A 271,139-nucleotide genomic window follows, 5' to 3' on the forward strand; every position below is an offset into this window, starting at 1 on the left:
TAAGAATGACAGTATTTTATTTTTATGGCTTTGAGGCTCAAGATAAACAGAAAAATGAGATGTTAGATATTATGGATGAGGCTTGGATTAGCTTCTTGCTAAATTTGTTATATTCAAGGTTTTTTTGTTGTTATTAGTCCTGCTAAGCTTTTAGAGTCACTTATTCTGAGTCACAGAATGTTGTAATTTATTTCCATTAATCAATGTTACACCCATATATGCAGGGTCTGAACAATATAAAGGGGTAATGAGGCTTGATGTTTACTTTGATGCATTTTGTAGGAACACTCATCTCTGGAAGAAATGAACTGAAACTTCTCTCGGGGAGTACTTATTAATGCATTTCACTGAATATGCTTTTTTGTTTTTACCTCCCTTAGGAGAAAGTTTTTTTCCTTTGGTCAATTGAGTATGGCACAAGGGTAATAACAAGTCTAATGGGTGCTGTAAACCACCACTTTTTAATGCATAATGTAATTGAATCAGAATATAGTGTCTATACTGATGGAGTCCCTGGTGCTTTAACAACTGAAATTATGATTAGAAAGATCCAGATAATGCTGACTTCTCATACATTAAGCCCCTGTTATACAATTTCCTTTCTACAGCACATTCACTTTCACTTTTGAATTATGCAGTGACATCTTAAACAGTTTAATATTACATTGGAATCAAATTCAAAGCTTCAAGAGGGCTTTATAATTTTTGTGGAAATACATACAGAATAAATGTGTAGTGGTGCTGTATGACTAATATTTCCTCCAAACAGCTCTCATACCAAATTCCCCATTTAAAATTGCATTCTTTGGCAGAAAGTTTATTGGAAAGGCAATGCTCCTCTGTTAGCCAGCCATTACTGAACAGAATGTGGAACAGAAACTGGCTCGGTGTTTTGTGCTGAGTGTGGGTGAGAGCGGCTTCTGCAGACTCAGAGATAGCTGGGCTCTTTTGCTTTTATCTAAAATACAAAATCTGAAGACTCTTTCTAAACAGAAGTGAATTGGAAAAGCTGCTTTTAAGGCTCCATAGCTCATCCAACCAGTAAGCTGCACATGAAATATGCTGTGCTTTCACACTTAGAGAGAAAACTCCTATATTACTATTAGCTGACAAGATACTTCATATAGGTGCCCAAACCAGGAATTTCTGTTATGTTAGTTTTGCCTGAGTTGGTTGAAATATTAATTTTCAAAATGGCTGAAAACAATTCTATTTGTTATTTCTACTGTCAAACAAAAATGGTGTTCAGATGAACTTGCTACTGCAGTTTTGGCCATGCAGGTGATGTAATCACCAGTGCTGAGTGGGAGCTGCCTACAGGCTTCTCTGCTACAATTAGCTGGCTGAGCTTATCCTGCAGCCAAGGGATATGCACAGCACAGGCTTGGTGGCCAAGCTGTACATCCAGCATAGCACAGCACAAGCTCACGCCCACCCAGGTCAACTGTGAAGGTGAACATCTAACTCCTTGATGTACAACAGGTTTTTGGTTAGGGTCACTACAAGAAGACACACTTCAAAAGATAGTAGCCAGAATAGCACAAATTGTGTGGATAAACTTATCTCTGACTTGCATATAGTTGAGGCAAATGCATGCCAAAGGACAGAATATAATATCTGGGAAGATCCTAGTGAAAACAGGCTAATCATCATCTCTCTCAGTTCAAAGCCTTCAAATAGCCATTAGGTAATTAAAATTATTTCTATTCTCTTAGAATAGAAGATATGCCTCTTCACTATTAATGTGGTCAGTGAAGATGTAGTGTGATAAAAATGAAGTATGGGCCCACACTGACTGCCTTTCAAATCAGCAAACTGGCTTTTTGCTGGCACTGCAGCTTGAGAGAAGTTGAAGAGTTTGGATTTACATGGTAAGAAGTGCTGTATGTTGAAGGGGATCAGGGGATCAGAGGCAGTGTACAGCGTTTAACCTTCAAGAGATGGAGCAAAACTGTGGGAGTCTTCATGTGCCAGAGCACATAAATTTACAGTGAATTCCAATATGAAAAGTCTATTGTCTCTGAGAAGGTGGATTTAAACTAGTAACACTTAGTGTTACATATTCTTTGAAAATGGGCATAAAGGGGAGAGGCTGAAACTTTGCTTTGTTTATTCTTAAACCTTTGTGGTTTTGATCTAGCATTTATCCAAGAAATTACCTTCATCATCTCAGTGGATAGAAACAAACTTCTATGAACCAAATATCTATGTTCAAGTGAAAGCCACCAAAAGTTGCATGAAAATTTGAGGTGGCTGAGAATGTAAAAGAAAGTGGTAATGGAAAATGCTATGAAGTATAGCTGATGGCTCAATAGTTCTTCATCACTTCATATCCAATAGGCATGTCCTATTAATTAAATCTGCATGTTTGTACATGAAGAATGCTTTAATTAGGACTGTGGACCAAGTAAGATTTTTCTTAAGGTCTTAAAAAGCCCTAAGGATCTCTGTATTGACAACAAAAGCAGAAAGTGTTGCTGAGACAAGATATGACATAAATTGAGCCTGACAGAAACTGTCCTTTATCTGATTAAACTGTCTTGAGAATGTGGAGGTCATACTTAATTTTCAGAGGCTCAGATGGAGAGTTTCTTCTTTTAGAAAGGAATGATGCAAAGACACATTATGATTCCAGATAGGAGCAGGCTCTATTTCTATGATTAGTTTAGCTGAGATTAGCAGGCAGCCCACAATTTTCAGAGTTAAGTGAAAAGGGTAAGTATCAGGTATGCTCTGGAAATCTTTGCGTTGCTCCACTATATTCATAGAGATCCAGAAGTCTGTGACTAACCCTATAATTCTAACTGTGCTAGATGTCACAGAAATGAAGCAGAAATCCAGTGTGAAAAATAAAACAAAATACACCTTTGCTTCAATAGAGCAATGTTTTGTGAATGAGAGTCTTTTTATTTTAACTGATCTGAATGACACAGGTCTGCAGAAGACCCATGCCAAAAACAATCAGCCAAATAGCTTGGCACATGCTCTGATAAATTGGTCTTGCTGGCAATAGTTTTGTAACTTTAAATGAGTATTAACTGAATGACAGTCTTAATTCTTCAAGTACTAGCTGGAAATAAAGGTTTTTAACTACATTGCATGTTCAGTACACAAAACCCTAGGACTTCAGTAATGATATGTGTGTACAAGTAGATTAAAATCACTGCTTAGTACACTTGGGACCATAAATCCCTCTCCATGGACTCTAACACCAGCATCACATAGCACAGATGATCTTGTCTCTGTTTTGATTTCTACAGGATTGTTACACATTATAGAATATCTTGGGAGTTTTTATAGTATTCACAGTGTTTAACCCAAATTATTCCTCTTGTAAAATCTTGTTCATTCTTGTTTCTCAGCAGCTTTTCTTCCCTTGTAGTAACGAATTTTGCTGAAGTCAACTGTCACAAGTATAAGTTTTATCTGCAAGGAAATGTATATACCCTTGGTGAGATTGCTTGTGGCTTTCTAGGCCTCTCACAAGTCTTAAATTGTTAATTAAACACAGGTGGAAAAAATGAGACAAATATTACTTCACGTTCAGGAATGAGAAGCAACCTCATGCTTGTGTTGCAATTTATGTGCAATCCTTATTAACCCAATTAGCATTCTATAGTCCAGCATGCTCTTTACATACTGATCTGTTGGAAGCTTCTCTGTTTTTTCCTAATGGCTCTTACCTGAGATGTGGTGATTGACCTGCGGTATCCCGTGCTTTGTCATTTCTATCGATGCTAGACTTCTCCTAACAACCAAGTACATAAACCAGGTCACAGGATATTTGTAGAGATGGTAAAAATTACTTGGGTCATTATCAGTATTAACCTGAGAACCAAATTCTACTAACATGTTATGCATAAAAAATAAGTAGCAAAATCTATGTATTTTCCTTTTATTCAAAGTCATTGGGGAAAACCCTTATATAAGAGACTTTTCAAGTATAGAAATAGAAAACCATCCAGTTCAGAAGATGGCCAGTAATAGGTACTTCTTGTTTCCATGTTTCATGCAGTTCTTACTTGGTGGGCCTTTGTTCAGCAGTGATATCTCTAACCCTAATCTAAAGCCCGTGATAGTTAATGAGAATGACCTATGTTGAAACTAGCTCCATTTGGATGAGGACCTTTCAATGTGTTAGGGACCAATGTACTTACATGCCAAATCTTGAATGAATGTGACAAAACAGGCATACTTAAATTTATTTGGGAAAGTTTAAGCCCCGTAAACATACTGGTGAAGGACAAGGTAAAGGTTGTTTAAATTTGCTTTTGGTTTCCTGTGTGATTAATTTCTCTCTTGAGAGTAAAGTTAAATTTAAGGCCTAATCCAGTTTCTACTAAAGCCAACAAAAAGCTTCTGGCTGACATCAAGATAAGGCTAGTGGTAAGGGTTTTAAAAAAACCAACAGCCATACACGCAAAATGAAGGAGGTGGAGACAGAACTGAAGAGTACGCAAAGAATGGAGAAAATTTTACTGAAGAGTGGTCTCTGAGCGCTGTGGCATAGATTGTACCCAGCTTGCAATACTGTGAAGATTTGCTTTGGCAGTGGAACACGTTAGGTTTGCTACATGAGAGTTTGAGTATCAAACCTGATAGTTTGGCAAGTTCCCATCTTGGGTGCTGGGTGGGAGAAGATGGGAAGCATCTGTAAAGTTCTACTGGTTTCTGTCCCTTTTCCTGAGAGAGAACGGGAGACTAGTTTGTAGAGAGCTAATCTGTAACCTCTTTGCTGGCTGGGAGGGACAATTTTTTTTCCCCACCTTCTAGTAGAGATCCCTGGGTGTATCTGTCTTTTCAGATGTTTCCCTATAGAATGGGTTATTTGTATCTCTTCCTGTGGGATGGGTTGTGTGAGTTAGAATAGTGGAAGGAACAAAAATTGTAGTTAAAAATGCATACACCAAATTGTATAGCATCATAATTGCTCGGAATTGCGCCTGTGCACATAGATATCCACATTGACTGTGTTTCTTGTTGTTTTTAAATATTATCAGTAACTTTTAACTAATGGGAAATGGCTGAGGGGAGTACAGCCAGGGTATTTTATTAGATTCTGCAGTGTGCCCTGCTGTGTTGATTTTCTGTACAGCCATCTCTGACTTTGTTCTCACCAGAGGGATGCATTTTTTACATTCTTCCCTGAGTGCAGTAATCCTGTGAAGTTAGTATATGTTCTCAATCATGAGGAGAAAAATAGGAAGAAAAGAGTGAGGAAAAAATGGGATGCCTGTATGCATGATGTACACTCTCTGTCTCTGAAGTTCCTTGGGGCACTTGTATGAACACTGAGTTTTATTTTGGTGTAAGACTCGGTGAGCAAAAAGTTACGCTCTGCAGCAATCCAAGAAGCAAAGTTTCCTTAAAAGTTCTGTTCAGCAACACAGGCATTTCTTAACATCCACAGCACTGCTCAGGCAGCAAGTTTACAGTTACAAGTTAATGAAAAAGTACAGGAAAATTTTGTCTTTTTTGATGCTAGTCTTTAGAAGCTTAATACTCAGTTTTTTAGCATATTGATTTTGAATGTAATGTAGGTCTGTAATATGCCTATCAACAGTGCTGAGATTTTGACTCATTAGTGGTGAGGTGTCTGATGATAGCATTGCTTAGATGATATAGTAAAGATAATAAAGGAGAAAATCTGCACAGAGAAATAAAATAAAAATATCAACTCTGTCAATCATTTCAAATCATAAGCCATCTCAGGAGATGGCAAGTAAGTAGGGTGGGTTATAAATGCTATATATGATTAAATTCATTAGGTGATCTTAAACAGTTGACCTATATTCTTCTCATTATCTCTTAACTGTGGTAGTAGAGACATATCCAAATTGGTGTAAGACTATATCCTTCAAGACCTGCTTTGTATTAAGCCTATGAATAGCACCTTTGAAGTTGTCAGGGTTACTCACATACATAGTGTTAAGCAACTGTTTAAATATTTTGGTGGACTGTAGCTATAGATTTTAAACTCAAGCTCTAGAAATGATTATTCTGCATGTGAAAATATGAAATTGCAGGTATGCTTGGTTACATGTGTCTTTACTGTCTTTTATTTGAATAATGAAGTTTCTTATTTGTGACTCATCCAGTAAACTTTGTAACAGCTGATGTTCCTAGGGATGACTGGTAATAGAAATTCTTAATATTTTGGAGTTTTTCCAAATACAAACCTTTTTTTCTGTGTATGTATGCATGTATATATACACATAACTCTGCGTGTATTCTTCAGCTGAGAAGAGAGTTAAGATCTCTATGCATATGAATTGGTTGGGGTCATAGAAGTGAGCAGATATTTGCATTGGTGCAGAGCACATGTAAATCCTTACACCTACAGTTCCAGTTCCAGACTAACAGAGCCCTGAGATCAGTAAATCTATTTTTCCATCTTGGGTTTCTCTTGAATTATGTTAATTACATGATAACATGGTGTTTAGTGATAACGCAAATGTGATAACAGTTAATATAAGCCTGTAGCCCAGATTAATCAGTATAGATTCTAAATTAGGCATGTCTGAAAATCTTGGATTAAGGTTTTCAACTGTGCTGGCCAACAGTTAGATTGACACAGATTCATCATATGCTCAGAGCTTGTCTCCATTCTACCTGAGCTGCAGCCAAACTAATTTTTCACCAGGATACCTCCTTTGCTTTGCCATTTATTTTGTCTGTGTCTGGGGCCCACATGCTTTTGTTTAGTGTGATCTTTGGTTGTGAAATTCAATCCCTATTTGTATGAAAACTGTAGAACTGTGTGTTTCTAACTATAAAACAAAGTTATTTGTTTGGCTTGACTTATTAATATTCAATTGCATTTATTTTTAAAATGAATTTGTTCAGTGTCCTAGAATGTTGCACAAAGACTGCTTTATAATGTAAATTTGATTTGATTGAAAGTTCTGTAGAAGCCAGATGTATTTGGCACTGATCTCAAAGTCACGGATACTGAAGTTAAATCACAGATGACATAAAAGGAAAACTGCTATGCTTGTCTGTGTGGATTGGAAAAATCTTCCATGGGTATGAAAACTAGATACATTCTAATTCTCTACTGTATTCATTTGCAGCATATTAAGAAGGACATCACATCCTTTCTTCAACTTTTTAATTAAGAAAGACTATGATGTTCTCTAGAAGTTCTATATTGTCTGACTTCAGCAGCCAGTTTTGTTTCACATAAAGCTGTGCCAATATCACGCAGAAGTGACTGCAGATAGGAGAGAATTTAATATGACACTTTTCCCTTTTTCTCTTCTGTATTTACTTTTTTTGAATAATCTACATCTCTGAAAGTGTACTCTCTACCACACAAGCTGATTAAAGAGAGTTAAAAAAAAATAGAAGTAATTGAATAATAAGAAACTGTAAAGGAAACAAAAGAGCTGATTTCATTCTCAGGCTCCACAGTGTCATCAGCCTGAACTAGAGCAGTCCTAGTGATGCTTATGTTAAGCATGTGTGATCAGCACATAACATATCAGCAAGTAACTTAATGAGAAGAAGAATAGTGTACCAGTAAGAAATTACTATCCTGCCTGAAAAACAGTGTTTGCAGTAGTAGTGGTGCTATTGGAAAACTGTTAGGTATACAAATGTAATGCATACCCATATTCAAACACTGTTGGTGGTATGGGAAACACAATAGAATAAGGTATTTTACTATATGATGCAGGCCATGATCTACTGGGGAAAACTAAGTCTTTGGATGATTCTGCTACAGTTCTGCTGTATGCTATTAGGGCAGGCAAATGCTGAGAAGGAACAATATCACTGTATGTGGCAAGTTGCTGTAACACTCCCAAGCTCTAAACTTCCTCTCAGGGAATGATGGTTATTCCTTCCCTCACCAACAACAAGTTTAAGGGTGTCAAGCAAAACGTTATCATTATGTTCTACAGATAATTGAGACTAAGACATAGAAATGAGAAACTTCTAGTCTAACACTTAACTTTTACCCAGAGCTTCAGGGTACTGGAGTCCCGGGGGAGTTTTTATGAACAATTATCTATTGGACAACACATAGCAGCAGCACGCAACATCAGTCTCCACTTCTTATTTTTAATATGTCATTCAGTCCATTTACTAAGAAAGCAGATTTTTTTATTCTTTCTCTCAAGAGGTAAGGCCTAAAGCAAGGAATTAATAAGTTATAACACACTGACTGCATTATCTGGTCCCTAGAGGATTAATTGTCAAAAATCAATTATGCTGAAGAATGCTTGAGAATCTGAAAAGAAACCAGAATTAAAGTGTAAGAAACATTTTCTTTGGATAGGAAAAAAGCAGGAGAGGCAAGCATCAAGAGAGGTTCTGAGGTGAAAAGCAAAATACTAGAAATAGGAAAAAGAGAGGTCACCAGGTGTGAATGCTTATCCTCAAGAAGAGACAAGATAATAGATTTTATAGTCAAAGCATGAAGCTTCCAGAGTCATTTTTAGATCAGCTGATCAGATCCTGCAGTTTATCTCTCTTCAGCTTTTCTCCTGTGATTTAGTATGGGTCCTGCCTGTTTCTCGCTCCCTCTCCTTGCCCTTCCCCCACCCTGCACTTTGGCTTTCCCTTCTCAGCAAGGGAAAGGTTTTAATTTTTTTTTCTAGAGCCCAATTTTTTCCCAAGCATAACTCTTTTGATTACTTCAGCTTTATAACAATGTCCAGATAAAGTTCCCGAGCATTGTAATGTTTGGTTTTAGAAACAGTGATCTGTGTGTAGGTTTTTTTATACTTTTACTGCAGTAGCTACCTGCAAATACATTGGAAGAAAATGAGATGTCAAGTTTTTTGTAAGACTTTGTCAGATGGAAGATTCCCTTCTCAGAAAGATAGATAGTTGAATACACATTTTAAAAATAAAACTGAATTGTTTGGGGACAGTAAATGCTGTCTGTGGCACTCAGAAAATGGAATTTGGGAGTAAAGTTTCTTGAAGGCCTGTGCTCATATTTTAGCTTCTAGAATCACAGATTCATTTAGGTTGGAAAAGACCTTCAAGATCATCGAGTCCAACCATCAACCATTCTCACTAAACCATGTCCTGAAATACCCCATCCACCTCCAGGGATGGTGACTCAACTACTTCCCTGGGCAGCCTATTCCAATGTTTGACAACCCTCTCAGTAAAAATTTTTTCCTAATATCTAACCTAAATCTCCCTTGCCTCAACTTGAGGCCATTTCCTCTTGTCCCTCAGTACCCTTGGGTGGATCCCATCTGGCCCCATAGACTTGTAATGCAGTTAACCCTGGAGAATTGAATTCAAAGTTACTTTGAGTAACACAGTTGTGTCAAAAGGCTGTTGGCTATTCATGGGGAAAATAGTTAGCTGTATTGGTAAATAACAAGTTGTAGCCATTCTTCCTTTCTTGACATTGCAGAGAACAGCTGAGCCAAAATTCTTCCTGGACAAATGGGAAAACTGCATTCTGTGGCCATGGCTCTGCAGAATATAGTAACGTACCACGGGTGTGGTGCAACTGGGCTGTAGCTACAAAATTTGTATATTTAAGGTTTTGCTTTTATAGCTTGTGAACTATGTACATAGTTTCTAAAATAAACAATGAATATATTGATTCTATTTCTAAAGATATTAAGAAGATTACAAACCAGAGATTATCAGTCCAAATTAAAAAATGGAAGGTGTTTTAAGATATTATTTTGAAAAGAAAGCCTTTTCTTCTGTGGAGTGCCACCTCCTACTCCCCTGTGCAGTTTTGGCATTGCAGAGGATTTCTCTTGGGAGAGCCCGAGTCATAGTTTACAGATTTTGCAGCTCTTATATTTGTTATTTTCTTATTCCTAACGAAGCTGGAAGTGTGCTTTGGCTGCTGCAGTAAACCTTTCATTTGATTAAAACAGATGTGTGAGAGACCATGTTTCTGGATTCAGAAGTTGAGTGAGGTAAAATTTTTGCATCTGTTGTTGATTTGTATTCTTACTGTTAGAAATAGTTGATTTGCTCAGAATAGTTATAATATCAATTTAGTTTAAATATTTTTGTTTGTTTGAAAATGGCTATTGATTTCTAGGGATCTATTTGTAATTTACAGGCACTTGCCAGACAGCTCTGCCAATACAGTTCCATGATTAGGTTGTTTAGGAGCTGCTCATTTTGAATTTTCATGGTGTGTGACTAGTCACGTAAGTTGCACATTATTGCTTCTTTTTCATTTTTCAGCAGCAAGCTTTTAAAAAGCAGGTGAATAAATGGAGGAAGGGTTATAACACATGCACAGAACACATTTTCATGTAAGCTGAGATCTTCTTGGATACCACCTGTGAAATTCTTTAGGCTCAATATTTCTATGAATAAATCCAGGATCAGGAACAATGAATAACAGAGCAAATGAACAAAGTTGCTTATATTTCAAAAACATCAGTAACTTACCTCAGGAATTGCTTTTCCCAGATGAATGGTGAGATTGGGCATATGAACATATGTCTGTAACAGTTACGTATTTCAATATTCTCTATAAATTTGTTTATAATAATTGCTGGAGCCTGTAATGACCAGAACTACTGGACTGGCCTGGAGTCTTCCTGTGTGGATAGTGCAGGCTAACACTAAGATCTTAATCTTCCTCCCCAAATATTTGGTATTAGTTCACTTATTTCTTGCTAACTTACTTGGGAAGTGGAAAAGAGCTTGCTTTTTCAGAATTAGTCCAATTTGTGAGATGTCCTGATATTGCTGTCGTAATAAACACATAAAATAGTGTGTAACTTGCCACAAAAAGCTCTGTCTAAAAGCGTCTGTGTAACTTCACTCTTTTACTTGAGAACAGATGTTTTGGCATATGTGTGTTTATTGTCAGCCTTCCTTTACAGGTGAGCTCTTAATAAAAAAGATAAAAAATGAATCAACAAACTGTTGTAAATATGGAATAGGTATGTAGATTACACTAACTAGAATAGTGATCTATTCCTGTATTATTTCTTTATAGTAAGACACTTGTACTCGTGACAGCATAGTTCACCAAAAGAGCTAGTGCACTGGAGTTCATATTTTTAGTTCCTGTATTGGCATAGATCTACCCTACAGACACTTGGAGTGTGGGTTAGTGGATGTTAGATAGTCTTTGTCTAATTCCCTCCAAAATATGGCATTATAAAATGCCTGACAGAGAAATATAATAAAATAATCTATAAAATTGCACTTTTACCTCTTTTTGTTTTCCCTGTTCTTCTGTACTTCCTATTTTTGATTTATTGCCTCCTCGCATCATATTTTTTCATACTTGTCTCTCTCATCTTCGTTATCTTTTCTGTTTGTCTCCTCTTCTTGTCTGGTTCTTTCCTTTTCTTTGAATAAAAGTATCTCTTCCTCTCAGTCCTTCTCTTCCTGAACAGATGACCCATCCTTTTCTCCACTGTTCAGCTGTTCTGTCCTTTCTCCACCTAGAAAGCTGTAACCAGGGACCTGGCAGGACTTAGTGCCTGCTCCTGCTTGAGGTTTGTTTTTTGATACCCATGGTAGGAAATACCACTGTTTCTACTCCATAGTCTTAGTTTGATTTACACAAAATTATAACCTGTGTTTATCTATATAAATCTGCATTGTTATATTCATGTCAGAATTTTGTTGGTATAAATTATTTGTAAAATCTGTTACATAAATGGTTATACACTTATGTAGAAACACCGAAATCTCCAGATAATACAAAAAAGTAAGCAGCCTGTCAATTTATTGCAAGTGTTTTTGGATGAGTTGGGCCCTAAATCTAGTAACAAGAGAGCAAAATTCAGTAGACTTGCTAATGTGCTGCAAATACCACAAACAGGATACGAAAGTCTTATATCATGGAATTGAAAAGATAAACTCAGCCTATACAGTCTTTTTCATACTGTAAAACAAGTAACTCCTGTCCTTTGTTAAAACTATGGGGGCTTTTTAGAAGCGAAGGTGGTTCCTTTCTCTGTAATGTTGCTGAGGCTCCACTTGCTTCAGGAATGGTGGTGAAAGGCTAGCTTAGAAATCCTACTGGTCACAATGGCATTGGGCAGAGCTGAAAAGGAGGCCATGATTGTGGATGATTTTTTACCCAAGATACTGGACATGTGAATATCAGTAGCTTATTAGTGATGCAATTATGTATTTACATAATTTTTTCAAGCATAGTCTTCAGTATGGAGCAATCAGTTCCATTTTCACGGCTTCTGTTTTGCTGCTTGAAAATGTAAAGGTGTACACATGCTGCTGAAAAGTCTTGTGTTGATTTCAGTGAGAATTTTGCTCAGATAAAGACTATAGATGTATCATGATATTTGATTTTTGTCTCTAGGTTATATTTTCAAATAGAAAGCAGGAAAGAATTATGCTTTTCTCTGCTTTATTTGTCCTGATTCTTAATTGTCCCTCGTTTGTAAATGCTCAGTTTTGAAGATGCTCAGTGTGCTAAGAAAATATCAGTCACGACTTAATAAGGAAAAAAAAAGTGTATTCCTGGCTATGAAAAATTCCTACTCACTATACATTAATGTGAAACATGATTTCTTTTTCTTTAATGAACTGAGCTCTGTGTCAGTGAAGTTGCCTAACAGTGCTCTGATACAAAGGGCTTATAGAGACGATGAGCAAAATCACAGCAAAATTGCATAAACCCCCGTTAACTCAGTACAGTTTTGTGATTGATGTGGCAGAAGTTTATTAGGAGCGGATAATAGTTTAGGAAAATATATGATTTTTGTGTCAAGTAGATGTCATGGAGAAAAATCTTGGGCTGGCTTAGAAACTGCAACTGCCATGTCATTCCCAGGATTGACACAGGCAGAGTGTGTTGCTTTATGCTGATGAAATCTGGATACTTCACAGAACTGCAATCACGGTAAGCAGTAAACACGGGAGTCCTACAGATCCTCAGAGAATTCCCAGTACTTAACGGAGACCTGCTCAGCAAACAGGAAGCAAAATCCCATCTTGTACTAAATTAATTATAGTCTTGCAGCAGGCGGAATCACAGTCAAAACATCATCAGGACTTTATTGCAGAACAAATGGGTATAAATAATGTATTCATTAATATGCTTATGTAGGAAACTGGATGAATGTTTCTAACAATCAGAGAAACTAGGTCCTGGAAGAACCTTGTAGTCAGAGTAGTAGGGGCACCATCCTTCCTATTAGATAAAATTTCTTTGCTTTATGAATAGGACTATGACTTTTGCAAACTGTAGCAGGAGACAGAACTTAATGCTTCATTTGGTCCTGCCTGGGAATAGTTTTAGGGCAGGGCATAACAAGTTTGCAAATACATGATAATGAATGGGGTTGCTTAAATACTCTAACCATTGCCTATGTGAAAATTGGGAACAAGCAAACTTCTGCAGTCTCAAGGCTGCAGTAGTTGTCACGCAACTTTTCTTGCCATTGCTGTATGCCATGTCAGAAGAACCTGATGAAATCTCCTTAGGGGTACTGAAATCAGTGCTGGGGAGAGCTCCACCTGCAATGGATCACTGAATGTACCTGAAACTCAGTAAACAGCTATTCCTCATTTTACTGATATTTATTTTTTTTTCAGGGAGGCATGGAGAGGAAGCAAATGAAAGCCTTTAGTGCAGATAAAAAAAGGAGAGTTTTGAAGGCTCAGCAGTTTTGCTCTAGGATATTATTCTATTAGTTTTTATTATTTATTAGTTCACCATCAAGTTCTTCAACTAAAGAGGCTTCTCTGCTTGCAAAGTTGAACATTATGAACGGGGACTTCAGGGACAGACAGCAGGCTTTTAAGCATACACAAATGGGTCAGTGCGTGTTCCAGATGTTGGGTCTTATTCTTTTATTTGCATTAGCTTTAAATTAGTGCAATTCTGTTGGCTTTGTTGCCACTGCCCGTGATTTCCATCAGTGTGAATATTAGAGCTGGACCAAATGATGTGCAGTTTCACATGCAAAATGGAATGCTAATTACTTATCAAACTGCAATGCCTTCGCTCATGTTTTTGAGCTAACTTTTTTTGTCACAGCTACTGGAATAAGTCTGTAGTGTCATATCTGGACTGTTGTTACTATAGACTGTAAAAATAACTTTTTTTCTGATCAGACCACTGTAATTGTTAGAACAGGGCTTTTTCAATGCAAGGCTTGCTTGCTCTTAAGTATGCTTCAACAAGGGCAAAGGCCACATCGGTGACATGCATCTGACCATGAAACACAGCAAAACCTATACCAATGGCACAATCTTTCCTCTGCCTTTTGCCTCCTTGGCTTTGCCATTAGTTTAAAGCAAAACAAGAAGTGGTGTGAAATCGGTGTGAGGTCATCTACAAACAAGAACAGTTATTAACAATTTTTTTCATTATTTTTCAGAGATATTCATTATAGTGCTTTGGTCTATATTCAATCTAATTTAAAGGAGTTGCTTTAAAACAGGAATGTCTGCAATTCTGTGTGAGGATTGATGACGATCTAAAGTTTTGTTTGGTTAAGGAAATCTTGTTAAAGATTGTTTTATTGTGGAATTTTAAGGGAGTTTTTCAAACCTAGCTCCTGTTGAAATCGATAGGAGTTTTACTACCAATTTCCATGGGATTGGAAAAAAACTTGAATACTTTTGAAAAATCTCAGCCATAATGTTCATATTAAATATATTCATATTCTGTCTTTCTGTGTATTTTGAAGTTGTGTGCTTGATAAGTTACTGATTAATAGCTTAATTCAATTATCTATAACCACTGAGGAACAAACATGCTGGCATTACTTTATGAAGTTCAGTAAGCGTATCTGCTCATTGCTTATCCTCTGTTACAGTCACAGAAGATGTTATGTTTTATTAATAAAAAGCTACAAATTAACCCTGAAAATACAGGGCTATTATATAAATCAGTGATATCTTGTCACCTTGAATACTGTATACAGGTGTTTCATTTTGTCTCAGAAGAGACATTGTAGAATCTGTGAAGGTTTAGGTTTAAAGCAGGTTCAGTGCTTAGATTGGAAATGTAAACTAAGATAAAATGAGAGTAATTTTTACCTCGGATTGAAAAGTCATCTAAGTATTTCTAATTATTCCAATTCATAAAATACAAGAGAAAAGGGATGCTAAATGAAATCTAAATGCAACAATTTGAAGCCTGGTAGAATACTTTGTGGCACATATTAAAGTCATATGATAAAGAGGAGGCTCAAAAAGGTGTAGATTTTCATAAGGGTGATATGTTTGTGATTAGATGGAAATGTAAGAAACTAAAAGTTTAGCTTCGAGTATGTGGGCATAAAATTGATGTTGCATTTAATAATTTGTTGTAAGATACGTGATTCCTTGCGTAGATGCAGTAATTAGACATCAGAAGAGTTGTACATGCAAGGAATTAAGTTCATAATGTTTTCTTTGGTTTGTTTTCTTTAATCAATCTTGTATGAGATGAAGCATGTATCTTCTGGTTCAGGTTTAAAGTTTGGTGGTAACTGTCTGGAATGAATAAGAAACTGAGGTTGTAGAATAGCTATTGCATCATTATTCTTTGAATATTTTAAGCTCTTTCTTCTCTCCATTTTCACTACAGTTCTGACATTGTTTAACATCAGAAATGAACTGGACTTAATGACCCCAGTACGATTTGTATATTTTCAGGTATTTATTATATTTGTAGACCTTTTTTTGAACAGAATTCTCCAGTCTCCTACCAAAAGAGAAGACTTTAAAAATTCTCAGAGGCTATTTAAAGAGTTTCTTAAAGAGACTCTGAAAATGATGTGCTTATTTCCTTTTGTTTTCCAAGTCTGTTTTGATATCTTTTTCTTAGGCAGACCACACAGACACCCAATTCTTATGTTTCCATGTGTAGTACTCTGAGGAGGAAGTATTAGACAGGAGCAGAATCTTTCCAACTGGCTAGTGAGTTACTTTTGTAGAGGCATCCCTGTATTTGCTTGTGGATACTGGCAGAGTGAAGTTGCAGCAGGACTTGTTTTTATGTTTGTTTGTGTTAACTGTTAACTTAATTATATTTAAACTTACAAAAATTTAGTTTCTGTTTTCCTGTAGCTAACGTTCTTTAAATGATCCCCTAATGTTAATACAATCAATCAATAATGGACATGTTTCTAGGAATTAATTGTTGTCAGGAGATTTATTTAAGGTGATATCAAGTTCATTGGCTTAAGCAACTGATTAAGTTTGTAAAGAAAAAGTGCTACTGATCAATGTTAGTCTGGGGTTCCAATGGCTAACAAGCTTTAATCCCAGCTTCCTCACATCTGCTTTATGCTAGTGTCACTACTGAGGTCAATGGATTAAAAATGTAGGAACTGTGAACTCTACAGACTTTTTTCTCAATGGATTGCTTGTCACAGGTGTATAAGGCCATATTAATTCTTTAGTCATGTTTATGGAATTTACTGAATTTTGTGGGGATAGTACTGGATATACTTCAAACAGGAATTAAAGCCATGTATTTTCATTGTCTGAAAAGGAAGACTCCATTCCTTTCTCTGGTGTATTTTGTAAAGAAGCATTAGACAAAGAAAATAATATCTGTGCTGTCTAGGTCTAACTCTGCTGCCATTTGAGTCAACAGTAAATCTGTTACTGAATTTAATGAGGGTCACTGGGGACAAAACAATGCCTGATAAAAAAATTATCTTAGGCAATTTAATAAGAAACTGTAATAACATGTTGAAACAAAGCAATTATTTGGCGGCCACAAATAGAAGTTATTGCTTATATGTGCAGGTTTTAGAATGGGTTTGTCCCACTTAAACCATATAAAATTAGGCATCAAATCAAGGGTAATCATCTGGACCTTCCTTCTGATGCCACAAAGAAGGTGGACACCCTGAGTGGGTCTAGGCTAATTCCCTTCTCTTCACCTCAAGAAAATTCCCTTGCAAAAGTGTTGACAGTCTTTCGTTAATTCGTAGTCAATGCAGTCATGATGTTACAAAGATGTGCAAGAATATTTGGAGTGGGACCAATGTTTTTAGCCAATTAGTGCTGTAGATTGGGGGATGTTTTACAAATAGTATTCATCGCAATTTTTTTCTTTTGTAAATCCATTAATTTCTTTACAAATAAATATTTCCATTATTTAATGCTCAGTCTAGACAAAAAAAAATTGAGGTGTTTGAGAGAGTAACAAAATGAGCAGTACAAGGTGGTGTTTGTCCTGGTACTGTCCAGAGATGGTATGGATTAGTGTGACGAGCACAGTAAATTATGCTGAAAGGAAAAAAGTTGATAATCTTATGCAAATGTTAGGAATAAACACTTATGTATATATGTGGTTGGTTGACTATAGTAGATTACAGTAAGAATAGTATTTTAACATGTGTGATACATTAAGCCAGGCACTGTTGCAAAGCAGAAGTAGGAAAACATGATTCACTTTTTCTGGCAAGTGAAGTCAATTGGCTATGAATGCCCTAAGTATCAGAGATACAGTCTGTACTATATAATTGTTAGATGAAAATGACGTCACGCAACTTTGAAAATATAATGATTATGTACAGTCACACTCAGGATGAAGTGGTTGACAGTTACTGTTATACTAGATGGGAAACTACAGTGGTTAATATTTAAGCTCATACAGCAAGCTTAGCTATCCTTCCCAATGCTGCTTCCATCTGTGTGTATTTAAAGGCCCTTCTTTCTTTACTGTCATTTATTACCGGACCCTGTAAACACAAAGACAGAAAGAATAGCAAGGAAAATCCATTGTGTTGTATTTAATAATGTCCTTATTTCTTCAAGTTTTGTGTGATTTTTTTTTTATTAGTTCCTTTATCTCTATATTTACAAGGTCCTGTGATAAATGGCAGTGAGGAAATCAATAAGGACATTATTAAAGACTACACAATAATTTTTTTTCTTTAGAATTTCTTTTTTTCCATATTTAAAAGATCCTGCGATTAAACTCTGTTCAAGGGAACAATGTGACATTATGGACACAGAATATGAGTCATGCTGTCAACTTGTATCAATCCATGTCCATCCATCTATCACTCGTACTCATATGTGATTTGTATAACTCTGGGAACTGCAGTGGGAGTTGATTATAAACAGAAGGAAAACCAGCCCCTTTTGTTTGTAAGGAGTACACCATTCAACAGCAATGAAATGGCTTGTTCAGCCTTTTCTGGAAACAGAAGGAATGTCTGATTCATTTTAATTTCTTGCACTTCTATTTGGATTTACACTGATTACTCCAGTTAGCACTCTCAGTATGTGATGTGTGATATTTCTGGTGTAAAATATGGTCTTTGTTATGATTTTTCTTCACGCTGAAGAGCTTTCTTTTTTCCTCCCAGTGGCTGTTTTGAGGCTACATCATTCTCTGCAGCATTCTACAATGTTCACATTTATTTTCTTCTGCATCCTTCTCCTACCTTCCCCATGTTTTTTATTTTGCTCTCTTGCTTGACAGTTATTTTAATTTCTATTTTTTTGACTCACATGTAGACAGATTTTTTTTTAATTATGCAAATATCTTACCTCAGCTTTGAAAGACAGTAGGAAAAGTAGGATTTTCTTCTTTCTTGCTGTTAAATCCTAGTGACGTCTTTCACAGCATTGCTGCTGTCTCATGTTGCCCTAGCAGATCCTTTTTTTGTCTCTGTTACACAGAAATTCTTTTAATGATCATAAGTGCCCCGTGTTGATGTCTTACTGGTTTCCAAAAAATATTCATTCAAAATTATTTGGATTCTCTGAATAGTAACTTAATATGTGACACTGATTTCATTTGGAAAGTCAGTGTCAATAGAAGTTCTATTGAACCAGTGCTAGTGGTTATTTTCAAGTAACATCTTAATTACCTCTGACTGAGTATGTCTCTCATGTCCTACTCCTCTGAACTATTTGTAGAGTGCCTCATCCATATACTGTTTGAATGCCACACTGTATTTGGATTGCAGATATTCCTGGAATTCGGTTCCAGATGTTCCTTTTCCATCCTTCACTGATTTTCTCCGATTGCCACTGTGGCCACAGCACGGATATTGGGACTGCACTTTCTTAGACATAGTGTCTGACAGAAGGTAGCAGGGAGTTTTCAAAGATGTTCAATGCTAAAGTTTCCTTTCTGTGCTGGCTCAGTTTAGGCAGAATCTTCAGAAAATGCAGTTTTATTAAACTGAAACTAGTCACAGGATTGCATAAAAAGTCAAAACAGATGCTGCAAACTTGTTTCATTTTGATATTGTTGAAATAGTTAAATATTTTTTCCATCTTGACCCCTTTCTAAAGTATTTGTTATTAATATACTACTCCTTTCACCTTGCACATGTTCGATATCACAGGTATAGCCTGTGAAGTTCGGTAGTTTTTCCATGTTATTGAGGTACAATGCCCCAGCATTAGATAAAACTAATTTATATTAAAATGTGTGTTTTAAAAACTTTAATTCCGATTCTAATTCAAAGCAAAATGAAATTAAAGCATGTTGGTAAATTCTGGAAAATACAAATGTCTGGTTACAAGCTTTATTATTGAATGTTATGGTATATGGCCAGGGCTGTATTTCTGACTTTCGTGTTTATTCTGCTAATTTGACATTGTGCCTGGTTTTAGGGAGCTTGTGACTGAGGTTTTCAAATGGGGTGATATAATATTAGAAAGATAACCTATATTTAAGGAGATAAAACGAAATGTTGACTGCATCCCCTCTCTCTCACTGTTTTCATAGGCAATAGCTGCTTCTTAGAACTTCAGGAAAATCTAACAATGTGTTAGTGCACGGGTTGCTGCAAAGTCTTGGGCAAACTTGAAATGTTTGTGTTGGGTTTTACTTTAATTTTGCATATATGTCTCATTTGGTAAAGTATGCCTTTTTGTCCAGCTGTCATGTAATTGGAGAAACAGTCACCATAAATGCTATTTCTGGGTAGAATTAGTATTACATTCAAGAATACCATGGGGGAAACAAAGAGCATCATCATCATCTTTTCAACTGATGCCTACTGCAGTTCAGTTAAGTTTATTTTTATCAGGCAGATAAAGATTGATTTTCGCCATCACAGGCAGAGATTACTGCATATTCAAAAGAAGTCTCATGTAGTGAGATTCTTCCTGTTTATCTTTTCAATTTATTTTTAACATTTGATTTTAAAATAGCAGGAGAAATGTGCCATCTCTCTCTGACTCCTAGTCAAATCCTGATCTGACTGAAGACAATGAACTGAGCTGTTGTATTTTGCCCATTTTTTTTGGAGAATTTCATTGTCCTTCTTCAGCACTGTGTCAATCTATAGTGGATCAAGACAGTGTTTATCCTGTCTATGCATAAGCTAACTAAATTCTCCAAATAAGCTCAACAGACCTGTTATTTATCATCAAATATGAAGAATTAAGGCAATGAGGTGTAGAACACAAAAAAAAGATTAGATCTTTAAGCTTGTTTAAGTGCCTGGTGATATAAAAAAAGCATCAAAATGAGCTTTTCAAAACCATCTTTAACTCAAGGGATTTATATGCATGTGTCAATCCTTTCTTGACCTTGTTTTCATCTTTAGATATGTAAGCACCTTTGAAAATACAGCTTCAAGACCACTAACAAGTCAGAGGTAAAGTGGACAGACATAAAAATACCAAATGATTCTCAAGTGAGGCAGTGGTTAAATTTAAACATATCCACGTTCCAGTGTTATACCTATGCCTTAAATTTTTTTTTTTTCCCCCTCCAAAAATCTGCTCTGGCGCTTCATTATTTGCTATTCATTGTTCATTGTTTGTTATTCTCTTGTTTAAACCGTTTTAGTCATCCAATCAGAGCACTAGAAACATTGTTATATAATCAAGTTGGCCAAACATTCCAGAATCATGGAATAATTTGGGTTGGAAGGGACCTTAAAGATCATCTAGTTCCAACCCTGCTGCCATGGGCAGGGACCCCTTACACTAGACCGAGTTGCTCAAAGCCCCATCCAACCTGTCCTTGAACTCTTCCAGGGATGGGGCATCCACAACTGCTCTGGGCAACCTGTTCCAGTGTCTCACCACCCCCACAGTAAATAATTTTTTCCTAATATCTAATCTAAATCTACCCTCTTTCAGTTTAAAACCATTGCCCCTTATCCTTTCACTACACTCCCTGATAAACGGTCCCTCCCCATCTTTCCTGTAGGCCCCTCTAAGTACTGGAAGGCTGCTATAAGGTCTGCCTGGAGCCTTCTCTTCTCTAGGCTAAACAACCTCAACTCTTTCACTCTCAACTCATAGGAGAGGTGCTCCAGCCCCCTGATCACCTTTGTGGCCCTCCTCTGGACCCGCTTGAGCAGGTCCATGTCATTCTTATGTTGAGGGCCCCAGTGCCGAACACAGTACTCCAGGTTGGGCCTCACGAGAGCAGAGTAGAGGGGGAGAATCACCTCCCTCGACCTGCTAGCCACTCTTCTTTTGATGCAGCCCAGAATGTGATTGGCTTTCTGTGCTGCAAGTGCACATTGCTGGCTCATATTCAGTTTTTCATCCACTAATACCCCAAGTCCTTCTCCTCAGGGCTGCTCTCAATCCACTCATTAGCCAGTTTGTATTTGCACTTAGGATTGCCCCAAGCCACGTGCAGGACCTTGCACTTGCCCTTGTTGAACTTCACGAGGTTCACATGGGCCCACCTCTCAAGTCTGTCAAGGTCTTTCTGGATGGCATCCCTTCCCTCCAGCATGTCGACCGCTCCACACAGCTTGGTGTCATCAACAAACTTGCTGAGGGTGCACTCAATCCCACTGTCCATGTTGCTGACGAAGGTGTCAATCAGCACCGGTCCCAATATTGACCCCTGAGGAATGCCACTTGTCACTGGTCTCCACTCAGACATCAAGCCTTTGACTGCAACTCTTTGAGTGCAACCATCCAGCCAGTTCCTTATCCACTGAGTGGTCCATCCGTCAGATCCATGTCTCTCCAATTTAGAGACAAGGGTAACATGCAGGACAGTGTCAGATGCTTTGCACAAGTCCAGGTAGATGATGTCAGTTGCTCTTCCTTTATCCACCAATGCTGTAACCCCGTCGTAGAAGGCCACCAAATTTGTCAGGCACAATTTGCCCTTAGTGAAGCCATGTCGGTTGTCACCTCCTTATTTTCCGTGTGCCCTGGCATAGTTTCTAGAAGGATCCATTCCATGATCTCACTGGGCACAGAGGTGAGACTGACTGGCTTGTAGTTCCCCAGGTCTTCCTTTTTTAAGTTTCTAAAAATGGGGGTTATGTTTCCCCTTTTGCAATCAGTGGGAACTTCCCTGGACTGCCATGACTTCTCAAATATGATGGATAGTGGCTTAGCCACTTCATCTGCCAATTGCCCCAGGACCCGTGGATGCATCTCATCAGGTCCCATGGATGCATCTCATCAGGTCCCATGGACTTGTGCACCTTCAGTTTCCTTAGATGGTCTTGAACCTGATCTTCTTCTACAGCGGGTGGTTCTTCATTCTCCCAGTCCCTGCCTAAGGGACCATACTACTAAGTAGTATGGTACTGAGTTGAAGATTTTACAAGCATTCCAAGGACTGAAATTTGTTGACATAAAATATTCAGCAAATGCTTGCAGGTAGTGCATGTCTGAATAAAATTATGGTCAATTCCTGGAGAATTTGTGATGATTTGTGATGTCTAAATTCACAAGAATATAATTCACAATGAATAATACAGTTGAAGCAGAACTAACATTTGAAAGTTTGGTTTGCTTCATATTTCACAGATTTCGTGTCTTATCATTTATTTACCAAGAGTTAATCTCTTTAATTAGTTTTCTAAAAATCTGAGGACTTATCAGTTACACAAACTTAGAAAGTTCCTTTACATGGCTGTTGTTTTTCTTTGAAGTTCGTTCTGTGTTTTCATAAGTATGAAAACATGGTTTAATTGGTCCTAATGAGGTGAAAAATGCTATTTGCATGTCTGCAGAATGAATCTCTGAATATGTTAAATAGTAAATTCTAGAAATTCTGGAACCTAGATGTCTTGTTAAACTTAGTTTGGTGCTTTTTGATGTTTTTCTCTTTTGTTGAATGGAAACACTGTCAGTTTTCTTGCAGGAACAGGAGGTTACACTTGAGTTGATGTTAAAATTATATCCTTTTTTTTGGTATTCATGAATTATTTGATAACAACTAGAGACACCGGTGTTTTATGGTGAACACAATGTATTTTGTGTATTTGTCCTCTTTTCAGCTTACAAATTACCCATGAACAGGTTAGTTTATTTGTATTTTTAATTATTTTCAAAATAGCCTTCATCTGCAGAGAAATGAGGATTCAGTGTTCTCAGACTTCCTAATAATATATTAGATACCAGTAACATTTATGGAGTGGGAGTTTGCTTCATAAAAGCAGGATTCTGGTACAAATTATTTCATGGCACTTTCAAAATTAACTTTCAGAAATATGTTGCATTATTTATAATTCATTGTCAATGTTGCTCCTGCCCCTTTTCCAGTTTACTTGCAGAAGATGATCACAGAAAGAACATGGATGTAGTTGGTGAGAATTCCAGGCTGTGCATGAAGTTGTTTGATGTAAACTTCAGGTTAGCCTTTGACTAGCTTTAGATAAAAAGATGTGAGTTTGTTTTAAGTATGACACTGGTGTGTATCAGCAGAAAAATGTTGAAATGCTTTCTGTAAAACATATTTAACAAGATTGGTAATGAAAAAAATGGAGAAAATAATGAAATTATTGTATCATGAAGCATATAAGCTAGAGGCAGCTTTTAAAAAAAAGTTTGCTGTAATTAGTTTAACCGTAAATGTCATAAAGCCTTGTCATCTATGTGCTGTATGACAGACTGTACGAATAAAATTGTAGAGATAGTGGTTTAGCAACTAACTATTAACTACAGCTTCTTCTGTGTAATACCAGATTTTAATTAGCATGAATTATGCAACTGCTTCCCAGAACTGGCAGAATTATGTTATTTCTTTAGTTTCTTTTCTATAAACACAAAATTGCTTAAGTTATTCTCTCCAAACTGACAACTGCAGTGTTGGCAAAATAGGCATGCTGCTCAGAGGTACCTTATGTTTCTCTAGCATTTGTCAGACATGTAGGACTGCATCTTCACATAAAAAAAAAAAAAAAAATGCTGGTAAGGTCATTAGTTCTGAAGATACAACAGTAATAACAAGGAATACTGTAATTATGTATTAGAAGAAAGCAGAAAAGACTAGCATTTGTTAATTCAACAAAGGTGTGAGACTTGCTTCCTGGGAGCTTTTCCAAGCTTGGAAATAGCAATTTTTGCTGCTCTTTCCCCCCTGTAATTTTCAGCTGAATTTCGTGGAGTTTTTGGAACAGGAGAACATGGGCTGATGGGGAGATGGAGCAGTTGAGGAAACACCGATTTAAGGAACACCCAAATTTTCACAGCAGTAACTTTGGCCTAATGCATTGCAGTGTATTGTTAGGTCTATTTCTCTTGTATAACCATGCAAAAAAAGGAAACTGAAAAGAAATTGAGTGGCCTTAAATTTGAGGACTAAAGGATAGACTCCAGCTAGGGCTGATCCTTATTCTGTAATTTGTCCAGTAATGATGAGTCACTCAGATAAATGAATACAAAGCCTACTGTTATATAGGGGTAAGAAGCAATTGTTTTCTTCAGAACGTTCGTCCTGGAGTAATTTCTACAGCCTCCTCTGTATGCTTTTCAGGTCTTTGTGCCTCTAGTTCTGATTTTTTTCTAATTGCATATCAAGATAATTTGTCACTTTAGCCAAAGGTCTAAAATAACGTCTTGTAGAACAAATTTCAGTTGAACTCACTGAACATTAAAAATCTACTGAACTGTCCATGAAAGGAGTTCAAGTTGTTCTGCAAGACAGAGTCTGATTTGAAAGCTAGTGATGGCATCAGGATGCTTTCTATTTGTTGCAGCAGGTTTTGGATTAAGCATTTTGTATGCAGACATTTTAATGAAGAAAAAAATTTTTTTCTGTCCTTTGTATGTACCAGTGGGTAGTGGATAATTGAGCTGCACAACATATTAGAATTCATCACTGTTTCTATTTGGGTAAATCACTTGTCATATATTAGTAAAGTTTTAGTCAAACTTAAGTATTCCCAAGAGATAATTCGGAAGAAGGTATCAAAGTACTACATGCTTGATAACACAAATTTTAATTTCTCCAAATACATAATATCTAATCATTAAACAATTTCTATTTTATGAAGCTTTGCTTTTGGAGAAGATAGGGACTAGTGGATATACAAGAAGGGTTTCTGAACATTGAAGTAAAAAATTGTGAAGTCGTTACTGCCTGAGGGTTTGGAAAAAACAGACAGGGAGTGATATTTTGGACTATTCACAGTTTCCAGCATCCTCAGATAAGGTAAAGTAAATTCCTTGATCCTCAAGGAAGATAATTACTAATTCTCTATAATCCCCCAAAGGAAGTCTTCTTATTATAATGCTAGATCATATACCAGTTTGTATCTTATCTAATATGACTGGCTAATTATTAAAATACTCCATTTTTCTCCAGCTGTTGTCTTCCTGGGTAAACAAATTGCTAAGTTCAATTGGCCTCTATTTGCACTTCATTGCTTCTTGACAGCAAACACTGTAAAAATGAGCTGCCTCAGGGTGTTTATAATCTCCAAGGGAAGAAGACACAAATGTATGCATAATTACTCTAATTTTTTAATATTGGTTTCCACAAAACATAGCACTTCAGTTTTGAGTGCAAAACTGTTTTTTCAATAAGCTAATATCAAGGTTACAATATTACCCTTTTTGTAGGTGGGAAGGCAGAAAGAGTCCTTCATCAGTGTTTCAAATCAGTTCCTGTTACACTGCAAATTGTCTTCTGAGAAGTGCAAGGTAATTAAAAGGTCAAAATAAGGGCAAGAAGTACATGATTTTACTTGCATGAAGTATTTCATTTAGAAATGGCTCAAACCAAGTTAAACAGTGAACAAACTCTGCTGAAACATGTACTAATCAAGTATTTGGTTTCTTTCCTTTGTATTAGGGGGCACAAGTCCATCAGCGCATCTGTACCAATACCCTTCCTGTAGGGATTTATACTGTGGGCCTTCTAAGTCATATTTCTGCTACAAAATACTAATCTGTTACAAGCTTTTCAGCTCATTTTGTTTCCATGTCAAGTCAGGGGTAGATAATTACTAAGTAATGGGTGTCAAGGAATCAAATTCTTTAAGAAGGTTCCAGAATCTCACACAAGATATAGCTACAGGCTAATAGTTGGAGCAGTGATTTTACCTGCCAATTTTTAAAGGTTCCTTAAAAAAAGGAAGAGAGGAAAAAAAACCCCTGCATAAGTTTAACTGTTGAATTACTGTCTATTATTTTGCTCTGTACTCCATTTTCCTTTCATGTCAGTTTTCATGTGAAAAAAGATTTTGCGAAGTAGCAAGAATTAACTTCAGAAAACCATGATGCTAGGATTCCACTTTTTCTGGATGTGCAGGCAGCATGAAAATGAGTGGCAATAAGAGAAGCAATTAATATCCAGGGCGCGTAATATTTTGTGCCTTGTGAAATCTACTGGAGTAAAAAGGGTCTCTGTGAATTTTATGACTGTATAGTGCCTGTAGGATTGAGGGGAGGATGGCAACAAGTCATCCTCCAGTTTGGACATATGAAGTCTATCCTGCAGAAAGATCAGGGTTGTGAAGATATTCTGGTCATTATATTCTTCGATGTTGGGTAGCACACAAATTTTGATGAAATACAAGATTTTCTTTCAATAAAATATTTAGAGTAGTAAGAATAGCTTAGAAGTAATCAGATTGTTTAGTGAAATTTCTTAATTAAATACTAATAAAAAACTCTAGAGAAGTACATTAATTCACGTTTTTTTAATAATATAGATAAAAGAAAATTCTTTTGCAAAAGCTGATCAAAAGTATATGAGATCTTACTCTCATATAATACTAATGCCAAAATTAGTACACCCAGAGCTAATGACAAACCAAATAGCAATTTCCGGAAGCAGAATGTAATGTTCAATCATACTGGCACTTGTTAGAAATCCATACATGCGTTCTCTTTATTTTTTCCCTCTCTGTATAGTGCCTTCATGTTTGGTCTCTCAACCTCCCTTCTGATCATAAGCCAAGACTTCTCCCTTATTGACTAGTGCTTATTTATATACTCAAGTTCATACACATATATTAAAATATATGTAAATACATGTGCATATATTGTTCTTCATTCACATATGGGGAATACTTTTGCTGTTGATGAAGTCTGGAGCCAATGGTGATGAATTTAATTTCCAGTAGTAGGTGTTAGCATCTGGTTTATGACAAGGATGGCACAGATGTGGCTCTGGATGAATCATTTAATTGCTTCACCTGGGTTTTCTGTGCAATCATATAACTTTTTTTTTTTGAAGGAAAGAAGTTAGTGTTTCATGAAGATGCGCAAGCATAAATTAAAAAAAGGTCTATTAGTAAGAATTGATTAATACCATATAAACACTGCATGAATACTGCAGCACCTTCAATATTGGAGTAACGTGGAAGGAGACAGTAGGAAAATGTCCTCAAATCTAACTTCTCAAAGTGAAAGATCATTTAAAAAAAGCCCAAACACCAGAGAAAGTTGGTAATATGCTACAAGTATAATCCATGCCATTCAAGAAGAAAAAGTATCCTTTATTGAGGAGCCAAATTGGCTGAAGTAGTATGTGAACATCTGTAGGTATTTGACTCAGTCTGTTCTTGTGGTTCCTTTATCATACCAAGACATCTTCCCAGGTTCTTGGTTTTTGTGGCTTTTTTTTTTTCTTCTGTAGAATTTATGAATATTATAGTCTATTGGCAATCTATAAGATAAAAAAAAGGGAAAAAAGAAGAAAGCACATCATATTACCAGTCTGATGTATTCTTTTTGCAGAGATCCCTTTTGCCATCTGACTGTACTCGCTATCTTTATATTACTACTAGATTAACAAACAGAAACAAAAAGCCAATGATGTAGTATAATGTTATAAACTCAACCTTTTTGCAATGTCTGAAATATCTTTTTTGGAACTGGTTTGATTTATGTGGGAGCTACCTGGAAGACTCTCATTAAGTAAAATATATTCAGGTCTAGCTATTGTCCTTGATTTTCTTTCTAAACAAACCAGAAACTTTTACGCCAAGGACACAAAAGAGCGAAAGATAGTGATCACAAAATAAATGCTAGCATGAGGGGTAGGGACCTGCAAAGGGACAGCCATCTCCATGACCTGCCTGGATTCCTGTGGGGAAAGGACCTGGCCTTCTCTCATGCCTAAGCCAGGTGTCTTAATGAGAGCACAAGGGGCTTGCTGGCTGCCCTTTCTTTAAGACAAGCTCCGCTCTTCTGACTGGGCACTCTATCCCAAACCAGGGAAATTCTTGCATTGAAGTTATTTATAAAAGGTACAAATGTTGATTTTTGGGAAATTAGCAAATGGTAGAGAAATGGCAGATTGACCCAACCAAGTCAAATGTATGTATCAACCCAGTTTTAAAAACACTCTCAATACCAAAAGGTAGAAGATAAATGTCAGTATTGATAGGAGAGAAACAGTGTGCTTTTACCGTTCTTGGTTTCATTGAATCACAGAATGGAAGACATGGGTTCTCCAGTTTAATTATGCAAGAGGTAGAAAGGAAATTAAAAATGAACATCTCTTTGGGGCCTGTTAAAGAAAGAGTGCAGGGAATACCAGAGACTAATGAGATTGCTGTAGCACTGAGAAAGAAGCAGAGAATAACTGTGATAGGAACTGGCAACATAAGAGCAGAAAGAGTTCTTGAGTATTTCAATGCTGCTGTGGGCACTCTGGGGAAAATACTCAAGAAGCTAATGGAAACAATAATTCATTAATATTTTATTTAAAATATTTATGAAAGTCATGTGTTTTCAGATATTTCCAGGATAATTCTATGAGGTAGGAATATAATGAAGCTGAAGAATTAAGGAGAAATAACATGACTAAATGACACGGCAAGGTTTGCTAATTGTGCTTGATCCAGATTGGCCTCTTCAAGCAACATAAAGTGAATGGATTCTTGCTGTAGCTTACTGTTTCTTGCAATACAGGCAATCTCTGCAAGTCATATCCAAATGATGCCACAGTTCAGAGGAGGGGAAGAGCTGAGAGATTCTTGTGTTATGCAAGACATTTCTGTGACAGGTATTTTGATGGAAGTTAATCATTCAGAAGCCTGTGCAGAAGATTGTTGCTAATTGTCAGTGATAAAAATGGGCAAAACCAGCTACAGCAAACTAAATTGCTGAAGTGCTCTGTGCTTTGTCAGTTGTCTGAATTCTAGATCATAGTAAGCTTAATATTTAGGAATGAACAGTAGACATATGTGGTAGAAAAAAAGAGCTGTGCACTTTTCCCCACTTCTGCTTGTCTCTTCCGTTTTAGAGCAAGCTGTCATAATAATGGCATGGTACATGCTCAGCCTTATGTTAACAACTTTCCGGAGATGATATACTATTCCCTTTGGGCAGCCTGCGTGCCAGCATTTGGCATATGCACAAAGAGAGGAACTGAGAAAGGGAAAGTGGATATTTCTGTGATCAGCAAATACCTGGGAAAGTACAAGACAGCAGACTATTTCATATAGCTTAGTGATAGCCTGATATTTTTTCACTCTTTTCCTTAAAAAGATGGAGAACTGAGTAGAACTCAAATACTTTTTTCATTCTATTTAAAAAAAGAAAAAAACCCCAAACCAAACCACCACAAACCCCACCTGAAACTGTATCCTACCTGCTTTGTTTTGGGAGTGTTTTGTCACAATGGAGGTTACCCAAGGTTTGGAAAAGACCTCTGCAGACTAAAGACTGATACCCTCAGAATGGTAGTGGAGTGTCTAATAGACAAAGGCAGGGTTGTCTGAACTGCACTGTAGTACATGTGAGAGTAGTGCTGGCCCACAGAGCAGTCTGCAGAACGTGAATTGCTCAGTGCTCTGAGCCAGCCTCCCTGAAAGCTGTAAACACTAGTGAGCTCACATACAGAGTACCCTAGTAAGATAATTAAGTATAATTTTGTTTCATTTACAAATATGGGTATATAGGTCAGCTCAAATTTAATTCTGATTTTTAGCTTTTGGGTGAAGAACAATGGTCATCCAGTAATCTGCTATTTATACCACAGTCATCATCATGCCCTGTTTAGAGTTTGTTTTATTTTACGGTGGATCATTGAAGACATGGTTCCTAGCATAGCTTTGCATTGTAAATATCTTCTATGGATTTGGAGACAGTCAGTTGCTGCCTCTCCATCAAAAAGTAGAGATTATTTCCTCCACATACTCTAGGAATGGCCAACCCTTCAATTACTTTTAGCCAAAATTTTCATTTCTGGATTTAATACTCAAAGTTCTACTAGCTTGCTCTTGTCCAAAATACTTGGTCTTTTTCCACATAAATATCTGAATAGTAAGGAAAAAAGTTCAGTTTTGTTGTACCAAGCACCCTTCTGATACAGTCTCTTGACAGTATATGAGCACCACTAACTACGCTCACAGTCAATAAACCCAGTTTATCAAAGACATTCAGATTTCGGACATATCCTTGTTTCAGTGTGAGCTGTATACCTTTACATATCTTTAAAGCTCTGACCCCCAATATATTTCAGTGTGCTAAAATATTGTTTTTAACTCAGTAAGGCAGAATATAAACTCTAGTAAAATAGCTATGCTTAAATTCCTTAAATACTATTTGTCAGGATGTTAGGTGGATCCTAATATCTTTTCTTAATCTCTCCTTTGTTTGTTTGTTTGTTTTTGTTGAACAAGATTTCAGCAGTTGCAACTGTTCTTTGTCCTGAGCCAAACTATTAGCTCAGGGTTACATTGTCTAAGCAAATTTAAAGGACATACAGTGGAATTATATGAGGATTTATTCCACTCATTCTTAAATTCGGAAGAAAGTGTGTTACTTCAGAATAAATTTGGAAAAAAAAAAAAAAAGAGCAATCCCAGTGTATTTAGTTGATGTTTCTGTGGTAATCTATAATATGCAGAATACAGTTTTTGGGAGAACTTAAAGTGAAATATTGTCTTTCCTCTAGTGTTTGGCTCACTCTATTATTAAGAATTTCTTTTACCAACAGACATCTAGAAACAGAAATATACTTTTTTCCTTGTCTTGTTTGATTCTGAGGAATTTAACATTTCCAGAATAGCAACTCTTGAAATAATAGGTATTTAAAAAAAAAAAAAGGTGCATGTGTGTTTGTCCATCACCAGGTAGCAACAGCTTATTCTCACAAAAACTGTATGTAACATGCTTCATGTGTTACTCTGTGTTATGTGTTTCAGTTAGATTTGAACTGCTGTGGTTTTACTGTTTCAGTCTTGATTTATACTGGTATTAGTGAGGTCAGAATCAGGCTTACTGACTTTCAAGATAAAACATAACTCAGAGTACAAAAATAAATTTAAAAGTTCAGAGTAAAGTAGCACACTGTAGATCAGAGTTACAAATGTAGTAAAAGTAATGTCCCAGTAGAGTTTTAGACTGCCAAGCTATCTGTTCTGTTACCTTGTAGGAAAAGGCAATAATGCATATGTGAAAGTAGTGTAATTGCAGTTGCTATGGGAACCTGCCTTGGGCTAGGAAGTTCTGAGCTGTGTGGATTAAAATGTCTCAGCAATGCATCAATATAATATTTTGAATAATATCTCTCTAAATTATCTCCCTGAAGATGATGTTAAGATTGCCATAGACAGTATTCAAGATAAAATAATCTCCTCTGATATAATTCTTATTAGCATACAGTTGTATGCATTGTCAGTTGATCTACCTAAAAGCAAAAAATTCCACTGAGCCTTTTACACAAATATTTTTTTTGGTTTTATTTTTTTATAAATTTATTTTTATAAGGAGTGTTAAATTCTAAGAAAGTCCAGGATACAAGTCAGCTTCCTGACTTGCTGCTTTTTGGAGAGCAGCTTAAGCTGTTGTTATTTTTGAAGACTTCAGATAAATTTTCAGATTTATTTTCCCCAAATAAATCAAATCAACTAAGAAATATGTTTTAAAAACAATTCAGAGGGATTTTTTTGAAGTGCTGTTTCCTGAAAGTAGTGATATATTTTTAAAAGCTTTTGGTTTCTGAGATTTTCATTAACATTTGAAGTTCAGATTCTTAAAGTAGCTCCCTTTTTTAAGTTCTGCTTACCCACAACTTGGGCCAAAATTTCCAAACTAAATCTGCGTTTTCATGAATACTTCTTAGTGGTAGTCACGTGAAATATAAAATGCCAGCACACAGTAATTCCCATCACAATTCTTACAGACAGTTTTTTAAAACAAGCCCTTTTGAAGATTCACTTGTGATTTCTGTTTTTTTCCTCAAATCTAGTCCTCAGAGGTTGTGTTGATATGTGGTGAGGTGTGAGTCTGTGCTATTGGCAGAAACGTGCTGTGCATAGAAATATGACTGTTCACTGGGTAAGACCTCTGTCCAAGAACTGCGAATTTCATTAGCTGTCGTTCCACTCTGTATTATTAAGGGGTGGCAGCTGGTCCTGTCATATCCTGTGTTACTGCATTAACAAGGTGACCTTCACAAAAGCTTTCCTAATTTATTATTCTAGAGAGAAGTCATGTAAATATAATCCATTAAAAGTAATTATGTGCGTGCTTTCTCCATTACATTGCATCATGGGAAGCTATACATAACACAAAGTAATAGAACAATGTAGGTAAAAATGAGTAAGTTATCTACTGGTTAAGCATCTTGCTTTCTCTGATTGCCACTCTGCATTGTCTTCCCCAAGGCTACTACATTATTTCTTCATTGTTATTGCAGAAGGAAGTTAAAAATATCAGGAGATAATCACCAGGAGAAAAAGATGGAGAAATGAAAGTCAAACAGCATGTAAGAGAAAATGTGATCCTGGAGAGTAGGGACATGAGAGTGCGATGGCAACTCTTATTTTCCTGACTAGCACAACACGTGATATTTCACACTATGTACCAGCAGTCCACTGAGTTTAGCTCATGCCATTGTTCTCAAGGCAAAAACAACTACTAGGCTTGTTCCCTTCCTTCCTAGTGAAAAATCTGTGGTAAAGATGGCCAATAGTCCGTATTTTGCCACGGAGTGCAGTTTGAAAATAAGCAGCAAGGGGTTTGCGACATCTAGTGCTTATAAATTCAGCAAACTGTCAAAACAATGGCGATAACTTTTCTCCTTTGACAACTTTGAAGGATTTAATTTGCCAGCAGGAAATACATATGGACAGTCATATCCAGTAGTAGCAGCTGCAACATAGCCTTTCCTCAACAGTTAGGCTTCTTGTCAAGATATGACATTAAAACCTAATGATATAATAAATTGTATTTATTTTAATGGCAAAAAAGCCTGGCCGAAAATATTTTTTCATCTGTTCCTAGCAGCAATATATAACACAGATGCAGTAACATGTACATGGGGATATATACTATGTGTTAAAATACAGCAGACTTGGGTTGAACTGTACAAATACTTCAATTTCAACACAATCATTTGAGGAATAAGATACTGCTCAATTTGAGTAAATTAATCAGAATCTGGTCCAAAATGAATGTTCACCAGCCTGAGGCTTGAGTTTTCTGGTTGCTTGGATAGACTAGTATCAGGATTCAGCCTGCCACTTTGTGCTTGGAATTTTGTATTTTCATTTAGGATTATGCATCTGAGATGTGGCAAGCAGCACTAGTGCATATTTTACAGCACGTGTTGTTTGGACACTTCAAAGACTGCATTTTGAAAAGATCAACATTCTTCTGTAGAAATAATCAAGCTTGGCACAATTTTATGAACTCAAACTTCTTCCCCATGGAGCATGATTAAAAATGCTACAATGCTAACTTTTCCGGTAGATGTGATGAATTAAAAGTAGACTGTTTGTAAAAATGGATATTTCCCATGTGAATTAAGAAAGAGCAATCCTGAGCAATAGGTCTGATACTGCTCACAATTCATCCTTTTGGAGGCTTACCCCTGCCAGCTTCCTTGGAGCTATATTGGGTCCTATCAGAAACTGAGAAAGATGAAACGCCTAGGTCCTTCTTCATAACTTTGATAGCTAATCCGTACTATGGGATTTCAGCCAGGCAGAATCCCTAAAAGCTGTACTCTTCATTGCTCCGTCACTACTTTTGTATTTGTGGAGCTGGGATAACCTGGAAGCACAGACTACAGTCTCTACAAAAGATTATCTAATCCTTTACAAAGGATTATCAAGATAAATCTTAATTTCTGGGGTTGCTGTGAAACACTGTAGAAGTGGTCCAAACCTGTGTAATCAAATCTTTGTGGCAATCTCTGTACAGGTGCTTTTCCACCCAGGAATGGTTTTGAAACATTTCTTCTGGCTTATTACAGTGTCTCTTCAGGAGTCTGAAATGAACTATGGACCATTGCACATAGCCACAAATGCTAGACAGGTTTTTCCTAAAGAAGTTAGTGCAGTCGAGACTGGGGTGAAGTGATTCCTCTTCACCATGATCTAGCATCTTTTAAACAAACTGTGTTCTATAGATCAGTGTAAGAAAACACTCACCATGTAGCCTTTTATCATGCTGTTGTTAAAAAACAAATTTGCACGTACAGGACTGCTAAATTACACATATTCAATGTATTAAAAATGAGAGTCTAGAAATTGTTCTAATTGGGCAGCTAAGGTTGCTTACTGGTAAAGATAAATCCCTATGCAGAAAAAAGGCAGCAGGTTAGCTGTCTGCTCTATTCTTCATTCTCAGAATATACTGTATTGCAGCAGCCTCTGGCAGGCATAATTTCTCTGGCTTTTGCAGACAAAGTGGAATTTAGAGTAGCTTTGAAGCTGCTCTAATTTACATCAGAGAATAAGTATGTTCAGTGTGTCCCTGAAAGGCTTTTTGTTAGTGGGTCAAAATAATCCACTTTTTCTGACCTCTGGGCAAAACCTTTTTAAAACCACGATAATTTGAATTCTTTGAGCTTGGTCATAATGAATCTCTCTCAGAATCCGTAAAATTCCTTATAAAAATAAAATATGAAGTCACCCTCAAACATTATTCTTTCACTTACATTTTTCAAAACAAAATACTGCAAGGTCTCTGCATGAATGGCATATGTTGAAGAGCTGGAAAAATGGATATATTGACATGGTCATCTTTACTGTAAGATACAGCTGGGACCAACCCAGTTTTTAGTTTTACAGTTCAGATTCTGTGCCTGTGTCTTTATAAGCATCAGAGAAGGAATGAAACTCTGGCCTGAGTTGTTCAGATTGTGTGCGCACTTACAAGCGCCAGAGAGGGGATGAAACTATCCCCTGAATTGTTTTCCTTTGCTATGCAAATGATAGTTCATTTATATTTTCTGTTTGAGTCTATATCCTCAAGCCAAGACTTTGATTTTCAATACACTGCAGGTTTTGGAACAGTCTTTGAATGAACTCTGCATATCAATATTTCTTTTAAGGTGTCCTACTTTGGGCTTCCACAAGTGGAGGTGGATGAAGTCACTAATCACTTTCTAACCTAATCATGGACTGGCATGTCTTATCCCTTAGATATATCTTATCTCTAGTAAAGTATGACTTTAGCTGTGCCTGTGGCTTCAGCAGGGGATATTTCCTAATACACTTGTGTAAGAGAAGATTTAGTAACAGAGGAGAGCTGGCTGAGTCATGATTATAGACCTATTAATTTTGGATGGGCTATAGCATATAGCACATGGATTGCTGGGTGATTCTCTGTTCCAGCAAGAGAAGGGGTGAAAGGAAAAATCCAGCAGCCAGGATATCTGATCATATCTGCAATCCCTATTTTAATCTGTTTTTAAAATATTGTAGCTAAAAACATCTTGCAGAATTTTCATACCAAGTGGTTTCTATTTTTGCCAGCAGCACACTTTCTTTGGCACATTTTAAAATTTTCTGATCTCTGTATCATTCTGAAGGCAGCTGAATGTCACATTAGAAACCAGTTATTTACATGTTGCTGCTGACATTGTGTGAAAGCGTTTTGTCAACTTCTTTAATTTGCTTGTAAACAAGTATTTTTATCAACATTAGAGTGCTGTTATTCATGTCAAGTTGCACCTGCCTTTCCATCCATTTCCATGCCTGCAATATTCATGGACAATTAACTATCCAGCAAGCAATTACAGTCTCAGGTGTATTCTGGGTCTCCAGTGAAAACTGGGCCATTGAATCTAATGAAGCCAATATTTCAGACTTACCATTTAAATACTAAGGACCAGAACGTGGTCTCTTTGCTTACTCTTGATTTGTCCCTTCCTCTACTTGTAATGCTCCAGAGAGACGTATCGTGCAACAGTATAGTTGCTAAAAGTATGACTAGAGAAATTGCTGTTTCTATTTAACTTAATTCCCTCCACTTGTGCAGGGCATCCAGAGAAAGAAAAAAGTGCAGAACTTGCAAAATGTTGGGTATTGAAGGGGTGAGATATGTTCTCATCTTCCTTTGCCTCGAATGAGACATAGGAATGACCAGAGTCTCCAAGGAAGCATTCTGTACAGGTATAGTGGAAACAGTGGAAACAATATTCACAGAATATTATGCCTAAGAACTGAATCAATTTTTCTTTGACATAAGCTATAGCAAAGCATAACATACCATCTTCTTTTGTAATATTTTTTATACCATTTAATAAGTAGAACTCATTAGCATTATTTGATTAGCTATACAAATTGTTGTATAAAGGAGCCTAAATAGAGAAATTTGGGAGCAAACTGTACAGGATTTTAAATCATATTTTAGTGCCATGTTACTACATTCCATTGAGAAGTATTGATAACAGTCAAATTTTGCTGAAGTTAAAGGCAGTTGCAGGCAGTCAGTATCTGGAGAATATACAGAATCTGATTCTTTACACCTGCTTTTATATATCTAGCTGTTATGCTGGGAGGAATCTAAAAGGCCAAAGAGGCCCTGCCTATGTTTTAAAATCTGTGATTTCTTTTAGCATATATGTAGATATGGTGTTGTCTGCTTAACTGAGTGCAGAATTAGAAGTTTCTCATCCTTATTCTTACTCTTAGTTTCTTGGCTGAGATCTGCCTTTGTAAAAATCACATATCAACCTGCTCCTTGACTTTCACCGTTTGTGCAGTAAGGGTGAACTTAAATATGCTCTGTAGACTGCAATGGAAGTTACTTTAGTCCTTTCAGCTTGAAAGTGTTAAAATAGAGAGGAGGTAGACTATAGCATCGTGCCCTCTCACTAGTTACCTGCAAATTCTTACCCTGCCTGCAAGGGAATATGTAGGTAGTAGCACAGCTGACAACTCCGAGGCATCTCATCCTGGATCCAGCTTCTGCCAGCTGCCTCCTACTAGCTGGTCTGCACACAGGTCTGGTACAAGCCTTGTGCTCTGCTGTCAGGTCACTTTGTTGCAAAGGGAAGGCATTGTTATCTTATGAATATACAATCATTCTCTATTATGCAGAATTCTTGGACCTTGGAGATAAATAAGAAGAACTTAGTGCTAGTATAATACTAACTCACAAAATATTTTCCTAAGAGAACAAACACAGGTCTAACATCTTGGAATTTATCCATGTTGCTTCTGCAGTTCTGAAGTTCCTACAGCAACTTTTAATCTTTAGGTTCAAAATTGTTTGGGTGTGCAATATATCCTGGCAGGTACTTCAGTTTATTTGTGGTATCATTTAATTTATGGTTTATCTAAATGCTATTTTCAAGTCCCACGGTTAGGATTACAAGTTGGGGACATCTTTTAATGGTCTGAAACTATTGCTTCATAAACATTTCAGGATGAAAAGCAAGGGTATTTTCTGGTCCATTGTTTGACCCTGTGCTTGCATTATATTTAGTATTACTTTCCTCAGCTATCATATCAAATATATTTTGATTAAACATCTGATTAGAAATAAATTAATCGTGTTCTTGGTAGTAGAACTGACTCTTATTCTTCAACTGAATTCAGACTAAAGCTATCAGATCATGGAAAGAGATATCCAAAAGCAATGGAAACAAATCCATTAGTGTCAAGTATGTGTGTATTTCCATAATGTTATTGCAGCATTAATTATTTCTAACACACAGTAACAAAATGGCACTTCAGTAAGGAGATAGATAGAATATAGACTACTGTTGTGGTTTAACCTCAGCTGGCAACTAAGCACCACACAGCTGCTCACTCCTCCTCCCTGCCATGTCACGTCCCCCGCAGTGGGATGGGGAGGACAATTGAAAACAAGTAAAACTCGTGGGTTAATATAAGAACAGTTTAATAATTGAAATAAAAAAAATAGTAGTTGTAATAAGATGGAAGATAACAAAAAGAGAGTGAAATATAATGCAAGAAAGACAAGTGATGTACAATGCAGTTGCTCACCACCCACTGACCTATGCTTAGCCAGTCCCAGAGCAGTGATCTGCCCCTCCTGGCCAACTGCCCCCAGTTTATATACTGGACATGACATCACATGGTGTGGAATATCCCTTTGGCCAGTTTGGGTCAGCTGTCCTGGCTGTGTCCCCTCCCAACTTCTTGTGCCCCTCCAGCTTTCCCGCTGGCTGGGCATGAGAAGCTGAAAAATCCTTGACCTAGTCTAAACACTACTTAGCAACAACTGAAAACATCAGTGTGTTACCAACATTATTTTCATATTAAATCCAAAACACAACACTATACCAGCTACTAGAAAGAAAATTAACTTTATCCCAGCCAAAACCAGGACAACTACATATAAACCGGATGAATGATATATAACTACAGAAAATCAAATACCTTTGAATCAAAAGTATCTTAAGTTTAAATAAATTGAATAGATTGGCCCCATGTCTTCATAATTTATTGATTAAAGAAGCAGGCAAAATACACTGAAGACCTAATGAAATGCTTAGTGTTGTATATAGATATTTTCTTTATTGCCTGAATTCAAGAGAATTGTTAGATGCATTTTGGCAATATTCACTAAAATCTTTTTTCAGAGGCGTATCTCCTCTAAATGATAAGCTTTGTTACTGTCTTTGCCAAAATTTTGTAACAAATGTAATCAGCATACAGTTGATAGCATAATGAAATAAATGACAGAGGTGATGCTTTCTGAAGAAATGTTGAAGATGCAGTATTTATGTTGTCAACATGAAGAGGCCTGTCCAGTAAAACTCTGTAAATTCATGTCATTTCAGACAGGCAGGAGGAGTTTAAGTTTTACAACAGGGTGGAAATGGAAATACAGGTGAAGAGTGGTGGCAAAGGGAACAAGTTCCCCAAGACAATTTTAAAATCTAACCTTCGATTGCAAGCAATGGGAGCTAGGTGTGAAAATGTACTTGCAGAGACTTTGTTATGTATAAGCAGACAGAAGCATATATTAACCTGAAATTTGATAAGGTCTAGTTCTCAGCAGTAATTAACAAAATATGTAGATCTAAATGAAAACCTGATGTGTTTGTTATGCTTACATAACATCTGCAAGCATCATTCTCTTGCTCTGTTTTAGCATTCAAAAGTGCTCTTTGTAATCCTCACACATAATATAGAATCATCACTTATTCACCAGTAAAATATCAGTGTAGAGCAGCGTAACTTAAAGGTGGTCTAAGAACATGATAATTGGGGTGGAGAGGTGAGCTTAAAACTGTGACCCCAATGTTGCAGAGGCTTGTACGTGTATTTGTTTGAACTCTAGAATCTGCTAATCACTCTGAGTGTTATACTTTCAGAATAAGTTCAGTGAATATAAAGTCTATGTGGAGTTACTCATAGGTAGCCTCAATACAGCGCCAGTCCACAACACAATGTCACTTCTCGCAGCAATTGGTATAGATGAGCACCTGTTGTTGGAAAGAGTGAGAAGAGTCAGAAAACCTGATCAGTTAGAAAATGTAATGGAAACAATTATCTGTTGCCAGCTGCTGCAGGGCCGTTAGACCCACAGGCAATCTTGGATATTGCTTCCATGCAGCCCACCCTTCAGAACAGGTTGCTGTCTTGGCAGCCACCACAACATCGTTGTCTTATGAACTTTAAGGAGGAATGGATGAGTCAGAATCCAATTTTGTCTTGGTTTCACTGGGATGTCTGCTTTGTGAATAGCTACAGCAGATTAAATACAGAAATACAATCAGTTCAACCTTTTTTAATTCAAACTGATATAATAAAATAGGTATAAATGGAAACCATTTCACTCATCAAGGTTCATTATGGAGTCACAAGGTTTCAGCATGTTGCTAATTTTTTTGAGTGCTTGATCAAATATTTAGCTGTGATATTTAAATATCCTTTGTTACTGTTTTTTTGAAAGTCTCCAACCCTAAAGTTAGTCAATTTATTATCTAAAAATTCTTTGTACTTTCAAAATAAAAAAAATATATATATATATATAAAAAATTCAACTCACAGTACCATAGTTGGCAATGTGCATCTAAATCTGCTCCCAAAATGGAGGAGTTTTTTCTCCTTATAAATTCAGAAAGACAAGTAATTGAAAATGTTTTGTAACAAAAATCCCATCAGTTTTGAACTGATAGGCCACATACAGACTTTCAGCTTGATTTGATTTGAAATTGCCTGATAGTAAATGTAAAAAATTGGGGGCAAAACTGTTAAAAGTTCGCAGAGCATGATTTGAGCTCTTGTTCAAATAATTCTGAAAAAAGGTGGTTTTTCACCCTGTATTTTTGCCTTTATCTGTAAAATATTGCTCTTGATGTAACTGCGAAGACAATTATTCTGTAATGCCTTGTATTTGCTAGACAAGCACAGGGCTAGGATTCATATCTGATTCACTCAATTACTTTTTTCAACAATGTTCTTAACCAGGATATTGCTTTTTGGGCACTTAAGAAAACTGAATAAGATTGGATTTTATGCAAGACGAACCATAAAGGAAAAAAACCACACCACCAGCACATGGTTATTGGCCTTAAAAACCATAAATTGTCAATTTAACACTTGATGTTTCTTGAATGTTCTGATTTTTTTTTTTTAGTATCAGGAAACAAAGGTGTCTGAAAATGGTAGCACAATCAACATGAAATCTATTAAACAGCATAGTAACTGCCTTTTACATGTTTCAAAATACAGCTGTGGTTCTAATTTTAGGAAAAAATAATCCCATTTGTTTGAAGCACTACAGAATCCCTCTTCATGTACCACTGGCTAACACCCACCCCCCCCCCCCCGAGTTCTGCAGCCACTGCTACTAACATTAATTTCTGCTGTGGAGATCATACACCAGTAAAATATTTCTTGCTCTGTCTCTTTTTACACATACCCAACTAGGAAAGAAAATGCAAATAAAGCCATATCAGCATTGCATTTTCTTATGGGAGAAAATCCTGAACCTGTAGAAATTGATGGGTTTTTTTTGCTGTGGTCTTTAGTGAACTAGGCACCTTTTTCATGCCTGATATTTTTTTCTTTTTTTTATTAACTCATACACTTCACAATATGTAAAGGGTGACCACATATTAAATATATTCAACTAACAGAAAAATAGATTAGAGTTGAGACAGTAGTTTGAGCAGCTTATCTATTTAGTAAGAATATTTTACATAACTTAAATCTCCTTCTGCAATTTAAGCTTGTTACTTGTCCTGCCCACAATGAACATGGAGTACAGTTTACTTTTTTCTTCCCAGCAGTCTCTTATAAGCACCTATCACTATGTGAATCCTCAATTTTTTCTCCCATACAGTAAAGAAACCTCTTTCAAGCAGAGGTCATATTTTCTAGATTTCAGATGACCTGATGATCTTCTCTGGGCTTTGTCTAGTTGTTTCTCACATTTCTTGAATGGGATGCTGTAAATCAGCTACAGCATTATAGCCTATGTGATGAATTTCCAGAGCTTCTAAGATTTAGTTCACATATTTATGTCTAACACCTTTACTTTTATGTGACATGTGCCAACATGTATATTAGTACAGTTGATTTTTTTTTTTTTTTACAGCAGGAGAGTTTTAATTTTGCTTTCAGCTGGAGGTAAAGAATAACCCCATATTCTTTTTTTTTTTTGCAGAACAACTGTCATTGCTACCTTGTGTTTTCCTATTAGGCTGAAAATAACACTTTATACTCACAGTTATTGTACTATATTGCATATATTTCAGACAATTTCTTTGTTTTTTTCCAAGACTTTTTATACCATTTCATCAGAAATAGCTTCATCAGAAGAGCCTTACACTTCCCACCAGCACACCAACCTTTTTTTTGGAACTGCAGTGCTACCAACAATAGTAAAAAATTTAGAAAGTCTTAGTTTGTGGCTCTAGGCAAAATAGAAGTTGACTTGGAATTGAGAAGATAACATTGATTCCAGCTGAATTTTTCTTTTTAACCATACAGAAAATCTGCTAAACAAATGGAAACTCTCAAAATGGAGCATGGAAGAAAACTTCCTTTAATTTTCAAATCCATCTTGGCTAAATAGTAAGGCTAGTGGCAGGGACTTGTCCAGCGCTTGCTAGGAGACTGTCAAGGAACTGTTAAGTTAGCTGATGACTACATTAGATTACCCAGAAAAGCTACTGATTCCCAATGACACTGTGCATTCAGTAACTGAGCTGCTAGAGGAAGAAATGGTACAGATAACACAGCTGCTGTGTTTGCCAGTTCAGGGACTGTTACTTTTGGCATCTGAAGGGGCTGTAGATAGAGAATTAAGTAAATTGATAATTCCTTCTAGAGATGCACTATAAATGCCTGGTGCTTAACAAAAGAGAAATGAAAGCAGAATCGAAGAAGCATTTCATGATGAAGATAGGGGCTAGAGCTAAGGCATCTATCTAAATGGCCATTGTTTCATTAGAAATGTCTTTTTCCTCAGGCACAAATAGGAGTGGGTGCTGTGTGCCCAAACTGGTGCTGGGACCAGGTGAATGGAAAGCAGTGGAGGAAAGTTTGGTGGGTCTTAGTAATTGATAGAGAATGTCAGGCAACTGTTGAATAGTTCCTGTTTATACATTATTTTGTAGGAATAATACAACTTATATTATGATGTATTATATACTTATGTCTTCTCTTTAGCAAAATATTATGGGTAAATTTTCCCTTTATTCTTTGATAATTGTATTATTTTCATGAGTAGTAAAATATACAGTGTCCCAAGTTGAATGTGAACAGTTCTCAGCATCAGTTTCTTGGTGTTTGAAATAATTCCACAATTCCTTTCAAGGGGGCTAGCCACAAAACATGGACACCAACAGACACCATGACTGAATATACATACGTGCCCTGAATCTTGCACTGATGCAGATGGGAGATCACTTAAGACCACCTATTCATAGGCAGGTAACTGGAGCATCAAAATTGGGATTAGAGCTCCCTGAAGTTGTTATCCTGAGGGATTAGATGAGTTAGTATATATACATAGTTTAGGATCACCACATTTCTAGGTTCATTTTGGTTAGGTGCTTAAAGAGGTGGAATGGATCTAGGCAGAACTGGCTAAAATAATTTTACTTTGATGAGATGCTGTCAGGCTGCATTTGGATTTGGCAATTGTTAAGGGAAAAGCCACTGTCCAAGCATCACTGGTACAGGCTGCACCAATCAAGGAGTTGCACACACACCACTTGAGACTTTAACTGCTAGGACTGGAGTCCCTTCGCAGTGGGTGTCTCCAGTGAGCCAATGGGTGCCCTTTTCGACTCCACACACACACACACTCACTCTTGGGTGCTGCTTCTTCCCTCAGGCTCGACCCTAGGTTCCCCAAAGCAGAATCTCTAGTCAAGGCCTTCAACATAAAAAGTGTGATTTATTCTATGGTGCACAAATTTAGACAGCTTGAGCTGGGTGCCTCTGGAAAGGGACCTGAAACTCTAAGTCCTTGGGCAATTATACCCTTATAATCTAAATTCCCACCCCTCACACCATAGTCTAGTCCAATAGTAATACTCGGGTCTGGGGCAGTCTTCTCTCTCATTGGGTCCTTTTTCTCATCTCGAGGCTGATTCTTTCTCTTTCCTGGTTTATAGGTTAGCTCTTACTCTATCTCCTTTTCCTGGCTCGAACTGGCTCTGGGGCTTTCCAAATCTTCTTATTTCTCCAATCAGAGAATAGGTCATTCTTAAGCAAAAGCATTAAGCAAGCTGAGTTCTGCTTTATCATGAATGACTACTTTTAAGCAGCTGAACAAAGTCCTTAAAGCCCTCCAAAACATATTAACAGCCTCTATAATTTATATACATTCCTGTGCTATTATAGCTTCCCAATCTTATCCCATTATTGCCATGTGCTGTTTAAGTCTCATTTGGGTGTGGTCCGCATGCTCAAGTAGCTCAGCTTTGCCACCTTCTGTAACAGCAATGTTTAGTGGTTTTACCTCTTTGAATTAATTTGTATGCATGCAGTCTAGGGTCAGGAATATTTTTATGCTACCCATTATGCTTGAACTAAAGGCAGAAAGTCAGATATAGGTGCCTTACATATGTAGGAAGATTTTTCAGCAATAGTGCTTAATACAAATCAAAAGTGCTGTACAAAAGTTGTTTTCAGTACAATCCATGATTTGATAGTATTAACAAGAATGGGAAGTATATGTCCAATTCACTTCAGACATTGTTAAGATGTCTTGGTAGTACAGTTTGCCGATATTACTAGTTTTATTCATTTAAAACTTGTCTGCAAGGAAATGTCAATGGAGACTGGCTTCAGTAGGTATTTGAAAACATTAAGTTCAAAAAATTTTCCCTCATTTGCATCGACTCTGTCTGTGGGATATCAGTAGTAGGACAGATTTTAATGGAATGTCATGCGTGATCACTACTATTCTATGTATGAACATATCAAATTTTAGAGTTTTTATTTGCTCTAAACATGTTTTTTTAATATATGTCACTACTCCAAGAAACAATATATGCTGCAACATTGATTATATCCCTGTCTTTGATTTGGACCTTGGATCTACCGTTCTACTTCTTTTCTAACTCATTGTCAGCCTATGATTTTCCAGACTCAGAAAAATGAACAGAGTTGTAGAGAAGCACGATTGTGCTTCTCTACACTCCTGCATCCTGAGGGAGCCTATGCTTGTATGCTTGTGGTCTCATCAATGGGACTGCCCTTACAAGCTCAGAATCAGTTTGGCCTCTTAAAGCTCAGTACCTGCATGATGAACAAAGAACATGAACAATGAAATATACAGTGCCTGCATATGTGGCAAATGGGCAGATTTAAGAAGCAGAGTAGTTTCAGGGGCAATACACTGGAGATGAGGTGTCTCTGAAATACCTTGTTAAAGATTCTCCTTTACTTTGTACTTAAGGCAACATGTTTGTCTGGAGCTTTGGAACAATTCTCATTATGCTTGAAACTAATATTTCGTTCAACTATGCAAACTGAGAGGAAATGAATAAACATTGACTAAGAATGAGATGAGTGTTTTGTGTTATATCAGGCACACAGGAGACACTGTATGTTGCTGAAATAATTAGTGTTGACATATATACATATTTGAGGCACAAATGGGAAAAATTTAGAAAGCCCTAACTAGAGGTTTCAGCTGTTTGCTAACAATGTGGCTGCAGATGTCTCTCACCCTTAAAAATGTTCTTTACATTCTTAACGCTAGTGGATTTTTTTTTTTCCTATGGAAAAGGTAATGAACTGTTTAAATTAATGAAACCGTCAGGCTGTTTTGTTTCTTCAGATAGCTACATTAGTCTTATAAAATACCTTAGCACTTTCCTTGGACCCTTGTATTTACCCTGTTGAATTATTATTTGTTAGATATTCTTGAAAGTTTGTAAGCTACTTTGGCATGGTTAAATTAAGAGAACTGGAATCCTTAATAGTTATTCTGTACAGACTGAACTGTTGTATAGTTGGTGAACCAGCTGAATGTGGTCTTTTCATCTACTGAGGGATGAAATGGAAAGGATTGCTATAGAAATGTGAATGTTTCTGTCTTAAGTTGAAAATATTCTAATAAAAAATGAATAGTAGGCCAATTTTGGCACTCACATAAACTTTAGAAAGTCATAGTGCATTCAGTGGGTAGTATTTTTTTATTAGAATTTGCATTTTGGAAGCAGATATTTAGCAACTATTTTTTTTTTCCCATTTGATTACATACTGTGAATTAAAGGCTCAGGAACTTGGGGGAGGTAAAGTGACACTATCATGATACTGCTCCTTTGACATCTATAGACTTGTGTTAATTCCCACCAATTAAGCATTTGACATAATGTGCTCCATGGAGTTCAGCACTCATCACCAAAAATTAGATGTAACACTGGATGCAGTTTCCAGAAGTCAGATTTGAAAATTTTAACAACTGAAAGCCTTGTTTGATTTGCTATTTGAGGTTTAGTTCCTGATGAAGTGCAATTTATTCTTTCACCAGTAAGGGAGTCAGTATCTCCTAGACAGGCATTAGGATAAATGCTAGATTCAATAATTAAGTGAATAGTAAAATCCAAATTTGTCACATCTCTGCTCCCACTCTTGTGTTCAGCCATGGCAAGATAGCCAGAGAACTTTCAAACCAGTTCCAAAATTGTTATAATGTTGCTTCTCAGTGTCATTAAAAAATTAGTATTTACATATAGTACTTTTTCTGTACAAAAATTCTTACATCTATTGTAAGAACATTAATGATATTGCTTTGCATGCTCTTAGACTTGAACAATTAGAAAAATAGCATGAGTATGCGCAGATGTGTGCAGCAACAGAGATGCTTCTCCAGAGGTACCAAAACAGTGCTTTTTATGTAGCTATTTATTATGGATCTGATTCCTTTGCAAGGTAACCGTGCCAGCTTAAGGAGTCAGTTCTGTATTTTTTCTGTATGTATCTGACAATTATTTTATGCAGTCATATGTAACTGTGGCTTTTCTTTGTGGAAAAAAATTTCCAATATACGGTATTTGAATTCCAGAAAAAAGGTTTGACAACTGAAAAAACCCCTCTGATTCCTACACAGACAGAGTGAGGGATTTAAGAGATTTCATGTGGAATACTTCTCGCCAAGCATCTCTGCTCTTTTGTGTGCTGTAGCTTTTGGCCAGTGTTATCGGTTAGGCACTCTCATAATGCTGTAGTTTGAGCATACATCTGAACATAAAGTTCATGGTCTAATAGGAAAAACCCATGGTCATGTAACAGAAGACATGCTTCTCTTGAAATTATGCTTTAACTAATATGCAGATACTGCAATATTTATGTACAGCGCTGCCAGAAACAAAAAAACCAGAAGTCCTCAAGGACTTGCTGTGATGCAACTATATGCAGTAAGATCTTTTATAAAATAGCTGGCTTTTGAGTCTGTCAACATACTTACAGGTATTATTCTTAATGGCTTTGAATTTTCAAAACACTTCAGATGCCTGTGAAAATAGACAATATATATCAGTCAAGACTATCTATCCAAACAATATTTCAATCTCTCCCTTTTCTTCTAAATGTTATTGGGGAGGGATCAGAATTGAAATTTTTGTTAATTTTTGCATGGACTGCTTTCCTGTTGTCTTTCAGTCATGAATTGGATGAGTATAGAGCTTCTATAATGCTCAATTAATTACTTTGTTTGCAAAACCTGGATATTAATTTCAATCTGTATCTTAATAAGCATATGTATAAACAAAAAAACACATTTGCAATTTACATTTGAGATGTCATCATTTAGTAAGTGAATTTGAAATACAAGTCTATGAAATGTAAAGGTAATTTGCCAGTACGAATGATGTCTGTTCTCCTTTTTCAATTAGGGAATCAAAACATCAGATGTTGAGTTATTTATTTTGTTAGAAAACTAGCGTTGGAATTTTTTTGCCACAGTCCACTCAGGTGAAGAACTTCCATTGATTTTTTATGGGATATAACTTTAATAATTCCCATCTGCTGTAAGAAAACTTCTGTAAGAGATATATAATTACAATAAACTATAACTATTTCCATGGGTCTGTTTCTGTAGACTAAAGATGATCTGTGTAGTATATCCCCAAAGTTAGTAAGTGTACACATGCTGTATAGCCACAGCTGTGAAATGTAAATATAATTTCAAGTCCCAGAAAACAGGTAGGCATTTTTTGAAGTTTGCCACATATTTATTTTTAATCCATGCTTAACAATGTGCTGTGTTTCACAGACACTTCCAGCATCTTCACACCATTTGATGAGGCATAACAAAATCTTTCACTGTCTACAAAAAGTGCCTTTATCATGTAGAACCAGAGATGTGCACAGAGGCTAACAGACCTACTCTAGTGACTGTAAATCAATGTTTAGCCTTAGGGAAGCAGAGAACAAAGAGTCTTTTAGAGTCTTTATTGATCTACTGAAATATGAATGAAGAGATAATGATACGAAACTGTGTATCATCCACTGCCTTCCCAGGACAGGAGGAGCAAGAGGCAGTGTCTGTGGGAGGAGGTGTGACACAGCACATGTATGTGGATGGCTATCCTTTGTTAATTTGTCTGATCTGTTTTGCCTTTTGTAGCCTTCAGGTTCTATGTATAAACAGGAATTAAAGCGAAGTGAAGGCAGCATTTATTTTCTCCTCTTTCATCCTCTTATTCCTTTCTTCTCAACAATGACATGGGAATTCCAGGTTGTAATGTTTAGCATACGTGTGTACTACTTCTCACTGTGTGCAAGGAAACCTGCCCTGGAGAGGCTAACCATGGGTTAGGGAAAAACAACAGGACTCAGAGTAGACTGGACGTCACAAAGGAAGAGAGAACAGAGGGTAACCTGCCTGATGTCTTCAGTTTGCTGTATGAGGACATGATCACAAAACAATCCTTGTTCCATAGCTAAGGCAGATACTCATCCTCTGTTATTTTGCAGAAGTGAATTTTAAACTGCCAAAGTCTCTGTTGTGCGCTCTATATCAAAGCACAGAAATGCAGGAAAGACACCATGCAGTTGCAAAAAACCAACCTAGTGCTGGCAGTCTAGAGTGCAGGAAAATCTGGTTAATTAGAAATGGATTTTGTTAGAGAAAACATTGATTGAGTCTGGATTTATTCTGTTTTTTTTTTTTTTTTTTTTTTTTTTTGTTTGACACACAACACTGTAACTACTAGCTAGATTAAAAGGAATCAAAGTAAACCTTGCTGAATATTCCTCCTTGCAATTTGATCAATACAATAATTTTATTGTCTATCACCAAATACTGTATAGCTAAATAACACTTATTTTTCAAAAATATTTAGTATTTCATAGAGGGAAAAGTAAAGAATACAGGTTGTCTCTCTACCTACTCATATAGATACTGTAAATTTCCCTTTTGTTCTTCCATAGATGAAAAATGATTGTGACACTTTGACTCTTCAAAATAATTTGCATGTAATCTTCCAAAGAAAGCCAGGTATTTTAAGTGTGTACAGCTACTGACTCTTCTGGTTCAAAGAAAGGAAAAAGAAAGCAAGAAGGGAAAAGAACAGATACAGTAGGTGGCATTTTTTTCTGACTACTCTTAATACATCATTTTTTCTTCATGCTGTGACAGTTTAAGTTTATGTATGGTTGTACTGTCAATGCAATGTCTATCCATCATAAATGCTGTATAAAGGTCAGAATAGAAAAATGTCACAGCTTTAGGAGGGGAGGATTATAAACATTTATCTGAGCCTAAGTACTGGTGGAAAAAATGTAGATTTGCTGTAGTCACAGTCAAAAATACTGTCAATTACAGTTTAACTATATATTTTGATAAAGTAATTTCATTTAACAAGACACCTTGTAGAGTAAATTACCTATATTAATGGAATGCATAAAGTAATCATAGCTGATGATTTTACAGTGCATTGAAGTGAATGAATGGACTTCAGTATTAGTTAACCTTCAGTGGACTTCTCATTTTATGAATATAAGTGACATTACAGTGCACATTTAGTTTATTTGTCTTATTTATCCCCGTGATTAATGCTGTTCAAGGTATGGAAGTTCAGGTTCTCATGTTTCTATCTACACTATGATGCTTCCTGTAGCTATCAGACTCTCTGCTTCTCCAATGCTTGAAAAAGGCTTGAATAAGTGCTAAGACATATTTATCCTATATAGCCAACATTTATCTGATAGTTGTAAGATTCTGCATTACTTCCTGGCAGAAACTAGAATAGGTAGAAGGATGGAGACAGTTGCTTTAATTCAGAAAAAGATGGTAGGCATTAAATGTTGGTAGTTTTTAAGTCTAATACATCTCCATGGGTGTTCTATTCAGGTAGTGATTCCCCACATCATTGAATCCTATGTTGCGTTATTTTTGGCTGTTGGGTATGGCAAAAAAGTAACTTATCCACAGCCAACATCGGGTCCCTCCAGGTCTAAATCAAAGGTGTTTGTGGTGCTATTTTGCAACACATATGATGCACAGTAATCAGAAGGTATTAATCCCCTGCAGTTTTCCTGCTGAGGGCAATGTAACTTTTATTTTCCTTATGCATTAGGCATGGGTGTGGGTCTAGGAAGTACAGCTTATGTTGGACTTGGCAAAAGCAAATTCTCTTTGCTGCATCCTAGTCTTCGTTGATTTGCTTTGAAATAGCCTGTAAACTATACAGTTTGCTGTATCTTATCACCTAATTATCTTATCAGCTGCTGCACTTTTGTTTTTTAATAGTCTTAGGAATTTGGAAACTGTTGAAGGAAATGGTCTAAAAGCAGGTCCATCTAGAACAATATAAGGCAAACTCAGGAAGGAGGAGGGCTGCACTTGAAATTACACACACTGGCACATCTCTGTTTCATTTCTCATTTAGTACTTTAGAGACTAAAGCTCCATTTCCTTCAGGGTTTTAGCTCCAACAGCACATATTTATTGAATTATGTTTTCTAGGCTAAACAAATAATATAGGTTTAAACTCAGGTCTGATGCTTTTATGCTGCTTGAATAATCTGATTCATTACTGTACGTGGTGTTCCTGTGTGATATGATGTGCTCTCTTTCATTGTAATTTTCAGTCATGTGTAATCTGAATTCCATAGAAACACAAAAATCCACCATTTCTGTCTTATCAATACAGTCATAAAACCAAACTAAAAATCCTCCAAATATTAATTGAAAATACTTGTTGCTAGCAAATGTGAAGAAACCGGGAAAGTTTGTCTGAATCGAAATATAGCCATATATAAAGACAGAGCATTTAAAATTGCTATAGTATGGAGGAAAAGGCTGTTAAAGTCAGCTATCAAAATGGAACTGCAAAGGTACATTAAAAATATAAAATATGAAACCTTTAACTATGGGAAAGCCGGCATAGAAAATGCCATAAGGAAATTCTTCAGAAAGTTGAAGACTTACACTAGACTTGTTATATGTACATCCACTGAGATTTTTTTTAACCTGCAGTCTCTGTGAACAAGAAATGTATTTTCTCCAAATGTTTGTCTTTATTCATGCAGCAAAGGTAGACTGTGCAGCTACCATCACTGCATTATTGGAGACAAAATGCTCTTTCAGTATTGGTACTGGATTGAGTATTTTCTAAGGCCACTGAGGTGAGCAAATATCCTTAGAGAGAAGAAAGAATAGCACCAAAGCCAGTATTTTCTTTCCAGAACCCCTGAAGTCATCAGTGTGTGTAGCAGCACAAGTTCTGAAGCCCATATCAGACTAGAAAATGGCTAAATCAGAAAAAATTGCTTTAGGTGAGGTAAATTAACTTTCTCTGAGGGTTTTCTGTCATTCTGATGGGCAATTTCCATGAAAGTATATTAAAGATCTCAAGTCTTAGTGAAATAAATGCAATATGTCAAAATATAGATAAACATAATGACATCTGAATATTGAGTCTGCTCCCTCTGATTCTGAGAGGTGATGAGTAAATCTCGAACTGTTCTCTTTCTTTGACAGCCAACAGGGAATATTTTCCTGGTTCAGGATCTATCCTGAGTGTGTACAGGTTTGGCTGGCTAAAGACAGAGAAGTATGCCAGGATTAGGCACGCTCTTCCCTTTGGCCTTTGAAGGAAGCTATTGAAATAGTAATTAAGGTTGAAGTATTAAAGTAGGTTATATAGGCTCAGAGGCAGGACTTATGATAAGATAATTTTAAGGCACCCATGTGCCTCAAAGGCACTCTCAAGGACTTACCTTTCTCTTAGTGTGAGCTATTGCCAAGTTTGATTGTTGAGGAGCCAGGACAGAGGGTGAGTTAATCCATGACTGGTCCCTGAAGTGGCATGCGAGTGACATGAATGGACTAAGACCTCCTGGGAAAGTGCTGACAAATGGGTTGTAAGAATGGATGCCAACAGTTTGTTGCTGGTAGTCCAAAAATGGAGTGTTGCACTTACCTTGATGGAAGAATCCCTGTGGATGCTTAAGTCAGTGACTTTTGCAGTTGGAAAGATAGCTCTCTGCTGCTTATCAACCTGTGTCTACCAGTTCCTGTGCAATTCCCAGTATGCTGTTTGTGTTGCATCTAATTTCTGCCAACCAATGCAATTGTTGGGTGAATGACATTCTTCATAAGGTTGAGAACTCACTTTCATCTGTAATGGCAAAACAGATCTCTCTCCCTTACATTAAGTGAAGTATGTTAGCTTTGCACTAGTAGTTCAGAAGCAAGATATTCAGAAGTATCATATTATTCTACAAGTTAAATCTCTGTGTGCAAGGATGTTGGGGGTAGAAGTGCCTTTTCATGTTTGACCTGGATTTGTTTTAAAGCTATTAAAATATTTTACGTCTTACATCTGCTTTCTTCTCCTTTCAAAAAAGTGTTTCAGAAGAAATCTTCCTCCCTGTTGGATAAGTTCATACAATCTAATCCCCCCAAAATATTTTTTTCTCATACATCTTTCTATGTTTATTGACATCTTTCATTTTCCACCGATGTTCAGAGTATTTTGGGACAAATCTGACATAATCCCTCATTCTGTATTCCTGACCATTATGCTACTAACATAGCAAGTTACGGTAAGAAAAGTGCTCATCTCCAGCAGTTTTTCTCATGGTTTGATCTTGCTAAAGTTCTTAAAGGTACTTAGGTGATTTAAAATAGTGTTGTCAGTAACCTCTTGATTTAGGGAGATTAAAACTAATTTTTTAAGATTCATTGTTGTTTTGTTGCTAAAGAATGAGCCAGGAATGATAGCTGATAGTTCTTTCACAAACATAATACCTTATAGAATTCTTTCTATCTATTTATGCACAGAGCTGCTGATGACTGAATGGAAATAGGATTTAGTGGGATTTAATAATATTCTTGGTAGAAAGGCTTAACTTAATATGCAAGTTCTAGGGGGAATTTTATTTCCCAAAGATATTTTTATTAGCTTTTAGATACTTTAAAGTGTACAAAATAGAGATCCAGCTCTCAAGCAGAGAAACCAAGTCCCATCAAAGTATTATTGTATTTAAACGTAGACCTTTATAGAAGCTGTATACTAAACTCATGAAGATAAAATGTGGGCTTACTTCTTTTAAGGCTTTGAAGTGTGTTCTTTCTCTTGTTGTTGACTGCATTTAATACAGTCTTTGAATTTATGCTTGTTGTAGTGCCAGTAAAATAGAATGAAATTATCCACAACTGGTCAATGATAAAGAACGATGAATTAACCATCAACTACTGGGCACTCATCCTCATACAGTCTGAGCCTCCTTCATATGGGTATTTGTTATCAGCAGTGATCCTGAGAACGTCTTCCACTTTCCATGAGTAATGGATTTGATACAGCTGCTGCACCCTGGTGTGACAACACAGATAGAAACTTAGCTGTAAAATGGACTAGTTATATAGGTTTATACTACCACAAGGTAGCTGTGAAGCTGGTGCACCATCTTTTCCCCCAAAAAAGCCTCAATGATTGTGAGCAACACAACTGATACGGTCTAGCAACTTCAGCTTCTGTAATAAATTATTAGCCTGAGAAAACCTATTTAGTACCTCTGGAAATTATAGCTGAATGCTAGGATAGCATCTCAGACAGTATTTTTGTAAGTGATACTGATGCATGGGTTCTGTAAATTTGAAAGAATGGAAGAAGTTTTAGAATATTAATACAGTAAAAACTATGTCTGTCAGCTGAGTCAGTGAAACAGCAACAATCAGTTACTTAGTGCAGGTTTGGAGATTCTTGAAGATGGTGTACTGAGCCAGAAAATTGTCTAATAAAGTGACTTTTTGTATAGATGTTTTGTGTAAGTTTATGGTTATCTGCTAAATTACATTCCATGTAATTTTGTACAGTTTGAAAGGTATTTATATCAGCCTTTTCTGCTGAAGTTAGATGGAGGGGCCTGGATCAATTAGTCAAGAAAATACTTTCTGAAGGAATGATAGCTATTTTAAAAAGAAGAGAACTCAGATACCTCAGAAATATTCAGAAAGGTGAGGCTCGTGTCTTCATATATTCTCTCAGAAATATTTCTGTCCATGGCTGTTTTAGGGTGGTTTCGAGGATTTCCGAGAACATGAACACACACACACACACACACACACACACACACACACTGACTATAAGGGAAAAAGTAAGCATTTTATTAACTATACACATGCGTTACATTAAGGGTATTTTACAAAGTAAAAAACCCCCAACTATTAACATACCAATCCAAGGATTGTGAAGAAGAAGATGAACTATCCGTACATTCTGTACATTCTTGTGTTGTCTTGTGTTGTGAGTCTAGCCCAGCAGTCGGTAGGTGTCAGCTTTATGTCTATCTCTGTTTTTGGGATACCTTGCTCCAACAGCTGTTTAAACAAGCGATTTCACTTTCCGGACTGTCTTCGCTTAAAGCGTGTTTCTTTTGTGATTTGGGATCGGGGAGTATTATTTTCTGTTGTTGCAATGCCTGGAAGGTCCCCCACTTGACCCAGCTTTTCAATTACCTGAGATATGGGGTTCCCCTGCTCTGCCATAAAAAGGGGAATCAAATATGGTCTCCAATCCTTTGGACAGCCCTCAAAGAACAGGTTACGACTCCCAGGGAGGAGTGGCTGCTCAAGCTAAACACTGGATTCTCCCATACTCACTGCTAATTTCATACCCTCTGCCTTCAGGAGGGTGATAGCCTGCTGTAAAGTAGCCCAACTTTTTGCACTTGGCAGTTACACCCCATCATTTGTATGTCGATCTGCAAGTCCTTCGGCTAGTATGGTAACTAAGGTGTGGTTTACACCCGGAGTCATCCGCCACAAGGCTGAATGAACATATGAGTCTGTTGTAAGTCCCAGGAATTTATTAGTGTCTACACTGTCTATCAACACTGTATCCCCTCCTTCTTCCATAAGCCATATCAGCCAACGTTGTGGCTTTTTCCCTGGTTTTTGATTCTATTTTGTTTAGAGGTTTTTAATGTCCTCAGGGGAATAATCGTCCATCTGGTCTTGTCGGATAAATATGCCTTTGGGATTTTGTACTGCCTTTCGCTTTACTATGGGAGTGGTTTGCTTCCCTGACTCAGGCACTGCAGAGGTCGGGGGTGCTGCCTCTTCCCCCTCTGTCTCGATGGAATCATCGTCACCGCTTTTTGATATATTATTGTTCCATGTTTTGGGATTTCACCCAGGGTCAGTTACAATTGTCTGGACGTGATGACGGCCCTTCAGCTTTTGGGAGCCCTTTTGCCTACGACAGGCTGCTCACACTGCAAATCAGGTAGTGAGATTGGCACATTTCTGCACCAATTCCTCCTGCTGTTTTGTTTCACTAAGGAGGGCTTGTTGTTGTAGGACTGTAGCCTCTCTAAGCTCCCGCAACTGATTCTCCAGCTGTTTAACTTTTGCCTCCAATTCTTGTGTTTGTCTTCATTGTATTTCATAAGCAAATAGGAGGGCACTCCCCATCCACCCAGCATGCTTAAGACGGTCCTTCCTCTTTGTATGTGAAGTTTCTATGAACCTTTCCCAATATTTTAAAACTTCCATAGGGGAGTCATTAGTTTATGGTTTTGGGTATATTTGAGTATAGGTTTTTCACTTGTCCCAAAGGGTATTACAGGGTTTTAGGGTCCAACTTGGTCTCTCAGTTGGGGGTGCCAACCCACTGGTACCTGTCCCAGATTTCCAGGGTATTTTTAGAGTTATTATATTGACTAAGTAAAAACTTCTTTTCTATATATTATACAAAAAGTAAACTACTGTGTGTCAGAGGTGTAGTACACCCGCAACGGATACAAAAGAACCCTAGGGATTTATTCAACAGTAGATAAAATGTGTTGTCCGCACCAACCACAGTCTATATTAACAAAACACTAACAATTCTTACACAAGCAACAAGGCCTCCGTCCTGTGGTAGACCTTGTTATCAGATTTCTCTCTAATCCTTCATACAGAGAGCTTCCCGTTCACTCCCTCCACAACTGAGTGGCGCAACCGATGATAGCTACCGGTTCCACTGTCTGCGTCCCACCCACTTGTGTCTGTGTGCCTCCTTCTGTACAGGAATCCCATCGTCATCACCAATTTATGTTTTAGGGTGGTTTCGAGGATTCGCAAGAAGGTAAACACACACACACACACTGACTATGAGGGAAAAAGCAAGCATTTTATTAACTACACACATGCGTTACGCTAAGGGTATTTTACAAAGCAAAAAAAAACCCCTATTAACATACCGACCCAAGGACTGTGAAGAAGATGAACCATCCATACCTTCTGTACATTCTTGTGCCTTCTTGTGCTGCGAGCCCAGCGTAGCAGTTGGTAGGTGCTAGCTTTACGTGGGTGTCCCCACGGAGGCAATGGTGACCTTGCCGTACACAAGCCCACCGCTCTTCGGAAAACTCTGTTATTTCATACATTTGTGGAGAAATGGGTGTTGACACTTGTGGCCAATGAGTGCTGAAACACGCCTCAATTGTAACACAGGGAGCCTATGGCACACGCGCCAGCTGGCCAGGCGCACTGCACATGCCATAGCCATCCCTTCTCTTGGTTCATGGGCTCTGTGCACACGGTAAATTACCATCATCTATCAGTCACATCCACTATGCTCTAAACAATAGTAGGATTTTTGCAAGGTAAGCAAAATTATGTGTAGTGTCTTGTATTCCTCCATTATTGCATGTACTACCTCCCCTAATATTGCTCAAGTTCCTTATCCCCATGGTTAGCATTTTAAACAATAGACAATAAACCATCTGTTCCCTGTGCTGACTGCATTTTTTAGTTATCTACTTCTTACTCAGTGTTCATCCATGGACCAAAATTCCATCTTTTGTCCCTTCTATACACAATGGCATTTTAATATACCGACTTGGAAGCTGAGTAGACAAAGAAAATACTCTCATAGGACTACTACTGCATCTTCAAGGATGAAAAGCAAAAAAGTACAATGACAATATTTGGGCTTCTCTCTCTGATAATAAAATTAAACGGAAATATGGAGGCCTCTAACTCACTCTTGTATATTTGTAAAATAAAAGGTGGTGGTTAGGAAAGATGGCTGTTATTTATAAGCATCATCTATACATACACCACAGTATTCACTGAAGTGAATAAACAACCAGTTCTTGACTCATAAATATGTAGAAGTAACGGTCAGGTTATCTGGTGGCTAATATCTGCCAAGATTATTTGGCATGTATTTTTCCAAACTGTTTGGGTTTCTTTAAGCCATACCGAGACAGGCTGAATTCCCTCAGTATGCCTGAGGTTTGTTTTTCAAATGCAGACAATCCCTCTAACGCTTCTCTCCTTACCCAAAGAGGTTTACTCAGTGAAATCCATCAGTAGCTCACCATGATCTTCTATGTAGCTATTGTAACATGCTTTTGTTTTAACCAAGGCAATTTTTAAAGTTCATCTTAAATTTCTCCAAAAATAGGAGTCAGTTTGCTGCATCCTGCTGTTTGTGGTTGGTGCTTTTGTATTTCGTGCTTTAACATTTATATTCCATGTGCAATGTTAACTTTACTACAGTCAAGACAGAGGTCTGGAAGTGTCCGTATTTTGTTACAATTCAATATCCAATTTTGTTATCATGTTCTAAAATGTAGTGGATACTAAATCTTTCTTTTTTGTTTAACTTAATTTCTAATCCAAATCAATGAGTACTACATTTTTCTACCTCATGAGACGCTTTTGGCTATTTTTCCCAGTCTATGTGGCAATATCTATCTAGTTGTCTATATCTCCCCCCCTTTTTTTTACTTCTTAACCCTGTATTATTCCGTTTATCAATTTTGCAGCATACCCCACAAACAGTTGTATTGTCTCAAACAGGCCGTGAGTTGCAGCAGAGAGGTGGAAGAAGGGACAGGGAGAGAAACATAGGAAGCTCTTTAACTGAATTTACTACTACTGAAAATGAAATGTAGAACTATACTCTTTGTAGAAACTCGTGGTTGCAGTCTTGATTCATGCCAAGTCTGTAACAGTCATTGACAAAACAGAAATCACTGTACAATTTTTTCAAGTAAATTACTTATCCAATAAAACTCCAAAGTTAATGATTTTTGTGTTAAGGACAAATTGTTAAAAATTGATTAAATGCTGGTATCTTACATGTATTACCAGAAGACAGCCCAAAGTAACCATTGTTTAATATTATCTGCTTTTGAAAAGCACAAAGTCATGAAGGGTTATTCATAACAACTTTCATAAATACATGTGACTTTCTAGATCAGTAATTCAATAAGCACAGAAAAGTGTGAATCAATGGGACGATGTTTTCATGTTGACCTTTTTATGTTTCTTGAAGCATTGCTATGTTTTTATTCAGTCTTTATAAATCCAAATGGAAGAATGGACTCAAAAGCACTGATAAATGCTTTAGATCTAAATATGTCAAGAGACTCCTGCAGTCAGAGTTTAAGGCTCTAATGAATAATGCATCACCTAATCTGACCTTTCCTATTTCACAGACCATTACACTTCCAAAACTGACTCCAGTATGGGCTCCTTGTTGAGTCCGATAGCTTGGGAATGACTGAAGCAAAACTGAGGTGTAACTTACGACGGTTCACACATAGCCAACATCGCTGGGTACAGAAATCTCCTCAGTCAGTTCTTTTACAACTCTTACTGGTATTAAAATGTTTTCTCTTTAGAAGTTGTTCCTTAATGCCGCTTTTAAAATTAATGGACAGTATTTCTTATGTAAGAATGGAAATGGAAAATAGAGCATTTACTAAACTGGTATCTAATGATACCTAATTACTTGAAATGCTAAAGCCCTTTGTCTGTAACTTAGTGAAATAACTTGTGAAAGGGCTCAGAAACTTTACAAGTGTGGGCCCAGTAGTGTCAGTGAATGATAATTCAGCTGATAATATTGATAGGTGGATTCAGACAAGATCATATCCAAACATGATAGTGGGGCCAATTTGTATGTCAATGTATGTAAATGTATGCTAATTTAAATGGGTTATTTGGCAGGCCAGAGGAATCCCTATTTAGTAGCAGATGAGTAAGGTATCCCAAAAGAATACAAATTAGAAAAAAGTTGTAAAAAGCCTGATTAGCCTTTCTGGGCCTGCTATAGATGTCTGCTCATTTATCAAAATTTCTGTAATAAATCTCTCATTTCCCTCACCTAATTCCTGGGAGGCCAGGTGGCAAACATGGAAAAAAATTCCCTCTTTCTGAGTCTGTGCCACCAAGTGGACCAGCTAGGCAGTGGCATGAAACGTTGGCAAATGGGGCTTATTCTGTCAGACAGAAGCTGTTTACACTAAGATTGTTTTCTTACAAAGCTTGTTACACTGTACCATTTGCTTCACTTTATTTAAAAAGGTTCCTTTGATTATTCAGGTGAGCAAAGGAGGGGCATTTTGATTTCTCAGGACCATCTGCTGAGAGCTGTACAGTCTATATACGATGAATATATTGCTGTTTGTACTGCACAGTGGTAACTGCCTGGGCACTGGGGTCCATGGCTGTCCATCTCTAGCAGGCTGCAGCCCCTGCATGGCATTACAAACTTTGTTCCAGGTAGAAGAAATATCTCCATTTCAGGGAGTCAGACTAACATGGGGGTAGTTTTCTTATACTGCCTGTTGTTGGATTTTTTTCTGGCTGTTATTTCATCAATGTGTAAGTGATTGCCCAGAGATGCTATATTCTCTCCAGGCATGGTTGTATATACCATGTAGAATTTGGGTACAGTCATGTATCTGTATTTACATCTGCATCTATGTCTATATTATCTGTAAAATCAGTTCTGTGCTTTTTCTAAGTGTAATTTGGAAAGGAAAACATAAAACTGAAATTTCTGTAGGTCTTTCATCCAGACATATATGATGCATTATATATACTGATTTCTAATTTATATCTTTAAGATAAGTATCATCTTATATTGTGGTGTAAAATATTTCTATTTCCATATGTTTTCTTACTCTATTTTAGTATGGCAAATAAGCAGTGTTCCATACTCATAATTATAGGATTTTCTGGATTTTTTGTGAGCCAGTTAAATTACATAAATCTCCATTGTCATATGGTACATAAATATCCAATTCCATAATTATCTAGGCATATGTCATGCATATTGACATTCAGTAAATACTAATAAAATCAACTGAGTTGGTATTTATTTAGTATATTCTATTGAATAACTATAACTGAGTGCTATTAAGCTAGAGGATGTATTGTGAAACAGTCCATTGGGATAATTTTATTTATTTTAATATGTTACATTTTACAGTGTTTATTGCCTTTCAGATAAGGGACTCTGCTGTCTTTGGTGTCATTTTTCTGTTTTGTTTCATGATATTGCCATACTATTAGAATAACAGCGTATTAACATTCACTGTAAGAATGCAGTTTAGTCTTTCAGAGTGAAATTCCTTCCTGGGCATAGGGCCAAGATGAGGCCTGTGAATCTCCCAAGTCCTACATCAGCTCTCAGATCAGTGTAAAAACATATAAAAATCGCCATGATTTCCTCGCTTATTTGGCCTGGTGAACAAAACTGCTTTTGTGTATACTTTGATGAGGTTCATGTCTGAAGTGAAGAGAGCTAGTCCAGAGATCTAAGAGCCTAAAATATGTTTAGGTAGGTACACACCGTTCTTTCTGAATGCATATGTGCACCACTGTGGGTCAGTGCAGAGCTCTGCTAAGGGCTATGTGCGAGGTTATACTCCATCCCCTATACTGCCCTGCTGCAGCAGCATCTTGAGTTGGATAAAATGCTCTGCACTATGGCTAATCCTCTTCATGACCAAGGGAAGCTAGTAAAGTCTAGCAGTATTGGAGTTACTGTAAGTCAGTCTGTAGGAAACATAGACCTTTGCAGCTATGCAGAACATGGGCAGCAGAAAAGTAGTCCCATACAGCACCCTTTGGATTCCTTCTCCATGAAACAAAGTACCTCCTTATAGAAGTGACATTTTTTCCTCAGAAATCATTATAGGTGGTTATCCATGACAGGCATGATGTGATTATGAATTAACCAGCCACCTCTGCAATACATGCCACCGAGGCTGAAACTCTTGAGTTACAATTAACATCTTGCCAATGAACAAAGGCCTCCTTACTAGGTTGAAAACAAAATAGGAAAAGCCATTAAAAAATCAGTGTAAGAGTGTGGGAACTGAACGTTTGGACACAGATGCTTGCTTCTGCAGGAGAGCTAATGAATGATATACTGACTTGAGAGATTGGAAATCTAACATCAACTCCTGGTGAGCCAGTGAAACCCTGTTGGGCTTAAGCTGAGCTGTTCTTTGTCCAAACTGCTCAGCCTGAAGAATGAAATTTGTAAAAATGTCCTTTCTTTCCTGACAGAGTGGGAAACTGTGTTAATTAGTGTCTGTAAATTGCCTTGCAGTCCTGAGGAAGTAGCTGCTACAGAAATGTCAGGTGGTGTGTGCTCTTTCTCCAGGAATAAGCTACTGTTAGAGTTGTAGTAATGAGTTAAAGCAGTTGTGCTGTGTACTTTAAAAGACACTTGTACCTCGAAGTGCTACACTGACAGTGATGGTCCTGAGTAACCATTAATCTGTAATGTCCTTCAAGGTGACAGTAAGCCCAGTGTACCCAGATGAGGGAAGCCTAAATAAATGGCCTGTCTGCGTGGTGTGACACAGACTTGGAGCTTAACTCAAAAGGCATAAACACCTTTGACAGGATGCACACTCAATTACTGTGATGCCTGTTTTCCTGGAGATGGAAGTGTTGCTGACCACCTTGAGGGTGTGATCCAGAAGGGAGAAATGGGTGTCTAAACCTGCTCTGGACAAAGATGATTCTAATTTAATTTCTTACCATTGCAGATATGAAACAAAATATTTCCTTAAAAATAAATAAATAAAAGGGAAAAAAGTTATCCTGAATCTGTTTTAACTTATTTCTGGAGAGCAACCCATGATATACAATCAGTACTGCTTGTAGGCAGTTTTATGGGCATACTAGAGCTAAATTTTACATAACTGGGAAAATAAATTTAGGCCTTCTCCAGATGAAGCTTGCTGTGCTATAAATCTGTGCAGTTTGAGTTCTGTCTGAACAGCCGTTCATTAAAATTCACACTGCAAGAAAGAGGGGTTGGGGCAGGTTTAGGTGAAGATCAAGAAGATTAGAATGAACAAAAGAAGATAAAATGCAAAGAAAAATAATCTGGAGAGGTTTGTACATATGCCTGATACTGTGTGAGGGAAAGTAAAGGAATGACTTCAGGAATCTTAAGAAAATCAAAGGAACAACACAATTCAGTAATACAATATGGTTCATTTCTTTTAGATTACTTTAAAACAACAACTGTGCTGTATAGGTATTTTCCTCTCCAAATATTTTTCATGTGGTCACCTTACAAACTAACTTAATGTATAACTTTACATAAAGCATGTATAGCAGTTGACATTTATTTGCACAAAAATCCATTTTCCTTATTCTCACAGAAACTCAAAGCAGTGGCTCAAAGCCAACAGGTCCGTGGAGTAGAGGAGTTCTTGTCTATGTACACCAGATCACATTGCCTTAGATTGGAACTGAATGGCTGCAGATTGACTGCACCTACTTAAGCACCCCAGTTTGGACTCAGGCCTATGCATCTGCAGAAGGGAGTAACATCCGTTGGTTAGCAACATGCAAGTACTCCATTCCTTCTGGCTGCAGATAGTTGCCCAGTACCCTGTTCTTGGATCCTTGTCTGTCTCTCCTCTACCTCCTGATGTACTGGCTGGGATAGTAGCACTCACTAGAAACCTAAAATAAGCTATTCCCTCCACAGGGACCAGACAGGAATAGAGAATACTGGGCAAGTACTCTTTACAGAAGTCTGAAATTAGTGGCTTCTTTGATGCTTCAGTGGCTCATATTAACGGTAAATGTTTTCATCTTGAAGGACTCCAAACCATTTATGTAAAAAAAAAAAAAAAAAAAGGATATGGAATCAAACGTAGTATAGAGTAAAATATGCAGCAATCACTTTAATCAATTTATAAATGCCACTGTAAGTGCAGTTTTAGTATTGTGAGTTCTTCTGAACAACTAACAAAAATAATCCTAAATTATACAAAGCATATAAAGCTACAGATAACTGTACCTGTCAGTAGGACCTTTGAGTGTAACAATGCTTGAAGATACTTGACCCGTCTATAAATAAGCAGTTGCAGCAATGTGGAGGGCCTCATGAGCTCATTTGGACTCTTTCAATGGAGAGCTGTAAGTGCATGTACCCCAGCGTGTTCTGACTACCAGATCCAGAAGAGTCTTTGGCTTACCTTTAAGAGCACCATGTTAGGAACATAATTTCTGCTGTGAGATGAATAAGGCTTAAAATACTGAGCTAGTGTAAAGCTCAGAAAAACTGTTGGTGGGAAAGATTTCATTAGCTTCAGAAAGATGCAACTGGCTGTGGAGAGTTGCTGCTGGCTTCGATGTAGGATGTCTGAGGAGGTATTGACTGTGTTTTCTGCTGGGAACAAATGTTGGGAATATCTGCTCAGGGTACGGAGCCCACAGCATGAAGCACTGCACTATGTCACTGCAGGGTGAATAAAATGAGTATTTCTGACCTAGTGGATTGCTACCGTTCACGTTCACTGTAAGAGCTGTGTAAATATGAATTCAAGCTTCTGTATAAAAAGCACAGTAAAATGGATTGTATTTTGAGATGCCAGATCTGACCTGTTAGCTGTCATTTTCATGTGTCTTCATATACTTTTCTGTGCTGCTATGATATATCAGTTGCACAGCTTTCAGGTAAAATGGGACTTCTGTATGGTGGACTCAAAGGTGGGGGCAGAATGCAGCTGATCTAAATATTATCTGCATTTATAGTGGGTTGTGTTTAAAACATTGCCATTTTTGAAACAAAATCCTGAAGAAGTTTTGTTTCACTTGGACTGCTGAAAAGTTTCTGCAATGTAATTATTTTAATTGAGTGTTCTGAAGCAGTACAGGAAAACTCCACAGGCTCTGCTGATGATACTCAGCTGGCAAGCTGCGTATGAGTCTAGCAGAAATTTCTGATTCTAAAGAAAATATGAACTTTCTTCCCTGCCTCCATTTCAGAGATATAGACAAATATCCTTAGTCTTGAAGAGGCTGAACACTTTTATGAGAAGCATGTACATCTGCTGTTGATATAAAATCAATAAACATGATTTGTATTTTAAGAGTGAGGATTTCCTCCGCATGGTGGTTTCAGAGGAAATACAGAGTTTTGATGTCCAGGGCCAATCTCTACATTTATGAATAATCCCTTTTGACTTGAATGAGAGCTGCAGAAAGGATGTGTCCCTTGCACTCATCACCCTTGCAGCTTGTCTGACACAATGTGTGCTACTTACGTTAGAGGCCTCTGAGGAAAAAGAGAGAGATGTGGAAGGCTAGAAGTTGTATTGAAATGCTTACTCAACGCGCTGATTGATGGCAACTGAAAGTCTACACGAGTTCACAGATTATAAGAGTAGTAATTAATCATGATACCAGAATAATCAGGTGGATGATCTGTTTGCAGTTTGGAGAAAACCCCTGCACATCTCGGTTTTGTGAATTGCATCAAGGTAGTATGTCTGTTTTCTAGAGCCCAGCAAAAGCCATACTGTACAAAACATTCATTTTTATATAGTCTTCACAACGTGGTGCTGGGTAACTCTATGTCTCCTCAATTTCCCAGTAACTGAATGTAGAAACCCCGGTAGTAATGATCTTTGCATAACTTAAATGGTCTGCTTTCTGTGGGAGAAATGACCTTATTATTTTGTAATTCTAGGATTAGTTTATAGTTAATTTATTTGCTTGCATATTGATGTGCATGTATATGGTCATGTGTGGGATAATTACTGTGGAAAGCTCAGCTTAGAAAAGGGGTTTTTCTTTTTGTTTTGGGAGTAAGATGGACTCTATTCTTGGTTTGGAAGTGAGTTTCAGGACTTGGCTTTATGATCTGTGGAGGTTAGCCTTTGCATGCTTGAGTCCTTTTGAGTGTAAGCTTCTGGTGGGATGCAGTTGTTACAGAGTATCACAGAGAAGGAGTTGGTCTCCTCAGAATTAGTGCAGTGGGAAGCTTGTCAGCAGAACAGGCTGAGATGCAGCTCTGTGCCAAACCTCTGCAGCTGCAGCCCTCATCGGCCTCTTGTGGAAAATGCTCAGCATTTGTTCCCGAGTGCCACGGACATAGAGTAAGATTCGCAGCAGGGAATGCTTGGGTGATTTATAGGAAGATACATGCTCATCCAAATGATTTCCAAAACCATTGTGACTAGCATAAAAATCAGTATGAATCAAGACTGTTCCCTGGCAATCCTTGAACTGGAAAAGGATACAATTTACTGGATGAATAATTTGCTGTGAATGGTTTGTTCATCGCTGCTCTAGTGTTTTCTATGCAATTGTTTATTATGACAAATTATCAGGTAACAGATTTATTCAGGCTGTGGTTTGAAACAAAGATCCTGTCTTCCTTTGCTGTGAATCTAGCCTGCTGAGCTGAGTGACAGCTAGTGCCCCTGAGCTTGTCTGAAAATGAATATTGTTAGATATAAGCAATCTGTGATTAAAACATTGTATCACTCTGTCTCATTCAACTGTTCTCTTTTAATTTTTCAAATTGAATACCATCTTTTGCTAGCAGTGACTACAGTGCCGAGTAGGCTTCACAGAGTCAATCTGCTAGTGGTCTGCTCAGCGCACTGTGACAGATATGGTAGGCTGAACAAGCTATGTGCATAACAATAGACTTGGTAGTTACTCACTGGAAAAAATAACCAGAAGGGACTATAAAAGATTATTACTGTTCAGGAAGCTTTCTCTGGGGAGGTTTGTTCTACCTGTTTTGTCATGGGGAATGGTTAGCCCGTTCCAGGGAGAAAGCTGTGGGCTTTGCAGCGTGCATCGTTCATGTTCCTTAGGCTCCCTCAGGAGAGGCATGCCTGATGGATTGGCAGACTTGTGTTCCTGTGCTAGACTTGTGGTTGTGTGCATCCCTCTCTGCTGGCAGCACAGCAATGATGTGGTCCTTTTATATGTTTATCCCTTGAAGCAGGAGGTCACTAAGATATTAAAATAGGCTCTACAATTAATTTTCTCAGGTTTAAAGGGAGACAGGTTTTTTCCCCTATACTACCAGTACCTCATCATAACAAACAGCCTATGCTTCAACTATAAGAATAAAACTTTACCTGCTGATATGTATGTAGGTTGCTGCTATATTATGAAGATTTTCTGCTTGTGCTGCTCAGTTATGAAGGCAAAGCTTGTAACACAAATTTGCTTATATTGAGGCATGGTGTTTTCAGCCTTTTGGGAATATGACTTTGGAATTTCCAGTTTGGAAAAGACAAGTGATCAACACTGATTCACAGAAAAATGAATGCTCCTTAGTAGGAAGTAATGCTACTTAATAATGTCTCACCAGGTTTTGTTGTATTGATGCTGTGCAAGCTGTTATTTCATGTTTAAAGGTACTGGAATCCAACCCACTGTTACAATTCAGAAGGGCAGGATTTATCTAGGTATGACTTCTATGCTTTAGCACAGTAGCTTCATCAATAAGACAAATCACCCTTCAAAGGTGCCTTTCCTACCCCTCTTAGCCACCCATCTTTAGCATCCTGTAGTAGTGTCTCTTTCTTTCTTTCCTTTGACTAATAGGAGTCTGTTACCCTTTAAATGGCTAACTAAATGGCATTGAAATCAGGTAAGATTAATCTTACTGTAAGAATTGTTATCAGCTTGTATTAATGTATGCATGCTAATTACACAGTATGAAATTCTTATAAATATGGTAGTAACCATTTTTTTCAGATGAAGTGATCCTCATGTCATGACTATTAGTCTAGTTTATGATGATACAGTAGAAAGAAGTTTAATTTCTCAATCTAATGACTAATGTTTTTAAGAATGCTGTGTTTGTGAAAAGTTCTATTTTGTTGAAGTTACTCTGTGTGTGTGAAAGTTTAGGGTTTGTTTTAGGGCTTTTGATAAAAATCTGAACATACTTTGTTTTCATAAAACATTCCTATATGACATAAAATACCTTTTCTAATAAGTAGTCATATACGCTTTCACATGTCACAGAGGGGGTTTCATTGTCAATGCAGGAAAGCTGGTTACAGGAGTGAAGTGGTTTAATTTGTTTGTTTAGCTGAACTCAGTGTCTCCAAATCCTGTGTAACTGATTGTAAGAGGTAACAGCTATCATTTCAGCTAGGCAGGAGGTGGGAAATGGAAGCAAGAGAGTAACTTTTCTCTGGTCATGTTGTAATGTAATTTGTTGTTTTTTCCCCCTTTATCAGTTCTTGAAACCTAATTAGTAGTTTTCTGTTCTGCAACCAGTATGAAAATAACACATTTTGTTGTTCAGCTTCACATGGGCTTATATTGTAATAACTTGTAAATGTATGTAGACAAATATATTTGTAATAATGAAAACATTCATGAGACTTAAGGTGGTCTTGGCTGGTATGTTGGAAGAATCAGTAAAGCAAATATCTTCAAAATAGATCTGGCAAAATGTCAGTGCATTTAATTTTTTTTTCTTGTTCTTAAACAGGAACATTTTTGGAAATGTTCTTGTTTTTCTGTGAGCCCAATTTCAAAGGGTATCGAGAGGAGAATCTCAAATTTTGTGAGGAATGCAGCTTTCACACAATATTTCAGATACCTGTCTTTTTGCATTATGCGATAGCCCAGCTTAATAAAAAGTCTTATACTAGTTCTTAATGTTAGTTTCTTTCCATTGATGCCAAAACAGATAAATAATACCTCATTCCTTTTTTTCTCAATAAAATATGCCTCCTCCAAAATTTCTAATGAGATAGTGTAGCAAGACACATAGCTTTCAAAAATACTTGTTTCTTAAAGGCGTCAGTTTTGACCATAAGTAACAATACTACTGCTAGCAACCCCCAAACTTCTTTGCAAGAGGTTGGCCTCAGTGTTGTGGCTGTTTTCTAGCAAGGGCAAGCAATAGGGTGGCTACCAGGTGCCACACTGATCATTTAGGCTTTGAACCTTTTCCTCTGTATTTTCTCCCTGATTACTGTTATCCCAGAGAAGAGCTTTGTCAACAGATAAATGTTCTTCTATTATGAGCAAGAAGACAGGCAGATTAAGGAAAGCAACTTGACTTCTAACATTGCTCCTCACTGCCCCAGAACAGTGCAAATATGGGATGCACTCACACACTTGGGCTGGAGGCGTGGGCAGCAGCCCGCTTTCAGATTCTCTCCTGTAAAGCCCAGATCAGGAAGTGAGCATAAACAAGGGAAGTAAAATGGTGGAAGGAAAGAGAGTAGGAAAAAAAGGGATTGAGACAGAAGCCAGCAGCATGAGATAAAAATTGGGCAGGGCAAACCATTGTAAAGCTGGGACTGGTATGAGGCTTCAAAACTGGAAATTTGCCAGTAAGCACCAATGGTGAATAAGAAGGGTCTACCAAGCAAAGCTGAGAATAGGGATCATGCACCTGAGAAGCTATTGGTCTTTCTCAGAAGTAACAACCGTTTCTCAGATTTTTACCACTTTCAATTGACCCATAGCCAGGACTGCAATTAAGCTTCAATATATTTTATAAAAAATAGTACTTGGTTTACTTTCACATAAATGAAGAGATACAATTGCACAATGGTGGTTACAATGGTAGAAATACATACTGTCAATAAAATGTTTGCAAGAGATTTAAAAACATACTGTACAGCACCACATCTGAAATTGGGTGATGGCAAAATGAATCATACTCCATGTCCAAATAAATTAAATTCCTAAATCTTCCTTTTGGAATAAATAACAAAAAAAAAATACAATGTGCAATATGTCTGACACTACCAAAATATTTCCTGAAGTTAGGCAATAGATTAAAAACAAAAATGAGGTAAAAAAAGACATTCATGCATTTAAGCCACCATTAGTCTCTGACTCTAAAATAAGGCAGATCATAATCTTTTAAAAACTGTCCTTAGCCACTTAAATCCTCCTTAGTGCTTTTCAACACAAGGTCTTGACAGACCTTGTAGAATCAAGAGTTTAGATGCTTTTATTTCCAACAGGTCATTTTTGACAGGCTCAGCTGTATTTGAAATGCATTACATGGTAGAAAATGTTTCTTTTCTGTAATGAAAAAAGAAATGTAAATTAAAAGGAACTGAGAGAAATGGATGCTCTTAGAGTTTATCACAAATGACACTGCTTTGAGGGAGGGAGGTCAGGGAAAGGGAAGGGAAAGAAAATTATGTGTCATCTTCAGTTTTAATGACGTGGAAAAGGGTGACGTTAAACAGGACTTGATGTCCATTATTCCAGGCATAGAGAGCTCTATCTCTTGCATTGTAGTCAAGCATGGATATATGAAAATACTGATTATGGAAAGGAATGTCTGTATACTCGTAAGTGGAGGTTTTTGTGGAATAAGAATAGTAGACCTTGGCTCCTGTTAAGTGAGAGTTAGTAACATACAAGGTGCCACAGATCATGAAGGATTCTCCAGCACTTCTCTTTGGGTAGCCTGTGCTCCAGCTCTTCAGCACCTCCAGTGTATCCTGGTTTAACTGGCTGATGACAATGTTGCCTGCATTCTGGTTGGTGGCATACACAGCCCATAGCCCAATTTCATCTGCCATCAGGTCAATATCAGAAAAGCCACCCCAGGTGTAAGGGTAGACATTGTGAAAGCCAGCATACTCAAGACTACGCTGTGCGAGCACCCGCCCACTGTCAAAGCTGTATTTGATGATGATGTTGCTCTGATACTTGTTGAAATAGAGGGAGCCATTGTAGACAACATGGTTGGTTCCTGCCCATTTGAATGGAAGGTTGTATGTCCTTGATTCAGCCCCACTGACAAAGTCTGCAATTGATTTATATTCACGGACAATTTTATTGTTAGTGTAACTATCCATGTACCAGACCTGGAAAGAAAACAAAGATTGGGAGTAAACACCTGGAACACAATCCATGGTACATGATCATGATATGGCTTGATGGATACATTGCAGAAAAAGAAGCAAAAAAGGTTTTAAGTGTGCAGCAGGCTATCGAAGTACAATATTGCCCACATTCCTGTTACAAAAGCATGAGGAACTCCTGAATTTCTGAATCAAAACTTACCTATACAGGTGAACTCTCAAGAAGACTGTTACTAACGACAGTGTCTGCATTTTCAGAGAAATTTAATTTTGGTTTATTCAGTGTTTGGGTCTCTGCTACATGGGGCTTGTTCAAAGATATTCCCAGAGACTAATAATCAAAGAGAGAGATGGGAAATGGCATGTGAGCTAAGCTTGGATTTATGCTTAGGAATAAATTTGGTTGAATTGTCTTCAGCTGAACCTCTAATTGGTGAAAAATAGTGTATTAGTAAAGAAACTAAATACAATAGCAATGAAACCAATAAAGTTTAGGAACCATTTTTTCCCCTTAGAACAAAAGAAAACAAAATCAATTTTTTTTTTAATGTTCTGTATGCCAACTTCCATTCCCCCATTTTTTCCTTCATGCATTTTGCCTTTTTTTTCCTTTTAGTTTGTCAGGGGACAAATCAAATCCTCACTAACAAAAGAACAGAATAGTTTCTGGAGATATTTTTTGTGCTGGTTTCAAAACTGGCATTAAGAAAATATTTATATAAACACCAGTTCAGCTCCCTATCTTCCTATTAGTTGAGATGCTGTGAGGGATATGGTTTGTTCTAATTTGCATGCACGCGGCTAGTCTTTGTGTTTCTTTAAGAGGGTGGCAGTGGGGGGAAAGTAGAGGCTGTCTGGGGAGGGGGTTGCAGGGCTGCAGGGTGTGCAGGGAGTGGGGCCACAGTGGGGAGCAGGTGCTGGTGGAGGCGAGGGGCCATGGCGATGGTTCTGGAGATGCCACTGGTGCTCTGAGGTGTCAGAAGAAAATTCCTCAGGACAAGATGGGGCTGAGCAAAGTTTGCTGCTCTCCTAAAGGTAATTGAGATTTCTGGGGCCAGTAGTAAACCTGCTTGGACACACCAGGCAGGGGTGAGCTGCATGCAAATCTTTAATTATTACCATTTGTATGTTGCCTTTTCTATTGCCTTTGTTTTTTTCTGTATTCAAAAAATTAACCTTGTGGGTCTCATACAAATGAAACCTAGTGTTTTGATGTCAAAAGTCCTGTGATGGAGAGAGCACCTCCTTAAAGCTGTGGCCAGTTTGAGATCCTATTGCAGATCCAAACAATAACATAACTTGGATCTGAGGCAGCAAATGGTCTGAATACAGCATATATGGGGCCTAATCCTGCAAATTTTGACTGCTGCATTATGGGTTATGCTCTTGGGTAAAAAGCATTGATGTTTGTGTTTTATTACTTGGATTCTTAACGACCCAAGCTCTATTAAATGTGGTAGGAAGAAAAAAAATTGTGTAGTCAGTTCAGACTGAAACAGTTGAAGGAAATGGCACAAAGGTGCTTAGCTAACTTTTGTCTTTCGATATTTTTGCCCAAACACTGTTGCTTTTTCTCTGAAGATGTTTAACAGTGAAAATGATGAAAGTAGAAGAAACATGCTTGTGAGTGTAACCTCCTAGGGGGATCTTTTTAAAGATTAAAATAAAGCAAGTAAAACTCCAGAAGGACACAAAGATATTCAGTGCCTTAACATACTCGGTTATTTTTCTCTGATGCTAATGGATCTGTCATCCAGGCTCCAAATCGGGTTCCGGATATCTTGACTGTAATGGGGCCTGTAATTTTCATCAATTTGCCACAAGCTGAAATTAGAAAAACAAACACATTAATGCAAATAATTACACAACTCTCCTTGACATCAGTCAGAGCACAAGACCAATTGCTCTAAACTAAATTGTGGCTCCAGGGGATTCAGGCTTATGTTGAAGATGGATTGTCATCTTCACCATACAAACTTTTCCATATCAAGCAGTAATATAAATATGTAGAAATATACAAATAGAAATTTATTTGTATATATATTTGTTTTTATATATTTTAATGCACAGTTATATTTTCTGGGCATAAAGAAAAATACAACCTAGTAAAATATCTTCTGAGCTGAAGTGAATAGCATTTAATAAGAAATGAAAAGAAGACATAACTCCCCCCCACACACACACTTTTGCCTTTAGAAAGTTCAGTGCAAGGCTAGGATTGATGGATGTTTCAGTTTTCCATTGACCAGGGTAACAAGGAGGTTAAGGGCAGACAGGAAGAAATGAGCTTGTATGCAAAACATATAGCTGTGAACAAATACCTGTGTCTGACTGCCCTGTGGTTACACACACGTAGCTGTTCCAGTACTAGGGGCCTGTCTGAAGCTAAGAAAGTGAATATGAGAATTATTCAGCAACCTTGGCTGTATTGGTTGGCTTCTAATCCATTAGGCTGTCTCATATTAGACTGTCTGGGAGGAAATAATGAAAGTCGATATGATCTTGGATGCTGACCTTCCTAACAATCAAAAAATCCATATTTTAGGGGACATTAATAACATACCTATTAGCAACAAGCCCCTGGTGGAATTCATATGTTTGCCAAGAGGCTTAATATCACACAGTGGTGTGTAGGTGATTAGGTGAAATAGCATGTTTTTGAAGAAAAGCTATTCCATAGGAATGTAAAAAGAAGTGACATATTAGGGTTTTTTTTCCATTTAAAAATAAGTGCTTCTCCGTGATACATGGTTGTGCTATATTGTAGAACCCCATCTATCTAGGAAATGTGGAAAACAAACTGTATGTGGTGTTGAGAGTGAATTTATTCAGTCCAAAAGAGAAGGTCACATCAAGCCTGGATTTTCTACTTTATGTAACCGGCAAGGAATGTATTGTGCAACCCTGTTTCAGTCAATTAGAAGGGGGTTAATGCTGTGGTGACAACTTGGGCTGCTCACAGGGATTTTGTTCACAGCCAGCGAAGTGGGGTGTAATGGAAATGAAGATAACTGAGTACACGCTGAGACTTCAGTGAGCAAGGTAGGCTGTGTCTGTTTTCTGGGTCAATTGAAAGGCATTATTATTTACATATCTCAATCTATGTACCTTACAATCTTTTGAAGATATTTTGGAATTTCCCATTTTAAAGAATCTTCTAGATTTTCTACAGTTGGTTATCATAGTACATAATTTTTTATTCTGGAATTTTTTGTAGATAGGCTGCTAGTATTTTGTGCTGACTGCTGTTTTTCTACAGCAATGAACTGCTATTAGCTTGGAAAGTAGAGGACTATACCCTATCAAGGCAAAGGCTTTTATTTTTAGGTGGTATGTTAGTAAATAGTCTCAGAAATGGGCATGAGGTAAACTCAAACCTTCAGAGGGGTTTAACTTGGAGTTTGGAATATTTAATTTGGAATAAAATTATCAGAGAACTAATAATGAGTAGAACAAAATCAGGAAAAATTAACTACTCCTGAACTGGTAGTTTTTAAGATAATTAATATGCAGTGAATGTACGAGTTAAAGGGTATACTAATCGCTGCCTTTAAAACACAGTATTCAAATAAGTAAGAAAACTAATAAGCAAAGAATTTGGAATTCTGAAACACTGGCCTGGGTAATGCTGTGTATTGGGGTAGGCATGGGAACGTGCATACTGTGAGCTGAATTTGCAAAACTATCTGCTGGCACAATGACTTCTGCTGAGGCCAGGCAGAGCAGCCACCCCACCAGGCAGTGTGAGCAGCCAGCGCTCAGCGAGTGGAGTCAGCGTACGGGGGCAGCGAGCCGGGTCCCACGGCCAGGGCAGGTGCGTGTGAACTCCCCGGCTTTCTCGCCAGCGTGTGTGTTAGTGGCTTGTGGCGAGCAGCATGGGCGCACATCCAGCTCGAGGCCCCGCATCTCCAGCAGAAGAGGTGTAAAAGTAGGGGGTGTGCTTGTAGGCCGTGCTGGCTGTTGTGGGGGGCGTGCGCACAGAACTCCGTGCGTGTTTGTGCGCGTGGTGCGCCGTGTGGGACTGGAGCTTTTTGATTCTAGCTAGAGAAAGGTGTTCAGAAATTCGTAGGTTTATTAATGTTTCTTAAGTGTCTAGTACTGTCGTTTGTCTTTTGTATTACTTGTATTGATCCTGAATGTATAGTTCACCGATTGCCAGTTAATTACATGTCGTCAATAATTAATAAACCTCGTCAGTTTTGATTTGGTTTAAACTATATGAACTGAGCTGCTTTCCCCTGTCACAGGAGTCAGATGCTTTTAGAGAATGATCTTTCAAACTGTATTGAGATACTGTTCAATGTGAAAAAAGAGATGACATTGTATTTCAGCCACTAAATGATCAGCAGTTTGAGTCAGGGTATATTTATGTGATTAAATTTTTATTCCCAGATACAATGCAGTGATCAAGAAAGGAGAGTTGCTATATAGCTGGGGGGCAACTGACTCAAAAAGTGACAAAACTCTTTTCAGCATACCAAAACAGAGCATCTTGTAAGAGGCATGAAGATTTTTTTTTTCTCCTGCCCTCCAGTATGTCCCATCTTTTCTTTTCCTTGTTCACTAAACAGAAACCCATAAATACCTATTTGTGATATAACTTGATGGAACTGGTATTTAAAACTAAGGAGTAATACTACAAGTATTTTTTCCACATATGGTAAGCCATTCCCATTGTAGTGATAATTCACATCCCAGCAGCAGGTTTCTGCTGTAAAACTCAGCAGTACCTGAGGTCTGTTGGCCTACTTGCTGACAGCATGGGCAGTAAGAAGGAAGTAGCAGAGCTGTCAGTGCCCACTGTAATTCATTTCACACTTTATTCTGTCAAACCTTCAGACAGTCCTCTAATGCAGTGTTTCCAATATTTGATTGGAAGTTAAGAGAATCAAGTGAATGCAATTAAGAAAACAGTAAAACTAACTTTTCATTCTTCAAGAGACAGGTGTCATTGTTTTCCCCAGTTCTGTCTTTTGGAGCCCTATCTTCAAATATGTCTACCCATTCATTACAGCGGACCTATATAAATTGGCAGAATTGGGATCATTTATGTTTTGTTCATTATAAAGTAGCAAGCGTGCTGTCTGTGCTGAAGTATTATTGACTTACTAATACAATTAAATAATTTACTCCAGATGAATACCACAGCATTTTGATGACGTTACTACAATATGCAGTTTATCAATCTAACACTGAAATAATTAGCATTACTGACTTTATAAAGATAATTCCCTTATAGATTGCCCAAGCCTGATCTTGCATTTGATACAGAACTTAAATGAATGACAACTCTTTCAAGAGTGAAGCTCAATATAAAGTTTAACAGTTCACTGACAAAGCAAGGTGAGTTTTCTGTGTGGTTGTAAGCACTTCCAACTCTGCATTCTGTGCAAGAAATTTTACTCACTCCTCCACCAGAATTGGAGACAGCTGCTTCTTTTCTTCTTAAGTGTAAAATGTGTTGACCTAATCCCAGCCTATATTCTTAGCTGCAGAATGAACCTTATAATTGTTTGTGTGGCTATATTAAAATTGATCTGTCATGCTGAGGTTTCTTGCTAGGGAATGGTGATACTAATATACTGAAAGGCAGGATCATTTGCTTAACACTTTTGTGGCATGGCAAGTTTGGGAGTCTGAAATTAAGAAGATTCCATTACTTTCCAGTTGAGACTTTTGTTTAGCCCATTTTATATGCAGGGAAATAGAATATAGACAAATGTCATGTGAAATGGGAAACACTTCTGGGCTATGAATTTTCCATAGCAGTGAGGTAGCTGAGGATTAAAACTGGCCTATGCTTTTTTTTTAACATGGCCAAAACCTTGTTTTTTTCTTTTTCTTTTTCTTTTTCTTTTTTTTTTTTTTTTTTTCTGGCAGAAGGGAACATATGAGGATGTGGAAATAACTCTTGTGATGGTGGGAAGGCTTTTTTTTACTGGTTGAAAAGTTTTGGTTTATAGCAAACCTCTGCTTTTTAATTCTGTGACAACAGAAGGACCAGATGCTAGTGAGAAGGTAGTTCAAATACATCTCCATACTAGCAAATGTCAGGAAGTTCAGGAACACCAAGGAAAAAAAAAAGCTATTTCTAGGCATTTTTTCCACCACGAAGAGGTTCAGATGGGGTTACACAGAAGAAGAGTGGGATTTTTAGAAGCACTCAGTCTCTTTCCCTTGACTTTGAAAGAACCAGCTGCCTACATTAGAAAATCCCAACCATAACTGATTGTGGTAACTGAAAAATCAAACCTCTGAGTGTTTATCCATCCTAAATTGAACTGTACAAGGAACATCATATCATGCACAATCTGGGTGTTTTTTATGGCTTGATTCATCTCTTGTAACAGTTTTGTACTGTGGACTCCAGCAAGTCTGTCTGTGATTTCCTGTATTTAATTATATTAAGGAAGAAGTTGAGCACGAAGTGACCATTAAAAAACAAAGTAGATGTACTACTCCTGTGGGCTGGGAAAGCCTATGGGGCAGAACGCATCTGAAAAGCTGCTCCGAAGTGAGCAAATATCAGGAGAAGGTTGTGATAGACCAATTGGACAGGAGCTGTTTTGAAGTTAGCTAGGAATAGGTAGTTGATAGTCCCAGTCTCTGTGATGCAAATGAATATTGATAGCTGCTATATATACCAAGTGAGTGTATGATTTATAGAAGGACTTGCAAGGGAAAAAAAATCAAAACATTATCTCGAAGTGTTCATAAGCATCATTATTCTATTTATTGTTGGTAATAAACGGGAAAATGAAGTGAATATTTTTTTCAGTGGTTGCACGGATTACTTCCAAGTGTTTTACTACAGGCACTTTTCTGCTTATGGTAAAATTTGTCATAACATTTTAATGTGAGGAAATGAAGAATTAGTTCTTACTTAATGGGTGTATGTCTGTTGTCCTGCATACTACAAATCCAGGAAGCACTATAGTCTAGTTATTAGAGCTTGCTGAGAGGAAGCCTCTGGATTCTTCTGCACGTGTGCAATGACTTGCCATGTAATCTTTGGGAAAGTCATTTATCCTCCTGGGCTGCTTGTTCCTTTGTCTACAAAATGAGGATAACAATATATATTTCTATTGCATAGCTTCGTACTGAATGATATTTGTAAAGTTCTTCAAATCCCAAAGGGAAGGATGCTTTGGAAGTACAAGTACCAATGCAATCAGTAAAGTAATCTCATGCCTGCACTAATACCTCTTCTGCCACTGATGTAACAGCATTTCTTTGGATACATGGAATACTCTACTTTTGAACTTCTAGCAAAAAATGTTACTGTAAAATATTGTTTAGATTCTACTTTATAATCAGATGTAGCTACAAATGAATCCAATGTGTATCTACTCTAATTATTTCTTCATATTTCATAAGCAACATTTGACAAAGTATTGGCTTCTATGAATGCTACCCATACAATTTTTTTCCAACTTCATAAACACATTATGACAAGAATAGGAGGGTGTGAGAGACTGAAAGAGTTAATGTCCCAAACATTGTGGTGGGGCAAGTTCTGCTTAAAGACAGACCCTGCACAGCAAGGAACCAAGGTGAAAAGCCCATCAGCTCAGACATCAGCAACAGGAGGGGGAGGGCGTGCTGGAGGGTGCGCAGCTCCCTGTTCTGATGAGCTGTTCTGATACAAAGATCAAACAATGGCCACGTCTGCAGGGAAGGAGAAGTTACTCCACAAACGACCCCCAAGCCCAAAGGCTCACAAACTGTTCATTAACCTGAGGAGTTCGGGTGTCTGCCCGAAGGAGGGGCAAGGATGATAAAAGGACACAAACCAAAGCCCCGGGTGCACAAGCCCACCGGGACTGGAGCCCTCGGCTGACTGAACCAACGCTGGACCCAGGACTGGTGAAATCTTTCTCTCTCTCTGTCTTCTTCTCTCTTTCCTTTTCCATTCCCACAATCCCTACACCTCATCCCTTTAAGACATAAAACTGTTGACCAAGACTGGGACTAAGAGTGGATCCAGCTGCCCCTGGGCCCTTCTCTGATGAGGAGTCTGGAAAGCAAGGGGGTCTGCTCTGAATCTCATGACTCAATGGGAGGGATCTCCTTATTCCCTGAATTGATGTATATGGTTACCCTGGGTTACACAGTTTACAGAAGCAGTCCTATGCCAATTCCTGTTGTGAGAAACCCTGCCACCTACTACAATGCCTCCCCAGTTCAGTTTGCTTCTGTCATGAATAAAATCTTTTAACTGATTGTTTGGTGTTGTTTCACCTTAATTTAGCCTGAGGGAATTTTGAATTAAACACGACTCCCTGGTCTGTCCGGTCTGGGTCATGACAGAGGGTCCCAAGCATCCTGGGCAACCTGCATTCTCTTATAAATGCACGTGCCTTACATGACTGCCAGCAAAGGACCCATACATGCATAAGTATATGTGAATTTGTGGTGCTTGCAATCATATGCATTCTATTCCCATGTGTTTAACTGGATGCACCCTTTTAAAGTTTTGTGGACAAATTTCTCAGCAGCTTCAGCCTGAATTGTCTCTTATTTCAAAGAGAAGGAGGAAGTTTCAGTCATCACAACTGCTGTGGTAATCATTAAACCTCAGTGGGAGTAAGATAACTGCTTACTGTAAGTTAATGAGTATTGAAAGTGTTGCTAGTGCAGATGGAAGATCCCTTTTAAGTGGCCAGGACAATATAAATAATGCATTATATTGCTGAAAAACACCTGCTAGGGAGAAGAATAAAAAACAGCTATTATTACACACACTGGTTAGATAATTATATTGTGAAATGTAACAAAATCTGTGAAGAGTCAAGCCAGATTCTGTGGCACATTGGGGCCAGTCTGCCTTCTGTGGCCATAGGCTTCTGGCCATCAGATTGGCATGGACGGTCACAGCTGGATCATCTCCAGTGTGGTGAATGTGGCTGGGGAGAAGATGTAAGCATGAAAGCTGTTTTTCCTTTATGCTTGTTGATCTGAACACACAGCACCACTTTCAGGAGTTACTCACAGTAAGCTTAACCGAAACTGTTTTTGCTTTAAAAGCCACACAGGGGTAGGCCAGAAATATAGCCAGTCCATTAGTAGGCAAGCATAAAAATCATTTAACCATCTAAGACCAGGGAATAATGCCAATAAGGATGAATAAAGCTGCATTAGATCTTGAGAAGGCCAAACTCCTTTTAATAATGGATGTGCTTAATAATCTATTTCATACAAAAATTTTCTCTCTATTGTTAATGTACATAATTTTAATAGTGTTTGTTTTGTTTTTTTTTTTTACATTAGTACATCAAGAGAAATAGAATGTGTTGCAGGAATTCAGGATAGATAGGAGCGGAAATGTGGATGAAAAATAGGGAAATAACCCCTGTGAATACACCGAGTCATTCTGATATATAAAATGTATCTTATACTGCAGTCACTTCACTAATCAATGTTACAAGAGTATGCCATAAAAGCAAAGAAAAACAAGATCCTTGTTAAAGATAAGTTGATGATCTTTTGGTGTCTAACAAACTTACTGGAACACTCACTATCAGAAAATACTGTCTATTTATATGAATTTTCTTGCTTGCTGTGGTATTGCAATGCAGCCATTTTCTCCTGACTGCCTCCTGTCAATGCAGTAATGTGCTATTATGTGTGTGTACTGAGGGGAAAACAGGATCATAAGAAATTTCTGTTTGAAGAAGTCTTTAATGTATTTTAGCCCAACATCACTGTGTTATTTCTAGCGTAAAATAAAGAAATTGAAAATAAATAATTTAAGGGGCTAACCTAACCTAGATTTTTCTCATTCCATCGCCTCACAAAAATGAAGAGGCACTGCTTGTTGAGTTAGTAACATATTTCATGTCGTGTGTAGCATTTAAAAGTAAACATCCCACACCTGATAACTAAGATACTGACTATAGGACTGAAACCTGGAATTTCTAGTTTATTCATGTTCAGTGTTAACTTACCAAGTGTTTATTTCTCATAGAGGGGCTGGAATGTTAGCTGTAGCAATCCAGATTGCAACAGTGATCCATTCAGGAGTCTCAGAATGCATGGATAAGTTGGGGAGAAGGGAGACTGCATTGTGATTGTAAAACAGGTAGGTACTAATTATCCCTCTTTGGGTAATGGAAGTTAAGGCTGACACTTCATAATGATACTTCAGGCTTTTAGTTTTGGTAGCTGATACTGACCTAGTGCTGATTTTCAGAGGTGCTCAACATTTGAATTTTTTTAACTAAAGCCAGCATGTAAGCACCCAAGATGGAGGCTGCCTGATTTAAATCTAGTGTAGTGCTCACAATGGATTGTTGCTATGCTTCCTACAAAAATCATGCTTTGTTCACTTAAATTAGGTGTAATGCTTAATTATGTTGTATTGCAAATTGGAGAATGGCACAACTCTCTTAATGCTAATATTACAGGTCTAAAGACAGTACAGTCAGAGTGGCCTCTCAGGTGTCATAGCAAGATGACAAGGTTGTGATGCAGACATCTCAGAACTGATTCTAGTCTATTTCTCACTAAATTTTTTTTCACACTGACATCCTAAAGATGACCCAAGTAGCAATGCCTGTCTGACGTTTTTCAAAAGAATATTTGTAGCTCTCCAACCACTTGTAAATCTCTTAGATTTTAAAGTTGCTGTCTGTTATAATTTTCCATCTTAATTCCTTCTGTATGCAGTAGGGCAGATCATGACACAATATACACTGGTGCAAATTTAGAATGTTATGACTGACCTTAGGTTGAGTAACTCTTGACTTTTATTAGGGTAGCACAGATCAGAATTTAACGCAGTCTTTCATCAAACAAGAAAAAAGAAAACTTTATCTTTCTATAGAGAGACAACTAACAATATACAGCCAAGAGACCAAATTTGCCATTAAATTGTTAACTTACTGAGCTTTTTCATGCAGTCTCGAAGCCTGGTTTCTAAACTGAGTACGCGCTGGTGTAGTTCCTCATAGTCATAAGCACCAATTTCTTCCTGAATCCCAGTGAGGACAGTAGACAGATTCCTAATTTCCTCCTTGAACTGCGTGATTAATTTGGCATCAGTTTTGTATTGTTCCAGAACTGGGATCAGTGGCAGGAGCTCATCCATCTTTTCTTTCAACTCCTGTTAAAGGCAATCGAATGTGTATTAGAGCAGTTTAAAGGAGTTCAATCCCCTAATTCGCTTTAATGTAATATTTATGCCTGATTATTAAAATGACTTGAAAATGATTATTGATTTTAGTTACAGATCTATTATTAGTGTATTGTGAAAGACTTAGAAACCCCAGACTTAATGGTAGTAAGCAGTAGATAAAATGCATGAGAATAGTTTTTCTACTGAAAGTACACAATTACCTTCCAGTGATCTGAACCAAACCTGCTGAAGGTCTGACTTTCCATCCAGAAGATATAAACCTCTGCTAAGTGCGTCTTTCTTGAGAGAAGGTGATTAGGCCTGAACACACAGTGATGTTCAAGGAGGTCATACCTGTTTTACAGTGCTGCCATTGTGGGTGAGCTGCTAATTTCTATTTCACTCCTTAGAAATACTGAATTCATTTTTTTTCCTCAATGGCTGTTGAACACTGTTTAGTTCTGTTCTAGCCACAGTGATATATACCTCTTTCTTCTGAAGTAAAAAAATCCATGGTTCTTAACTGCGCTTTGTATTTGTTATTCTGCTACATCACTAGGCTAAAATAAAATAAGGCTCCACTTTGGAATCTTGGATCGCCTCTTTCTCAGACTTTTGCCAAGTCTCATACTTTGAGAATTTGTCTGAATTTGGCTGCTCATCGTTCATTTCTTAATTACTCTTCTAAATGCACTTATCATAGGGACTTTACTAAATTTAAACTAATTGTTTGAGGTTGTTTTTTGTTTGTTTATTATTTTGTAGAAAACCTCAAAGAATCCTTGCAGTCAAAAGGTTTTGCTTTACTGAAAAGCAGACGGGTTTGTTCCTGATGTATCATCTGTATATAGAGATTTGCATATCTTTTTATAACTTGAGGAAACAGCAGGACTTCCATGAGCAAATGCCAGAGGGAAATGAGGAGATGCAAGCCTGGACAAAACAGAGCAAAGGATGGAAATAAAGATTTGTTAGGTACTAGCATTAGGTGGTAATAGAGATTGGGAACAGATGAGGACACAGGGAGAGGCTATTGAAGTGGTTAAAAAATAAGTTCTAAAGAATAGCTGGAGTAGTCAGCAGGTTGAAAGGGAAAGCAGAAGAGAACTAAATGGAAGCCCAAGCACAAGAAAGAGGTGCAGAAGGAAATGTGGTTAGAGGTTAGTGTAGTCACTGAGGTGTGAGAAGACATGCATGTATAGTTTGTTACGTCACTTGTATTAAAGGATGCAATAAACAGGGTAGGACATTTCCAAAATAAATAACATGATGATGCCAAATGCATTTTTGCTAAGGAGATGTGAAGGAAGCTGATAGGCAGGGTCAGCATTTGAGCTGCTTGAAGATCTACCTCTGAATTTTTGCCTCTCAAACATGTTCTAAGACAGCTTGAGAGTTCTGCAGTATCTCTTCATCACCTAGCTAATATATCTGTACTGTTTTAACAGTTGCTTTCATATTGGAATTACTATTTACTCAAAATAAAGACTCATGTATTGTTAGGAGGTATATTTTGCACATAGGTCATCTTAATAGCTAGAAAATTGCATTTTAAATTATAAGCAGATATATCATTATAAAGGGACTTGAGAGTATTGGGAGTTCTATTGGTTCTGTTCTCAAGGGGTCTTCCAATTACATCATAGTAGCAGAATTACTGAAATGTACAGAAAGAAGTGGAGAGTCTTTTTGTCTACAGTAAAAACTATTTTTATTTGACTGTTTTTAATAAAAACTTAACTCGAGCCTACTTTATACCTGTTAAACTGAATAGTTATTTTTTCCTTGATGACAAGGAGAGTAGACATAGAAAGCAGAGCTCCCGAAGACAATTTTTTGTTACTTCATTTTGAAATTATGAACTTGGTCTTTGGTTCTGTGGGGCAGTGAGCCGCCAAATGTCATGGGTAAACCATGGTGGAAAAAATGCAAAGCTTGCAAAAACTCAGGAAGACAAAACGTGTTTAAGAGAATTACTGAAGGTAACTTATTCCTGGTAGCATTTATGCCAGATGAGATATCATTTGAGCAAACTGCTGGAACTTTTTGAGGCAATCAGGTATCTCTTGACTGGCATAAATGCTAATTTGACCGAAGCATGACTATATGCTCAAGTGTGATCTGGATCAAATGTGTACTCTTTGGTTCTCATCAACATGGAACCACAGCATTAGAATATCTCGCTTCAGTAAATGATATTAAGATGTTTTTCGTATTTTCATGATAAAGAAAATAATTTTATTGGTTTCTGCTGACAGTCCTAGCTTGTTGCTATGATGAGTGGTACAAGAACTAATTTGTATTGCAACAGAGATGGGTGGTAGACATATTCTGGCACTTTGTGCCTGCTGATATAAGGGGTTATGCCATATCCAGAACGAGTTTCTTTGTCTCAGGAAAGATAAAGCACTGGAATTTTAGTAGATCAAATTTCAGAAAGCCAGCAGCATATTGTATTATGTTGACCTTTTAAATTACCTATAACTTGATTGGCTGGAAATCTGTTTTAAAATCCTGGCAAACTGTCAAACTGAAGTTAAATCACTGGCCAATACAAATACCGAATATTTAAAAGGTTAGGGTACTGCAGAAATCTGCTACCTTTGACATCATGTATCAAACATTCAAATGTTGATATTTTGTTCCCAAGGCAAACTATAATAAGAATACACAATATATAATGGCATTATACAAATGTGTTGTTGTTGTAGCAATGAGTGATGAAGGGAAAAAAAGTGGAAATGTTTCTTACTACCTGAAAATAACTGGAAGTATGTACTCAAACTCTAATCTACACTAAGAATGATGACATAAATAAAGTTTGGTAGTCAGATCATTAGCGTACTTAATTCCTGATATTATTAAGACCCATTGGATATTCAGTGTCTCTGAAAAATAAAGTAGACCCCTTAGCTATGTAATTGTTTAGGTATCTAACTTTAGCAGCAGTTAGAAATTTAAGTCCATTTTACATGAACTTTCATAAACACTTTAAAAATATATATTTGGTTAACATAATGTAATCCTCAGAATGTATTTTCTAGATCCTATTTTGCTGTCTTGCAGTCTTGAAATATCAGTTTATCAGACTTGATATTTAAAGAACTTAAACATGCTCTGGTAACATTTTTTCCTTAAGAGTACTTCAGATAGTTTTTTCAGAATACACAATGCTATTTTGTGATCTCTTCAACCCTCCTTCCTCACAAAGGATTGGCTTGTGGTTTTTGTTGTCATTAAAATTCCTTAGAAGTCTTTTTTTGATCACACAAATGTGACTGGGAATGATTGCCCTCCTCCCCATCCCAAATTCAAAATAGCAAACCTTCAGACATGAAATTAGATCTTAATTGTACTGGATAAAAAGTACAACAACCTGATTTATTATAGGCTTTCTTCCTTTCAACTGCAGTAAATGTCACGCAACAGTAAAAGTGCAGAACTCTCTAGTTGCTTGCCATTAATTCCATCAGATCTTCCCATTTTTCACTGGAGCTTGAATGAATATAAATTTCTCAGTATGATATACACATTGATACAGAAAAACCAGGAATCTGTTTATAGTGACATTTCTCTAATGACTTAATAATTAATAGTTACTCCCTCTCACAATTAAATTGAACAGAGCAAAAGATTATCATCATAAAGGAAGATTTATTATGCTTTTCTTTTTAATGCTGCTCTTGTATGAGCATTTCAAGCTGAGATCTTAGCAGTCCATGCATTGCTGCTTAGTACATTGCTTCCAGCAGGCTTTCAAAGTTATTGTTAAAATAAAACCTACCTGAAAATGCTTTGTCATTAATGTCTTCCGATCATCTTCAATTTGCCGAAACTTGGCCTTCAGCCCTTTCATTTGTGTTTCCATTTTTAAAACGTACTGGAAATCCCTCTGAGTCCGTAGATTTAAAACTTCAATAGATTGGGACATATTCTGAACCTGTTAAAGAAGAACACTCTCTAAATGCACTTTTTGTTGCTCTACTTTTTTTTCCTAGTTATATAGTTAAATGTCAGGCAATAAAATGTGCTTATGTCAATGCTTTAGTTATGAGTCATTTATACCACGGTATAGTTTTAAATTCCATAATTGCATGACAGTACAAAAATTTGGAAACAGGGCTAACAGAGGACTATCAGCAGCAAGACCTTGAAGCCATTAAATGATTTGGACTAGCTTTGAGGTAAAGAGAGAGATCCTTTCAGCACCATTATCAATGGGTTCAAAAAAGGCTGTTAAGCAGTAGAGTCTACCTTGACACTTGTAGTAGATGCTGACTGTTCTTCAGGTTGTGCTGTATAGCACATGTTTTCTCCCAAGAACTTCAGAAGGGACAGGGCTGAGATTTGGAGATTTTGGTTAGTGTGAACAGCACGATTTTTATTGCTTGTAGGCATTTATATAATAATTCAGTATAAGGAATTAATAAGACTATCCAAAGATAAGCTTGGGTGTGCCCATCATCATATAGGTGTTTGCTCATGATTTTGTAGGTAGATATAAAATTAGACATTTTATCCAATTGTCTCATTGGTAGAAAACCACATTTTTTCACAGATGAGAAGTAGTGAATGTTCAGGTAACTTTCGTAGAGCAAGTGACTTTGTAGCTAAAGCGAGCACTTTCACCACAATGAGGGAAGAATAACTGTCAACTAGAGTAAATTATACATATTTTTATATGTATATTGTTATACATTGTTATATACATTGTTTTATATATATATATATATGTTATACATTATATACAATATACATTGTTATAAAAGCAATGTTTTTGCCAGTCATAAAAATGACACATTTTGCAAGTGCAGTTATTCTATTTCAGCAAGTGTTTTGTTTTCCCAAAACATGAAAAAAAGTAGACTACTGTAAATGTATTAGGCACCATATTGAAGTTTTGGCTCAAGCAAAAAAAAAACCCCAAACCCCAAAACCTACCTTCCTCATAAAAGACAAACCTGGCAGTATTCCTGTTGTTTGCAAGAATATGCAATGTTTGAACTGATATTCATGTTTGAGACTAATACATTTTGACGTACAGAATGTGTGGATTCAGGAAATACTCTTAAAAATAGTATACTTTAGTTATTGCACAGTTCCCATTAGGAGTTCTTAGAAAGGATTTTTAATGAAAAAAAAGTAATGTTTCTTTTTTCTTTGCTTTCTAATTATTGAAAGCAGGTAAATAAAGTCCTTCAGGTCTTAGAAGAACTTTGAGTATTTCCATTTGGCAGAAGATGCATTCATGTAGAGGCTCTAATTGAATGACTGCATGGACTTTGTGAAGCAAAAATATGACATTACATACCCATAATTATGCAGTTCTAATCATAAGAAAATAGCTTTTAGAAACTGATGATTTAGGTTCTTTTCTGTGGCAGCTCAAAAACTGTTGAGATCTTAACACCACTCCAGCTCCCACCCCAAAAGAAAGTACGAATTTTTTACATTAATATTTTAGTGCTTGGAAAATATGCTAGAACAAAGACTCTGGGACCTGAAGTCTTTCCTCTGTTAAGTAAACAGACAGCCTGAGAGGAGGTAGTTCCTCCTCTGTGTGCTGGTTCATCAATGTCCTCTTCCTGCATCTCATGCTATGGGCTCTGTCACAACCTGGAACTAAGTCCCTGCTGAAGTTCATGGAGGTTTAGGGAGGGAAAATCTGTGGGGATCTGGCACTATATTAGCACTGGAGTGATTTTTCTATAGCTAGAAAAATACTGGAAATTGTATGCTAAAAAATGTATTTTTAAGTTTACATTTTATGTTGCTTTCTGCTGCTGTTCAAACACTCTCTCAGGCATCAGGTTCTGTACCACTAGCTGTGATACAATAAGTATAACCTTGGTTACTTATACAGGGAATACAGAACAATAGTTTCTGTTTTCATGGTTGCAGCATTTTTTCCATTGTTGTTGCAAAATAACACTTCACTGGTTTTACTATATATGCAATAGTGGATAATACTGGAAATAAGAATGGGATTTTTTGGGGAAAATTTGCACCGCCAGAAAATAAATAAATAGTACTATTTGAGGAAAGAACAAATGAAAGAAAATTAGAACTGTTTCTCTTATGTACAGCACGCTTTGCAGATGCTGTCATGTCTGTATCTTGTTATTTGTTGATAAGAGACAAGGAATGACCTTCAAGAGTCTCATATGATTGAAGCAGAAGCTGTAGTTTAAATCCCACAGCAACTAGCTAGTTTGAGGTAGAATTTGTAATTGTTTTTACACAGAAGAATCAGTTCTGTCTGTCTGTAAGGAAGAATTTTGGGAAGAGTGAACAAGACAGAAGATGCACCTTCAGTTTGCTAGATAAGTGGCTTGGGTTGGGAAAGGTGTGATATAAGAAAAATAGACAAATAATGATCAGTGGTGAGAACACAGGTAGGCGATGTACCCTGAAGAAATATTTTTATTAGATAACTTCAGAACTCCATTATATATATAGGGAAAGGAGTGGATTTCCATGGGAAGTTTAGTGATCAAAAGGAGGAATGTGTTGGCAAGACTTACCTTCTCTAGCAGTTGTCTGAGTTGCCTGCTTTTGGCATCTCTTGAACATAGGTTTTGTTCAGGTGCAACAACAGTGCAAATGCAACGGCCATCAGGATCCTGGGCAGAACTATAAACTTGCCATCCTTCCTTGGGGCTAATCTGAGTCTGTAACAACAAAATAATAAAAATAAAGGGAACTGAACTGATTTTTTTGTTGTTTGAAAAACCACTACCTCAGAATATTTTTTTTTGTTTATTTTTGCAGTATACGTTTGCAACGAGGTTCCTCCTAGTCAACATTTCTTACTCTCTTAACTAATTAGACTGGTGCTTTCACACAGTTTTGTCATATCTTACACCTTCATAATAGTTCTCCAGTCATATCCAGCACACACTGTTTCCAGGGTGGATGAGAACAGTTTTCTGCTTGTGATTCAGCACAACCTAGTTGATTTAATTCTTTGCAAAGGGATGTTACAGTTTTTCGTCAGCAGAGAACAAACATGTCCTTTCAGCCTGAATGACTTTTACTTTACACTAATGGAAACAACAAAGACATTAAAGCAGAAATATAAAACCTCAAAGAGATAGCACAGTGTATGTGACTCACGCCCTGGGAATTGGCTCAGAAGGTATTCGGGATGTGGGTTAGCAGGTTTGCTCTTAAAGATGCAGCACACAGAGAACTGTTTTCCATTGACTTCTACTGCACGCACACCAAAGGGAAAAGAGGCTTGCTGCAGGGTAGTACTGAAAAAGTGTCTGGTTAGTCTAGGTGAACGGGGGTCATGGCAAGCTTGACACAGTGCAATTAAGACATTGCACGTCCTTCACTGGGACAGAATAATTCTGGAAATTCCTAACCTGTTCTTTTTTACAGCAACCACAACCAAGAAAGAAAAGCAAAAAATCATGTTTGCTTGCAGAGCAGGCTAACAGTGTACTGCATTTAAAGTTTGTGTGATACCTTGTAAGACCAGGTATCTGTCTATTTAATAGGATGTATAGAAATACACAGCATAAGAATGAGGGAAAGTGATATAATTAGATGATTGAAAAGATCCAGGTGATGGAATTAAAAGTAATGAACAGAAGTAGTAATTTTTTTACTTTCTTTTTAAACTGTAGTTTAAAGTTAATATTATGCATTATTCTTTTCTAATAATATAGTACTGACTACTGAATTTCATAGTGCAGATGCGATTGAAGTAATTTTGGTCTGGACACAGCTAGAATCAATTACTAGTTATATTATAAAATTGTACTCAGTGTCAGCACAGAAAGCAATTATTTAAACTGGCAAGCTTTGATATAGATGCTTTACTGGCAGCTTAGTCCAGAATAAGTTGCAGAGTTCCTCACCTCAGAAGGGGTGCAGTATCTCTGTAGACTGAGGTTAGAAAAGAGCACAGACTTTTCACAACAATGGCTCTTCTGAAGAAGTCATTGAACAAAGCAGTGACCTCTTCTACTGCAGTTAATTGAAAGATCAAAATTCTATTGTTCCCCTGTTTGGCAAGGAAAAACAAACTGTCATAATGTAGATGGCTATAAAAAGAGTAATCTCAAAAAAAAGATGAAATTGCCTTAGAGTTTGCTAGAAAGGCATATCCAGAGTTCAGTGCTAAATTATACTGTCTCTACGGCATTCTCTTCACCTTAATTTTTAGGGCAAAGGGAATCTAGTTTAAGACATGGAGAACAATAAAACCTAAACAAAATTATATCTGCAGAGACAATTTAAATTGGTTTTGAGCAGCTACTAAAATTGTGAGCTTGAACAAGTGAAGTCTATTAAGGCTGGTAACTCTTGTGAAGTGTAAGCTCTACTCACTACAGTAGTTTCCATGACTCTCTGTAGAACTTATGCCCAGACAGTGTTGTCATGCAAGAGCAAGGAAACCAAATTTTTGTTGAAGTTCAGGAACACGTTCAGGAACCTGGAATTTGTGATTATAATTCCTTTAGGACAGAAATACTTAATATGAGTTTATGAAAAATTGTGATATTTGAGCCTTATACCTGCTACATTTAGATCGGTAGCAACTGGTTTTACTGCATTCAGGTAAGTTTTCTACAGTGGAGAATGTATGAGATACCAGGATCATGCACAGTCTATAGTAAAGCCATTATAATCCAGGCTGTGTTATCAAAGGTATTTATGTGTTCTAGTGATGTCATGAGTGCATGTCTTGGCTTTATCTAAGGGGAAAAAAAAAAATAAAAAGAAAAGAACCTTTATTGATTAACTTAGATATTTTCTTACAGAGTCTAACATATGGCTTGATTTTAAAAAGTAACTGCTAGTTGGGAAAATATTTCTCATAGTGAGAGACTGCCAGGCCCAATACAAGTGCATGGTTATTGGCGGTCCATGCATAAATAAGCACTCACATCGTACTCCTACAACTTAGGCTACAATTCTTTGTGGTATTCTGTGGTTCCCTGTATTTGGGCCATTAGAGTTCCTTCATCAATTAGGATGGGTCATATGAGTTATCACAGAGAAAAGCAAGCCCGTGTGTGTAGGTGCACTTTGCTTTTTTTTTTTTCCCTTCTGTTATTTTTGACATTTAATCCCTACCTCAAGCAGAAACTGCTGTGCCGTGCAGGGAAAGAGCTAGAAGGCATCAAAACCTTACAAAAGCTACTGAATCTACTCTTCAAATGCAGGCTTACTGCTGACAGGCCTTAGTAAACAAACAAGAAAAGAAATAACAAGCAGAGAACAGCAACGATAATAAATTATGCTAGTTCTTGAAAATCTGGGGAAAACAGAGGAGTCCCAACAAGACCAATATTAAGCATTGCCCTGGTAGGCTGCTGTGCTACAGACTCACTTCACTTACCTCCAAAAGATTTATTTTGTCATTTGCACTTTTATATATTCTGATAAAACTGTTAATAGTCACCTCCACTGTTACTAGTGACAGGGCAAATGGCAGTACAGTTGCTTAAATATAAACAGTATTTTTTCAGTTTGTCTTGCAATTTCAATCCTGGGTCCGGAACAGAGCTCAAAAGAAGAAGCCCTTTCCCTGACCCTACCTCCTTGTACAATTCTTCTAGCTGAAGGGAGTAAATTGGGAGGTTTTTTTTCTTTTTTTTCCTGGTACAATATACAAAATTTATGAGCTGTGTATGTGCTAGGAGAGAACTTCTGGAGAAGTGCATGTGCTGCACTGTTCACTGGACAAGCTGCCAGTGGATAACTCTTGATAGCAGTTAAAAACCAGTCAGTGATGACCTCGGTATTACTGAGCACCTGGGACATAAAGTCTCTCAGCCAACATCTAAAGTTTAGAGAACAGTAGCAGATTTGCAGTGCTTGGTTTTATGCAAAAAGAATCCCACATGATTGAAGTTCATTTTTTTTTTTACTTGGCAGATGTTGCCAAGCTCAGATACTCAGGTTTTTATGATTGTTTCCCCAGCTCTACCGGCACTCCTCTTACCCCTCTTGAAACACAAAATATGCATATACCTCCAACTCAATGAGTGCAAAGAGCATTATTGAAATAATACTTAGGACGCATTTAGATCAGCAGTGCTCTGTTGTAGCCAAGGGAAGCATGACAGTTTACACTACTTGGAAGCTGAACATGTTAATCTATATAAACACACTGTGTGTGTGTGTGTATAAATAGATATATGTGTGCTATAATAACTAGTGTGCATCTCATAGTAACTCAGCTGCAACTTTAAACTTGGATTTAAATGTGATAGGGAACTTTATTACTTGTAATATCATATTACCACAAGAACTAGCAATATATACTGTAGTTCAATGAGCACAAGTTACATTTAAGGAAAATAAAATAGAACTTTTCCTTGTCTTCTCACCTTCTTGCTGCTCTAAAACACAACAGAATTCTTTCTTACAACATCTTTTAATTAGTTTTAAAGTAGTAATATTTAAAGTCTAAATGCAGTGATTTTCTGCAGTAATGTTTTTCCTGCATGCATATATTCAATTAATTAAACTTTGATTAGTAAATGCATCTTTAGTTACAACTAAAAAACAAAGTTCTGAGTATAGTGAACTACTGTACAAATAGTTAAATTTACATTTTACATAACATACTATTATGTAAATATCTGATTGCAGTTACACAAAAAGATACAGAGAGAAGAGTGTTTTACTAAACATTTAGGAAAATAGTGTTCTAGTTTAATTTATGAATAACAGTATAGTGTTCCCTCTTGTCCAATTAAAGAATTACTTTCATTTTTAGGCTTCTCATGAGTAGTTAATCACAGCTTTTCTGTAGGTCTTCATTAACAGAGGCTGCTGTATATGAGCATCAAGGATACAAAGTGATACTTGTGTCATTTGTATTATTCCCATATCAGCCTTTCTAAAATTCTGGCACCCAACCTCCTAGTACCAATTTTATTTTGTTTCTAACAGCTGTTTATTTGCTTTACTGTATGCTGATAAAGAAAAATAGGAAAGAATCAGACCCCTTGCATATTGTAGTGAATAGCAAATATATAACGTTATTCGGACAAAAAGAAACCTACTGCCAGAGTTTTTTTTTCTGAATAATGCAATACATTTTTCTGGCACAGTAAACAGGAAAAAAAGTCTAGACAAATAAAATGACATTGCTGTACTATTTTTAGCATTTCATGCTCAAGATGAAGGCATTTATTCTTAAATATTTAAGGATGCTATTTTAAAATCTTTCCTTTCATAGTAAGACCACAACATGCTCATTAATGTGCTGTTTTATGATGCCCAAAGAGAAGCATGCATTAAGTGATGATAGGAAGATTAGTAGCTTAAAAAGAGATTTACAAAGAGGCAACAAACTAAAGCTTTTGCTGCCACTTAAATACTACTTCAGCATTAAGATGGCTTGCAACACATCACAGCTACTTACTAGAGTATCTGAAGTGGTTATTCTGGTGGTATTTAGTCCTACCAGAGATGGGAGAGTTTGGGACATCCAGTTAGAGATCATTGCCATGGTACTAAGAACAGCACCAAGCTTCAGCAGTGGAGGACTCATTGCTGTGGAGCTAATGAGTTTTCATAGTGACTGATTATCAACCCAGTGCAGGCTGGCAGTGAGAGGCGTGACTGCAGCACACAACATCCACAGCATGAAAGGAGATCAAGCTACCCAGATTTAATCATCCATTAAAAACACTCATATCCTTATTTGCCCTCTGTCTTTCTGCTCTTACTAACAAATACTTACGACTATCTTATGCTGACCACTAAATAAACAGTCCTTTCTGTGCTAATAATCATTGCAGTTTCTGGTGGGAGATGGCATGGGTGAATTACCTCTTTTTAGGTGCTAGAGAGTCAATTAGCACTTAATTAGTTCAGTCCTTGCAGAGTGGTATGTGTTCTTGTCTGAAATGCAAAAGCTCAGTCACAAACCCAAACACAAATAACCCCCCATTCCCCATCACTGCTTTGGTAGAAATATGCTCAGGTCTGTTTCTAAATGTGATACTATACTTGTCCAAGTGGATGGGGAAGAACTGTCAGCCTGCCCATGAAAACACCAGAAACCTTTCTGAACCTTCCTTGATTTGTTGATCTCACATAAATTACAAACATCAGTGACTTTCTAATTCGCACAGCTTGTCATTATGATTTTTGTTGTTCATAAAAGAACATTGAAGCAGTAAAGATTCACATTTCTCAGTGTTCTTATTAGTTTACAAGTTTTTATACTGAGAATTACTGCATTACATCCAGGGCTGGCAGACTCAGTATGTCTTCATTGCTGTTTGGATGTGAACAGAAGACAAATTGTGGGTTGCTCATGTAGCTTTTTGAGGCTTCTTTTGGCTCTAATCTGCTTTTAAATCTACTGTTGTCTAGTGCTGTAGAATGATCTCCAGGTTCAGTAGCAATTTATCTTATTCATAAATTTAAGAAGTGTAGGGAAAAAAAAAAACCACACCAGAAAAAAAGAGTGTAGAAATCACTGTGCCGTTGAGGTAGTTTTACTTTCTTAGAATTATTTTAAAAAGAAGGTATGCTGAGCAAGGGTTTCTAACAGCAATTATTTTAGTGAGAACTTGCTTAAAAGTTTGCAGAGAGATAGACTACTGTATTTTTCCCAGAGGCAGTTATGCACTTTGTTTCTGAATTTGCTTCCAAAAGACTATATTTTTCTTAAGGAATTTTGGTGGGTTGTATGAAGGAAATCTGTAGTGAAACTGAAGGGGTGTATTTTTATAGGAGTGTGTGATCATGAACACATTTATTAAAGCTACTAAAACCCTACAAACAGTTTTTCAGATTCTCAGAGCTCGTACACCAAATTTAGGCTAGACTTTTCCAATATTCATTCAGCATTATTTCAATAAATCTCTGCAGTTTAATGAAGACACATGGAAAATTATTTTTTTTAAAAAGAAATTGAAAAACACATTGAGAGCTATTATATAATCTTATAAGGAGTCTTCCAGCAATAGAATACAGAGAGAAATGCTGTGTATTCAAGTATTATATATTTTCTGGGAATTACGCAGTAAGGTGAGATGTGAAATGTTTCAAATACTCAAAAAACCTAATTCACTGAAGAGATGCATTTGAAAACAGTGAAAGAATATGAGTTTGCTTATATATGGCTTCTGCACAGAAAAATAAGCTTTTTGCTGGTTTCTCTGTACATATAGATATTGTAGTAAAAGACCTAAATATGAAAATGATAATCAGTTAAATATTAAATGTGTTGTAGTTTTATTTACCTGTAGCCTGTTGAACACACACACTTGTTTGCATGCATTTTGACTTATTTCACATACTTTGTCTAACTGATACCAAAACTCCTGGACAAAATAACACAAAAGGGCCATTTTAACCAGAGAACTCCGATCGGTTTCAAAATATGAACTGATAGTTGATTATGCTGATGTCTGAATAAAAAAAAACACAGTTTTTTTTCTCAGTTCCAAAAAAGTGTCCCAGTAAAAAAATGCTGTACTGGGTCAGTCTCCTTGATCCATTTAGCTCCTTTCTCTAACAATGGCCAACAGTGGATGCTTAAAAGAGGACTGTAACAGGAGAACAAACATATAGTAATACTTTTCTTGGTGTAACCTTCCAGCAAACTGTGGTACTTATTGCGCCAGAGGTTGTAACTTTGTGTTCAACAGTCTTTCATGATGCTTTCTGCCATGAATTTCTCAAGTAACTTTTTAACTCATATGTACTTTTAGGAGGCACTGGCATGGAGTTCCACAGTTTAATTATGTCTTGTGTGAAAAACATACTTACTAGAAGTCATGATTAGATTGCAAATTTGAGAAATGCTGTGTTCAATCCAAATCTGCAATTTTCCATTGGAAAACCTTTTTTTTGAAAATTATAACCTTCATCTACTTCCAACAACCAGAATTGCTTTCAGCTACTTAATAGAAAAAACCCTTCATCAGTGCATTTGGATACTGCAAATATGGTAATCAATCCCATGAAACAACTCCGTTTTGTTAAATCTCATACCACTGTTGATACCTTTGAAAGCCAGTGGTGACTCTACTTTCTGTTGTTCTATTGACTCCAAAGGAGAAAAGTAAACATAATCACTCCCCTCCTGACTGTTTTAATCTTGGAGAACTTATATTCAAAAGACAATAAAAGGCTTTTCTGAAGTCCAGGTGAATAATTACTGCTGATTATCCTTAATCTAGTGTATTGTCAACTCCTGCAAAGAACACTGTTTGCTTATTATGATTATTCCTAACAGATGACATGCTGTGTGGTTCTTGTGATACAGTATTCATTAATGTAGTTTAGAACCTTATTTTCTTCCAACTAGTTCACCTGCTAAAGAGAAAACCTGCTGACATGTGATTCACAGTATCACTGCTAGATACATCTTTAAAGAGCATAGCAGGAGATAATCCTCTAGTACTCTTGGCTGGTTATATAAATTAAAATTACCGTATAGTTCGTATCTGGTTGATATCCCCATGGTGCTGAAGTTAGATTCCCCTATAACTGCACAAGGGCTTTAAAGTGCATTTGCACTGTAGTGCAGGGATGATGGCAGGTTGTAGAGGTGTTTGTGAGACTTCTAATGCAGCCCTAGCCTAGGGACTAACAGTAGTGTAGCTTACACTGGAAAGCTGCAAAACTGTTCTTCTAGGACTGTATGTAAGTATGTGGCAGCTGTGTCCTATACTGCTGCAAATTTAATGCTAAACTTGGGTTCGCTTACATAGGCTACAGCTTTCCCCTAGATAGGGACATTAGTTGTTCAGTGTAACGTCAATCTTCTATGTATCTAACATTCCTCATCTCATGCACCCATTTGTCAAATAGATGGTTCAGAGTAGTATTGCAAGAGAAGACATATGTGGGAACAGAGACAGTCTCTGAAAAGTGGAAATAGTCACTGGAACTATATTTTGTTTGTGTTCTTAGCAGAACTGTAGAAATGTCCCAAAACTCTTTCTGTTAAAGAACTAAAATTTTAAAATAATTTTAGCTGTATTTTGCCATAAATATTTGGGTAGATTTAAAAATGGCAAGCAAATAGTAGAAATTTTTTGTGAGAGCAACACCTGAAATCACATACACAAAGATCTTACCAGAAGCCACAGAATAACTGAATAGTTATTCTCATCTTGTCTCATTAGGAAGTAGAAACAAAACCTTATGATCTGTGTTTCATTTCAGCTCTGTGTTTTGCTTTTGGTTTTTTTGTTTGTTTTTTTTAAAGGTGCAATTTCACATTTCTAGTCTATGGTAAACTGCTGTGAAGTAGTTTTCTGAACAAGAGCTAGAAAGCAACAGCAGTTCTAAAATCTGAACATTATTCTTTATTACTGTGACATTTCTACTGGTATAACTGCTTCTTTTCATAGCTAACTACTCCTAAACTCAGTAAAAGCTAAAATATTTATACAGAATAACTACAGATGCCATATTTTGATCTTACATAAAAGTATGTAAATCTGTAATAAAGTTGGTGTTGTTAGCAGAGTTACTGTATACCAGTTCTATAATATTCAATTATTATATTGTAAATTATTAGGGGCATTAAAGGTATTATTAAGATATTGTATGAATGGCCTTATTTATCGTTATTATATAAGAAGTTGGAGACTCTTCTAGTCTCTGATATTTACTTTCACTTTGAGATCCTGTTGCATTTTGATGTGGGTTAAATAAAGTCTAGTGTATACAGCCCAATGCTATCACTGCTGAGGTATGATAATCTCTGTATTATAAAAAGTAATTAACGTCAGTATTAGGAATATCAACAAAACAAATGTCCTGAGAGTTAGCAGTATGTGAACACACACACATAAATGCATGAAGAATGTCTAATTATCTCCTGGCTGGAGGAAAAGAAAAAATGATTGTAAGAAAGAGGAAAGAGGGAAGTTCAGCAGCAGTCCCTTAGCCCTCATGGCAGCTTTTTTAATGTATGTAAAAAAAAAGTTACCTTATTCCCAAATATTTCTTACAATTCAAAATCATGGGCATAGGTAAATGCTATAAAGCCTTTGCCTAAAACCTTGCATTTTCTGCAGATAGAGATCCAAGTGATTGCATACTCATGGCTCAGCTGTCTTACATAGCTTCCTTTGAAGCAGAGCAAAGTCAGGAATCTTAAATCTCAGTAAGTTTGTACTTTGACAGGTTAGGTTTAGAAAGTAAGTTCATGCATAAAAGTCAAAGCTTCCCTTGTTATAGTGTTGTTCTATAGTGTATAAAGTTCTTTTTCTTCATGTGATATATTCTAGTGGTAACTCAGTGGTACCTTGATTTTAAAAATGTATGTCAGTACATTAGTCACGTTCCTGAGCATTATTATTTATTCACATAAGGTTAATGCATGTATAAAGCAAAGTTCTCGGAATTTGAATAGCAATTAAAATTCAAAGAGCTGCAGGTGGACTTAGAAAGTACATCTTTGCCCTTTCAGTTCAATTCCAAATCTCTGACTTTAGAAACACTGAGAAAACATTAGCTTCTTTGTCTAACTCTATGTTTTTGTTCAACAAAAACCTCTGCCTTTGCAGTGTTACTTGTGAGTAGTAATATCCAGGTTCTTTGTAAGAGCAGATTGAGAGGTATGTGCCCTTTCTAGAGAGTATCTTTTCACCAGCTCATCTGTGCATACACAGTGACATTCTTCAGTTAGGCATCTCCACTGATAGAAAAAAGTACTGAGCAAGGAATTTTTAAAGTCTGTTATCCATGACATGCTTCTATACCAATGCTGTTGAGGTGACATTCTTTCTGAAGTAGTCTTAACTATCTGCGTATTAATTTTTCAGGCTTCAGGGAGCTTCCTTTGAATGAAGGAAGACATTGTTCTTAGAGAGCATTTTCATGTTCTTTTCCCACCTATTCTCTTGTGTTCTGCTGTTAGCAATACCCAAGTGTACAGAGTAATAAAATAGCATGTCTACAGTGGGCTTAGTTCATGATGAGAATTGCCTGAACCTAGAAGCAGGCTGGGCAGTGTGCTTTAGGAAAGTTTGCAGTTAATTGAAACAGCTGGGGAAAAAAAAAAATGGGAAGGGAAGGACTAACTGAAATGAAAACAAAAACTTCTTCAGTTGATTTCCTGCCATTTTAATTTGCAATAACATTTATATCAGATACTCAGTAAAACCTCATCACTTTTTCCCTCAAATGTGTGATATGATGATGGATCTAATGGGAGAAAAAGAGTTCAGTGAAAACACCCTTTTCTGTTCTGTCCCCTTTATTTCTCTGGGTGATCAAGGTTATTCATGCTTACTCAGAAAGCTTCTTTTCTAAAATATAAAGAGATATCTACTTAGTAGAGAGTGACTAAAGATTGTGCAGAGTCCTTTTCATTTCAACACTGGCTGGGAATCTGCATGCTTTTGGAGGATCCTGGGATCCCTCCTCTTGCTATGAAGATCTATAGAATGGCAGGGTGCAATGTTCAATGGTCCTGGGTCTGGAATTAGTTGGGCATCGCACAGTAATGCTGTTTCAATGTTCTTTTGAAAACTGTAGGGACTGGATATAAGGATTTATGAATAATTCCTCCTGGACTAATCCTCATGCTTCAGGTTTCTAACTATGTGTAATTTTGTCTTTTTTCCATCCTCAAAATACATACTATTCTGTTGAGGGCAGGTGAGGCAGAAGAGCTGGCTTTCACTGAGGATTAATTTAGAAAGAAACTTGTTCTTCTAAGATGTCTAGAAGCTGAAATTCACCATGAAGTTAGATCATATATAATCCTGGAGTAGAGCTTGAGCCATGAAAATCGGTGAATTCTGTTGCAATTTAATAAAATAGGTGGTTTCAGCTGGCTCTGACTGCAACTAGATGTCAGAAAACAGATGTAAGATAGAACAGAAGTCCATTTAGACTCTCTGAAAACGGCCAGTATAACTTAACCTTCCTCTGGTTAATGTATGCTTACAGCTTTTGGCAGTCAGTGGTTACAGACCCCTAAACTGGAGGTTGCCTGTGGACTGTCACATTTAATAGCCACAGGTAAATTTGTTCAGTCCCTTTGTAAAAACTCCTTGAATCTTTGTAAGAAAGAAAAAGACAAAAATGAAGAAAGTAAAAATGGTTTGTACAATGAAATTCCCTGTAAAAGGGGAATTTTGGCTTTGGGAAAATACTAATGGGCTGTGTTTGTACTTATAAACACAACAGGGTTGGGGCATGGTGTTGGACACTGGCCCATAGCAAACCATACTGTTTGTTGTTAACACACACCCTGATCACCTTTTCCTTTTATGCTGGGCATGATTCAGAGTTAGATGGTTTGGAGATGGATGCAGCATTTCAGGAGGGAAAGAGAGTAGTTTTGGTGTATGGAAAGGAGCTGTGCCTGGGGGTCCAGAGTGCAGCTCATCTCCTTTTTATTTAGTAGCATAGTTGTATTGACATTTGGCTAAGTGCTGTCTTTGAACTAAGAGCAAAGGAACCATCTACTGTTGTTTGATTTCTGCTGTATTCTTACAAACAGGCCTTTGTATGTCCTTCGTAAATTAACAGCTTTGCATTACAGAAACATGGCTTTATCCTTTTATTTCCTGATGCAGATGTCAAGACTCTATAAGCTGATTAATGAAAAAGTGAAATGGGGAAGGTTATCCTACTGACTTGCTCTTCATCCCACCATGTTTCATACGTTCTTTTGGCAAGTCTCTTCTTAAATTGTCAAGTCATACTGATTCCCTCTGCTAACATATCCCTGTCATATCCTCTGTAAGAATGAAATAAGGAAAATTCTTCAGAATTCTAAGCTAGTGCTTACTGCCAGTGGTCTGGCAGCCCACAGGCTACAGTACATGTAGATACTAACAAAAAATGTATACATTTAACCAGCATGGCACTGATAATGGCATTTAAAGGCAGTAGCACCTTCCTGTTAGGATTGGCTAACAACAGTGGCATTAACAATATTTCCCTTCTGAGATATGAAGATCTCTTTCAGTAGGCGGAAAGATTGAGAAAGAAAATTATGTGGCTGTTCAGAAAGCACTGCTTGTGTTTCCTGCAAAATCCTCAAAACCCAAGATTTTGTGAGTGTGTCTCATTGCAAGTGAATCCATTTTTAATGTATACTGTTTCTCAATGCCATTCTGGAAGGACTAGTTTACTTTTAATCAGGGATGAAAGCATACAAGGAATGTAAGTGAATACTGAGAAAATTCCACGGGTGATCTTTCCTGCAATTCAGAGGTGTTAATCTCAATGGTATGGCCAAATTCCAGTAGGGTTAGCTATGTTTTGTCTAGTAAAATGCTTCCTGTGGTTTCAGCTGGATACTGTAATCTGTTCTAAATGCTGTATAGTGCTTTGAGTGCAATGGAACAGGTGCTGTGTTTCACCTCAGAGATGGCTGCATTTCAGTAGTGGGTAAAATAGTCCATGTATATGCCACAAAGCATGATCTGAGATCAAAGATGCTATAAAATACTTTTGTGTTTAAATAAGGGTATAGAAAGCAATCACTTGCTATTTTGTAAGGCTGTAACAATCCTGAAAGTTTCTGGTTTGAATAATGCTGAGAATAACTAAAGATATTTATTTGGAAATTAATCAGAATTGTATTACTTGCAGAAAAATAATAGAGTATCTCATAGGCCTCATTGAAATGATGACGTACTATTTTTCTAGCTGCCTTTCTTATTTCATATACAGAAATAAAAGTTTTAAAACATATTTTACTTACAGGATTCAATTGCTCATTTTTATGAATCTTGCCTTTTACCCTGTTTTCTGTTTTGTGGTTTTTTGTTGGGTTTTTTTTTTTTCCCCCTTACTGAAATTATCAAAATGGGCATGCAATGCTCTGGGTGGCTGAGCTAGGTCCATCCTCGTGAGGGATGGGTGCCACAGGGCTCCTGAGGGCCAGAATGCTACTAGAAACTGAAGCTTTTCATGGATGAGGAATTTGGATGTCAGATTTGAAGGTCCAAGGTTCTGTTCCCAGCCCCTAGTGAGTGAAAAGAGAAATTTATTAAATTGGTGCTGTTGTCTGAAGATAGTACTGTGAGAAATGCACTCCTGTAATGCACAGCAGTGAACAAAACGAAACATAAATATGAAAAAATCCCACAAATGTGTTCCCGATGTTGTAAAGATCAGTGCTCTTACCTCTCATGTAGTAACACTGGCTTGTACAAATAAATAAAAAACTAAATAAAGTGTGGTTTAATCTTGGCTACCATTTTTCTGAAATGACAAAATGCCAATTTTGTAAGTTTTGATATGGATGATTGAGATTTCTGCGTATGGGTGAGAAGCATGATTGTAAAAGCTGGTTTTAACATGAGAAGTTCACAATAAACTTGTAAAACTTGTAGTAGAAAGGAAAAGAAAGCTGCAGGGAAGAAGAGAGAGGGGAAAACAAATGGAGCTGCAAGTACTGAGACATACTTAGTGGTGAGGTATTAGGGACTGCTACCTTTTTGCTCCTAACTTATCACTTGAATATAACAAAAGAAAGATACCTAGAAGACAGAAAACCCAAAGCATCTTTTTATAAATTTAGTATTTATGCATGGGATAGTGGCAGTCATGCTAGTGTGCCCATTGTCAGCATGGTCATTCTCTCACCTCAGGTATACCTCTCAGGTATACTCCTTGCTTTGTGAGGGTTGATATCCTTCCTTGAGAACTAACAAAATCTTGAACTGGTTAATATTCTTAGTATTGGAAGTTGCCTCTTTTTTGGGACATAGAAGGCATATAAGGCTACTGTAGTTCATACAGCTTATGATTTTCCAGGATCCCAGGCTCAGCAAGTGTGCTGGACAACCACAGATATCCACATTGTTTTAAAAGAAGTAATTTGTATTCTGACTTTCCTTCCTCCATTTCTACCAGCAGTTTGACTTAGGTGTGATTGATGTACCACTTTGCAGAGTTTTAATATTAGCACAATGCTCAGAAAAATCCATATATGCAATAGTTAGCAACTATTTGGAGGCCATGTCCTTTTGATTAGAAAACAGTGGTGTATGCTGAAAGTTGTCATAAAACTTGGCACAGAAAACTGTGAGCCAATGTAAACACTGAGATAAATGTAGAATATTTCTTCAAACTTGTGCAAAATAAAAACTGGAGAGACAGTCTAAATGGCTGTGTTCATAATATAACTATGTGGCTTGCATGGTGGTACTTAAAGGTTAATCATTTCAGTGCTTGTGATTCCTCACCCTGTAATGTGTTATCCTTTACCCCATTTTTCATGTGTCTCTGAAACAGGCACTGAATCCTATTCTCTGAGTTAGAAAGCTGTGGTCTTGGACTAATAATGAGTGATTTTTCAGGGATTACAGAACACGACTGCAGCAGTTGAGATGGTGGAAAATGGCTGGGATTTGTGTTGCTTTGCAGTCATGCAGTGGAATGTCTGATACTACAGGCTATGGCAGTGAAAGAGAACAAAGCTTTTACAGCACAGTAAGCAGTTCTGACATCAAAACTGATCAATGACTTATCCCACACAAAAGGCTCAAATTCTAGCTTCTAAATGCGAGGTATTCTAAAAAAATAACTGTACACATCATGTCACATTACACTTACTCTTTTATAGTTGCATTTTATGACCAAAGGTAACAAGGTGATTCCCAATTTATGAGATGACTGGAATTTTGCAGTTTTGCAGGGTTCAGTGAGCTGACAACAGAGGAGTATAAATGATGAAGACTCAGGCAATACCAGATCAGAAGCCTTCTGTTTACTGACATTCTATATACAGTCTGTAACCTATATTTTCAAAATGTCTTTTCAGCAGTTTAAGGTTATTTTTTATCATCTCCAGCACTTAACCTCTGTGTGCAGTCATAATCCTCTGTTTACAATATCAAAATTAAAAACTCTAGAGATGACTATTATCTCACAGGAGAAAAATATGAAATGTGTGAGGAGTGGGCATCAATGAATAGCTTAGAAGCAAAGATTCCATTTCCAGAGAAAAAGGTTTCTGTCCACAAGAAGTTCAATGCAGGCATTTTTCTTTCTACCTTGAATTAGGGGGAATTCACCAATTAAGAATTGCAAAGTCAGTGAGTCTTTAAAGGACTGCTTAGCAATGTGATTGTGAAGAATAAAATTCATTGGAAAAGCTGGTGAAGTTTTACATAAGCTTTTAGATCTACTTAAAAAAGGGCCAAGATTTTGGCTAATGAATGCATTTACATAACTTTCAAGATTTGATATTAATTTTACAGGGAAATTTAACTCATTAGCAAATGAAAGAGAACTTTAATAAAAGATTTCTACTAAATCTTGTAATTTGTTTCTGCAGCTTGGCTAACAGTGGTGCAGAAAGTGAAGGAACTATTTGCACAAAAGCAAAAAATAACTTTGGACACACAACTTGTGCTGGAGCTCCTGAAAGGTGTTTTCAATCCAAAAAGATCATTTAAAAAACATGCACAAACTCATCTCAAGGATTACAAAACAAGAAAAGGAAATTTCAATCCAAACGACTGTAAAGGTCATGAGGGTAAGACCTCCCTCCCTCCTCCAATATCAAACAATACACAGCATTTTGAAAGCAAAATCACTGTATTCTTCAGGTATGTTGAAACCTGAAAGTCTGCAGAGGAAAAGTTTTAATTCATTTCTCTGATATAACCATATCTTAAAATGGAGGTGACTAAACTACAGCTAATTACACAGTTCACCTGAGATGCATATTTGGTTTTTATGAATGTTAAGTTCCAGACTATCTGGTATGCACTCTTCTGTAATTTAAAAGGAAAAAAACCCCCATCAGTCCTAAAACATAGTACAGAATACAGTACTCAAGATCCAGATACATAAACACATTCCTCTTGCACCCAAACCATTCATATATCAGTCCTTCATACACTGGAAGTAACTGAGAATATTGATACTTTGGTTGTCAAGACAGAAAAGCTGTTGAAATTGAGTCATCATTATTGCTGGAGCTAAAGGTGAACTTCTTTAATCATGGGAAAGTATTTTGCTGTATGATTTCTGTGAACCATCATTTAGTATTATGCCTCATAATAATGTCTTTCATAAACAAACAAAGCATCATAATTTTGGTCTTCATAGTGAGCAGAAACACTTTGATTTTCACCTGGAAACCCAGTATGCCCTTGTTCATAAAAACATCAGAGACACGATGTGTGCTCTACGTGACATATTGCTTAGAGGGGTGAACTGTCTTTTTCAGCATCTTGATAGCAAGAGAGAGTAGGTTGTAAGTAAGTAGAGCTTACATTTTCAAATGTAGCTTGGGAGGACAAAATTATGAAGTATGGAATATTTCCAGTAAAATCCATGTGAAAAAAATCTGGCTGCTTTTCTCTCAAAATCTTAATCCATCTTGAGAATACTGGAGAATAGTGCCTCAGAACTGAACTAACTTTTTCAAAGATCTGATTATACCATATCTGGAATTTTATTTCCTACCTTTTATCCTGAGCTAAGTAAAGCATATTAGAGTTATATTTTTTGAATCATATTTGAATCACTCAGTACTTCAAAATATCCCATAGAGAAATGATTCAAGAACACAATGAAACATTCTTTTCAGGCACTTCTAAATATAAGGAGGTTGATGATTGCTGGTGGGCTTAAAATATTTGGTATTTGAAATATAATAAAATTATTATAGCTTTCCTTTCATTATTTGAAGCCTAATAAAATTACCTGCAAGTTGCAGGCAAGGTGCTCTTCCTGTTAAGGGGTGTGACTTCACATTCTGCTGCTTAAGAGGTGTAATACAGAAATAATTATGACTATACAGTTCTTTTCTGTATTTTACAGCTGTCTGTCCTAACCAAGTGAAAATTCTGTTCTGAGTTTTTGTCTTGCATTAGTGTCTTCCCAGCCAAGGTTCAGATCTCCTGGTGTTGAACACATTACCCACTGCACATTGACTTTTAAAAAGCACCAAGATGTTAAACCATAAAAATAAAAACTATTAATGTGAAACTGGAAAAAAATCGATACATCTTAGCCAGTTTGTCAAAGCACTGGTGGTGTTAAGGCAATTAACTAGCAATAAGAAAGCATTAAGGTCCATCATTGTTAGCCTTGGAAATCAGTTTTAAATTTATAACTAGAATAAAATAATTTAAAATCTATATAAGAAGAGATGGTTTGACAGAAACAGGAGGATGCTGAAGAAAATAATGCAGAGGTCAAAAGTGGGAAGCTGAAGAAACTGCATTTCACATATATTTCTTTTTTATTGACTTCTCACTTTTGATGGACCAGCAAATTATTGTTTATTTGTTTTCTTATGAATGTAACACATAGTCAAGCTGTCACAAATAAGGAGAAAAGTGATTCCAGATGGAACCCACCTCAGCCAATGCTTAGGGAAAATACTTGATTTTTTTGAGCCAGATGGGATGCCATAGGGCTATTTGCAAGAATTAGGTGTTTTTTTTCTTTAATGTAACATATAATGTGGAAAAAAAAAAAAGATGAAAATATATTCTCTAGCCTGAAAACATGGTTACTGCAGGGAAATGCCTGCTGCCTGTGTTCTTATTTCTCATAAGCTTTCTTGCAGTTAAAGGGGAAGGAAAGGGTCAAAGGAGCAAGGAAAGTAGAAATGTTAATGCATGACTTTAGCAGTGTGCAGTCAGTGATAACAAGAAAACTTGCCTAATGCATAGGCAGTAACAGATAATTTTAAAGATGTTGGCTTTGTCAATAGAAATAAAACCCAAAAACCCAATAATTAGCTTGTTGCAGCTTCTTGCCTATTTTAGACTGTTTAGGAAACAGACTTCTGCAGATCTTAAATCTGATGCAGGGGCTGACCACTTGAGGCTGAAGACTCTTAATAATACTTTTCTAAATTATCTCCATTGGGAGCTCTTTTTCTTTTACTACCACATGCACATTTTACAGATAATACATTTCCTGAAGGGCACTTCAACAAAACCCAGCTTGAATTTATACCATGTTTTCCTGGAAGAATTTAAGTGGAGTTTTAAAATAAAGTGCTAAATTTTAGCTCTGGAGTAACTTAATTCAATGACAGTCACTTTGTAAATGTTTTTTGCTCATTATAGTCAAATAATCAAAATCAGTTTAAAGGCAAAGCATGACTTGCATGATTTGCACAAGAGGTATATCACAATTCTTTTGGTCTGGATAGATTACCTTTGCTCACATTGTTAAGCTCTGCTCTGGACTGTGAGATTTTTGATTCATTATTCTCAGTGTACTAAGGATGCAGATGAGTTATTTCACGAGTTAAAGTTAGTGACATTTTTTCATCTGTAGTATGATGAATTAAAAATAGTCTGACGAATTTAAAATATTAAACTTACCACTGGAGATTTTGTTAAATGACTTTGATATAAAAAACATTTTGGAATGCTTCCTTTTAATCAATGGTTAATATATGAAAGAGACAAGTCCCTAGGCTGCAAATGACTTTTTGATTCACAGAAAGCTTGTCAATCAAGTCACTTTACATAAATTCAATGGTTTATTAGTAACGTGAATGGATATTTTGGGCTGAACAACAAATTCTCATTTCAAAGGGTTTAGAATAAATACCAGCTTAGACACTTTAATTCTTTTGAAAAATTGATAGAGACTTGAAATATACTTACTTTGTTGTTTAACAGGGTACTGGATATATATAGTCATAATCTAAAAGCACAACAGCCTATGGGAATGATCTAGATCCTGGGAAAGCAGACCACAAACCCACACTTAACTGGGGACATTCAAGCAATCTTGTTTTATTCTGAAATCTAACCAAATGTTTTGCTGTGGCAGTCTTTCATGTTTATTTATTGTTAAGATACATGTCTGAGTGGAACAGAAGAAGCTGTTTGCAGTTCTTGTATGTTTTTGATTCTTCAGAACTCATGGTTATGGTTTCTTAAGCAATACAAATTGCCAAATTTTTCCCTTAGCAAACCATTTTCTCTAACTCTATCAGTTGTTTTAATAAATGATAAGACCTCTTCCTAAAAAGTTTATATGGCTTATGTACATACATGGATGTAGAACACTCCCTTAACATGTATTAGTTTTCTGTGCTATATTTTGCTTTCTGGGTTTAGAACAATTGATTTCAGAATCAGATTCCCAGATCTGGATCTCTTTTCAGAAGAACTCTGTAATCTGACTCTAGATTTTCCATCTTTCCTTGCAGGGTCAAATACTTTCCTAGGTGGTGTAGTTTGAGGGTACCTGTATAAAGAAATTGAGGTATCGGACTGTAGACTTAGATTTGCTAAGGTCCAAGCCGTCCTAGGATGGACTTCCCTAGTAGTTCCTTGAGGGTATGATTAATTGCCTATAAATAAATCTTGGACCGTGCAGTATGTTTAGAACAAAGTGCAAAACACAAAGCAGTATCCCAAGCAGTCTTCCCTGATGACTTTCATTCCCACTGTGAACTCCTAGATGTATGGGAAATGTCACGGCTATAAATCCCTTAGGCTGATCAGCAGTCCCAGAGACAAACAAGAATATATTGGATTTGTAAATATTTCTTTCAAAATGTAACAAGATATCATATATAAATGAGCTCATTTGTCTGATGCTATCCTTTTTCAATGCATATCGTTAACTTGAAACATATGGAAAATTAAATGGAGGTAAAGGTAAGGTTCAGGCAAACTGTTTCAATTGGTTTAAAATAACAATGGCCTGATCATGAGTACAGAAGAAACTATGTCTGACTCCTGCAGCCTGAATGGAGTACTCCTCTCAAGCCTGAAATGTGGGATCATAGACACATTGGATCAAGGAGGCAGAGTGGAGGAGATAGGAAAAGACTGGTTTACATAGAAGATGAGAAACTCCAGCTTTCACCTTGGTTGCATTTTGCTCTAGAGATAAAGCTGGAATGCTAAGGTTGAATGTATAAAGGTTACAAATACTATCTAGATATAAATACCATTTATTGTTTTTACTCTTTCTCTTTGCACTTTGGGCCTTGGAGGACTTAGTGTTTAATTCAGAAGATATTGTTCCTGTTGCTGCAAATTCACCTTGTCCTGGACTTGGCAAGGGTGCGAGAATCTCATGACACCAGTATGGGAATGAAGGTTGGGAATCAGGCGGTGCAAGAGATTCACAAGAAGAATGGCAAAATCTCTTGCTTTGACTCAAAAGTGAGGTATTAGAAGTCAGATGATTAAGGAGGAAGCAAATGGAGTCTCTAGTGGAGCTTACTTGGCAGTCAAAAGAATGTGATTATAATAGCTTTTTACTGGGGTGGAAATATCCAGTTTCCCCAGAGACCAATCTGGCTTAGCAATGCAGACTTTCTGACCTCATATTCTAATGCTTACTTCACAAGATGCCTCATTTCTCCTTATGTAATGAATCGGAAACAAGATTGTTTCAGAGCACAAAAAGCAAGTACTGCTCCATTAGACAAAACAATTCTCCAGGAACTTACCAAATAGAAAAAGAGAGAAAACTGGCCCTACAGTCTACATGGGAAAAATTTCAAATTTTAAATATTAAATACCTGTAGAGAAGATAATCAAACATATTACCCATCACTGAGATAATCTGGAGAAAATAGTGTGGCTGAGATGACTATACAGACCCTTTAAAAATGAAATAGAAACTGAAAGGGCTGACAGTTGGGAATACCAGTATCTTGGAAAAGAAAGAATGTGGTTTATCAGATGTTGAAGGACAGATGATAAATTCCATATTACTTAAAGCCGTTACTTATGCCAAAGGCATATGAACTGCAATGTAGCTATAACATAGCATACTGTTTTATGCATTATGAATGTAGCCATTAGGATAAAAGCCTTCCAGCATTCCATGCAGACAGTTATGTTGCTGCACAAAGTCACTTGTTAGTAATTATGAAGAATCTAAGGCAATTCACAATCTATATTCATACTGCAATTTAAGCCTTCTGGGTTGGGAAACAGTTGTCTGCAATCTATTGTAAAAGAGGAAACAAGCAAAAATACTTCATAGGCTAATACTTACAAGATTAAATGAGAAAGTAGGGAAGAAGAAGGAAAATAGGATTATACAAATAAAAATAACAGATTAAAACAGAAGGAAATGTATGCAGTAACAGAATAACCTGAGCTGTAATGGATAATTCTGTCTCTCTTAGGCTAGGGGCAGTCAAAGTAAAGAAAAAAGAGTGGCAGTGGGTGTTTGGACTTACAATGGTCAGTCTGGAACGTTGTTATGGAAAGCTGAATGACCTAATATTCTTTATTCCTTATTCTATAGTAAGCCTTTTAAATATGATTTTTCCTCAGTCTAGTATGGTGTTTCTGCTAGGTAATATGCTAACAATCTACCAAAAGAAAACTACTGTAGCTGAAAATTGAGCTCTTTCACAGGGAGAATGAAACAGAAGAGTAAGAACTAAGGCTGACATAATTCAAGAAACAGATGCTTTCTGGTTTCTGTTAGGATGCTTTGGAATTCTCTAGCTGTCCTGTGCTGGCTGAGAAAGGATGTCTCAGCATGAAGAGATCTCTGGGTTACATGTCTTCCCGGACCTCTGAGAGAATCACTTGTTGGCATCATAGGCTTCAGTCAGCTCTGATTTATGTTATGATGAGCAGGTTCTCCTGGCAACACCAAGACTGCAGTGCTGCACGTGATTTATATCAGAGGCTGGTGCCATCGGTGGAATTTTGGGTATTTGGATCAGGGGGAGGTTTACATGGCACAGGGCTTGCTGGAAATATATGGAGTCCAGCTGTCTCAAAGGGGGAAAAGGATCCTCTCTCATGAGATGGCGGGGCTCATAGAAAGGGCTTTAAACTAGGTTTGAAGGGGGAAGGGGATTAACCTAGGCACACCAGAGATGAGCCTGGGGGCAGCATGCCAACGTTGGGGGTGGATTCGATAGCCCAGCTCAAGTGCAACTATGCCAATGCACACAGCATGGGCAATAAACAGGAGGAGCTGGAAGCCATCGTGCAGCAGGATAGATATGACTTAGTCGCCATCACAGAAACATGGTGGGATGACTCCCATGACTGGAGTGCTGCAGTGGATGGCTACAAGCTCTTCAGAAGGGATAGGCAAGGAAGGAGAGGTGGTGGGGTGGCTCTCTATGTTAGGGAGTGTTTTGATTGTACAGAGCTACACAATTCTGATGACAAGGTGGAGTGCTTATGGGTGAGGATGAGAGGGAAGGCCAACAAGGCAGATACTGTGCTGGGAGTCTGTTATAGTCCACCCAGCCAGGTTGAAGAGACAGATGAATCATTCTACAAGCGGCTGGCAGTAGTCTTAGAATCGTGTGCTCTTCTTCTCGTGGGGGACTTCAACTTTCCAGACGTCTGCTGGAAATACAACACGGCAGAGAGCAAACAGTCTAGGAGGTTCCTGGAGTGTGTGGAAGATGATAACTTCCTGACACAGCTGGTAGGTGAGCCAACCAGGGGAGAAGCCTTGCTAGACCTACTGTTTACAAACAGAGAAGGACTGGTGGGTGTGATGGTCGGAGGCTGTCTCGGGCTTAGTGACCATGAAATGATAGAATTCTCCATTTTTGGTGAGGCAAGGAAGATGGTCAGCAAAACCACCACTATGGACTTCCGAAGGGCAAACTTTGGCCTCTTCAGGACACTGGTTGAGAGAGTCCCTTGGGAGACAGTCCTGAAGGGCAAACGGTCCAGGAAGGCTGGACATTCTTCAAGAAGGAAATCTTAATGGCTCAGGACCAGGCTATTCCCATGCACTGCAAGACGAACCACCGAGGAAGATGACCGGCCTGGCTGAACAGGGATCTTTTGCTAGGACTCAAGAAAAAACAGGAGAGTTTATCATCGCTGGAAGAAAGGGCAGGCAACTCAGGAAGAGTACAGGGATCTTGTTAGGTCATGCAGAGAGGAAATTAGAAAGGCAAAGGCTCAGCTGGAACTCAATCTGGCCATTATTGTAAAAGGCAACAAAAATGTTTTTACAAATATGTTAACAATAAAAAGAGAGCCAAGGATAATATCTATCCTTTATTGAATACAGAGGAGAACACTGCCAGCAGAGATGAGGAAAAGACTGAGCTACTTAATGCCTTCTTTGCCTCAGTCTTTAATAGGGAGACCAGCTATCCTCAGGGTACTCCGCCCCCTGAGCTGGAAGGTAAGGATGAAGAGCAGAATATACCCCCCATAATCCAGGAGGAAATAGTTAGTGACCTACTACGCCATCTGGACACTCACAGATCTATGGGACCAGATGGGATCCATCCAAGAGTACTGAGGGAGCTGGTGGAGGTGCTTGCCAAGCCACTCTCCATCATTTATCAGTGATCCTGGTCAACAGGGGAGGTCCCAGAGGACTGGAGGCTTGCCAATGTGACGCCCATTTACAAGAAGGGTCGGAGGGAGGATCCAGGGAACTACAGGCCTGTCAGACTGACCTCGGTACCGAAGAAGATTAGGGAACAGTTTGTCTTGAGTGCGCTCACATGGCATGTGCAGGACAAACAGGGGATCAGGCCCAGTCAGCATGGGTTCATGAAAGGCAGGTCCTGCTTGACCAACCTGATCTCCTTCTATGACCAGGTGACCTGCCTAGTGGATGAGGGAAAGGCTGTGGATGTTGTCTACCTGCATTTCACTAAGGCCTTTGGCACTGTCTCTCATGGCATACTCTTTGAGAAGCTGGTGTCTCATGGCTTAGACAAGTGTACTCTTTGCTGGGTAAAAAACTGGCTGGCTGGACGAGCCCAGAGGGTTGTGGTGAATGGAGGTAAATCCACTTGGCAGCGGATCACTAGTGGTGTTCCCCAGGGCTCAGTATTGGCACCAGTTCTGTTTAATATCTTTATTAATGATCTGGATGAGGGGATAGAGTGCACCCTCAGCAAGTTTGCAGATGACAGCAAGTTGGGAGGGAGGATTGATCTGCTTGAGGGTAGGAAGGCTTTACAGAGAGATCTGGACAGGCTGGATCGATGGGCTGAGGCCAATTGTATGAGGTTCAACAAGGCCAAGTGCCGGGTCCTGCACTTGGGTCACAGCAACCCCATGCAGCGCTACAGGCTTGGGGAAGAGTGGCTGGAGAGCTGCCCGGCAGAGAAAGACCTGGGGGTGCTGGTTGACAGCCGGCTGGATATCAGCCAGCAGTGTGCCCAGGTGGCCAAGAAGGCCAACGGCATCCTGGCCTGTATCAGAAATAGTGTGGCCAGCAGGAGCAGGGAGGTGATTGTTCCCCTGTACTCAGCACCGGTGAGGCCGCACCTCGAGTGCTGTGTTCAGGTTTGGGTCCCTCGCTACAAGAAAGACATTGAGGTGCTGGAGCGTGTTCAGAGAAGGGCAACCAAGTTGGTGAAGGGTTTAGAGCACAAGTCTCATAAGGAGCGGCTGAGGGAGCTGGGGTTGTTTAGCCTGGAGAAAAGGAGGCTGAGGGGAGACCTTATCGCGCTCTACAACTACCTGAAAGGGGGTTGTAGTGAGGTGGGTTCTGGTCTCTTCTGTCAGGTGGCTGGAGATAGGACAAGAGGAAATGGCCTCACGTTGTGGCAGGGGAGGTTTAGGTTGGATATTAGGAAAAATTTCTTTACTGAAAGGGTTGTCAGTTATTGGAATAGGCTGCCCAGGGAAGTGGTTGAGTCACCATCCCTGGAGGTATTCAAAAAGCACGTAGACGGGGTATTCCATAACATGGTTTAGTAGGCATGGATGATGGTTGGACTCAATGATCTTGAAGGTCTTTTCCAACCTAAATGATTCTATGATTCTATGTTAGCCCTTCTCTTCTGGTCTTTTACTGGATACATGTCAGTGGATCCTGAAAAGTGAACCTGTAATCTTTAAGACATTGCAGAAGAAATGCGAGGCTCCAGTACTGTGATACAGTTTTAAAGGAAAAGGACTGGTGCGTTACTGTTTCTTCTGAGTTCCTTATCAATAGTAAAGGAGTGTGCATGTATCAGTAAAAAATCTCATATACAGTACGGCTTTTGGATGGTCTTTATTCCATGCTGAATTAATCACACTGCCCAAGTCTGATTTAGTTTTACTGAAACACGAAGGAATGTACATGGGAATAAAAATTCCTATGACTAGTACCCAGTGAAATGTCTTTAATTCCAATCAACAACTGGAGAGAATTCCCCACTACAAGTTGACTATTTAATCAATGAAATTATGAAGCAAAACCTCTTATTTCACCTTATGGAACCACTGATTGTTATTTCAGCACTTATTTTTTCCTGCTCATGACACAGATTCATGGATATCCAGTAACTAAAGGAATATGCACAAGAATGCAAATATGGGTTCTGCCTCTGCTCTTGAAGTAATATTTAAATTAGTGGTTACTCACAGGAATTGAAAAGAACAATTAGAATTAAGGAAACTGTACTGCAACTTTTTAAAGAGTTTTGTAAAATATAATATGAATTTCTATAAAATGTGTCATCATTTCCATCAATTAGTACATTGTTACTTGCAACGTTACATGATCGAATATCATTGACTTCAAAGATATTTAACTGTGCTTTAGTGGATTTCTGAAATAGGAGCACTGAGGTAAACCTTTCCAGGCAAATGTGTCCTGTCCTATGCAAAAGAGAAGAGCACTTCCAGCGGACAGCAACACCCACCACTTTCTGACCAAGACCTTGCACAGTGCTGTAGGAGGGAGGATGCATCAGTGAGAATGGCTGAAGTTGTTTTAATACAAGTAACATCCTATAAGTTGAAATATAAGTACTCTAAGAAACTTTTCTGGGAAACAGAGGGCAAGTCACTGCTTTGTACTATGTTTTTTAAAAAATACAGTATAAGCTAGTGTCTTTTGTAATTAAGGCAACAGTAGCAAAGAAATTAATGAACTAGAAGTGACTTAAAGCCTAAAGGGAACATAAGGCCTGCCACTTATGTTCAGAATAACATTCTTGAACTACAGGCCACACATAATTGCCGACACTTTTCACAGCACTGACTTGATCACTTTTTTCCTTTCTTTTCCATAGCACAGTATTTTAGATCTGCTCAATCCCACCTGCACATTCCATCAGGTAGCCCAATGCATAGTTACAAGTTACGAGTGAGAACTCTGTAATGCTTAGATGATAAATTCAATAAGTGATTTTGAAGACTTTAGAGCAAAAGTGAATAGCTGCATGGCCTGAAGTCTTTGTTAGTTTGAGACAAATTTGTTCCTTGCCCATTTAAGAAAAAGGTCTTATGGTATCCTCTGTCAGCATAAAGCACTCAAAGGTAATTAATTTCAACTGTATTTCTAGGATGATGCAGGGCTGAGATTTTATGATGCAAGTATGTTAAATTATGCAGTTTGGGAGGAACAGATTAAATGTTTTTTTGAGCTTCTGTCTGTGGTTTATTTTCTATGATTGATTCTGTGATAGTTCTGATGAAGGCTGGGAGCACAAGATTTGCTTCTGGGTAGAGGGAGTGAACTGGGAAGGAGAAAAGTTTCTGAAGTACCTGAGCGAATTTTCCTCCTTTCATATGAGATAAAAGGGGGGGGAGGGGGGAATTTCCCAAAATACCATTAAAATTAGCTATGTTCTTAGAGGGCAGCAGCGTGACAGAGAGTGAGCTCTTCTGATGCAGCTGACAAGCAAACAAGACACAAAAGTCAGAAACTATCGACTAGGCTCTGGTCCACTAAAACCAGTCAAACAGAACAACTGTGGTATCATAGTATAGATAAGCTAGCTGTGACTCTTAGCTTCTTCTTAAATCAGTGGTTTGTTGGATAAATTTTTAATCTTTTTTATGATACTGGTTCATGTATATCTTTTCTTTCTGTTTGTATGGGAGCTCAGACTATGAACTGTAGAGGTGGCATAATGAAGGTTAATGGAGCTCTCAGGTTCATTTAACTCATATGAGTTAGAAATAACTTACTAAAACAGAGGAGGATCAACAAAATCAAATCTAAAAATACTTCATGCAGAGTTCATAACAGACTAAATAACACTTCCACACAGCTGCAATGTAATTTTGCCAAACTGAGATAAATGCCAAGGAAGTGTCAGAGTGAACAAAGGAAGGGTCCCTCCTGTGTCCCTTTACAAATATTTTTTCTGTATTATTCCTTTAGTAAACAGGGATGGAGTAAGAATGGAAAGAGCAAGAAACATTAAAAACCAAACTGAGCGCTGGACTACTCCCTCCCTCCTACAGTTGATACAGGAGTACATGTTCCTGAAATCTCTCATAATTTGTAGTCAAACACACAAACAGCATTCTCTCCCTTGTTTTGGTAAACACTGGCAGCATTATGGACTCAGCATTATATTGTGAAATCAGCCCTGTGACTGCTCAGGAAAATAAGGAAGAATGAGTCCTATTCTTTTGTTCTTCCCACAGAGAGCTATGCAGAATTTCAGGGCAGGGAGGAATACAAAAACAGATATAGGATTGCCTCTTCTCTTCCCAAGATAATCTGCCATTGCAAACGAGCCAGTGTGACAAGAATAGTAAATACTTTCTTATATTAATAGCAATAATTAACATCTTTGGGAGGAAAGGGGGAAAAAAATTCTTTCTTTGTGCTGTTCATGTAATAGTAAAACAGTCTAATGCTCATTAAGAATTGTATCCCCAGGGCATAATTTGGAGGTAGACGACCTATATAGTTTCCAAAGGCTTAATCTTATAAAGAGAGGAAGAATGGTCTTAGATCATTGGGAAAGGAGTTGTACTCTACACACTAGAAAAGCTTGAAGTGTTTGGAACACAATTTTCATTAAGGACAAGGGATCAATTTGTGTCACTTGGCAAATAATTCTACTGCACTTTCATCTTTTCAGGTTCAGTCAGTAAACAGTAGACTAATTTTACAGTGAGGGTTTCTGGATAGGCATGCTGTGGAAACTCTACGGAGGTGGCAGCTGTCCCAGCAGCACAGTTAATCAGCCATCTCCCAAGTGCCATAGGAACTCCTCAGAGGGACTCCACAAAACTATTTCATACGGGTTAATTGTAGATTATCCAAGCTCAGGTTCTTTGTTCAACCAAATTTTAATTCACAGAAAGACATTAAGTATTTAAGTCTGGAACAAGTCTGACTGAATTCTTTTCCACTTCATTGTCTTTCAAATTGCTCCTCAATTTCTCTTTGGTAATAATAATGATTTTAATTTAGACAGAGACTTTCATCTAAGGGTGTCATAGTATTTTAACATGGTCAGTCCAGCCCAGCAAAAAAGAGGAGTTCTAAAATCCTGTTACCTCCCACACGATAGGAACAGTGTGTGTTCTTGTCATGGATATGAAACTACAGTTAAATTCCTAAAACCCTGGAGTATCTGCAACAGAGGTAGAACTGAATGTAACGTCTGTTGTTTGTAGTTGAATATGCCTCTGATAAAATCGAGTCCCTAAGCTGTAGATTTGGTATAAAAAGGATACCCTATATATGCTATAAATATACCTTCTGTATGATTCTCAGTAATATGTCTACATACTACTTCACAATGTACGGAGAATATATGTGCATGTGTGAGACAACATCACATAAATGCACTTTGTTTCTAGATTATGTACAATAAATACTGAACACTAGATGACAACATACTATCTCACCATTAAACATGGTAAAGGTAATCATGTATTAAAATAATGTGAAGCAATTGTTATGTAGAGCTAAACCCCTAAATTCTTATTCAGTTGGACAGGTTAAGGATTATGGATTTTGCTCCATATTGTCTGTTCACTAAACATAATTACTTGGTTGCAAGTGTGCATGGTAAAAGAAATTGTGTTGTCTGTCACTGTGTACAGAAACAAAAGATACCATTCTGTTTTTCACACTCTGCTATCACGCTGTTCTCAAAATGGTCTCTGAAAATTGAGCTGAAAAAAAAAGACATGAATTCAAAACTGCCGTATCTGTGTTTTGTAGATTTCCAGTCCTGGTGTTAGCAAATAATGAAACAGCATCTCCATGATAACTAATAGAAAAATGATGAGCAAAATCCTTACTGAGTATAAACGATGTTTAGCTCCATAGGCCTTGCTGTGTATGAAATGCAACTCTGACCTTACCTTAAGGTGGTTGTTAGTGGTGACTCTGGGTATTAAATGTCAGTGTATTATGTAGGTTTAGCTGTCTTCTCAAAAGCACTGAGCCCCATTGTGTCTTTTGATATCTAGGAGTAAACCTGAAGTGACTGTCTTCAGAATAGCACCTTGTTTACACCAGTTTAAGGGATGTCAGAATTTTGTTCTCTGCTTTTGCTCATTGGTTCACCAGATAAATGGAATGAAAAGGCTTAGGGTGATCTATCCTTTCTAAAGCATAATAATTCTGTTTATTGTCTGGGGGGAAAAAAAATCTTATATATACCTGTAATAAGGGATGTGTTTGTTGGAGTATGTTGATTTATTTGAATATTAAGGTCTTACCAGAATAAAATACTTATGCAGTGGTTTTACTTAGCTAATGATGGACAGGGAGTAAATAGCAGCATGAATTTCTTTGTTAAAAATCTTTCAAGCAGAGGAGAAAAGGCAATTGAGAATTCTACTGTACATAAAGCAGTCAGACTTCTCTTTAGCACTTCTGCGTTAGCACTAGCTTCTGACTCAGCCTGACCTCTCTGAGAACCTCTGGTGACAGAAATGACTATAAAAAATGTCTTGTTATTTCAGCTTAGGGTTCCTTTAGTGAGGAGGAGGGAATGGGAAAATGGGGGCAAGGATGTTAAATAATGGTGGTCAGATTCTGTCTCACCTCCCTAGCTTTTTAGTGCTGTGTGGTTGTCAGCCCCAGGCATAGCCAGTAATTACTGGCTTGGGGATGGCAGGATCACTCTAGGACTCAGTAACACCACAAAATTACAACAAAAAATTTAGTTAGGGTCAGATCCTCAACTGGTATAACTCTGCCTGTCAGACTTCTGACAGTGCTCAGGGGCTGCAGCATCTCTCAGTTAGAAGTAGAGACCAGACATATAGTAATTTTATGCTATCCTAGTGCACCATATACAACCTGAATGGCCAAAGCAAAAGGGCTTATCAGAAGGGTTACAAGTTCTGGGATCCTCATTGTAATTCTGTTTCGTTCTTTAGAAATATCTCAAGTCAATAGAACCATCCAAGCAATATGCTGCCTGCATTGTTTTGCTGTGGATGGCTCCTCCCCTTAAAGTACAATCACTTTGTGTGGTATTAATGAAGAAATTAACTTTAATTCCAATTCTGGCTTTCCTGTAGCTCATATATGGGCTTTTACAGTTCTCATCTTCAGAAGTTTCTTTTTCCTTTTCATGAATCTTTGGAAACAGCAAAGCAAAAATATCTAAGAAATCTAAACTTGAAGAAACTTTTGAAAAGGGTTGTGTTTTTTTTTTCTTCCCCAGGCAGTAAAAGAAAGAGTATTGAAACAGGAAAATAAAATCCCCAAGGACTTGATTTGGAGTGCAGTGTGATTGTATTTTTCTAATAAAATGTCTTTATAACTCTGCAGCATGAAGAAATAAAAACTGTAAACCAGTTCTGTAAGACAGACCTTTTAGGATCAGATACCTCTCTGATACTCTTTGGTCTCAAGTCAATCCTTGGTCTTTGCCTCTGTTTCCCTGCTGCAGTGCAGGTATTGTTTGCAACTATGTTGATCCTTAAGCAGAAACATTGACCTAGGTGTCCTAATGCTTTTTAATTGCACCTCAGACTAACTTAACTCCAACACATCCCTTTTCTAGCTATAGAATAAGGAAATTTATAGCCTTGAGATTGTGCTTGTGAACCCCATAACAACAGTAATCTTGTTTACTCTGTTTACTCTTTCTCACATGGAATTTATCTGTTGTTTCTTCTGCCTACTGTATGATTTCCTCAAAAGAAAAAAATCTGGACAGAAGCAGAAGAGGATGGCTTAGCAGTTCCTAGGAACACAATGAAAGATTTACTTGAATAGTAGAGTTCAAAGCAAGTCCATACACTGGATCCATTCATAATAGGCCTACAGAACAGTATTTGTTTCCCTGATAGACAAGAAAATGTGGACATTACCTTGAGAAGTTTTAGTAACATTTTTTATATTACTAAAAGGCTATTAGGTCTCATGAAGTTCTGGAAAGCACCTTCTGGACTCATTGTGTACTGTATCTGTTACCTGTCAGAAAGACAACTGTTGGAGCTGGGTGGACTGTCAGCAGAAAATATCATCTGGTCTCCTCTAACCACAAAGTAACTGATACTAGACTGATGTCCTCAAGTGTCTTTGGCAAAAGCTCCGGTATTGACCCACCTGAAACCTTGCCTTGAAGTTCTGTTACAAATCTGTCTCTGAAAGCATCTGCCATCCCTACTTATATGGATAATTTTGACTGGTCAGGTTAGTCATATGTGCTTATTTCTGAATCCTGACAGGACAAGTATTTCTAGTGTAAATACTTGTCTGAATTTAGGAACATGACTTTCTGAAAATACTTAACCTCACAACTTTAAAATTGTATGTATATCTACCCTATTGAAAATCTAATAACAAAAATGGTCTTGAAAGTGGAAGTATAAGTATGGATGATATTAGGGTTTTTTTTTAAATCTTAGTGGAATATCCTGATAATATTTGCTCTAGTCTTAGTACAATGTGAGAATACTAAGAGTTAGACATGCTATTTCTGGTCTTGGTAGCAGCATACAAAATGCAGTCTCACCTTAAAATAGTATCGATATTTTCATTTATGGTGACAACTTATAAGATGACTTCTATTCATGTACATCCATCTATCTATCTATCTAGACCTATCTTGCAAAGATCTGTATGTTTATAGTAGGAAAAATAAGCAAATAAAACTGAAAAATTATTTTAAAATCCAAGTATGTAATTTTCTCCCTTATTGTTTAAAGTGCATTTAGGTAATTGTGCCCATTATTTAAAGATATGAATAAATGACTTCAAAATGTAGTAAGTGATGTTGCAAGAAACTATAAAACTAGTAGGAAAGAGCTTTTTTCTTTGTTACAAACTATTTGAGACTGATGGCCAGCTAAAGAGTGATAACACTTGGGAACAGCTGTAAATCCCATTGCGTAGGATTCTGTTTCAAATATATAGTAGCTTATTCTTTGCTTTGTTTGCTTTCTGACGTATTTGTGACGTATGTGACGTAAACACATTTCTTAGACGTATGTTGAAGGAAAATCAATCATCTCTTAGTCTTTTACTCTTCCCTGCTATTGAATAGTACTTAATATTCTTCTGTAAGGCTTCAGTGACTGATCCCTTTCTTTCCCTTTTTAACCTTGGGTCTACACAATGAGTCAGAGATTCCTTGCCTGTTTTCTCTAATTTTTCATAATTTTGTGGAACTACTTTTTAGAAAGTACAATAAGTACAACAAAGTGTGTATTTCTCCTCCCCAGTGATCAGTAAAACAGATACTGCTTTCTAAGTATTACTTAACTCCGACTGGTTTTGTTATAAACAACAGTAGGGACCGAATCTGAGCATGAAGAAGTGGGAAAAAAATGGCAGCAGTGGAATGTGTTAGGCTGTCTTATACTCTCCTGAGAAGTGCCGAGAGCCCCATTGCATAGATATAAATAGACTGCACTGTATACTCAATAATAAGGCTAAGCAGATAATTTGATCTAAACAATTTAACAAAATTAGCTTCCTCTTTTACTAGAATCAGTCTACAGACAGAGTACTATTTTCAGCAACATATCTATAAATAGTTCCTGGTGTGTAGCTTTTTTATGAATAATTCACAAACCTAAATGCTAAAATTTGAGCTACTTTGGACTGATAAGCCATAAAATAGATTGGTATTTCTTAAATAAGTAGGCAAAATTTGTTATCCTGTACAAATGCAAGTACAAATTATAAACTCATATCCAAAAATATAATACAATATTCATCTAACACTCTGCTCTGTCATCGATTTTGCTTGCTAGAAAAGGAGTACAAACAATTTTTAACCTACGCTTGTTTAAAAATTGGAATGACTATTTGTGGAAGATTTTATTCTGTTTTCTTTCCTGTCTACCAAGGACAGTGCGTTAGGAAAGAAAAATATTGAATCATTTGATCTTTTTCATTCTCATTTTCTTCATAGGCATCTCGCACTGATGTGCCTGTCCAGCAAGAGAGAATCTTTGATGCGCATAGGCCTGTTGACCTAGTCACAGGTATGGTAACATTCTAACTCACAACTGAGTGATGCATGAAAGAAATGAACCTAGCTTTGCTGCTGTGGCCATTGCTTTTTCTTTGGAGATCTCTTGGTTTTGTCCTTGGTGGAAGGCAGAGGGACGTACAGCCATAGGGCTTTCTTTAGGCAAACAGCAGTGTATTTTTTTATGAAATATATCCTAGTCCCAGTCTACTTTGGTACTGTTAGTGTTATTTTTAATATGCTCTATTATTAATAGGTCAGTATCTTTATGAAAGACAAAATAGTCCTCAGGATGCTATCATGTTTTTTCAGATACTTCCATTTTCAGTGTTTCCAGGATGTTCCCAGTAGAATTATTTATTTTAATCTCACATCATATCATTTGGGTTTCCCGTTACTTTCCCTTCCTAAGCCTGTTCTTTCCACTTTTCAGAGTACCTAGTACTTTTTTCACAACCTGCCCACTATTTAGCACATTCTGCTAAGTCCTTATTACTGCCATCCTTCTTCCCATCACAAGCTATAACTGTATCACAGTCTGTTCATTTGAGACTGATTTTGTATTTTATCCCATAAGAACAATATCTCATGCATTCACCATTTATAATATAGGCATTGTTCCAAACAACACAATTCAGAAGAAACAATTTTTGTGCCATGTGACAACTGAAGTAGCAAAAGAAGTATTTGGATGCATTTATCTGCTCAATTCTGATTTTTAAAGTTTGGGCTTTTGAGAGTGCTTGCAAGCTATTAGCTCTGCATACAGGCTTTGGCTATAAGCCCACATAAGGCTAGTTATGGGCATCTAACCAGGTTCCCCCATGCCTTGGTTTCAGTGGGAGACAAACCCAAGAAGGAGAGCTGCAAAGAAGTCCCAGTGCCCACTGACCCTGACTGGAGAATGAGCAAGTCAAGCCTCCAGATGTACCCTAGCATGTATCTACTGCTCACTCTAGAGGCAGTCTTTGTTACAAAGAGATGTTTCACTTGTAGAAAACAGATTTTGTAAGGGAAATGTACTAGAAACTATACCTATCATGCTGGTTCTCACTTCAGAATCAGTGGTGCAAAAAATTAATGAGAAGAAAGGCCCAGTGAAAATGATGATGTGCGTGCCTCTCAACAAAAAAAGAGTACAGGCCACCAGTACATATATATATATATACAATTGTTCTCAAGCCTGTATGGCTCCCTCTGTGCTACACCTAAGCTACCTGGTTATGGGAATGCCCATACTGCAACTGGATACATGACTGTACAATGGTTTGCTGGAAAGCTTTCCCTCCGGCATGCCTCAAGGTAAACAGTGCAGGTGGTCTAGCTTGTGGGTTTGAATTGGATTTAGAGGTCACTTTTAAAAGTCAGCAGTGGCATAGCCTTGTAACCACAGTTAGGCATTTAAGGGTTTATTCTGAAGTTCCCATTACTTCCAGTGTTATCTTTGGTCTTTCAGCCAGTTACTCTTCAAGGAAGTTAATCTTCAAGTAGAGTCTTGTAATGAATGGACACCATGGCACTCACTTATACTGAGGAATCAGCCTTGTCATTTTGTCAGGTAAGAATTCCCCCAGCATCAACGATTGTAGGTCTGAGCACACTGGTCCTAATGAAAACAGAAGTGCAAAGCCTTATTAACTGAAAATGGGGAGGACGTGCTCTGTTTGGTGTAAAAATGTCTCTAACAGGTTGTTGCCAATTTTAAAATGCTCTGAATTCAAAGAAGAGTTCAGTAGTAAAAGCAGAGACTCTGAAGTAATGTGCCTGATCTCCAAATGTGAATTGTCTGACTGGATTATTTTTTTTTTTAATTTAAAATAACCAAGTAGATTATTTAAGATCTTTCTTAAGCTTGTGTTTAAATTGATGGTGATAGGTATGCTGATCATTAGCTCCTCCCACTACAGTCAATGCTTTGTTTGAGAAGACTTGTGTTAAAAAGAGGCCTCCCCAAAACAACCAATACATAAAAAAGGGTACCTTTAGGCAGTGGTGGTCCCTGCCCACCTCCACCCCCCCCGCCGCCATGAAGCACTTTAGTTAAACTGATACTAATGGGAGTAACTGTTCCAGAATTTGGATATATGCCATTGGAAGGACAGCTGAAAGTCTTGTCTAATGAACAAGTTACTAGATCTGTCTGTTATGGACTTTAAAGTAAAATCAAACATATATGGTGCATGAACCATAATCATGTGAATTCTTGTAATCTTGGGATGTTTTCCTTAGGTTAACAGTGCATTTGGCTTGAAATGCACTTTTTTGTAGCTCAGAGGAATTGGTTTCAATTATTATTAAAAATAATAACAGAAATAACAAAGTTCAGCATATGAAGTGATATGGAAGGGACTGGAGGAGTCTGTCAAAACTTAGCAAAACTCTTAAGAATCTCTCAAACGTGAAAAATATCAAAAAAGTTTCCTCGAAAAAGAAGCCATCCTCTAAAGACAACTGAATATGGCAAAAGCAAATGCCTAGCAGTTAAGGGGATCTGTAAGGAATATGGCTAGTCAGAAAGCATTCCAAGATTGCAAACAAGGAGTGTGTGGGTACAGAGTAATAGCATTTTGGAGGGAGAAGAAAGGAGAAGCCTAAGGACTTTGGTATGAAAGAGCTAATAGTAGCATATTTTCCGCAGAGGAAGCAAAAATATTAGAAAAGAAAGATATCACATTTACTAGTTTCTTAAAAACTGCAAATGTTTGAGAAACTAATGACGACATGATACAGTAAGTCTTTAGAACTGTAACTGAAATTTATGACAATGGATAAGAAAAGGGTGATATTTTAACATGAAAAAATCTGCCTAAGAGATTTGTTTCTGGAGGTAGAGGTCCAGAATAATTAGAAAGTGAAATGAGAATAAGTTGTTCTTAAGTGTTAGAGGCTATTAAACCAGGAAAATCAGAAAAAACAAGTAGCATATACATGTTCAAAAATACTAATGAGAAGGGGAAAGCAAGTGTTAGACAATATCTAATTGTACGTGGTTCGGGAAAATTCTAAAGGAGAAAGAAATTGCAACCTCGTTTCTATTTAACAGAAAAACTAGGCAGGTAGGGTTTATCAGGAATTTTTTTCAATAACTACCATCACTATTACCATTCGTTTAGAAGGTGGTTTGTGGAACCATATGAGAAAACATGAAGTGGTCGTGTCCCTTGTATGGAGATGGACTCAATGACCTAACCCATCTTAACCGTATTTAATTTCTGTGGCATTTCTAAATGGGAAAGCTATAAGCAAGAACAATTTATTGTATTCCTGACAGACACCAGTGAATGTAACATGAATGCCCAGCAACATCTGGGTAAACTTTTCTTCTGTATGAACAACAGTGGTGAACCTTAGTCATTAGTGTATCTTTCTCACTTGACAAATCTAGAACTGGGCAAATTTGAATACTACAGCTACTGCCAGTATTGCATCAAAATCCCTCTTCTTTCATTTTCTTAAAAAAATTAAAGTTCAAGGCTCTCAGTATCACCTAGTGGTTTCTTGTACAGTGGCCTTATCAGAGACATCAGAGAAGCCATGTCATTCTGTTTTTGGAGAGTATTTTGAAATCGCTGAAGGAGGAAGAGTGTCTCTTTGCTTCTCATTCAGGCCAGAGGAAACACAAATTAAGCCAACATATACCTTCCCTCTCCTTGTGCATCATATCCATCAGGGATAATTTCATTGTCTAGTCCAACAAGAAGAGGAACAGATCTGCTTGTACATCCTTCCAACACAGACAATCTTGAAGGATTTGGAAAAGCAGATGAGTAGTGTTTGTGTTCTTCCTCATGTGCTGCTCTCCAGACCTGGTAGCTCAGAGTGGGAGAAGGAAGAGGGGGAAAGCTACTGCTGATTGCAGTATGAATACAAGCATTTTGGGAGAAGAAATTGTACTCCAAAATTCTACAATCTAGTCCCTGGTGGCACTCACAAAAGCAAAGTTACCACTTCATTAAATACTTTTTAATGATGATTTTGTGTTTCCGCCAATACAGTTTTTCATTCTTGAGTCCCTGAGGTGAGAAAGACCATCTTAGAGAAGGGAGTCCTTAGTATTTAAAAAAGATAACCACCATGGTCTAAATAAATAGGACATTCTGAGAACACTGATTCAGTCAATATTTCCATTCAAAATTTTCTTCACATGCATCCTCTTTTTCATTGAGAAAGAGGAGGAGAACAAGCATATATGTCCTCAGGCTAAAGTTGTATTTTGCTGCTTGAAACAAAGTGCAGAACATTGCTGCTACTGTGAATATGATTTATTGTCCAGCAGTGTTTTACACCAAAGCAAACACAGTGGACATAATGGAGGATGCTGCACTTCTGAAACAAATGTTTCCCATAGTGGACTTCTGACTGAAAGGACTGATACAAATGTTCAAGGATTAATTTATAGAAAGGTTATTAAATCAAAACAAACCAGCCACTTCCTCTGCCCTTAGTCCTTAATCCTAAATCCTCCACACCCCTCAACAGAAATAATTTTATAAGAAATGAGTATTTAAAATAGAAGCTATATCTTTAAATCAATAAAAATAGATATAGTGAATTAAACACGTTTCATAAATGAGCAGGAAATAAACATCAGAAATAATAAAGATAACTTGTCCCTGGAAATGAGAGATCATGAAAAAGATTGATTGGTGGCATAGAGTGCATAATGTAAAATGAGATAGAGGTCTTATTTTCTTTAAGTAAACATTTAGCCTTTTCCAGAGAAAGGGTCAGCATTTTTGTCATTGCATTTTTTTATAATAAAAATCACAATCTTGCAAAGTGGTTTGAAGTCTAACTTACAGCTGGTAGTGAGAGACGTTGCTGAGGGGTTGATACTGTTTAATGTCTTCAGGATGGTGGAGCAGAATGACACCAGATTAGTGGAAATTGCTGAAAGTTAGAGCTGCTGTTGAGAGGGGCTCTGAAATGCTGGAGGTATGGACTAGAAGACCTCCAAAGGTCTCTGATTGCACTGATGATAAAGTTTCATGACCTGTTTTGTATAAAACAGCTTCAGACTATTAAGGAGTTCATGAAAAGGTTTTTGTCATGTATTTAAGGATGCATTTGCCATGAATGAGCAACTACCAAGTATGATTTTAATTTGGTATTGACTGACTGAAAGGTTAGTATCATTCCCTGTGTTTGTCCTCAGGAAAACTAGTTTTATTACACTACATTTCACTATGATTTTTTCTTTTTGAGTTGCACTTAATTTTTTTTTCCCATTTAATTTCTGTATATGCATGTCTTGAACTACTAATTACCAGCAGGGGTAGCCTCCAAAGGAGTTATTCAAGGTTCTGATTTTGGCAGATTTTACTGTACTGTTGTCATGAAGACATCCTGATTGGGTAGCCAGAGCCATAGAACAGATCCTGGGAATGCACTGAGACCAGTACTGGGGGAAGTCTGCACAGCCCTTTACTCCTCTTAGTAAATTCATTCCTGAAAGTATGTTAAGTCACTGCTGTTCAAGATAAATCAGTTATCAGAATAGAAATTATTTCCAGGCTGAATAAAGTGAATATAATGTTGTAACTGACACCTTGAACAAGGCTTTTTGTGTATCTGAAAAATAGCTACTGATTTAAAAAGTAAACCACTGAGTGTATCAGAAAGGCTAACTCAAAAGAAAATAATCCGTTGAATGATGCCAATCCCATAAGAAATGTAATTTTACCTTGAAGCAAACAACCACAATTTTGAACATTCTTTGAAACATATATTTTGAAATAATCCCTTGGCTAAGTTGAGGTGACAGAAGTAACTTTCAGGCTTAAATTTGCTTTTCAGAAACCTTTTCTCCGAATAAGGTATCTCCAAAAAGCTTTCAATTCATTGTCAGTCTGAGTAAAATATGTGCAGAGCATATTATAAATAATTTATAAGGTCAGAGTTCTCCAGGAAAACTTAAGAACTTACCAATTCTGATTTCATTAACCAGTATGTTGTCATTTATTTCTACAATGATTTTATTGATGGAATAATTTGAATAATACTTAATATCTGTGTTTTTTATTTAATATAGTTGTGGACTTTTGTGATGTCTGAGCTTATTTGACCTTTTTGTAATAAGACACCAGACATAATTGGTAGTTGATTTCTGCAAATATGAATTAGTTACTAAATAGTCAAAGTTCCCTACTTTATGCTTCAGAAAAAGCATATTTGTTGTAACATGCTCATTTGCTACTCTCCCTGACATGCACCTCTTTATTCTTTATGCAAGTGCCCAGAAATACCTGTGATGACAGCAAATAATATTGATCTGAGATCTCATTATAAATTCAAACCTGTCATAGACTTGCTTTGAGAACTGAGAGTGCATGTATCTACAGCTGTATCTACATTTTTCATACCATCATCTATTCTATGTACTGTTTGTTATTACACTAGCTCAGGGTTACAGCTATGCTGTTTTCTATGTATTTTCTTGAAAAGGTCTCAATACCATATATTGAAAATGTACAGAATCTTATTATAAGAAGGTAGACTTGTTAGAATAATATGTAAGAGATTATACAAAATGAACAGGAAAAAAATAATTGCAGTAGGGAGGCTAAGACTGAAGAACCCCGTTTAATATGAGTAAGCAAGTGTGTGACAGGTTTGCATTTATGAGAACTCAAATCAATAATATTTGCTGTAACCACATGTATTCTAAATGTACTGAAGTTCATATTTCTGTAAATCCAATTTTAAAACTGAAGTCCAAATTCAAATAACATGTCCAATTTCATATATAGAAAATTATTTAAGTGCTTAGTTATCTCCTTGAAAAGGATACACTGAAACACATTTTAAAGTATTTTCCTAAGGGAGTGGTTCTAAAAAAGGAGGTCAATGAAAATCTCTATAAAACTCTGTTTTTTAATAACATGCACCAATAATTTAATAATATTATTCACAGTGTTGTGATTGGCACTTAATAAGAGAGTTCATGAAGCTGCAGTCCTCTGAACTGAGCAAGTCTTTTCCAATTGTTCTGGCTCCCCCCTTATAGGTTACTTTAGAGCTTCAGGAGAATGTAAACACTATTTCCCAAAACCATAGGAGTGAAGAGGGCTACTTGCTTTCAGAATTTGCTTAAGCTGCTGTTATGCTGACTGATACATGCTTTTCAGTGAAATAAGTAAACAGAAATATTAAAGCTGCATTCACAGTTACAAGGATTTGTTTGGTTAGAAGGCAGTGCAGCAGACATGACTGTTCTTGAGGGGAATGCAGGATAAAAAATTACATTTGTGTTATCTGGGGCTGCTTTAGGTTAGTTATTTAAGTGATTTAAAAGCCTGAGAAAGGCTCAGAAGGGGTCAGAGTATTAAAATTACTTTTAATTTATCTTCAAGAAAAATGTTTAAATAAATAGGACTGCATATCTTGTGAATAATTACATAATATGTTTTTCTTTCTTGTGAAAAGACATAGATACAGAAGCAGCTGGGTAGGAGTTTATGAAATTCCCTATCCATAGGCCTCATATTTCCTATTCAACCTACTTTTGGCTATAACTCAAGTTCTAGTTTATGATTGCTTACTGAGTTGTGAAGAATATACCTAGTTAGTTATTTCTTTTGCTTTTCTGATAAGTAAACCTCTGTTATGAAGTTGAAGAGGGCACAGGGTAGTATGAAAAAAATATATGTAACGGTGATACCACCATGAAACTTTAAGTAAGCAAATTATTGGGTATACTTCCATATCCATTAATACAGTTACTTCCTCAATGTTAACTGCTTGTATGACCAACATGTTGTGCTCTGTGTTTCCTTCCCTAAGCATGCACATTTTGTGGTGTATTTAGTTCATTAATATGAATCAGTCATATTGTCAGAAAAGGTAGTTATTAGGAGACTATTTCTAGAAGCTGGCCAGTAAAGAAGACTAGAGATCATTTAGTTTTAGTCAACACAGAGCTAGCTAGACAAATGGTACTAACTTTCGTTGATACATAGGTTATTTCCTATTTATTAAAACATCTTTCAGTACTGTTCCCAGTGAGATGGTCTTACGAATGGGGATAAAATAATCCACATGGGGGGCCTTGTTATTTTGCATTCTGGTGTCTTGGTGTCTCTTTCAGACAGAAATATGAATTCTCCAATTCCAAACAAAACCAAGTCTAGACTTTGAAAACCTTTAATGACAGGAATAAAACAATGACAATAAAAATAGTAATGTTTTTGAAATAGGTTCAAGTGTTCTGATAAATTATGCTGCTGATAGGAGTTCAGTTGCCTTTAAGATTGGAGTCACTAGTGAAAAAATCTGAAGGTCCAGTCCATGCTTACAGTGAAGTGTCACTGATTCTTGGAAGTAATGCTGTGACGTAAGAGGTTATGTCCAAGATCAGTCTTCCTTTTTTTCAGAGACATTTCTTGACACCATGTTGTGCACAAGATTAAGAAATAATCTCAGAATTGTCTTTGCTTCACTATCACGCAAACACTGTAATATGAATCTTAAATTCATGAACAGAGATAAATGCTCGCTTAACTGAACTACTCATGTTTGATTCCTGCATCTTGAAATAACGGTAACTCCTTTATTTCAGACAGTGAAAGGTATCAAGTGGCCATCAGTAGTGGATGGGTGTCCTTCAGATAGCTAGATAATAATGCGCCATAATCAGAATTGTTAAAGTTACAACTTTCTGTCCGTTTCTAAATTAGAGTTCTATGCAGCTTTCACTCAAAACAGCCACCTTTACACTTCTGTTTCACTTATATTCTTACTTGGATAACATGCATCGTCCTTTCTGGTTAATATTCAATGTGTTCCAGTGCAAATACAAAAACAAAAGAATGAACTATCTGAATTGGTGGTAAAGATAACTTAGTACTGAAGTAAGAGGAATTGTGCCCTCTAGAAAATGAATTTCTTTCCAGTGTTAGGATAATGTCCCAGCTGACTCAATAAAGGAATGGTTAAGACACGTGCCGCCTGTTTTTTCTTTTTGGCAAACTTAACAAAAAAACATCATTAATGCCAGGATGAAGTACAGGAAGATTGATGCTGTGTACTTTGAGAGTTCTTAAGAGATCTCCCTGTGAATGCATTAAGAAAATTTCCTCTTGGAAAAAAAAAAAAAGTGAGTAAAAATACTGAAGGGGGACAGATTTGGTGCTGGTTTTTTTTTTTTGGTTGTGGGTTTTTTTTTGTGAAAGAACTTCATTTTGAAAAACAAGGTCAGATCAGGTGAACAGTAAATTGTTCTGTTCTGCAGGTGAACCAAGTGCACACTTATTAGCTGACCATGTGGGAAGTAGTGCACACTGTATCCTTATATTAAATGAGTACAATTTAAGCTCTTTTATCTTCTTTCAGAATTCTCAAAATACAAAAATACGTTTAACTCCTGAATGTTTTTCTGTAGACCATTCAAAGTATTTTTAAGAGTAATATGTATTGCTACTGTATTTCTGTTTTTTACTGGCTTGGAGGACTAAGAATTCTGCTAGCTAGGTTCTTAGGTGGAACATTTAAGAAACATGTGCTTGTGTCACACATCTTGGTTTAAAAACATGAATAACAGATCTGGTCTGGAGTTCTGAGGTATGTTCTTTCTTTCTGTTTTTATCCCACTTAAGCTTAAATGCAAGAATTTCTGAAATATTCAGTTCATTTCTATAAATAAGAGAAGTTTTCCACTTGTTCCTGAATGCTCCCTCATGAAAAGAATTCTGTATTCAAACTCAGGCACACAAAGTCCTCACTTTCTCTAGGTTTTATCTTAGATGAGAAATCCACTGCCTTGTGGAGTGAAGCAGTAGGATAGATTGCTCTTCTTGTGAAAGATGGTCTTTGAGAGGACTCCTCCCAGATTACTGCTTCAAAGACTTACACAAGGCTTTTGAATTTTACCTGGCTTTCAGTGAAGATCCAGTAAGAATGTCTAAGTGATGCCCTGAAGCATTTTTGTTATACTACAGTATTGAAAAGGGGGATTTCAGTGCCCCAAATAGACTGGACCCTCTCTGAGGACTCCCTGATCTTTTCCTAATAGGCCCCTTATGAACTTCACAGATTTGAACTTGAAATTTGTAACTGTGTTAAATCTGTAGCCAACTAGAAACACCACTTTTAGAGTTATAGCTGGATGTTCTTTTAATAGCTGTTATACTGCATTTTCTGTTCCTGACAGTCACCTTCTCTGCTTCAGCTTTTTCTTCTTTGCATATTTTGTGAATTGTTCCTCCTTTATTGGCTTATGACTGGACCAAATATAGAAGAAAGGTGGAAGCCCGGTTGTTTGAAGGCAATATGCATCTAGTGGGAAATTGTTTCCTGCAAGAAAAGAATTACTTAGTATATGTATACACATATACATATATAAAATTTTTTTTAGAGTATATATAATGTATATAATCCATCTATATGTGTGTGCAAAGAAGTAGCAGTCATATTAGTAGTGAACAACAGAGGAATCTGGTTTTAGCTAGAGAAAAAAAAGGTCTCTTCACATACCATCAACAGTTTTAAAAAGCCCTTCAAGACTATGTGATGTCTGATAGCACCAGAAGAGTTAGCAGTCATGCAGATGTCACTCGTGTGTTTTTGCATAGTCTCTTATAGTATCTTAATATATGTTACTTCTGTGATTTTACATAACATATGGTGGATGTGTGTCATTGAGTGCCAATGAATAGGAAATCTATGAAGCGTCTTTTTTTCCAGGACTGAAAGGTTAGAAGTCATTGTATTGACCATTGCAGGAAGAACCAGTAGTGTTAACAACAGTCTTTGGTCTTTACCCATTGACTGAAGTTACTAGAGTGAGAGTAACATAACTGGAATGACATCTGGGAGAGGGCCCATGATATATTGACCGACATAAGATGTCCTTCAAGGGCTATTGAATCACGTTGCTCAGAAATGGGAAAGCAGACACCAAGCGAGAGCTGATCCCGTTCAGCAATTAAGGATTTAGAGCATTCTTAAATCATGCAGGCTAAATAATTATATACGATTTTCATATTGACTAACTACTAATACTATAGGAAATGGAGTAAATCAATTTCCAAGTAGCTAATGAGATTTCCATTTAATTTTGCAGTGTATTGTAGTACTATGAGTCATATTTCCAACAAAAATAGTGTATTGTGGTAACCCTTGTTTGTACATAGTATTCTTGTTATAAAATCTCACAACAGGGATGAATTAATTTGTATTTTGAAGCAGCATTAAAGCAGCACACTCTTCCTACTGACAAGTTCTTGAAATCTGGGAAAAAAAAGATTTTAGTGGCTAGTTGTGTAGTCTGATTATGTGTGAAAATTTTAGGTTTTTGAAATCTAGAAACACAGCTATTCTGAAGAACAAAATGCAGAATTTAATTAACTATTCAGAAATAGATGACTGGTTTCAAATTTGCTTTTATTTTTTAATGTTAATATTCCCAAACATCCTATTATCCCAAGCAATGAATACAGATAACAGTTGCTTTCTGTGACTGTCCTTAATGATACTATACTTAGCTTCTGTTTGGGATTGTACTTGACAGTCTGCTTCTGAACCATTTTTTTGTGAAATTCAAATAACTGAAACCCAACAGATGTAGGATATACAGCCATTATAAAAGTTAAAGCCATAAAGTTCATTAACTGCATTGAAAAAAGAACATATTTTCCAGATCTATTTAAATTTTCAAAATGAAACTTAAAAAAGCCATCTAGACTTTGAAACCTGCTGAGCTTGATGTCTATGTGGAGCAGCATTACATCACTTGTAAAAGGCTTACTTGGTTATACTACTGTGATTATCAAATGATGACCAGCAAAAGCAACCCTTATAAAAGAAGTCCACTTTACATACTATTGAAGGTCATTAAAGAAAACTCCAGGCTTGTAGAAAAGCAGCACAGAGATGCCATCTAGCAGTAACTCTTAGAATATTTCTAACGTTTAATAGTTCTTTCTTTTAAGATACTGCACTTAAGTGTAGGAGAAAGGAAAGATTTTATATTCCAAGTCCTTCCCCTATAGCTGGCTTCCTGCTGGATATCTACCCACCCTGCTGGAAATAAGACTTTACTGAAATATATTATCATGAATAATTATATTTTCTTGGGTTTTTTTTCTATGTAAATACAGAGAAAAATTAGAAACAAATCAACAGATATAACATTTAATAAATATCTTAAAATTTATATTCTCTAATTAGCACTAAGAGTGTTTAAAGTTAATCAGTAGTGAGCTGTCTTCTACTTGTTAAAGAATTTCCAGAGCTGGTCAATAGTCTATATTGTGTTTAGCAGGAAAAACAAAACAAACACACACACACACACACACACACACACACACCCCAAATACAAAAGCATGGGCAATGAATTACTATGGTTGAAATAAAATCTTAATGTGAGATGTAAGAATAAACTATATATATATATACACATATTTTGTTACATATTTTACCATAAGATGGCGACACTTAAACACTTTCCTATCAGTAAATAACCTAGTGAGTTTAGCATAAAAGCCCTGTCTTAGTAAGAGTGCCTGTGGACAGCAGTTTTAAGTCAGTGATGGCCTGGTACTAAATCAAAGCTTTTTTCCCCAGGTATTATTTTAAAGTAGTTGATCAGTAAAATAACCTATAAATTGAATATTAATTATGTAGGACATGAATAGGAATGTATTGTGTATACTTTGAAATGTCTGATGTGATTTATTTTCATAAGCTGAATACTTTTGAGTGTCAAGGGCATGTAAAAAGTTGTCTGTCTAGTCATGAGCATATTGCTCAATTCTTTCTGGAAAAGAAAGAATTTAACATCCCCTTGTTTCCTACAATTAATTTCATATGATATATTTGCTTCCCAACCTGCAGGGCAGAAAATTATTATTCCATTTCAACTTAGCATAAGGCAAGATAAATAACTGAGCACTACTTCTAAACTGAGATTTCAATCACAAATTGTACTTATTTGCTAAATAATCCTGAAAACATTTTTACATACATCATTTTTCACAGAAATATGAAATCTGTTGTTTGTCGTCAACAAAACTAAATGGTTATCTGCTATGTGGCATCTTTTTAATGCTTAATGTGGTGTGGCACCTTAAGCAAGGATCTGAGTAACCACTTGATGTCATGTTTTTATTTCTGAAAACCCAGTTTAGCTCTGATAAACACCAGACTTTGATTAAGGACTCTTATTTTTATATAATCTTAAGGACTTTTGAGCTTTCTGGCTCATGACCCCTTCACAAAGTTAAAAGAGCCTGCAATGAACATTTTAATATCCTTGAAAATGTCACATGCAGTGATGAATAAAAGGCCATTTTTATGCCCTCTGCACAGTATGCCACAGAAAAAGGGCTAGAAGCAAAGTTTCAAAAGTTAATTCATGCCATTTCATTCCAGTGGCTCATCCTACTTTTCAGTGCTGGATGGTGATGGGCAAGTAGGACGGACCATTTCTTCCCCCTGTTATTTTGGAGCATATCTCTGACATCTGAACTAAAAAATTAATTCTGCCAGCTGAAGCTTGTTTGCTTCATTAATGGTTTTACTCTTCTGTGGCTAGACAGTGATACAAATTTTGTTTTTCCTGCTTTCATGCAGTCTCTTTAAGTCTCTTAACTTTAATAGATCTCGCTAAGTGTAACAGAAGATAGAAAAATAAAGAAAACGAGTGTGTGGAAACCTGCAATTATAATGTGACCATGTCCTGCTATTCACACAGATGTGGAGGTCCTGTGCATTGACTGATGAGTCTCTTTACAGACACAGCAATAGCCGATACTTTCAAATAGGTCCTATTTAATAACATTGATATAATTAATTATTTAGCTAATGTTATTAATCCTATATCACCTCCTGCTTTTTTAAGTTGTCACTGTATCTTACTGATTAAGAAGTGGTCAGAATACTGCGGCTGTAAATCAGATTTCCACTGAATTGCTTTTTAAGTTCTATCTTTATATTTTTAGAGGAACATGCCTTCCATATTGTTGGAAATTCAGTACATTTTTGTATATGATTAATTTACGTGATTAATGCTTTTATTTTAAAGGAAAAAATCTGCCTGAAGAACTGAACATTTCCTCATACGGTAGTCTGGTATCTAAATGGTATCACTAAAATGACGTTCAGCAACATACAATATAAATTGTGGCAACATGGTAGGGACTGCTGCTGGTAACGGACTGCAATACTGTAAGAATGTTTTCTCTCTCGTTACTTTTTTATGATGCTCACAGTTACAAGAGTGCATGTCACAAAAAGACAAATGAGCCAAGTTCTACATCTGTAAGATGCAGCACTACAGACGTCTGCAGGCCTAGGGGGTTTCTGTCATTACTGCTCTTAAGCGGTCTAGCGCAGTTCTGATTTTTTTAATGATTTAATCTAAACCCACCTTTACAAGGCAGGTTGCGCGGCTCAACCGCGTTGTTTACTTTTATCATTATTTTGGTATCAGACGTGATCTTTTGGTGACCTGAACACACTTGAAAATAACGAAACTCTACAGCAGCCCGGAGCATGCCTCTAGTACCGACACCAGTGTCTTCACGTGACGCCTCCGGTTCCACTCGAAACAAATTTATTCCCAGTCGGAGGCTGTCGATCCCTGCTTCCAGCGCCCAGCTGCTTCTCCAGAACCGGTGCAGTCACCGAGCACCGTCCAGACCTCTTTGCCCTGAGTCGGAGAAGTCGCTGTTCCTGCCGGCTGGACAGCTGCCGGCCTTCAGCGGGGGATGAGCCCCGCGCCGCGCCGCCCTGCCCTGCCCCCGCCGTCCCGACGCCCCCCCGCTGCAGCCCCGTCCAACTTTTGCCTGGGGCGGTGCCGGGGGGTCGCGGGGAGATCGGGGCTGCGGGGGACGTGGGGTGCGCGCGCTCTGCGCGCCGGTGCCGCGGGCCCCGCTGCAGCGTGCCCGCGCCCGCAGCCCCTCTGACGGCTGCCACCGGCGCGTCCCCGCCTCGCGCCGGCAAGCCGGTAATCCCGGGACCGGGGACAGCCGTTTCCGCCACGGACTCCCCCGCCCGGCCGATCGGACGACCAAGGACGCGCGCCCGCCTCTGCCCGCAGCCATCCAGCCGCCCGGCAGAGCCGCGTCGCCCGCTGCCGCATACGCCGCCTGCGGGCCGGCACCGCCCGCCTCGCTCCGCCGCCGCGGAGCCGGGCGAACCCGCCGTCCGCGGGGGCGCCCGGGCCGGGCCGGGTCGGGTCGGGCCGGGCCGGGCCGGACCCGGGCGCGGCGCCCGGCCGGCTCCTACCTTGGTCGGGTCGAGGCCGGCCAGCAAGGACAGCAGCAGGAGGTTGAGGATGTTGGCGGGCGCCCGCATCCTGATCCCGGGGCTGCCTCTCCGCGCCGCTCCTCTCGGTCATTCACTCCGCTCCCGCTGCAGCGACCGCGCCGGCAGCCGCGCTCTCTGCCCGCCCGCCGGAGCCCGACTGGAGGCGGCAGCGGCAGCCGCCCGGGGGACGCTCATTCCGCGGGCAGCCTCGGCGCGGGGAGGGCGAGCGAGGACGGCGCTGCCCGTGCTGCCGGAGCGGCTCCGCTGCCCCGTCCCACCCCCGCCCCTCCCCTCCGCCCCGGGCCAGCCCACCGCAAAAGTTTGGGCCCGGGAGACGGCGGCGCGAGCGCGGCAGGACGGGCGCGGGGCGCGGGCGGCGGATGTGACATCACCGCCGCCGTGAGGGAGCCGCGAACCGCTAGCGGGGAGCGGCCGGGGAGGCGGTGGCGGGCTGGGCTGGGCTGGGCTGCGCTGCGCTGGGCTGGGCTGGGCTGCGCTGCCGAGGGGCGCCAGCAGCCGGGGGGCTGAGGAGAGGCGCGACCCGGGCCGCCAAGGCGCGCCGCGTCCCGCCTCACGGCGCGGCTCTCCGTGGCCCTTCGCTCAAACTTTGCCTTCTTCCCCCCCAGCGGTGGCTGACGGAGGCTCTTTTCTCCGCGGAGGGCAGCGTGCAGCCAGGCACGGCTCTCCCGCTGGCTGCGGGCGGGTAGGTGCGGCTCTCCGGAAAGGAGCACCCCTGGCACCGTAGCACTGGGCAAGGGCGGGCTGTTGGGGGCAGCTGCGGGTGCCGCGGCGGGGAGAGGAGTTTCGCCTGGGGAATCCCGCCCTTTCACTCCCCCACCTGGAAAGTTAAGTCAGGGCTTGCCTGAGCCCTCCACTCTGCTTTCCAGCTGGACCGTGGGCCGGTGAGGGACTCTCGTGTCTCCTTGTGTTGGCCGATGAGCTGTGGTGGGGAGGCCTGTTAGGTGAAGGTTGGTGGAGGTCATTGCTTGGAGTCCTTTGGGATCCCTCCCAAGGACACGCTGCAGCATGCGGTCAGAATTTTCCTTTTCTCTACTTCAACAGGCATGTTTGTAGTCGGGCAACACTGGTTTGCTAGCCAAGGCTCTGGGTGGGCTCCTGTCTGCCTATGCAGCAGCTCATGGTCACTCTTCCACAGCTACAGATGAGGAAGTACAGGCAGGGATGTGGTTTGGCCTCCTCAGGGTTGCACATTTAGCACAGCTGAATATGGCCCAAATGTAAATCACACTTACAACAGCACCATCCTGTTGGCATGGGCAAAGTATGTCAATGTTTCAGTTATTTTCCAAGACTCAAGCTCATGATCTATGGTCAGGGTAACCTTAGTTGTAAGATTATGACTAAGATTGTCCTAGATTAGTTTTTCAGCTTTACATGGTAAAAACGTATTAGCTTTACTGTTGGCATTTCTTTTTGTCTTGATTAGATTCTCTGGGGTCTACATCGTGTACTTTTTCAGCAGCTAGCACAGAAAGGCCAAAGCTGTTGTGGATGTTTAGGTGCCATGTAATCTTAACAAAGAGAAAAATAGCATAAAAGTATCCTTAAAGAAGGAAAACTTCAGTATAAAAAATAAAGCAAAAATCCAAGCTTGGGAGGGTGTTTTGGTTGAGTGTCTATTAGGATGAGTATGGTCAGGGCGTGGTCTTCTAACTTACTCTCTCCAAGTCTACAAGATTGGTGCCTTTCTTCTTCAAGAATTAAGACCACCGCTGAAAGACAAATGGAGCAGAAACTGTTCTGCCCACATACTATCTGAAAAGATTGCATATTCTTGCATAATGTTCCCAGATCAAAAGTGCTAATTTTCCCTACAGTGGTTTATTATATTTTTGAGTTTTACATTTCTTCTAGGATTAAAATAACTAGATTTTCTTTTGTGAGTGAATTAAAATTTATGGTTTATGGTAAGATGACTTAGAGAAGCCCCCTTTTGCTTAGCAGTATCTTTTACAACGATACAGACTTTCATTTCCATGGAAGGTAGATCTACAAAGTGTAGTTCCTTATGACAAGAAAAGGAAATTACAGAATTTGTGAATGAGCTTCCAGTGACATTCCAGGGTCTACAATGGAAAGAGAATCCCCTCTGATACAGACTCTACTGAATTTCCTTCTACAAAGAAAATATAAAAGATACAGAAAGGAGACTAGTTTAGTTAATTTTTTTTCTGTAGAAAAGATATAAAAGGTCTATTTTCTATGAAGTAATGATAAAAAAATGTAAAAAGGGACAGCTGCATATATTAATATGGATACAATAATAAGTAAAGTAACAGTACCAAAGCATGGAAAGTCTGAGGTTCTCCAAGGGACAAAGTGAATGGTGTTTTCAAAAGAAACAATTTCTTATGAAAAAAGAAAGATTGTAAAGTCACAAAGGCAGGTATGAAGGTATTTAGATCTTTTCTAGTGTACCTCAGTGACTAGTTCTCTTATTTTCCCTACCTTTATTTTCCCCACACTTTTCTCCCCTTCCTTTTTTTCAGTTGATCATAGATAAAATTGGCAAAATATTTGAATTATTAAAACAATCATAGAATGCAAACTTTTTGAAGAGCTTCAGTGATGTGGTATGTTTGTCCACTTCCTGATGCTGCTTGGAATATCTGTCTTTGAAGTCAGTAAAATATTGAAGACTACAAGTTAAAAATAAAACAAATGGTTCCCCAGGCCCCTGAAAAAAGTGAGACTTCAGATATCCTGAACTCCTCCGATACTTTTATGTGTTACAAACTAATAATTTTTTTGATATATGAAAAGGTACCAAAATGTGTTTCAGAAGGATGGCATAAAGTGACACAATTCATTTCACTCGATTTTAACATTAAGAAGAAAAAGAAAATATGTAATAGACTTACTTTTCTACCCTCTAGCAACCTGACAAGTCTTCTTTTTTCAGAAAAGGCTGTCTGAAGAGTGGTGAGAATCACTAGCAATTAGTACCTGAAATAATTGTTTTTTTTAAAATGTACCTGAAAAATTAAACAAAATTCAAGTCCATATGAGAAGCTTTTACTTCTGCTGTATGCCCCGAAGTGGCAAGGGAATACCTGATTCTGAGGATCTCTAACAAAGCTTTTAATCATCCTTAAAGCCTATGAAATTCTACGTGAATTACATTTCTTCTTGAATTCTTTGCATGGAGATGGCTGCAGTCAGGGTAAAATACTCAGTCATGAGGGAGAAGAAAAGAGATATCAAAAGCTTTCTTGCAGGCATCAGTGACAGAGTATTAGCAAAATGGAGACACGATAGGTACAGTTTGTCTAGATAGTGAAGGATATTCTCAGTGTGTGGCTAAAGTTATAACAACTTCTTTTTCATACCATATTGCAAGACATATTGCTAGCAGTTGGAATAAGACAGATACTTGTTCACTTGGGTACACTGGAAACTGAAGTTGATAAATTGGATGTAGGTACTGAATTATATATACATAAGTTCCAAGTTCTGCAATCTGAGTTTGACAGCTCAAAAGTACTGATGGGAGTTATGATAAAAGACAACATATATATGCATCTGTAGAAAGACACTCTTTATTTATAGCAGGTCACACCTGAAAACTGTATTTTTAATTGCAGTGCTATAAAATATTTTTTCTAGACAAAGAAATTTTTCATGAAATCAGTTTTATATGTACACTGAATATTTCATGGGTGTTGAATTTTCCACCAAGTTAGGAAGGTGGTCCAGATTTGGAATTTTAGGCATTTTCCATATTTATTATAAGAATGAAAAGCTTAGGGAATTGGGAAGAGGGGTTGAATACTGACCCTTGTTGACTTTAATAGAACTGAAATGTCCTTGGAGAGCATAAATGTGTCTTTCATTATGGAAGAGATTTTGATATTTCAATGAGAATGAAGAGAGAAAAAGATAAAAACAAAACTAAACTATCAATGATACAGAAGATAAACTTTTATGATAGATGTTATATTTGATTACATTTCTAAGGAATGTGAGAGAAACAGATTGCTTGAAGTGTTGTTAAATCAAGTGAAGAGAAAAATCGGTAAAATACTGATTTATTTAATTTAGCCAGTGAAGAGTACATAGATGTTAAATAAAGTACAGAGATATTTCAGATATGGGACAAAATTCAGGACTGCTGTAAATTATTAAATATGCTTATATTTGGATAGATTTTGCTATCTGATTGAAATATACTTTATAGTTATTAGTCTCATAAGGAGAGTCATCTTTTTTGGAATCTGTCAATATTACAACCTCACTTCCTAATCCACGTTGCTATATTAGTTAGTTGCAATATTGAAATGAGGTTTTAGAAGCATGTTTTTTCAGTGTAGCTGTCCTAGTGATGATTACTTTACTAAATAGAATTGTACAATTACGTCAACACTGAGTATTTTCTGAAATCCTACTAATACCTGAAAATGTATTTTATTTTTCTGTACATTATCAAAATTGAAAGGTGACTAAATAATTATTGAAAATAAATCTAGCAGTTGATATTTTTCCTACTCCCTGCTCTCTTAAAGTTAACCTTTTAAAATAATTTTTGTTACTCAGAGTTTTTTTAGGAACTTTTCTGTGAAAATTACCTTCCTTTGTGTATATATCTATAAGAGTGCACGGCAAATAGTTAAAATGCAAGTTTCTGAAGAACTGCAATACTAATGTTATTTCCCAATAAGCTTACTCTTAGTGCCAGTGTGAAGTGTACTGTAGATGCAAGTAGCTGTGAATCAGCATAATTGTTATTGGCTTCTATGAAGTAAGCAAAGTAGCCCATGACAGATGTACAGAAATGTTTAGGTACTGGATGAAGTGGACAGGTTTAATAGAGAACTAGTGAGTTAAGCACCTCCTTCAGATCTCCAGCTCTTTGTCTAAAACTGATCCATATTTAGAATTTACTTTTGTTGAAGTTTGACCTTAATTTTAATTGGTGAAGAAAGTGCCCTAGTAAAGTATTCCCAGGTGTTTATAGAGTTCGTATGAAATCCAACAAAAACTTAACTCTGTGGAAATGTAAGTTGTTTTAAAGCAAATATGAATATCTATTTGTAAATATTTCTATAAAGTGATTAAGTTAGCTTTGTTTTTCTTTCAGGTATCATTTATGCTTTTTTTTTATTCAGGACTTTATGCATCAAAAACTAATTAGTAAAATAAATTCTCTTTCCAGCTTGCTAGGAGTTAACATCATCTTTACTTTAGAGCACCATATAGTTATAGTATTTTCAGATTTACAAATCAGTTATATTTAAATTTCAATTACTGTATAAATAGAAATGAAGACATGTAATTAAAGATTTCATCAGTTTGAAATGTAAGAATGTCATTCTTCATGAAAGTGAGAGCATATATGAAGAATGCCTATCTACCAAAAATGCTTATCTTTCCTAGAACATCGTGGAACTCTGCTCACAAGCTTTCTGATATTTTCCCATTCCAATATGGACAAGTACAATACAGTGTATACCATCAGAGTGGCCTTAGAGTGTATTACTGGTTATCTGTGACTTTTATAATTTTAAATGTCATAAAATGTAAGGATTAAGATTCTCTTTTAAAAGATCACAAAGACAGTATATGTATTCTTGATGAACTCTTTGATGTTCTTAAAATCGCACGATCACATAGAACAAATGAAACTTGGAGAACTAATTTTGAAATGTTTTATTTCAGAATTCTAGTGCAGATAGTAAAATCTAGTCAGTTTAATAGAAATTTGATTTGGCTGACAGATTTTGAAAATAAAGAAGGTATGATTACTCAATATGAACAGGAATAATATAATTTTTAAACAGTAGAATATTCAGTTGGCATAATTTAAAATTGAATATTACCTCTTAAAATAGATAATTTGCAGCCTGTCAAGTCCCAGTTAAAGTTGAGCTAAGTAGCTGATGATCAGAAAATTAATTCCCCAGCTAAGTCTTAGGAATCTCTAGAATGTTTTAATATTAAATATTTCTTCTAATTTAGAACATAATGTACTTTGCAAATACATGCTGCAAAAGTGACAAAGACAGAGCAGTATGCTGTATGATGACACATTTATGAATTTATTTTGATAGTAATTTTAATTCTCTAAATGTTTATATGCAAGCAAAACTAGTTTGTGTCTCATTGCATATACGTAGATATTTATTGACCAGAGTGTCATAGTAAAGAGGCTGCTTGCAATAACACTGTGTAGCAACATGATGTTTGTGGGAATTGAAAGGACCTGAGTATCCTCAGCAATTGATCATTGGGGAGTTCCTGGGCTCAGCATCCTACAGGACTGGCTCTCAAAATAGTAAAAGTAATAAGGAATTACTACTAAAAGTTCAATTGCAATACCAGTGTTTGTCATAATCACTTAAGGGCACAAGTACTTAGAAGAAAGATTAGGTCATGATTATAAATTATGATGCAAACATTCTGATGGATTTTATGTTCTGTTCTATTTTAAGGTTGTGAATGTTGCCTTCATACATGATATTTTTCCCCAAATGAAGAGTCAGTGTATCTAGTATCTCATGTCTGCCTTCTGTGCAGAAATTTCTGCTGGAATGGAGAAAGAAAAGTTTGCATAAGAACTTGCCACAAGGACAAATGAGCTTGAGAGGTGGGTGTTTTCTGTAATGCAGTAGTTCATTGCTTTGATTTTTAATCAGTTTCAGTTTTTAAAAGAACCTGGTAGTATGGTGCTATTTGTGGTATTATTGCAATATTCGTGGTTCTGTCCCATATAGCCAAGAAGGATGCTTGTTATAGCTGATGACATAAACTCAGGCACTGTTATGATAATTTTTGTTAGTTGACTGTCGTGGTTTAACACCAGCCAGCAACTAGGCAGTACACAGCCGCTCACTCACCCTCTCCCCCCCCCAGTGGAATCAGGGAGAGAATTGGAAAAAAAGGTAAAAATTGTGGGTTGAGATAAGAACAGGTTAATAGAACAGAAAGGAAGAAGCTAATAATGATAATAATAACAATAACAAAATGACAATAATAATAATAATAATAATAAAAGGATTGGAATATGCAAAACAAGTGATGCACAATACAATTGCTTGCCACCCACCGACCGATGCCCAGTTAGTTCCCGAGCAGCTATCCCTCCCAGCCCCACTCCCCCCAGTTTATATACTAGACATGGCATCACATGGTATGGAATACCCCGTTGGCCAGTTTGGGACTGCTGTCCTGGCTGGGTCCCCTCCCAGCTTCTTGTGCCCCTCCAGCTTTCTCACTGGCTGGAAATGAGAAGCTGAAAAATCCTTGACTTAGTCTAAACACTACTTAGCAACAACTGAAAACATCAGTGTGTTATGAACTTTCTTCTCATACTGAACCCAAAATATAGCACTATACCAGCTACTGCGAAGAAAGTTAACTCTATCCCACCAGAAACCAGGACATTGACACATATTTGATATTTTAATTCCAGCTGGATGCTAGAATATAACTAGTCTGAAAAAAAGTAATCATCTAAGCTGATGCTTGCTGGCATTCCCCTGGTGCTTCTGTAGGATTAGATTTTGAATACTGATGTGGGATTGTGGCTGTGAAAGGTATGTGTCAGTATTCTTCCTGAGATCAGTTTAAGTAGGGCGACAGCTTTTTAAAAGGCAAATGTTAGGAAGAGAAATATTTAAAAAAGGTATATTGGTTTACTTTGTACAACATTTGTCAGATTCTAAAGTAAGTCTTTCTAAAAAGCAAGTTGGTGTGTCTCTTGGCAATTATCAAATGGTATCTGCTCTTCTTAATCTGTAAGGAGATTATCCAGGTTATACACTAATTGTCATGAGTGAAGAGACCTCCAAACTAGCTCCAACCAAGTCTCGAAGCTCACTAAGAGTTGCGCTGGGTAGGCTTAACAGCTCAGTGAATTCTGCATTCCAGAATGTACAGTGTCACTCGTTTTCTATTTTCTCAACGCAGTATCAAATTCAGGAGACTATAACTTGCATGTGGGACATGATACCCCTTTTTTATCATATTCCATTTGCACAGTGTTACCCCAAATGCTTGAGAGTTGGCTCTAGTTTTGTTTTGATTTTACTCCTATCCTGTTGCACAGCAGCAACAGAGGGACTGATAAAATGATTCCATTCATTCCAATTCCACTCATTCATAGCTTTGGCTACGATACTTGGTCAAAGTAAACACAGTATCCCTTCTTTAGAGAGGAAAATTTATAAAGATTTTCTTCAGTTTTCTGTAGGATATCAGCCCATTTGTAAATTCTAGAGGGAGTAAGTGGATTAAATCATCCATAATAAATAATTGTAATAAAACTATGCTTTGAAGCAAAAGGTCTTGTTTTTCCCTCATACTTTGGTTTACATTCCAGTAATTTTTGGACAGCTACCCCTCATTTACAACTAGTGTATCTGAAAAGTGAATCATATCTACAATATCTGATATTCAGGAAGCATAAAAGCTATAAATACCACATGTTTCAAGACATAAGGAAACCCCTTTTAACCATTAGGACAATCAAGCAGTGGAACAGGTTGCCCAGCAAGGTAGTACAGTCTGTATCCTTGGAGGTTTTCTAGACCAGATTGAATGAAACTCTGAGTAACCAACTCTGACTCCACAGCTGACCCTGCTTTGAGCAGCAGTTTGGACTGGAGACCTCCTGAGGTCTCTTGCAGCCTGAATTATCCTATGATCCTGTATCAATGTGAACAGTGGTGAACTGGCTTGCCTCTTCTGCTGTGTGTGGGACTTGGAGCCACCTATCTTATCCCTCAACATATCTGAGAAAAAATAGGTGGTGTATTTCCTATCAGTATATATTTTTGGACCAATATGATGTATATTATATGGTTTTATGTGTGTGTATATATATTTTTTATGTGTATATATATATATAGTTTTAGACTCGTTTGATGTATATTTTTATTTACAGGAACAGTAGTGTACAAATTACTCAGTTTTCTAATTTGATGCAAAGAAGAAAAAAAATATATGGAGTTTTAGTATGCCTCTGCTTTTTTTCAGAAGATAGTTGTAGTCTTTGTACAAATGGTATGAAACTTTCTCATAATTAATTTTTTAAAAAAAGGTACTCCTTTGTGCTGGCCCCTGACCATTTTTTTTCAGGAACTTTGGTTTATACATTATTGCCACTTTTTTATCTCAAGCCAGAGGAGAGCTCTTTAAATCAGGGTAACACTGAGTCTTGACAGTTTGTTACATGAACTATGAACTCCCTTGCCCACATCTGCACTGCATGAGTGTTCACATAAACCTCATGATCTTCTTGAATATACCCTAGTTCCAGCTGTTAAGCAGTGGGCTCAAAACCAAAGCTTTAATGAATTCTGAGATAGTCTCCTTTTTCATTTTAAACCTGTGGATCAAAGAAATGTGAGATACTACCAATTCTCGCACAGAACCTGAACAGTGTTTGACTTCTAAAATAAGCTATGAATGAGGGGTTTGATAACATATTTCTTGGAAAGCTCTACACAGCTTTTCTTTCAGAGAGAGTAGTACAAATCCCTTGCTGTCATATTCAGCAGATGGCAGCATGCATGTTAACTGCCTGGGTATCTGCTCAAACCTTTAAGCTGCCATGCCATATTGACTAGCAAAATAATTAATTTGTCTTTTTGGTCAATTATTTGTCTTTAAGGTCAATCACAGTGGAAGCTTTCAGTGTGTTAATGTAAAAAATCATCTTTACCCTGAGGGGGCACTGTCACAGCAGGTAAGAATTAATTGTGGAATTATATTGCTTTCTTCCTAGAATACAGCTGTGTCAGAAGAAGGAAAACATATCAAACCAGTAGAGTGCAGTTCAGGACCCTGGTGTTTAAAACATTAAAGCACAGATTTAACATTTCCACACATGCATATCTGAATGGTACCAGGATCAGGGCTTGGGGATTAGGTCATGAAAGGTCATGCAAAAAAACCCCAAACCAACCCAAACCAAAAAAACCCCCAAACATGCCCAAACAAATGTTAATGTGTGACTTTTCAATAGCAATACTCATGTCCTTTAAATTTGGCCATTTTTTTGTATAATAGCAGATCAAGTGTGGTGTAGATGCCATATTATCAAACCCATGAATATAAACAATGAAGGCATATGATAACAATGTAAGACAAATTGCCGTGTCAGGTAGAAAAAACCCATGATTTTCCAATCTACACAGGAGATTGCAAGGATGGTGTTTTCCATTGTAGTGTTCTTATCAGACTTGCAGAAGCAGGAATAACGGGGTACTGGAGGCAAAATGTAGAATGCTATCTGAATTTTTCAGCTATGCTGAATTTTGGCCAGAGCTGTTAAGGTGAATATGGATGAAAATTGTGATAGACTTTTGATTGTTGCTGAATATTGAAAATTTGCACTTTATCTAGAGATAAACATATTGTAAGAATGGAATTTGCCATTATTTTCAATGTCCAATTTTATCTTTTTATTCTGTTCTAACTATTCAAGCAGCATTTCTTTTGTTTGTGTGAGTTTGTAGAAACAGAATTTTAAGGCCTATTGATGTTATTTGTGTAAATATGAAGAGAAATTGGTATCACTATCTTACATTTATTTAAGAAATGTTAATGAAATATTGCATCATCTACCAAAAAAGGATCATTATCATGTGATTTGAAAAAACAATCACACAGGCTACTATTAATTTATTAAGTAATACAAAGTACTGCGTACCTCACAATAAATCTCACAGCTAAAATTTGTTCAGAAAACTGTGAAAATTTCCCAGTGAGTAGATCTTATTATCTAGTTACAGATAACTGGCAATATAGGAAAATGGTAATTTTGCTCAGTAATTTGCTGAAAAAAATTGTTCATTGCAATTTAAGCACTTTCTGCAGCAGCCTAGGTTCCTGGAGAGATTTATATGCATAGTTACAAATGTGGATAAAATCCACTGAAGTTGGTAGGAATGTTGTCTGTCTGTATTTCCATCAGTGTGAAGCGGTGGCATTCATTATGTATCAAATGAAATGTGTTTGTAGGTCTTTGGAAAAATAGGGTCTTCATTTAAATATTTTTTTCCAACCCTTAGACACACTTAGTTCTATGTTGTTTGTGCAACCTTATGAAAAAATAGTCCACATAAACTTCACAATACTTTCTTTTCTTTAAACATAAAAAGTTTTGACTATCTTTTTTTTCTCCATTTTTAAATTATTTTCTGGTCTCAGACAAAAAGGTTTTTGTTTTGATCTTGATTTATGTTCATCCTAGACTCTTCTACACTTGTATAAAGTCATGCCTGTCTCATAGTAAGTTCTACTTATGTTTAGCTTGCTTTGTCTTTATATTGACAACTGGCTTTCTCCAGAAGATTAAGGAGCCCGATGATAAATACAAGTCTACTACTATAAGGGTCTCTCTCAAAATGTAGGAGGAACTGTGTAAGGTAATAGACTATAAGATCCCCATTCTAAACATTAAATATCTGTAAAGAGCTACATGTCCCTTAAATCCAATTTAACATGTTAGACAAGAAAGGTGGCAGGTGAATAGTTTACTGAAGAGTTCATTTTACTTAATAAGACATTTTGAATTCCACACCCACTTTGTGTTCACTTGCTCTTCATCTCTAAATTTTTTGCTGTAGTATGGAAATAGAAGATTGATGTTGCAGGAGAAAATATGACCCCCAAATGACCCTCTTATTCTTGTTTTCAGGCATGGTTGCTTCTTGCAATATTCATGAAGAAGTATGTGGACAATGATGATGAAGTCCTGATGAACAGGGTATAAACAGATTTTGTAAGTTTGTGGTTGTGTATGTGTGTACACCTTTAAAAAATCCATTAAGTGACATTTTTAACCCTAACAAAACAAAACCAAAAAGTACTCTACAAAGTCCGAGTAAAACATGTATAAAATGGAAGTTAATACTGAAAAAAAAAAAAAAGCTAAGTAATTCATTTGAATATGCATTTTGAAATGCATATGATTTTTCCCTGTATTTCAACCAATGCTAAAAGATAAGCACACTGACGTTGGAGTTCACCGATTCAAAAAGTGGGATAATACTGTAGTGCCTTATATCACTTAGAACCATGGTAGGATCCTAACCACTACTGTAGTTCAAATAATGGTATAATCTTGCTTTGTTTTGGAACTTCCTCTCAGTATCACAAAAAAGAAATAGGGTTTGGGGTTTTGGGGGGGGGTAGTTTTGTTTTTGGTAGAGACAACCATTTTTGTCATGAACAGCCTTCATCTTTGTGTTGGCAGTCACCTGCATCTTGCAGATTCTTTATGTTAAGTATGGATGCAGAAGATATTTGCAACTATAATGTATTTTCCCACTTGGTCACTCTTGGTTCCAATTTGGCAGTGCAGTGGCTCAAGTAATTTGCTCACTGATTCACATCTCTCCTTATCTAGCAGACAATCTAATGCTTAGGTTGGCTCTAGCAGATGTACAGGCCATTTAAATAAACAGCAGGAGAATTTCTTCAGCCATCTTTTTGTGAACACTGCTGTCCATGAATACAAATACTGTGAGGTTTTATTTTATCATTATTTTTTTTTTATTCTGATGCTTTATTTATTGTCTTATTAAAATATTTGCCAGTTTGGTAGAGTCAGTGTAACATGGGACTGTTTTACACCTTACACTTTTGTAATGGAGAAAAGCCTAGAACTTCTCAAAGGGATGTGTATAACCTTCAGCAAGGTTTTGAAATCAATGGTGATGCCTTGTGAATATATCTTACTACAGTTAAGGCCCTTGGGATGTTGTACAGAGCTGGTGATGTCCATCTGTGCACATGTAGAATGTGCATGCATTAAATACTGTTTTCTACTGGTTAATATCTAGAGATAAGCCTAGAATTAGGTACTGCTCTTGGCTAGTACTTTTAGTGTGATCCTTTGTTGAGCTCCAAACCTGTTGGAAATGACATATATTCTAATTTCCTGGAGAAGATACCCAAGCCAGAGTGTATGGTGTTCCTGAAGTTACGTTAAACAGCTGAAGTCTCATCAAAATTTTTCAAAGTATTTAAAGATCAGTAATTAATAACATAGATGATGACAAATTTTCAGTGACATATTTGTTTACAAGAGGAATGTGGGAGTGGAAAGGTCATTGAATCCTGGCTGCAGTATTGCATGTGACCCTTTTGTAAGACAGTTAAGCTCCATCCTGAAACTAGCTGGAGAATTTATAAAGGTAGATGTCCTAAAGCTTCATAGCTGATCTGTGAAGCAGATCTTTGATCTGACCTGAATGGATATTTGAAACGTTCCAGGCAAATGACCAAGAGGGTGCCTGTGGACGTGGAAAATATTTTTCACAGCAGAAAAAGAACTGTAAGTCACAGTGGAGGTGAAAAGCATTTCTCACAGCAGAAAGAGTACTGTAAGTCACAGTGGCTAAGTAGGTCAGATAGAATGGTGTAATAAACAAGCACTTAGGCTAGTAGTCTGAAAATTTTAAAAGGGCTAACTCTGCTTCTGGTGTTACTTTGCTTTGCAGCCCTAGAATGTAATTTCTGATGACTTCATATTCCCCACGCTGTTAAGGAAGCATTGCTAATTGTTTATTAAATGTTTTGTAAAAAGAAGTACAGAATTTCAAATCTGTTAGTCCCAAGAGGAGAAAAAAACCAAGCCAACCCACACGTGATGAACCACACATCAGGAATGGGAACATTCTAGAATTTACCTTTTAAGCCTAGGTGATAGACACATTCAAAGGCTCAATGGCAAGGTTTCTGGCGTCCTCTTTTTTAATACCTTGCTGAATGTGCTAGTTATAATTGAAGTCTTCAGCTTGAATCCAAAGAAAACCTGATGTTACTGCCAGGCTCTTATAATAGGGCCTCTACTCTCTTGCCATCCTCCAGTAAAACTGGCACAGTCATGAAGGAATCGCACTGTGTTTCCATTCTGTGTTTCATATTGTGGAGGCTTCCCTTCTATACCTGTCCTTTGAGAACTTAACTCCTGTAATACAGGATATAATGTGGTGGGTTTTTTTTCCCCCCAGCTAATTTATTTCTGCAGTTAATATGGAGTGTGAGTTCAGGCGGATCTGGTTAAATAATCTGATTATCTGTTAAATAATCCAGTTTCTATGTATAAATGCTTGGAAAAAGAGTATCTGGAATTTATCAGTTTTCAAATAGATAGATGCCTTTATGTATACTATGTAGGTCTGTGACAAAATATATTAGAATTTGGTACTAAACTGTATTACCTTATAGACCTGTAGCTATCATTTGTGTTCAAACACTTTTGAGTTATGCTTCAGATAGAAGAGTAATATTACCTTTGAAACAGCAGCCTGACTGGACTAGCATATGGACATTTTCCCCTTACTCTGTTAGATTCTATAGGAATGTGGTTAGCTATGTTCAAAATGTAATTTCACAATAAATTGTCTTCACCTAAATGAAATTACAGGCCTTCTGCGTATTTTGATTGTTTGAAAACACTGAATTTCTTGATTTTATTATTTGGCCTTCTAAACTGAGAAAATGTTTTGCCTAAATAGATTTAGAAAATTAATTATTTGAAATATATTGACATTACTCTAAAAATTAAAAACTACCTCTTTCAGTCAAAGCTCTACAGAAGTCTTGCTAAAGGTTTTTTAACAGTCTTACTTTTTCCAAACTATTAAATGATAGCTTTAAAAAACATGGTAAGGATTTTAATGTGACTTGAGTCTCATTCTGTGAGACTGACTGAAACAAAAAGATAAAAGCAGGATCGAAGGCACTCATATAAGACAAAAATCAGATATAAGCACTAGGTGTTTTCTCAAGAAGCTTTGCATAAGTCAACAAAGATTTTTAAAGATGGCAGATATTTATTAATTATACACATAGCAGTGGAAGGGGAATGAAGGTAAGAGAAGGGGAGGGACTGTGAACAGAGGTATAAAAAGAGGGAAAGTGACTAAAACAAAAATGTTGAGTGACAAAACAATACAGAAAACAAAACAAATCCAAAACAGTTACTTAAAATTTTCTTAACTTCTCATTATCTGCTTAGGTTAAAAAGCCCCAACCTTAAGCACATCATAAAAACAGGTGCTTTGCTAAATTTGTATTATTTTGAATTATGTTACGCATTTTGAGTTTCAACTAACTAAAAGTGAAAATGCAAAAATACTCCTGCAGCATTGTATTTATAATATTTCTGATCAGCTCTTAATCAGCAAGAACTTGCTGTATTGTGATATAACCCTATATAGAAAACTCTATAGATATAGTTATTTTTTACAGATAAGGCATTTAATAATTACAGATGATGAACTGACTTGAAATTTAGGAACCTTTTGATAGTCACCTGCCATTAATTTGTAGAATGTTGTTCCCAAGAGTCTTGGTTTGCTTGTATGCATACACCTATTGCTGACATTTAAGTCACCGTCATTCAGTGTAATGACATATATAACATGCATAAATGCCTAAGAGAGCTCTGTCTATTGTGTAAGTAATAGAGAGCCTTAGAAATGTTTAATGTCACTTAACTTTCAGGCAGAAGAAAACAACCCATAGGATATGGTTGGGGTTTTGGGTGGTTGGTTTTTTTGGTTTTTTTTTTGGTTTTTTTCCCCCCTGCATAATCTACAATGATCTTAAAAGTTAGTTTAATTGCTCAGATGATAATTAAGTACCCCTTATACTGGAAAATATTCCAGTGTTGATTTTTTTGTTGCCCCTGTTATGTCTCAGCATCTGAGTCATAGTCAGAATTGAACAAAGACTGTCTCTCAGGGTACAAATGCTGTTTGAGAAGATGTCTTGAAGAAGCAGTTGCTCTGCATGAAGTCATACCCGCTGTATTGCTATCATAAAGTAGCACCAGAAAATATGTATGAGCTAAACTGGATGGAACCTCAGTTAGGTATAGCAAAGAATAACTACAACTAGTTGGAATTTACCCATGTCTACTTAGGCAATGCAAAGTTTACTCGGTTATTACTTTTTACTTGTGGTGTGAAGCTGATGATTTTATCTCTCCATTTTTAATTGTGTATGTAAGAGCTAGTGCAGTTTTGTCTTATGGTTTCTTTCCTAGTCTCAGACTAACAGCTATCAAGCTAATATTTTGGGAACATTGAGACAGAGTCTAACTGTTTCTGATAACTTGGGGATAGTTTTTGCCAGTTAAAAACAGTGGGGTGTGCCGATCCTGGGTATCATTTTGTATCTTCTATTTATTTCAGAAGACTAATTGATGGAAAAATGTTAATTTCCTATGAGCCCTGTGATAAGCTGCCCATATTGTGTCCAGTCACAATTTATATGTGGGTGAGGTCAAACACAGTCTAGTTGATGTGGCAGGTGCACTGTATGTACTCTTTTTCTGATTTTATATGTTGGTGTTGGTATGGTACTCCTTCAGATCACAGTGGTCTCGATCATTGCAAATTAAATAAGAGATTAAATGAAAGCTCCTTATTTGTATTCGCTCTGCTCTCTAAGTGTGGCATATGGTCTTGTGCAGACTAGGAGTAATTTCTGTGCCAGATTAAATACCCTAAATACAGACAGCACATGAAAACTAAGCAAAAAGAAGCATCACAAGCAAAATCAAAAGTTAAGCACGAAAGGTATCCATAAGCTTAAGCATATAGCATTAGGGTCTTTGTGTTGGCAGATGTGTGAAAATCCATATAATTTTTCACTCTTATAGATGTTTAACGGCCCTAGGGGAGCCAAGCTTTAGCTCATGAATCACTTGCAGCTCTGAAGCAGTTCATATTTCTTACCTGTTCCAACTGTGCTGTATATTAATCACTGCAGGGCTATGCTAGTATGGGATCTGCTAAGTAATACAAATTCCTATGGGAAAAAATGTGTCAGAAATGATAAATCCAATGTCACTTGGTTGTATTAGACCCAACTGTAGACCCTACCTATTCTTGCCCTGTGTATTCTTGTGGGAGGATGCCAGGGTCCTTTGGAAGATGTTGCCTCTTGCTTGGGAACCAGTCCCAGGGGCTCTTATGCTTTCAGAGATAGGAAGATTTTAGTGTGCACCTGTAGGAAAAAAAATGTAAAGGTCATTGATGTAAGGTGTACATAAGGAATGTTCTCTCCATCTTTTTTCTCTGAGTTGGCAGGATTTGGTAGTGTGGGGAAGCAGAGTAACATTGATGATATATGCAGTAAGTTTCTGCACACAAGATGGAGTGTGTACAAAACCTGTACACACTCTGGCTTGAGATCTATCCCACACCAAGAATGCAGCTTCCACACTTCTTCCTTTTGATTTAGTATGTGTCTGGGTTTTTTTCAGCTTCAATTGTCTTAGCCTCTCTGGGGAATGGGAAGGTTTTCCCCTCATGTCCAATTTGGTGCAAGTTGGTAACTTCACACCAACCAAAGCACTATCTTGTCTGGTGAGAAGATAGTTGAGAATGCCACAGTTCATCAGCTAACAGATGGCCAACACAGTTTGGTCAGAAGGGATCTGGAGCCTTAATAAGCCACAAGAGCACAATGGCATTAAAGAAGATGATAAGTGGACTCAGTACACTGATGAAAGAATTGGGTAAAAAGTTGCAACAGGAGGGCTGTGCAGTCTCAGCAGTGGATAAAGGGACTGATGACAATTCTCTAACCATGGGAAACAGTCAAGTAATAAACCATGATCTGTGCTGTATGAGGCAGTGCTGAGTAGTTCCCAGATGAATTAATAATGTTTCTGCTTAGCTAAACCATATCCCTTGCATATTGCCCTTCTTTCCTCATGTCTGGTTAACAATTTAACCCCAACTACCCTTTCTTTAAACTAGTGCTTATTGAAGATTAAAATAGCTCAGCTATGGAAATAGCCATGGAATTAATTTTGATATTATTTGAAGTTTGGAAGACTTCAGAAGCTCCATCAAACATTTCAGACATGGAAGTGCCACAGCCAAGACATATACCAAAATGTGATAGAAATTGCGTCCTCATAATTTAGAAGAACACAGTTTTATCTTTATTGTTATACTTATCTAGGCTTGAGCGTATATGAAAGCAAGAGTACGGGAATATCCAGGAATTTATTTCTCTTAAATATTATAAGCAATTATTTAGTACTCTAAATGGACACAGTAGTATAGTACGTCAATATATAGACCTTCAGTTCTGAAGACAGGCGATGAAATAGAGTTCAGTTCACCAGTAGAATATGGATAAACTAGGACTTTATATGCAATCAATTACTGAGCTGAGATCCAAGTTTTAGTATTATGTATGACAGTACCTGATAAACCCTCTGATCTTGCACTATGCACATTAGCTTTTTAAGATTAAGCAGAAAATAATAATTTAAATTGTAATTAGTCTTTCTGAAGCTTAATGGACCAAATATTTCCATGATTTCTTTTAAGTATATAGAATACATTAAATCTCAGTCTACCAGCTATGAAAAGGTGACAACAATGGTTAAAAGACTGTGCACACATATTTCACTCAAAGCATTTATATGTGTAAATCTGGTGAGTAATGTTTTATTACAATGAAAAAAAAATCTGTAAACGAGTTAAAAATTAAAACAGAAAAACACTAAAATAGGATGTAAAAATGTTTCCTGTCTGAAAACAGCAAAAGTGGGTACCAACAAAGAAAATTCAATATCTTTGATCAATAATTTCATTATTGATGTTCTTTAGTTTCATTTGCATTTATAAAATTTCTTTGAAAATCTTACAAATCAACTCAGAATCAAAATCTCATTGTTTGGATGAACATGAAAATGCTTATCTAGTATTCTCATCAGTTTGATAGTAACCCTCCAGAAGTACAAGCAGACCAGGAATCCTGGCCAATGTCTAATTGCTATACATTCAAAATGATGGGGATTTGGAGAGAATGAGAAAGAAAACAACTTACTTATTATGTGAAAACAATAAATTAAGATACGTCTGGTTTTGTATTTATTGACTGCTCTTCTTAACAGCTCCATAACCACAAAGGAAATTGCTTTCATTTAAGGCACTATAGAGAGAGTACTATCTGAAGAGGGCTTATTGCTTACTATTCTTCATAAAAAGATGTGGCTTTTAATGAAATATGCATAAAAGTCATTTTAGATATGTGACCTACATAATCATATCCATCCTGAGAGGCTAGGATAGAAAATTATTCTATTCGGAATAATTAAACTCCCCCTTTGTATTATTTCTCATTAATTCAATATGCTTCTAAAAAATAAAGCTCCCACGACAGTTTTAGTAATCAGCCTTTCAGATTTATGAGCTATTTTTATGCTAGTATTGTTCTATAAGACAAGGCTCCTTGATCAATTGCCAGGTAACTGTTTCAGTCTTTTTCCAACACCCTGCTAAGCCAGCACATTAACTTATTTTTAATTGAGTGACTTCATTATTCAGAAAATCCCCTTTGTCATACTTCCATAAACATTAACAGTATGTTACACAAACAATTATTTAAATATAATCATGTTGCTCCCTTCATCCCCATCTCTGTCTTGTGCAGAAAAAAAAAGTTCCCAAGCAGAGAAGGAATATACTGGAAAAACTAAAGCTTATCAGCATTAGAATTATTCCCCAAAGTGCAGGACCATTTTATTCAGAGGTCCAGATATAGGACAGCTCTAAGATAAATTTTTGAGAAGCTTAAAAGTGATTTCAGTATACTTTTATGAAAAAAAATAAACAGTTGTTCTGCTTGTCTGCAAGGAAATGTTATATCTGAAGCATATCATAAGTACACATACAATGAGAATGTAGAAATACTGACTGAAGAGAAGTGATGCAGGTAGTAACATTTTTTTCATTGAAATAATGAAGAAATTACAGTGACAGTTTGCTTTAAAGCAGTATGTTTTATGTTACTCAAAATTATGGAATCACTGAAATTAACATTCATGCATTCTTAGTTACCTAGTTACTGTGGACCAGCTGCCTCCTTTTCAACTGAAAGAATTGCTTTTGAGTTAGGTGCTCTTCCCTCAACACTTAATTATTCCAGCAAAAGTCACAACAATGCCTCTCCTAAAAAAAAAAAAAAGTAGTAATTGAATGGTATCTCTGAAAGAATCAAGAGGCACTGAGTGAGGGAGGTGGTGTGATTAACTTACTAGCTGCCTTTTCTACAGAATATTGTTGGCTCTCACAATGACTCTAAAATGCTTGACATTGATGACAGACAGAAGGAGACCACAGAGAAGAAATTTTTGGTTGCCCTCTGTAATGAAAACTTTATGTTTTATGAGTCCTTGTAAGAATCCTCTCACTATAATAATATCCTTATTTTTGCCAAGGGTGAGAAAAAGGTATTCACATCATCTGACATATATATTCATAGTGTGTTCCCTCAGTCAAAACTTAGACATCAGTATCTTGCAGCACATTAAATAATCTAGCTATAAAAGATACCCAAGCTGCCACTATAGTTCATTTTTAGCTGTACATGCCCCTGAGGGCCAATCGTTATTAATTCTGTTCATTTTCTACCTAACAGTAGCTCACATAGTAGACCTCATAGCACTGTTTTCTGCTTTCTGTTCGCGAACCATGCTCAAGACAGCGAAGACGGTATCAGTTTCTAGTCAGGCTTCAAGCAGACCAGCTACACAGCAGCTGATCAGAAAAAAACCTACTGATGGAAAGAGGAACCTGCACAGGACTTTAGGAAACAATATGGTGTAACATCAACATTAAGGAATCCAGACATCTGCATGGATGATTTAGAGTCTCTGTAGTAGGTGATCGGAAGTTGGCCTGTATTAAAGGCAAACTTGTGGAAATCAGCATAAGGAATAACAATCTGTGCCAATCTGATTTTTTTTTTCTATAGTCCTCTGGGGGAGTCTTTTTGTACTGGATAAATATATACATGAAATTTGGAGGCTAGCCTGCTAAACTGTGTACCTAATATAAGTATGTAAAATTAGGCAGTGCAACTGTCCCCACTTCCCTAAGTATCCATTGACCAAATACACCATTAAATGCTGAGATCTCATATGAATTAATGTCTATTTCTTCTAGTAGTGTTAAGGACACTTTTGCCTTTGATTGATGAACTTTTATTTAATTATTACGAAAATGCATCTGGTATAAGATGCAAGTAATTCCTGACTAAAATCTTGATCTTCTCCAGTCAAATATTCAGTTGTTTTTAATTGATCTTGCAGAAGAAATTCAGTTCCCAATATATGGTTGCTACTCTGAATGCAATTAGAGAAAGGGTTTAAATAATGAAGCAAGCTGTTTTATTTCTGGTAGGTTTTTTTATCATTTAGTATTCATTTTTTAATCTAAAACTGATTCATCATTTCTGTATTTCAACATGAAGGTTTTGTTCCTAAAGGACCATATTGTGTGCTTGCTAGCTAAGCTCTCTGCCTAATGTCTGCAAGTGCATATTAAGGTGTTGAAAGTGCTTTTTATGTTTGTTGATTAGAGTGATCACAATTATGCCTAAGAGGTCAACTGAAGGGTGCCAATAAGCAAACAGCAGCCTGCACATTGATTTAAGTAGATGTGAGCAAGTGCTGAAAACCATTTACTCTACAAATATTATGTTGCAGAATCTGAGTGCAGTATAGTTCTTCAGCTTAGTTGCCATGTGGTAGTTCAAGTTCAAATCCATGCATGATGAAAACCTGACTGAGATTGTCTGCTACAATATACTAGTACTGTGCTACTGATACTACTCCTGCTGCTAATACTATACGCTAATACTCCTGATACTGACTACTGATCATGCAGTCATTTCTAGAATTCTACCTGCTGACAAAAATTACCCTGCTTCCATTTACTTCTGTCATTCGTATTCTTCTACATTTCTGATGTGCCGTTTGGTAGAGTCTTTTAAGACTTCTTTAAAGCTAATTCAGTCTTGCATGGAAAAACCAATGCCATATCAATATATATATGACTGTTGCGCGTTTTTTTGCTTCTCAGTTCTGCTTTTGTGCAGAGTTATACCACTTTGTTCATAAGGGATGTTTGCATAGAGTTGTGTGTAGGGGTAAATGGTGGTAGAAAATTTCTCCTGTGGGAAATTGCCTTAATATCTCCATGTGATACATATGTGTGATGGGTTGGGTTTTTTCAGTTTGTTTTGTTTAGGGTGGCTTGTAAAATGAAATACATAGTCCTTTGTATATTTTTTTTCTCTGCAGACAGTTCATTGATGCAAAACAGGTTCTATCTTTCTAAGTGGATATCTAACCCCACTAATTCATAACAATTAAAGACATGAAAAGTAACAAGGCATTTGATTCATTGCCTGTTATGACCCATTCAGAAATGCATAATTCATTAGATTTTTATTCCTACAGTTTAACAGATTAAAAAAAGATTCCCCCTCCCCCCAGAAGTATGGTATCATGCATAATAGTGTGCCTGATTTTCTTTTCCAGGAAAGTTTTGTGTTTCTTGTTATTCAGTGTTCTGAATCATCATTTCTGTTGGCAGTGTCTCCTTAAATACATTATTTTTTTAAAATTGTAACATATCATGGGAAATGATGGAGGTTAGAAGTGCTTTGGAGGGGTATATCTCAGTGTATCAGAGATGGCTGTGAGGAGATCCTTTCTTGGAGTGACTAGTAGTGTTTATCCTGAGGAAGAAGCACTGTGTAATATGAGCGATTTGTGCAGACACCCCAGAAATTACATTAAAAGAAGGCTAAGACTTCAACTACTTAGTATTCAGAAGTTGCGAAATGTCAGTATTGCTACCTGACCGCCTTAACAAAAGTGTAATAACCTGAACTATATGGTTGTGTGATATACCTGCCCATTATGCTCCTTCATCCAGCTGCAGAGCACACTCCTTGTTCAAGGTGCAAGATGGACAATACTCACTGAGCATCTATGTAATATTGTCTCCAGTATTCCTGGCACCTCTTTTTTTCCCGCAAAACATACATGCACACTACTTAAACATGGTATTTTTTATTAGTGATTTATTTATGAGCTTCTAAATGATGTTCATAACTCAAATATGAGCACTTTAAAAAGTACATACATTTCCACATGCTTGCAGAGCGGGGTAGTGCTTGTAACCTCATTTTTGTAGAAATACAAAGAGAAAATACAGAAATTTGAAAGTAAAAAATTTGTCCTCACTGTAGGTGCCTAATTGGAATGTCTAGAGTCTTACTTTTCAGACTTATTATTATATGATCACTCAATATGCTTAAAGCATAACTCCCATTAATTTCAGTTGCAGCTGTGGGAATTTGGCACTTGTGCAGATCCCAAGACAGGGCATTTAGATACCCAGAATATACAAAGTATGCAGTTATTAGCCACATGATAGTCTGTTTTAAGTGACTTGCACATTCTCACATATGAGCTCTATCCACAGGGGTAATCCATTGTTCCAGAATTACGTTCATCCCCTAGATTTATTCTCTTTCCTTGACTGCTGCCTAAGTTGTGTCCATTCCTGGGCTCAGTCTTCCTGGCTAACCACATTTCTTCCACTTGCTAGTGCCTGAGTTCTAGTTTTTCTTCAGCTCCATGTTCTCTATCTGCTCTGGTTTCCCATCCCACCATCTCCCTGGATCCCTGAGTCATTTACAATGGCAGCTTGAATAGATACAAAGCCAGGCATGAGGCCAGGTCTGTTTGCTTGAGGAGTGTTCTCTGTACTAGCTCTGGAGCAACTCAGCTGTTACGGAAGAGAAGGTCTATTCCCAGTTTATACAAGACTAAGGCACCATATGCTTTACAGGAACAATGTTGTGGGGTTCAGGAATACCTGAAGTTACCCTAGGCAATTCCTATATATACTATAGTGTATAAAGTGTGTCAATCATCCCTGCATTTCTCAGTACATGCCCCTGCTGTATCTCCCTGCCTCATTCACTTTGTCCAAGTATTTCCAAGTTTTTGTCTCTGGCAGTTTCCAGTCATAGCAACTGACTATGGTGTCCGTGCTTCAGTGTCTTCCTTCTCATTTGGCCTCTGATATACCAGACTTCTGAAATACAATATACATGTCAGAACAGTTGTCTCTGAGCTTGAAAATAATTGGATAAGTACTAAGAATGTTCTTTTTATTAAATGCTGTTCTGTTCCTCGTTTTGATTTTTTTACTTCTATGTTTCTCATGATTTCATTGTGAACTTAATTCTGTGTTGGTTGTTTAATTAATTTGCATTTGCAATACATCTTTTCTTTAATTTGAATATTGGCTACTGAACGTCTCAACTGGGAAAACTTTCCGGGATGCAAATTGTTTCAAATTCTTACTTTTCTCCCATCATCATTTACAATTATTAAAATAATTTTTTACTTCAAAAGGAAGAAATAAAATCATGTATGTAACATAGATAAAACAATAGAAGATGGAGGAGATAAAGTCATACATCACTGTTTTTATTGTATTCAGTCATTTCTTTGTACTTGATAGGAACAAGGGAGCATCAATTCCAGTGCACAAAATTGGAGGCATAGGCACAGCTTCAGGACCAGTTTAAAAAGACTCAAAGGATACTTAGGCTGCATGCTCTGAACTAACTCCCTATAACAACTCCAGTACTGTAGCAAAGATCAAAGATTGTAACTATAGTGTGCTACAAGAAGAGACTGTGGATACTAAATGAGCCTTGTAGGTATCTCAAAATACAATAAATTAATTAAAAAGCTGCTAGATTTACTTATGCTTCACTGTCTGTAGGATGATAAGGAAAATTGCTAATCTGATGTGGAGAGGAAACCCAAATACCTTAGACTCTGAAGTTGGCAACTAGCATGTGAATGGAGCTCCTGAAGGATGTTAATGAAAGCAGGAACAGGGCACCCTGTTTTGCCTCCCTAGCGAACTAGTGCCAACATTCTGTGGCTCCTTGTTATCATTTATAAATTTCCTGCTTTTCTAGCAAATGGGAGTGTCGTGGTACTGATGTTAATCCAGAGCTTTCAAGTTTTGTGTTTTACTAAAGGAGGGTTGGAATTAATAAAAAGTAGAGTTTATGAAGAAGATGAAAAGCTAAATTTGGATTTGACCTTGCATTTGAAAATCCAGGAATGATTACCATTAGCTAGTTGTTAAGCTTTCTGCTTGATGAAGCAATTTTATCCTTTCCCTCGTTTGCTTTTTTGAAGAATATGGGGTAAGGTTTTACATACACCAAGAATATACTTTGCTTTACAATATCGATTTATTGTTAATTGGACTAGAACCAACTCTGAATACAGATCTTTCTACATACTCTTCTGTTACCATCTATAAAATAAAAGAAAATTAGCTTATGGGAAAGTGCACTTTTGGATTGGCCCTTTTTAGAGACAGAAGCCATGTGATAAATTCTCATGTCCAGACCTCTTTTCTCTCGCATACACTTCTCTTGATGTACATACATGCTTCTGCTGCTTCTAGCAGAGGAATAGGACTTGCCTAGTCCTACATGAGAGTCTCTTTTTTGTGGATACTAGAACTGTGTTAGTCCATTTGCCCAGGGCATGATGGTTTATAGAGCTGATTATTCATCATGAACCCCAAATTCTTTTCAAAACCACTGCTTTCCAGAATAAGTAGTTCCTTTCATCACCTGGCATTTATTCTGTGATTTCTAGATGTAGGACTTTTTGTTTGTGATGCAGATGATTTCATATTGATTAACCTGTGTCTGTGATATTTACAGTTTTTCTAATGATTATGTCATCATCCAACTTTCCCAGTGATGATTTTTGCATTTTATTTTGGATCTGAGATATATATCTTAAAGTGTGCTGCTCCAAATAGGGCACAATATGCCAGTTCAGACCCAGGGTAAGCAGATACTTGGCACATCCCTTCATTTTGACAGCTCTGACTATCGTTTCCTGACAGCTTTGGCCCTGATTTGGAAGTTCTATATTGCCACTGTTTCCCAGCCTTTATTATAAGGATGTCATTTTAACCACTCAGAATTTGAAGGGCCCAAGGTATTTTGAAGACATACTGTCTTCCACTCTTGTCCTTCAACTTTGTTGAAGAATGAAGGAATTGAATGAGCTTGGGTTGAATAGTCAGGCATTTAAATTTGTGCTGAAATAGATACATTTAGCCATTCTTATTTTCTCATATGGTTCCAAAGAAATTATTTCTAGAAGCTAGTATTACTACTCTTTGATTGATTATCAGTTGGAATGCTCAAGAAGAATCGGAGATTTCATTTATGTTAGAGACTTCTCATTGCTCATAGAAAAGTCTCTTACAACTTAGTCTTGTAGTTGTGTGAGCAGTTGAGAGCTATCTAGCATAGTCAATCTTTTTCCCTTTCCATTGCCTACCATTTTTATCTCTGGTTCAGCTCCGCTGACATTGCTGAACAAGCACAGCAGCTGTGGTAAATTTGAGAGAAGGGAATACCTGGTAAAGACAAGGTCTTTCTCTAAAATCTATTTGGAAGAAAGAGTCTTCAGTCTGATAAGAGGTAAAACTGCTTTATTACGAGTCGTTTAATCTCCCACAACCTAGTTCAAGTCTAATTAGGGGACTGTTGAAATTTACTTTTCGTGTGTTATCATCAGTAGGAAAGGCCAAGTGGAAAAGCTTCTTAGCACTCTTACAACAATACAAACTATGGGTCACAAGTTAAATATTTATGTCGCCATGGAAAGGGAAAAGGAACAGCTTGGTTACAAATTTCAAGACTAGACTAAAACGAATGAGCTTTGAGATAGTTACATTTTGTAAAGTGCTGTATTCTATGTACTGAAATGTTGGTTTTTATTATCCATCAATTTAAGATCTATTGTTTTATTCTTTCTAGGGCTTTTAAAGAAAGCTTTCTAAGTAATAGGTTTGTCCTTATAGGGGAATTGATTTTTCTTTCTTTGAGCATTGTTTTTGATATCTATTTCACCCTAGCTTTCTACCATATCATTGGGAAGCTGATCACAGGGCTCCAAGCAATGTGTCTGCCTATATTGAAATTCAACAGCTATCAGCTTAAATTATTGTGTCTAAAAGTTTATTATAACATAAACCCATTCTTTTCCTCTTTTCTTTCCTGTCTCTCCTTGTCTCCTGCCTTCTTTCCTCTTTCATTAACAAAGGCTGAAAATCTTTGGAACTTAAAGGTAGTTTTAAGTTTCCTCTATTTCCATTCTAAATAAATTCCATTTGCTTATGAAATTCATTTTAGATAGAAAAAGAAAAAAGAGAAAAATTCCCTTCCAATTATATGTTTATAGTAGTGTAGTAGTGGTTTTGTTCATCAATCACAGAAGCTTTATAAAGCTTTAGTATTGTAATTCCTTGTGTATTTATGGATGTAATAATGTTAATTTCAAACCGTCTCTTCCATTTGCAAAACATAGTTTCTCACTGTAAGCATTTGTTCCTTTTTCTTCTGTACACAGGCTTTAAAAAGCTTATAAAGTATTGCTTACAGATGAAGGTCACTCTCTTGCATCGGAGATATATATTTCCTAAATAAGCAGGCCTAAATGGAGCAGGACAAAAATGGTTTCAACACCGAAGGGGCTAAAACGATACTAAACGATCACTCGGCGGCGAGGCCAGCAGGGGCAGCGCTCCGAGCGGGCCGCCGAGCGCCGGCCTGAGGCGGACGGGGCGGTCCCCGAGGCCGGGGCGGTCCCCGAGGCCCGGGCGGCTCCCGAGGCGCGGGAGCCCCGGGGCAGAGCGGAGGGACCCGCCCGCGGCCGGCGGCTCTCGCGAGAGAGGCCGACGCGGCGTGGGCGTTGCCGGGGCAACCGCGGGAGATTCGAACGGCCCCGAGGAGCGCGGCGCCTCAGAAGGGGCGCGCGGGTAGGGCGCGGCCCCGCCCCTTCCCGGCTCGAGAAGCTACTCAAGCGCCGGGCGTCGGCCTCGGAGGGAGACCCCGGTATGGCTGCCGCTCGGGCGACGGCCGCTGCTCGCAAGAACGTGGCGACGCGGACAGAGCTCCCAAGCAAACGTGCAGCTGTCCAGGTCTCCGGCTGCGGGGAGGGCCGGAGCCCATCCCTGGGGCCGGAGGGCAGCAGGGACAGCTCCTGTGTGCCGTGTGACCAGGCGGATGACCTGCTCGGCCTGGTGGCAGAGGTGAAGGAGGAAGCGGAAAGGGCATCAGGGAGCGTGAGAGGGAGATCGATTGGTGGGCCTGCACCCTGCCATCCCTGAGGAAGAGGCAGCAGACGGAGGCTCCGCAAGAAGCGGAGGTTCCCCTGCCCTCTTGCCACCAGGCAGGAGGGGACCTAAGAGGTGGAGGGGAACGGATACAGGTCCCTGCTCGGGGAGGCAGGCGAATCCCCCCCCCCGGTCTCCCTCACCTTCCCAGTTGCCCCTGCACAGCAGGTGTGGGGCTCTGGAACTTGAGGACCAGGTCAGTGGAGATCAGGCTGTAGATGAAGGCCTATCCAGGGGGGTGCCTAGGCCCAGTCGGGCAGCCCCATGCATTCTGAAAGCCTCTGTTAAGAGAAAAAGGAGGGTAATTGTCGTAGGCGATTCCCTTCTGAAGGGGACAGAGGGCCAAATATGCAGGCCTGACCCATCCCACAGGGAAGCCTGCTGCCTCCCTGGGGCCTGGCTAAAAGACATTACTAGGAAACTCCCTGGTCTGGTTCGGACCTCTGATTATTACTCGCTATTGGTCGTGCAGGTTGACAGTGATGAGATTGCAGGGAGAAATCCAAAGGCAATCAAAAGGGGCTTCAAGGCACTGGGGCGATTAGTGGAAGGATTGGGAGCACAGGTAGTGTTTTCCTCAAACCCTTCAGTGGCAGGGAAATATACTGAAAGGAACAGGAAAACACACCTGCTTAATAAGTGGCTCAGCAGCTGGTGCCATCGGTGGAATTCTGGTTTTTTTTGATCATGGGGAGGTTTACACGGCACCGGGCTTGCTGGCAACAGATGGAGTCCAGCTGTCTCAAAGGGGGAGAAGGATCCTCTCTCATGAGATGGCGGGGCTCATAGAGAGGGCTTTAAACTAGGTTTGAAGGGGGAAGGGGATTAACCTAGGCACACCAGAGATGAGCCTGGGGGCAGCATGCCAACGTTGGGGGTGGATTCGATAGCCCAGCTCAAGTGCAACTATGCCAATGCACGCAGCACGGGCAATAAACAGGAGGAGCTGGAAGCCATCGTGCAGCAGGATAGATATGACTTAGTCGCCATCACAGAAACATGGTTGGACGACTCCCATGACTGGAGTGCTGCAGTGGATGGCTATGAGCCCTTCAGAAGGGATAGGCAAGGAAGGAGAGGTGGTGGGGTGGCTCTCTATGTTAGGGAGTGTTTTGATTGTACAGAGCTACACGATTGTGATGACAAGGTGGAGTGCTTATGGGTGAGGATGAAAGGAAAGGCCAACAAGGCAGATACTGTGCTGGGAGTCTGTTATAGTCCACCCAGCCAGGTTGAAGAGACAGATGAATCATTCTACAAGCGGATGGCAGTAGTCTCAGAATCGTGTGCCCTTCTTCTCATGGTGGACTTCAGCTTTCCAGACGTCTGCTGGAAATACAACACGGCAGAGAGCAAACAGTCTAGGAGGTTCCTGGAGTGTGTGGAAGATGATAACTTCCTGACACAGCTGGTAGGTGAGCCAACCAGGGGAGGAGCCTTGCTAGACCTACTGTTTACAAACAGAGAAGGACTGGTGGGAGTTGTGATGGTCGGAGGCTGTCTCGGGCTTAGTGACCATGAAATGATAGAATTCTCCATTTTTGGTGAGGCAAGGAAGGTGGTCAGCAAAACCACCACTATGGACTTCCGAAGGGCAAACTTTGGCCTCTTCAGGACACTGGTTGAGAGAGTCCCTTGGGAGACAGTCCTGAAGGGCAAACGGTCCAGGAAGGCTGGACATTCTTCAAGAAGGAAATCTTAATGGCTCAGGACCAGGCTATTCCCATGCACCGCAAGACGAACCACTGAGGAAGATGACCGGCCTGGCTGAACAGGGATCTTTTGCTAGGACTCAAGAAAAAACAGGAGAGTTTATCATGGCTGGAAGAAAGGGCAGGCAACTCAGGAAGAGTACAGGGATCTTGTTAGGTCATGCAGAGAGGAAATTAGAAAGGCAAAGGCTCAGCTGGAACTCAATCTGGCCATTATTGTAAAAGGCAACAAAAATGTTTTTACAAATATGTTAACAATAAAAAGAGAGCCAAGGAGAATATCTATCATTTATTGGATACAGAGGAGAACACTGCCAGCAGAGATGAGGAAAAGACTGAGCTACTTAATGCCTTCTTTGCCTCAGTCTTTAATAGGGAGACCAGCTATCCTCAGGGTACTCCGCCCCCTGAGCTGGAAGGTAAGGATGAAGAGCAGAATATACCCCCCATAATCCAGGAGGAAATAGTTAGTGACCTACTACGCCATCTGGACACTCACAGATCTATGGGACCAGATGGGATCCATCCAAGAGTACTGAGGGAGCTGGTGGAGGTGCTTGCCAAGCCACTCTCCATCATTTATCAGTGATCCTGGTCAACAGGGGAGGTCCCAGAGGACTGGAGGCTTGCCAATGTGACGCCCATTTACAAGAAGAGTCGGAGGGAGGATCCAGGGAACTACAGGCCTGTCAGCCTGACCTCGGTACCGAAGAAGATTAGGGAACAGTTCGTCTTGAGTGCGCTCACATGGCATGTGCAGGACAAACAGGGGATCAGGCCCAGTCAGCATGGGTTCATGAAAGGCAGGTCCTGCTTGACCAACCTGATCTCCTTCTATGACCAGGTGACTTGCCTAGTGGATGAGGGAAAGGCTGTGGATGTTGTCTACCTGCACTTCACTAAGGCCTTTGACACTGTCTCTCATGGCATACTCTTTGAGAAGCTGGCATCTCATGACTTAGACAAGTGTACTCTTTGCTGGGTAAAGAAACTGGCTGGCTGGACGAGCCCAGAGGGTTGTGGTGAATGGAGGTAAATCCACTTGGCAGCGGATCACTAGTGGTGTTCCCCAGGGCTCAGTATTGGCGCCAGTTCTGTTTAATATCTTTATTAATGATCTGGATGAGGGGATAGAGTGCACCCTCAGCATGTTTGCAGATGACACCAAGTTGGCAGGGAGGGTTGATCTGCTCAAGCGTAGGAAGTCTCTACAGAGGGATCTGGACAGGCTGGATCGATGGGCCAAGGCCAATTGTATGAGGTTCAACAAGGCCAAGTGCCGGGTCCTGCACTTGGGTCACAGCAACCCCATGCAGCACTACAGGCTTGGGGAAGAGTGGCTGGAAAGCTGCCCGGCAGAGAAAGACCTGGGGGTGCTGGTTGACAGCCGGCTGAATGTGAGCCAGCAGTGTGCCCAGGTGGCCAAGAAGGCCAACGGCATCCTGGCCTGTATCAGAAATAGTGTGGCCAGCAGGAGCAGGGAGGTGATTGTTCCCCTATACTTGGCACTGGTGAGGCTGCACCTCAAGTGCTGTGTTCAGTTTTGCACCCCTCGCTACAGGAAAGACATTGAGGTGCTGGTGCGTGTTCAGAGAAGGGCAACCAAGTTGGTGAAGGGTTTAGAGCACAAGTCTCATAAGGAGCGGCTGAGGGAGCTGGGGTTGTTTAGCCTGGAGAAAAGGAGGCTGAGGGGAGACCTTATCGCGCTCTACAACTACCTGAAAGGGGGTTGTAGTGAGGTGGGTTCTGGTCTCTTCTGTCAGGTGGCTGGAGATAGGATGAGAGGAAATGGCCTCAAGTTGCAGCAGGGGAGGTTTAGGTTGGATATTAGGAAAAATTTCTTTACTGAAAGGGTTGTCAGTTATTGGAACAGGCTGCGCAGGGAAGTGGTTGGGTCACCATCCCTGGAGGTATTCAAAAAGCGTGTAGACAAGGCACTTCAGGACATGATTTAGTGGGCATGGTTGATGGTTGGACTTGATGATCTTGAAGGTCTTTTCCAACTTAAATGATTCTATGATTCTAAAAGAACAGGGGAGCTGATAATTGGCTGTTGAAGCTGGGTGTTGAGTATTAGATTTAGGTTTTATGTTAGGATTCTATGTCTGGTGGATATACTTTCCCTAGTCACTATTATTTAGTTTGCTCCTTGAGTCTCCTCTTTGTTTTCTGAGTCTAGAATGATGTAAGTATTTGATGTCTCCAGACCACAGTTTTCTGCTGTTGACATTGGAGTGAAGGCTGAGGAAACGGTTAAGCTCAGAGTATGACAATGGCCAGATTATGCCCACTAGACTTCCCCTTCTGCTTAAATGCCTGTATGCTTCTGAGGACATTGACTTCTGGCTTCCTGAAGCTCTTTACTTTCTTGACAGTCTGGCAGTAATGCAATTGTCATGCTAAGTATGAAGTCATTTGGTAATTTACTGAACCAGTTAAAGATGCCAAACCGTTATGCCTTAGAAGGAGGTAATTTTCTAAGTGATCCTGAAACTATATAGATATATATATAGATAGATAGATAGATATATAGATATATAAGTTTTTGAAATAATTTGTACTACCTCCACCTTCTAGTATTAGCTGTAAGCAGTATTGAAAATAGCTACTTGGTAAGGATTTTAATAAAAACCTTATGTAACTTCACATTTTGCATAACAAAAGATCACAGCAGCTGAGAATAGAAAAATGTGCTATTATCATAAATACTCCATGATGAATATTTAACTTATCTCTTCAATCTAAATTTAAGTACATTTTGTTGTTTATTTAATTTCTTCTTCCTTTGTCTGATTTTGACCTGGATGGCTCTTTTTTAAAGAGGCACAATAAAGAAATTAATAATGACTGAATGTTACCTTGGCTCAGCTTAAAAACAGTGCCAAAAGGTAATCAAATGTTAATGTAGGTCAACATCATCCCACTAGTCAGCACTGACATACAGCACTGGATATTTTTATGTGTTCAAGGTCAGCATCAAGTTCTTCCTATTAATATTGTTCATAGTATTCAGTGAGGCACTGGCTTTGCTCCTTGTATTTGTATCAAGATATTTTCTTTTGATACCATATGCAGACCAAGAGCCTTCTGAGCTGGCGTATCATTTCAGTTAAATACGTGTTTTACCATTTGCAACCTCAATAAATCCACTTTATAATATAGCTCCTCCTCAGAGACTTTTTTTTTTAAAAAGCATTTTGATAATTATTATTGTCTCAGAGATTGTTTGGGAAATGGAAGGCAGCAAGTGTCACACAAATAGCAAAGCAGTACAGGAGTGCATGCATTTATTGAGGTGTTCCTCATAAAATATCTCACTATAAGTGAGGATTCTCTTAACGGTATTCAGAACACAAAATAGTTTTAACACTCCACTATACTAAGGAATTATCTAATTCTACATTTTAAGGCAGACCTGGAACAAATTTTTGATTATAATTAGCAAAAGAAAAAATGCAGATCTGTTAAATGAATCAAAGGGCTTGCATTCTTACCCCTGAACTTTGAATTAAACCCCAAACACTGAAAATATCTGTAATATCAAATGTAAAGATTCACACTGAAGTACTTCTGAAGAGTCAGTTTCTTGTGGTTCCTTTGTGAAGAAAAAAAATGCCATTTGGTATTTTTAGATTCTTGTGATTGAACATTCTGACTGATCATAAATGTGCCACTAAATAGCATATGGCAAAGTAAACAAATCCCAGAATGCTAGGAGAGATGTTAAAAAGTGGTTAAAACATTGTCATCCTATTGTATTTATTATTGAAATATGGAATGCTGAGCACATGCACATAAAACCACTTGAAAAGACAGCTTGTCATCCTTCTGGATGTATTTGAGAAAATAACACATTTCAATGAAATGCCATAGAAGATTAACATATTAATTATGTATAAGCTGACCTCCTATATCCTTGGGCTCTCAGTGCTATCTCAGCCTCTCTCCATGCAACTCTGATATGATTTTAATTGGAACCACAGCTCCTTATGCCTGTTTGAGTCTGGGTTTTGTTGTTTTATTGCTGCTGCCTTACATGGGGAGGACTACCTCTAAAAGCAGGAAACATGCATTCTCTTTAACAGTTTTTCCTTTGCTTCAAATAGAAAACTGAATTCTAAAGGAATATGGAATGCAGAAACTGCTGAACTCCATATCGGCATTGGGATTAAACAGAATTTCTCTGCAGATTTATCAAAAATAAAACAATAGCATTCTGTAAACAGCATTGATTGAGTACATTACATGCAAGAGACATTTTAGAGAAGAGCAGGTGCAAGAAATAAATGTCATCTGTTCAGCTAGTCCACTACACTGCCAGTGTAAAGCTTTTCTGCATTTTTTTCTTCAGTGTTTAGGGAGCCATTTAAAAATGAATCAAGTGACGTAGCAACTCCCTGCACCTAGAAGAGAAAAGCATCAGCAAGCAAAGCTCTGCTTTTTCTCCACTGAAATTCTCTCTTGCTTTTGCTTTTTCATTAATTTTATTCATTTAGTCTCTCTGCTTCTAATGACTCTTACTATTCATAACATTTGTCATTAAAATATGATTTGCACAGAAGGATAAACAATATAATGATCAAATACAGGCTGCACAGGCAATGGCATAAGCGATAGTGCAAACTTTTTAAAGCCAAAGGTCCTTGAACTGTTTACTGCTTCATATGTTCTTCCTTCACTATACTGCAGGGATCTAGAGGCCACGCTTGTCAGAACAGTGTGTCTGAGCCACAAATAGCCATACCATGTAGCCCAAGACAGGAATAATAAGTCAGCTTGACCTTTCTCTTTTTTGCTACCACTGTAGCAAATTGAGTGACTGCTGTAGAAAGGATTATGCCTGCTGTACATTGAAGAAACGTGCTCAGGAAGTGAAGAGGTGAGGGTCACAGTGGGGAGGGGTAATACTTGTTATTTTACAGCAAGTGTGTACTGGTGGTGCAGCACGGAACAAGTCTGGGGTCTAACTTCATTCTCTAAGGAAGCTCCTCTATGTTGCCACAGTTGCACATACATTCTCCTTTTCCCTCGTGGTAATTGCTCTATTAGAAGTTCAGCAGCAAAGTAAGCCGGTGTAGAACAGCAGATATCCTATATCCTGCAAGCTTAACCTGTCTTTTTGAGGTTAAATTAACACGCTTGTATCAGTAATAATCTTTTTCCTCTTTTTAAATTCCTTGGACCCACCTGGTAAAAACAGAATCTGTTCCCACAGTGTTATTGATCCTTGCCTGAAACAAGATGGACTATTACGTAAAATTTCTACTTTATGCCAAGCTATAAGGCAATACTTGTGGGGAATAACAGCACAGATACTTGAATATTGTGAATCCAGTGCTTTAGACTCTGCATTTTGGGAGGAGGTGTGAAGGGAGATATAGGTGCCCTGGATTGTGATAGAGAAATGCCTGAGGAAGGAGATAAGATTGTTTGGTGGGAAAGGGGTGTGCTTTCCAGCAAAGCCCCTCTGGGCACAGACTCTAGTGGGATGCAGAGTACTGTGGCTCTGGGCTGTGGCTATTGCTGTTGCATGGAGTCCCAAAGCAGAAAAGACACTGCTGCACTCTATTACAGATTCAGTTGATGCCATTATTGACGGTACAACATCAGAACTCTGTAGAGGTCTCTTACTGACAGCTTGAGACTTGACAGAACTGCTGGTAAAAAAGGTCAGTATTTTCCTTCTAAATTCTAGAAATGCAAACTTGTAAACTTTGATGAGAGAAAAATTTGTTTCCAAGCCTGCAACTTCAATATTTTCACAGGTTATTTTGCAGCAATGTTTTTCTTACCTGCTCAGCTGCAAGTGATTGTAAATATATGCAAGTTAGAGAATAAGAGTGAGAGATTGCAGCAATGAGAATATTTAGAATCTGATAAATTGGGCCATTTTGAAGCTTCAAAGCTGAACTATACTACACTGACATTTAGTAACAATACATATTGCCAGTGTTTTTTTCTTAAACATTATTAATCATTAGCACCACTTCAAAGCAGTCAATTCTTATTAACAAACTTATCCTAAATTAATGGTAGTACCACAGAGCTGTGTAGTAGCAGCCAATGGATGTGGTCCTTGGTCTTAGTCACTGAGGTTGAGATGGTCAGGCTATAAAGCTCTTTGCTGAGGGAAGATGGAATCATTCTTCCCTATTTTTCCTCTCACACTGCTGGTGTTTCTATATTCCTTGCCCCTTTTGTTGTTATATATTACACTTAACTGTGTTACAAAATGCTTATACACAATGGCAGTGTACATTTATGTTAATTTAGAATACCTATGCCTCAATTCAAGAAAAGCAAATATTAATTGTATCCTGCTTAATATATTTCTACTTTATGAGTGCGACAGGCCTCTGCTCTTGCTACAGCACTGTAGCATCTTTTTCTTCATTTATTTTCATAGCTAGCAAATGTAGTCTGTGAGAAAATTTTTATTTTCCCTCAATCTAAGCTTTTCTAATGTAAAATTTTTAGATACTTGTTCTTTAAAAAATGGTACATACTCAGTTCATGTCAGTGTCTGGGAAGAGCAGAGATTGCCAAAGGATTCTCTATAATAGTTAGGGGGACACCTCATGGGAGGTCTTCATGGGCTCCCTGGGTTCAAGCAGAGAAAGAGCTTCACTCCTGAAGGAAAAAATATTTCCCCTCCTTTCTACCCCCCGTCAAGCAGAGGCTGTTCAGATGAGCTGACTGGGGAGGGCAAAAGAGAAAACTGAGGCCTTGAGGATCACTGGGTGCTGCTAACTTCTCATTGTAATTTGAATTCTGGACCTTCTTGTTCATTACGTCACAAGAAAAGAATGGCCATTTTGTCTTCTCTTCCTGCATATTTCCTACCTTTCATGATCTCATTAAAGTATGAAGTATTGCATTTTTACTTTCTATGGGCTTGTACTAAGTGCCTTACACTACTGAAGTTTTGGACTACATGGCTTTAACTTGCTGGTGTATGGCTTTTGGAGCATCTAAGGCACTATGATTTCAGCATGGGCTGGTCTGTTGGCATTTGAATCAGCCTCCTATATCCTTACAGAACAAACAGCTACTTTACACCCTAGATGAATAATAATAGAAACTAATCTAGTATATGTTTCATAGCTAGCAAAAGCCTTGCCTGGATCCATACAAAAAGGGCTTCCCATGAAACAAGTGTGTATTTATGGATACAGAGATAAAATTCAGAACCAGATGTTTGTTTGAGCTCTGTATATTTCTAATACAGATGTCTGAAAGCATCACCTCTAACTGAATATTTTAATACTCTGAAACAATATTCTATTGTTTGCCTTACTGCTTGTTTCATTGTATCTCACATGCAGTGCTCTTATTTAATAAATACAAATTACTAGCCTTAGGCTCATCACTTATTTTACTTAACTGTGTTGTAAGCTGGTAAGATAGTAACTGTTTTGACTCTGCTTGGTTTGTTTTAATTACAACCTCTCCTAAAGCACATTATAAAGATATTTACATAGAAAGGAATGGTAAAGACATAGGGAAGGGGCTGCTCCACAAAGGAGTAGAAGTATTTTTTATCTGCTTAGACTTGTTCATCTGTATCTAACTCAAAGCTTCTTTAAACCATGGAGTGTCCTGAACTCTGTCACATTTTAAAATGAGATCATTCTATATTCCTTTTGCTTGATGATTGCTAAATGAGATTTAGAGCAAACACAGCTTTGATATCACCTTCAGACACATATTTTGTGTCTAAGCACAGCAAATACATTTTTAGCTCTTCACCTCAGTACTTCCTATGACTAATCCTTGTAGCATTATTTTTTCCTCCCAGTTTTTAGTTTTCTTACCTACCCCCATAATTATTGGTAATTTTTCTGTTTCTCAGCTGGGCTATCTCATGCTGTGGTTTATATCACTGTCTTTTGAATAGCAGCTTTCCCAAATGTTTTGGGTTTTTTTGTTGTCATTGTGTGTTGTTTTTTTAAAATAATGCTTCTTTTAGCCTAAAAAAAGGGAATGAATACCTCAATATTATGAACCAAAAGCTAAAAAAGACAAAACTGTAAAGAGGCAACAAATTCCCTATTGCTTCACCTAGCCCTCAAATTCTTCAATCCTACAAATACCTGAAATCACAAAGGAAAATTTTCCTTCATGTGCTCTCAGTTTCTTTTTTTAGGAAAAACCCCAGAACACTTGGTAGCCACTTGCCGGTTAAAATCAGTTAGTTTTCAGTCACCCCTGGTTACAGTCATATGGAGTGAGTACAGGTAGATGTTTAGAACTTTCTGCTTGTCCAATTAGCATGACCTCAGATAATCCTGCTGGAAGACAGTGAGGGAACACATGTCCCTGTGAGCTCATTGCATACCTGACAGTGAGCTTTACTGCAGACAGATCTGACAATCAGACTGAATAGTATTCTTTCTTTCCTGGGGCTAATATGTCAAGGTATGGAACTAATTCCTTTTGTTGCAAATGCAAACAGGCATTCTCATTATGTTCTGTTTGTGAATTTCCATATTTTATTCTGATTATAAATTTCCCAAAATTTGCGTCGTCTCCAAGAGAAAGAGGATTTTACAAAAAGTGAAATATGTCAAAACCTGAGGGATACATACCTTATTTTTCCTGCTTCCTGAGGGCTCACTCCTGTTACTGGAGTGAGTGGCCTGCTCACTTGAAGCATCTTTTACAATCACAGCTTTCTTCCTTTTAGACGAATGGCAGTGTGAATAAGGAATATAAGTTGTTAAATGCCTTGAAATAGCAAGTAATTTAGGGTGATAACCAACAGAGTGACAAGGCCAAATGTGTCAGTTTATGATACAATATTTCCGACAAGTACATTTCCTACTATATAATGTTGTGTTATATCTAGTTATATGTTTATATGTGTATGCGTTGGTTTTGTTTATTTTAGAATATTGTGACACTGTCACTGGAGTCTGATGCATTTAAAAATAATTTTTGTAAATGAGCCTCTTTAATTGCAAATATTCAAATTATATGAATCAGGGTGGGCCAGTCATGGTAAACTGTGCTGGATTTTGTTATGTTTTATGAAGCATTTTCTTTTATGTAAGTGAAGTGTTTATTTAGACTTCTGGTTGGACTGAAGTTGGAATCCCGGAAAAGCAAAGCTGATTTTGTTATTCTAACTAGAAGTTTGCTTAAGAGTTGAATGGAAATTCTAGGGAATGGGGTGTTACTGTTTGGAGTCAGATGGTTGTGTGGCATAATAATGGTATCTGGTACGTTATCATCAGTGATGTCCTCAGAAATGGATGTTGGAATGCAAAGGTGATGTCTTCAACACCTCCTGGGTGATTCTAGTTCATGAGAGAGCCAGTGAGCCTGCTTGCTAGGAATTTATCTTGGACCTCTTCACTCCCTGTGTAACTGACAGGAAAGGCTACCGTGGAGAACTCTCAACTGAAAAAATCATGAAAGAAAATTCTGTTTAGTAAATCCCCTGCCCCACCTCAGTTCTTGATTAGGTCCATACTAAGCTAATAACCTTTTGCTTATCCTCTCTAATTTTTTTTTTTTCCTTCAGTGACACACATAATCCTATCCATCAGTCTTTCTCACATTGTCCTTCATTCAGGAGTCTCCTGTCTGGAAAAATAGCATGCTGTCATAGGTATTTCCCCAAGTTAATAAAACATCTGCAGCACTGATAGATGGATTAAATGTAGAAATTACTTTTGCAGACATCAGTTTAACCTACAGTTATTTAGATTTACATCTTCTCCTTCTCTCTTTTCCAAAGAAATCATGGGCTTACTGCTTGAAGATGATTACTTTAGTTCACCAAAAGACATTTATCTAATCCACCAAAGTTTTGGAGAGCTGATCTGTATTTGGGGTAAAGAATTAAAAGAAAACCACCCTTACACTCTCCCCCCAACTTCATCTAGGCAGAGCAGGCACATTACAACACTACACAAGGAACTTAAAAAGTAATTTTTTGAATCAGGTAGACTACAAAAGACTGAAACACCCATTATGGTTGTGTTCTGTACATCATTCAGGACACAAGACAGCAATGGGCAAGTGTCACTTTACTGCTCCAGTATTTGTTCATTAAAGAAATGGTAAGAACAATGTAAGTCATTGTATATGGCAGAAATAAAATGATTAAGAAAGAATATAGTCACAACATCAGCGTCCCCTGCTTTGAAAATAAACCTATTTCCTTGTTTTATATATCAGCTGGAGACAATCATGCAGTGACAGCTTAGTATTCTTTTGATGTTATCTACCAAATTATATAAAATAAAACAATTGTCTTTTAGGGTCACTATTCATTTTCATGAAATAAATTCTATTCTCAATTCTACTCTCTAGCATACTAGTACTGGGGATGTTTTAAAATTTTTAAAAATATGTTCTTATCTAGTCTTTAGGAGTCTTTGTAGGAAGCCTTTTTGAACTAGATGATAAAAGATACATTAATCCATTAGAATTCATATAGTCATATTTTGACTTTGTCCTGTAGGAAATATTTCAGTTGTACATTTCAGTGTCTACACACAGAACACAAATTAAGGTAAAACAAGTAAACAGAAATGAAGGGAAATATTTGAAACAAACTTTGATTTTTATTTTAAATGATAAATGCTTCCTTTTTGTTTTACTATTACTTCAAAATTGCAGTTGAATTGCCAATAAAATATAAACATAAAATGCAGTGGAATATTGTGGAGAAATAACTGGCCTGAAAAATAAAGATTGTATTTTTTAAGATTTCACATCAGATTATGTCATATTCTCAAAACCTTGCACTGATACCAACATGCCTTTCCTAATTAAACTTGCAGGACTAATAATAGTAGGGAATAATAATATAAAAGTAAAGGGGTAATCTAAAGAAACTTTGAATTATTTTTATTTTCTCCTTTTTGCTTGATGCTTATCTTATTTGGAATTGCACTGGCATTTATTTGCATGATCTAATTTCAGCACATTGTTTGGATCTGCAAAAATGTTATTTCTAATTTCTTACATTGTTTGGGCTTTTTTCCCTCCCTCTTGTTTATATTGCAGTGCATCTAATTTTGGATATGTTATAAATAATGTGTAGGTTTTACCATGGATCTTTGAACATAGGTGGATCTTACCCTCTGAGAACAGAAAGAGCAAATGAAATGGACTGTTGAGTGTCTGTATATAAATAATATCAGTTCTACTCACACTTGCACCTTGAATACAAACTCTGTTGTTTCAATGAAATGCACTTTAGATAAAACTAGAATGATTTAGTGTATCTAAGAAGGCTTTTAAAATCATTATGGTAGGGTAAAATCTGTACAAAATATAAGTAAAGGCTGTCGGTAAACTCCTTCCAGATTTAAGTCAGTTTAACTAAAACTAGAATACATCTTTACAGATTATTTGGTGGTAGAATGCCTGAAGAGTTAGCTCTGCAGGCTTTATTAGGAGAATATAAATGTTTATACAATAATGAAGAATTAAATTGTGGAAACAAATAGCAGGGAAATCCCTGACCACCATTGCTATATCAAGAGAAGTTTTAATGGAAATTTTATCTTTTGAAGTCTTTTAAAATTAAAATCAGTGCAGAATTACTTATCAGGTCTGTAAAAAACACTAGAAAACAATCTAATGGAAAATTTAGTGGTGGTAGTGTGCTTGCAATCAAAGTTTTGTTTTGTTTTAAAACTTAAAATATGCAACTAACATATTTCCTATGAAAAAGTTAGTTCAGAATAATAGCCAATGTTAGGTCACACAAAAAACTTAATGCTCCAAAGTCTATAGTGTCTCAGTTCTTTTGTAGTCTTTCTACAAATTGCAAAGCATTAATATACAATCTCTAAATCAGTCCTGGAGGAATTCATATAGTACAATGTTCTGTAAAACTGCATTTACCAGAAGTTCATCATGAAGAAAAAGATGGGAGGCAGCTTAAGTGGAGGATGTGGTTTATTTTTCTTGCTTGTCTCTATTGTCATGCTAACTCCAGTAAATTTCTCTCATTTATTTTAAAAGTTTGCTTATCAGTTAAGAGATGACTCATGCGATAATCCCAGAAACCTCTGAATAAAAATGCCTTCTGGTATAGTCTGCAGAATGCCTTTGAGTACCTCAGGCTCACTTCAACATTCCACTGAAACCTCAAATAAGCTCAAATGGCTTATTATTAAATGGTGACACGCAGTCTGTGCTAAACATGCTGGTTAAGCCATGTAAAAGTGTCTGTCCTCTTTTATGCTTTGTAATTTCTTAAAGAGGTACTGAAAAGATACTTTAACAAAATGTATTAATGTTAGAAGTGAGGAATACAAACGTTTCTTGTTCCATCAGTGTTATGTAATTGGTCATTTATGCAGCAGCTACCTTTCTCTTGTTATTTCTCATCACAGTGAAACTATACTAGAAAATGATGGTAATTGGTTCCTTTGGTAGCAGAATCCTCACTCCGAAACTGCCAGTGACATCACGTTATCCCTTCACCCCTAAGGATTTTCCATCTAAGTCAAAGTTGAGATGTCGTGGCAGGTAAAGAAAACTGTACTCCTGTTAGCCATGGCAGAAAGTGAGACTTGGAAGAAACTAGGAGAGGCAGATTGGAATTCTCTTGAACTTGGGAAGATAACAGAAAATGCTTTGGTGATCCCAGAGAAGAATATGCATAAATCTAAGCTGATAGGAGAATAAGGAAAGAGTGCCCGAGGTTAGAATGAGCCCTACAATAGCAAAAGACACTGGAGAGGGAAATCAGATAAAAGTGGATTGAAGTATAAATAAACATATAGCATGTTGTGAAGTTAAAGCCTGGTATGTGAATGGATCTTGATTTATAACTGTGGTATAGTTGGTTATTCTTGTTATTAACTGCATGGAGCTGGTAGGGGATACAAATAGTAACCCCCATCAGTCAGATGAACCCACTAAATCCACCTGTCACTTGCAGGTTGTTATTAAGTATCTATTTTAACTAAACACAGAACCAGGCTTCAAAAGCAACTCGAGACTTTGAAATTGATGCAGAGAACAGCTCACATTTTTGTATTGTCTTAATCCCTAAATATACATCATCTTTTTCCATTACTGTATGGTAGGGCATGTACTGACCTTGCTGAATGACTGCAGCAAGTTGTGAATAATGTATGAAACACACAGCTCCTGCCCAAGAATATAGATCGTGTTGGGCAATCAGGGCTGTTCTGAACTGTGTTCTCATGCTTGCAGTGTTCAATACTATCCTAAAAGCTGTCCCTGTATCAGAGCAAGGCCAAAATACATCAGAAAGTAAAATTATTTTGAAATTCAACTATTTGTATTTTATTTCCATTTTTACTATAATTTTGCAAATTTATAATTATGATAATAGTTTCTAATGCTTCTAGAACACTGTTAGCTACTATAATTTTGCCTTATTTTGACGTACACAGATGCTTTTGAAATACTGATATCCCATAGGCATAGCTAGACAGAGTTTTCATCTGGCAAGACAGTAAACGATATTTTACCAAAGATGAATATAGCAGCTAGTGATGGGTATCACACTTAAATTGACTGTAAACAAATTTCTTAATCAAATCACTTAGCTATAATAAATGAACTTCTTCCTGCAGACAGGTAGTACTGAGATTTGAACTCTTTTCTAACCCCATGTAACACATATGTTAAAAATGCACTTCATATACATCTGTAAAGGTAACAGTGAGTGTGGCTCATTATTAGCTCTCCTTGGCTCTTGATGGTTGGGGAGAGTTATCCTGTATTTGTTGGCTTCTCTGTCAGTTCCCAAAGACTACGTTCAACTTTATGTAAAAGAGGAAAAACTGTTCTGGGTGCTTGAGAAAGTATAGGTAATTTTAGTCTTGTTTCAACAGCACATAGTAAAATGAAACAAAACAGAAATATGTAATACCCTCTGGCAGAAATTTAGAGATGTATCAAGGAATGAGATGACCATCTCTGGATAGGTCATGAAATTGAGAAAGGTAGTGTTTGAAACTGGAAGGCACTGCATTAAGTTTCATAAGCACTTTTGACTTCATTAATTTGTTTATCTTCTTGTACGCAGTCTTCATTATTGTATGTACTGAAAAATGGGTTATTTAGATTAATGTTTTCTGTTAATAATTTCCTAGTTTGAGCAAGACTTTGAAACAAAACACTGTCTGGGGAGAGTCCTTCCTCAGTCTTTCCTCACAATATTTTCTCATTTTCTCAGATTCTGACTGCTTCATCTCTACAGCATTTGGGATCACTTCCATAAGTCACTGATGAAAAACAGAATGAAGATCGGCCACAGGTAGTTTATTTTCTCACTATTTTCTACAGGGCAGAACAGCTTTTGTAATACAAAGGGCTTTTTTTAAAGGGTTTTGCTTTTTGGCTCATCTTTTGAGAGCAAGGGTTTTTTTGTAGGTATGCATACTGTTTTGTGTTAGATAAGAGAATTTGTGGGGAGCAGCTTTCTAATCATGCATATCATACATGGCTTTGCAGCAGCTGGTCCCACAGCTTTAGTGTGACTCCTGAGAAAGTTTGGTCTCCTGCTTTGTTTATGGTGGCTGAGGATTAGATAGGTCTATCACAGCCTTCAGCCACAAGCAGCTGATTAATTGATGCATTTGGTCCAGGCTGTTGAATAATCTGAAGGCATGACTAGGCTTTGAAGTTGAATCTATGTTCTATGACAATCTTGTGTAGAGTATATAAAAAGATTCAGGATAGGTCTGGTGTGATTGTGCAGCCTGTCCAACAACAGAGGAGGATGACAGTTTTCCTGGATAGAATTTCCTAAGGGTTATTTGTGCCTTATTTTGGTTTGTTGAACTTCTGTAATCCAGATGAAAAATGACAGAGGTATGAGTAAACAAGGATCATCAGTCTGTAGGATAGGACTGTCTCCAAACCAACAGGAATATTAGAAAGGATAACTTAATAGTAATTAATTGTAACTATGCAAAACATTATGTCAGTATGGAATCCAGCAGCATTCCTATATTGTAGGTAGAATTAACAAGACCTACTAGGGCATATTGCAAGGGCTGTGTATGCATATGCATATATTTCAAAATTCTACCAACATTATCTGTCGGGTACTTAGTTTCAACTTCAATTTCCTGTTTGCATTCCAAAGTTAAGCTCCATTGAGCTCCAAGATGTTTTTGGGAGTAATATTCAGAAATAAATTAAATGATGACTTTGTCTTTAAATTTAGAATTTTTCAGTTTATAAAGCATAATGTATATTTATGTAATATTTCAATACCAAGAATTTGCTTAGGCCTGTGAGCACAACTACACAACTTGATTAAATCCCTTTTCTATGAAGAAAAGACTTTCATGTCTTGCAGTGTGTTTCTATTTGGAATGATTAACCATTTTTTGGAAAGTTTAACAGCAACTGCTGATCTAAGAATTAATGGGTATTTAGCTGAAGAATTTAGACAATCAAAACTGTTTCTTAATCTGATAGCAGGAATGAATGACAGAAAACCAGTCCAGCAATGACTTTGACAGCAAGATGGGTAAAATTTTATGTAGTGAAAGTGCAAGGAAAGCCAGATAAATCTAGTTGTGTGATGATACATATGTAACTTCTAGAGTTCTATAAAATCATGTTCCTGTTTTTATTCCTGGTACAAACAGGTGTGTTTCTATCCATCTGTCAAAGGGTATGGATCAAGTACAGCTTCTTTGGAGGCCTTGTACATATTTAAGCATCATATGCATAATTAGTAATAGATATGTTTATTACTAATATATAAGTATTATATATAGCTACATAAATATATAAATGTTCCACTTTTCTGGGAAGTTGTCATATGTCTATTTCTGATACATTTGGTACCTTGGAATTACAAGTTGTAAACTTTCCAAAGAAGGACGTGTCAAAAGCTGAAGGGACTTAGATAAATGTAGGGTATTATTATTAATTATATTTCTCACAGACAAGTGAAACTTGTTAGAATACTAGAAACAACTCAGAATTATTGAATGACTTTTTTTCCTTTTTTCCTGCTGGAACAAATTAGAAAAAAACATAACACAGTAGTTTATGGATGTAATAGGTTGAGATAGAAAAACCCTTTGTGTTCATAGCCAAAAAAAAAAGAAAAAAAAAAAGTGAATGACCTTTTAACTTTACTTTCCTCCTATTTTTACTCTCATTTCTGTTTTGTTCCTGAGAGACCAGACTTAGTGCAAACTTTTAGCCTCTTCAAGCTCATGGAAGGCAGGAGTTTCACCTAAAGCAAAGCAATAGGGAAAAAAGTGCCATCTTTGCATGGATTCTCTTCCATATTTGTTTCTGGGTTTGTTCCACTGCAGAGGCAGTTCTAAGAGGGCTGTTTACTAAGTGCCCTGCAGATACGGTTTGACCTCTGTGAATTGCTACTCAGGAAGTTGAAGGAAGAGCTGGAAAGCTTATCTTGATTTAATTTCCCAATTCAATGTATAAATCATTGCAACTACCTGCAGATCGTGCTGGTTACATGGGAAGAGAAGCAATTGTTTTCTGAGCTTCTTTATCAGGCACATTAGATAAAGGCCATGTTTCCCCTCCAGGTTGGACAGTTCATCAAAACTTTTGCACGTGCATGCCGTCTTTAGAAATCCTGTTACTATGATTATGCTGGAACTTGCATCTCTAGATCCACACTGAATAGCCGTCACCATTTACCAGGCAGACACTCTGACAGACAAAGTGCTGGTTAGAACATTAATGACACAAGATACTCCAAATGACAAAATGCATGAAGTCTTATAGCAAATGGAATTTGTGGGGCTTTAATATACTTTATCACACTGATAGCTGGATTTGGCATTCCTGAATATGAGAAAACCTCTTTACTAGGACTGTGTTTAATTTGCTAGTTTAATATGTCATGCCCTACTCTAGGCTGGACCTGCTATTGCTGTGACAACCTTTTTACTTGAGTGATAATCACCCTGGATGCTGCTGATGAAGGTGACAGCAGAGAAAGTATTGGCTGAGATTTTTATAGCAGTGCTAGGAGTTTGTTCATATATTTTTTACACAAAATAAGAATATGTCTTTCTGTGTTTATGCAAGATCAGGACCCTTGAATGCTACAGTAATATTAAAATTCTAGTCATAATGGTAGGAAGAAATCTTAACCCCTGACACAGGGCATTATCAGGCCTCAAAGTGCAAGAAGAACAATAATGTGATGATGTATTTACTTAATTTTCTAATGGATGGTGCCGAATATGCTCATAAAATCAAGGGATTGCTTTTCAGATGCATGGAGCATTCATAACTTCCACTGACTTCAAATGCAAGTGCTTAGCATTTCTGAAAGGAGAGGATGCTATGTGAAGATCCATTATAAAATGTGAATTTTCATGCTAAAACAAATAGTAAAATGAGATGAATCTATTTAATTAGCACTAATTCATTTTTCAATATCTAGCTGTATAATGGAGAAGAGCTTTAGAACATCACAGGTATAATACTGGCACCCAGATCAAATCAGATTTACCCCATACTTACAGCTTCAATGTGTAAGACTTTCAGAATATCAAAGTATAAAAGGAGCTGAGTGAGATTTGACTATCTCATAAGAACATATTACTTAAAAGTTTGAGGAGACAGGAAGAATGTCAAGGTAACCAGTATTGAAACCATATGTGCTGTAGTCTCTATGGAATGTTTTCTTTTCAGTTCTTGTTATTATATTGTGTAATAAGATACTCAATGTGGCTTTCAAGTAAGAAAAAGATTGGGAAGTTATTAAGACTTAGTAAAGTCCTCATTTTCAGAGAGAAACTATGTAGAGTAAGCTTTCAACTCTGTAGAGAACAGTATTTTGGAAGGAAAAGCAGCTCAGTGGTAGCTTTCTCATTTTAATTCAATGAACTTAAGAAAAAATTAGAAGATTTTTCCAAGTACACAGAGTAATACATACTTAGAATAAAATGAAAGGTACTGCAATAAAAAAAAAAATCTTGTTAAACCAAGTAGATTTTTCCAACCAGTAACAGAAGCAATAGCATTATGGCAGGAATTAATCATGGTGTATTTCTGAAGAGAAAGGGTAGGTTTAAATCCTGCCTTTAATAGAGAGGCATTATTTTGTATCTGCTTTACATTCTGTTCATTGGAAATTTCACAGGCAGTTTTGTTGTGCAGGTAATCTAATGACATGCATTGATACATCTATTGTATCAAATGCATACGAAGTTTTATTCCCATGGACTAAATTAAAAGAAGTTACATTTTGTGGGAACCATACAACTCTGTCTCATGAAAATTTCACAGCGAAGGGGTTTGTTTGTTTGTTTGTTTGTTTTAAAATCTTTTATCTATTTAGGCTAAAATTTGCAATGGAAACTAACAGTATTCAGCTACCTTTCCATTTCAATATAATTTGAATGCAAAAGTTTTACAGGTCTTTCATAATAAAGCTGCTGTTCCAGAAATAGTCCTTCCTGAGCTTAAAACTAGAATTAAGCAGCTAGTTCACAAGGGAAGAGTTGCAAGTTAAGAATACAGACATCCTGATATCCTCAGCCTAACTGCTGTTGGTAGTTCATGCCTTATTGCCTAAAGAAGCTTGCTGTTCTCTAACTGATCTTTTTTTTTTTTAATATCTTGGAGATGAAGCACCCTGTTCAAGTGTGCCTCTGTGCACAGGTTGGGATAGTTAGTCACTAGAGGCCTCTTTCCTGCCAATGTATGCTCTCAAGGCTTAATTACAAATCCTTTCAAAATACAGCCTGTGGTCTTTTAAACCAAACTTCTCACACCTTGCAGAGTCATTAGATGCTATGGGCCTTGCAAATAAAACCCAATCATAAGAGAAGAGAGTTTCTGTAAACTTGTAGGCATCCTTGCACATGCTTTGCCTCATCACATTGGTAGTAATAACTCTCCTTACATGACAACAGGAAATGTTATACTTTCACAAACCCAGAAGAATCCACAGGGAAGATCTTACTTGTGGAAGTTTATGGTGAGAGTCCATTAATGTTATTATGATTTAGGTAGTGAATAATATTTAGAGTGATGAAGTAGCATCTGAAAAATTTGTGGGAATGCCAGATCTTGTCCTGCAAAGTCCTTCTTTCCTTTCCTTCATCTCCTAATTTGGTCAGAGAGTTGAGAGTTCCTCAGAATGAGATCCTTGTCAGATCCTTGAAATCCTTGTCTGTGCACAGAAAATGAAAAGTCATGTAATAACTTGAATTACAAAACATGCATAATATATGTATACATATTGTGAACCTCTAATGTGTCCCCAGCAGAAGTATTCATGAGGAAGGTGAAAACAGAAGCATTTTAATAGCTTTTACTTATGGCCATATATTTCTCATATATGTTAGAAAGGCTATTACAAATGTAGTATTCTCAAAATTCAAAAGTCTATGGCAGATGTTTAGCATCATGCAGTCGAAATAGATTGTTCCCTAGAGAATCAGCAGTGACAACCTACAAATCATTTGTGCTTGTTCAAACAATGTGTTATGAAGAAAGGATTGTGGGATATCATATGAATCATAGTTCATATCCTCACCATAAAAAGAATTGCAATTATATTGGGAAAATTTTGAGTCAGATGCATGTTGTGAGAGGTGTTTTGTTTTTACACTCTGCAGCCAGAGGCATTTGCTGTAGCAAATCACTGACCAGTTTAAAGATCTACAAATTGATGTCAAAGCCTGTAATTAATCTCAGTGTCCTAAAAGTGAGCTGACAATTTGTTCTGAAAGGAGTTTTATTCTCCAAGTTAGCTTGGTAGTAATACTGATGCAGGGAATTACTGAGTCAAACTGACAGTCATGCCTGGAAGTGTCACCTAGATTTCTAATGACTAAATGCCTTATTCATAAGAAAGTGTTTATTGTATTTTCATGCATTTAGGAAACATAGGTCAAAAGCTGAATTCCTGGTGTAACTCCATGGACTTTGACTGGATTTATACTGAGGATGAGTTTGGTTCCCATGAACTTGCTTTATCTAAATGAATTATGCTTTATACTTGTTTAGTAATCATTGTAGGAGTGCATCATAATGGGTTCAAACTTATTTATTAATTTTCAGAAAAACTGTCTAATATTTAATCTTCCTCAGAAGGCAGTTTCACATTTTCTGTATATGTGGTACTAAGCCAGAGGCTGTTTCAGCTGCAATACTGAAGACAAAATGTTCCTAACACAAATGTGGTAAATTAGAAAGAGAAGGATGAATTTATGGCAGTGATGTTGGTTAGTGGCACCACTCTGCAGGAAAGGGGCAAATCTGTGGCTGAAAGAGTAAAAGAAGTTAAAATCAAGTTAATGGTCTGTATAATATAATGCAAATCCCAGAGGTCTAATGATACTGCTTTTAGCTCAAGTAGCTACTACAGTTTTAACAAAGATATCATAAATAAGGAGCTTAAGAAAGTGTTAGGTAACTGAAAGTTAGCTTGTCATAATATTCTGAGTTATCATTAAAGTAAGGTTTAATGTTGGTAAATGAGCTTTAGACACAAAATGTCAAAATTACTGTGTTTTTCAATAACCTTATTGGATCTTTTCTGTTAAGGTGTCAGTTTATAAATAACATTGTGCTTAGTTTTTATATTGCACTTCTCATTACTAGATGAGAAAGCACATAAGTATTGTCATTTTCTCACTTTGTGTGTGAGAATGTGCTGGGTTTTGCAGGGATGGGGTTAATTTTCTTCACAGTAGCTAGTATGGGGCTATGTTTTGGATTTGTGCTGGAAACAGTGTTGATAATACAGAGATGTTTTAGTTACTGCTGAGCAGTGCTTACACAAAGCCAGGGCCTTTTCTGCTTCTCACCCCACCCCACCAGTGAGCAGGCTGGGGGTGCACAAGAAGTTGGGAGGGGACACAGCTGGGACAGCTGACCCCAACTGACCAAAGGGATATTCCGGACCATGTGATGTCATGCTCAGCGTATACAGCTGGCGGAAGAAGAAGGGAGTGGGGGACGTTCAGAGTGATGGCGTTTGTCTTCCCAAGTAACTGTTATGTATGATGGAGCCCTGCTTTTCCTGGAGATGGCTGAACACCTGCCTGCCGATGGGAAGTAGCGAATGAGTTCCTTGTTTTGCTTTGCTTGTGCATGTGGCTTTTACTTTACCTATTAAACTGTCTTGTCTCAACCAATGAGTTTTCGCACTTTTGCTCTTCTGATTCTCTCCCCCATCACACTGGTGGGGAGTGAGCAAGCAGCTGTGTGGTGCTTAGTTGCTGGCTGGGGTTAAACCATGACAGACAAAAACTATGCTTTTCTTTATGTGACTCATCAGCAGAATGGAGACAAGAGCCCAAGTCTGTTAAGTCACCTCTAGTACACAAATCAATGCACCACATGTTCAATTAAGTTCTTTAGGTTATTAACATGATTCAATTCATTATGAAATTTTCTTTAATATTCAGGAGGAAACCTGCAGGCTATCCTTCAGAAGTGCTTATGCAACAGCTGTTAGAATGTATAAACACCTTTTATATTGCTTGATGTAAAAGCTTAGCACTCTTAATGATGTCCTCCCATATTCCATGCTGTGGGACATTGAGTAGGCTGCTCGGTGATTTGCAGATGGTTCATTTAACTACTTCAATGCTATCTTAAGTTTCTCTCTTGCTTCATACAGTCTTGATTTATTTTGTATTGGCGGCTGCAACATAAATCCCACTGGAAAATCCAGACATATAAATACAAATGGTCTAAGTGTAATGGAGTCTGCTCTAAACTAGGCAAAAATTAAATCAGAAAAACTACTGTTCATAATTCAATTAATTCATTTTTAGGTTAAATTCACTGAGGTACTTTCTAATCCCAGTTGTGCTTATTTTGGTCTACTCTAGCCTTTACTGTGTAGCTCAGGCTTCTCATCAGTGTGAGGAGGGAAACTGTGTTGCTCATACAGTGACATGGTTTGTATTTATCTTCAAACTATTACTTATATTTCTGTGTGCAGTGAATACAAACTGTACCTTTCCATTTAATATGTTGGAGTGAAGTCTGATTTTTGTAATAGTTTTTTTTTGATGGTAGCAATTCAGCACTCTTATTAACAACCAATCAAACAGAAAGCCTTCCTATAAACTTAGGAAGTTAATAAATGAAAGCAAGTGTAAGCCTTTTGAGATGTTCTTCAGTGCCAGTGTACAAGGAGGTCAATGACTGATGGTTTGCCACCTAATCAATCAATCAATCACATGTGCAGAAGTTATACCAGTGGCATTAATTTTTTTTTGTGTTCAAAAGAAATGTTTTACTGACTTTTTCAAGTATAAGAGTAAGGAATGGAAATAAAACTTACAGACCAGTGTGGTCACAATCCCCTTCTGTGTAGCACAGCAAAACTGAATCTGGAATAATAAGTTCTGTTTTGAGCAGCAGTAAAGCAGGAATATGAAGATTAATTGGAAGTAATTCATGGGAAAGCAGAAATACGTTAAGTTGCATTTAACATATACTTGAAAAGTGCATAAGAGCTACGTACATGGCCAAGATATGACTTACTGAGAGATAATACAAGAAATTCCAACCAATGTTTTATGAGAGAGAAGAATTGTTGAGAATGGTATTGGCAGCAGGAGGTGTTGGTACAAGTCAGCAAGCAGCACTGATGTTATAAAAAGTAATGTGTATGCACAAGAGGTATGCAAACTTTGGCACAAAGGGAAGGTAGTTAACTGCAAGTTGCTGTTGCAGAAAGTGACTGTACAATGCAGATTGGTCCAGAATAGTTGCCAGGGGACAATAGTGATCATTAGTCAACGATACCCAGACTCCTGAGTTGTGACTGATGTTCTGGGCAGGACAGAGAAGCTGCTTGGAGCCTAAAGTCTAGTTTCCCCTGGCAAGCTGTTGGACTGATCATTCCACGCTGTGCTTCAGAAAGATGTCCTATTGTTGTGTGTTCTTCTTGAGGAATCAAGCCAGATAACATGGTCAGAACTGTCTGGGAATGAAAAAAAGAGGTGCAACAAAATATGAGGAAATACTAAATTCTACCAGATTACATAGTATTTGCCTAAGGGAAGGAGTTAAAGCCATTGTAATGCAGTTCGTTGGGAGTGCTGTATGACTGCTGTATGAATCATTGAAGAGTGGAGTAGAAGCTGCTTGCATAAATCAAGCTTCAAAAGAATTGAAGAGGCATTTAGCTCTTTACTATGTAGCTGGTCCCAATTACAGGTCCATGGACAGTTCAATTCCTTGAGGGCATGGCTACGAAGTTTTCAAGTTTACATGTCTTTGCCCAGCTGTGGGCTGTGCCTTGTGCAGTAAGGCTATTAAAAAAAAAAAAAAAAAAAAAGCTAATAAACTTGTTGGTGTACATGAGAAAGGGATAAATAGTGTCCAGATCAGGAGTAAGTTTATGCATCTCTACTTATGTGCAATTCTTCTCGACTATAGCATTGCTTTTCTTTCTTTGTTACTTTTCCATCCATCTGCTTGCTTATTCTGTCAGTTGGGCTTTTGTTTGTTTCTTTGTAATACTTTCTTGTTATGAGTACTGTTTTTTGTACTTCACCCAAGATTTTGCTGAATGCTTGGGGTGTAAGAGAACTTTTCTCAAGACAGATATTGTTATGAGTAACATTTTTGCATTTCTTAGAGCATACTAGAGGTTCAGTGAGGAGAATTTTGAACTGAGATGCTAGTGACAGGAATCTAGAAGAGTCCAGAGAGGATACCTTGAACATATTTTTAACAACTACACAAACTCCTACAGCAATATTTCACATTGTTGTCTTAAGCCAATAGAATTTACCTTTTGTAGAGAGGGTGCAAAGGAATCAGTACTTTTTCCCAACTTAACCTCTAGAGAAGAATAATTTTCCATCTTCAGTTTCTCAGATTTTGTTAACAGATAGGAAATAAGAGGTTCTTTGATGTAAGTTAGGCTCATCATATGATTTAGGATTATTAAAGACAATATTTCTCTGTATGAACAATAGTGAATGGACACAGACTTGAGCACATTAATCGTGAGATTGTCTTGTGTTATGTGTCTTTGGCAGTTGGATAGATATTCTTTCGAGAGCTGCCAAATCACTTTATGTATGCAAGAAGAATGATGTCTTTGTAGCATTAGCTTTTTGGCTATCATCACACCCCTCAGCAGCCATCTTTGATCACCACAGTTACCACTGAGAGTTTTTCTAGGATAAATAGATCTGGGTTGTATACGAGAGTAAATCCTAATGCTAAGTAGATTCTTTTAATTTTCTCTTCCCAGAAATGCTGTCTTGTCAGATCTCCAGAATAGATGGTTGCCATATTATATCTCCAAGATATGTTGTGTATTAAATATTAGTGTTTTCCTAACTACGTATGTTCAGCTGTGTTCTATGAGATCTAAACTGTGTGTAATTGGTGAAGCAGGTACCTTTGTAACCAGTGAGTCCTTTCATGTCTCTCTATATGCATTTGTCTCTGCCTAGGAATGAAAGAGGGTTGGAGGAAGAAATGGAAAAAGCAGGTAGGGAAGGTGACCGTACAATTTTCTACCTTGTTTGTATGTTTAAATTAAAAAGTTGCAATCTAGCCCAAACTGGCACTGAAATCAAATATAAATCTGGGTTAAATTCTCAGACTCCAAATTGGCCAAAGCTACTCAGATTTCAAAAATAAGTTTTAAATTATCAGACAGAATTGTGTGGGGTATTTTTATTTTTGTTTTAAATGTGTGAGGGTAAACTCTTTTCCTCCTAGATTTAGGAATTATGCCCATGTGTAATCAGATTTAACACTGTATTGTTACATGAAAACTGATGTTCACCATGTTAGTCAGGGCAATTAATGAAGGATTTGCTGGTATTCTTTAATTATTAATTGCATATAACTTTACCATTGCTGACGATGAAATGGAGCTAACATAGTAACCTGAAGTGATGGAGTCAATTATGAATTATTGCATTCCTTCCTTTCTGGTATCAGATCACAGTGCAGTGTGGTAAGAAGTGAAGTCAGGAGCTGTCAACTGCATTTCCCCCAAGAAATTTTATCTTGCTCAGTCTACCCCAGTGTAATTCTGAACTAAGAATATGATTTCCACTAGCATATGAAGACTTCCACTTTCTTCAGTCATGGGAGCAGTAACCATGACAGTCTATGTGTAAAGTAAAAGTTGTTTACAAGTGAAATACAAAAAGAAAAATCCCTTTTTGGCCCTACTAATAGTGCAGAAAAAACAGACCAACTTTTGAGTGCTTGATTTTGTTCAGGTCACTGGAAATTGGGAGCTAGGTTGACTGGAAGTTAATAGGCTACAGTTCCACTTGGAATAAAGTAGTACCAAGTTCTAGGAAAACGTGCTTTTAGATACGTTGCTCTTGAATTAGTTTGATTAAGGGACTCTCTTAGCCATCAGTACTAAATTATCTTTGATCTGAGGGTCTAATGGGATTAATGATTGCTTGCAGAGGCCAACTGATGACTACTGACCTTTCAGTTCTTTCAGTTATGACTAGCAAGCAGACAGTTCACCTTTTGCTCTCTATAGTAGCATAGGTTGATTGCTCACACACGATTCAGTCATCAGGTGGAGTTTTATAATGACTTTTTAGTTAATATTTGTATAGCAGCGTAAGTATGTTATGTCTGTGGTAAGTGTTCCATGAATAGCATCTCATCATTGATACCTGCTTTTTTAGCTGGGCCAGTCACTACAGCACACAGACAAAAATAGCCTCTACTGTTGAATTATTCTGTGTATTTTTCTTTGAGACAGCAGCTGTGGTACATGTAGCAAGTGTCATACCCAGCTTTAGCACTTGGTTATGGTATGAGATGTATAGGTGCACTGCAGTTATAAACAGAGGAAGGAAATACTTGCCAACTAAGGAGAATATAACGTATCTATGTCCCTGGTATTAGTATCAGATGTTTTCAAGGCACTAAAGCATCCACTGGCCATTACCAGCTTCATACACAGGAATCTTTCCAGGGACTTGAAAGTGGCAGGCTCTCTGAATTCAGTTTAAAAAAAGAGTCTGAACTTTCTTTTGTTTCCCATGAAACCAGTGATCTGCTTCATAGTTTATACTAAAGCATGTGCTTAGGTGCTTTTGTCTCTGAGAGCCTGTGTGCATGAAAGCCGAATTTTAGATTTCAGGAATTGCTTATGCAAGAACACTAGGCATCTCACTTCTTGAGTATATGATGGTTTTCTACACAGAAATATTCAAATAGTTGGAAGAAATGAGGAACATTTGATTCTCCATCAGCCCAGGGTAACTGCAATGAAAGTTATTTTTAGTTATGGCTCTCTGAGTCAGTATAGGAGTTATCATTGACATGCAATAGTATGTAATTCGTAAGTGCTCTGTTAGCTTTCATGGATTAAGCAGAAATCCTTTTCAGTTTTCCTTTTGTTGAAGATTTATCTGTTTAACATTTTGACAAATTTGGAATTAAGTGGCACAAATTCCATTTAGGTCAGCATCTCCCTCCCCACAGAGACTGAAATAGTGATACTGGAAGTAGCAAACATTTTAGCAAGCACATACAGACAAAGTTCTGGCATAGGATGATTTGCTTGCACAGTCTCTTACCATATTTCCTTTATATGTAACATGCTATGAATTTAGCACAAAATACATAGAACGGTATCAACTCAGGTTAATTGCTTGCAGAGGCACTTGTTAAGATTTTGTATTCCAGTATTAAAGTTGTATAAAGGATAAATGGAGCAAGTTAGTAGAAAAATAGTAGATCTATAAATAATTTACATTCTTATTTATTTTAGTAAATCCATCTGGGACAAACAGATTCATGCTGCAATATTTAGAAAGCAAGCTGGATGAAAAATACCAGTTTCAGAACACTACCAGTACAACTGAAAATACTGTGCAGAATACAGAACATTATTAACAGAACAGAACGATTGCAGAAACAGTAAATTGTGGTTTTGTGTGTGTGAGACATTATGCGTTAATCTCCCCACTTTTTAAAATACTGTTTTAATCTTGTGCCAGCTAATAGCTTTTCTTGCTTTTCTACCAGCAGAGCTGAAGTGGATATTGTCCTTGCTTCCAGGTTGGTGGACATACCAGCTATGGTGATGTCAGATTATGCTACCAGAAGCTTTCCTCTGACTGGAGAGTTGGGCACTGTTTATATACCCAGGGTGCTTTGAGAAGGTTAACTGGTATACTGATTAATTAGAAAATGTGCTGATGAAAGCCGACACAAGGACCAGTGCAAATGTTATTATCTATAGACAAGCAGTTATTGATTCATAAAGAAATAAAGTCAGGGATAAATATTGATGGCTTTTATTCAGAGATACAAAGTAGTATTTTGCTAATGTAATTTTATTTTTTATACTACCTTTGTAAACTTTGTTTAGGGGAGATTATAAGTACCCCATATATGTGTTAATTTTCACAGTGTTTGTTTTTCATAGTCATGGAAAAAGTCAGATGTAGATCAAATATTTAGAATGCTAAATTCAAGCAAAGCATTTGATATAGCAAATGCAAACACACGTGGCTGGGAAGGGGAAGCAGAACCCTTGATCTAGAAAAAGTGGCCAAATTTGGACTACTAAGAGAGGGAAAGGGAAAAATGAGGAAGAAGTTGAAAAGTGTAGGTGAGAAATGTTATGAAAAGATTTTTCAGGTAAACTTCTGGTTGTGCAGGCTGATTCAGACATCCAGCAGAGAGAGCAGAATGTACTCAGAACTGCAGAGTACCATATTTCTACCTAACTGTGGACATGGTAGCACACAGTCAAAGTAACCTAGCTCTTATTGGGTATATCATGGGGCTTTAGGATTCAGCAGTAAATAATAGCAGCCAATCTGTCTTGGGATTTTTCACTCCAGTGGTACCTAGACTTTGGCTAGACAGCTGCTATATTTTTTACCCAAATCTTTCTAGATAATCACTAGATTTTTAGGAAAACTTCTGTTCCAAAGGATTGTTTTAAAATGTTTGGTATGTGGCACTTTTAATTTTCTGCTGTAATGCCAAGTTCTTGCAAAAGGATTGATTTTAGTAGGACTAATTATGAGCTTAAATTGATATATGTGATCCAAGGTGGTGCTGGAGGACAGCCAAATTAATGCAAAGAGCATTTTCAGGTAAAGGAACTTTATTTTCATTTACATGGGGATCTATTGCCTACAGAATATGAAACTTCCTTCCTTTCTATTATATGGTATCTATCCCATTGACAAATACTCAAACGAATTATCAGTAGTCCTGGGGTCGTCTTTATTTGGAGTGATGTTTTGCATCCTAAGTATTACCTAGTACTTGTTCCTATCATGTGTGCCTCATATGCATAATTCTAAAGAGTTATTAGTACCACAGAGACCTAATCAGACAAATGGCTCAAAATACCTGTGAAGACTGTCCAGAATATTACTGTGTTAGCCGTTCATGTCTAGAAATTTGGGTTCGTAGTAGTAGAGTATGGTTTGTGAGTGAAGATCACTTCTTTGGCAGGACATGTATCTGTTGGTCTTTAGCCTGTCTTCTGAAGCACATCTCCCTTTCTTTTGGGCCACAGGTATGGACAATGGCAGTCAGTGTCATCCCAACTGTCTTCAAGTTTTGAAATGGATGGTCATCTGCAAGGGGGGGAATGAGTAGGCTGTGAGAAGGCCTGAGTTTGGCACTAAATAGAGATCTACCTGTTAACTAGGATCGCCTTAGTACATCCTGATGTTAGTTCAAAACTCTTCAAACAGCAACGATTACCTAATTTTTGTTAAGAAAGTTAACCAATGGCCAGCTATTTTTCACATATCAGGTATTACTTATTTTATTGTAAGAACACTAAAGGGAAAACATACATTGTGGTTTGGTTTGGGACCAAACAGACAGGGTGGAGACTAAATGAGCGTGGATACCAAAACACTTCTAGTTACACACATACTCACTGAACAGTAACATATCTGCCCTGCTGGAGAGACAGCGCAGTGCAGGAGAGAAGCCAGGCACGTCAGCATAACAGTTTTTAACATGTCCTCTCTGTCCTGCAACAGAGGAGGTGGCAGGTTCCAGAAGGAAAGCCAGCTAGGTAATCAGACGGTGCTGGCTGGGCAGTGCACGCTCAGGGTGCAGGCCCATGGGCCAAGGCCCAGCCCTCCCCTCATTGCTTTTAGCCCTCAGGCACCCCCGGTGGCCCCAGGGCTAGGAGTGGCCAGGGAATACTTGATTCTGATTGGCTGGCATTCCTGTGGTGCCTAATGATTGCTTGTTGCCTCCTGTTGCCTCTCTCCAGCTGTCCTTCTGGAAGGTTCTCCACACCTTGGCAATGACGCAGCAATTAACAGGTTAGTTATAGGGGTGTTATTTGAAGGTAAACAAAGTTTAACCGGTCCTAACCGTATGCCAAACAACTGCATAAAACCATAAACAATTTATGTATGTGTTAGGTTCCCAGGCATCGCCCACCAGTGGCTGGCAAAAGTTGTGCCTGTGGCCAGCAGGAGACGATCAATTCCTCGTCTCTTTGGTTGAGTTTTGTCTCAATCTTTAGTTATCTAAAGGTTAGGTGTTAGACCTGAGCTCCTCACTTAGCCTTCCTCTGCAGTTGGTGGAGAAGTCTTGGGTTTTCCAGTCACAGAATAAGCTTAGTTGCAGCACGAAGGTGACCGGCAGTCTGCCTGCTTATTATAGAAGCATCCTAGAAAAAGGTAGCTTAAATTGAATGCTTGACTTTTGCATGCTAAAGTTATAGAAGATTAATTCCAACCATTGTTTCAGGTGAACATCCCTTTGACTGTAAGGTTGCTGTTGAAAAACTTTCACCCATTCCTGAAATGAGCAAAGAAGTAGATGGGATTTTCACCAGAAAAACCAATTTGAACAAATTATTTCTCAGTATTCCTAATCTCAGAAGATAACTGCCTGTAAAATAATTCCAGTGAACAGAGTCAGCAACTCCTTTTCCTTTGTTAGTGTAAGTTAGAATTCCCAGAAGAAAAGCATGGCATATAGTTTGTTTGCTTTTTAAATAAATGAAAGAGCTATTACTATCTGATATTTTTCTATGTAAATATAAACTTTAAAACAAATGGTATACATTTAATTAATTTAAATGTGCTTTTGAATAAAATCATAGACACAGTTTATTAATATCAATTCATATTATGCTAATTTGTATCTACTAGGTACTCACTATTTTCCATGCTTATATTAAATAAGGGACATTTAGAATTCGAACAATACTGAATTTCAGTGTTTAAATGATGACATTCTACTATGGGAATTAAAGGATACACCTAACAATTGTGATCTTGATCCTGCAAGATACATGGAAGTAATTTGTGGTAGTGATATTGTATTGTTAATGATTTCCAGAGTTCCCTTATTCAGTTAATAAAGTATATCAAGTGTAGTTTTGATGATGAGATATGAGTCATTCTGATTTTAAGAAGTTATTGTTTCTCTGCTTTCAGACTTTCTTTGTTTTGTAGAACTAGTGTTGTGGTGTGTGTGTGTGTCCCACTTCTCAGCTCCTGTGAGATGTCAGTGTTATAACTTAATGAAAGTTCTAGCACTTTCTCACACTTGCTTCAACAACTCTGGTATGAAAAATTCTCACTTCAGGGTTTCTCAGAAGTATTATCAAAGTGGAAAAAGAGACACTGTATTATTCAATTAAAAGTCTGAAAAATGTTCTGTTCCTTAAAACTACCTTTTAAGAGCAGAAATTCATCCTAGTCAAAAAATTGTTTTATAGCAAATATAAAATGATGAATACTTATTTTTGCTGGGAAGCACCTGCTGTGAGGTGTATCCAGTAATGCAAAAAAAGCCCCACAGTAAGAAGCAATTATGAGGCTAACAGGACTGATTAAGTTGAATTAGTGCTTGCAGGTACTCAAACTCTTTCAGGATTTGACTACACATACTCAAAATTCAATAAATGCCTGATCCTAAATAATTTATTAGGTCCAGCTGTGTCATGGTCATAAGGAAACTGATCAATTATACTTGAGGTTTGTTAGACCCCACTATAACTGCATGAAAGAGTGGGTTGCAATTGATTGTAGACTGGAAGGCTGTAGTGACAAGAATGCATTCATACATGTATTTTTTCGGGACTGCAGTGTAAAATCTTCCTGGAAAAAAAAAAAAAAAGAAAAAAGAAAAAGAAAAAAGTGCTGTTTACAACATATTGTTTCACTCTGCTAGAATTCATAGTCATACTGCTTCCTACAGACAGACGTATCTCACATAGCGTACTTCTGATTTTTTTATTAGTATACCTTGCAGACTTTAGGAAAAATAGCCAGGTGCATCGTTATAATCTCATCTTGTGCCATGGCAAAACAATGTGAAAATAGTTATTTCTTCTGGTTTACAGCTGAAACTATAAAGTATTCTGGTTTCTTTGGAAATAGTCCATGGATCACTCAGGAGTGGCCTGCTGGTCTTTAAACGTTTTGCAGTATTTTAAAGTGAAAATTCTCTGAGTTTATATATAGTAAATTTTCAGATTAGTTATCAATGTTTATCAAACCTTTAGTTATAAACATACTTGGCTACTGATCCAAAATCTTTTGCATTTTGGTTGTACATCAGGAACTTTACTTTTGGTGTTATGGGGTTGGCTTCTCAGCCACTGTAAAACCACATAACTTTATGAAGTCTACAGAGCTATGCTTCTTTATGCCATTTGAAGATCTAGCCATAAATCACTGTGGCTAAAATATTAAAAAATCACTTAAGAGCTTAACTCGCCCTGACTTTCAGTTAAAGACTGGCTTGTCCATGTCAAAGTCACTTTGAAAGAAGTAACTTGGATTCATAAATCACTTGGAAAATTCTTAAAATTCAAACTTTCCTGCTCTAATACACTGGACAATTATAGAAAATTGTGTTTTCTGAGAGTCATTACATCTCCAGTTATTTTATTTCATTGCTGGAAAAAGTGATATTATCCGACCATTCGTTCAATACCATAACACCTTTTAAAGTGATTAGCTTTAGTCAGGAATACAAAGGATTTTGATTCTTTTGATGCACTTCCTATGCATTATGCACACAATAACTTGTATACTACCATGGCTGTTTGCAACTTGCCTGTCTGATTTTTTTTTTTCTTTAATTATTATTATTTACTCTCCTCTGGCTGTTGACATTATTTTGGATTCTCATTTATTTATTCCTTCTCCAGCAACCTAGTATACATGTTAAATGGTGCATTTTGTTAGGAGTAGATAAATGCACACCACAGTCTCCAATATAAACTGAAAGCTTTAGCATGTATGCAGCACTCTCACAACTGGCATCCAGTAAGGGGAGAAACTCCCTTTCCCTTTTAAATTAAGGAAGAATTGAGTAGATCCAGCAATCTCAAGTTGTTTAGCTGAAGTTTCACAGTTTGGTGTGGGCTATTCCCAAAGCATATAATGCAATACAAAGTTCAGATGCTGTCTGTAGGATCTTTCTTAGCTTAGCTCATATGGACTCAAATTTGCCATGCTGTGATGCTCAAATTTATGCCATCCATATTCTGTAGAGACAGAACTGGAGTTCAGGATGGTCCCTATATATGTCTGAGTTTCATTGCCAGGCCCTAGTGAGGGTGAGTAAACCACTAGGCAGTATGGGCAACTGTGGAATTTGGTTTTATGTGTGAGCTAATGAGATGGTAGAGATGTACCCATAGATTCCATACCTAGCAATCAGTTATTTCGTTCTGTCTGCTTCATTGAAGGATAGTGCAGTAGAAAATGATACTAGTTAGGTAGCAGACAAAAGCAAGACTGAGAGGAAAAAAGCAGACAGAAAACCGTTGTAGAAAAAAAGACAATAAGTTCAGATGAGTATGTGCTGTACTTCGATGACAGAGCAAGTGTTAGAGGATCAGAGAGTGTATTTTAAAAAAGTATTGAGACCTAACAGCATAAAGAACAGGGTAAAGACCTCAGGACCCTTGGATGTGTTTCTAGTGTACATGGGAATATTTTTGGAACTTAAACTTGGTACTTTAATAAGCCACCTAAACTACATACTTCTATAAGTTATGGAGCAATTGAAGAAAAGGAGACTATAAAACAAAAACTTACTTATGTAAAAGGGGCGGGGGGGGAGTATAGGCCGTGAGTGGGTGTATGTATTATAACCCTTGGATTACAATACCTGTGAGAAAGCTAAATGTAACTTTAGGGCATTGATTATTTTGGCCTTTTGGGCTGTATTGGCTATTTATTACCTTACTGGTAATCCTCACATGAGAGATTTTTACTCTGACTTAGTCTGAGTAATGCTTGAAAGTTAGAATAGAAGTTGAGTGTAGTAACTGAAAAAATAAAATGATATTGTAATATACAGAACAGTTGAGAAGCATCAACACCAGCACAAAACATAGATCCCAGTTGGAAAAATACTTGAAGCTTGGTGGGTACTTTCCATGTATCATCACCCTAAAAGAAAAAACTTTTTTACTCTAAGCCTAGTCCCATGTATGTAAAATGCCCCTGAGTTGTTCCCTGGGATCTTCATAAGATTAATTAGTATAAGATGAAGTCTGAAGACACTTCTGACTACCTGAACTATGAGAGAGGCAATGTGAAGACAGCATCTTTACAAATGTACCATAAATCTTACTGGGTCACATGTTGCACAGAGGAAAAGAAAGTCTTATTCTGAGAAGTAATTTTAACAGAATGCTTAACCTTTATTAGATGCATATAAAAGTAAATAATTGAATTTAATAAGAGTCCATGGAAAATATTTTCTAATCTCTGTGGATACTAGCTTTAAAAATTGTCCGGAAGAGTCAAACTGATAAATAATATAAAAATGAATGTAAGTTCATTCTTTTCATGGTTTTCAGAGTGCTTCTTATTTAGAATTAATCAGCACTCTGTTCAAATCAAAACAGTGAATTGTTCAATTTAATGTTTGGGGTTTTTTTGTATTTTGTGCTTTGCAAATCTGCGACTTGAATTTCACTTGAAATTACTTGAGAATATGGCCCAGTGTCTTCATTAAAGATGTCCTTGTTACTGTCGTGGTTTAACCCCAGCCAGCAACTAAGCACCACGCAGCCGCTCACTCGCTCCCCCCCCACCCAGTGGGATGGGGGAGAAAATCAGGAAAAGAAGTAAAACTCCTGGGTTGAGATAAGAACGGTTTAATAGAACAGAAAAGAAGAAACTAATAATGATAATGATAACATTAACAAAATGACAGCAGTAGTAATAAAAGCATTGAAATGTACAAATGATGCGCAGGGCAATTGCTCACCACCCGCCGACCGACACCCAGCCACTCCCCGAGCGGCGAATCCCTGCCCCCCCCCTTCCCAGTTCCTGAACTAGATGGGACGTCACATGGTATGGAATACACCGTTGGCCAGTTTGGGTCAGGTGCCCTGGCTGGGCATGAGAAGCTGAAAAATCCTTGACTATAGTCTAAACACTACTGAGCAACAACTGAAAACATCAGTGTTATCAGCATTCTTCACATACTGAACTCAAAACATAGCACTGTACCAGCTACTAGGAAGACAGTTAATTCTATCCCAGCTGAAACCAGGACAGTATCCACCCCTTATTCTATACCATTGACGTCATGCTCAGTTTCCATACCTTTAGTTACATTCTGATCAATCATCACCACCTTTCCATCTCTTTGAGACATATGACCAATGATATATATATATAAAAAAGTATATACACACAGAGATATTTAGTTCATGGGTTATGTTCATAAAATGTTTGTTGAGTTCATTTAGTCTCCGACTCTGGGCTCCATCTGTCATACCAGTCTGTCTGGGCGGAAGGGATGGTGCAAAGTCCTCTCAGTCGGTAGAGCAGAATTGGGCTTCAGTGCGGTGTGATGAGCAGATGACATTTGACGCAGCAGGAGGATGGTGTGCACCGTTGGATTGTTGCATGCTGGAGTCAGTTCCAGTTCCACCTCTACGACGCTTTGCTCAGTTTTATCACAGTTCTTTCTTGCTTGATCCAAGTGATTCTTACTATAGTACTATGGATATAGCATATAACAATTATAGTAATGATAACATACAGTAGCAGGGTTATATAGCAACTAATATCATACAGTTTAATTCTGGCTATTTTCACCTAAAGTCAAATCCCCTTGAGGCACACATCGGACTTCTCCGTCTTTTCGCATCACCCACCAAGTGCACCCAGGCCCTTGAGCAAAAGCAATCCCACGAATGGGTTTACCTTTGCCTGAGGCAGGAGTAACCCAGACTGTTTTCCCTAACATGTTTTTCATGTGCACTACAGGGACTTTATCCCCTTCTACAGTATGTAAAAATTCTGACTGGGCAGGGCCACTCCGATTGGCAGATCCTCTGGTGTTGACTAACCAGGTGGCTTTTGCTAAATGTGTATCCCAATGTTTGAAGGTTCCACCCCCCATTGCTCTCAATGTAGTCTTTAACAGTCCATTGTATTGCTCAATTTTCCCAGAGGCTGGTGCATGACAGGGGATATGATACACCCACTCAATGCCATGCTCTTTGGCCCAGGTGTCTATGAGGTTGTTTTGGAAATGAGTCCCATTGTCTGACTCAATTCTTTCTGGGGTGCCATGTCGCCACAAGACCGGCTTCTCAAGGCCCAGGATAGTGTTCCGGGCAGTGGCATGGGGTACAGAATATGTTTCCAGCCATCTGGTGGTTGCTTCCACCATTGTAAGCACATAGCGCTTGCCTTGGCGAGTTTGTGGGAGTGTGATATAGTCAATCTGCCAGGCTTCCCCGAATTTATATTTCAGCCATCGCCCTCCATACCACAGGGGCTTTAACCGCTTGGCTTGCTTAATTGCAGCACATGTTTCACATTCATGGATAACCTGTGCGATAGTGTCCATGGTCAGGTCCACCCCTCGGTCTCGAGCCTATCTATATGTTGCATCTCTTCCCTGATGGCCTGAAGTATCATGGGCCCACCGAGCCATAAATAGCTCACCCTTATGTTGCCAGTCCAGGTCCACCTGAGCCACTTCAATCTTGGCAGCCTGATTCACCTGTTCGTTGTTTCGATGTTCTTCAGTGGCCCGACCCTTGGGTACATGAGCATCTACATGACGTACTTTTACAACCAGATTCTCTAGCCGGGACGCAATATCTTGCCACAGTGCAGCAGCCCAAATGGGTTTACCTCTGCGCTGCCAGTTGCTCTGCTTCCATTGCTGTAACCACCCCCACAGGGCATTTGCCACCATCCATGAGTCAGTATAGAGATAGAGCACTGGCCACTTTTCTCTTTCAGCAATATCTAACGCTAGCTGGATGGCTTTCACCTCTGCAAACTGACTCGATTCACCCTCTCCTTCAGCAGTTTCTGCAACTTGTTGTGTAGGACTCCATACAGCAGCTTTCCACCTTCGATGCTTTCCCACAATGTGACAGGACCCATCAGTGAACAGGGCATATTGCCTCTCATTTTCTGGCAGTTTATTATACAGCGGGGCTTCTTCAGCACGTGCCACCTCCTCCTCTGGCGACATTCCAAAATCTTTGCCTTCTGGCCAGTCTGTGATCACTTCTAAAATTCCTGGGCGACTGGGGTTTCCTATGCGAGCCCGTTGTGTGATCAATGCGATCCACTTACTCCACGTGGCGTCAGTCACGTGATGTGTAGAGGAGACCCTCCCTTTGAACATCCAGCCCAGCACTGGCAGTCGGGGTGCTAAGAGGAGCTGTGTCTCAGTACCAACCACTTCTGAGGCAGCTCGAACTCCTTCATACGCTGCCAATATCTCTTTCTCAGTTGGAGTATAGCGAGCCTCGGATCCTCTATATCCTCGACTCCAAAACCCCAGGGGTCGGCCTCGGGTCTCCCCAGGTGCTTTCTGCCAGAGGCTCCAGGTAGGGCCATTCTCCCCAGCTGCGGTATAGAGCACGTTTTTAACATCTTGTCCTGTCCGGACTGGCCCAAGGGCTACTGCATGAACAATCTCCCGTTTAATTTGTTCAAAGGCTTGTTGTTGCTCAGGGCCCCATTTAAAAACATTCTTCTTCCGGGTCACTTGATAGAGAGGGCTTACAATCAAACTGTAATTTGGAATATGCATTCTCCAAAACCCCACGACACCTAAGAAGGCCTGTGTGTCCTTTTTATTAGTCGGGGGAGACATAGCTGCTATTTTATTAATCACATCCATTGGGATCTGACGACGTCCATCTTGCCATTTTATTCCCAGAAACTGGATCTCCTGTGCAGGTCCCTTGACCTTACTTTCTTTTATGGCAAAACCGGCATTCAGAAGGATTTGGATTATTTTCTTCCCTTTCTCAAAGACTTCTTCTGCCGTGTTGCCCCATATGATGATGTCATCAATGTATTGCAGGTGTTCCGGAGCTTCACCTTTTTCTAGTGCAGTCTGGATCAGTCCATGGCAAATGGTGGGGCTGTGTTTCCACCCCTGGGGCAATCGATTCCAAGTGTACTGGACACCCCTCCAAGTAAAGGCAAATTGTGGATGACACTCTGCCGCCAGAGGGATTGAGAAAAACGCATTAGCAATGTCAATTGTGGCATACCACTTGGCTGCCTTTGACTCCAGTTCGTATTGAAGTTCTAGCATATCTGGAATGGCAGCACTCAGTGGTGGTGTAACTTCATTCAGGCCACGATAGTCAACTGTTAGTCTCCACTCCCCATTAGACTTCCGCACTGGCCATATGGGACTATTAAAGGGTGAGCGAGTTTTGCTGATCACTCCTTGGCTCTCCAGTTGGCGAATCAACTTGTGGATGGGAATCAGAGAGTCTCGGTTGGTGCGATATTGCCGCCGGTGCACCGTCGTGGTAGCAATTGGCACTTGTTGTTCTTCAACCTTGAGCAACCCCACAATCGAAGGGTCTTGAGAGAGACCAGGCAGGGTAGACAGCTGTTCAGTGCCCTCCGTCTCCAAGGCAGCTATACCAAAAGCCCATCGATACCCCTTCGGGTCCTTAAAATACCCCCTCCTGAGGTAGTCTATGCCAAGGATACACGGAGCCTCCGGACCAGTCACAATGGGGTGTTTCTGCCATTCATTTCCAGTTAGGCTTACTTCAGCTTCCAATACAGTTAACTCTTGGGATCCCCCTGTCACACCAGAAATACAAATGGATTCTGTCCCTCTATAACTTGATGGCATTAGAGTGCACTGTGCGCTGGTGTCTACTAGAGCCTTATACTCCTGTGGGTCTGACGTGCCAGGCCATCGAATCCACACAGTCCAATAGACCCGGTTATCCCTTTCCTCCACCTGGCTGGAGGCAGGGCCCCTCTAATTCCGGTCAGAGTATTCAGTATTCACTTCTCGTAAAATTGGCTCAGAAGTCCCTTCAAAAGGATCGGAAATAAAATCAGCCCTTCTACTCTGTTTGGAAACTGGAGTGGCATTTTTCCTGGTAGAATCCCCTTTTGTGGTGGTTTTTCCTCGCAGTTCGCGTACCCGTGCATTTAGGACCGAGGTAGGTTTTCTGTCCCATTTCCTCATGTCCTCTCCCTGATCACATAGGTAAAACCACAGGGCACCTTGCGGTGTGTACCTTCTATATTCTCTCTCTTGGGCAGAGGAACGCTCACTCCTAATAGCTGAGACATTGGTCCTTACATGTGTGGAGTAGGACATATCCTCTTTGAATTGCTGGAAATCCTCAGACAGCTTCTCCACAGCTGCAATGCAGGCTTGTAGGGAGGAGGAGAGATTTTCTTCGTATTGACGGAGTTGGCGAGCCACTTCCTCCACTGTCGGTGCCTCTTCATCCTTCCAGGCCATTATTGCCAATGCGTTGGCATAGGACGATGGTGCGCTCCGTACAAACTTCCGCCACATGGGTCGTGTGCATTGGACTTCATCTGGATCTTTGGGTAATTGTGGGTTGTCCGGGTCATGATGAATTGTCTCTAGCACAGCTAATTCCCTCAGATATTGAATACCTTTTTCCATGGTGGTCCACTTGCTTGATTGACATATAACGTCTTCCTTAAAGGGGTACCTTTCCTTCACACTTGGCAGGAGTCGCCTCCAGAGGCTGATGGCTTGTGTCCCTCTTCCAATTGCCTTGTCAATGCCACCTTCCCTGGCAAGCGATCCCAGCTGCTTGGCTTCCCTACCTTCTAATTCCAAGCTATTAGCCCCATTGTCCCAGCATCAGAGAAGCCAGGTGATAATATGCTCACCTATACAGCGGCCAAAGTCTTTTCGCAAGTCCCGCAGCTCACTCAAGGATAGGGACCGGGTTATTACCTCTGGTTCTGCCTCTTCCTCCGGTTCCCGTGATGACCCTGGTTCACCTTCATCCTTCGCTAAGCGAACTGATTTTTTTGTATATTTCTTTTTCTGTACGGGGGCAATTGATGCTGGTGCAGGTTGGTCCGCTGGTTCAGTTGCAGTATCCCTCACCGGGTTTTGGATAACCGCAGTGTCTGTCGCTGAGGTTTGGGTAGCAGCAGTACTCGTTGCTGGGGCTGGAGAGACCACAGTGCCCGTCGCCGAGGTTTGGGTAGCCCGAGTTCTCGTCGCCGGGGCTGGAGGGGTCACGGTGCCTGTCACCAAGGTCTGGGTGCCTGCAATGCTCCTTGCCGGGGCTGGAGGGGCCGCAGCGCCTGTTGCCAAGGTTTGGGTGGCCACGGTGCTCATCGTTTTGTTATTTGATCCACAGACTTTCTCTTCCCCTTGAGGGTACTGAGTGGTGTTGAACAGGGCTCGATAGGCATGGGCCAGGCCCCAGCACGTTGCAGTGATTTGTATCTCTCTGGAGCTGCCGGGGTGACAGCATACCTCTTCCAAATATTTTACTAGCTCTTCTGGATCCTGCACTTGTTCAGGGGTGAATTTCCAAAACATTGGAGGTGCCCACTTTCCTAGGTACTTGCCCATACTCCCCCACACACCCTGCCACTCATAATTATCTAGCCTTGGGGCACATCTCTGGGTGATCTTCTTAAATAGCTGTTTAACCTTAAACGAGAGCTGAACCACATTCAGAAGTATGCTAATTCCTAGCAGTAGGGCTAGGACCGTGCTACTCCCAACATTCCAGGAGTATTCAAATTTTTCAAAATTCTCAAACACCATTGTAACTGGACTGAAGGAGAAAGGAGAGGGGAAGAAAGGTACCCCACCCACAGACTGGTTTTCCATGGAGGAAAGGTAAATGGTATAATTATTAATAGTTTCCCACAGATGGCTCCCACAGTATAAAGGTGACAATGCTGAATACAAATAACGGATTAATCCCACAGCCGATGACTTTATCATACCATAAACCAGAGTTATACCATACATCAAAGCAAAAACCTTAATCCACCTCCCACGGATGATAAGCAGTAGAAGAGGAACTACATACAACAAGCGAGGTGATACATAACAGAGCCTTAAAAACCAGAGCAACAACTCGAAAAATACATAAATCAACATAATGAACGCTTAAAACTAATTTGTTTTAACAAGCTCTCGTCAGGTTTATCGTTATCTCAACCCTTCGTGCCCCACGTTGGGCGCCAAAAAGGACTGTCGTGGTTTAACCCCAGCCAGCAACTAAGCACCACGCAGCCGCTCACTCACTCCCCCCCCACCCAGTGGGATGGGGGAGAAAATCAGGAAAAGAAGTAAAACTCCTGGGTTGAGATAAGAACGGTTTAATAGAACAGAAAAGAAGAAACTAATAATGATAATGATAACACTAACAAAATGACAGCAGTAGTAATAAAAGGATTGAAATGTACAAATGATGCGCAGGGCAATTGCTCACCACCCGCCGACCGACACCCAGCCACTCCCTGAGCGGCGAATCCCTGCCCCCCCCTTCCCAGTTCCTAAACTAGATGGGACGTCACATGGTATGGAATACACCGTTGGCCAGTTTGGGTCAGGTGCCCTGGCTGGGCATGAGAAGCTGAAAAATCCTTGACTATAGTCTAAACACTACTGAGCAACAACTGAAAACATCAGTGTTATCAGCATTCTTCACATACTGAACTCAAAACATAGCACTGTACCAGCTACTAGGAAGACAGTTAATTCTATCCCAGCTGAAACCAGGACAGTTACCTACTTCTGGAAAGGTCTGGAGACATTTTATGGCATCAGTAATCTGAAATTTCCGCGTTAAGTCTAATTCTGTCCTTTACACCTTTAAAAACATCAGAATTGACAGTATTTGAAAGTAGTCTGTAGAACAGGACTCTTTAGGAGCTATGAATAAAGTTAAGGATTTGATACTTGGGGGTTTTTTGTAAGTATAAAACATGATAGTTTCTGTACACTGATTGAAAGCAGCTGATGTTATCAGTGAATGAACAAGTGTTTGTATGTCAGCTTTTGACAAAAATGTAATGGACTGACATGTTCAGGCAAGAGCTTAAGGATCCCACTCTCTTATGGAGTATGTTCATCTAGAACAACAGTAAGAGAAAAAAAAGGCAATTGCCTAGTAGAAGTAGATCTGTATATTTCTGGTATTTGACACAAAACACCATGAGCTGAACTTCTCTTTCTAAATCATTCCCAGTAGAAATAATTTCCAGTTTTTATTTGAAAGGAAATGGGCCATGGCTCCATTTGTATCTGCAGTCTGCATTACTTTTGTTTGCTTGTAAATGAATGCTGACAGAACTTAGCCATAATAGTATATGTTTGCCAATACTGCTTAGACTAAACAGTGAGTACCCAGGAGCTTGAGAGCTTTCAGCATCCACAAGGCATGTAATTAACCCCTCAGCAGCCTCCTACCACCGCTTACTCAGTTTTTACATACCACTAGCAAAAAAGTTAATTGTCAATGTTCTTATATTAAAATATCTGCACAGGGAACATTCTGCTGTGTGTAGTTGCCTAGTATGTTACAATTATTATTAGTCAGGTAGATTATGGTAGTGCCTAATGACCAACAGAGAGAAGGCACTGCCACACTATGCAGTGGACAAATACAAAAGTGTGCAGTCTTTGTCTCGGTTTACAATCCAAACTGGTGTGACAGACGTAATGTGGGTGAGGAGTGTTACTGACAAGCAAAGTGACTGCTGGGATGGAGCAAATGCATTAATGACAAAGTAAAAGGAGAAGAAAGGAATCAAGTGGTAGAGTGGCAATGAAGTGAATATACTGTGGAGAAAGGGACAGAGAAGAGAAGCTCAGAACAGCCAGTTACAAAACATGGGGACAGAGAACTGAGGCATAATCCTAGAGGCTCTCAGAGTGTCTGCTGTTGTTGCTGGGCTGTTTGTGCACCTGTTATTTTCACAGTATTTCTTTACCAGTCTTACCACTACTACCCCAAAACCATGTACAGCAGGAGGTTCTAGTGTCCCTGAAGTCCCTGAAGGATCTTCCTTCAGCTATTTGCTACTCAGAGTTGTTCATACTACAAATTGGATTCATGATAAGTTATCATATGAAATTTTACTCTGCATTATATCAGTATAAATCAGATGTTACTGTGTTCAACTTGCCTTCCTGTTCCTTTTCTCTACATGTATGTCTGACAGTATCCAGGCCAAATTTTCTAAACAAAGTTTAACCCCATCAGTTCCGAAGAGTAATGCTTTGTATTGCTGTTTGGGGATACAGAAATAAATTCCTGTGTTTGTGCTACCAGGTACAGTATGGATAAAATTACCGCAGGATGGGCCTTCAAATGAGATGTCACAAAGTGATGTGATGTGATGTGATGCTCAGGATTCTGATAGGGAAAAATGGCAGAAGGTGAAAAACAATGAACCATCTTTTATCAATTTACCTTTCATTTTAACTGCCACAGTCTGAAATTCAATAAAACAGCACTGAATTGTTTCATGGTCAGCAGACACAATGGTAAATTTATTTTTACTTTCTAAGATGCAGTGAACCTATTGAATGTAGCACATAGTACTGGAAAATTTTGTATGAGGATAATTGTAATGTTCACTTAGCAACCAGAATATGTGTCATTATCTGAACTGTTCATATTTTATATAAATTCATGATCAGCTTCAGAGAAAAAGTACCAGTTCACAAGAGGCAACTGTGAAATGGGTCATTAGATATATGAGGAAAGTACACTGAACCTTCCCGTTGTGAAAGCTCAGTAAAGGATGCGTATATACTTTGACAGGAAAGGGGTGAGACATGGACAGGACACAGTGAGCATTCAGTCAGCATAGTCTGGCACAAATACAGAACTACTGCCAGACAAGCATCAGACCAAACTAGGATGACAGGCATTTTATCATCTTTATGTCATTATTTACCCAAATACTTTCTTACTTCTGAAAGGCAGAGGAATAGCAAAGGAGATGATATACTGAGTTCTGTGCATGAATTAGAGGTGGCAGATGCATAGCATATTGTGAACCACTGTCTGGACTGTCTAGTAAGTCAGGGAAAGTAATTTCATTTTTGTCCTACATAAACCCATTCTTTGCCCTTTTCATAGTAGCCACTGGGTATTTCAGAAGGTAACAGAAACAGTAGATGAGTCAACCTTCGTTGCCCAGATGATGTACTCAATTTCAGAAGCAAAGAATCAGCCTCTTTTCTGCTCCATTAGATTCACTGGTAGCACAAGGACAATATAATTATTTACACAGCTCAGTGGGAAAGATTAGCTGTACTCAGTTTTGCACTGTCTCTGTTTCATATACGTAAGGAACAGGAACTTATCATTAAGAAGCACTTTCACATTGCAGATATACTAGACAGGCATGAGACCCCCCCAGAGACTAACAATCTAGTACCTAGTAATTTATCCTGGAGTCAGATTTTTGTTTCCTCTCCCAACTGAGATTGGGTCCTTGGTAAGCACATGCTATTGTAGGTTACAGAGCATTTCGTTGCAATGAAATGGTCTGTAAACCTTTTCTTAATTCCTACTGTATTACTAAGTTAATGCTATAATATGTAGAGCTTTAAGTACTAATTGTTGTATCTAATCTTCAAGCTTAAGCATGAAAAAGAAGGTAAAGGTTGTTTTCAAACTCCTTTCCCCACCTCAACTATACAGTACCCCCCCTGTATTAAAAGGACATTTGGGATATTCATAATATGCTTCAGATGATGCATGATGATTACATGGCATAGAAGATGGTGTAAAATATTTGTACATATATGTGGAATAGATATTTCATTCAATACATGGTAAACAGTTTGATGGGAGAGAGGAAGCCCAGTTGGTTTGGTGTTTGGTTTTGTTATTTTTTTTTTCTTTTTTAAGAGGAAGAAAGCTTTAAAACTTTATGCTTGCTTATATTCCATGTGTTCAATATCACAATGGAACTTTACAACCTGAATGTCATCTATCTGTTATGATAGAAGCAACACAAAATGGTGCTTTGCTGTCACTGCCAGGTCTTATATTGTCCCACACGTCTTTTTACTGAATGATCAATGCTTTCTCTGGTGAGATGTAAGAGAAGCAGATGTGGTATTGTGATTCCAAAATGTGGAATCCATAATGTTGATTTCATGTGAAGAAGCTATTTTTGAAACTGTAAATTAGTCTGCTTAAAAGACTTTGCACTGAGCATCTTTGGAATAACTTGATACTCCTTCTTCTGTAGAATTTTCAAGTATTTCATTCACTTTTTCCTCATAGTCCCACAGACGACACCCTCCTGAGGCCATTCACACCCCTCTTTTTGAATGTTGTTTTCTCTTAAAGTGAAATGTGGCAGCACTCTAATTTTGCCCAACTTTGTCTTTTGAATTTCATATTAATTTAATTCTGTGTTTTCTACTGTTTGGGTAATGGGAAGACATAGTCCACCCTTCTTAGCTTTCTTAATGGAATTTGCATATTTTATAGCGAACATTTCTCCTGTCTAAGAAATTTGACTGCAGTTGCATAAAAAAATAAAGAACTGGAATATGATGTTTCTGTTCTAAGAGAATGGAAAGGGTACTGGATGATACTAGAAAAAATAAAATGGAGGGAGCATGGACATGTAAGAAGATACTGAAATGTCTGTTAAAATTCTGAACCTGTACTGTACACTGCAAGAGAAAACATTAAATCTTTATCATGAAAAGTTTGGTAGTAGGTTGCCAAATAGCATTGTGTGGAGATGTTAATGGCATGAATGTGACTGACTTGTCTTCAAAACCCTTCTCAAAGAGTTTCTTTGAATTATACTGTGTTTGAAAGAAGCACAAGCTCTGTTTGCTTTGAGAGAAAGAAAGAGGGTGGGTCAGCCTTCTCACATTAAAGAAGGATGAGAATTCTGGCAGTGAAAAGGTAATGTGTAGCAGTAGAGGTGGGAGGAAAATAAGGAACATAAGATGACTTTAGACAATTGAAAGGCAGGTTTGTATTTTACAAAGAATGTCTGCATTTTGAAGTGCCTGAATGGTTAACTCTGGAAACTAATGACTTCAAGTCTAGCTACTTAGTATGCATAACGGGCTTCTTTTTACCTCTGTTATACATTTAGTACCTCCCTAAGTATCCAGCTGTTTCTTTGAAGTGATTTTAAGCTGTAAGCTCCTAGATTGTTATTCAGCTCTTCCTACTTTCCCTGGCCAACATTTTAAGGTTGGGGATTTCCTTCCACTATAGACTATCAGCCAGAAAAGAATAAACATAGCCAGCAGCCTGGGTGGTGCCAGACCACTAGCTCATACCTGGTAAATAGCTCAAGCCAATGTTATTTTAACTACTTTGAAGTTGTCTTCTATAAGTATCTTACTTCTTTCATTGTGCTCTTTGCTATTGATTTTCACCTTAACAGCCTTGCCTGATTTAACTCTTGGCTGTCAGATGAACTGATATCAAACATAACTTGAAGCAGCATATGCCCTTTATAAAAGCAAAGCGTAACTACCTAATTCTGCACAGAAGACTTCTGTGATACTCTTGTGTAAGAGAAATTTTAGAAAGATGAGATGTAAACCTGTTGTTTATATATGAATGGTGTTCAGTAATATAAACCAATCATAATTCTGTAACTGTACTGTTTTTGCATTAAATGAGTTCTTACAACATGCTGTTATTAAACTAAGCACATTCTAGACAGTATTTTAATACTGTAGCCTAATTAATACTTCTAGAAAGTGCTTTTTATAAGGTAGAAGTATTTAAATGCAAATGCAGTTCTGCAGACAAGTGTCATTTCTTGCATTTGGACAATGAAACAAAGCAGTGCTTATTACTGATTCACAGTAAGGGTGTAATTTTCCACAGTTCAGTCTGCATGACATAAATCTAAAGAACAAAAGCAAATAAGTGATTTAATAATTAAGGAAGGGAACCAATCTTAGTAGTATAACCTACAGTGTCTGTAATGCATAATGGGGTATAGCTGTGTCACATGCAGTATTAAACTCACTAGGAAAACAAGCACTAGAAGGCCATATGATAATGACACACATCAATCTTTGATTTGAATACATTGACCCATTTCCACTTCTGTTGCTATTCACTGGATATCTCTTTTCCTTAACTGATCCTTATTCTATTACTGCATCTTAGTATATATTCATACAGAGCCTTCATTGCTGGGATATGGGCTTGATTAAAAATACAAATTCCTGTGTATTTCAGTAAACTGTAGTGTAAATTTTGTGGATGTTGTATTTCTCTATCTTCCAGTGCTTCTTTTCTGCTTTTAGAAAGTCACTCTAATAATTTAGGTTTCCTACTTAGTCCTCCATTAAATATAAACTATTAATGGAATCTTAGTGTTTATAAAATTTATCTGGAGCTTGATCATGCATTACTTCTTCAATGGGGAGCACTTGCTTGAGTCAGATATGCAACCGGGGCCATTCATAGCACTTCCAATCTTCATTGCTTTTAGAATTCTTTGCTCTTCATTTGCTCTCTGCTCAAAATTCTATTCAGAGTAAAATGGAAATTTCAGTGCCATCCACCAAGCAGATCTTGCAGTTTTATTCTCCTGTCCCTAGTAGATGGCAGTTGTAGAACTAGAGCTCTTGAAGGTACACATATATGTGCATGCACTCTAGATAGGCTTATCTGCACCCTTAGAAGAGTGAAGAAAGAAGAACACAGAACACACGTAGATTTTGGGTTTATTCATGGTAACTGGTAGTTAGGATGAAATTCAAAGCCTGTTGAAAGCAACAAGACTTGATAGGTTTCAGTGAAAGTTGGTAAGGTCTCTCCAATGCCAAGTTAATGGACCATTACATGTTAGGTAGACTATAACTGTGAAGTAAAATTAACATATAACTTCTTTTATATTTTTTTTCTGCTGAAAATTTTTACAGTATGCGACTTGGGAGTCTTGACAGACAGGAGGCTGAATGTGAACTGGCACTATGCCCTAGTAGCGTAGAAGGCCGATAGCATCCTGGGCTATATTAACAGAACTGTAGCCAGTACAGCTAGGGAAGTGATTATCTGCCTCTACTCAGCACTCATTATTAGAACAAATCTAGAATACTACATCCAGTTTTGGGCCTCCCAATACAGAAGGACATCAGTCAATAGGAGTGAGTTCAGCAGAGGACCAGCAATATGCTTGTAAGATCCAGCATGTGCCTGTGATGAGAGGCTGAGGGAACAGGAGCTCGTTCAGCCTGGAGAAGAGAAATCTTCAGGCGAACGTAATATTTCAAACAAATTCCAACATGTATGATGAAGTGATCAAGAAGGTGGAGCCAAGGTTTTCACAGGGCTGTATGGTGGGATGCCAAGAGACAATGGAGATAAGTTGAAGCAACAGAGGTTTCAAGTGGATTTAGGGAAATCTTTTTTACAATGAGGACAGTCAAGCAATGGAGCAGTTTGCCCAGAGAAGTTGTACAGTCTTCATCCCTGCAGGTTTTCAAGATCAGATGGGATAAAGCCCTGAGCAACCTGGTTTGGTCTAATAGCTGGACATACTTTGATGCTATATGTGGTTTCTAGCATTAATTTGTGCAAACTAACTAAGCATTAATTAATAGTCTCTAAATTACTAGTTGATCACAGCACTAAAAAATCCCCGAGACCTTAACTTTAGAAAAAGCCTGGTCCATTAGCTATCCCAGCTGTGCTGTATTGATATCCATTGACTATAGTAGCACAAAAATTCTTGTGACTGTGATAACATTTTAAAATGTTATAACATTTTAGAGTGGTTGGATAGCATATGATTACAAAGTTACTTAAGTCATCTGACTACACAGAGATGAGCAGCAAATGAGAAATCAACACAAAGTGATTGCAAAATGCCATTGCTACCTCATTATGTAATAGTTGTGATCCCACAGTAAAGTAACTCATGCCCAATTACAGTAATTTGACTACAAACTATGACAATGATTCACATGTCTAGATAGGAGATTCTGCTTTGGTAGAATGACAAGCATATTAGAATAAATTACATACATGGCTATCTGTGAGGTATGATTATGGATAATTTGCCTGAGAAGCACAACATATGCTTGTATCATGGTACTCATGATCAAGCCATATAATATTGCATGCTATATCTGGTGTTCCACAGCCAGTGGGCTTCCTCCCTGCCAGTGTGTATTCCAACTGCTGTGACATCTCACAGTCTAGATCTCTCTGTAATCATTTTCATTTGCCATAGGCCAGAAGGACCTTCCCCCTCAGCAATCTTTTGTATCTGTCAAGATAAATCATTAGTTGCTATTCCAGAAGTAAAAACAGAAAAATAAGCATAGGATGAATAAGCCCTGCCATTTTAAAAAAGAGCAGAGTAGGACAGATTTATTCTTAAATCCCAAGAATTTTTGTTTTGTGTGAAGCTGTGCCTCTAAGTTGTATGGAACACAGGTAACAAAGATTAAAGAACATCAGCCATTCTCATGTCAGTATTTTTGACTTGGTTCTTTTTCTCTCCCAGGGGGTTCATGTCAGACTGCCTTGAGAAGAAGAGTTCTTTCTTTCAGGAAGCTGATGCCCCTTCTCTTGTCAAGCACTGCCTTTGATATGAAAAATTCTTTCTTTGTACTTTTCCTTCTTCCATGTAAAAATGCTTTTCTGCTGACATAGTTTTAAAGCATGGTTTACGTGCATGTTGGAATTAATTCTCTTTTTTTTTCCTTGGTATGTGTACCTGTGCAGAAAACTTGTTCTTTCTGAAAATGGCCTTAAATCAAATTTAACTAGAATATTAAAATGTAGATGGTAATAATTTATTTCTATGTGATTTGTATCCAGTTTTATCAACTGGATTTCTATCCAATTGGGAAAGGAAACCTCTATCTAAGGGATTCTATTTAGTGTTCTTTCTGCCATTCCCTATCTTTTACAATTCCATCTTCCTGAGGAAATGTAATATTACAGTCTTAGTGTTCTGTATTTTCTTTGTCCTTTGTTAATCATATGCTCTTCAGTTTCAATAGCAGAAGTGCACAGGTATGGTCAGTCTGAGAGGGGAAAACTGTATTTATTTAAATTTGATTGAATGATGAAGAATAATAGGGCTGGATATGGTTTCAGTTTTATAAAGACTAACCAAGGTTATCTATCTCCCTTGGGTCAGATTTTCAGAAAATTCAACAGTTTATAGGAACAGATTGCTTATTTCTTCATTCTTTCTGTAGTTTGACTGAGGTCAGAATTTGCACATACAATTTGAATGTGATTACAGATCAGACTAACTGCATCTGTATTGAAATAATAACAACTTGTCGTGTACATGGTGTTGAAAATCCTTTCTTTTGCATCCTTTTGCAACCACAGTTGATTTTTTGCCAATACAGTGTGCAGGCTTGAATTTTAGGAGTATACAGTCAGTTTCCATATTTACTGAAGATAAACATTTTGGGAAACTTTGAATCTTTGAAAAGCTTTCTCTTAGCATACGAGAGCTGTGACCCCAGCCTCTCCAGAGAAAAGGTCTTAGCTGACAGTGCCACTTCACTACTTTTCTGAAACGAGCATGTTCTGTTCAGTATTGTAGTGAATACCAAGTATATTTGTCAAGTTACATATCTTTTTAAGCATGTAATTAATGACTTGGTTTTTTCCCTTTTTATGAACACTTAGACCAGCAGGTCTACTTGCATGAATAAAAAACTTATATTGGTTACTAGTTTAAAAAACTTTCACCTTGAAAAACTGTCTTTCAGAATGACAAAAATGAAGCCTTTGAATTCTGTTACTAAGTGACAGGATATGTGGGACTATATGCCAATTCATTGTGAGGTCTATGATGGATTAACGGTAATATCAAGTCCAGTTTGACCTATCTTGTGTACTAAGCCACTCAAAATCTAGGATTTGCCCTCGTGATAATTAGGATGGGCCAGATTGAATTAATCTCTCGGTTGCCATGACAGTTCATTTTTCTGTTCTCATTTCACCCCTTTTATTCCCCCTTTCTTTTAAAACCATCACTCTTTATTCTTCAGTAGGAGCTTTTCACTAGTTAAGCTGGATTGGAGCAGAAGATTGAAAGGACATCTTCTTTTCTTTGTCACCTGTCATGAAATAGTGGCAAGGGCTTATGTGTATATTTTCCAAATCCTGCAAGCTGAAACTTTTAAATGTTAAGTGGGTTGATTTCAAAGCCTTCCAGTGACAGAATAGAAGGCTAATGCTTCTGACTGAATCTGCTTGACTCTTATCTGTGAACAGAGTGCAACAGATTTTCATCAGTTTCATCAAAACCATTTCTAAAAAATCTCCTTTATATTATTGTCCTGGTTTCAGCTGGGATAGAGTTAATTGTCTTCCCAGTAGCTGGTACAGTGCTATGTTTTGAGTTCAGTATAAAAAGAATGTTGATAACACACTGATGTTTTCAGTTGTTGCTAAGTAATGTTTAGTCTAAAGTCAAGGCTTTTTCAGCTTCTCATGCCCAGTCAGCGAGAAAGCTGGAGGGGCACAAGAAGTTGGCACAGGACACAGCCAGGGCAGCTGACCCAAAGTGGCATAAATGGGGTATTCCATACCATGGAACGTCCCATCTAGAATAGGAACTGGGGGGAGTGGGGGCAGGGGATTGCCACTCGGGGACTAACTGGGTGTCGATTGGCGGGTGGTGACCAATTGCACTGTGCATCATTTGTATATTCCAATCCTTTTATCATTACTGCTGTCACTTTATTAGTGTTATCATTATCATCATTAGTTTCTTCTTTTTATATTCTATTAAACCGTTCTTATCTCAACCCACGAGTTTTACTTCTTTTCCCAAGCGAGCTGCTGCGTGGTGTTTAGATGCTGGCTGGGGATAAACCACGACAATTATTCTCAAGAGTCAAAAGGAATAATACACATTTGGAAAGTTGGAATGCCAAAGTATAGCTGCTTTGCATGCACACAACCATTTACTGCCTTATGAAACGGATATGTCATGTAAACCCTTAGACAGATAAACCCCTTTGGAGATATTTATGAATGCAAAAACCCAATCTGTGTGCATGTATGTGGCTTTCAGATGTGTTTACTTCATTTCTGATTAAAGGGAATATTTAAGGTTTGATCAAGTGATTACCAGAGAACCAGAGAGTAATGAACAATCATTGCTTGCGTGTCTTATAATTGATAGATACCTGTATCTATAAATCCATAGTTTCTAGTGTTCTATTCCTGCACCTAAACTCATGTTCACTTTATGCAGGGTTTTGTCTTTGGGGAAAAAAAAATATTGAAAGATTTCTTGAAACAGAAATCTTTAGGAGACTCAGCAAATTTGAAAAGCATGCATTCCTAAGTTTGAGAGAAATGTCCATAGAATTTATTTTTTGTGCTCACCATCCGAGTCACTTTATACAGTTCCAGTACTTTCTTACAAATGTTCTGAAAACCAGAGTTTGAGACTCTCAGGGGAAAGACAGGCTATTTATTTAATTTGTCAGCTCTGGCATAATTCATAACCCTGTTGCACTTGATGTTGTACAAACAGAATTAATAAATGATCCTTGCTCCAGGTGCTTAGGAATTAAGTCTAAGACATAACATGGTGGATAGGTATGACAAATAGAAGAGTGAAGAAACCCAATAAATAGTGCTGGTTAGAAAGATAGATTACTTCCTGGCATATCAGCATCAAGGGTTTTGTAGATTTCCCAGAAAGGCAGGGTTTTCATAAAGGATTTAAAGGGGGACAGAAAGTATCTTTACAGTATTTATAGGGTAATCATTGCAAACATGAGGGGGAATATAAAAGAAAAGCTGGAGTTGCTTGTATGGAAGATAAACAGACAAATTAGCTTGTTAAACAATTTTAGGGCGTAATATTTCACTTGTGACTGAGGATGAGATGTAGGCTGCTTTATTAGTATTTTGCTCTAGCTTTAGGACATAGGTGGGACAAAAGTTAGTAGATGGAAGTGTTAACTTAGGTGCTCTGGAATTACTGAGGAAGAACCCAAAGGCTGTTATTGTTATTCCCTTCTTATTTTGACTGACAACACTAAAGGCTCTGTGTTAGAACACTCTTGATTTCACTTGAAATGTTTCACTCCAAACTGCAAGAACAAAGCATGATGTATTTGGAGTTTCCTAGTTTTGATATCAAGATGAGTTTGGTTAATTACTTGAATGAGTCAACAGATATATAAGTATATATGTATATATAGAGAGAGGGACATAGAGAGAGGGAGAAAGAGAAGCAGCTGACTATCCCATAACAATGCAATGAATTACTTCTTTTTGTTATACCAATAACAAAAAAGGAGCTAGTGGAGCATATAAAAATACAGAAATAAAAATAGCTGTAGTTCATCATTTGGAGGAAATTATCCATTGAGAAGTCTGGTAGACTGCCAGTGCCTCAGCCTTCATACCCAAATGCATAGGAAGAATAGAGAGACAATCAATGAAAGGATTTTTATTTTTTTGTCAGATACAAAGATTTTTTAATGGTTCTATTACAACCGTATTTATTTAAGAACAGTACTAATTCCAAACAGATATTTGGATATATGGGTAGTTCGTGCAGAACCCTCACATTTGTACTGTAGTACAAACAAAAAAACATGATAAAACCACATTTATTTACCAAATAACCAAAAATAACATAAGCTTTTAGTTCCAAAGGAAGATTATGAAAACAATAGAAGGCAACAAGATTATAAGAACTAACTAAATCATCCTGATTCAGCAAAGCTAACGGAAGTATTTATATGCTTTATGTTAAGCAATTTTTCCATCATAATGTGACCAGAATGAACTAGATAGACATAATCCTTCAGCAACCTGTAGTCACTGCAAACTGGAAGGAAAGGAAGAACACAAATGCTGAGGAGGGTCAGTGGAAAAGAGCAGAAATTTCATAAATAGGCAGGGATGGCTTGATATAGGTCAAGATAGACTGAGACGTCCCGGGTAGGAGGAAAGGTTCAGTATAAAATTTAAGATAAAGTGGTAAGAATGGTAAGATCAGCTGGGGCAGAGCAGTTTCTGCCTGAGTTGAACTGATCTTGTACAAATAATTTGTAGCAGAAATCAACTGAACAGACAAGTTACCAGTGTTTTCTTCTGTCTTGAACATATTGATGATTCAGCAACACCATACTCGAATAAAGTACAAATGTTAGGGTACTTATTAAATATGTGACTTTATTATTGGTTAGATCAGGTTAGTTAGGTTATCAGGGCCAAAATTCTGACAATGAGTTTTGAGAATGTTGCATTCTGGTGTCATTGAACTCAGTGAAAAACACCTGTTGATTTCAGTTAATGCTGCCTGCTGTGTATTCTGTAGTTGTTTTAAAGTCACTGGCAGTTCAATCCTGTAGCATATACTTGATGCTGAAAGGTTAACCTAGTGCTTTCCTGACTTCCCCTTCCAATATTGTATATGAGAGTGAACATTTTCTTTTTTAATGGTAGGTAATATTCATAACAATAAGTATCATCTTGAGTTGAGTAGTCAACATCTTTCATATATAAAGTCTGATTCTCTTTCTCATTAAAACTGAATTCATTAGAACAGAGTGCCTGATTCAGGTTGCTGCATATAAAATTTCTTTTTGGTAACTCAGCTAGCTCATTACTACCAGGACATGCCTGCACAAGTCATCATTTCTTCCTCTAAGAGAAGCAGTTACTATTTATATGAAATATTGTGGGGATGGGCAGGGGACTAATTTCACAATAACATTCTTATTTTTACTTTTCATTTTTACTACCAAGTAATCCTAAGAATAATTTATAGCTAAGTAACCTATAACCTGCTTCCTCCCTCTTGTTGTTCCCTCTCATATACACATCAAAAGCTGCACTGGCTTTTTAAGCCTCAAGACAACATAGCTTTAATTAATTTGAAAATGTTCTGTGGTTATAGCTTGTTATAACAAGCAGGTTAAGATAAAGATTTGCATTGGAACAGAAATGGTGAACCATTTAAGCAAGCAAAAAAACAAGCTTAAAGTTTCTTTGGAAAAATCAACAGGGAAAAATTTTAAATTTCTTTCCTTTCTCATAAAATAGATTTTTTCGGTACTGTCTTTGATGTGTATTCTTCTCTAGATATGTATCTTCTCTGGTTCCATTTCTGTCTTGGAAAACAACTTTCACATGAAGTATTAATGTAATTCATTATGAGAAAGTAATCAGTGATGTTCTGATGAAGTATTATAGTAGTATTAATTACATCACTGTTAGTGTGATGATGTGTTCTTCAAAACCTTGAACTGATGGGTTGAAGTGATTATTACATTTGCACTAAAGCTCAGAAAAGCCTCAGGGACAGAAGATGAGGGAGAAGCTAGTATTTGGGAAAACTGCAATGGGGAAGTGATATAATAAAGAATGGATGATCTGGAGGAATGTGGAAAAGAGGAAAAGAAGAGCTTGAAGTCTGGTGAGAAAGGAAAAGAAAGAGATGATGAAGTTAAAAAGAAGCAGTTTGAAGTCATAAACCAGCAAAGTTCACTCCTGAAAGTGAAGAGGGTGGAAGTTCAGTGTTGTCACCATCACAGAGAAATAGAAGCCAAAATAAATATTATATAAGGTTGGATGTTTCTCCCATTAGCATAAAACATCTCTGTGACCTGAAAACACAGATGTTTTCATGTTCTATTGGTAATATGAATCAGTTTGGTGATATTAAAAGAATTAACACAGTGTTTGTGTTTCAGTGCAAATGAACTTCCAGAGATTGTATACAAGACTACCTAGTTTTAGAAAAGACAGATCAATTTTAACCAATGCAATCCCAATTTTGAGTTTAAAATAAAAACGTGAATACAGTGTCTCTGAGGAGTTTTGAAAGAATGGGAGATCAATGACTAAAAGATACAAGCTTATTCTTTCTTCAGGTTGTCTTTGCTGAAATGGTACATGACTCTGCAATTATTCTGAGTGTAAGTAAATTATACAATGCAGTTTTATGCAAAGATACCTGAGTCAGTGTTTTTGTACTCCAGTGTTTTGCCTTTGAAACAGGGCTCAATCACCATCATTTATATAAGAAAGTTTTTGGAGTAGATACACTACCAAGTTATCACAAGTTGGTTCTGTCCCACAGGTTGCACATTGTTTGCATATTAGTGAGTATTAAAATGGCTTTTTCAGAACCATAGCAACATCTGAGTAATGATAGTGAGTAACATATAATGAATAACACTTAACTATGGATATATATCTCAGATTCATAATCCAAACCTAAAAATTATGACATTTCATACATATATGAACTGTTCTTTTTCTAGACAAACTAGGAAACATTGAGTAATATGACATGAGCAGAAAAACATCACATTCAGTCAGTTATTTGCAATTATTTCTAGAAATGAATCTAAAATTCACTAAGCTCTTATGCCAATCGGCTGTTTGTGGAATTACCCCAAAAGACAAATGACAAAAAGCAATACTGATGCCAAAAATTTTCCTTGGGCTGTTCTAAAGCTGAGAAATGCTACTGCTTAATATATTTTTTTATTTTTTCATTAAGTTCTATAATCACTAAATTTAAAATTTATCAGAAGACTATAGCACATTTCTTAAATGGGAAAAGCTGTCCTTTACGATCAACATTTCTCCTTCTCAGTGTCTGTATCTCTTCCTCCCCTTCTGAAAATTTTAGAAAGTACTGGCAAAAATACTGTCAAAGTTAGGTCAGATAAATCCTTGCTCTCCTTCACCCACTGCCTGTCTATAACACGGTGTCTTTCAATCATGCATTTCTTGTTAAATTAAGTCCACCAAAGTGGGGAATCTAGAGGCTGTGGCCTCAGTCGACCAGAAGAAGATGAATGTGTCTTTCGTCAGGACTTCCGTGGAGACTCTGCTGTCAGACATTCTGAAAAAGTCAGCCTTTTCAGGGATCACATTATTAAATATGTACTTTTTGAGCTGGAAAATAACATTGGCAGTTAATCACTTAGCAAAATTTCTATGAAGGGCCCTCAGCTGTGAGTCAAATCAGAATCAAAGAATAGTATTTTCTTCCTAACAACAGCTGTAAGGTTCTGCACCTAGAACAACAGGACTTGGAATAAATCCCAGGTGAAAATTGCAAGTTTTTTATTAGAAAGTCTGAATATGTGGCATGATGGATGATGGACCAGATGCATTTGCAACAATCATTTTGATAGGCAGCACTAGCATGACCTGTTACTCTAGAAGCTTTGGTCTGGTTGTTTCATACATCTTATCTGGGTTTTTTGTTTGACTCCAGTGGCAATAGTGGTTACAGGTCTGTAAAATTAGTTAAAGGAGAATCAAAGCCCAAACAGTCATTAATCACTGCTTCAGTACTGCTTGGGAGCTCAGGTGCCCAGGCAGTCTCAAATATAGTTCTACAGAGATATATGTGGTATTATTTCACATTGTATAAAACTGTATCTTGATTTCCAGCATAAACCTAGTTTGTTTATTTGACAGAAATAAGCAACCAATATTTTCCTTTCTTACTTAAAACAGTAAGTTTTGAGTTGCTATCACTTTGAAGTAAGTATGCTTGTGGATCAGATGTTCTCAGAGTTGTGTTCTGCAGTCCTGGTACTTCAATTATCCAAGCCGTGGAACTTGCCAAATATGTATCATGTATTCCAGCCTGTAAACCAAGATTTCCTTCCCATGGAAACCAAGATATGGAAGGGAGGAGGCTCTTGTAAGTGTCCAGGTCTTACCATGAATTTGAATGCCCCTAATTCCTGCAATTTAAGACACAACCTAAGTGACTATAATGAAGATTTATAGTTAGGTATACTTTAAAGAGGATAATTAATAATTCATATATAAAATCTGTCTTTTTCTCTTGTAGGAAACAAAGAGGCTTGATTCTGTGGGAAGGACGGGTGGTATCCTTCATGTTTCTGGTTACCTATGTTTTGAACTGAGGATTTAATGTATCCACTTGAAAAATCTAAAAATAGACATTTTACACAAATTAAGCATTTTTTTTCAAAAATTGTATTTCCTCTGCTGCAATACTGTTAAAAAAAAATTTTCAAAAAATTTTTCTTCTCATCCCTAAATATTTGACTTAGTGATGCATATATTTGTATACAAGAAAAGAAATGCTAAGGTAATTTTTGGAATCATACTCCATGTTAGAATTTGTAGGTCAGAAATATAGCATTTGAACCTGAGTTTCTTGTATGTCCTGAGAATTGCTCTGACCACTCAACTGCCCTTTTCTAAAAGCTTCTTACTTGATTGGATTAATTTTTTTAGTGAAAGTTTAATTGTAATCTCACCACCAACAGGTGTGATTCCAGGATCTTTGGATGCATGTGACCAAACACTAGAACAGGTTGCTCAGAGAGGTTGTGGAGTCTCCATTCTTGGAGATACTCAATAACCATCTAGACGTGGTCCTGGGCAACTGGCTCTGGGTGGCCCTGCTTAAAGAGGAAGGGTGGATCAGGTGACCTGCAGATGTCCCTTCCGACCTCAATCATTCTGTGATTCTGGCATTCATTCAGCCATTTCATTGGGTCTTAGCTGCTGGGATCATTGGTCTGTTGCTTATTTTAGTATCTAGCCAAGATGTGGTCTTGTATCTAGGTATCTGAGGGTCATTTGAATAAAAGTGAAGCACAGTGGACTAGACAAAGCAGCTGAGAATCATCACTTATACGAAATATCAAATTTATAGTTTGCTTGGTTTTGTTTAATCAGTAAAATTCATTAAATAACAAAATAGCCACTATTACAAAAGTATGCATTTGTCTTTTATTATATTTTCATTGAATTCCTGGGATCTAATATAACAAGGTCTGAGCCCAAAACATGGGAACCAAGGAAATTTAGAAGAGTTATCTTTAAAAGAACAAGCTTTCTAATAGAGGAGGTTTATTACTCCTACAGTTCACAGACTGTAAAGTGGTTGTGTGTTTTATTACGATGATTATTTTTAGTGTTGGTACCTACTGGAACTCAACTCACCTGAAGTTTTAGGGAGCGGAAGAGATCAAAAATCAAATGCTGATTACCTACTGAGTATTAAATTATCGAATGCCCACTCTCAGAACCTGTAATTAACAAAAATGCTTTTAACTGTTTAACTTTGTATAATGGTGACCTCACATTCTGCCAACAATTTTCACAAGCCATTACCTTTGCAATAAGAGTAGTAATTAAAAGTGTCCAATGATACCAATTACAAGCAATCATTTATAATATAGTTGAGTATCTTCTTTTTTTTAGAAATTAGCCAGAGAATATTTAGTAGTGCTGGATTATCTCAAGGAAGAGCATGAGAAAAAAAGTCTTGATTAAAATTGCAAACATCAACAATTACCTACAGTTATGTGTAGCAACTACAAATATATATATATATATATATACACATCACACTGCTCTGAAGAGGCTGCATGTGTGACTGCACATGTATATCTGAACAGATATTGTTGGTGTCTGTTACTTAAACTATATCTCATGCAACTGTTGTTTTCAGTGACAGTATCAGTGCCATTTTTCATAGACATTGATGAATTAGAAACCACAGTTTGTCCCGTCCTGCAGAAGAGGGTAATTTTCTTCTGATAGTTGAGTAGTGCTTCCTTGAAAGCCCTGACCACGTGATTTATTTTTTTTGCTTTACATTGAAACAAATTGAACAGCCTGAAGTAATTATGCTTTCAGTATTGTGGTTCCATGATGGAACATACAGTGTAATAATCATACCAATTTTTTTGTATAATTATAAGTGACAGGTGTCTGAGGCTCAGAGTCATTTTAGCTTGACATTTTCAATTATTGCAGCAGTATTGACGGAAAAGGATTAAGAAGATCTCAGATGCCAAACCCCATTATTTCAACTTTATGTAGAGCTGTCAAGTCCTAATAATTCCACAGGGATTTAGCTATCACAGCGTAAAAAGGCAAAAGATCTTCATAGCAATCTTAAAACTATTATGGACTGTCAAAATGTAAATGATCATAATTTAATGAATATCTAATTTTATAACTTTCACTTAGCAATTTTAAAATTATGCCCTGTTCTTTAAGTGACACAGTGGTCAAGAACTAGTAATATGCCTTAAATAAGACTTAAAGCTGTCTAATTATTTATCCTGACATCTTAAAATTGTGACTCATGAGAGTGCATAGCTTAGCCCAATGTAAATATATCCAATGTGCAATAAAATGGATTGGATATTTTTTTCTTTTCATCTGACATCTTCATGTCAACAATTTGCAGGCTGGTCTTTCAAGTCTTTTCAAGGGAGATAATTCATAAAGAGCTTCCCTGCTTTATTGTTAAGACAATTTCATGAAAAATGAGATATACTCAGTACATTGCTGACCTCTTTTATGTTATTGTAGGATACTTTAAAATAAAATTATTCCATGAAGAATTGATTTTTGTCTTTACCCTCTTGTCTTGGAGATTCTGAATATCTACCTGTAAAATTTTCTTTCTTTAATCCTAGTGTGTTCGGGAAGCTAATTCCAAGGTTTAAAATCTCAGATGAAAGGAACATATTCTTTGTACTTAGACCTAGCTGCTTTTCTTTAATGACATTTTTCCTTTTTTTTTTTTTATGTGGCTTCTATTATTTGACAACTTCTGCCAAAACAGATACTTGATTGTGCATTGAAGATGACCCCTCATATCTGTTGGCAGACCTCAACCTGAAGACTTTTCCCTACTGAAAATGCTATTTCTTTAGTAGCTTAAAGTTTCACAAGATGTCTACATGAAATTTAGCATTTTGATAAGCACAGTTATTTCATCTTTATGGATGAAAGAAGCTGATGTTTTTAAAGATAATGAATGGGCACTGAAAATGTATCCAGAGACAAAGTAGGCTCTTACGGAATACTGGTGTGATCCACTCAGTTATATTTATTTGTTAAAAATTGGATTGACTGTATTCTTTTTTTCTAATTAGATTCAGAGGTGTTGCTTTCATTCATTATTTGTAACAAAGAATTATAACAGTCTAACAGAGAAGGTGAAAAATATGGCATGTGCAGAGTGAGAGACTGCAATATTTCTGTTTGACTAAAATGCACCAAGGCTGTAACTACCGTGATAATGTGTTTGTTCAAGAATAGCAGCAATGCCAATAGGATTTCCAGTCTGCTTAGAACGCTCCTGAAGAGGAAATGCCCATAAAATGTAAGCAGAATTTTGTTCCGTTTCTTGAGGTGGTTTTGATTTCCAGCCACAACTGGTAACAATCTCATAATCTGATAAAGATGCTGAAATAAAGTTTCCAGTTTATCCATTGATTTGCTGGAACATATTCATACTCCTGACAGCCTCTCATGATGTCTTTGGCTGTGTCGAGAGGGAAGATGTTGGTTATTCACAACCTTGCTTTGCTTGGCCTTTTCTCATTACAATTAAGCATGGATTTGAGACTACAGTAAATGTCCTTTTGAACTCCAGCTTTCTCCACTGATCCTTTCCAAGGACTACCCAAACCTTCCAAGGCAGATGCTGGGTTGTACCCAGTGAATTTTGGCACTAGGTTACTTACGAGTGAAACCCTTGATCTCAGTGATAAGGTAGGTGCCCACTTTGTGACCTCAACAGGAAACAATAAAATCATAGAATATCTTGAGTTGGAAGGGACCCATAAGCATCACTGAGTCCCACTCCCTCCTACCTAACACTAAACCATATGATGAAGAGCGTCCTGATGCTCCTTGAACTCTGACAGGCTTAGTGCTGTGACCACTTCCCTGGGGAGCCTGTTCCACTGACCGACCACCCTCTAAGTGAAGTTATTTTTTATTAGAATACATAAAAATTACGTTACATAAAGCAAATGCTTTTTTTTCAAGTATAGCCAAAAGCCTGAGATTGGTGGATTATAACACTTGTAACTCCTACCTATCACTTTTGGATTTTGAGAGAAATGTAGAGACAGAAATCCACCCTCATTCAAAACGTAGGTCTGTTTCTTCTTCAGAATGCCATAGGATTGTGAGAGTAGGGCATTATATCAGTAAACCCAAAAGAATCCTTTGTGAGATTCAAGACTCAAGAAGAGAAATAAGAATAGCAGTAACAAACAAAAATGGATTTATAAGTAAGGCAAAACTGATAGAAAACTCTGTGCCAAAGTCCTGAGCCCAGTTCTGTTATTCTAATGTATATGTTGTGTAATTCCACTGAACATTGTTCTACAATTTCAATGAGAGTACACAAGATCTATTGAGGTGTGGACATCAAAATGGTAAGAGGACAGTTTTGTGGAAACAAAAGTGAAGAGCAAATATCTCTTGCTACTTACCAGTGACTGCACTCTAACAAATTATGTGGCTCTAGGGAAACTGTAGAAAAATTCTGTTTAATTCTCTTTGACCGGAAGAGTTAGAACTCTGCTAAAGTCACAGAAGTGCAGCAGGCGTGCTTGAGGGGAGGAGGCACATTGCATCAGTGACATGGAAGTGTTTTTATAGAAATATGTTTTCTAGCTATATGAAGTTCTTCCTGGCAAGAATTTTAATCAGATCCCTGGCTGCAGTACTTGCCTATTGCATGTATTTTTGTCTAATTTTCAATAAACATTTTTTCATCTGTTAGTCACCGAGATGTGCTAGCATTTTCGTATATTCGTTCTTGACAGTTCAAAGACCATCAAGAATCAGGCTGTTTGTTTGACTTCTGGGTTTGCTGTGAATGATTACTATAGGTCGTATGCTCACTCTTTTATTCCCACTTCAATTTGTAGTTAGCTAGTTTGCCTGGATCCCAGTAATTTGTTGCTATGACTGTTGGGTGCTATCCCTTGCTTTGTGTCTTCTAATGAGCTCAATAGTTTGTTTTGAGCTTCTGCATCTGGTAAAGATAATAAGCATGACATCTCTGTTAGTCACAGCCATGCCTTCAGTGAAGGTCACACTGAGTTTTGAGTTTAAAATAGATTTTTCTTCTATAGTCTGTGTGCTCAAGCCCACAATAATTACTGAACAAAATGTTCTTAGACATTTGCCTGAATAGCATCAATCAGTGGCACTACTTAGGAAGGAGAAAGCTATTTTTGAGACATAAAGAGGCTATGCATATAAGCTCGCATTTACTTTCCTGCAGTACCAAAATCTAGACCTGACGTTTTTGTTTTCATTTTAATTTAATCAATAGTTAACGCTTTGATCAGACTGCTAAGAGTCTGTGCGTGCTCCTTCCCTACAAAACAACAGAATGGAAGGACCACTCCCTTTTGTCCTGAAATGATACACCATTAGTTCAAGGAGAGGTATACAGTGTTATGTCGATAGCCATATTGGGGTGGTTTTAAGGAACACTTACAGAGTTCATTTGTGCAACAGGAAACTGATTGAAAGGGGAATACAATCCAGGGAGAATCTCCACATACTGAGTGTAATGAAGAGGTATGGTTTATTTATCCAGAGAATAGGGATATTCTTGGCTTATTAAAAAGGGCTTTATCTCTCATTTTGTAGAAATTCTCTAAGACTAATTTAGCCTGTTGTTCTGCAAGTTGTTCTTAGGAATCCTCCTCTTAACAGGTAGAGCCTTAGACCAGGCAGCTTCTATGGACATACATATGTTAGCCTCTTCCATAAAAAGATACATGTTAAGAATGTTATCTTCTGGGACCAGCTGATGCCTCTTTTGCACTTTTAGTAGCCATGGAAGGAATTGGCAGAGTATTTCTTTTGAAACACTGTAAATTGGTCTTAAATGTTGTAGAAGATGTAGTATCTGGGATCTGGCTGTGCTCCATAGATTAACAAATCATAAATGATGTGGTCGTCTGAACAGAAAAGATCAGTAATTAGAGCACAGTCACACAAACAAGTTGCTTTGGAGTGACAGGTTAGGACTGTCTGCTGATCTGAAAGAACTGCCGTGAGGCACACTCTTAGTCAGTTGCAAATGCAATTAGCTCAGCTGACTACTGGGAGTTGTCCAGGCGTGTAAGCCATTGCTTAACAAAATACTGTTTCTGATATGCAAGTTATTCAAGAAAGACAAGGGATTATATTTTGGCCATAGGGTACAATTAGCTTTTTGGAAAATGGCAGAGTTTGGAGAAAACAGGAGTGCTATCCTTGAAACAAGTTACCCAACGTAAGTACTTGTTTCACGAGAAGTCCAGTTCTCTGATAAAACACAATCAGGACAGCATAAAAAGTATTTAAGAGTTGGATAAGAATGAAAAATTCAGTGAAGAAACATAACATTTCCAGTCCTTTCCTCCTGATGAGCACCTAGGTCCACGTGGGTTTGAAGAGAGGGAGATGGTTGCATAAGTTCTTCCATCAGGTGAAAGAACTCACTAAAGCGTCATGGCTGTGTTGAGTAAGTTACTGCCTGTGACTCCCAAAGGGGTCAAAGTTAGTAAATTGCAGACTAGTTAAACTAGATCTTACACATTTGATTTATTTTTTTCCACTTAAAAATCAAAACAAAATAAACATGCTGTCATGGTTTAACCCCAGCCAGTAACTAAGCACCACGCAGCCCCTCACTCACTCCCCCCCCCCCCCGCCCAGTGGGATGGGGGAGAAAATTGGGAAAAGAAGTAAAACTTGTGGGTTGAGATAAGAATGGTTTAATAGAATATAAAAAGAAGAAACTAATAATGATAATGATAACACTAATAAAGTGACAACAGCAATAATAAAAGGATTGGAATGTACAAATGATGCATAGTCCAATTGCTCACCACCCTCCAATCGACACCCAGGGCGGCAATCCCCCCGCCGCTCCCCCCAGTTCCTATACTAGATGTGATGTCACATGGTATGGAATATCCTGTTGGCCAGTTTGGGTCAGCTGCCCTGGCTGTGTCCTGTGCCAACTTCTTGTGCCCCTCCAGCTTTCTCGCTGACTGGGCATGAGAAGCTGAAAAATCCTTGACTTTAGTCTAAACACTACTTAGCAACAACGGAAAACATCAGTGTTATCAACATTCTTTGGGTACTGAACTCAAAACATAGCACCGTACCAGCTACTAGGAAGACAGTTAACTCTATCCCAGCTGAAACCAGGACACATGCAAAAAGATAAATAAGGGGGAGAGTACAAGAGTACTGTTTTAGAATCTATAGAACCTGGATCTCCAAGTGGATTTAGAGTGGCTAAGCCTCCCTTTATAAATAACAGAAGGAGAGGTGGTATGGTTTTTATACCAGCACTTTCTGAAGAATCTTGCACAATAGACATGAATTGTGAAAAAAGATGCAGGTAGGAATCTCAAGAAATCCAGTAATGATATTTAAAATCAAATATGTAGCTTTAAAGTACTTAGAAGATGCTGCTGTCATTTTGAAAATGTATATTCATATTTGTTTTGGTTTGCTACTGCTGAGGTATGACAAATAGCCAGTAAAAAGTTTATGGTTATAGAAAGCCAAATCAGTGTCATACTGACAGGTGGAGATACAAGTAATATTTTGATTGCCTCATTTTAAGGAATGCAGTCTTGTCCAGTAACTTGAAAAACCAATTAATTGAAAACGAGTTTTTAACATGTGAGGAAATATCTTCGTCATTCAGTATCTTTCTGAATTAGGGTCTAATCATGAAAAAATGATTTCTCAGAAGATCAAAGTGCAATTTCAGTTTCAGATACTGTAGACTTCTAAGTGTAAAACTGCCTATATGTGCCATTTCCACTGACACTACTATTAATACACATAGCGTGTGTATACAGGATCTAGGCCTTGTGTGTTCATTAGGTAAGTGCTTTTATATATGGATCACATATAGATATATATAGAGAGAGCTAGAAACATCTGTGAATCTGGCCCTGTTTTGCTGCTGAATGCTTTGTGGAAATGTTGGCAGTATTAGTCTTCTGAGTTAGTGGAGAAAGGGAGAAGGTTATAAATGAAAGACATGTTATTTCATGGTGCAGAGATATGACATGAAGTGTGTAAGTTCAAGTTCATCCTCTCTGAAGTCAAACAGAATTTAAAAAAATTATTTAAAGGGAAATAGTATGAAGTCTTCTGTTGTGTCTTAGGTGAAAAGTCTAAGCTGTTGTGAGAAGCAAGAATAAAAAAGGAGTTGCTTGCTCCATAGTGCTATTTTGTATGACATTTGTATTGACTTAAAATGCAAAAGTGAACTAAAATAGGCCACACCTCTCATTTGACATTTAGTCTAGAATCCTAAAATCTTGGGAGAAGCCTTTAGGATCCAAAAGCAGCTTTTACAAATCAGACTTCTTTATTCTAAGTTGAGTGCATCCATCAAACAGGCAGCTTGAAAGTGGCATGACTGGGGAGAAGTGGGTCTTTTCAGGATGGAGGACATGATTATGACAAAGATGTGACTCATAGGACATTTTCCTCCCAAAGGGCTGCTTTTCTGTTTGGCAGACTGACTCAAGATGGTGTATGCAACTGTTTTACCTACATAGGGCTCTTCAGGGTTCTCCTGTTCTGTAACAGAAAGAGTTTTACCATATAAGAAGTATGATAAAAGCATATTCTTGAAGAGGAGGGATGTGGTAAGTAAAGCTCTCATGATATTTATTTCCAGTAATATAAAATCCAAACAAAAATGTTGTTTCTCCTAATACGTGTGGGAAGTGCCCAGTACTCAGTTGCATCACTTTGATTAGCATCATTCCCTTTCCTATGTTTGCATGTTGCCTGCCTCTGTTCCTTTGGGAACCCTGAGGAGAGGAACCTTGACTCTATGACTTCAAATCACATATCTAATATGGGAACAGAAGATTACTACCATTAAGTTGTTGCTACCCATATTAAAGCTATACAGAAATAGTAAATACCTCAAGTCTTACTTCATGTCCAAATAGTAAATGTAAGGTTAAACAGGGCCTTTAGATTCTAGATTCTGTTTGGCCTGTTTCATAATTGCTAGCTTTGCTACTTCCGGTGCTAAGCTGGGAATATACAGAGCTGTGGGATTTAATACCAGCAATGTACCTTCAACTCGAGTGAGGTAGATTTCATGTCAGGCATTTTGCTGGGTGATGGACTTCTGAATAAGATCCTATTTTCCAAGAATTTTAAAGATCTCTGGGTAGTTTTCAGGAAGACACTCCTTTCTCTTAACCCCTGCAAAAAAGTTTACACATATAATTTCAGTCTGTGTATGTAATTACTATGATATCAGTTAGAGATGCATCCAAGAGGGAAAGCTTCTGTGCAGTCCTCAGAGCTTAGCAACTTGCACATATTTTTCCTTTCCTAAACCAAAGTTTTATAGGGGTTTAAAGGGTAGTTAAGTTTGATAAGTACTGAAGTAAATCTGCAGTGGGAGAGGACCTATTAAGTCTCTGCGCAGACTATATTTACTTAAATCATAAGAAAAATGATACCATAGAACATGGAGATTTCTCCATGTTTCCTTAATTATTTGGGCTAGAAGACTTAGGGAATATATAATGAATATGGTTTTTGTACCTCATAAATTCTTCTTATGGAAGTTTCAAGGACATTTCCCTTAAAAAAGTAGAGGTAAATCTCTAAGAATAGTGCTCTTAAAGGCACATCTTTAGAGATTAATACATTACATTAAGCAATATAATTAATATGTCAAGATTTGAAGGTCTTATAATTCTAAAAAAATATTGCTATTTCAAAGTGAAACTTGGTAACTTCTCTAGAGTTCCCATAGAAACCATTGTGGTGGCACAGGAAGAAGCAATTGTAGTTTTGTACTGGTATGTACTTTTTTCCAAGATATATATATTTTTTAAAGTGGTTGCATACTTCAATCAGAATTCTGGCATGAAGCCCTACTATCAACCATGGCTGAATTTACAGAAGTTGTAAAGCCAACATGTCAGGATAGCTGGAGAGACAATGCATGGATTTAATATTGTTTGCCAGTGGGAATTTCTGGAGCTCAAAGTAATAATGTCTTCTACCTTAATGTGCAGTGAAGTGAGTGTAGCATTAATCCTCATAGAAAGTTCAGTTCTTCTGAGAATATGGAGGGATGATATAAACCACATTAATAGAAGGAAGGAGCCAGGTAACATGGGGTTACTTTTATATAATTTAAATCTGATTAAAGAAAGTCTTAATATTTTCTCTCTCTGCAATTTGTCAGAATCAAGCATTCAGGATGACAGATAACAAGTGTCTCGATACTGTGAGTATGTGTATATGTGGCTCATACATCTTGTTTTAATTTGAACTTTTAAGACCCAATTCATAGAAAGAATGTTAAAGAATTTGGTTTGATTGTGTATAGGGAAAGGGATGGAAAGTTGGGTGACTTCAAACTGGGGCTTCTTTGGTAGGACAAAATTGTACAAATGGAATGTACCACTGTGGTTTGTTTTTCCCTTTGGAGACAGAAAATCTTCGTATTTGTGAAAGTAGTTTTCTGTTGTTCCTTTAATTAAAAGAAATTTGACATTGAGTTTAAATTTCTCCTTTCTTGCTATTGGTGTGATTAGAATGTCATCAACTTGATTTTAAACATAACTGCTTCAGAATCAGACGAATGTGGGGCAAGAAGAAACAGACACCCTGAGACTCACTGAACTTGATCTTGCAATGGAAGGTGCATGTGTGGAAGGAAGTATGCTGAACTACAAGCAGGGGATTTGATAAAGAGGTCAAAGGAAGCAGGAGGAATAGACTGTTGATCTGGTAGGAGAGCTGTGCCCTGCATTCATGATGACATTTTGTGCAGGAGCAGCAAGAGCTTTTTTTCAGATCTGGCAGAAAAAGGTTTCTGTCTCTATGTCTAATCCATGTGACAGCCACAGCTCACACTTTTTGTTAAGGTCAGCTCTCCAAATACTTGGACAAAGCAATACTCCAGGGAAGCAGAAGGAGTAAGATGACAAGGGGACTCTAAACTTCATGTGTATTCACTGGATTGTACCTAAACCAGCACGACCTTACCATGCCTTGTCTCTGCCCTGCGGCCTAACTACTGTCTCTGTGCAGATCAGGCATGTAAGTTTACTTGCACCGCTGAATGCTAGGCACAATTTTTCACACCCAAGTTTTCTTACATGTCCGTCATTTCACAACTACTTGCTGGATCAATTCCATTCATTTTTTGTAACTGTGGAGACAGGACTTGTGGTTCTTTGTATAACAGACATCTCAATGACATCAAGGGAATAGGGCTATTTAATGTCTCAGTTTACAAATGAGAAAACATTGGAATTCTGTCTACAGTGACCTAGTGAGGTTTAATTTATGGATGTTTACACAGCACTTTGAAATTCCTCGACATATGTATCACTCTGCAAGAAATACAGTGCAGACTCCTTGCTAGGGTCTTTTATAGCACACAGGAGCAACCTAGACTCTTGCCAACTGTCCTTGAAGTCAGTAAAGCTAGTCAGATGAATGCACTTTTGGTATCTTAATTATCATGGATGACAATGAACAATTACAAAATCCCTTTGCCAGTCAAATCCTACTGAACTTTCAGTAGGAGCAGATAAAATTTTGATTTAAAACCTTTCTATCCTGAAAAATGCACACATGATTACGATTTTTGCATACAATTGACTGAAAAGCTTTGGCCAAAATAAAGTTTGAGTGACAATGGAAAATAAAAAAAAAAGTTTTATTTTTTTCTCCCAAAAGTCACTTTCTGAATGAAGTCACTTACTTTGAATAAAATAAGATATTTTGTTCAGCCTGAAATATTGTATTTTCTAGTTTTTCTTTTTCCTTCATAATTTGCAAGAAAATTTGTGGGGTTTTTTCCATCACTGTCATCATTCCCCAGAAAAAGAAATTACTCATAGAAGTGTAACTTTTAGTTATGTACATTTGGAAAGGTATTGGTATGGGTTTACATATACACATAGATGCACAAATATTCTTGGACATATTACTACCTTGTTGATTTTTCCATGGCATTATTCTGCAGTAATTATTGGATATTTGCCATTACTTATTTTATTCTTATATCAGTGTTTTGGGAAGTACTGTTGCTTTGTTTCGGTGATAAGCAGATCCCTAGATACAAGTGGTGAACACAGTGCCTGGGTAGAGACATATCCATTTCATTATTACTAGATTCTTTTAAGTGTCCACCTTTTGTTTTTTTCCAGGCATGTAAGTTTTTATGAGTACTTTCTTTTACTATCTGCCTGATCAGTGGCATCTGCTCCAAAAAGTGATTAGACTTCCTTATTTTCCCAAGCATAAGACATGAATGGCTTTTATACATAATACAAGACTTTTAATAGTGTGACTGTTAATGCCCAAGAGCTATCAAGAAAAAAAGATATTTTGTTGGGCTTGAAGTTTGTAGTCCAAAGACACTCAGAGACCAAGGACTTTAAAATTCTGTGTCATGGTGGTGAAAAAATGACACCAACAGCGTTGTAGACTAACTTGTCTTCCAGATGCATTCAGAAAGTAAGGGAAGCTTAACTTTACAAAGAGTTTTTTTCATCTACCCAGTTAATGGAAATAAAAATCACAAATCTTAGGCTACTGCAATTTCATATATCAGCACGGAAGTGAAATGGTCAGCACAAATTCACTGAATTCTCCATACTGCCTGTGGCTCATTCTGTCAGCTGAACTTTAGACAAATGTGACAGTATCCACCACTGAGTTTCTTTCAGGGCTTTCCTAATGTTCCCTTCTGATGTAGTTAGGGAGCAAGAGTACAGCTTTGATGTGCTTGGTGAGAATGATATCAAGATTTCTCCTTTATGTAGGGATGCAGGTGTTCTGAGATTCAAAGACAAAACACCATCTTTATCGTGACTCAGGACAGTATCAAGCAGGAATGTTGTAGGTGCAAAGAGTTACACTGGCAGTGCCAGCAATGGTAAGCATATTCAAGGAAAAACAAAACAGAAACCTCAATACATTGGTCAGTTAGCTCATGTAGAATGAAGCATCTTTTTGCAAGTTTCCCTCTGTTATTTGAGACTACTTTTTAATGTTGAATTGAAGAATTGTGGGGCTGCTTCTGTAATCTCATCAAATGTCATTATTTGTCTTTCTGCAGAAGACTGGAAGCTCAGTAAATGCACCATGGTAGTGTTTCATCCATACAGTGTAACCTGTATTCAAATAGCATTTTGGTCAGACTGCTCCAAATTCTCTCTGGGTTGATCCCCAACACACTGGATACTGGCAATAAATTTTATCTTCTTTTTCCTTGCTACTTAAACAAGGGATGATGGCCTGAGGACATTCCTGCCTTACAGTTTAGTCACCTTTATTCTTTTCTGTTGTGAGATATTTTGTTTTGCCTTAATTTTGAGGATAAGATATGGCACAATGTGAATACTGCCAAAGTTTATATTTTGCTGATTTATTTCAGATTTATAGGCTAAAACGATACAGTGTTTCTAAAAGACACTTAACTTCTCGATGGTAGGCCTATCCAAAGAGTACAAAACTTTCTAGTTTTCCTGTACAATTAGTTGTCCATTATGCCAAAAGCATTACCAGTATTTCCAGTATTCTCCTTTCTTGCCTGTTGTTGGTACTGAAACAGACATTGAGAGATCACCTTTTTTTCTGGCTTGTTATCTATACGCTTTGTTGAGCATGGGTTCCACCATCCCATGAGGTATGACTGGTTCTATATGCAGACAAACAGAATAGAGCAGGCCAATGTATTCTTTTGAATTTGGTTCTGTGGTTTCAATTTCTTGCTTTTGATACCGTTCAGTTCCATATGCATACAATCTATCTCCATTTGATCACTGTTTGACAATGACTTCTACAAGAAAAATCTCAGAAGTTTACATCTTGCATTTTTACTTAATTTGAATGCTTCTTTTTTCAATACAGGAAAAATATTTCAAGACTATGCAACTGTTTTTTCTTTTCCTCTAAATTTTTCATTGTCAGACCACTAGTATGTGACTAACACACATGTTCACAGACTGCTAAAGAACAAAGAAGCATAGGTGATAATAAATGCAGCTAACAAATTTTAGTGGATACTAAGGTAATATGTTCCACTTGAGGACCTTACTCACTGCCCTCCTTTGCTGCAGTACTTGTATGATTAAGACTCTCCTCTCATCGGCTTAAATTAGGTGAGCAAAGATTACATTTACTACAGGTGGTACATCTCTTCCTTACGCAGTACCACTGACAAAAAAGATCATTTCAAGATGTGTCCTGTGATATATATATCTGTGCTCAAGGTGGGGGAAGGGGAAGTGAAAAAAACCCTCTTTGAAAGGAAGAGTTTTAAGCTATTGTAGCCTCAGGCAGCAGTGATTTATATTCAGCAATTTATGAGTGCTTTACTGACTTCTTCATTATTCAGTAGGAAAAAAATCCATACTTATTTTTGCAAGTGCTATATCAACATGTTCTGCAGGTATTTCTAGGACATGTCAATACAGTATTTCACATTAAATGTATGCCCTTTTCAATATGTATTACTACCAAAAAAATCCAAATGGGGCTCCTTCTATGGTCTATATATACAATATGTATCTCTTTAATCTGTTTCTCTAATCAAGCTTTGAACTCAAAGGGTGTATGTCAAGGTTAGTGGAAGAACAAAGTAGTAGGGCACCACTGCTATAATGCTCTGCAATTTAAAGAACATTTAAGTCTTTCAAGTCATTCTGCTAAAAGAAAAGAGAGTGTGGAACTGTTAAACTGTTTTTCCAGTCCAAGGACTAACTCCCACATTCAGATCTGTTTCAGGTTGCTGGCCTAAGTTCATAGTCTGTCATTCACATAAAAATCTTGAATGAGTTCTTCTCTGGACTTGATGGAAGGTCCCAGAGTATAAACTTGTCTGTTGGTCTTTATCCTTAGTGTGGTGTTTTGTATGTTATCAATCATAAGAACCAACTCCTTCTGATGCTTCCTAAGTGGACTTTCAGCAGTTCCTCATGGAAATCACAATTCTTTCCTGTTTTCAGCTTGTAAATGACTTCAAATGCCCATTCTTAGACCTTTTGCTCTTTAAAGGGGCATATCACCCGTCTTTAGGAGTTTAAGAGTTTAGTTAATACCATGGCTTAACATACAACATTTTCATTGCTTCAAGTTTGTCTAAAATTTCACTGTAGGTTTTATATGCCAGTCAGATGGACCAAATGAATATCTACTGTTATCCCATAGTCTTTAACAAAAAAAATGAACTAGGAGTTAATTTGGCCCATGGTGTAACTCGGAAACTTTTTTTTTTTTTTGGCTGGTTTGGCAGGTCTTGACTAAGAAGAGTTAAAGTTTCTGTTTTGCAGTCAAGCCACGTTTAGAAGAGATATTTAATATCTTTGGTTTGATTTCAATGGAAATTAATCATAGTTTTGGAGCTAAGCCTCCTTTTAAATTTTTTGCTGAACAGCAAAAGATGGACACAGTTCCAGTAAACCTTATCATAGAATCATTGCCAGAGAAAGATATTTTGTATGAATCTCTTGTTTGTTGTTATTTGATGCCTTTCAAAAGCCTGTTCTTTAGAAGCACAATTATGGAACAGCGGTAATGGTCTCCTGGAGTTTGTGGGATTCTTTGTGTTTATATTCAAATTAAACAAAACTTGATACCAGATGTGTGAAATTCAGTTTCATTTCTCTGAGTCCTCTTGGGCTACTACTGATCAGTGACAATAGCTATATCAGGAGTAGTGCCCAGTGTTTAGAAACTACATCTTTGTATGAATTATTTTCTGCTGCTTATGTTAAGTATGCCTGCAAGGACCCTGATGATACTTCCATCAATAAAATTTGAGTACTATAACTTTTGTTTTATTAAAAGGTAGTCACAGTTCAGAATAGCACAGTTACAGTGTCTTCTTGCTACTTGTATTTGTTCTGTTACATGTCCAAGATAGTTTTCTGTCATCTGCACCTTGATGGGTATCTTTGAAACCAGAGCTGGAAAGCTACTTTTCAGTGTCATCATTGTTTTATTCAGCAACTCTTTCATAGAGGTGAAACCACATATAAAATACTGCTCGCCCCTTAGACTAGCTCTGACTGTTAAGTAAATTTAATCTTTACGTTATTTTTTTTCCTTTCTCTATACATTCACTTTGACAGGGGTCTGATCTTTCCTTCTCTTCATTCACTGGGAGTTTTCCTGCTGGCTTCACAGAAGGGTCTGGTCTGTGCATTTTCTTAGGATTGCTATAGAGCAGAAAAGCAAACAAAGGAAATTATTGAATTAAGATTATTTAATGTGATTTCAGATAAATAATAATTATATTTCATCTTCCTTGAGCTTATTCTTATTTGAATATTTGGATAAGGATTGGGTTGCTGCTTTTTAAATATAATTTATTTTTAAAGTAACAATTTAAATGAAAATTATTTTAATATAATTTCAATTATGTGGGTTAATTATAAAATAGTCTGTACAACTACTAATGTAGTTCACTCTCGTTCAGTTACAGTAGCTAGAATGAAACTAAGAAATTAAAAAAATAAAACCCTTCATGTTTTTAGTTCTGTTCCCCAACTTTAAGCATGTTAGCATTTTTCATGCAGAGGGGAGTTTGCATTTAATTTCTCTTGAGTATTGACATATGTTTCTTTGAAATTGCTGTTCTGTGGACCTCTGTAGGAGAAAAACTTGATTTCCTAACTGTTTGTAAAAAGTGAATAAAAAAAGAATGGATGAAAGAAATTACTTAAGGTTTCATATGGCATGTTTGAATGAAAGAATTGTGTGCCATACATTTTGGCCATAGTTCCTGTTCCTTTTTTCAAAGGCTTTCCAAAATAAAACCCTCTGCTTTTGAGTCTGATAGGAACCCATGAAATACCTTTGGTTTTGCTATTTGTCTGCTATTCCTCTAATGTTTCTCTGCATTGGCGCATAGGAATTAGCACTAGCAGAAATATTGCATGTCATTTGATCATACTTTTCTTGATTGCATTTTGTTTTGAGAACTGGGAAGAGAGAAGAAACGGGTCCTAGGATTAACTGCTATAGCAAGAATTGTAACACAAAGAAGTTTATATTCTAGGAAATCTTTCTACATTTCAGAATATACAGTCACCACCTTTGCTAAGCAGTAAAAAATAGTAGTATCTTAGGAAACGCAAGTCACTGGAACATACCCTTAAGAAAAAAAAACCACAAACCATGCTGCTTTATTGTTATATATATAAGTGTACACATGTATAAGCAGCTCTTAACTAAGACCTACAATAACTAGAGAAGTAAACTCAAAACTGAAATTATACTTCCTTCCTCTTCTTTCTTCTTTTTTTTCTTTTTCTTCTTCTTCTTCTTGAGAGCCTTCCAAATCCATTATAGTCAGGTGACATTCAATTAATTACAGTTAATTGGTTCACCAGTTAACAAAGGGTTGTGGTTTATGCCTATATGCTGTAGGGTTGTGGGTGATTAAAGTGAGCTTGAGAAACAGGTAGGCTGACTTGTAAGTTAGCTATGAAATGAATTCAGCTAGAAACTTGCTGTGAAGTTCATGCTATTTAGGGCATCAGAATTATGTAAGGATGAGTTTTCCATTAAAGTCTGAACCTTTTATAGCTTCTGTTTTCAATTTCCTAGATCTTCTTTTTAATGTATGATAGTAATTAATAAAAAATTGCTTTTTGAAATATTATTTCAAAGAACTTCTCATTAAAATAAACTCTGAGAAGACAAGTGTTTTACAAGGGAACCCATATAGAAAATTAAAAAGGGTTTCTCTCATGTTACCTTGGATGGGCTTTTCATTGTTTAATAATTTATAGCTGATACAATAGTTATAAATTGACTTTAATATTTCAGTGATTCATATGTGATAAAGTATAGAAACCAAGTTAATAGGAAAGTGTAAGGAAATATGAATTCTATCTTTCTGAAAGGAGTTAACGTGCAGGACCCAGACCTGCAACTTCTCTTGGGACAGGTAAGTAAATGATATCTTGTAGAGTAAGAGTGTTCTCTTACAGTATAAGTGTTCTTTCTGGGTTTCTGTCTGATCTGCATAGTAATGGTAATATGGCTTTCCAAAGAACAGTGTGGGGTTTTTTCACTGATAGAATTTTTTCTTAAAGATGAAGTGCTAAGGAACCCCTTTTTTTACTGCTTTTCTTCACAGTTATTTTTTTCCCATTAAAACCTTTTATTTCATTTTTAGATTGATTTTTTTTCCCCAATTTTTCTTGATCTACTTCTGTCTGATAACATTGTTTTATTTGTATTCCTTTTGTAGTTATTAAGAATAGGGTGTGAGGAAGTAATTTTATACCTTTCCTAAGATAAACTGATGGAACCCCAGCAATCTTATACCATATAGTTGCTAATACAGGGAAGGTAACAGGTGTTTTCAATCCTATAATCTTTCTCTAGTTCTTTCCAGTTTATCACTGTATAATTTATTATTTTTTTTAAACTGTGGACATTAGATCATTATTTCAGGCAAGCTTAGGTTAAATGCCAAGCAAATGTTGAACTGTGGGTGCTAATTTTTACTGAAGTGTGGTAAGCATCTAAAGATGACTCCAAAATGGTTTATCTGGAATGGCACATGTACCATCTGTTTTTGCAGCAATAGTAAATCTTTATAACTTATCAGAGGCAACATTTTAAATATTTTGGAGCAGTTTGACAATGTTGAGGCCTGCCTAATGTAATGTGAAAAGTGCAAATGAAGAAATCTGGAATATCCACTAAACTTGGGGCTAGTAAATGCTCTGGCATACTGCCTTGATCCAGCAGATCAAGGAAAGCCAGTGACAGAGCAGAGGAGAAAAATATGTCCATTCTAAAAGAAAAAAAACATTTGTAGATCTGCTATACAATGCATAACTATATTAGTTTTTATAGGTTTAAACTGGTTGTGTTTGACCTATTCTTGTTAATACAACCTTTTGTATACATTCTTAGTAAGCTAATTTTTCAACAGTTTATGCAGCAGTGTCCAATTCTTTGACAAGCGTCTGCCTAGCGTGAAACAAGTTTCTGCAACTAGGAAGAGATAATAGCATAAGGTTGTCTGAAACTTGCAGTTCTGTGTAAAACAGGGCCAAAATAAAGGCCATCTCAAGAAGTATGGCAATGTTACAGTCAGGTTCTTATTTCTAATTAACACTATACAGAACTCTGGACAGAAACAGAACTTTGGGTGTGAAAAGTGATAGTTATATTAAGTCAGACTCAAATACCCTGTAACTATTAAGAAAGCTTTCAAAGAACATGGTGTGAATCTGCCTTAACCATGGGTGTTTTCTGAGCTTACATGGGAATACTTTCTTCACATTTCATGTTGTGTTTTAATATAAATATAATGAAAAAATTAAGTATGTAAATAGAAACATGCATAACAAAAATGTCAGATTTTAATGCTTCTATCTCCTAATAAAGATCAAAGGAAGTTTTGATTTGGGAAGTCTCTAGCAACTCAATAATGCATAGTCATAGTCATATTAATTCTCTTATTATAATGATGTTTAAAGCTTTTAGAGTCTTGTTCTAAATACTTTATACAGATAAAAATTAAAAATCATAAGGTTTCTAGATAGGAAAATATATTTATCAAAAGTGCTCTACCTTCCTATTGTAGATGTGTATGAATCTTTTTGAAGGAGTGCTGTCGTTGCCTTTTATTTAGCTGAGATTTCCTTGCAGATCACAGGAATTTTCAAGCTCTGTTTATGTGGCTAAACACCTGAGAGGCTAAGAAGACATTTTTCTCTGAAGGCTATAGGATATTGTAGCTTTCCTAAATATTAGCATCAGGAATGTATAAGACTTTTTTTTCCTTTTTTTCTCTCCAGTTTACATGTATGTGCCCTTGAGTTGACTCTGTCTATGTATCCTATGTATGTTTTCCTAAATCTTTGTTTTTATAGATTGTTGGTGTGACTGGGTATGATTTTAGCTGGCCTTGTAACTCATCAGGATAAATAATTTGAATAGAGTGAGGAAACCTTATCAGGAAATTTACAGAACATTTGGATACTCAATCTCTGTTTTTAATCTTAAATGTTTGTTTTGACAGTGGAATATGACAGCATATAAGCTGTCTGTGGTTCTTGTTTTGTGGAGAAATAACAAAGTTAGTGAATTGATTGCTTCTGTCATAAAATGTCGTTTCTTGATGCAATAGCCTTGGAGCTCTCAGGAGAGAATGAAATAAAAAGATTTGCCCTCTTAACAGAGGGCTCAAGATTAATATGGACTTTGGCAAAGCTAGTTATGTACTTATCTGCATCTAAAAAGGAAAAGTGAAAGTAAATGGGAACTTAAAATTTTTGTAAAATCACATTTTGACCCACAGTATAAAGTTATAAACTTTATAAGTAAAGGCTTAGTTCTCTTTTCCCAAATACCAGTTGGAAAGAGAAAAAATTCCAGTGGAGTCATTGGAATTACAACTGTAAACTTGTATAATTGCTTGTTTAAATCCCAGCTTATCACTAATGATAAGAAAATGAGTGTGCCTACTTTATTCTAATGCTCTTCATTGACAATATGCTCTATGGAGAATCAGAATGCAGTAGAAAGACATGTTACCAGTCAGTAGTGGAATGCATTAGCAATATGATGAGGGAGGTTGTATGAATCTTTGAACAGATGAGTTTAACTTGCACAAATAGTAGTGGAAATTGAATTCCAAGGAAATAAGCACAATTATTTGTAAACAATGAAACATAAGTGGAAATTTTTAACTATTAGTGATAAATGTATTTGCACATTAATTCATTTATGGAATTCCAGAACTTATGGAATTCTGTATAGTTTCTCTGACCAATTCAGACTAAGTAATGCACCATGGGTTTTTTTTAATGCTTCTGAACAATTCAGAATTACAACAATTATAACAAGTTTTCTAAATATCTTGAAGAATAATCGTCTTTGAGAATACTAAAATCAGTCAGTGATCAGTTCACTGAGGTTTTATAAAAGCTGAACACTATATTAATTTTTCTTTGCAGATTATTTACTTAACTGTAATTGATGCCATTCATAATACTTTCTCTTATGATACTTTAAAAAGTAGAATATTATTTGCTTTTGTAATGACTCATTTCTTTAATATTTGGTGCTCTGTTGTTAGGGAAAGATTGTCATGATTCTTTAAGTATCAGAAATTGAAATGGGTCTTTTTGCAAAGAGCTTACTTTTATGTTGTTATTGACTGCTATGTTCTTAATCTTTCTTGTGTTAGATAGTTACTAATGTTTTGCAGTTTACCAAAGTCTTTTAAAATTATTAGTTTGGAGTTTTGGGAAGAAGAGAACAAAATTGGGAGAAGATGCTTAATGGAACCTTATGGAAATTAAATTTAAAAAAAATATATGGTTGCTGATCTGGCATACATTTTATGTCTCTTGGTGTCTTTTGCTTAAAAAAACATGTAAAATCGTTGAGTGTTTGAAACTTTTTTTTTTCACACCTGCAAGTCATTTTGGTAAAGCAGGCTCACACTGCAGCATAGATTTGATCAGGTTTATATATAACCGACTGTGAGACACCAATACGGAAAGATGATTCAATTTTTCCAGTCTCTTTGTTGCGGATTGCATTTTTTTAAATTCATGAATAGGTAAAGTTATCCTACTGAAATTATCCTAGAATAAGCCCAGCGAGACTTACTAATTAATTTTTCCTGCTAGAAGCTTTTATTGTAGCTTTAGCTTGTGCAGCTAGTTCTTCGATACCTTACTACTTTGATTCCATTTATTTACTAAGTTTTCATATTCTATGTGTCCCAGATCTCATCATAAAAGCCATAAAAAATGACTGTGTATGTGGGCAGCTATCAGCATCAGTGAACTAATCGGTCAGCCTTCTGCCCTCAGTCAAATTTGAAAGGAAACTTGTAACTAGTAGCCACTGAAAAGAAGAAAGTTAGGGGTACTTTGGTTGTCTTTAAAAGACTGTTAGCTTGGAATATGCCACAGGGATGCTAACAAACTGACTTTCCCTAACCAAGTTAATCCAACCTAGTACAAGACCAGCCTGAATAGTATCTTCTTATTTCCATTGGTTACCATTTCAAGAGTGATGAGAGAAGTTGGAAGGTCTCTAAAGGAATGTGAACACTTAGGGGGATAAAGTGGAGAATAAGAGTTTTACGTAATATGAAATTATTTATACACCTTGCTTTATGGTGATCTGTCCAAATTTATATTTTTCTACTTAGATTTTTCTTTTCTAAAATTTTTGTTCAGTTGGAGATTTTGACTAAATGTCTAGGAATTTCATACATTTCTTGTGGTTTGTTTTTTTTTTTAATGAAGAAATCTGTACCACCAAGCTTTGCAAAATCTGCCATGTTGTTCTGTAAAAGTGGTGCTGGGATTACTACACCATAAAACTTTAGGTAGTAGTCTTTATGCCCCAAAATACAATCAGGACAACCCATAAGGTGTTTTTCATGAGAACTCATTGAGACAAACAGACTTCTGCAGGGTACAAGTCAGAACATTTTAAATGAGGCTCCTGCTCATGATCTTTTGGGGGAGATGATTTTTTTTCTTTGAGAAAGTGTGGGAGCCAAGGAAGGTCATCCTTTGATCTTGAGAACCTAGCTCACTTTCCTGGATTCTGTGTTATAAACAACCCTGGCAGTCAAACTCAGCCTCAAGAAACTGAAGCAGTCACCAGTGCCCTTTGCGAGTGACAAAACTGCGAAGGTTTGTTCAAATCCAGGCTGTTCTGTGACGCCAGCAGCTGACTATGTTCTAAAGACATGGAAATCTATAGGAATACCCATTTTACATGCAGTATCATACTTTATAGTGGTACTTAAAAAGTTTCAGTTTTGATTGGTCGAAGCTTAATTTTAGAAAAAATAATGCTATCATTGATATACATTTTTCTTCACATTTGAGCTCAAACATTTCATAGAGAATAATTTTCCTCTCTTTATTCTTTTCTGAGTGAAGTAGATTGAGGATTATTTAAAGCTCACTCACTACAGAATGGAAAATGAATGTGACATAGCAGCAATACTTGTGATAGTTTTGTGTCCCCATGCCTTGCATCTTATCAAGTTACATTTGTTAATAATTTTTAAATCTGCAATGGAGTAGAAATACGTACATCATATAATACTAAAAATCAAATCATTACATCTTTCTATTTAGTACCAAAATTAAATCATATCTTTAATGCATCAAATATAGATGATTACTAGAAGAAAATGGTTATACGGAGACATTAATTGTTTGAACTAATAACAATTTTTTTTCCACAAAGCCATGATGTAAGGCTATTGTAACGGAAAAATGTTCAAAGCTCTTGAAAGGCTGAAGGAAATTTTGTATGTCAACTTGACAGTACTCTTGGCTAAAAGTTATAATGCACAGACATTAGAAAGAGGTTTGTTTTGGTTTTTGTTTCTTGGCCTTTTTTTTTTAAAGGCCATAAAAGAGAAAATATTACCTGACTAACTGCAGGCTAGAGCCTGGAGTTGTAGTTGTGGGGAGAAAAAAATCCTGCATTAAAATGCAAGCAAACAGAAAAACTTTAAGGATAGAAAGCAGTCAGTAAGGTCATCGATGATAATTTAATTAAATATAAGTTATAGAAGATGTTGTTGAACCTACTAAAAGATAATGTACATGTGAAAAGAATTTAATTTTTTTTTGTCCAGTTCTAGAGTTTAACTGAATTTCCTTCCAAATGTCAGAGCCATTTCCTGAAACAGGAAATTGCTTTTGGGAAACACCAATTACGTATATGCAAATGCTTCTGGTAATTCAGAAAGCATTCATAGTTTATGTGTCACTCTGAGTTATGAAAGATAACTCGTATAAGATAACAGCTACAGGAGAAAACAATGACATTTTATTATTGTAGAGCATGCAATTTTTTTGGCCATCTTTGAAGCTAACATGTTTTAAAGTTCTTCAACATAAAACACGAGATCAAAAGTTAGGAAAACTTTAGTACTGGCTTTCTGGTGAGAAAACACATTATTTACCATCCAGAATCCCTTTGGTGTGTGGAAAATGGATAGGGAGAGCTTGAGATGATGCTGGAAGAATGAGAAAAAGCTTTAGGCTCAGTCACACTTTCAGAATGTTAATTGTAACTAAAAGTAGTAAAATTCTGATGTGAGTCACTCTGAAGTCAGAGTGATTGTGTATGGTATAAAGCATTAATTCAGAAATGCGTTAAACACTTACTTTAGTACTTTCCTGGAATTGTGGCCTAACTGTGTGGCTTCATTGGGTGAGTATAACCAGAGATGATCAAAAGAGTTGAGGGAACAGTTTTCCATTGGTAAATGCAGTTTCACTTAAACTTGTATATCTGAAAGCTCTCACGTCAAGTATGTGATTATTAAATGATTTTTTTAAAAAGTTTTGTTGCAATGAAATTAAATTGTCAAAGCATTTTAAGTTATAATCTGAATTTTAGGGAGTTTTCACTATATTTTATTTTCTTTGGCATTTAGAATGCAAAGAGAGTTCAAAATGACCGAAATTCACATGGAACATGTTTTCGAACTTACTGAATTTGGTGCAACATAGGGTAGAGAAAGAGTGGTTTTGCTTTCTTCATATATGTTTGTACAAGCAATTGAATATAGAAAGCCAGGAGTGTGTTACTGTAGCTGTAAAATCTTTATGCCTTCAGATTAAAGTTGTTAAAATAATAGAATCATAGGAAAATTCAGGTTGGAAAGTACTTCAGGAAGTAATCTAGGCCAAGTAAAACTTGCTCCAGTTGATCAAAGGGTGCTTGAACCTGATACGGTATTCTCAGTGGGGTCTTATCCTGGGTAAATCCATCCAGACTACATGGAAAATACCTTTCCTAACAGGACACTATTGAAATACCTTCTTCTGCTTGTACTTCACAGTTAAGAAGGAGTTGGAAAAGGTTTGGTATTTCTTTTGAAAAATCCATCATTGGGGCTTCATTGCTTTATCATGAGTCATTACTTTCCATCGAGTCAGACTGCATGCAAGGTAATAGAAAGGCTGGAAATAATTTGGGGATTAGGAGAGAAAATCTCTTTTTATGTATTTCATAGACAACTTCTTATATGTCTTTCTGTAGCTACAGCTAAGGGAAACCCATATTACAGAGGCTTTTTCATTAGAAACTGCCGAATGACAAATGCTTTTTGTCTTCTGAATTTTGTTTTAAGCACAACAAGCTGCTGGATAAAGTATGTCATAACCATAAAGCAGAAGAGTGGGTTTGCAAATGGGGAGGTTATTTTCAAATAGAAAAGTGGAAATGGAAGAAAATGGTGTTGGTTACTGTTTTCCTTCCTTGTAACTAGGTATCACAGCACCTTCATACTGGGTTTAATAAACATCATTGATCCATTAGCAACTCTCTTGCCCATTATTGGTTAGAAATTTTTCTGCTTCGCTGGGGGCATGTTAATGCAAATAGAACATTGTGGTATCTGCAGATGAAGACTCTTGGCTTTTTACAGTAAAAATAGGAAGAGTATCTCATGTTAAATATTTTTTTCAAGGCAACGATAAGTCTTTGTTTCAAAATTTTACAGAGCCCCCTGTAAAATGCACATTCATGCAGAGGACCTCAGTGTTTCCAATCTCTTTCTAAGTGAGTTAGGTACTACTTGTACTAAACCATTTGTTCAGAAAACTTTATTAATTTGCCATTGAAAGGGGAATGATCCTCTGATTTTTATTTTAGTCTCACTTTGCAGCACATACGAGATTATTGTGGGAAGTGGTTAGTTCCATTATCTGTGCAGTGAAGGTGACTCAATATTCCTTTACAGCTCTAGTGGGATGTTACGTGGTTAAAATCATGAGTGGGTTTATCAGTAAGGATGAGGGCTGTGTGATGAGAAAGTGGTTGTATGCCTGTGCAGCCCTGAAAACAGATGACAGCTGGTTCCTCTTCTCAAAGTACATGCCGATTTCTTAACTACTTAAATTTTCTTCAGTGAAATCTATACCAGCTTATGATTTATGGAGACATTCAGATCCATTTCTGATTCCATTATTATAGAGGGGGCAAGAGACACTATGCCCTGCAGACCCCATATGAGTTAAACATTCAAACTTTGAGTGCTGCCGAATCCTGATTAGATGAATCTTCATTTTGTAATTATTGCTTTGCCCCAATGTGTGAGTAACAATTACAAATCTTGATCTCTTTAATGGAAGCAGATTTTTGTTTATGGAAAGTTATTCACTACTTACTGTTTCTATATTCAGTCTAATTGAGATGAAAGACTTTGTATCTGTAATTACCATTCCCCTGATATTATTCAGGCTAATGGTTTATAGGTAATTTAAGCATTAGATTTGTAGCTTAAACAAGAAATTATTTAATGTGATCTGCATAGCGTGGCAGTCTTTGTGGGAGCTTTCCTACAAGCTGTTTTTACAAATGCATACTGATGATTGACATCTACAAATGTTTTTCAAGACTTCATGTTCCAATTAATTTGCTAGTATTTTGGTGAGTTTGGGTTGCGGTAGAAAATGGGACCTATTGCATAAACAGATACTATGAACTAGGTTTTAGTCTTTGAAATGATTATTGATGAAATATAGTTGCAAACTATATTTCGGTCACTAAGGTCACAGCAGGCTGTTCTTATCTGGATGACTTGAATGAGCTGTTTCAGAAGGCCATTGCAGAAATGTCTTGCACTCCGCTTTACTCAGGAAGCTATATTTTTCAGTTTCATGTGTGATGACTAGGGTTTTTGCTACACATTCAATAAAATGTCATTAAAATATTTGTGATGGAATTGTCTCCAAACTGTGTCTAATTTTGTCCTGTTCTTGATTTATTTTTTTCTCCCTCTCCATGTGTCAATATGGTTGGAAAAGATCATGGTTTAGGCAGATACAGTATTTCAAATTTAGTAGATACTAGTATATTTAATTATTTTATAGGTGCTATTATTATCCTGCCATGAAATGATCAGTATTCTGTATGTCTTTGAAAAAGTATTTTCTGCAGCATCTTCCAATCTTTGGTGTTTCTTTGTATAATTCTGATTTACAAAATAGTTATAAATTTAGTTACAGTGGCTGTAAGACGATGTTGATTGTGATTGTACTTTGTTCTCAATTTATTTTTTTCTTGTTAACCATGCCGAGTTTAAACTTTCTATGTCATTGACCTAAGTAGGTGAAATAAATAGGTACGTTTAAGAATGAGGATATTCTTGAAATACAATTATGATATATAAAGTATATTAACTTTTCTTTTAGCAACAAACCCCAAAATCCTAGCTGAAAGTCCAATGAAGAGAAAGAGTTTCTAATGATTAGTTCCTTAGGCAAATGTAAGATAGTAGTTGGTACAGTCCTCAATTTCTGTGGAGATGGTAATGTTTTACTGTATACCTCTTAGCTTCAGTCATCCGCCAGTAGTTAAAGCAAGTTTCTCTTAAATTGTACCTTTCTGGACAGTGGTTTTTCTTCAAGGTGAAATAGATTGTGTTTGGTATCACAACTATCATTTTATATGTCTGTAATATTGTCAAAAAGCATCATCTTTAGTCTATAATGTTGGCATGATAAAATTGCAACAAAGCTTGTTTTAATGACTGTCGTGGTTTAACCGCAGCCAGCAACTAAGCACCACACAGCTGCTCACTCACTCCCCCCCACCCAGTGGGATGGGGGAGAAAATGGGGAAAAGAAGCAAAACTTGTGGGTTGAGATAAGAACAGTTTAATAGAACAGAAAAGAAGAAACTAATAATGATAACGCTAATAAAATGACAATAGCAATAATAAAAGGAATGGATATACAAGTGATGCACAATACAATTGCTCACCACCTGCCGGTCAATGCCCTGTTAGTCCCTAAGCGGCGATCCCCCAGCCCCCACTCCCCCCAGTTTCTATACTAGATGTGATGTCACATGGTATGGAATACCCCGTTGGCCACTTTGGGTCAGCTGCCCTGGCTGTGTCCTGTGCCAACTTCTTGTGCCCCTCCAGGTTTCTTGCTGACTGGGCAGGAGAAGCTGAAAAATCCTTGACTTTAGACTAAACACCACTTAGCAGCAACGGAAAACATCAGTGTTATCAACATTCTTTGGGTACTGAACTCAAAACAGCACCATACCAGCTACTAGGAAGACAATTAACTCTATCCCAGCTGAAACCAGGACAGCAGCATAGTTGTCTAACCCATGTTGAAACAAGTGCAACAGTGCACTATGACAGCTTCTGATTAAAAATGTTGTTTAATCCCATTTCTGACTTCCTTCTGTGGACAGTCATGGGAATTTACTGAAACCTCTCACATTTCTTATTTCTGATTTTTCTAGAGGGGAACTGTGCCATGAAAACATTGGTCAATGTAACTATTTACAAAAATGACTGTGAAATTCATTGGAATCGATGGATTAACCAACGATAAAACAAAATCCTTTTTTATATAACTTTTGCACTTCTACACAAGTGCTTAGAAAAAAATCTATCTGGTTAACACCTTTTTTGTTTTCTAACCCAAGACCATTATCTTCCATGTTAGGAAGAATAACATGTAAGTTAAAAAAAATTGCTTAACATTTACCTAAGATACTGTGTTTGTAACACAAAAGGTCCTATTTTCTACTGATTGCATTTTTTAATTTTTCTGTCCACTCCCTCCTGCCCCCCAAAGGGGGATTAATTCTATTCCCCCTGTCTATACGTGAATCAGACTGGGCTCTACTTTACTGTGAAGTCTATCCTGCAGAGTGATGTTCAGATAAGTCTAAATGATTAAATGAAATACTTTAACAATTCACAGTGTACTAATTCATTTTTACAAAGCAACATACTTGGATAGTTGCTGTCACTGCAATATTGTGAGAGCAAATTGATTTGTTTATTGATGTCCCTTTCCTATGTACATCACTTATTTTTTTCTGCTTTCCTCTTTTGCTAGTGTACATGTAAACAGCCCCAGTTTAAGCTTATATATTCATTCTGAGGCCAAAAAGAAGCTGAGGGAAATTGACAGGGGAGGGATTGGAATTGAAGTCTCCTGAGCCCTACCCATGACCTATCATGCTTTCTTTTTAATTTCCTAAAATGCTTCAGATAGGGTAGGGAACAAAACTATTTTAAACACCTAGATCTTACAATACATTTCATATCTTTTCTGGGATATCTTTATTTCTTAAGATTGCCCTCAGTATTTCTTTATCTGCTAGCCCAGGGTATGTGTACAGAGTGATTTTGCCTTGAGATAGAAGGTTGGTAAAAAGTCTTTATGCTTGCTGGATGTCGAGGGGGCAAGAGACTCTATGGCTTGATGAGGAAGACTGCTTTATATATAGGAAAAAATGTAGTGCAGACAGAGCTGGCTGGGGAGACCATATGGGGTCCTCAGATGTGATCCAATAACTCTGTCATTCATCTAAATAACTAAAGCAGCACTGTTGCCCTGGCTTTTAATGAGTGATTCAGATATCCTGCCTCTGGGCATTTTATCTCTGTAGAGCAGTTTTTGGTCTCTGTATGGCAGGAGTATATTTCACCCTTAGATAGCTATCCAGATGCTTTCATGTACTTGGAGGTTTAAACTGGTGACAGGCATTGTTGCTTGAGAAATTATGCATTATTATTTTTATTGGGTTCAGTGAAGTACTTGATAAAAGGTTTGCTCAAGAGACTATCTACATGGCTGCTGCTTTCTTTTACGCTGAAGAAACTGTGCCAACTGAGAAAAAAGAACCTTTTATAAGAAGGTACAAAAGCTGATGATGTCTGTGTTACCAGCTGTTCTTGGTCAGGTTATATTTATTATTAACAATAAATTGGTTCTTCATAAAGCCTGAATGACAAATGACTACTGAGGACAAGGAGAGAAAATGTGGTTGTATGAACTGAATACAAACAAAGAAATTAATCAACTTGTTACTCTTGGTCATTTTAGAAAAAACTTTTTGCTAACATTTTATGGCCTACAAAAAGAATGTTCATATGGATGAAAACCTGATCTTTTTTTGGCTTGATTTTCATATAGCAAAGTCAGCATATCCACTTCCTGATTAAAAACCTGCTGTTTTTCAGAGACACTGATGACAAGGAAAAAAATGCTTTGTTTGTTTGATTTAGGAGGAGTAGGAAAAACTGTACTACTATATGAGTATCCAACTGAATTATCATCATCTAAGAACTCCAAAGTTTAGTCATATGTACTCCCCATATTCATTTAGTATTAGATTTGGGAAGAAATATACTGTTCTGCTGAAGCTTTTCTTGTTTCCATGGAGATTTTCTTGAGTGGAATTTGACACCTAGCTTTGGGAATTGCACTAGGGAAGATTTAAATTAATTTCTATTTATTGTCTTAATACCATTTCTGAAAACAAAGCTTTAGTGCAGTGCTAGTAAACAATCACTTCCCCCCCCACCCTGCTGCTGTTCTGCATTACACTATCCGCCTTGTTCTGCCGCCTTCCAGTGCAAACTAACAGCTGCTGCATTGTTTAAGTCATTATTTTTTTTGGTACAAATTGTTTTAGTAGTAGATTAAATATTACTCAAGAAACTTGCAAGTCTTTCAGAAATTTTCATGGGCATGTTTACAGCCGTGGTTTAACCCCAGCCAGCAGCCGCTCACTCACTTCCTCCCTACCCAGTGGGCTGGGGGAGAGAATAAAAAAAAAACAACAACAAAAAAGAAGGTAAAACTTGTGGGTTGAGGTAAGAACAGTTTAATAGGACAGAAAAGGAAGAAAATAATAATGATAATTATAACAATAATAAAATTACAAGAATAATAATAAATGAATTGGAATATACAAAATGTGATGCACAATGCAACTGCTCACCACTTGCCAACCGATGCCTACTCAGTTCCTGAGCAGCTATCTGCCCCCCGCACCCTGGCCAACTGCTCCCAGTTTATATACTGGGCATGACATTCCATGGTATGGAATACCCCTTTGGCCACTTTGGGTCAGCTGCCCTGGCTGTGTCCTGTGCCAGCTTCTTGTGCCCCTCCAGGATTCTTGCTGACTGGGCAGGAGAAGCTGAAAAATCCTTGACTTAATCTAAACACTACTTAGCAACAACTGAAAACATCAGTGTTTAATCAACATTCTTCTTATACTAAATCCAGAACATAACACTATACCAACTACTAGAAAGAAAAGTAACCCTTTCCCAGCCAAAACCACGACATTTACTTTTTTATTTTGAAAAAAACCCAAACTAAACCAAAACCCCCAACACTTTGCCTTCAGTTTTAAGACAGAATTGGGCTTTAAAAGTAAAATGCTGCTTATACCCACATAAAATACCTCATTGTCTCTTTAAAAATTTCCTTTACTTATTATAAATTCTTTGTTTTACCAATTACAAAAAGAATAAAATTTAGAATAATTTCCTTAACCAGTTTTGTTTGCTTTTAATGGGTAAATATTCTCTTCAACAAAACATGTATTTAGTGAAGTAAATTTTTAAAAATTATTTTTGAAGGAAAAGTTGTAAAGGAATTCTGTGTATTTTACATCAGACATTTTTGGTGTCTGATAGCTTTTTGGGGAACTGTTGCAAAAAAAGTAGCAATTGTGAAAGGGCATCAAACTTGATGATTCCATTTTTTTTATTCCTAATCCAGAACTCAAAACTTCTGGGATGACTAAAAACTTGAACTTTTGTACTGTATCACCTGAGATAAAGGTCCAGTTCAGAGCTACATTTATGACATTAGTCCATATAGAAAGTGGGCCCAGTTCTCCTCTTAATAATCAGTTGTCTGCCCCAAACTTCTGTCCAAGCCTCAGTGAAAAAACCAGCTAGAATTTCTATGCTATTGATCCATTTGTTGTGAAGCTAACAAAAATCCCTTTTGCTCTTATGGAGATCAAAACAGGAATAAGTTGGAGCTACATGGACCAGGGAAGAAGCAGATGGATGCAGAGCTTGTCCAGTATGATGGGGGAGATATAATCCTTGTTATGAGGAATACTGGGACTGATGCTGCTAAGAGCCATGCAAGACCTAGTAGGGAAGCTGATATGTCATGAATTACCTTACTACTAGGAGATGTATCTTCTGAACTGTTCTTTCTTCTGCTTTTTCTCTCTGTTTGAAAGAGAAAAGTGAACAGATTTCATGAAAGATGTGCTTAATTTCCTCCTGGTATTTTCAGTCATAGACCTCAGGAATCATAGACCTCAAGCTTGTTTCATTCCTTTTGTAATGTTGGTTGAGCATATGGAAGGTCTCTCTAAAACTTGTGCTGTCTTGTGTTTTCTTCGTATTTAGTATTAATTCATTTAGGATTATTGACTTTGTTGCTGTCTTAATGAGGTTTAAAGAAGAAAATCAGAAAATCAGCTGACTAGCAGAAAGGAGGATTTTGAACCTGTATAAATGATATTAAAAGTGATACTGTCAGCATAAAAAACAAAACAAAACCCCCACTTTTCTTCAAAAAGCTTTTTCTCTCTGTTGGTAAAATGACACTTAGGAATACTAACACTAAAAATGGTTAGAAGGTACTACCCACCCTCAAACAAAAACAAGCATAGGTGTGGTCTGCACAGCTTTTACTACTTGATATCCCCCTGCCTATGGACTGCATCTTTACAAGAAAGTATGTTGGTTCCCCTCTTTGCTGAGGAAGCAATGGTTTTGTGTTTATACTTGAATAAGAGCCCACTATGCTATACAATGGAGACCTTACTTTTCTTTCACCCATTTTTACTGCTACATTTCTTGTGGTCCTCCAGCTTTTCACTTACTTTGTTTCTGTGATTGTGCTGGGCTTAAAAGTTTTGGTTTTTTTTTTTTTTTCCTCTGCATATCTTTATTTTACTTTTTTTACATTAACATAGTTGCTAGTGTTACAAGTAGTTTGGGAAGAGGAAGGCATGTTTATGAAAAGGCCATTGGCCTTGTTTTTATTTGGTGGAACTCATAGCTAAGATCAGATCTGTCACTGATCTCAGCACTTTAAGCCTTCCTCATTTCTTCACCACTGTCTGCATCCTCAGAATTGTAAATCAATATGCTTTGATCTAAACATAAAAGCCTGGGAGGCTTATGTTGTGGATATCTTCCCCCGTGCCTTCCTTCATTCAGTTCTATTGCTAAATCTGGTCTAAGGAAATCAAATGCAATACTGAACTGACAATTAATAGCTCTGCTCAAAACTGCCAGAAAGTAATTTCTAAGACAGTTTGAAACAAACTTTGCATTGTACCTTTTTTTTTTTTTTGTCCTTCTTTTTAGTACTCCACTTAGCATATGCAAGTAGCTTTTTGGAAGAAGCAAAAAGTATCTGAGCTAGGAAGTTTAAATGCTTTTTCCTTAATTAAAACCTGAATTTTCTGAGGAATAATAATAAAAAATATTCAAAGGAATCTGGAGCAATATGTCTCAAAATGTTGAAGAATTCTAAGGAACAGAAGTATTTTGTCAACTGTACCAATTTTGACCATCTGGAGTAAGCTTGTAACTACAACAAAATACAGTTGCCTCCTGTTTTTAAGCTTTTTCAATTTTTAAGCTTTTCAGTGTCATGTTAGTTCACTTCTACAGACTAGTACTGAGTGACACGTCATCTCTTTTGGTTGCTATTGCATAGTAAGCATTAGTATATATTTTTTTCTTTTATTCAAAGTCTGGACCGCAGAAAAATAAATGTGAAAAAAGTTACTTTTTGCTAAGATTTGTGACACTATTATGGTATACAAAATGAACATTTAATGAGAGAGGCCTAGTACTTCTCAGGAATTTTATACTGCAGCTTTTTCTGCCAAAATTAGAAAAGTCTTTTGCCAAATTAGCTGCTGCAGGCAGCTAAAATTTTGAAAAGTGGCATTGAGACAATATCTGTGAGTTCATCAGTGTCTCTTCTGTTGAAAAAAAAAAAAATCAAGTTCAATCCTTCCTAGTTACTTTATCTGGAAACTACTAAGGTAATGGGAAAGGGGACAGTTGGAACCCCTTAGCTACATGAGGCTAGAGCTAAAAAATCTGAGTAGTTCTTTTCCTTCTGTTTCCCTTGTTGTTGGTTCTTCACTTTCACCTTCTGTTTGTTAACACCTCAACTGTGTTAAATGTAAATACATCCAAATTCCAGATTGAATGCAATGTTGATTTTAATAGCTGAGAATTGAAAAGCAAATTTTTAGCGGATAAGGGTAAAAAAGGATCTTAACTGAATCAGCTAAGCTATCACTGAATATGAAATCTGTTTTACAGAAATTATTTAGAGCGCTAGGTTTTTGTTTCTGAGTTCTTCCAATGGGCCAATACTTAAAAAATAGTTTTTATCTTTTGAAATGCAAAATTATGCTAGTCAGAAAATTAAAAAATTGAGATCTTACTTAAAGTGCCAGTTTTGTATGCTTCATCAAACAATCATGAAATTTCAAATGGTTGATGGGTTTGTTCTTTTTTTCCACTGGGTTTTTCAGTCTTTAGACTTCATATTGTAAAGCTCTTTCTACAAAATAAGGGCTTGAAAATTAATTTTCCTTCAGAATGATTAAGATTTTAACCTAATTCTAAATGTTAGGGATTAAAGCATTTAAACATGTATCTGAATTTTTACTATGGTGTTGCTAACATTACAGTTTTATTTTATATTGACTACAGCATAGTCAATAATTTTGGTCATGCCTTGAAAATGGAATGTGATTTTTGTGACTGTAGGCTCAAAAGTGAGCACCTGTGGGAAGCTCTTCGTCTTATGGCCAGTCTGGAAAACATGGGAGCCAAACTACCATTCTCTAGGTTTCGTGTTTCTTCTAGCTGTTATCTAAACTGCATTCTCTTTCTCAAAACAAAGATATCAAATTGCTTTTATGCACCAATAACCTAAACTACTTCTGTGTTTTCCAAGATGCCAGGAATCCTCAATGTCTATTAATCAGCTCTTACAAACCTGTGGTTTCTTGTAATTGATTCTGTCAGGCAATGATATGGTTTCAATACAGAATTTTGCATCATATTGGAAAATTAAAATGTGTAGGAAACAGAAAATTGTTATTTTGGGCTGAGTTTAAAATAAGTAGCAATAACTCTGCCAGTTGGAATAAACTAAGGAGACTTCTTGAAAGACCAAAGCTTTTTCCTGTGTAACATGTTATAATGTTGTGACTTAGTCATTAAATAACTCATGTCTTCAGCATTAGAACAATAAGCATGGTTATGTCTGGGAGCTCAGCTCCTTTGACAGAAAGATATCTTATTTCTGGTTGTTTGCCATATAGGGACAGGTCATCCGTTACAAATGGTTTGTTTGTGACACTGTCCTGGTATTTTCAGCTGTGAAAGCTTTTATATGACCTACTGTAATAACAGCTTATCCTGAGGAATGTGGCTATATGAAAAAAATTTTACTCTCACAAATACTTCACACAAAAAGAAATCTGGCATGACTACTGAAGCCTATTGATTACTCAGGATTTATCTTGGTATAACTGAGAGCTGATTTTGACCTACTGTTTTATGGTTTTAGGCTTATATTTATTAAAAAGAATAATTTTTAGATGCTATATATATTTCTGTTTGTTAGTTGAGGTAGAATTTAAGTATAACTAAACAACTGTTACAAATACATTTTCCTGTGCAAGTCCTACAACAGTTAATATCTGATCATTTGCTGAAAAACAGCAGTGAATGAAGCCTGGCAGAAATGTGGTTTTAAAGTAATGATCTACCTGGGGAGAAAAAAAGCTATTTCTGTTAATTGCATCTTTGTAATTGAAATTTACTGAAAAGCATGGCAATCTAAAATACATAGAGAAATATTTTAATTTCCTACCCTCAACAATGATGTATAAATGATTTTCCATTTAAAAGTAAAAATAATCAAATATTTCTGAGTGTCCTGGTTTCAGCTGGGATAGCGTTAATTGTCTTCCCAGTAGCTGGTACAGTGCTATGTTTTGAGTTCAATATGAGAAGAATGTTGATAACACACTGATGTTTTCAGTTGTTGCTAAGTAATATTTAGTCTAAAGTCAAGGATTTTTCAGCTTCTCATGCCCAGTCAGCGAGAAAGCTGGAGGGGCACAAGAAGGTGGCACAGGACACAGCCAGGGTATGTGATGTCACATCTAGTATAGAAACTGGGGGGAGTGGGGGCGGGGGGGATCACCGCTCAGGGACTAACTAGGCATCGATCAGTGGGTGGTGAGCAATTGCACTGTACATCATTTGTATATTCCAATCCTTTTATCATTACTGCTGTCACTTTATTAGTGTTATCATTATCATTATTAGTTTCTTCTTTTTATATTCTATTAAACTGTTCTTATCTCAACCCATGAGTTTTACTTCTTTTCCCCATTTTCTCCCCCGTCTCACTGGGTGGGCGGGGAGTGAGTGAGCGGCTGCATGGTGCTTAGTTGCTGGCTGGGGTTAAACCAACACTGAGATAACCTGACTTTTGTGTACTCAAGGACTGCAGGAGCTAAAAATGGTCCACATCATTTTGTCTGAAATTATCAATCAGGTTTTGGATTTTCATTCCAACTCAGAACAACCAGAGTTCTAAAAGTTCCTACTAAGGATTTTTCTAGGTTTTATTATTAACTTCTAAATCTATGTAAAATAAACATGAACTGAATTTTAGATATTTTCTGTTTTTTTTTATCTTGCCCACTGGTGATTGGGAACTAAAGCACCTCTATTGTGAAAATCTCAGCCTAAGACTAAACAGCTGTTCCTTGGCCTCAAAGGAAAAAAGGTGTGTTTTCCTGTCAAGAAATATACAATGAACGATCACCATTTCTAGGAAGACTTTTCACTTTCCTAGGATTTGGTTTTTTAAATTTTTTTTAATTGTTGTAGGAAAACTGCTTTAAGAAATACAAGGAGAAGAAACAGAAATAAATACTCTCCATTTTCATATTGCTTGTGTATTTCATGCTATTTTGTTACAATAAAAAACCTACCTTGATTCTTCCCATTTTAAAAGGAATGGTGACATTCTCTTTGGTTTTAATCTTAGCAGCAATGTGAACACTTGAGTATTTCTGGCTGTTGTGTTCTTTATGTGACAGGTCTATGGATTAAACTAGCCAATTAAGCAGGAAGGTGGTTTTAGTTGCCTTTTTTCTTTGCATGAATGCAATTTAAAAAATACAGTGGTTTTCAATATGTCACTTCCTGATTAGTGCCTTGTTATATTGACATCACTGTGGCATGTACTTGCTATTTCTGTTGAATACAAATATATTAGGACACAATAAAATGGCAACTGTTTTATAGGAACTTAGTAAATGTATGCATTGTGTAAATTGCAGTTTGTTGCATGGTAGAAGTGAAAATGTAGACACAGGTAGTATAAAATATATCATTAAATAGGTTGTGCCATGTTAAATTCAAACAGATTAAATGCAGCAAGAGTCATAACAGGAAGAATAATAGTATGTGTAATACTTATTGCAGAACTAAGATACTAATGCTAAACGTGAGAACCTGTGTGTATGACTGCTTCTCAGCATAGCAGATGAGTATGAAGATCCTTAGCTGACACACTTTCATGCGGCTCAGGTGTTGGTGATTGTTACAGCTTTCATATCAATTTGCATGTTACAATAACTTTTATATTTTATTTTTTTAATTGCTTATCAGTGTTCATAACCCAGTTAAGGGAAACTACAATAGTATTTAATCTGATAACATCTTTCTGGTAATTAATTTTTTTATATTATATCAAAATGACTGAAAATAATTTTAGTAATTTTCTGTTTATTTCTGCTCTCCTGCAATCTAATAATGAAAATGAAAGCTTTATCCTTTTCAACTATAACGCACTAGTTTACAATTAAAGGCCTTTTACAGTTCAACCCAGTTCAATTGACTTGCTATATTAATACCAAACCTGAAAATTAAAGTATTTTAAAAAATTTGAAACTTCATTATTTATCTATTGAGGATTAAATAAGGAAACAAAAGGATATAGAGAAGAAAAATCTTTTACTGTTTTCATAACAACATTATCCATTTTAAGTATGAGAAAAAGTTGATTAAAACCTATGTTGTAAAATGTCCTTCATGCAAATTGAACAAGCAATGGAGGAAGCTGATGATTTTATTATGGCTAGATGGAAGGAACAATGATGAATAATGAACAACTCCTACCTTCTTTAAAATTTTTTTTTAAGAAATATTTGCTTATAAAAACAAAATCTGAGTGATTTATTTATATTTATCAGATAAATGAGCATCAATCCACATGAGAAATCATTAAAAAACAGCTTAATATCTAAATAAGCTGAATCTCAGACAACTACCTCAGCACATGCCTAACATAAATCTTCTTACAATGGTATAACAAGTTGGGATTGAGATGTGTAATTGTCATTGCTTGTCCTAACTGTTTTCTTGAAGTCAGAAATAACATTTTAGATTCTTCTGTATTGTAGCTATTCTGTATGTTGTAAGTATAGGTTCATAGGATAATTTATGTTGGAAGCAACCTCAAGGGGTCTCTTGTACAGCCTTGTGCTTAAAGCAGGGTGAGCTATGACTTCAAATCAGATTGCTCAGGGCTTTATTTGGTTGGGTCTTGAAAGCTTCCCAGGGTGGAGACTGCACAACCTCCCTGGGCAACCTGCTCCACTGCCTGACTGCCCTTGTGGTTAAAGCTTCTCCTTATATTCAGTCTGATCATTTATTGTTTCAAGTTATCACTGTTGTCACTTGTCCTCACACCATAACACCATACACCACTTTGAAGAGCCTGGCTCTCTTTTCAGTAACCTCCTAGTGGGTATTGAAAAGTTGCTATTTGATTCCCCCTGAAAATTTCCCTTCTTCAGTCTGAATAAGACCAATTTCAAGCAAAAGAGTTTGCTTTGGTTTTTTGCTATTTTCTCAGTGCTCTACCTCCCCACCCCCCATGTTGATTTAATAGGTCTCTGAAAATTTGTTCACAGTAGTGGTAATTAATATTATTAATATACTATTCTTAGAATCTGGGTTGATTGCAGTTCCTATGCGATATTGATAACTTTTGTAGGAATATCTTCTGAAAGGAGAGTTAATTCCAAATTAGCAAATCAAAAAGTTATCTTTTATTATTCTTCCAATTCATCTGTATATGTGGCTTAGTGTATTCCACTATGCTTGTTTTTCATTACACTTTCAAGTAGCATAATAAACTCAGTTTATGTCATGTGATTATAAATATTACAGGAGATAAACAAAAAAACCTATTTCCAGAATGGAAAGTAGGAAAAGTTGTTGACTTTTGAAATTAAGAGTTATACTTTTCTTATTCCTCATGATATAGTAGCAAGCAACTAGAGTAAATCCTGAAACTTCAACAAAATTAACTTCTGTGGTTTTCTTATTAAGATTAGAAATGAAAAACCTACTCCTTAAATTTATACGCTGATGTGGTCTCTACCTCAGGAGCTTCAAAAGGAGGTAGCTGTTTATATATATATCTCAGCTTTGCTTGTCGTTTAGTTTTTCATTTCTTTGTGATTCTTCTAAATGACAAATATTTGCCGGCGTGGGGGTAGGGGAAGTCTCCTAAGGGATATGGAACTCTTCTCCTGGGATATATCCACATGCATCTGTTGTAATTTTTCAAAATATATTGTTGTATACAGATTGCAGAATAATAATCCTTTCCTTTTCTGCAGCATCTTTTAGAGATTTCAGAGCGTGTTGCAATTAAGCTACAGTACATTCCTTTAGAGCAGTTGGTATTATGTGTATTTTAGAGATAAGTTTCATAAGAAGTGAATGGGAGGATGAGAAACAAAGATGCAGGTTTCTTCTGCGCTTCAGCTCTTTTGGGCACAGAAGAGGTTTGGGGAAACCAGGAAGAGGTTGCAGACAGTATGCTGGTTCCTGGGGGAGGTTTGAAACTGTAAATATCATGAAGCTCAGTAATTACTGAGGCTTCTGTATAAACTGTATGATAATGAACACTTCAGAACAGTTAGTGGACAGTTAAGCAATAGGAAGTGTCTGGTATAAGCTCCTTGCCCACTTCCCTTGTGTAGTGAAAGGAGTGAAGTACAGACTTCCAGAAGTCTCATCCTTTCCTATGTCTCTCCTTAGCCTGTAGACAGAACCTAGACAAGTGGCCTATAAGAGATGCCTGGGATTTTAAATGACTAAAGTTATTGGATGCCCAGCTGCTCCTTCTAGTGTAGGCAAGAGCAAGAGTAGATAAAGGTGAAGGCACTGATCCATGACCATGCTTAGGAAGGCTGAGGCTGAGTATTTTGTGTTGCATCCAAATTAGGAAAAACTCCAAAGCTTTACAATATGAAAAACAAATACCTTAAGGCAGATACTTGGTTTCTACAGGGCATATTCTCATCTTGCAATCTATAAAACTGGACTAAGGGTTTTAATAAGGGCTTCCTATGCTTATGACTTTGCAGCACTCCTATAGGTGTGCCAGTCCTGTTTGGTGAGGCCTCTGCTGAAAACTGTGTACAGAATCTCTGATGTTGAACGTTGAAGTGGCCCTTTGAGGAATCCAGCTGTAGCAGTGTGACTGACATGACTTTATAATACAAAGTACACAAGATTAGAGATGAGCCATGCTCAAATCAGGACTATTTTGTGAAACTGGTGATTCTCTGGCGTATAAAGAGAAGCAAAACTTTAACTACCATTTTTATTAATTCTTCAGAAACTGCCCTGTGTCTAAGGTAGCCTATAGTAACTGCCTCCTATAGGACTTCCATTATGGCTTGGTATAAAAATTAAAGAAGGCAGGGAACTGTGAGGAATTCCAGACCAAGGCAGAGTTTGACAAAGGTAAATCCAAAAGTCATGCTGTAACAGAATACGAACAAGTTCCTCTTCTTGGCTGTCAAAGGACCAACTCTCAGATCTCAAGGTGACCTGAGCCTGGACAATTTCTTGTCATGGTATTAATTTTAGACTTTGTAGGCAGATAGCTTGGATGTAGATTGTCTTTTAGTACCTCCCAGAACTGCTTATTTTGAAATTAAGATACTGGCTCCTTAAAATTCCTCTGTAGGCTAAATATACCTAATACTGGAATCTCGTTATAATCTTTCTGGTTTACCATTGAAAGCTTAAAGAGTTTAATTTGCAGAATTTGTAACAGTGTGTGCAGCTCCATGTACGGCAGAGTCAATGTTGCAACCATAACCCTGTATGCCTTGTTCATGTGAGTACTCTCACATGAAAATATCACTGTAACTATTTGCATGAGAAAGAATGAAGTGTAAGTACAGAGTTACAAAGTAGGGACTTCCAGCCAGATAATCTTTAATTTTCCATAGATGTGGACTGGCAGCTAATGGGAATTTCAAAAGAACTTTGGTGACTAAAATGATCCTTGAAAACTCTAAGCATCCAAATACCTTTGAAACTCGCCCTTTTTTGGTCCGTATGTGATGTGCTATACTGGATGTTGCGTATATTTCACCTTGCATATTTAAAAGAGGAACAATATGTGTATTTAAAACTATATTATTTCATTCAATTTTTGTCTTTGAATTCTTCCAACATTATCCAAAAAATTGGGTAATGATTTTACTGCAACAGTAGCAATAGCTTTTTATCTCAGTCTAAATTAAGGAGGCTCACATTAAATTTCACATACACTGTACATTATTAATTAAAAATAAAGGTCCATTCATTAGAACGAAAGGTCATTAATGTAATTGTTGTGGGTCCTGATTAAACAAATGCAAATGGCTGGATCAGTGGAACTACAGATGCCAAAAGAATTAATACCAAAGGAAATATTCACCAAATTGCTTGATATTCCCCTATACAATTAAATGACATGAAAGAGGTCACTGGGCTCTTTCAAAAGAGACAAGGTATCTATGACAGAAAAAGCATGAAAAAAAATTGCAAGAGCTAGAAGGCTCAAAATTTTTCCACTGGATTCTGTGTGAACCATAAAATAAAATTTCTCTTTATGTTTAAAAACCATAACAGATGAGGAGTGCATAAAGTAAAGTAATTCGGTATGCATCAGGAAAAAGAATATCTCACCAAGGAAAAGTCAAAGGTCCCTGCTAAAAGCAGCTGTATCTTTTTCATGTATGAAATGCATGAACAATTACATTTCCTAGGTATGCTAGTTTTACAGGATATTGTGCTGAATTTACATGGGTAATGACAATAAAGTTTAATCTCTTGATGCAAGGATATATGTGATTCTCATGCAAATTCATATTAAATATATATGAGGCATAGACACAGGACAGGAGCTGCTATTTTCTTCAGGTATTTGTAACAGGAGTTGCCATGGCATCATTCTGCTACTGTTGTTATACAGAAGTTGGTATCTTAAGCCATTTTCAATGTTAAGGGTGCTGAATTTCTTTAAATTGATGGCAGTGAACATCTGGAGTAATGCTACAGAAGTTAGCCACTATCCACTGATTGAAGAGTAGAGTCTAGATATGATTTTGAACACTTTTGCTTTATAGTGAAATTTGCAATCTGTCTTCTGAATTGTTATCATTCAGCTAGTGTAAAATTGCTACTTTGATGTTTCATGTTAGTCATCATCACACTGTGAGAAAATGAACTATATATACTGATAAGAGAGCGATACATGGAGGGAACCTGTGCAGTTCTTAAGATTCTCAAATATTCTACACTGAAATGTCTCATTGCTGCTCTGCTTAATAACAGTCACCTTGCCCTTGCTGGTCTCTTCATGTGAGTTTCTATACTGCTGTTCATGAAAGAATAGAATAACTAATATAGAACTGTGAGATAGAAGTGCAAAATTCTCAAATATTTTTGTTCTTTTCAGTCCGAAATAACAAGTGATAGAAGAGGAGGGAATTTAATTTAACTGCTTTGCTAATTCTTCTTTTAGTATCATTAACCCAGGGCCATCACGTTAATCTAATGTAAGAGTTTTATCACCTAACTTTCCCTTCCTACCAGCTGGACATCTAGTCAGAACTAAGTGCCTAGGAGAACCTCTGAGGTTATGAGTAGCTTTAGGTGGTATTCCACCAACCTGAGGTGCCTGTCACAGGAAGAATGTATCATTGCCTGGAGGTACTTCTCACCACGGGTTGTAATGGGAACCTTCAAAACTGGAGTGGACTAGCTAGCTGCCTGATTGCTTAGTGGCTAATGTAAAATGAGATTAATTTTACTTGTGGAGCTAAAGTGAAGTCTTTAGTCAACCTGTTGTTTACAACTGCTCTTTATACCTGAAAATGCTATTCAGCAAGCTACTTCAGTAGACACTTCACTTTAGGTATATACATATGCCTTATTTATTTTACTGGTGGACTTGGAAATTCCAGAAATCCCTCGAGGGTTTCTTTATTGGGGCCAATTATATATCCTGAGATGGTAATCAGTATTACCATTGTAGTCATAGGACCACGTTGTCTTGAATATCAGTGCATAGTTATTCCTCCAACCCAACATAATTCTCATGGTTTTCCACTTCTCTGTGTCATGTAGTAAGAGACTGCTTGTGTCTCTACCTTATGGAGGGGGAGGGAAGGGGGAAGCGCTACTGATTTCTAAGTTATTTAAAATGTACAAGATTGGAAGTCTCCCTAGAATGTGCAGTACAGCTAATTCATTCTTTGTAGTGCAAATATTTCATTATAAAGATGAAGTTTATTGAAATGGAAAATTTTGCTTTAAAGGATCAATTTAAATGGAACTGTGATGTAATAATCTACTTGCTGGACCTTTTGGTCTCAGTTTATGTTTTTCCATACGATTTTCTAATTTATGTTCTTATCTTCCCCACCACCAGTTTAGGTAATGTTTTGGGCCAATACATGTTAGGTCTTTTCTCTTTTAAGCCATGGCATTGGAAAAAACAAAACAAAACCCAAAACCCTCATAAAACATGTCCTGTTTCAGAACTGAGTGGAGTTTTGGTTTGGGGTTTTTTTGGTTTGTTTCTTTTTTTTTCAGGGAAGACTGGGTTATTGTGAACATTTTTTCCTCTCTTAAAGGGATTAAAGAAGTATCAGTAAAGTCAACCAAAAAAAGGAGTTTGTAGAGTTTGTGAAATCTTTTCATGGCTGTAGGGATGTTGAAATAACAGATAACAGGAAAATAATATAACTTTTATGATCCCAACTGTAAAGCACGGCATGCTTGTTAGTGGCAATAGTTAGGTAATACGAATTTTCCAGCTTTCCTAAGGGAAGGGAAGAATGGCTTCTCAAAAAATTGAAAAAGAAAACTTTATTGTTTGGGAATTGTTTTGGAGAGCTAAAGGGAGAAGTTAATGGTTCGATACGTTTGGATGCTTGAGAAATAACCTTTACCCATCTTGGACTACTGTATGATGTGGAAGGTGGTACATTTTGTGCTTTAGTAGGTGGGAGATTCGTTTTAAACTCTTATTTTTTTGTTAATTTGTTATTTTTCCTGTTTCTAGTTTTGGAAGTTTGAATTTTATTAAAAGCAAGAGAAAACATAAACTGCTATGTATTTTTTTTTTCCTGAAGAATTAAAAAGGTGGTTTTTGAACTTTTCTGGCTTGTGTAAAACTGTAGTAGCTACACAACAGTGGATAGTTGCATAATAGCTAGCCTGCAATTTTCTGAGGAAAATATTTTACATGCTAGTTTTTCAAACTGCAAGGTGAGAGCTAATATATATTCTATATGTATACCTAAACACAAACACACAGATATACATGTATGTATTTATATAAGTTCAGTTGAAAAAGGATAATTTAAAACTATTCAGAAATACTCTAATAAGACTGAATTTTGTATGCTTTGTATAAGTATAGCCATCCTCTCTAAAACAACAAAATCTAAGTGTCTCACAGACTGTTAGAGGGAATCGCTCTTTTCTTGCTTTCATCCCCACTTGCTTTCTAGGAATGTAACAGTAGTCTCTCCATAACAAGCAGGAGTAGCTCACTCTGCATCTTCCCAACAATGACAGCATCCGTGACTGCTTCATGACCTCAGAAATTGACACTTCCGAAAACCAATTTTGTCTTCTCTTGAGTGAAGTTCCCAGTCTTTGTTCAGATATGGTCTTCTGACATGTAATGACCTTTTCATTTTCCCATGAGTGAAGTCAGACTATTAAGAGGATTTTTGCTATTGTCAGAGAGTTTTTATTATTATTTGTATTATTTATGCTTTTTGCTGAAACAGCTCTATGTTCTGTTTGGAGAAATTACTGTCTGTCAGACACAAAGGTATAACAGGTATTTGATATTTATACTTTTGGATTCATTCCAGGAAACAATGAGACTAAGCTACATAAGTTCAAAAAGGAGTTGTAGTCCTGCGTATGACACAGAAATCTAGTACTGTCAGTGAAAGTCTGACAGTTGGAATTAGTAGAGCTGAAATGTTCAATGAAGTAAATAGAGCAATGCAAATCTCAAGGGCTTCTGAAATACAGATTATGCAAGCAAGATTTTGAAAATGTGTATTACATTGCTTCTTCCTGTCACACCATCCACCATACCTCTCTTTCCTCTCTTCCACTTCTAAAAATCAACTTGAAGAGCCTGCCTCTAGTTTGAACCTAGCATGGTTTCAAGAAGCGCAGAACTTCATCTGTGATGCAGGAAAAATCTCTCTCCATGGAAAAGGCCCTAATGGCAAATCTAATGATAGCATGTTCCCCAAGGAAAGCTGCCACCTTAGACCGTGTTCCTACAGGAGATCAAGTGAACAACTGATTCCTTGTATAAAATGTGTGTGTGCATGTATATGGTGACATGACACAATGCTTTGTGACAGTTCATTTTATTCTGGGTCTTTCAAATGACAGATAAAATGATTTCTGTAATTATTCTTAGATATAAGACCCAAAGTCAGTTCTGTTAATGCATGTACTTGGATACATTTAGGTATCTCATTTAAGCACCCCTCTGGAAAAAAATCTGGAAATCAGAAGTGATTGAGTGAATGAGCTGCAACTGTATTGCTTCTAGGCCCAGGAAAAAGGCAAGTGTAACTGGCTGATTTTCATTTCAAATGTTTCATTTGCAGTGAAATTTCATCCCAAGGCTTACATAACCAGACTTGCTTTTCTTGTAGGTAAATTAGCTCTTGTTTTACTTCCAAGCTAAATTAAGATTATTACCATTTTATGCTAAGGAGTATGAGAAAATTTAAATATATACTTGCTTTAGAACAGAAATGTACATTAACGATACCAGTGATAAAATACTACTAGTCATTACAAGTTTTTATCACTGCTTGTGATTAGAAATAGATGAATTATATAATGAAACATACCACTGAGGAAATTATTGTATATATAACTATGACTTATTTTAAAATAATTAGGTTTATAATTTGATCGGAATGTAGAATATTTAAAAAAAAACCCTAATATAATTAGTAAATTAAGCAAGAAGAAATATATGTATTCTCCTAAAGCTCAGAGAGGCTTTGTTGTGTCTGTATTTGTTGTGTAACAATAATGCAGTTTTTATTATCTGTTTAGAGACAGTTCTGCTCAACTTTGAATTTTTTTTTCTCTTTCTGAACATTCAGTGTGACTTTTGTCAATGCATTTTTAGGTTTCCACTGGGTTGGTTTGCTTTCATTCCAGGATTGAAGTCAGTTGGTGTGTTTCCAGGATTACCGAATGGTTGAACCTACCTCAATGATATATAGGGTCTACAGAAAAATGGTTTTGCAACTTATATGCTTGAGAGAGAGGGAATATGTCCAAAAAAATTCACTAAGTCATCTATCAAAGGTGCCAGCACAGCCAGTGGCTTTATTTCTCAAGAAAGCAGAGAGATGAAAATACATGAGGGGAGATTTTTTTGATTGCCTTCTGGGAAAATTATTCTATGAGTTACTTTTGCAAAGAACGTAATTTGCCTGAGGTACAGCAGGAATAATATGAAAAGCACTGGCAGAAATGCATTCCTGATTTAATTCTGTATAAGATGATGCAGTTCTACCAGAATCAGAACTCTATCAGGAGCTCCACAAGTATCACTGGAGATGGATGTGATTTGCCATGTTTGATAATGTTACAGGTAACTCTTGAAAGATTTACTATAAGGAAAAACTGGAAACAGAGAGGGAGAAAGATTTTTACTTCTCAATGAACTATTAATGTAATGACAAAGAAGTTATAATTTTTGCTTTGGCTTGTCTTTGCTCAGGCATACCTTGTACTAGCTTGCCAGAATGATGGGTGGCATTAGACATAATCCATGTCCTTGAGACTAAAAGAGTACAGAGTCTTGGAGTTAGCACAGGTGTTGCATAAATCTGGACCCTTCAGAAAAACCAGATATATTTCGTTATCACTTTCATCAGGAGGAACTCGAGAGCCTAAAAAATGCCAAGCTTTGGTAGTTATATTTGTGTGGTATACACTATGTCATACTCCTGACTCCTGTGTTGTCTGCCCATCTGAACACTTTGAACACACAGAGTTTTCGAACAAGCTTAAAGCTTACAAGCAAAGGTAAGGCATGGGTCAAATCAAATCTAGATGAGAACGAACACTCAGGGAGACTTATAAAGGAATTAGTTTATTGTATACTTAGAAATTTCTGTTACCTGTAGCTTATTTTGCAAAGAGTAGGGCAGGTTTTCTTATAGAAAGATCTAATTTGTTTAAAGTATGTCATTATTAAGGTAAGTGCTGTAACATGAGTTACATAATTTAAATGCAAATTAATAATGGAAAAGTGGCCGTTGATGCTGCATTTGATCTCTTACTACTTTGTATCAAAGTGGTCGCGTTCAAATACTCCACACAGATACACTGGGCTTTGCAAAATTTAGGTAAAATGGAGCTTAAATTCATAGTATCCTGTTTTAGTCTGGAAATCAACAGCTTGATAGATGAAATATTGCAAAAGCATCTTTGCAAAAATTCCCTCCTCTCCAATATTTGGTTAATATTAGAGTGTTTTGCTATTTAAAATCTCTAAATTAGGTGAGTACTTTTGAAATGTGCCAGTTTCCAACCTGAACATTGGCAGCCCTGGGGCTGTGCCTGCAGCAGGGATATGGTAGCAAAGAAAATACTGTGTTCCTACCTCTATATAATGCTGTGGAGG

The 271,139-nt window shown here is 37.3% G+C and overlaps 1 protein-coding gene and 1 long non-coding RNA gene across 8 annotated transcripts; one reads left to right on the top strand and one right to left on the bottom strand.

Annotated features, from left to right (window-relative positions):
- Window positions 1-68,694: 68,694 nt before the first annotated feature.
- Window positions 68,695-136,751, bottom strand: OLFM3 (olfactomedin 3). Of its 2 annotated transcripts, none has more exons than XM_075038797.1 (6): window positions 136,430-136,751; window positions 87,717-87,863; window positions 84,977-85,132; window positions 80,961-81,180; window positions 71,794-71,900; window positions 68,695-70,079 (listed from the first exon to the last, which is right to left on the bottom strand). In XM_075038797.1, the coding sequence occupies exons 1-6, from the start codon at window positions 136,496-136,498 to the stop codon at window positions 69,402-69,404; spliced, it is 1,377 nt and encodes a 458-aa protein (XP_074894898.1). In that variant the 5' UTR covers window positions 136,499-136,751; the 3' UTR covers window positions 68,695-69,401. The 2 variants fall into 2 exon arrangements, with proteins under 2 accessions (XP_074894898.1, XP_074894897.1); XM_075038796.1 differs by lacking the exon at window positions 136,430-136,751 and adding an exon at window positions 92,561-92,713 and having other exon boundaries at window positions 87,717-87,857.
- A 198-nt stretch (window positions 136,752-136,949) lies between these two features.
- Window positions 136,950-223,337, top strand: LOC142035459 (uncharacterized). 6 transcript variants are annotated; one of them, XR_012651887.1, is made up of 9 exons: window positions 136,950-137,153; window positions 142,900-143,054; window positions 146,082-146,156; window positions 148,113-148,196; window positions 171,774-171,868; window positions 180,379-180,459; window positions 190,595-190,632; window positions 193,161-193,190; window positions 194,671-195,021. It is a non-coding gene; the product is annotated as an uncharacterized LOC142035459 (long non-coding RNA). The 6 variants fall into 6 exon arrangements; XR_012651889.1 differs by lacking the exon at window positions 190,595-190,632; XR_012651884.1 differs by lacking the exon at window positions 171,774-171,868.
- The last annotated feature ends 47,802 nt before the right edge of the window (window positions 223,338-271,139 follow it).

The sequence above is a fragment of the Buteo buteo genome, chromosome 10 (genome assembly GCF_964188355.1).
Source record: "Buteo buteo chromosome 10, bButBut1.hap1.1, whole genome shotgun sequence".
NCBI classification, from domain to species: domain Eukaryota; kingdom Metazoa; phylum Chordata; class Aves; order Accipitriformes; family Accipitridae; genus Buteo; species Buteo buteo.

Excerpts from the sequence above, each read along its gene's own strand:
- OLFM3 (XM_075038796.1), bottom strand. The coding sequence starts at position 92,713 with ATGAGTCCTCCACTGCTGAAGCTTGGTGCTGTTCTTAGTACCATGGCA. Across the intron at positions 87,858-92,560 it reads GTAGCTGTGATGTGTTGCAA|ATTAGCCCCAAGGAAGGATG; the intron begins GCCATCTTAATG and ends TTACAGACTCAG. Across the intron at positions 70,080-71,793 it reads CATCAGAGAAAAATAACCGA|GTCTGGTACATGGATAGTTA; the intron begins GTATGTTAAGGC and ends TTTTCTTTCCAG.